Source organism: Pagrus major, chromosome 12, assembly GCF_040436345.1.
Source record: "Pagrus major chromosome 12, Pma_NU_1.0".
Lineage (NCBI taxonomy): Eukaryota > Metazoa > Chordata > Actinopteri > Spariformes > Sparidae > Pagrus > Pagrus major.
Window position 1 is genome coordinate 6147379 of NC_133226.1, and position 219796 is coordinate 6367174.

At 40.1% G+C, this 219796-nt stretch overlaps 12 protein-coding genes across 15 annotated transcripts; 6 read left to right on the plus strand and 6 right to left on the minus strand.

Annotated features, from left to right (window-relative positions):
- The first annotated feature begins 5505 nt into the window (after positions 1–5505).
- Positions 5506–8286, plus strand: LOC141006215 (uncharacterized). Its single transcript, XM_073478363.1, has 4 exons — positions 5506–5796; positions 6809–7009; positions 7445–7555; positions 8254–8286. The coding sequence occupies exons 1-4, from the start codon at positions 5506–5508 to the stop codon at positions 8284–8286; spliced, it is 636 nt and encodes a 211-aa protein (XP_073334464.1).
- A 4388-nt stretch (positions 8287–12674) lies between these two features.
- On the plus strand, positions 12675–29371 carry pip5k1ba (phosphatidylinositol-4-phosphate 5-kinase, type I, beta a). Of its 2 annotated transcripts, XM_073478068.1 has the most exons (14): positions 12675–12804; positions 17446–17674; positions 18755–18885; positions 19430–19547; positions 19666–19818; positions 21046–21342; positions 23066–23250; positions 23811–23891; positions 24246–24294; positions 24445–24529; positions 24612–24752; positions 24852–24939; positions 25404–25500; positions 28348–29371. In XM_073478068.1, the coding sequence occupies exons 2-14, from the start codon at positions 17603–17605 to the stop codon at positions 28348–28350; spliced, it is 1500 nt and encodes a 499-aa protein (XP_073334169.1). In that variant the 5' UTR covers positions 12675–12804; positions 17446–17602; the 3' UTR covers positions 28351–29371. The 2 variants fall into 2 exon arrangements, with proteins under 2 accessions (XP_073334169.1, XP_073334170.1); XM_073478069.1 differs by lacking the exons at positions 12675–12804; positions 28348–29371 and adding an exon at positions 25905–25962 and having other exon boundaries at positions 17523–17674.
- Positions 29372–32715: 3344 nt separating this feature from the next.
- On the plus strand, positions 32716–73424 carry tjp2a (tight junction protein 2a (zona occludens 2)). 3 transcript variants are annotated; one of them, XM_073477427.1, is made up of 25 exons: positions 32716–32797; positions 46825–46954; positions 54360–54413; positions 58053–58177; positions 58977–59079; positions 59321–60095; positions 60542–60645; positions 62043–62196; positions 63472–63583; positions 64460–64590; positions 64687–64771; positions 64916–65066; positions 65401–65509; positions 65811–66030; positions 66340–66527; positions 66641–66736; positions 66831–66910; positions 66990–67200; positions 67648–67748; positions 67852–68076; positions 68235–68339; positions 68574–68780; positions 69262–69339; positions 70695–70780; positions 70925–73424. In XM_073477427.1, exons 2-25 carry the CDS (start codon positions 46949–46951, stop codon positions 71079–71081), a joined length of 3663 nt encoding a protein of 1220 aa, XP_073333528.1. In that variant the 5' UTR covers positions 32716–32797; positions 46825–46948; the 3' UTR covers positions 71082–73424. The 3 variants fall into 3 exon arrangements, with proteins under 3 accessions (XP_073333528.1, XP_073333527.1, XP_073333529.1); XM_073477426.1 differs by lacking the exons at positions 32716–32797; positions 46825–46954 and adding an exon at positions 49248–49516; XM_073477428.1 differs by lacking the exons at positions 32716–32797; positions 46825–46954 and adding an exon at positions 52895–53176.
- A 235-nt stretch (positions 73425–73659) lies between these two features.
- On the minus strand, positions 73660–92957 carry LOC141005559 (uncharacterized). Its single transcript, XM_073477429.1, has 14 exons — positions 92736–92957; positions 92203–92636; positions 85083–87054; positions 83752–84117; positions 83346–83385; positions 83094–83239; positions 78906–78938; positions 78439–78525; positions 78012–78212; positions 77270–77449; positions 76433–76645; positions 76048–76167; positions 75628–75768; positions 73660–74166 (listed from the first exon to the last, which is right to left on the minus strand). The coding sequence occupies exons 3-14, from the start codon at positions 86976–86978 to the stop codon at positions 74095–74097; spliced, it is 3495 nt and encodes a 1164-aa protein (XP_073333530.1). The 5' UTR covers positions 86979–87054; positions 92203–92636; positions 92736–92957; the 3' UTR covers positions 73660–74094.
- Positions 92958–100766: 7809 nt separating this feature from the next.
- On the plus strand, positions 100767–116947 carry LOC141005776 (MAM domain-containing protein 2-like). Its single transcript, XM_073477803.1, has 15 exons — positions 100767–101007; positions 101134–101244; positions 105187–105476; positions 108541–108625; positions 108817–108951; positions 109825–110102; positions 111598–111691; positions 111830–111976; positions 113013–113132; positions 113252–113391; positions 114255–114351; positions 114693–114851; positions 115033–115286; positions 116397–116481; positions 116600–116947. Exons 1-15 carry the CDS (start codon positions 100905–100907, stop codon positions 116644–116646), a joined length of 2145 nt encoding a protein of 714 aa, XP_073333904.1. The 5' UTR covers positions 100767–100904; the 3' UTR covers positions 116647–116947.
- A 1670-nt stretch (positions 116948–118617) lies between these two features.
- slc30a5 (solute carrier family 30 member 5) lies at positions 118618–125995 on the minus strand. Its single transcript, XM_073477802.1, has 16 exons — positions 125457–125995; positions 124789–124911; positions 124571–124637; positions 124204–124289; positions 124017–124104; positions 123033–123120; positions 122825–122901; positions 122531–122701; positions 122151–122439; positions 121575–121783; positions 121085–121242; positions 120858–120987; positions 120392–120656; positions 120075–120301; positions 119095–119223; positions 118618–118897 (listed from the first exon to the last, which is right to left on the minus strand). Exons 1-16 carry the CDS (start codon positions 125525–125527, stop codon positions 118727–118729), a joined length of 2349 nt encoding a protein of 782 aa, XP_073333903.1. The 5' UTR covers positions 125528–125995; the 3' UTR covers positions 118618–118726.
- Positions 125996–127141: 1146 nt separating this feature from the next.
- On the minus strand, positions 127142–133545 carry LOC141006314 (annexin A1-like). The gene is made up of 12 exons (XM_073478475.1): positions 133489–133545; positions 133296–133403; positions 132859–132964; positions 132531–132625; positions 131587–131700; positions 130667–130757; positions 130274–130410; positions 129719–129812; positions 129137–129232; positions 128114–128172; positions 127394–127516; positions 127142–127274 (listed from the first exon to the last, which is right to left on the minus strand). The coding sequence occupies exons 2-12, from the start codon at positions 133362–133364 to the stop codon at positions 127218–127220; spliced, it is 1041 nt and encodes a 346-aa protein (XP_073334576.1). The 5' UTR covers positions 133365–133403; positions 133489–133545; the 3' UTR covers positions 127142–127217.
- A 1283-nt stretch (positions 133546–134828) lies between these two features.
- tmc2a (transmembrane channel-like 2a) lies at positions 134829–148258 on the minus strand. Its single transcript, XM_073478432.1, has 20 exons — positions 148225–148258; positions 146448–146490; positions 145904–146317; positions 144397–144552; positions 143883–143973; positions 143711–143792; positions 143515–143621; positions 143279–143377; positions 142482–142624; positions 142089–142236; positions 141785–141973; positions 140968–141147; positions 140520–140678; positions 139743–139871; positions 138208–138275; positions 136803–137042; positions 136549–136674; positions 136242–136320; positions 135242–135359; positions 134829–135049 (listed from the first exon to the last, which is right to left on the minus strand). Exons 1-20 carry the CDS (start codon positions 148256–148258, stop codon positions 134829–134831), a joined length of 2826 nt encoding a protein of 941 aa, XP_073334533.1.
- Positions 148259–153559: 5301 nt separating this feature from the next.
- On the minus strand, positions 153560–160320 carry LOC141006111 (AN1-type zinc finger protein 5-like). The gene is made up of 6 exons (XM_073478231.1): positions 160122–160320; positions 156787–156971; positions 156516–156675; positions 156193–156296; positions 155690–155818; positions 153560–155053 (listed from the first exon to the last, which is right to left on the minus strand). The coding sequence occupies exons 2-6, from the start codon at positions 156941–156943 to the stop codon at positions 154905–154907; spliced, it is 699 nt and encodes a 232-aa protein (XP_073334332.1). The 5' UTR covers positions 156944–156971; positions 160122–160320; the 3' UTR covers positions 153560–154904.
- A 1834-nt stretch (positions 160321–162154) lies between these two features.
- Positions 162155–165328, plus strand: ccnb1 (cyclin B1). The gene is made up of 9 exons (XM_073477931.1): positions 162155–162258; positions 162508–162636; positions 163155–163268; positions 163373–163561; positions 163645–163803; positions 163909–164145; positions 164231–164371; positions 164655–164765; positions 164930–165328. Exons 1-9 carry the CDS (start codon positions 162238–162240, stop codon positions 165032–165034), a joined length of 1206 nt encoding a protein of 401 aa, XP_073334032.1. The 5' UTR covers positions 162155–162237; the 3' UTR covers positions 165035–165328.
- A 31273-nt stretch (positions 165329–196601) lies between these two features.
- pmchl (pro-melanin-concentrating hormone, like) lies at positions 196602–197009 on the minus strand. Its single transcript, XM_073478484.1, has one exon. It carries the CDS (start codon positions 197007–197009, stop codon positions 196602–196604), a length of 408 nt encoding a protein of 135 aa, XP_073334585.1.
- Positions 197010–207950: 10941 nt separating this feature from the next.
- Positions 207951–214416, plus strand: spag8 (sperm associated antigen 8). The gene is made up of 6 exons (XM_073477425.1): positions 207951–207983; positions 209991–210150; positions 210379–210424; positions 212168–212282; positions 213741–213803; positions 214292–214416. The coding sequence occupies exons 1-6, from the start codon at positions 207960–207962 to the stop codon at positions 214397–214399; spliced, it is 516 nt and encodes a 171-aa protein (XP_073333526.1). The 5' UTR covers positions 207951–207959; the 3' UTR covers positions 214400–214416.
- Positions 214417–219796: the final 5380 nt, after the last annotated feature.

Sequence of the window (219796 nt, forward strand, 5' to 3'; positions counted from 1 at the left end):
AAAGACTAAGGTGCCAGCAGTGAATAACTTATCTCCTCAACCGATCACAGATGATTTATGGGTCATGGCTGCTCTCCACCGCTGCCTCTTAAACCCGTCACTCATCCCACTTTCACATGTCACATAAATGGTTTGCATAATAAATTTTCAGTTCTTACTCAATCCCTGCGAGGCATTGTGTTCAGAGTCTGTGCGTGTTTCGAGCTGAAGTGAGCACGACATGCTCAGGCTCACGCCAAACGCAGTCCTGCAGTCTGCCGAGTGGTTGGCGGTGCATGTATCTGCTGGAGCCTACTTAATGGGAATCACACTACAATAACACGCCCGATCCTGCGTGCTGGGGTCTTAGTTTTTACATGCTTGATCCACAGAGGCATGACATACCAAGCGTGATCATGGCATGTGACCCCCGCCAGCTGTTCAGCCTCCCTACCTCTGACCTCCTGACCCCCGGGACTCAAATCATGCTTGACTTGGTGGGGCCTGGTGGAGACCTGGTGACTGAGGGGTTGTGTTAGGAGCATTAAAGCACTGTGGTGGAAGAGCAGGTTCAAATTCCTGGATTCCCACAGCACATACCTCCAATCCTAATGCATCTGTAGGTAAAAGTTACTATTGCAATTTACAAAAAGTGGATATTCCTGCATCCCTGGAATGATGATAGATGAAAATATGAAGCCCTTCTACAAGTGTCTCCATTTGCTAATCACCTGTTTTACTGTCTTTTTTTATTCTTTATTTAAAAAAATTATAATGATTTATGAATATACAAAGGATTATATAGACTTTAATATTATATTTGTTTTTATTGGATTTATTTGTCAGGGATCATGAATGGATTGTTGTTATTTGTGTGAGCAGCTCATAAATTAATAGATTGACTAAAATAACTACATTAAAAAAACAGGAGAAACTTTCTCACACTTCATCCATTTATGTCCCCCAGGACTAACATTTATATAAACTAAACTTTAAAAAATAATGGTCAGTGATTTTTCGATGACTGCATAGCAACACCAATGTTTAAACACTGTTCCTTTTTGTTTCTCTTTCTCTACCAGCACCAAAGGCTCCAACCTGAACGCAGGACACCAGCAGCCCTGCAGCCATCAGCAGCCCCTGTGGGTGCCACAAGATCATGTGACAGAGCTTTGATCAGCACATACATGCCTGTGTGCTGGCCTCACCGCTCTGTGCTCCATCTCACTCTGCAGCTCAACACATACTCAAACACACAAATAGATATATTACGTGCATAATCAGTCATCAGGATATACATGCAGACATTTATGCATGCACACAACTAAGTTTTGGCTAAACTGCAGCAGCATTGATGCGTATGTGTCTGCATTTCTACAAAAAAAAAACAGTGAACCACCAGTGAAACACCAGTGAACCATTACCTCCTGACTAGACCAATCCACTTCCTGTGCTCCAGTTTCAATAGTTCAATGACTCAACATCACCACCAAAAGCAAAGCAGTATCGTCAGCGCTCAACAGTTGTGACCACCTTTCAACGATAAAAAATTCAGTGTAGCTTTTCATTACAAGTACTTTAACATTGAAACGCAAGGCTTTCATTCCCTTTTTAAAAGGCAGGTGTGAATAATGTGACAATTGCATCCATATTATCATCCCTGCGTGTGCCTGCTTTAGTTTCTGGTAAACCAAATAATGCTTTCCAAAACTCCCTGAAGAATCAAATGCCACAGACGCAGAAGCAATATCCATACCCGAACAACTGTTGATATGATCCATGATGCATGCTGAAATAGCTTCGCAGGTTTCGCTTTGGCCGTTCTGGATCCCCTCAGCTGGTAAAGTTGAAAAGCAACACACTGCGAACCTGTAAAACCTTTTTGTTACCCCTGTATGAAGCGTCAGACCCAGTACAAAACAAAAAACTTGCATCCTCCAAATCACAGACACATTTCCTGAGATCAGGGAGCCAAGGCACACTAGCTAGCATGACTTGTTCTACTGCATGATATTTTTTTGTGATTTTAGATTATAAAAAGTGAAATATAAAAAGTAGCCAGGCTGACATTTTGTTGGCACATTCTGAACTCGTATAGAGTTAGCTGCAATTCTCAGACTCTCTTCAAATAAGAAATAAGGTGATCTGGAGTTTTCGTCTTCATTGCTTGTCCAAAAGCTTGTGCTTTTGACAGTTGACTGATGTGAGGACAGAAGGACAGGTCACTTACCTGACTGAATGAGCCAATCACATTTGATTTGATTTTTATACATTTTCTCTTCTCTTCAAGTAGAAAAAAAACCCCAAATCTTATGAATTGAGCTTTAATTATTTCGAGAACAGAGCCGAAGCCGGGAGGCAGTTAGCCTAGCTTGGCATTAAGACTGAAAGCAGGGGGGAGAGAGCTAGCCTGGTGCCAACTATTAGCTAAAGCACAAATTGTAGCTAGCTATTAGATGTCTGCCTTACGGACACAGAATGTTCATTGGTGAACTTTCAATTAAGCTTTTTTTTGTTGGTCGGTACAGTTTTTTTTTTTGTTGTTTTTTTGTCTTTGGACGGATCCATGTGTTGTGTGTTTTCCAGTTGCCTCCAGTCTTTATGCTAAGCCTGAGCCTGCTGGCTCTAGCACACATTAAAACGGTATCACTCTGCTCGTCTTCCTCTTAAGAAAGAGAAACATGTGACTAAAAGCTTTTTTTTTCATCATAATTTCCACGTTGCTCTGGCTCTTATCTTTTTTGTAGTCTACATGATTTTTGAAGATTTTAGCAAATCCTTTTTCAAGACTTCCAGCATTTGTTGCTTTACTACACCTCCACTACTTGTATGTCCTGATCACTTTTTGTTTTTTACTAGTTTATTTTTCATCATTGAGCATTAGTTTAATCTTGCATTTTAAGTTGAAAGGTTGTAATGTCTTGCAGGGATTAGGACATTTCTATGATGCTTTGGTTTACTTAAACAACTACAATCCAGACTAGATACACAGAAAACGAAGAAATGTAGTCAGGTATAGCTTAAAAGAAAGCAAGGAAATATTTTGGAGAAACAAAGTTGTCCATCTGACAGCAGGGACTTTGAAGGCAATATTTATAGATTTGCTATTGTATTTCTGAAACACCAAATCCTTAACTCTTTTAATCCTCGTAAAAAATCATTCAAATGTCTGTTAAAAGGAAAAACCATGCTGACTTACTGTAGACTGTGGTCCGCAGACAACCTCTCTCCTGCAGTGGCCCAGTGACACTGCCTCCCTGTAGCTTTATCGTGAATCCTGAATGCCAGGAAGAAGGAGTGGGCTGAGACTGACGCCTTCTCTCCTTTATAAATCAGGCTTTATGGGTTGACATAGTGTCGTTTGTGCATTAGGCCTGCCCCGGCTCCAAAACAATTCAAAGAACAGTTTGTTGGTCTGTCCCTCATTGGCACAAAGCAGCTCTGTCAGCCTGAGTCTGAGTGTAGGAAGTTGCGTTTTGTCTCAATCCAACTGAATTCAACAAAGCTTTACTGGCATGGTGCTTTGAATAAAAAAGTACAATACAGTGAATACATAAAAAAACTACTTTAACACAGTACAGTGAGTAATACAGTTAACTGCTAACTAACACTGAAAATGGCAAAATGGCAGATTTACTGTGTGGCCATCAGATTTGTTACCAGAAACAAACAAGCTCTGATAAACTCATCTGTGTCCCTCTGGGGGACTGTAGAGAATGGAGCCTGTGTGAATGGACCCCCTCTATCAAACTAGATTGCACTCAGATTGTGATTAATTTAAATAAACTTGTGATGACACATGACAGTAATGTCTCTTTCTAGAAATCATGACCTGGTTGCTCAAGATAATGTACGGACCTTGTTGTGAGCAGTTTCAGGTTGCAGGAAGAAATGTATTTTTAATTTAAGAGTGAACTGTCCCTTTAATCGTCATCTTTTTTGGTTAATTCTAGTTGACTTTTTCTGTCAAGTGTGACAGATTTAGTCAAATCTAAACCAACAAAATCACAAAACTCACACATTATCACCTGAGCAAGTTGATGGTAAACTTATTATGAAAGAGTGAACACGTCCAGCAGACACGGAGCAACATGAGCACTGATTTAATGTTGTGCTTCTGTCCAACAGATTAATACAGATTTAATCACTCTCCTTTCAGTTCTGTTTTTGGTCTCTGTTTTTTGGCTCTTCAGCTGCTAAATGCTTCACTATGTTAGCCAGGTAGTCATAATGGGTCAACATAAAGTGGTTTTTGGGGCTTTATTGCTGAAAACAGCGAGAGCGAACTAGAACAATAAAATTGCAGGCTTGAAAAACAAAATAATGAGCTTACAGGTGTTCTAAGCGACCCATTTCACGTACAGGTATTCATGTGATCCACCGTTATTTCCAGTTTTCTAGGATTTAGTGGCATCTGGTGGTGAAGCTGCAGGCTGCAACCAACTGAATACCCCTCCACTCATCCCTCCCTATGGCGTGATGACGCCCTCTCTAGAGCCGGTGCTTGGTTTGACTTTTCTGTGCTACTGTAGAAACAGTGCAACATGATGGCCCTGCTTCCTCTATAGATGTACAAGGCTCATTCTGAGGTAACAAAAACACACACAAATCCTACACACTGGACCTTTAACATAAAAATATTAATTAGAGACACCTTAAGCACAAAGCTGGTCCAGGTTAGAATCTGCATGATAGATATTTGTCTGAAAACTGGGGCTGAAAATTGGTCGTATAGTTAGGAATGTAGAGAGAGGGACGGCATGATGTAAATAATTAAAGTAATACATCCTGCCACTAAACATGTTCTGATTCGTATATTAATTTAGTGAGAATGCAAACATTGCGGTCACTATTAGGAAAACTAAAGGTAAAATATAACTAATCACTGGCTTGGTGTGGAGGGAGAAGATGTCCCGTAACTACCCAGAACGTTGCAGCTCCTCAAACAGCCAGCAGATGTCTCTCCTGCTTTATTTAATGTTCACACTCAACAGAGGCTCACTAGAGAGAGGAGAGAAGTGTGAACCTGCAGCTTTCACTGCAAATGATGCACTTCATCAGCTTTCATTAGCAAAAGAAAATGTTGCTCATATTTCATGTAGGACTCTTTAAATAATGTCTCCAGTGCATTTGTGATGTGGGACAGGTTTTGTTTTGGATTTTAAAGAATATTCAGAGTTCTGGTTTAAATGTTCCTATTTCACAGTTCATGCATCAGGTTGGGAACTCCCCCCATCTCTCTGTCTGCCTCTCCTCCCTCTCCTCATCCCTCTATACTTCACCACTGTCAGGCTCCAGACCTCCTCAGGGAACATCTGAGGCACGACAGGATACTAGAGGCTCTGCAGATGTGGATTCACCTCCTCACTACTCCTGAGCTCTTAAGCAGCTGCTGTCTGAAGCCAAAGATCTGGTATGTTGATCAGATCTGGTTCAGGGCTCTCAGGTTTTAGGATCTAGATCTTAAGGTCTGACTCGACTGACTCCAAACGGACTTTCAGTCTCCACCTGATCAAATCCTGGAGTATGAGGGTGAGCTGGGTGCTACAGCTGTCCGTTTTGCTGGTGGGACTGTGTCAGGCCCACCGAGCCCCTCCATCAGATGATCCCTCCACATCACAGGAGGCAGGTGAAGTCCCGGTGGCCCAGCTGAGGATGCTCTCTCTGGGACTGGCTCACCTGCTGCAGGGGGTGGAGGAGAACGCTGAGCGGCTGGAGAAACAGGGAGAGCAGGTGGCAGCAGAGCTGGACGGAGCCACAAAGAGTCTGGAGAGCCTTCACAAGCAGAGTTCACAGGCAGGACGGACTCACAGGCAGGTGAGAAAGAATCATCTTACAAAGGAAATCTACTTTCATAAGTAATTCAGACAAACATCTGTGGTTTCTGACTTACAGGCCGACAGTATTTTCTTCAGCTCACACATTTAAGTAGGTAGTGAAAAATGTTCATTTCCATCAGCAAAGCTGCCAATTATGATCCTCTAATCAATTAATCCTCATATCATTTTAACTCTAGAAGTCAGTACCCTTCTCTAGAATAATTTTTGGGGAAATCTTAATCTCTTCTGAAGCCCAGTGTTCCGTTTAAATCAACAGGTTCAGAGTCAAAAGAACAGATCACTCCACAAAACAACACAACACATACACTTCACTGTATTCTATATCATCTTGCCTGGCTCGATCTTTAAATGGTTTGTGGTTATTGTATAATTTTCATCTTTTTTAAATTTTCTTTGTTTTTTATGTTTTTTTAATCTAATTAATTGTTTTTACTTATTTCAATTATTTTCTTTACTTCATTTTACAAATGCACTTTCAATTGAAATATATTCTACGAATAAGTGATTGATTTATGATTCAATTTAATCATCATTACACAAAACAAGGGTGCTCAGCTCCCATCAGAGGCTCCTCAGTGTCTCATATTACTCTGATGTCCACCTCTTTTATTGGAAGCAGCTTTGGGCAATAACATAATGTTATTAATATTATAATTATTATAATTAAAATTGTAATTGTCTATTTTTTTTGCACATCAGGGCAAATTCAAGTTAAATCAAACATGTGACAGGGAAGGTGAAACAAACACAAACTAAGAAACGTTAAAAAAAAGAATGAGAAAAGAAAACAATGCAATATTAGGTGAATGAATTTATGAATGAATGAATAATGTTATTAGTCACAGTCTGTGAGGTGTTTATTGTTGGTTTTAAGGTGTTCCAGACTATTATTAGTAACAAGAGAAAAAAGAAAAATACTGGAAAGGAACAGAAAGAATACTGTGCACTGCATTTTGATGAATACTGTGATGTAATGTTGTGTTTGTCAGGTGAGAAAGGACCTGCAGATAATGAATGCCAGAGGGGACAGGCTGTGGAGGGCAGCCAGAGATCTGCAGAAGGGCCTGGAGGATCTGGAGACGGAGCAGGGAGCCACGCAGCAGCGGATGAACCGGATCGTCCAGAAAGTAAAGAGCCTGACTGAGCCGAGGACAGGGGGTCAAACTCAGCTCGATGTCAGCTCCATGAAGGTGAGCTAAGAACCAAGAACTTAAATATCAAACAGATTTGTCTTGGTGACGCCAACACACAGACTTATAAAGACTGATTCTGAGCTGTATTCACTGCAGTTTGTTGTCATGTTGAAACAGGAAAGAGTACAGTACTGTATATACTGTGCCACAAAGTGGAAGCACACTATTCAAAATTTCACTGTATGCTGAAGCATGAAGTCTTCCTGTCATTGGAAATAAGGGGCCTAACAGAAACCTGGAAACAGCCAACGGCCACAGAGACGTCCACATACTTTTGGCCATATAGTTTATTACATTATTTTTGCTTAATCTTTTTTTCTGTTCATTTTGTGTTGGTTTTCTTTGTAGCGTCTGAGTTGTAGCAGACACTTCTGTCAGTAGACTTGACAAAGTTGACTGTTCTCCCCGGCCGATGTCTCTGTTGTGATGCAGGTCATCATGGATAAACAGGCCCGGCGGCTCGCCAGTCTGAACTCACTGGTTTCAGCCCAAGACGGACTGATTGACAGACGCCTTCAGTACATTGAACACCTGGAGAAACGGGTACAGTGTCCATAAAGTTTTTTATTATTTATTTATTTTATTTTTTTAATTTGAAGTAATAATTAGTAATAACATACTAGTATTAATTTTAGTGGTGCCAGTGACTCATTTTATAGTAATGGTGATACAATTTCTATTTACATTTTATCCAAAGATGCTAAGATTAGAAAAACATGTAAAAAGAAAGATGCAACAAAACCAAAAACATTGAAAACAAACCAAAAAAGATTTTCAAAAACACAGTGCATACCTCTGCCGAGGCCCAACGGTCCCCTTTAATTCAGTCAAGCTTAATCCAATATTCAACTCGAATATGTTTCAGTAGTTTTATGGATTCTTGCTGGCAAATCAACCAGCCCACCATCAAACAGACCAACAAAAAAGGGAAGTAATGAATAAAATAACAACATATATTCAAGATGGGTAAAATAAAGTAAAAGATTTTAGGTCAAAAGAAGTTTGGCAAGATGAGTTTCTTTTGAAGGTTGTAAGCGTGTTGCACATTCTCAACTTTATAGGGCACTAAAGTTACTGTAAGTTTTAGTTGATGTCAGAGTGTCAGAAGAACAGAGAAGTAGCACCTTAAAATCAGTAAAACTGAGAATTGCAGAGTGTTAATACCCAGGACTGTCTGATGGTTGGACTTATACAATAGTTCATGTATTTATATGCGACCTGTCTCTGTGTGTTTGTTTTAGGTGTCTCCCAGCAGCACTGAGGGCAGATTCTGACTTCTGATGAGCACAGCTGCATCAACATGAACTGCTCTGAAACTCAAAAACGGATGTGTCACAATTTAGAAGTGTGCAATCCCAATTTGCATTTAGGTTACTTTATGACACAAGCTGTTTAATTACAACAAATGAAAGTGTCATGGGTTGTGTTGAAATCTATTATCAGTAAGAGTCTGTTTAAAAATGGTTCAAAAATAAAGCTCTCATGTTTCTGAGTCGTCATGTTGTGGCTCTGACTTCCACAATATTGTGGTTGACGATGGCAGTGAAGCGCCTCGTCAAGATTCTTTGCTCACGCACACCCAAATAAACACACACACTCTGAAGTCAGACAAACCTTCAGACTAACAACACACACAGACGAGTTTCATCATCCAAAAATAAATACTCAGGTCTGTGACAATTTGTCAGACGTAATGTAGGTGCTGACAACAAAAAAACTTTTTACATCACAACAATGTTATGTGTTGAAAACTTGCATGTTGAAGTAAACATGTATGTAGCGCTGTGATCCTACCCTCTCACTGAAGTTAAAGAAACAAGTGATAGGGGGCGGAGTGGCTGAGACAGAGACACCATTCATCTTATTACAAGACACTGTACCATCAAAATGATTTTGAAGCTGTTGTTTTAAGGCAAAAGAGTGACATAATATTGCTTTAATGTCCAGTAAAGGTTGTGGAATATTCTTTAGGTAAGTTACAATAAAACTAAAAATATACTCTGTGATTATACATATTGTGATGTGACAGATTATGAAATAGCCGTTACATAACCTCATGTTTTCTTTGACATGTTTATCTTAATATCCTTATAGGTCAGGCTCAAGGCCCGCTGTGGAGTTATTCGTAAATGTTGTTCACTCCAAATCTTTGCAAGTATTTAGTCTCACTCACCATTTAAATATGTTTTCAGAAAACTACAGAAAAACTACAATTACTACCTTGTGGTTGTAAGCCCCTACTGACAATCATAAATCAATCATATAGGGAGTGTAGTGAGACTCCTAAGGAATTTAATAGAAATAGAAGTCATCACTTTATTGACATGTGTGATTCAAGTTAATAACTTCCAGTGAGAAACGTGCTGTCTTTACTTACAGACTGTTTTTACAGAGGAGGGAAAGACACAGCCTCGACACATGGTGCAACTACAATCACCTGAAGCTCAATATCAGCAAAACCAGTGAGCTTGTGGTGGACATTTGCTGTATGTCTATTAGTTTGGAAGTTTGTATTCACTTGCTTAGTCAATAAAGCTGATTCTGATAGAACAAGAGGAAGCTGCTAACATGGTGCATCACACACACATGTTCAACCTGACAGCACAGAAGATCTCGACACCCAAGATTTGTGTCACCAATTAATTTAAATGTCAGACATTTGCTTATGTCAGCTTCTTAAATGTGAGGATTTGCTGCTTTTCTCATCATTTATGATAGTAAATGAAGAGTCTTTGGGTTCTGGACCATTAGTTGGATCATAGAAGAAATCTGAAGATGTCACTTTGGGCTCCGTGAAATTGTGATAAGCATTCTTCAGATATTTCTGGCCATTTCATAGACTAAATGATTAATTAAATAAAGATGAGGTGAGCGGTTCTGGAGATAAATAGTTGATTGTTGAGTGTCATTATCATGTCTAAGACCAAAGTCAGAATTATCATCTATAAAATACATTTTTGATTTGCTCAACTAACAAAGACAACATCCATACTTCACTCAAAAATCACATTTTGATTCAACTGTTCACCATTCTACATACAGTACATGTATTCAGCTTGCTCATCAGGGGTGCAGTCTAAAAGGTTCAGAGCCACGGCCTTACATAATGACAAATGCTTACATTCTTTGATCCATGGGGGATCCTCATTGAGAAACCCTGAGAGCATTACTCTAATCCCAGTAAAGTTTTGTATATGTAGGGAGAAACAGGAAATATTGTGGCATCAAACACAAATCAGCAGCTCTGCACCTTCACAGCCATACTGCTGCCAAATATGATAAAGGTTATGTGTTGAATCCAGGAGGACTGAGCTGATATCTGATGGCCTCAAGTCACCATCTTAACAGCCAACTTACAGGCAGCCTGTCCCCTCCGGTGTTCCCAAACAAACCTCCAACAACTCGAACTATGGCCCACTTAGAGGGCGAAAAAAAACAGGGGAGGGAAAAAAGAGGAAGAGAGACAGTGGTGAGACGGAGGGTGAGAAGTAGAGAATGAATAATGATGCAAAAGTGAGCGCAAAAAATGAGGAACTAAAAAAACAAAGTGGGGAAGAATAAATGAAAATGTGAATTCTCAGAAAATGAACAGGAACAGAGTGCATCAGCAGCTTGAATGAGTCTAGAGTATCACCATACAACAGTGTTAGTGTATATGTGAGAAGATAAAGAATATAAAAGATGGAAACTAGAAGGGTTGGCAGGTGTACCAGAGATGCAACAACACCCCCTGGAGGTCAAAAGGAAACACTGACACACAGACTCAAAAGTCTAATGTGGGCTATTTCAGACAATTAACCCACATGTTGTCAATAAGCACACCCTCTTCATTCTGCTGATTGATACTCGGACATACTTTTAAAAGAAGACCTGTTATGCTTTTTCAGTTTTCTCCTTTCCCTCAGTGTTTTATACATGTTCTTGTGTATGTAAAAGATCTTGAAAGTTAAAAAGGTCCGCACCAACAGGCGCTCTTCTTTCCCACGGAAAACATTGCTGCCTCATAGTCTCACCATTGTCATCATACTACTTCACCGTGTCACACATTTGCATAATTTATGCCTAGCAGCTATAGTTTGGCACATAAGAGTTGATTTAGCACCGCTCCTCTGTTGTTGTTGTCGGTGCTGGCGCAGGCGTGTGTGAGCTGACCAATCAGAGCAGACTGGGTATTCAGGAGGGGGGGCCTTAAAATGCTTAAACAGAGCGTTGAGAGTAAGTGATGCTGCACTTGACAATATGAGAAAACTGATGCATTTTTTGAGCATTCAAACATGTAAACCTGATGAAGCTGAAAATGAGCATAATATGTCTCAGAGATTTTTTTTTATCTTATAAGGGTTATATAATGACGTCTGGCCTATGGTGCAGGCAAAACACAACATGACTTTCAGCTTTGCTGCTGGTTTTGGGAAGAAAAAAGCGACTATTTAGCAGCCTGGAAAGACACCAAAGAGAATATTGAGTTGATGGGTATCTCCCACCACTGTTCACAGACGTGTTGTTAGAGCTGTGAACAATGAGTATGCGACTAATGTCCCTCTCTCTTTTCTATTCCACTCCCTTATTCTGCCATAAACTGTACCCTTTGTTGTGAAACTGACCACTGTCAGTCTAGAAGGCTGTGTTCAGGCCTGGTTCGGCGTCCAGTCGTGTTCACTCTCACGTCGGGTGGCCAAATCCAGTTAAGCTGGGCCCTGTCACCGTGGTGATTCATCCTGTAATCCAAGGTCCAGCTCCAGGACCATCGACTCCATGGCTGACTGGGCCATGAGCTAATTGGCTAGCTGTGGCTACTACAGCCAAGGATAGCTAGTAAAGAGCAGCAGTCGTTGGTTGTGGCTGTGATATGCTACCTTCAAATTCTCTCCATATTCTAGAAATGATGCCTTTAAAGCTCACATTGAACATTTTTATGCAGCCTAGCCTAATAATAAATCTACAGACGTTGTAGAAAGGTGCAGAACACTCTCTTTTCACTATTAATAATATGATTGTGAATAAATGATTTTAGATATTTTGTGGGGTCCAAAATGATTGTTTTGTTTATATCTGTAATTATTCTGATACCACTGCTGAAAGGCAAAATGAAAGAAACTGCTGAACAGTTGAAAAGCCTCATTGTTGCCTCCAACCCTCGATCAACCTTACAGGGGGATTAACTAATGAGACACAGGTGTACACAGAAAAAGGGGCGGGAAAAACAGATAAAGGGAGGAAGTGGAATGTGAAACATGAGGGTATGAACTACAAAATTAAACAGGAAATACCCAAACCAAAAAACCCAAACCATGACCATATAATATCACTCATGACTATCATAATCATAAACTTTATTTCTACGACCAGATATGTAATTAAAAGCTTTACAACATAGTCATTGTTATCAGCGTATTAAAAATGCTTCATAAAAGTAAGAAACATACAAAAAAAGACAAAATAAAACGTACACATCACATTTTGATGACAGGTATACGATAAGACAGTGTAGAAAACGTCCTACCAACGTTTGTCTCGTACAGACATGGATATTAAATACTAACAACAACAACTGAGTCTGACTCATATGTGCTGGGGAATATTACAACAGTGGGAGGTGTGAGAGAGAGAGTGACAGGGGGAGAGAGAGAGAGAGAGAGAGGAAGTGGTGAGGATGCTGTTCATCGCTGCAGCACTTTGCTCCTCATCTCACCACAGTCAGTCAGACTGCCACAGAGTTTACAACACACAACATCGGGGCTGTTTCACTGACCCGTATTCATCACCATCTACATACGACCATGCCTGTTGAGGTAAGAAGCCAAAGAGCGTTCATTTCCTGTCAACTCTGTTGTTCTAAAGTGAGGATGGAGCCACTTGTTAAACTTTCATTTCTTTTTTTCATTAGTTACACTGAGATGTAGGTTTGTACTTGTTCATCCACTGCCGTCAATGATTAATAACAATAAAAATCATAATAATAGTGTCAAGCAGCCCACACAGACTGGTCGTGTGTGGCTCAGGAGGAAGATGGGCTGGCGATGGTATCACACGAGGAAATCATCACCACTTCCCTTCAGTCAGAGACAGAAAGTAAAATGTCTGTAATAAAGCTGGATGGGGTTGTCATCGTTTACATGCATGCAAAAGAGCTGCGGTGTGCATGTTGTGTGTGTGAGCATGTGCAGTTTAAATATTCACCTGAGTTCACCTGAGTGACAAGTCACATATACATGAGATAGATTATACACCTGGCTAAAACTGTAATGTAAGTGCTGTAATATCTCCTGCCTTCATGGAGGTTATAATGATCACTTATTGTTGAAGCCATGTTCTCCAGAGGTGTTGACTGACCTTTATGGCTCAGTCTGGAGGCTGAAGGTGATGATGTTGCATTATACTGAGATGAGTCTCTCATATTCAGTTTATCCTCATCGATTGAACGTCTTGTGTATATATAATGTTTAAAAGGGTATATTAAAGTCATAGACTGTGGTCTCCACCGAGGATACTATATTTTCTAAAATATCATAGGCTGTAAAAGTATTTACTATTACATAACCAACTATTTTTCATGGTATGGAAATTCCATTGAAGTTATTATTGATGGTAGAAGTTCAGTTTGTTATTTGATAACATGAATTTGCATCATGCAAATTGTCTGAGCCATGCTAGTGATTTTGCTATAGGTCTTGGACGGTCCTCCAGTTTGGTCCAAATATCTCCATTGCCATATACAACCATTCATGGTCCCCAGAGGATGAATCCTACTGACTGTGGTGATCCCCTGATTTTCCTGTGGTCCCACCATGAGGTTGTTATTTGGCTTTTTGGAAAAAAATCTCAACAATAAATGCATGCTCATACCGAAGCAACTGAAAAAGTTGATTGCCAGTGAGCACTGTTGGGGGTCACACATTACAAAAGCAAAGATCTCGGCTATTTAATTGTTCTATAGAGGTATTTGGGCTTTTTTTTTTTAAGTAATTAAAAAGTAGTATAATAAGTTATATATTACTCTACGCAGACAGTAATATTATAACGTAATTTATTACTTTATAATGAAGGTAACTAGTAATATGTAAAGTAACTTGCCCAACACTGCCAGTGAGTCGCAAAAATAACGTATATCACCATCCCAAAACAACATGACGGTTGCAGCTTACCAGCATCAGGCATTTTGGGCCTTCATTGTACATATACAGTTAGGTTTAGGCAAGAAAAGTACTGGGTTTTGGTTAGGTTTAGGGAAACAATTTAATTTGGGTTAAAATAACTATGTTACTTTAACTTACCTACATACGAAGCGTCAAAGTATCAGTATTGATATTTACATTACGAACATAATTTATGTCACATACATGAAGTAAGTTAGCAACATTTGTATGTAAAAATACCTTAAAGTTGACTGTAGGTGTCACACTGGACACAAATAAAAGTCTCCTAGGCAAAAGTCATGTTATTGTTTAACCTAACCATCCACACCATTCTCCACCCTGTGACACTACTTCATGTGACTTCCTCCTTCACTGCCGTAATAATTACTATTGCCACTAGAGAACAAAAAATGTAAATATGGGTCGTAATACCCAGATGATTCATGCTAACCACATGCTTTGACCTTTCCTCAGGCAACACCAGCAGGTCATTTTTTTCTTTTACTTATCCTACTATCCAACATCTGCTGAATGGGTTTGCACCAACTTTTGTGTAAACATATATGGTTCCCGGAGGATAAATCCTTTAAATCCTAAAGTACAAACCCTTACATAACAAATCTTTAATCTTGGTAATACATAGAGCCACAGCTATATAAACAGCTGTCATTTTAAGTACAGAAATCACAGAATTGCATTTTATATCTGCAAGAACATTCCTGCTGTTTTCAAACGTCAATGTTAAGTATCAGTGTTGATAACTGGTGTTATTTTTTGCGTCATAAGTGCCCACATAGTCACTGTTAGAGATTTTTTATGTCCCCATTTTTTATGTTTTTCATGAGCCCAGGTTAAACCCATGTCCTCTGCTACACCTAAAGTATATGATTATTTGTCAGTGGTTGGACAATGTTTTTTGGTATTTTATTTATTATTACTTTGCAATCTAGTTATGATGAGTGTTATTAGTCAGCAATTGGGCGGACTAAGAATGTATTTGTATCAATGCTTTGAACGGAAATCCATACATCTAATCTTTCTAATTACATAAAAGCCAAACTAATGCACTTACAAATGCTTAATCCTCCACGCCGTGTACACAGTGTGCTGTTACATCACACTGTGTTTTCAATATGTAAAGGGCTCAAGAGGAGGCCTGAAATGACCTGTCAAAGACACATACTGTACATATAAGTAACAACGATTCACTACTCTAACAGCTAATTGCAAAGTGTATATTTGAGCCACCAATTAAAATATGCGAACAACCAGGAGAACTGCAAGACAAATCCTTGTGAAACGAGCTCTCTTATCATGATGCTTCTGAGACAGTTTCATTCTCCTTAAGTCAGACCACAATACCACATCCTGAGGCAGTACTTAAAATAAACGGGGGCTTGTCTGTCAGGATCTGTGCTGGAGTTTGCAAGTGCACTTAATACTTAAAAAAATGTTTTCACAGGAAGGTAACTTTTTTAGTTTCACAAGCTAATGTTTGCATCATTGGAGCAAGTATGAATCATGCAGAAAAATCATGAAAAACGACTTGTGTTTTTACTGAAGTATGTCAGGCCACTTTAAAAAAAGGTCTACTTGATAGCTAGCTGAAACATAAGTATCAGTATGTTCAGATAAATAATACACATTATTAAAAATAGAAGAAAGTGTCTGAAATAAAATCATAATAGATAATAAATTATGCTGAAAACCACATATAAATTCAGGCTTCATCATACACTTGTATGACTTTCATGTTGTGAACAAACCTCCTTCAAGAACCAACTAACCCACTGTTTACTGAATCGAAGGCTCAAAAATTAGACTTGGTAGATTTAAACAGAAAATAAATTACTACTTGAAACCACTTTAAAATGAGAGAACGTTAATATGATTCTAGAAGAATCTGCGTGTTCAGGCAAAAAAGGCTCAGGACTAATGACAGGAAAATCATTGTTGTTCTGTTGCAGTGTTGAATTCATGGAACAGCTGTAGTGAGGAACTAAAATGCACGGCAGTGGTGCACTGTGTGTTTAAATGTAGTTTAAACAGGATGTACCAATACAAAGAATTACAAGAATGGCATGTTGGCATTAGAATTTAAAAAAAGGTCAGGATTATGCGTCAGACAAAAGTCTTCATGTTGTTGCATTATTTTTGACTGCACTCTTTTGTAGTAAGTAATCATTAGCATTTGTTTTCTATTATTTACAGACCAGAATAAATACATTTCATTTGCAAATATTGGTTCGTCTGGTTAGCTTCAACTATTCCTCTCTGGATGCAATTTGCAGGACTGATATAAGAATGACCAATCCACTGGCATTTTGGCCTCTCAAGCTTTTTTTTTTAATCATCATTAAAGTGCTGAATGCCTAATCTGTTCTAGCACAAACATGCTGCTAATTACGACTCATTGTTGTAGCAATGTTTGTTTTGTGATCCCTTAATCCATTGTATTCTGATCATTTCTACATTATTCACACAGTTCAATGTGACATATGCTTTTATAACTAGGAGTATAAAGTATGAAGATATTACTTTTATACATTTTAAATAAAAAATATAATGTTCTGAATATGTGTAATAATATATATGAACATTTCTGGAGCGGCTGCCATGCTTCCTAAGGGTTAGAATACAAAAATGTTGAGAAACTCCAATTTAAGTCAATTTCCATTGAGTTGTTTACATTGACTCACATTTAATCAACCCTCCTGTAAATGTATGATGGGTTCATGTTTTCAATTGGATTTTCAATTTTTATGCAACAGCAGTCACCATGGCTACTCCTTAATCAAGTGTAGCACTTCCTGTGTTTGTTGTGTTTGTCTTTGCTTTGGTCATCACTCTTCTTTAAGGGACTTAAGGCTCGTATTCAGTATGTAAGTAAGAAAAACACTGAGTCACCTATGCGTACTGTTATAAAACAGGGGGAACTGGGTATGTTGTAATGGTTTTCCAACCCTTCTTAATAAGGATTAAGGGTTGTTGTGAGGGATTCTGGAGCTCAAGACTCACACAAACACCGGTGGTCCCTCAGACTTGTAGCAGTGCTTGGACAGAAAGGTCGGCACATTCGAAGGCTCTGTAAGTCGTAGGAAAGACGCAAACAGAGGAAGGATTTTTTTAAATAGACTGAATGGAAGAGATTGTTGTAAGCCCTGAAATGTTAATGCGACCTGGGTAATTGGTCGTGGGTTTTTATGGTGTTCTTTATCAGCTGAAATGTGCTTTGCATTGACATTCACGCACATGCCTCGCACTGTGTAACTCCTCTTCTCTCTACTTCATCTACAGGAGTGGCGTAGCTGGAAAATGCAGTTTCGATAAAGCCCATTCAAGGTAAATAACTGCATCGGGTCACTCATCACTGAGGGGAAAAAAGGAACTCAGCCTCACAGTTGGAGGAAGGACACCTGCGCTTCCCTCTGATCAACTTCTCTCTGTCCAAAAGATGTCAACCTCCAGCGCTGACAGTATGGGAAGAGGAACCAAAACCTCTAAAGTGTCAAAGGATCATAAAAAGGTAAGCAGACGTCATTATTAGTTATCAAGTTCTTGTCAAGGAAGGTAAGATGTCAAACATCCATCCTCTATTTGGAAGACAGTGATACTCACGATTAATATTACTGCTGATATCAAACTAGAAATGTTTGTTGAAGGGAGCAGATGGGTGATGGACTCAGGATTCAGTGCATCCTAATGACATCAAAACAGTTTAATTGTATTAAAGGGTTTATTTTAACAATTCTCTATTATTAATACATAAATTGATGAATTACCACAAATTAGATTCAGCCACACTGTCAATGTCGATCTGTCAGTCGGTCCACCACTTAGGTCCAAACTGAAATACTGTATCTTAACCAGAATTGGACAAATTGCCATGAATTTGATTGCTACATGACTTTTCCTCTTATGCTACCATCGGGTTGACATTTGTGGTTTTAAGTTGCTTGACAACAGCCGGATGGATTTCCATGAAATTTGTATGCTCAAGTTCCCAAAGTATAAATCTGACTTTGGTATTGTCTGATTTTTCCACCATGAGGTTAACCTTTTTCTGTCCTGAGTGAAATGTCTTTACAACTATTGGATTGCTTTCCATGAAATTTGGTAAAATTTCCCACTTCCACCATCTCTAATGATCCCTTTACTTTTCATTCTACCTCCATTATCAGGTCAAAACTAGTGGTAAAACTAGTCAGATTCCTGCCAATAAACAAATGCTAGCATGCAAACCAGTTATTTGATCAGCCAAGACAGTAAACCTGGTTGGCCAAATATTACCTGCTAAACATCAGCATGTCAGCACTGACAGATGTTAGCATGCTGATGTTAACTCAAATCACCACTATGCATCTGTACAGCCTCACAGAGCTACTGACCCTTCAAGGTGGACGACTTAAAGCAGTAAAGCTACTACTGGATGGACCGACTGATTGACGTCGCCATCCACTGAGCCTCACTAGCATATTAGCATTGCTCAAGAATTTGACAGATTCAATAGAATTTGGTAAAATGTTGGGTAATTGTAAAAAGAAGAACTAGCTGAGTTCTTCTTTCAATTGAATATGCTTTCTTCCTCCCTGTTATGGTCTGTTAGCCCACAGCTTCTGCACTGAAAGGGGCCATCCAGCTGGGCATCGGTTACGCTGTGGGAAACCTCAGCTCCAAACCAGACAGAGATGTTCTCATGCAGGACTTCTCTGTGGTGGAGAGTGTCTTCCTGCCCAGGTACACACTCTTTTCTACATGTTTTTATTGATATCATTTAGCTAATGCACTTATTCAACACCAACTTCACATGAATTCTTTTAAAGGATCAGTTCACCCAAATGATCGAGGAAATACTAGGGGACTATGAGAGCCGTAAAATAAAGTATTATCAATTATTTAACATAGCTTTAACTTAAAAAATACAGGTGTGGCAGCATACAGATCTGTAGTAATGTTCAAAAAAGTTGCTTCTGAAAATGTGCAACCTGATTACTTGTGGATTAGTGGGAAATTATTTCTGCAAAGGTCCTTTTCTCAGAAGACATTTGTCACAGTAGGAACAACACAGATTCCGTTAAATAGCTCCAGTAAGCCATGACCATGTGAACCAACATACCAGGACCCTGAACCTGAAGCAGCTAAATGGAATTCAGCCATCATTCATTTGATCATTTACACTTTTCCTACTGTGATGTGTCAAAACATCTGTGATAAAGGCCTACAGCATGTTGCAAACAGCTACCGTTTTGTTTTCTCATCCTAACGCAAATATGTTCTCCAGCGAGGGCAGCAACCTCACTCCAGCACATCACTTCCCAGATTTCCGTCTGAAAACGTACGCACCACTGGCCTTTCGCTATTTCAGAGAGCTGTTTGGCATCAAACCAGACGACTACCTGGTGAGTATGAAGATTCATGTCAGCGTCATTCTGATTCAGCAGGATGTGGCGGCAGTTCTAGTTGACTGGTTTAATTGCAACACTTGCTCAGACTCTGTTGCATCATTCTGAATTTCAGTACTCCATCTGTAATGAGCCTCTGATCGAGCTGTCCAACCCCGGTGCCAGCAGTTCCTGGTTCTACCTCACCAGCGATGATGAGTTCATCATTAAGACGGTGCAGCATAAAGAGGCCGAGTTCCTGCAGAAGCTGCTCCCTGGTTACTACATGGTGAGCTCCGTCCTCAAACTCTCACTACACTTACATGAACAAGTTTACAAAAATGAACAAAAGCATGATCAAGATCTTCTGACATGAGGCGGTCGTGCTCGTATCACTTTTGTCCACAGGGGGCACCAGAGTCAACAAAAAGGAAAGTTCCATGTAGCTGCTTTAAATGAGTAGTTTTCTGCAGCTCTCTTGTAAAGTTGTTATCTCAAGGTGTATTTTTTTGCGTTCCTCGGTGTTGGAAAAGACAAGATTTGTTCTTGCACCTCCTTGCATCTTTTTTGTGTGTGGTTGTCGCTGTGGTACTATGTGAATTCCCCTTCTCATACTGCATGTTTTCTCTGATGTGTGCCTCCACCACCAGCAGCAGAATTTCCTCCCTTTTCCCTTTTCTTTTGTCAAATTTTCTATTATTCCATCCCTTTCTGTATGGTTAGAGACTACTCTTTCACAAGTTTAATTGCCAATGGGAATTTAAATATTTCCCACAAGTGAAATTAACAAAAAAGAATCCTCATCATAATCTTTTACAAAAGAATAATCAGCGAGGAAGATGTACTGTAGGTTGAGTCTGACTGTCCTATTCTACAGTGTACTGTACATGTTATTTAGAGTTGCTCTTAAAGGTTCCTCCAACACTTTGCCGTAAGAAGAAGAGAGTCTCTTGATAAATATTATACAAGTAAGTCTTCTTCACTTTTGCAAGGGAGCGAGAACAGTTGGATTTAAAGATCAGATCAGGCCCAGGTTACTGACAAACATCTGGATGTGGCCATATATCAGAGAACACGTTTACATTTATTGCAGTAACGTGACTACCCTAGCTTCTATTTACATGCAGCTGGTTGGTATTCAGGTTTCTCCTCCGACCACCACCTTATTTTTGGACAGGTTCTGTGGTGACACAACAACAACACACTTTTTCCTGTTTGTGCATGTGTTGTTCCAATTTTACAAGCAACCTGCTATTCAGCCGTGGGACCAGGCCTTTTTATGGTTATTTAATCAAATTGCAGGTTCTGTTTTTGTTGTTGTTTGTTTTCAGGCCTTGGATTAAAAAGTCTTTATAATGTCCCTAAACACACCTTAAAACCATGTTGATATCCCAGATAAGTATGTATGACAAAGAATTCAGGTTTCTCTATAACACTTCATGGGTCAAGGTTTCTATTTAACAACGTTTTATTCATTTATTCTAAATTAAAACCTGTTTTGTCTTTGTTGTTGTAGAACCTGAATCAGAACCCAAGGACGTTGCTGCCAAAGTTTTACGGCCTTTACTGCATCCAGTGCAGCGGCATCACCGTCCGTGTGGTGGTGATGAACAATGTGCTGCCGCGCGCCATGAAGATGCACTACAAGTACGACCTGAAGGGGTCCTCTTACAAGCGCCGCGCCTCACGGAAAGAGCGCACCAAGTCCTCGCCCACGTTCAAAGACCTGGACTTTCAGGAGATGCACGAGGGCCTGCACTTCGACGGGGACACCTACAACGCCCTGATTAAGACCCTGCAGAGGGACTGTCGGGTAGGTGCACACAAAGTTCTTGTATCTGTTTGCAATGGGCCATGATGTTGGTAATCTGCATATGTTTCAAAATCTGTTCACTCATTTATCTTTCTGTGATCCTTATTCATTTCAAAAGCAAAAATATAAAATTTGCTATTTGTTCATCCTCTGGGGAGCAGCAATGGGACCATGAATATCTGCAGTGAATCTGGACAGTAGCTGTTCATGTATTTTGCTTTGAATTGCAGTGTTCAATATACAGATTGGCCAACTGATATCACCAACATTTGGTGCGTCAGGAAAAATCTGTAGGTGTAGAGACAGTGTCGTAGGAGTTTCTTAGCATGATTTTGTATTATTATTTCATTTGGAATAACACACAAGGGCTGAAACTGATTATTTGTTTCATGTCTAATTAACTTATCAATTATTTCTTCTAGATGAAAAATTACAATCACAATTTTGAAGAGCCCAAGGTGATGTCTTCCAAATGTTTTGTTTAGTCTGACCAGTAGTTCAAACCCAAAGATATTTAATTAACAATAGTATGAAGAAGAATTTTCACATATGAGAAACTGAAACCAGAGAATGTTTTACATGTTTTACTAAATTAAAATTACTGAGGTGACAAATCAATTCTCAAAATTGCTGCAGATTGTTCTCTCTCATTGTTTCAGCACTCAGATTGTCACAGTGAGTTTAAATCTTTCAACAACACAGGCTGTACTAAATGGAGCCAGTTTTTATGGCAGAACATTATGCAACCCTGACAGCCCACTTCAATGAGCCACACTCTCTCCGCTCAGTCTCGAGCTGTTATGATGACCTCATTAGCGCTAGCCTGTTATTTCATTAGTGTGAAACAACAGTGGCCACTTGATGGAGGATTAACACCGGCAGACCAAAAAAGCACCTGACTCATATGATCAGGCTGAGCAGCTGGACTGTGGAGAACAAACCGGCCTGTCGGAGGGGGTAATGTGTGATTACTGAGCCTCTTTTTATAGCCTCTGTTAGTGTTAGTATTAGGGCTTCTTTGTTTACAGGAGTTACCTCATGACATCAGTGTTTGGTCAGCTGGATTGAGGCTTACATATGTTGTGCTTTTGGTTTGCAAATCCAGGTTTAGTCTCTTAACTAGGGGCCCGCTTTTGGGATGGAGCGGTCAACATACAGCTTGTTTAGGAGAAGTTTACTTTGGGCGGTTTAAAAAAGTACATTCATTTTGCCATTCAAAGTCCTGTGTTATTGAATTATTAAGACTCATTGTTAAATTGATAATATCTCTGGGTAAAAGAGTTAAGAAATAATTAGAGGGTGACATAATATGCCAAAATAATGAATGGTTACCATCATAGGGGAAATTCACTTTTATCTTGCCCTGCATCACGTGGAGGTCAGAGGTCATGCACATACACTGTCATACTGCTATGGCTGATGGGAATGTCATACGTTTAGCGGGTATTTGACAAATTAGTCTAGTGGATGTAGTAATTATGAAAGGAGCAAAGGGGTAGGTTAGATGAAATAGCATAGGAGCGATAAAGTGCCCACATAGAAAAAGATTGGTGAATTGGTGAATGGATGGTTCAAACACAGCAGGACTTTCACTCAGAGGACTGCTGTTTGTGTCCTGATTGAAACCAAAAGTCAACATCGACTTACTTTGTTACTTTAACTTGTCTTGTTCACTTTTTAAATTGATCTTTTAGTTTAATTGCTTCTTAAAATCTCTCGTCAGGTCCTGGAGAGCTTTAAGATCATGGACTACAGTCTCCTGCTGGGGATTCACGTTTTGGACCGGAAGCCGCTGAGCAGAGGAAGCCGCTTGGACAGCAGGAGAGGAGGGAAAGTCCTCTACTCCACCGCCCTCGAGTCCATCCAGGGCACCGTGAAGGACCCCGAACCGGTGGCTGATGACGACACGTGAGAAAACTTATTGCAGTATCTTTCATTGTAAACCCTTTCGCCCTGCCTTTTTTGCTTTGTAGGGCATGCATGGTGGGAAAATACAGTTCATATGAAACATCACATTTCACGGCTTAGTTTTATTTTGAGAGCACGTCATCAACAGATTGGCTTTTATGAAGTTCAAAAACACATGATTGTTCTTAACATGAACTACTCTCATCTTTTAGTTACAGGTGGCTTAACATAATTCCAAATAAATCAGATGTTTTCTGAACAAATGTGTTACCATTTTGAAAGTTTTTATCTTATCTCTCTAACCAGATTTAAGTTTAAAAGGTACTTCTGTTTTTCTGTCCTCATACACAAACTGCTTTCACATGGACAAAAGCCCCCCCACCATAGTCCAATCTGGGCCAAATGACACAGATGGCAATACTATTTAAAACATTTCAAATCAGCCATTATGTATATGTTACAGCTTTAGCTATTTCACCAAAGGGTTAGGGAGCAACTGAGGGAAGTCACTTTCTGCATCACTAAAAACTGTCAAATTCATTCATATGTCTTTTGTTCAGATTTGGTGGGATTCCTGCCAAACACAAAGACGAAAACCTGCTCATCTTTTTAGGAATCATCGACATCCTTCAGTCCTACAGGTGAGCCAATTGTCACAGTCAATAAAATTACATTTAACAACTAAAGGTGACAAAATCAATAGATATATATTCTTCTTCTGAATTGAGTTTCCCTATTTGGTCATTATTAATCAAAGATATCATACATAGATTTGTGCCTTTTATCATTCTGTTAACTTTTAACATTTTTACTGCCATATTCCACCTAAAAGCTTTTTGTCTGCTTCATTTTTAATTTTTTATCATTCATTTTTTGCATTTAATGGTCAATGAAGTTAAATATTATAAACATATCATTTGATGTTTAATTTAAAGCCAGTATGATCACCATGTGCTATATTTTATATTCATGTTCTTTTCAATTATTTTTATCAGGTTCATCAAGAAGGTGGAACACTCCTGGAAAGCTCTTGTACATGATGGGGTATGTAACCATACATCCTCCTCCTTACATCCAAATAACTGTGGGCGTGTGTGTGTGTGTGTGTGTGTGTGTGTGTGTGTGTGTGTGTGTGTGTGTGTGTGTGTGTGTGTGTGTGTGTGTGTCTGACCGCTTTCTTTGCTTTCATTCCAGGACACAGTGTCAGTTCACAGGCCCGGTTTTTACGCAGACAGATTTCTGAAATTCATGGGCTCGACAGTATTTAAAAAGATTCATCGTAAGTCGTTGTGCTAACATAACTCTTGGATTCTGGATTCTGTGTATTTTATTTTAAAAGTGTGTTTCTTTGTGTCTACCAGCTTTAAGAGGAGCTTCTTCAAAGAGGAAGAGGGGTTCCCTCTATGCAGCAAAGTCCGCCTCTCAGGAGGTCCTGTCCCCACAGAGGGAGGAGAAGAAGGAGGAGAAGAAGGCCCAGAGCATGGACAACCTGGACGGAAACTGTAGGCTAAAATCATACATCTTACATGATATAGTAGCCGACATATTTGTAATTCTAGAAGAGCCTTTGAGTTATTTCATATTTCTGCTTTTTGCAACAGTTTACAGTTCCTCCAAGCAACCGGATCTTCTGCCAAGATCTGTGGCCTTTGAATCCCCCAGACATAGTGAAGAGGAGTGTGACAACAGGTACTTTATGTATTCAGCTCGACAATCTAAGTTCAAGAATTTAGAAAAGTTAAGATTGTTGGATCATTTTATAATCACTTAAAGGACAATACAATATATTTAACTGAGCAGTAAAGAGAAGCACAACAGAAAAACATTGATTTCATGAGTGCATATTTTACAGTGCATATAGTGAAAAGTTTCTTTAATTTTGACAAAGGCCCATGTGGTCAAAATGCATATGGAATTTAAGAAACATTATTTACTACTTATTTATTAGGAGAATCTGAATTTGTGTGGGCTACATTTATTTTTGTGTAATGTAGAAAAATTGTCTTAATTAAAATTCAGTTTTAGTTTCAACCTTGATTCGGCTTAAGGAGGACTAAAGTTGAGATTCACCAGAAAAACGACATCGATGGACTTTTTTTTTTTCAAACACTATACATTTTTACAGCGTACTTATTTGTATCTCTATCTTGCAGTGAAGACCGGCGAGCCTCCAGTTCAACGATCGCTCTGGATGACCCCCTGTCGTCTCTCAGCAGGAGCCAGTCAGACTCTGAGCTGGACGTCTACTTGGTATGAAATGTTATAAACTGCATGATGGTATTATTCCATATTTATCTTACTGTCAAAAACCTACAGTGGGTTAATGCTGCTTGCTCAACCGAGATTTAAATATAATATAGGATACCTGGTGTGCCACGGTTTGGGGAAAATAAGCCACAGATTTTGAGATCAAAGTTGTAATAGTTGGAGAAAATGTCATAAGTCCACTGCTAAAACCTATGATAATGAGATTTATATTAGTGAGGTTTATACTAATAGTATATCAATTAATTCTCAGCCCATTTTATGACTTTTTTCTCAAAAAAGAAAGAAAAACGTGAGCCTTTGTGGGCCTAATACTTTGCTGTATTGGTGTACATGGTAACATGATTCATGATGAATCTAGGGGTCACTGGGTGTTTCTGCATTTTCAGTGTCACACAGTCTCACCCAGGCGACCCAGCTGGAGTTGATCAGTTGTTTGCATCCCAGCATCCATAAACTGTAAGCAGCAATTGATGAGCACTGACTTTCTGCATGTGATGCCAGTTAAATCAACAGAAATACACAGTGTACCCGACTATCCTCTTATGAAACTGTCACATGTGAAATCTGCCTTTTCACACGTGAAATCATAATTTCAATGTGATAGGCTATTTTCACATGTGAAGTAACTTGAATTTCAAGTGAAGTTCACATTTTCAAGCGTGAACAAATCAGTTTGTATGTGATTGGCTTTTCTTCACATGTGGATCAGATGAATATGACATGAAACTTGCTTCTTTTTATGTGAATTCCACATTTTCACATGGGCTTGTTGAGCTAAAATTTCATCACGTGAATAATGTGCCACATGTGAGCAGGACATTTTCTCAAGTGATCTGCTTTTTTCACGTAAAGAAATGTGCACATAAGACATGTCCAATTTCACATGTGACTTACATACATTTGTATTAAGTGATTGGCTTTTCGTCACATGACACAAACAAAACACGACACATGAAATCACATGAAACTTTCTTCACAAATGTCATATTTTCACATGCGATTGACTATTTTCACATGTCAACTAAAATTTGAACATGTGCACTGGGCATTTTCACAAGCAATTGTTCTTTTTCATCTATCAATAAAAAAATCTGCACAGATAGATGCAGATATGTACATTTTCACATGTGAATTACATACATTCATATTGTGATTGGCTTTACTTCACATGTGCAGTAGAGTATCCACATTTAAAACCAAAACATGGCACATTAGTTCCCTTTCTTCACGTGACTTCCAGATTGTCACACGTTTTCAGATGGGACTGATTTTTTTTTGCATGTGAGGAAAAATTGTAACATGTGAAACAAAATAGTCACATGTGAACTGGACATCTTCACAAGTAATTGACTTGGGAATTTTCAAATCCGAATGAACATTTTGCACATAAGAAATGTACATCTTCACACCTGAATTACAGCGTATTTATTCATATGTGATTGGCTTTTTCACATTTAAAATTCCGACATTCTTACACTTTTCACAAAAAATGAAAACTGAAAATAAAATGTGAACTGTGATTGGCTGCTTTCACATATGAATGAAAAGGTCTGCATCAGAAATGTATATTTTCACATGTGTATTATAATTTACACATGTAGAACATGCTTACATCTTCCTGCATGCCATTTGCCGCTATCCCAGCATGCAATATCTCACGCCTTTCTGGAACTTTCTTCTTTGGTGGTGGTAGTTTGGGTCCTTGAGGCCCCACTGGCATCCTATGACGGCTTTACTGCATGAGTCCACTCTCCCCCTCAGTCCTTACGTCTGTGTCAGCCTGAGAAACCTCCATGAATCTCTTTTTCTACAGTACTTCTCTTACATAACCATCAAATCCTCATTCAGGCTTATGTGAAGCCGTTCCTCAGCCCACATTAAGCAGTTCTACTCAGCTCTGTGGGAAGCCTGCAGATGTCAGAGTTAATCTACTCTCAAAGCCTCTGACAGAAAACAGTGGGATTCAAAAACTGTAGTGAGGGTGAGAGGTGAACTCATCTGACAGCCATTTGTCTTCTAGACTCTTACTTCTATCTGGTGAGGGAGATGATCTGAATGTTCAGAGCTGTTTTCAACCTTTAACCTCAAAACAGAACAAAGTCCGGTCTAGATTAGGAGGAAAGAGATGTTCTTTACTCCATGATTTTATTGTCAGTATTTATTTATATGATGGAGTAAACATCCATGTGAAGGAAAAAACAGTTTACACAATATGAATTTGAAACATGACAGTTCCACCTCCAAACAGGAGATCACATGGTAAAAAAAAAATAATTTTCCCCAAATGAATCAACTGGGTACATAAACACACTTTTAAAATTCTCCTCAAATAAGTTGAACCTTATTCAAGATACACAGTGAGATTTGTGCAATGTTTGGCACCATCTCACCAAAATGGGTAAAGGACACACCTTATATCCATACAGTACGTACATTTATGTATACATACATAAATATACTGTATGGTCACAGACATGAAAAAGGACTGCCATCTTACCTACCAGACCCCTACCCCACCCTGTGCACTCTAAAACTGCTGTAGGAAAAAAATAATCTGACAGGTAACTCAATATCAGTTTAGGGTAAGGGGCAAAAAAAAATTATAAGGACACGTTTGCCTTAACTGTTTGACTTTCCAAGGAGAATTAATAATATCAGTCACTTTAAACAAAGTCTCCCCTGGGCCTGTGCTCAGTAGGCCTGTTCACAAATCCATTCACCTCCAGATAGTAAATCCCAAAGTCCTAATTCATTTGACTCTAAACACCAATTGTTGTTCTTTGTTTCCTAACTGATAAAGGGGGGAAATCCTCTTTTTTTGTTCTCTAGTGAGAAGAACTGAGCGATGGACCCCGTCCTGACCTTTGACCTCTCAGTCTCACGGTGTGGAGACATCAGGACGTCGCAACAGTGTGAATGCTGCACAAACTACAGGAGTTCCTCCTCTGCGAGCATCACTCTGTGCCTCTGTGACTTTCCCTTTCTGAGTCAAACTAAATGTGCCAAACCACTGGTTCTTTTGTAGAAGTCCCATTATCAACAGATGAGGATACAGTCTGTGTTCATTTGTGTTAAGATTATTGAACGATGCTGTTAATATAAAACACTATGATGCTGTTTCTTTTCTCAGTTATTGTGCACTTTGCTGCTAGTCCACTGCTTAAAAAAAATTGAGTTGCAGTTTGACCTCTCCTTTTGGTTGTCTGAATTTCTGTGCAAAAGTTCAAATTCCTGAGCGGCTGGATCCCTGAGGGAATAAGTTGTCTTGTAACTTAATCAGCTGCAGGAAAAATAATTGACTTCTGTTATTTTCAAATCACAGAATTACATAGAGTTGTGTTGAGATCATTCTGCTTTCAGGAATCACTCATCTGTCGAGACATTCAAATATGCAGTGGTACAGTGTGTTATGTGCTTATAAACATTATGTATAACTTAATAATCCCTGCGTGTTTTCAAACATCCTCCATGACAAAAAAGTATTTGCTTGGTTTCTTGTTACAACCAGATTGTTTTAATGTTTATAATGTTTTTACTACAGCCTTATGCTGCCTACTACAGGGTGTAAATTGACCAATAGAAATGCTGTAATCACATACTTTCCAAATAGTTTTCGATTCCCTCACCTTTCATGCCTCTCTGTGTCATTTCTCTTGAGAATGTACATTTCATCTTCACTTTAAACTGATGCCTGTTATAAACTGTTCTGTCCTGGAGGTAAATTATGACCATGTTGTGTCTTCACATGCCTTCAGAAGTTTAACAGTCTGTGCTTTGCTGAGATTTATAGGCCTTCCACTGTATTATAGCGATACTTTGTAATTGTATTTTTGACATAAATTAATATTTAAAGTCCCCCTCTTGTCAAAAATGTGTTTTCTTCTTGCTCCTCCAGTATGAATGTTTGATCTTCGCCGTGTAGAATGATGTATGTGCAGAGTTTAACACTAGACGGCTGTTGTCACATCCGTATCTCAAAAGTGTAAATTTTCTCCGTGTTCAGTGAAAATTGGATTTTAACGAGCATTCCTACGAGCATTATTTGTGACATCATAAATAATTTGGAAGTCAATCCTGGTCCAGTATTCAGCATACACAAGTGTGATATGGAAAGTGGAAGCCTCCAGTGCACATACACTGAGAATAAGTTTATAGTGGATGAATCTTGTGTTTGATTTTATACATTTTTTCATGCAAAAACCATGTTAGACCCACATTAGAGATTTTTGTTTGTGTACATGTGTTAAGCTCATTAAGAGATGAAGTACACTAACTCACTCATCAACAGTACTGGCAGGAGGTGGTGTAGATTGTGGAAAGGATCCTTCCAGCACAAATGAGACAGGAAAGAAGTGGACTGCTGTTGTATTTGTGTGTATCTAACCACACCTACATTTATTGACAACTCTTAAACATACAGGACATACTCATGGCTACACATTACCAGAAAATGTCAGTTTAATTCAAGAAAGTTTTGTAGGAGTCAAAAAAAATCCCATAAATAAAGTTTAATTAGGACAAGTCTCACTCACATCAATGTCATTTTTAGTTTAGACACAAGGGGGCGCAGCAATGATACTACTGTCAGTGCATGATAAGGTTTGACCACTGCTCCATGCTATTAAAGGATAATAAAAAAAATGTATTTGGTTTACGAGGCTGCTTGTTTTTGGATAATATCTTAACAGATAAATATATTTTGTGCATGCAGGTTTAGTTTTATAAAAATGTGAATCTCTCTGACTGGTGCAGTTCAATATATTTCTGCAGAGTGTGAAGCAGCACTGTAGGATTAGAGGATTTAGTTTCAGTCTGAGTGAAAACATCTGCCAGAGGTGGAAATGAACACAGTACATTTGTATATTCTCTGTTTTAAAGAGTGATTTTAAAGTAGCTGGCACAAACCTTGACTTTTACTTTAATTTATGAAATGAAAGAGGCTGTTGTGAGGATCAAAGCTGTCTTAGCAGATGTTACCTCTGCGTGAGTCTAGTGTCATTCTGAAAACCACAAATTGCAGAGTATTAACAGCTTTTACAAGGCTTTTCTAACCCCAGACATGCCCGAGTGTATTAACCTGAACAGGCTCAACCAGTCAGACAAGTGGCATAATGACAGCTCACTGTCGCTTTTGTACCATGTAAATGTGCACCACAAGTGTAAGAGCAAACAGCAGAACAAATCTGTGCAGAGCTGGCATCATTTGTTTAATGAATATTGCTGTCACTGTCATAGACTCGCATTAGTATTAAAAGTGATTTGTATTTTAGAAAAATCAAGCTAAAGACAGAAAGAGAGTGTATTTTTATATCTCGCAGGGTAAAGTTGAGCTTAACGCCCCTACAAGAGTGTGTACTTTCCTTCAAATGATACATTATGGGAATATTTATAGACTAAGTATGCAAGAAACATGATAAGGTCAACCAGTTAACGGTAGTTAAGATTTAGAAGTAATGTAACTTTTTGTAAAGTGCCATTTTAACAATGTAGCCCCAGGGAACAGAGTGATAAACAAGACAAACATTGGTTTTTTTGGTCACTATTATCGACTCCATCTCCATCTGTACAGGAGTCTGTAGTCTGAGGGGTGGGAATATTGAAGATTTGAGGTTTTATAGCACCAAAAACAAATATTGTCATGATATTTTGTTTGTACTAGGTTTTTTTGTTTGCTTTGGACACCTTTTTACGAAAAAGCAGGTGTGAGTGTACCACATGTAAAACACTGTTATCCTGCTAGCTCCTTGACAACTGTGCAAACTCCATCTGAGAGGAAGACTGTGACATGTAGTTGAAAGCTTGAGAAAAGGCTGCCAGGAGGACACCATTTGTGAAAAAGTCAGATAAAGAGTTCATGGACGTTTCACACGTGATAAACTCTGATGATATCAGCACATGTGATTATAGTCCATGTGTGAAATGTAAAAAATCAGACGTAAAAGATTGTTTCATCTGTAATGCCACATGTGAAATACATTTTGCATTGGTTGATTCATGTATATGCATTTGTGGCTCATCACATTTATCATTGGTATTTTTTTCAAACTTGTATGTAATTTTTATGAACCCCTTTTTAATCTGAACTGTGTTAAAGGTCAGGTGTGTAGGATTTAGGGGCAGAAAAGGAATATAACTACAACTATAAATAACTATAAATACAGCAATTTACGTAAATGGCATAAGTCACGTTGCATAACATTAGCGACAGAAGTACATCACAAATGTAATTTAAGTTATGCATTTACCTAAATTACCGTACATAACTTAAAAACTCTTAGTCACACTCTAGACATGAAGGCTGGTCCCTGGAAGGAAAGTATAGCATATGACCCATCCAAACACCCCAATCACCCCCGGAGTCAGACTTTTCTTACTCTTTATAGTACTGCACTTGATGGGCACTTCAACAAGTGACAACAGAAGGGTGAATACAGCACAGGGCCACTGACCAGGCTGCTGTATTTGGCTGAGCTAGATGTCACTAAATCCTACACACTGGACATTAATAAGGACATATGCAACATACAATACTGTATAAACCTTTTTCATTGCCCATTTAAAAATAAATTACTGCAGATAATGAAATAATTATTGATTTAATCAATTTATTGATAAATTATTTTAACTTGTAAAATATTTTAGTTTTGTTACTGTATTTATCCAATTATATATAGATTAATAAAAAATGCTTTATAACCGTTTACATGACACCTTTGGTCCTCCGTCTGTGAAACACATCTCACATGTTTTATTCGATTTTGACTGTATCTTTTGTTGTTTAATTCAAAATGTAATGAGGCTGGCTTCACAAGATGTTTGTCCAGTAGTTGTTAACGACTGGAGTTCATATCATTTCCCGTTAGTGTGGGATTAATTTGCTCAAACTAAACACTGACTCACCTTTATTGACCTTGTGCTGATCAGCTCATGATTTCCGTTATCATTTGTCCATAGAAACTGAATCATTGTGTCACATTTGACCTACAGGATGGGTGACTCAGGGGAATGTCACCACCTGCCGCACCCACAGGGAGTCACATGCGAAACTACAGTATCGCGGCAGCGCTGCACACACACCTGCAGCCGTTAAGCCACGCCCACATACCTGCGAGAAGCAGGAAGTCGTTTTTTTTTAGGAGCCGACGGAATCAAAATACTCAGCAAAACTTGGTCCTGTTGGAGCCTTTTAACGTCCTCTGCATCGTTCATATCCACTCCTGCTCCTCGGATTAATCTGCCGTGGTCACACAGGAAGAGGTTTCAGACGGAGTTTCACCAGGTGAGTAGGCTACACGGTGTATTGTTCGCCCTGAACGTCGACATGTTTTCAGCCTGCTCGGTTTCACTCACTGCCATATTAGGTCACTGTACTGATGTCTACAGGTCATACGCTTTCACCTGCCAGTTTGGGTTTAACCTACTTTGTTAAAGACAACAGCGTGTTATTTTCGCTTTATCTGACAGGTGACCTGAAGTGTGTTCAGGCCTCAGTGTTGCTGTTTGAGTTCATGCATAACGTTACTAACCCCAGTGTAAATACATGAGAGGCTCACAGTGGGGCTGGGCTAGCATTGTACTATTGTTAGCAAGCTATTGTGTATTTAGTGCGTATGGTGTGTGTATGTAGAGGTTAGCAGGCAGTATGTTGGACAAATGTTTAAAGTACTTCAGTGAGTTCAAATGCTGCACTTTTACCGACTTGACTTTCCCTCCAGTATTCCATATGGTAATATTGTAGCTACTTACCACACTACATGTATCTAACAGTAGTAGTTACTGGTTATTTAGACTGTACACACCAAGTTGCCAGTTCATTATGTACTCTATCTTACATGCTGGCTGAAACAACAGCTACACTGGCTACTACCTTCATGTAGGAAGGTTATAATGTTGAAACTGTTGTTTTGAGTAAACTTCATGGTCAGTTTGGAAGAAGTTTGTGGTCCTGTTGGATTTTCGTGTGAAGTTTTACTGGTATGGTCTCGGCACAGGCCAGCAGGATCAAGGTGCACACCTGCAGAAGGGAAATTAACTTCCTACATTAAACCATTTTTAATGTGTATTTTAAAAACCTAGAAATTGAGAAGAATCTCAGATCTAAAACATTATTTCAGAATTTATACATTAATTTATTCATTTAAAAAATGTTAGTACTTTTTCCATACAACCGTGACCAGCTAATTGAATATGAATATGAATTTTTAAAAAGATAAAACCATATACCTAACTATATTAATGAGCACAATACTAATGATCATGTGGCTGTTAATGGATTTTGTTTGTTTATATCAAAATATGCCAAAAAAATACATTCTGTCAGTGTAACCTTCCATTTAATCCAGCCCATGGGACAATATGAACATTTCCTGTTATGATAATCCTGTCCAATTTAATCAAGAGTCAAGACATTATCCCAATAATTATCAAAAAAATCTTTAAAAATCTTTTTTAAATAAAAACAAAAATGGCACTAAAACAACCATAACCATTTATTTATCCCTGTCATTCTTTAGTTTGAAAAAAGTAGTATTTACCACCAAATATAACTGCGAGATAAAATGCACAAGCCATGCTGCCTTCAGCCATGGTGACAGGCTAAGGGAATATTAAAAAAGACCAAAAAAAGCATTATAGGACTGTATGTCAGTGAGCTAGACGGCTTTTTCAAGTCATTCATGTGATGATTGTCATGATTATCTCGGTCAACGAATATCCCAATTATGAAAATTCAACACATTAAACTTTTTGTGGGTGTTTTTCAATGCGATCTGCAATAAAGTCTTTTACCGTCCCATCCCTAATACAGAGTATTTCTAATATTTTGTATACCATAGCCTACTTTAGATTCAGTTGCCAGTTTATTGGGTATGAAGCTGCAACGAAAAGTTAATAAATCAATTAGTTACTCAAAAGAAAATGTATCGCCAACTTTATGATAATCGATCATTCACATGAGTCAAACAAAGCAAAAATGTCAATCATTTGCCCTAGTGCCCTGTATTGACCTGCCACCACTAGTTTCTAAGTGCCCATGAACAAGACCCTCAAATTGCCCCCAGCGGCCAGCCCAGCTTATAGAATGGCAGCTCAGCTGTCATTGGCATGCGAATGCGGATGCAGGCAATGTAAAGCACTTTGTCCTGCCATGTTGTCGGCTGATACTGACTTTAACAAATAATCAGAATCAGCCTTAAAAAAAACACAAAGTGTAATTCCTGAACGTAAACTCTGCTTCAGGTCATTTAAACCCAGATTCCCAGAGACAATAGTAACAACATGTCCTTTCCTCTGTGTCCTCAGTGGTAGGTTCAGATGCAGCCCTGGTTGTGGTGGGACTCAGCAGGGAGGGGCAGACCTGAATTCAGTATCTAAACTGAGCTGCTCCCTCATCCTCAGCTTAGAATGTTCCTACTCACCATGTCTTTAAAAAAAAAATGTGTGTGAGAACAGCCTTTTGCTTCATGCAAAACTGTATTATGTCATATTTGTCTAGTTTCTAGTTTGCCTTTCCAGGTCACCTCTTGCTCCCGATGATCCAGATTATACCTGTTGTGGAGGGCACGTGCTCACTCTTGATTCTCTTTTTTCTGTCCGTCAGTCTCTTTCCCTCTCCCTCTCCCTCTCTCTCTGTCTCTACACTCATCACAGATTTGTGAGTGGCATGTGTCTCACCATCTGGCTCGCACATGCATTGCATATGGACGTTGCATAATGGCCTTGGGCCTTAGTAATGCAGCACTACTCCAACACGTGGGGCAAGTGACAAGGGGCAGAGAAACAAACCGCTTATGTAAAAGCATTAAGACGACCAAACAACTCCAGCTACATTTGCTCACCCCGTGGAAACAGAACAGAAACATAGAAGGCATTCTCAGAGGTCGTTGAACACTGAAAACACGCAGCAACAAAGGAATTAGTCTAAAGAATGAATCTCTCTTTTCCTTTTTAAAAATTAAAAGCTCTGACCTGGTTCGATGTATCTTATAATACTTGTTTTAGTAGATTTGACAGCAATAAAATAGTGATGAAGGCAACTGATGAATTGTGACGTTTTAAGATGGAGAATTGACAATATAATATTCATATGAGTGTTTTAAGCTATTTTTTATTAAATGGCCTGAATTCTTCTTTTGAAACCAAAAAAAAAGAACATAAAAATATATATCTGCACTGGAAATCTCACACAAATTGCTCGCGATGAGTCAGCCAGTGCCTTGGTGGGAATGCGTGGGGAAACCTAGAGATCAGTGCTAAGTTTCAAAAGATTAAAATGCTTCATGGTGTAGTTATTGAAATGCAGCAGAGCCAAACAAAAGCCAAGTAGCTTAACATGCTGTTCAAATCTCAGATAGGAAATGGCTACAAGTCACCGTCATGCAGCCATATGTGCAAAACCAAATCTATAGCACTGATTTAGAAGATGTGAGTGTTTGTGTATGAAAGCATGCAGTGACAGATTAAAAAGAAGATACTGTGAGTGTGGAATGATAATAGTGGCTGTCAATTAGATTTCCATCAGGTTCGATGTACTTGAGTGTGCAGACTGCAGCAGATGGCTGTACTTTTTGAGGCTGTAGAGAACCATCTTGGCTGTGTGGAAAAAAAGTTGTCATGGTGATGAGTTAGCATACAGCTACCTACATCCACATCCATTAGACACAGAGCAACATCATCATCCCATGGAGTCGTGTACAGTTTCATTTTCCCTTTAGCTCTATTTGTCTCCATTGACTGATGAGAAGTAATTCTGGCTCTTTAACTGCCAAATGCTTCTTTTTACTAGTCACTAATTTTGCAGTTTGGTGTTGGGCAGGTGATGTACAGCAGATTTATGAGTGTGTATTTCCCTAAAAACAACTGCCTGCTGCTGCAGCAAATTAAGTTGTTGAGCGCGCGGGGGATGAAGCAAACAGAAAATGTATCATTAAACCAAAACCATGATCTTAAAGAGGCTTAAAAGTCCCACAGAGCTACAGTGATGGTGATAATTATCTGGTGGTTCTTGTGCAATTTTGAATTATATTGCTACAGAAGGTCTCCTACCTGGGCTTCTACATTTTATGAGACACAGTATTTAAAGGGATAGCTTTTCTTCTTGATACTTAGATGAGGAAATTGATGGCCCAGCTACCACCCTCACATCTGTACCATAAATGTAAAGCACAACCAGAAGACAGGTAGCTTAGCTTAGCACAAAAAAAATACTATAGGGTGTTAGGGAATTTTGTTGATATAGACTAGGGCAAGGTGATAAGGCTTTAAAGAAATTGTCACCCAAAAATGTTAAATTTAGTGAATATCTACTCAACCCCATGCTGATGGAAAGTTGGGTGAAGTTTTACAGTCCACAAAACATTTCTGGACCTTCACAGCTGTTTTGGGGTTGAGTAGATAATGACTGAATTTTCATTTTTGGGAAAACTGTTCCTTTACAATAATATTGCAATATTTTTAGGCGGTATCATGATACACAATAAATCATCATCACTCGATATTTTTAAATCTCAAAACCACTTCATAAATGCTTTAGGGATGACTATTGGCACACAAAATATTAACACAATGAGATTTTTAATAAATGATCATTGGTAATGTGGATATAATGACTAAGTGGGAAAGACAAGTATTAGAACAAGTAGAGCATACTGGTAAGTTCAGAAAATGACATCTCTTTACTGTAGGTAGCTGTAGTTTTTCTGTGCTCACAAAGTAGATGTTGTTTAAGCTTGATTTCTTCACCATACCAACTGCTATAATGGATGCCATTTTATCTTAACCAACAATAAAAACAAAACAATGAGCCCTGCACGTGCAGAACAAGCGTGACTGAAGAAAAAATGAACAGTGACACATGACAGGTTAATAGGTTATGGATTACTGATGCCTTCACTCATCAATTACCAGATGTGCACAGGTGTGATAGTGTACCCTTGTGTTCACACGGTCTATACACACTGTCTGGATGCATTTTGGGTTGGATGAGTGTTCTCTGTGAGATTACTGTAAGGTGTTGGATTATGATAAAACCGCCTGTGAATGTCATGCCGCTGTGTGGATTTGGTCTCCTGTGCTTTCATCCCAGACGAGGCTCCTCATCCGGGCTCCTTTGACAAAGAAGACACACAGGGTGAACTTAAAAACCCCCTCTCTTTCTTGTCCTTTGTGCTGTTGTTACCCAACCTTATTCAAAAATAGATGGCTGTTATGTTTGTGTCTCCCCCCCTGTGCTCCTGGTATTTTCAGCCCCTGCTTTGAGTGCTGTGGGATTTCTACTGCTCAGTGAAATCTGCAGCAGCTCTCATGGCAGGGCCATCCAGAGCCGTAATCCAGACGTCCAAGCTGCTGGGACATAAATCCTGTCCGGAGTTTGCATTGGCTGGCAGCTCATCAAGAGGCCGCCGAGATTATTTATTTATTTGAAACCTCTCAGGACATGGCCGCCTGCTGTCAGCTGGTGACTCTGGGACTACAAGATACAGACATTTAATCTGTGCGGTACACACTGGGGGTTGCACAAGTGAGGGAGTGAAGAAGTATGCTTTTTATCAGTGGAGGGAGTTGGGGATGGAGTATGGAAGTTTACTCATGACAAAACTATTCAGTGAGTGAAATGCCTATGCTGAAACTTGAGAGTGTGCAAGTGAGATCAGATTTGACCTGCAGGTGTCACCTTCTTAGACTTTGTCCTCTTTGTAACACCAGGCTGTTTTCCAGAGTGCTCCATCAGCTCAAGTCAAGTCAATTTTTATATATATTACCCAAAATCACAAATGCCTCAGTTGGCTTTACATCTGTGCAGTGTCAGCTTTATTATTTGTCTTAGGGCGCTCTCACACTAGGGAATCCATACTGTGCCCAAGCATGTTCGACCCCCAGAGTCCAGTTTGTTTGACTAGTGTGATCACTCCTTACTCAAGAACAGTACACTTTCTTGGCCCTGGCACGGTTGGAAGAGGTGTGTTTTGGCACAGTATGGTTGCTCATGCACAGGCACAAGCATGGGTGTACAACATGGACATGAATTAATAATTATATGTATTACACCACCTGGCATAATCAAGAAATCCAGGAATGTGAGAGGGCCGTCTATGACCAAACCACACAAAATAAGCCATAGAAAAGTCAGTAAAGTCATGTTCTCTGTGTTTTTCTCCATTGTGCTGCGAGCACGCTATGGTGTGATGACGTATGTACAAGAGGTACCGGGTCAGGCCCGGTTGTGGCCGGATGGCCTTAGTCAGAAAATATTTGCAAATGGCCGTAATATCTCAAGGTAGTTCCTCTAGGATCTTGCAGGTTTTTATGTAAATTTTTCTGAGACACAAATACTGAATTTCCTGCAGATTTCTGAAAACCTGCAAAAATTTGCAACCTTTTTTGTGTTACTATGCATTAAATTAAATTTAATGGTTTAGTTTTAGTGACTTTATAAATGGTTAATAAGACAAGCTGCACAGCCAGTTCTGTCTAAGATATGTTCTCGGAAAACAGTCATCCCTTCTGTAGTTGCAAGGAAGGTTTTTGTTTAGATTGAGGCCTGTTTTTTAGACTGGTGCTTTTGTATTTGATTATTTGTATTTGGATAACTGCGGTGATTGACAAAATTGTGAACCATTCCTTCACTTTGACCATTTCTTTGCAGATAAGTTTGCAAGAATCTGAAGGAAATTATAAGATCTACCAAATATTGTGTGGATTTGTTGAACATGTGTAATATTCTATATTTTTCTTTTTGTCATCAAACCCCATGAAATGATTAGTTGGTCTTTCTTTTGTCATGATGCCATTACTAAAGGGTATGTTACACCAAGATTGGTCTTTTCATTTATTTTTTTTATGTTTTGACAGTTAGAAAAATATATACAGTAGTGTCTGCCTTTAATTCTTCTGATTGTCAGTTTTAATGCCTCATTCTGGATAAATTAAAGCAGCTGGAAAAAGTAGTGAGATCACACTGTATTTCAAAGTGTGCACAAAATTAGGACATTGCACTGAAAACGTGTTTTGTGCTCACAAATCTGCCCATGTGCACATTTTAATCTTGAAGTGCAGATTGATTGCAGCTTTAATTTGTTTCGTAGTTTTGTCATTAGTAAACCTCTGTAAGGGGTGAACCCTGTTGGACGGGTGTGAGGTTGGAGTAGATGGGTCTGTCCCGGTGTAAATGGCGAGAAGACTAAGCCTGGATGGGGGATTATAGGAGAAGGGGGCGGGGAGCATACATGATCTGTCAGGGCTTAGTACCACAATTATCCCAGCGGCAGCAGCAGCAGCAGCCACAGCAGCAGCAGCAGTGGTAGTGGTGGCAGAGGCTGCGTTTTCATTAGTGTAATGTCCAGAGAAGCTCCAGAATTATGTAAGAGTGACGTGCTGTCATCCCCTCTCGGCCAGCCCACCGCCTGGCAGGAACGTGGCCGTTTGTTTTCCTTTTATCCTCCCTCGCTCAGAAAGCCAAAAGGACATCTGTCAGATTCAGTGGTCGGGGACAGGAACCAGTAGTAGCCACGCCACGGGGACTTGAGGTGTTGAAGCTGTGGCTCGTTGTCACAGAGAAACTGATGCACTGAGGCGGCAAGAGAGGACAAGTTTGTAGTCTTGCAGATGCAGAAGGAGATGAGCAAATGCAGAGATGTGGGATTTGCTTCTGGTCGTGCGCCTTGATGAAGATGAGTGACGGAAGTGTAGCAGCTGTTAGGGCAGTGTGGTGTGTGTGATGCTGTTAGAGGAGAATTAGAAGATGAAGTTTAAGAAGTTCATCACGATCATGCAGGCGGCCATTGGGATCGTACCTCTGAACAAACGGGAGCTTCTGCCACCCGGCAGGAAACTGTGGAGACCCCCCGGGTGAGTTAGATCACTGCGTGTGTCAGCATGTCATTACCTGTAATACAAAAGAGAGCTTGTGCATAGTCATGAACTGCATGTTGTAACAGCTGCTGCAGCTGTTTTAACAGATCTATTTCTCAATCCTGATAATGTTTCTGAAATATGGGTACCTCTGGAGGTACTCTAAAGAAATTATAATCAGAAGAGAAAGATCTTATTGACTGATTTTTTTTTTTTAATGCCTAAACAAACAAAATAAACAAACTCTTCATTTTCATGACTTAATAAACTGAATAAACAAACTGACCTCAAAGGACAGCTTAATTTCATACTGTTTTACTTTATGTTTGCGGGACCCTGACACCTTTCTACCTTCAAACAATGTCCTGGGGACCGTATACTACGTAGTGCCCCTTTAAGGATCAGGGAAGCAACAGATGGGTTTGGGCTGAATGTAATAAGAGACCTTTAACATTTCACTGTAACAAAAAATAAACATCCTTACTTGTTGTGGTATCTGGTTATGCAGATAGTTTTGGTTTTATTTGTCCAGGTTGTGAGTGTCAGAGAGTTCTGTCTCTCTAATACAATACAGGTAAATGGAATTTGGTTCAAAAGCATCAATGTCCCAATTATTATGGATCATCCTGCACAAATAAAAACAAAATCTGCATTTCTAGGTACCACTAGAGGTAAATAGAATGTAATTTGAATGCCGTCTTTCATTGGTTGTGCAGACTATTTTGGATGGTTATACATTTCTGACACATTTAAACATAAAGCTTGCAAGATTTTTATGGTGGACCGACTGCTTCAAATGTGGAGGACACACCATGTTTTTGAAGTTCCGGCTGTGTACTGTGTGTTTATTCCTGGGTTTTTTTTGTCGCAGGGTATACTTTTTGAAATTGATCACATTAAACAAAAAGATGGGTCTAATCTCATGTTAATATTCATGTAAGTTTTCATGTAGTAGCAGTCAGTGAAAGTTGTACATGATGCTAGTGTTTTTTTTTTCAAAAGCAGCAGTCATGGAAGTTCTGTTTGTTTTACTTAAACTTGATTACAATACTATTATGCCGTTCTTCTAGCACTTTATCTCTGTATGTGTCTACAGCGCTGCTCAAAGTTTGTGAACCCTGTATGTCTGCATGAATGTGTTATCAACTCTGATTAGATCTTTAAGGTCTAAAAGTACATGAAGAGGACCCAGTTAGATAACAGTTACAGAAAAAATATATACTTTTTTATGTTTATTGTGCAAAATTATATAACAATTATTATCTTTGTCATAAAAAGTATGTGAACCTTTGCTTTCAGAACCCAGTGTAACCCTCGAGTGCAGCAATAACATCAACCAAACATTTTCTGTAACTGTTCAGTTCCACACATCAGCTTGGTGAGATTTTGGCCCATTCTTCCTTACAAAACTGCTTCAGCTCAGTGATGTTGGTGGGCCTCCTTGTGTGAACTGCTCTCTTCATGTCTTTCCACGACATTTCTGTTGGTCTGGACTTTGAATAGGTTCTTTGGTAGACTGACTTGTGTGTTTAGGGTCATTGTTCTGCAGCAGGACCATCTTTTGTTGGGCTTCAGTTAACAGAAAACTTGTTGTGGTTGTACATGAAGTTCACAGTTTAAAGCTTTATTTTCCTATGAAAAAAAAATATTTTCTATCATTCCCAGGAGTAGTAGTAGTAGTAGAGTAGCTTTCTCTTTGCTATCCTTCCATACACAACAACAACTTTTTGTCTGTGGTCAAGATAAGAAAAAGACCCAGGTTTATATTCTTTCATAGTGCAGGGACCGCTAGGGACCGAGTGTCATCCCAACTCCAATGACCTATTTAAAGTATCTGAGGTTCACCAGAGGTTCACATACAAAGACATTTAATGTTGGATGATGATGAAAGTAAATAATTATATTTTTGTATAAGTTGTTTAATTGGGTCCTTTTCTATCTAGTTTTATGACTTGAATGAAGATCTGATCACATTTTAGATTAACATTCTAGAGGGTTCACAAACTTTTAAAGGGGCAATATGTAAGATCTGACCAGAATTTGGCAACAGTGGTGATGTTATGTCAAAGACGTCTGTGTATTGTGTTGCATAGGTGTCTCCTGAAGTTAGCATGCTAACCAGCTATCCCCTGCCCCATCCTGTCTCTTAATACCACTTCATGCCTCCCCTGACCCCACAATGGAGTCATAGTAAATCAACTCTGTACTGTATCCCCTGTCTCCGAACTGGCCTTTGTTGGTCTCAAAAGCTGTGTTCAGTCCCGGTCCAGCCTTGTTCACTGGTAGGCTGCTGAGTCGGGTTGAGCTGAGCCCTGTTGCCTGCATTGACTGCCCCCATGATCCAAGGTCACAGTCAGGCAAACTTCAGTTAGCTAGTAAGGCTGTTTGCTCTACGGCTAACTGAGCTAATTAGGTAACAGCAGCTACCTACAGTCAAAGATAGCTACAACAAAGAGTATAGTGAGCAGTATGTAGCAGTTATGCTGTCTTCTATATTTTTGTAGCTACCTTTGAATTCTGGCCATACTTTATAATAATACTGATGTTCACCACATTGTATAGTAATGCTCCATTAAATTGCATCATGGCATGCACCCAACATCCTCATATCATTATAATGTGATTCCACTGACAGGCACAAATCATTATTATAGAAATATTGCCCAACTCGAAGTCAATTGAGCATTTACAGTCAGAGATGTTTGGTGAACTGCCTCACCTGTAAGGCAATTAAATGTCATTGTGTATACCTCAGTGTAGCTACAGCTGATTGAACTGATTTGGTCAGAACAGGGTGTGGTGAAAATACTGGTGCCAATATGATCACGAGGTTATCTCAGATCAGACTTGTGGCTTTATAACAGAAATGCTGCAATACAAACTGGGGGAAGACTTTGAAAGGTGTTAACCAGTTGGGGAGGGTCTAATGACAGATGTTATTGAGTTTTAGCATGTATGATCAAGAGTTCTTGGAGCTTGACTCATACTAGAGACTAAAAGGCAGGATGACTCGGCCTCCCTTTAGCTTGGATTTTGACCATTCTTGTTATAATCTGTCTCTTGTGAGTGAACTTTATTGAAGTACAATACTAAATTGTTTGAGTAAATCTTTGTGTCTAGGACTAAAAGTGAGTCATGTATTGGTTTGCTTCAAATGTAGACACCAAGCCCTTCTTCATGTTTTCACTGAACCTACAAGTATGTGCTTAATGTTGAAGGAGCAGCAGGTTTAGTCATGCAGAGGCACTCTGCTTTCTTCACTCTCAATACAGAATGACAGTACTCTCTGATTGTATCCAGAATCTTAATTTCTGACTCGCTGCCATGAAGTTGAGAAAAAAAGAGATGTTGCAGCTCGATGGAGAACGCCACATGTTTGGACATGTTGTTAGCAAACAGGTCAGAGGTGCTGCTGTTGAAGTGAGAAGTGCAGATTATAGTATTATAGTCAGCAGTGTCAAGCTGAATCTGCTCTGCTTTGGCTTTACACAAATGGCTTAGTTGTGTAAAATGTGGCATTTTCTTTACCATTTATAGCTATACTTTTTATCATCTGATCCTTTCGGTCTTTGAAATATTTAGTTTATATTTCCTTAAGAGTCAGGTTTTTAGATGTTGTTTTTACTGTTGAAGAAAGAAGATAGTTGTAATAGTTCATCCATGTGAAAGTACATGATTTCTCAATTAGTATTGTGTAACTGTTGCTGGTTTGTCGGTTGCTCATTCGTTTTTGGTCCTGACTGAAATATCTCAACATCTAATGGATGGTTTAACACAAATGCTGTATAGACGTTCATGGTTCCCAGACAGTGAGTATCCCAGTTAGTTTGGTAATCCCCTGATCTTTCTTCCACCTTCAGTTTGACTTTTGCTGGTTTTGTTTGAAATGTCTCAAATATCGGATGCCACCAGAGTTGGTACATATGTCCATGTCCCCCTCTTCCCATGTCCCCCTTGTAATATCTTTAGTGATCCCTAAACTTTAAAAAAAACAAAAAACACTTTTTTCTAATATTTTGCTTTACGATGAAATACCTGCAAAAGTCATGATATTCCCATCAGCCTCAGCAGTACTTAGTAAGCTTACAGGCTCACCTCAGAATATGTGTGTAACGTGTTAAACATCAACATGTTAACATTGCCATTATAAGCTTGTTAGCATTGTTGACATTAGCATTTAGTTCAAAGCACTGCTGTGCCTAATTACAGCCTTTGACAGCTGCTAGCAAGGCTGTAGACTTAGTCTTGTTGCTTGATGCTTACAATTTAAATATGTGTAAACATTAAGCTCTGTGAGTAAGAGTCTACCTGTGGCTTTATGTGAACTCAAAGGACTGTACAAGTGACCTTTTTTTTTAATGCATGCTGTAGGATTTTTCATTTATTTATACATCCAGGCATGTTTTAGAAATGTCCCTGCCCCAACGCACATGATTCAAATGAATGGGTCATTATCAGGCTTCAGCAGAGGTTGATGACGAGCTGATCGTTTGAATCAGGTGTGTTGGAGCAGGGAACTATCTAAAACATGCAGGGCAGGGGGCCTCAAGGACCAGGATTGAAGAACACTGCCATACAGCATGACAGTAAACTGGATGACTCATGACACCTGCTACAAGAATGTGTAATGCATCACAGTGATTTATTATTTTTGTGTTATTGTTATATGGCAGTGAAGTTGTAGGGCAGATTGATTTGAAAAGCTCACACTACAAATTTGCAAAAATTACTATGGCATTACTGAACTCAAGCAGGACTCGAGAGATTCTGCTTATTCATTTTCATATCTCACTATACAAGCATACCTGGTACAAGAGGGAAGCACGTGAGGGAATATGCATTCAAAAGCTTAAAGATGTACCTGTGATGTTAAAGTGTATTGAAAAGCTTGTATTAGTTGTATGCTGATGTAAATGTAGTTGGTTGGGAATCCCTAGAAACTCGGGATTTCACCCCAGGGTGAGGCCTTACGTCCCGCCTCACACAGAGTGATGTGTGCCTGATGTGCGTTCTCGTCGACTGGCATTGGTCTTCTTTTAACTTCAAACAGAGATGATTTACTTTTATTTTTTTCATAGCTGTCCATGTCCCGTGTGAAATTTAAAAGTGAATGTTGACTTATTTAAAACCAAACCATGATCTTTTCCTTTACGTCACCAGGTAATACTATTGCCTAAACCTAACCAAGTAGTTTTGTTGCCTAAAGCTAACCAAACTGCGACTGAAAACTGACGATGCTCATTGCTCCAACACTTGAAAACAATAAATTCACAAGTCTAAAAGTTAAAATCAAAAACCTCTACCCACACATGGGACACAAACTCCCATTACCCTCATTAAAATCATGAGCAAGAACCATTCAACCACCACAACTTGCTGTGAAAATAGTGTTTGTCAACGTCATGATGTGTAGCGTCACACCTCTTTTGGTTCCGCAGCGCCAGCATGCTGCATGAAATGACACACTGGAGCTTTAAGCCGGCGCTGCTTGGTTCAGTGTGAACAAACAAAGGCGGCGTAAAGGCAAGTCTTCATTACGGCGATAATGCAGAGTCTCTGTGTGAAAAGGGCTAGTCTTTGTCTATCTTGACTTCCTGAAGGCTTTCAAGCAGAAAACGTCTCATAACACAATCCAATTGGTGTTATAAGGCAGACTATCACTTTCCATGCAGATAGATGTGAGGTCAAAAACACAAATTATTGAAAAACAGCGTGCAATCAGAGCATAGGCTGAGATGGTCACAGAGTTTGCCGAAGCTTGAGCTGTTATGTCCTGAAAGACAGCCATGGCCATCTGTGTGAAATATCAAGTTTTTAGTGAGACTCTGATTTGCCCACACACGTGCACTTAAAGAGCTAGTCCAGTGATTGCACTATTATAAAGGATATGACAATGACAGATTTGAACAAATGCTATTGAATGTCGTAAAAATGGCAATGTTAATTCTTTCAATTTTGAAATAAGAAAAAAAAAGGTCATATCTGACTCAGGCACAACACAAAGTGGTGAAACACAACCAAAAAGAGCTATCAAGGGTTAAACTATCAATACACAGAACTCCAACAAGTGGCAATAGCAGTAACCAAAAACATACTATAACTCCCTCTACCAGTACCTACACACAGACACAAAATTCTATATATTTACGTTATTTTAATTAACCAGATTTATGTATGCTGAGCCAGTTTTTGGCTGGATGTGGCCCACAGGCCATCATTTGAATAGGCTGGGGTTAAATCTTTCAAAAAAATTATAACACAGCTTTCTCTTACACATTAATTTACAGTCTCAAAGCACTGTATAACTGTTTTCACAGGCTGAGTAGTGCTAAACGAGATGAGTTAAAAGATCTGAATGTGATATGTATGCGTGTAATAAACTTTTAATGATGTTGTGAAAAAAAAATGCTGTGTGTAACAAACAGATGGTTAAAAGTGTGTGTTTCTCTCTGTTCATAGGGAGCAGCCAGGCTCTGAACAGACCAGCACTGACCTGCTCAAGTCCGGCCGCAAGTTCCGCTGGTCCAGAGAAGCCCAGTACTTGTATCTGCGCCGCCTCTCTTCACGCAGATTCTCGGCTATTATGATGGTACGTTGTTTACATGGTACTTTAATGTTAATGCTAGCGTTTACCTTGAACATAGAGCCTGGTTGGGGGTCGACTTCCTCTACACTGGATGTGTGGTCCTGGTGACCCCTGACTGTGTTTTAGGGTTTAACACAACATTAGTTTTGAATCCAGTCCCATGTAAGCATGTCGCAGCTATATTCATGATGTGTACTCTGTTTGCACTCCAGCACAGGTCCATCAAGCTGCGTTTTTTTAATGCTTTAACATCACTGGATGATGATGATTGTGTGTTTCTCTCTTGTTGAGAATTTCATGATTTTTAATCTTATGAAACTCTTTCATAATCCCATCATCAGATAAGCTGAAAAATACATGCACGTTAGTTTATCCAAAAATAGTTGTAGAGCTACAAAGAAGGCTGCTTCTCTCCTGAAATGCTGATGGTTCGGAGATATGAGGTTTAGTGAGTCAGTGTTTCCCAGACTCTTTCCTTATTTGAATACAACTACGCTTTGGTGACCCCTCCTGCATCCAGGATGATGATTAACCAGAGAGACATGTCATGTCCCGGAAGCTTCATTGTTTTAATGACTTGGTCACACAAATTATTCAGGCCAGTGAAGCTGTTTTGCATTAGGATGGCCTATTTTAAGGCATATTTCACATATTTCAGTTGATGTAAAATGTGGTGATTTTACTTGACTGACCTTAATTTTTCTGTAATGTTATTGTCATAACATTCTTACAAGTTGGTTGCTTTGAAGTTAAACATTGTAGAAACAGTGTCCTTTTTTTCAGGAGAAAAGCTTCTACCATTTTTTGAAATGGTTGATAGTGAAAGGAAACTGTTAAATTGTATGTGGTATTAGAGGATTTTTGACATTTTCAGGGTCAGCTGGTGTTCTCATCTGTGATTTGTCTCGTGCTGATAAAATACCAGATAAGGGCAGGCTTGAATGGATAGTATTACACACACACACACATACACACACACACACACACACACACACACACACACACACACAAACAACAATAGGTTATTGTGGGACAGCTGGACATGTCGTCTAGTTGTTCCAGCCCTTTGCTTCAGCTGCTCATACGTAAGAGCCTTACATTTTCTACATGGCTCTATATGTCTAAACTTGAGCCCACATACATTCGTGATCGTATGGTTTGGGGCTGTTTTTCATGGTTTGGGCCCCTTCCAATGAAAAGTAATTCAAGCTCTGTTATCACTTTGACAAGAGTGTGCTTGCATCGTGGTTGCAGCATGCTGTTGAATGCCCTCTCCCATTGCAACATGAAAATGCACAAAGACAAGTCCATAAAGGAAATGCCTTTCTCAGTTTGGTGTGGCAGAACGTGACTGGCCTGAGTCCTGATTTCAACCCCATCCAATGTATTTTGTGCAATGGCTGCAGAGGTGGGGAATTAAGAAAAAAAGACAAATAAGAACCTATATGTTTTACCCTGTCAAAGGTGTTGGTGTTTTAGGTTGTTTTTGCCTTTGGAAGTAGAGCTGCAAAAATGAATCGATTAGTTGTCAACGATTGAATTAACCGGCAACTATTTTTTATAATCCATTATTACTTTGAGTAATTAAAAAAATAAATAAGGTAAATCCAAGTTTCTTAATGTGAATATTTGCTGGTTTCTATTCTCCTATGTGACAGTAGGCTGAATATATTTGGGTTGTGGACAAAACAAGACTTTTGAGGACTTTATCTGTGGGCTCTGGGAAATACTGATCAACATTTTTCACCATGTTCTGACATTTTATGAATAATTGGTTAGTTGAGAAAATAATCGACAGATGAACTGACGATGAAAATAATCATAAGTTGCAGGCCTATTTGGAGGCAGGTGCTCTAAGTGTAGGCTGTCGAAATTATGTTTAACACAGTCCTTAAAAAAAACTTCAGATTGATTCCCTCTATCTGCTCAGATGCTTTTTAAATTGCATGGTTTACTCTGAATTACAATCTGCATTGTGCTGCTTAAAATGTGTTGTTGTGCAGTCTGTCTGGGAGCCTCACAGCAGGCTGCCTAAAAATCAATGGGAATTTTGGACGGACCCATCTCAGCGGTATTACAGGTAGAAGCTCCCTCAATACACATATCTATAATGTTATCACCGATTCGTTATTACTTATAACTAGATAAGTCGTTTTTCAAATTCAAAAGCAGTAGAGGTTTAAACATGATGCTTTAGGGTTTTTTGTTTTCTATCACGGTTGCTTTTAAATTTGACCCCCACCTCGTCCCCGCTCTCATTTGGTATAATCTGACCCAAGCTAGGAGTCGTCGGCGCTAAGGTTTAGCCCTGAATGTCTAATCTTAACGTTTTTAGTAAGTAGTAGTACGCCATTTAAAGTAAAGTTGACGGGACTTTTGCACTTTTTGCTCTTTGAAACGCTCATTTTCTTTAAAACTTTGGCCTTCGTCCGAGCAGAAACATTTAAATAGTTGTAGTTTTTGTTTTAATCTTTAGTGCCAGTCCCGGACAGTTCAAAGTGCGTGATGCCAGTTAACGGAGGGGGGCTGCTCTCTCTGAGCAGATATGCAACTCAATATTTCACCGTAAGTACCTCAAAAGATACATTTCAAGTATTTATACATATCAAGTTGACAGATAATAACGTCATTATACTCGAGGTATGGCGTTTTACACATGTTCTTGGGGAGAAGTTATTCGGGAGTTTCCATGAATCCCTGTTGCATCCTGCTGCACCTGCTGTGATAGTTGTCAGCTAGTTTCATGAACGGCTCGTTTGGTTGGCAGAAACACGTTTAAAGTTATTAAAAACCTGTTTAAAACGTTGTTCTGACTCTCGTCTGACATCTTGTTGATATTTCCACTTTTTTGGTCTCATTTACAGTGTGCTCAGTGGTAGTTACTCGTCAGTCCTTTGGTGGTCAAAACAATGTTGTTGCTTCCCTCTTTCGCATTTAAGTACCCACTTTTTCAAGGAGGTATAGTTAAGGCTGAGGTGGCCTGTACTACTTTACAGACTAAGGGCTACAAATATCCATTGTAATGGCTTTGTTTTTTAGTTATCAGTGTATTGGTGTGTTGTTCTCGTGTGCCTCACGGTGTAACTCAGCTGTGTCCCCAGCAGGGGGCAGACTTGTTCAACAGTTCTGTTATCAGCTGCCTGCAGCACAGAAACTTTCAGGCTGCTTATTGATTAAGGTTTGTTGGCCAGTTTGGAGTTGAGAGACTGACACACAGTACTGTAAATGTATTTACACTAACTTCCCCCCCAAAATGTTACAAACTGCTTTTTAGCGAGTGGATGCTAAACAAAAAGCAGTGCTGTAAAAAGTACCCAAAAGTCACACTGGAGTAAAAGTAATGTTAAACAACATTATTAAAAGTAATAATCACCCTTGCAAAGAGTACTTAGGTAAAATTTTTGGAGTATCTTATATTAAATGTACTTAATTATCTAAAGTCATTTTCTGGCAATGAATGAAATTAAGTATCAAAAGTAAAGTAAAACTAAATTCTACATATATTTTTACATATATGTACTGTAGTGTGGTTGAGCATTTATCGGCCTGGACAGTTGTCGGGTCCAATATTCAGCATTTTTCTATACATCTGAATCTGTTTTTTAAGAAAGAATAACAAGTGAGTTAAGTTTCTTTATTGTACACACTGGCCATTGAATCCTTATATTGTTTATATTGATTTAAGTTGATGAAGGTTCTCATTCATCCAGGTCATGATAATACTAAGTGCTGTATTGTAGGCAACTGGACTTGTTTCAGTTTCTTGAACAAGAAACTGAAACAAGTCCAGTTGCCTACGATACAGCACTTAGTATATTGATTTAAGCATCTTCTACAGTGCATTAAAATTCAATACAATTTCACAAACCAGTCAGTCTTTCTTAATTGCTATTGGCATTGGCACTGAAACTAGTACTAAAGAATTTCAGTTATACCAGCTCTTACTATCATAAGGTAAATCGTTACATTTAAGAAGCTCCAACCAGCAAATGTTTTTGATATTTGATATTAAAATGATATTTTTGCTTGAAACATTAATGAAATAATTAATTGTTAATCAGTTTTCTTTTGAACAACTAATCGATCTTTAACAAAACATGACAATTGTGGATATTAGTTTGGCCATAGCTTGACATTTTATAAGCTGAACAATGAATCAATTCATCACAAAAACAGTCAGTAGAGGAAATCATGATTAAAAAGATAATATTTAATCCAATCAAGTCTATCAGTAACAATGAGAACAACGAATGCAACCAGAAAGGAATAGAATAAATGAAACCAGTTTGCTGTTTTTCAGAGTGTTGACTAAGATCTGCCCACGAATGCTTTATTTCTGGCTTTTGAAGAGTTGACTTCGTCTTTCTTAATAATTTGTTTTCCAAGTCACGTCCTGCGAGAATGACCCAGTATTCCAACCTCCCTCCTCATTAGTGAAAATATGTTTGAGTTTTGTTATGTAATAGGCATCACTCAGGAGGCTCAGTCTTATCCAGCAGGCCTGCCTGCGAGCAGCCGTCACAATCATATCACATAGTGCAAGAAGGCGCTCTGATTCAAACTGGTTTGGCCTTGCTTTAAGCACATTCGTAGGCTGCCTTTAAGACATTTATCTGACTTTCATGAGTTAAAATGTTTCTTCTGTTTGCACTTGGTGTTCTCTTCTGCTGCAGTTTTTTTGGTTCTGGTGGAAAGGGAAGTCAAATAAACAAACAGAAGAATTACTGTTTCCTGGTGCTGCTTTTGTTTATCGATGTCATAGTTGGTACTAAATACAGGCTATACTGCAAAATATACTAAACCTGACAATTAACAATGTATAGGTTTGAAAGTTGGGATAGCAGTTTTTCCTGTTGAAGCTCCAGTTTGTAATTTAGCCTGACAGGACAAGTGTGTTTGGACAGCAAAATCTAACTAACTAATTGACAGATCTAATGGTTGTCGTTGGTTTTGTCTGTTGTTTGTTTATTTATTATCTGGTCTAACTTTTTCAACTATTTGTACACATTTATTGTAATACTAATGGTCCAAGATGAGGTGAAAAAATTGAAAATCATAATATTCTCTTTGTGGAAAAACACCAGACCCTCCACCCATTACAGTACGTGCACAAACCCAGGTAAAACACTGGATACAACAAGAACATGATGGTCTTTTTAGAGATCCCACTTACATTGTGACTAAAATGTTCATATTTACATTAGAGCTACCATGATGAGTAAAAACAGTGAAACATTAAAAGGAAATGAATTGCCAAACAATTCAGTATTCAATTAATTGTTTCAGTCATTTTCTCAAGCAAAAATGTGAAGCATTTACATAGTTGTGCTTTTCAAATTATTATCACTTCAACAGTTTAGACATGCAGTTTATCCAGCCCTGTTCCAAGCAAAAGTCAAGAAAATTTTGTAAACAGATCCTGTTCCTCTTTGATGATATGTTCAAAATGAAATTCTAGACGGATATTTCAAATTGCAGTGCCAAAACAAGGACTCGATACATTTGCCTGTCTTTATTCAGACACAGTGCTGTTGGCTCCCTGCAGTCTCACTCCTGCTGCTGCTGGTCATCTGGTTTCCCCTTGTAGGCCAGAAGATCAAAAAAGTGGGTTATGATGGGTGAGCTGCCAGCTCGAGTTGTGCCCCCGTTTCACTAAGCCTGGGCATGAGATGTCAGCGGCACACATATTTCACTTTCCACTTTCAGTTACCTAAAAAAACAACTTCAAATCCCAACCATTGTGCTGCCACTAACTCCAATTTGTACTCTGAACACGTATGTTGTTAGTTTGTCTTTGCTGATGTGAGTGTCTGATATACGTTACAGTGTGAGCAGACCTCAAGCCAAAAATGTGTCGTATGGTTTGTTGTGATTATGGATGAACACTCTGGCGTTTAATCACGGCGTGCCTGTGCAGGAGTTGGTGTGTCTGTATGTTTACACTGTCTGCAGACGGTGGGATTTGTGCTGAATGTAGGCCAGCAGAATCCCTCTTACGTCAAAGGCAGGCAGGCGGGCAGATGCAGGAAGAGAGCTGCTGGTGGTTGTGCAGCTGTGACCATGGAGGAGGCTGTGGCGCACATCAGTCTGCCAGAGCACCGCTGGCGGTGAACAGGGAGAGACGCAGATAGGAAGAGACGGAGCGCGCCAACGATGAAGACCGTCCTCAGCCTGCACAGGAAATGGGCCCATGCGGTCAAGACCATACGGATCCTTCAGGGACTCGTGAGTGTGTTTCTGCTACCAGGGCTCGGATGTGATCGGATCTGTGGCAGGCAGCTGAACCTGACTGGTTCTGTAATGGATAAGAGTTTGTGGTTATTTTTAATCGACCTTTTGAGTGTTTCTGAAATAGGTTAAGTTGAGTTGAGTCGAGTCGAGTTTGACATGAGGGATCCAGAATTGCAGAAAAGTGGTTTCACAGTCTGAGATATGACTTGTGGTTTTGGATTTTGGAAATCCACTTTCATTCTGAGTTAAATGAACGAATATTTTTTACAAAAGTTAGTTTGGACTTACGGAAGAGCCCATTGGATTATTGATCAGTCACCTAACAAGAAACTAAAATAAAAAAGAGCAAAAATATGACATACAACTGCTTTCATTTTCCTAAATGCAAACTTATGGTTGTGTTTCTCTGTTTCACAATATTTAATATTTGTATTTTTTAGTCGAACAAAATCAGTTCGGACACCAGTATTTGTTGTTAGTCTTGATAATCAATCAAAGGATTGTTAGATGAATAAGTAATGTTTAGCTGTGGCCCTGGACTGTTGAGTTGTCAGTTTGTTGTTATGAGAGTTCAGTAGGTATATATCTTATGCTGGACTGTAGGGCTGCAACTAACAATTATTTATAGTGTTGATTAATCTGTCTGATTATTTTCTTGATTGATCAATTGGTTGTTTGGTCTATAAAATGTCAGAAAATTGTGAAAAATGGCAATCATTGTTTCCGAGAGCCCAAGATGATGTCCTCAAATGTTTTGTTTTGTCCACAACCCAAAGATATTTCACATTTAAGAAGGACTTTTTCTTTCAAAGTAGTTGGCAATTAATTTAATAGTTGACAACTAATTAACAAACTAACTAATTATCTCAGCTCCAAACTTATGTAACTTATTGGTGGTTTCATGGAGCAGGCTGTAGAGGAAGTGCTCTCATCCTGAATTATTTTTAATTTAACTGAGTTCAAGTGCTCTCATCAATATTTCATCAACCTGAGGCAGAAGTTTCTCACTTGTTGTAAAGAGCCCAGCAGAGGCCTGTCATTGTTCTCCTGAGAGCTGCTGGTTGTGTAACGACAGCGTAGGCTAATGAACTGGCTCTGTTGTTATATCACGTAATACATTATTAATCTGTTCAATGAAATGAAACTAACCATGGTAATCTTCCCTCTCTCTGCACAGAACCCGGTTATGGAGGAGACCGTGTGGGAGCAGTACACCGTGACCCTGCAAAGGGTGAGTCCATCTGCACCGAAAACACACCAGATCTCATCTCATTCAGTGTTTTAATTTCAGACATACAACCAGGCTGTTATACACAGTGCTCCACATGAGGGTTTTTAAACGATTAGTGTGACATGTTGCAGTCAGCTTATATTAAAGAGAGCAAAGAGGGACCAGACTACAGATGTAACAGACATTCCTCTGTCCGCTGAATGAGAGCCAGAGTAAACGTATGCAATCATGAAAATTATTTATTTTAATTTTCAGAATTGCGATTAATTAGCCTCGTCAGGTGAGCTCCTGAGCTCCTTGTGTGGCGAGAAACGAACACAGCAGGATCAAATATATTATCTTTTATAGATCTATATATTACTATGATGAATATAGTGAATTAATATAGTGAATTATTAAGCAGCTAATGAGACACATATTTTACTCAAGTGTTGGTAGAGAGCAAATGTCTTTATTGGACTTAAATTCCAACGTGGACACAAACATGGCTCCAAATGAATGCTAATGTTGTTCCATGTTTGCTCAATGGGCAAATTATAAGGCACTGTTGGCTACAGTTTGCCATATCAGTTTTACAAGTTCGTAATATGTTAATCTTGTGGTTACAGTCAGTTGCATTGCCCCCACTTGGCCTCAAAATCAATTATTGCAGGTTTAAAGGTAAAATGTGGAATTTTGGTGTTTTCTTTAAATAGTCAGAAGATTGTATAACGTTTGTTGGGGTTGGGTGCTGCAGGGGGAATTTGGACTCATAACCACAGTATTTCTAAAGTGAAGGCTACAGCCCTGTATTTAATGTGTTGGTGAGATGGGTTAAGATGGTTAATTAATACGTCAGTTGACAGAAACTCTGATAAAATTTGTAATAGTTTTAGTCAATTATCAAATGACCATTTCTTTGCATGTCATGACTTTCAAAATATTATCAGTTTCTTTTTATTTCAAGTTGATACAGAATGAATACATCCGACTGAGTGAGAAATTGTTGCCTAACTTGTGTGTAAGACTGTGATGGTGTATGACATGGACCCATACCAAAGCTTGCATGATTTCTTTCTATTTCGTACTAAATATAAACAGGTTTTTCTACATTTAACAAAGAAGTAGAGCTGGGCGATTTGGCCTTAAAATAATATGACAGTATTTTTCTGCTATATCGCGGTAGACAATATATTTCTCAATATTTTGAAATCTCCTCAAAAGGCTTCAGTGATTAAATCAAATATCATATTTTTAACCAAATAACTCCATATTGATAGTGCAACAATACTATTCTTAATAATAAACAGTCTAAACTGGCAGTTGTTTCTGTTTTAGGAAATCTATTTGATCAAATTAATATACAAGATTATGAATCTGACCAGACATTCAGTGCCAGCTTTCAATACTCTGTGCTACTGTAACATTCTAGTTCACGGTAGAGATAATCACTGGTTACATTCATGTTGTATCTCTTGATTCACATCTCTCCACCAGCCAAGTAAACTGGCTTCTACACTGTTGTTAATGTTAAACACGTGTATGACTGTGTGAGCAGAGCAAACCAGTTTAGCTTAGGTAATCATCCTGATGAGCTCATTGTCTCGTGCTGAGGTTCACTGGAGCCAGAAAAGCAGATTTAGTGCAAAAAGGTCCTCTGCCGCAGGCTTGTGACCCCAGAGTCTCCACCCCATCACAGCCAGCTGTCGCAATTTGCTCCGTACATCCACTTTTTATTCTCTTCTGCCATTTGTTAACCAAATGCTTTTTCAATATCTTGCCTCTGCTACTGCCTCTACACTTAAGAAAACCTGGAATGGTTAAAGGAAAGTAAAAAATCCATCTGTAAAACTTCTACGAGTTTGAAACTCAACATGCATGTTAATATTCATGACATAAAATAACAAATAATATTCATTTGTGAATGTGCCACATTCAGCAAAATGGTGAAGTGAATATGGTAGAATGTAAAATAAACAAAAATGTACCTAAAAATTCTAGATGTAAACATGCATATGGTTATCGTAACTTTTCAACAACAGAGACGACTTAACATTACAAAAGACAACAACATATGTTGGTTGTGTTACCTATTTGAACATGGTTCAACTGATTTACGATCACTTAAAATGTGGGGTTGAATAAACTCTTTTGTGTGTACTGCACGGTCACATGACCAAATGTCAACACTGAGGGACAGAGAGGTAGCAAAGCAATCGATTTGGCCAGAAAAAAATATCTCAATATTTGGCTATATTACAATATATGACATATGTCTCAATATTTTGATATTTTGGTATTATCTCCTCAAAAGCACTTCATAAATGCTGCGGCTGGGCAACAAAGTCAAATATCATATTTTTAAGCATATACCTGAATATCAATATTGCGACAATATTGTAGGGATAGCTGTTGGTATTTTGCCAATTTTTTAACACAGTGATATTTTTTATAAACAATTGTCAGTGATGTGGATATAATGACAAAGTGGGTAAAGACAAGTATACTGCGATACTACAGAATCACTGCTCTTCAAAAATAACAGTACGTAGTGTACTTGAATAATCATGCACAGGAACACACACACACACACACATGCACACACTCCAACACCATACCATTCATACCATTAAATCCCATCATCTCCTGCCTCAACCAGTAGTAGAAACAATAATGTAACACAGTGGCTTTTACAGTCTTTGCTGCCAATTCTCACTAAAGCAGTGTGTTGATGTTCCTGCTTCTTTAAGACAGTTGGAAAAACTACACACCGTTTTTTGTAATCTCTGTTCTCCCTGGCTCTTTAACCTTTTTAAAAATCTGATCATGTCAAACATGTTTTCTTGTCAAGTCTAAAAACAAAGCTCAGATCATGAAAAGTTGACATTTCTGAGACATCTGACAGCAACGATCTGTTTTACTGTTCAAGTTTCTTCCAAACTATTTGTTTATTATTTGATCACATCAAAAGAAATCAATATTTTAGAATGATGTCTGCTGTCTTCAAGTCTTCTTCTCTTGTGTTCCTTCATTTTTACCACGGTTTGTTTCTCTGCTCATGCTTTCTCCCTCCCTCTGCCTTCACGGCCATCTGCTAGAGACAGAGGGAAGAGTAGAATTGTGTGGGCTTTTTTTTTTTTTTTTTTTTTTAAGTACAGATGGAAGGGAGGGGATAAAGAGACAGGGTCATCAAATCTCTGACCTAATCTCATCTGGGCGAACTGGAGCAGTGGCAGGTAGAATCATTCAAATCCGAAACATGCTGCGAAGGAAGCAAGGAGCCTTTTAAAACAGAGTTGTTTGAGCTTGTTGACATATATTCAACACTGTTTTCATTTTAATTTACAGTCGCAGTGCTCATACACACTTCCAAATATTTTGAAGCCAAAGGATTAGCATCGTTGTTAATCACACACGATGCTACAGAAGATGGACATGTAGGCGCTGAACTGCTGCACAGTCATACATGACTCCAGTATGCAAAACTGTAATCACATTCTGAGCCAAAATCCCTTTAATCGCAATGTACAGTACACATGCAGCCATGATGATACAGTGTGAGCTGACCCACACCGCAGGGATTACAGGACACACACACACTGAAACACAGAATAGACAAAGACTCGACATGATTTAAATGTTGTATTTTTCTGTTCTCAGGATCCAAAGATGGGCTTTGGCATCGCAGTGTCCGGGGGGCGGGACAACCCCAACGAGGAAAGTGGCGAGACGTCCATTGTGGTGTCCGACGTCCTGCAGGGAGGACCTGCCGACGGCCTGTTGTTGTGCGTACTGTTGGTCATAATTTTGGTCATTGGTTAAACACGACTTTATTGACAACCAAAGACAACTGTTATTTAGTGAGGATAGATACTGTCAGATGCTTTGTTTAAACAAAACAATTTATCTGTCTTTAAAAAATGTTGTTCTATTGATGTTTCATTCAACAGGACTTAACTATGGACCCTTGTAGAGATTTTACTGCCCCTTTTAATATTCCTGTATGTGTTTGATCGTGATGGGCAAAAGAAATATTTATCAGGACCATTTTATTGTAAATAACATTGCAGACAGTATTTAATTTACAGGATTTATCCATAATCTTCCACAAGATGCTGTTTTATGACATACTGAATTATAAAACAACATATCCTTGATAGGGGACTTGATCCATATCGCCCACACTAACCCCTTTGGAATAGTTCTCCACAACAAACCTATGACTCATTTGATCAATCAATCAGTGTAAAATTTTTTATTAACTTTTATGTGACAACCGACAACAAGGATTATTTTAGTGATTAAAAAACAAATCAAAGCTGTCTGGCATATTTTTATGGCTCAAAAGATTTATTTCCTTACTTGCAGCGGTCACATTTAATTTGGTAAGGCTCCAAGCAATCGGCTGAACAGATACAAAGCTGGTAGTGTTCCATATGTCGCTCTAGGTTCATATGAAAATATAAAATCACATATTAAAGTTATGTCTTTATTTTGGTATTCACATTTAGCAGCCTGAGAATACCTTAAATAACTGTTTTTAAATTTAGCATGTCAAACTCACATCAACGTGTTTGTGTTTAGTGAGAATGACCGAGTGGTGCAGGTGAATGCCATCCCCATGGATGGGGCCCTCCACACCTTTGCTGTCCAGACCCTCAGGAAGTGTGGCAAAGTAGCAAAAATAGTAAGTATAGTCTTTGGTTTGTTGTTGGAAATGTATTCTTGTTTTGTTACCAAGTTCATGGAGACTTGGAAAAGTTATCACATATATTGATCGTTCTCTCGCTCCATGTGTATCATCGCTGTCTCTGTCATTTTAGCACTAAGAAAGGCTACAAACCCAGAAATATATTTTATAAAGAATTAGGATTTATTGATCAGTTTTTTGTTGTTAATGAAGAATTCTTTGTCTTGTTTATCAACAGACAGTCAAGAGGCCCAGGAAGGTCCCAGTCAATCTGCTGAACCGACCCCCCTCACCTGATGACAGAGTCTTCAACAATGACTACAATGACGATTACAACTACGATCAGGACCGCCGCAGTGTGTACAGCGGCCGGAGTGGCGGCGGGCGGGACCACAGCCTGGAGAGGGAGCGTGGCGGAGGAGGCTACATGGATTCTGGCTATCACACACGTGAGCGTGACTATGACAGGGACTATGACCGGCGGGAACGTGGCAGGAGCATCGAGAGAGACCTGAGCCCAGACCGGCAGTACAGGAGAGACGGCAGCAGAGGTCGCACTTTGGACAGAGAGCGCAGCCCGGAGCGGCCCTACAGGGGGGACCCCACACTCGGCCGTGACTACAGCCCAGACAGAAGGTATCGCAGCGAGCGTGCATTAGACAGAGACCACAGTCCTGATCGGCGTTATCGCAGTGAACGAGCCCTCGACAGGGAGCACAGTCCAGACAGACGCTACCGCAGTGAGCGAACTCTGGACCGCACCAACAGCCCAGACCTGCGCCACAGCCCAGCTCGAGGCCGACGCGACCTTAGCTTTGAACGAGGACGTGACCGCATCCCCAGTGACCCAAGGAAGTACGAGGAGCCGCTGAAGCGGAGTGGGAGCAGAGACCGCCTGGAACGCTCGCCATCACCTGCCGCCTTGCCCATCCCTCTGCCCCGCCCCGCCCGGGACCTGGAACCACTGGAGAAACCCCTGAATGTGCTGCTGCTGAAGAACCGGCCCAATGAAGGTAAGAAACCAACAAACCTTTTTACTAGTTTCTATTGTTGAGCTGTCAGACTCCATTCTGTCAAACAAATTATATACTTGGAACCTTCAAAAATGTTAAATTACCAAAGATTCAGAACTGAAGTGTAAAGTAAGAACACTATTGCATTTAACAAACGAAGGCAAGTTCCCAGGTGTTAAAGAACATGCAAGAACTTGCACTAAATAAATTCTGTTAAACATTGTCATTTTCATTTACTGTGAATCAGTAACTGACTGATCAAGAATAAGTAAACAAGAATATGAGTCAGATCAGGCATCCGATGCCAGCTTTGCACATTTAACAATTTTTTTGTTATACCACCAATTTTAAAACCGATGACTCCAGCAAGAGCAAAAAACAAGTAATAAATAGGTGTTTCTGTGTTGATACCACGCAAGATGATTCTTTTTTACCATCTTTTCCAGAGTATGGCCTTCGTCTGGGCAGTCAGCTCTTCATCAAAGAGATGACCAACACAGGACTTGCCAGCAGAGATGGGAATCTGCAGGAAGGAGACATTATATTAAAGGTAGGGTCAAGGTTTTCCCTCAACCATAAAGCTTTGCCTGAGAGTAGGATGCATAAGTCATATTATTTAATTGATTAATCTCTCTTTTTTGTTTAATATTTTAGTCCTCTTGAAGTACCAATGTGTAGAATTTAGTGGAATATATGGGCAGAAATGTAATATAATATTTTGTATGTTTTCAGTAGTGTTTAATCACCTGAAACAAAGAATTGTTGCATTTTTGCTACTTTAGAATGAGTCTTTTATATCTAGAGATGGTTGTCAATGGTGAGTCCACCATGTTGCACCACCATGTTTCTAAAGTAGCTTAGAACAGACAAACAAAACACTGACTCTACAGAGGGCTTTTAACGTTTTAGCAGCCACTGTAGGTGAGTGGAGGGGAGGGGTATTCAGTTGGTTGCATTCTGCAACCTCAACACTAGATACTGCTAAATCCTACAAACTGGACCTTTAATGGTTAAAAAATAGTGAAAATACCCAGAACAAGTGTTAAGAGGCCAAAGTGATGTTTTCTGGGATCTTGTCTGAAAAAAGCCAATGATATTCAATTTACAGTGATGTAAAACGGTAAAAAGAAGCACATCCTTACATTAAACAAAGCTGAACAAATAAAAATAAGTTGCAGCTTTGCATACCAAATTATCAATTTGATTATTAAAATGAAATAACTTTTTTCTAGGTGCCTTCGGTCCCTGTGGCTCAACTCGAACACGAACTTGTGCTCAAACTTACCATCATTTAGGATGTCATGTAGAGCTGCCCAGTATAAGTCGATGATTCATATCATCAGTTGAGGAGACCCAGAGTCAACTTGGGTTTTGTTGAATCAGTGCACTTTTGTTTTGTAGCTGCATCATTTGACACCTAGCAATTGAGGAGCAACAGCATGGCAGGCTGTAAACTGTACAAAATGACTCAAATCAGAAGGCAGTGGGACACTACTCTGGTGATGACTGTCTTTTCAGATGGTGGTACAACCTCCTCTACTGCTGTCCACTGTGATTGAATCCTGGGCTGACACTGCTGTCAGTTGCCCAGCAGGAGAGATGCTATGTGGTGCACTGGGATTTTTTAACTGAACTATGAGCAAGATGCACACTTTTACTTTCTCTGACTGTGTGGAAATCTGATGTTTTCATATCACGGATGAAAAAGAATAGCTGTAAAATGTAAATAGTTGAAAAACATAACAATCAGTTAAATGTTTTTATTAAACAGCCACATCTGAAATCTGTGTCCAGCCATAAATTAGAAGGATGAAAGATTTCTTCTCAAAGATTTTTATCATGATCAGTCTCTCTCCACAACAGTATTGTTTAAATCCTGCACAGGGCTTATACTGTTGCATTGTTTTTTTGCAGCACATTGATAAACATCTCCTCTCTCTCTGTCAGATTAATGGTACGGTGACAGAGAACCTGTCGCTGAGCGACGCAGGGAAGCTGATCGAGAAATCTCGCGGGAAGCTGCAGCTGGTGGTGCAGAGAGACAAACGGCAGGTGCTGATCCGAGTCCCCCCGATGGTTGACAGCGACTCGGAGCTCGATGGTGAGAGATACTCGAAAATGAAAAGCAGCAGGTCCTATCCAGTGTAAAGAAAAACTGGCGAGTGGCCGCCATCATCACATATAAACCCACTGTGTATGAAATTCATATAAATCAACTGTGGAAACATTGTTGCTGTTGTTGTTGTTGTTGTTGTTGTATTTGTCCTCCAAACCTGTTTTCCCTTCATAAAATAAAGGTTTTACTCACACATCAGTATTTAGTTTTATTTGATTATTAACCATTAACCAGATACTTGAGTATTTAATATGTACAAATACTTAACAAAGCAGAACCACCACTATGAACTAACCAGAGACTCACCAAACCATCATCATTGTTCCTCCACCAATGATTACTCACTCCTTTATACCTGGTTTTAGTGTCACATGACCAGATGGCACGCTGTGATTGGTTGGGACCAATCTAGATAAGTGGTGTGAGTGGATTGTTTACCGACCAAATGTTTGCAGGGAGGGTGGGGGGGGGTAGCCAGAGGACTTGTGACCCACTTTGTATGGTTTTGGGTGTGCGTGTGTGTGTGTGTGTGTGTGTGTGTGTGTGTGTGTGTGTGTGTGTGTGTGTGTGTGTGTGTGTGTGTGTGTGTGTGTGTGTGTGTGTGTGTGTGTATGTGCATGCATGCGTGTGCATGTGTATGTGTGAAAGTCCTCACTTGCCTCAGGCAGGGTGATCTAATCTGGCATCATAATCCTACTACTGGATATGACAGAATTTCATTATGTTAAGGTTCGCACCACAGCAGGCCTCTGGTGTATGCCATCCGACATCCCTCTCTGTAACCATCTGTGAGAACAATAGGGCCTGATTGAGTGTGCGTGACTGTGAGTGAGGATTTTCAGCTCGGCAAGGTTCAAATTACCTGAAGTGCATCTCCCTCATTTTGCTCTGTAGTCGTACTGCCATGCTTCATCAATCCTGCCATGTTAAAATGCATGAAAATATCATTGTCCTGTTAAGTTTCAGTGATCTTTGTCAAGATCCCTAGAGCATAGTTACTGCATGCACTCCACTTTGTGTCATAATGTGACCTTTGTTTGTCTGTGTGCGCATTTCTGTTTCCATGACCCATGGGCCATTTGAATATTAAATACAATTTTCACGATATAATTTTTTAGAAATGCAGGCACATCAAGGAGAAATGAAACATTTGACTTTTCCAGACATGTTTTCAGTTTTTATAACCTAAACATGAAGACAACGGGGAACCTGAAGTTTGTTCAGAATGATATTTTTCTGCCCGTTTGTTTTGCATTGCAGATATCTCAGAGATCGAATCGTACCGCTCCTACTCTCCACAGGACGACAGGCGGGGCCACCACTCCGACCTCTCCTCCCACTCCTCCAATGAGAGGCTGAGAGATAAGCCCAGGTAAGATGTCATTTGGTTTTAAAGCCATGGGAAGGAATTAGTTCCTCCCCTAAAGATTTAACTCCTTGATTGTTTTATTGGGTTCAGGATCCATCTTTAGATGATCAAAGCCAGCTTTACTAAGACGTCCTCAGTGTTTTAATATCTGTGTGTTGTTAAATACAGCAGAAAATCAGGATAATGCAGGATTATGTTGATTAAAGCCTCATGAAGCTTAATCGGTGGATGCATAGAAATTCCTCCTCAATGATTTAATGTGATGGACTATGTGCCAGAACGTTAAAATTGTCTAAACATTTCTTTTTCACCAGTCTTTTTGCATTTATCTTGATCGACTTTTGAGGTTCAGGTTTGGGGGGTTGATGACATGCAGCAAAGTTCCCCAGCTAAACTGACATTTTGTGAGGATATTTGCAGGTACTTAGAAGGTCTTAGACTGTCTTAAATTTGAATTTGTGAGGTCTAATTTCAGTTATCCATCTTTAAGTTTCTTTTCGTCAAAATTAGTCGAGCTCTTCTCCCTGAGCCCACATTTCTGAAGTTAAAATCTTAAAACCTACTGAACCTTCTTTATATTTTCACTTACCTGTTGGCAAAATATAGATTAATCTTAAATAGTGTGAGCCATATTCCTTCATAAAACCTATCGCTGCACGGGACCACGTGTTGTATACACTACATACCTTGATACTTGCTGCAATGCTTGAATAAGAGAAACAGGATTTGTCCAAAAATCTGCCTTAAATTTATTTAAAATGATCTCAAACAGGTTGTAAAAGGCATTAATTTAAAGTGCATGATAACCTGTAGACAGCCTGTTTGTGGTCACCAGAATGATTAGACATTTTTTCTGATACTTGAACGTGATATCTCCAGAGAGGACCCGCCCAACAGGCTGGCAAAAATGGGCGCCATGGCGACACCGTTCAGAGCTCCTGACAGAACTGTAGAAGACACGCTCCCTTTACCGACAGAGAGGGAGGAGCCTCGAGCGGAAACACCACCAGGTAAACACTTCAGTTCTTCTAAATTATATATGAATCACCAGTTTTGAGTAGATGTAAATTTGAATGCTGTAACATGTTTCTTTTCTATTTCTGCAGTACCATCGCCCATTGTAGCCCCAAAGATTCATGCTCCCCCCAAGGTGCCAGTGAAGCCAAGCATAGAGGACCAGGACATATATGGGTCAGTATATAACAAAAAGTAATTCCGGGTCACACTGTTTAGATTTTTGACCACACATCAGTTTGATCAGCTCAGAATTGTTTAGGAGTTTCTTCGTTTTTATTTCCTTTGTTGTGACTGTGAAATTTTGCTTTCATCGTCCAGGCCGAACACAGTGATGGTGCGTTTCCAGAAAGGTGACAGCGTAGGTCTGAGGCTGGCAGGGGGAAATGATGTCGGTATCTTCATCGCTGGCGTTCAGGAAGACAGCGCGGCTGAGCAGGAGGGTCTTCGCACTGGAGATCAGATAATGAAGGTGAGACTTCTTGTATTCCACAAAAATACATGTGGATAAAACATTCAGGTGACTCGACAGCACATGACACAGAATTTGTTAATCAGGATCCCCTTTAGACTCTTACCAGGTTGTAGGTGCCTTTGCTTGAAGACATATACAAGAAAGGCATACTTAAAGTTATGTAACAACACTGAGTTTCGATCTGGCCTTTAACTTTAACTGAGGACTGTGTGTTGTGTCTCAGGGTTCATCAGTTCAAGATGGGCTCAGTCAAGAAGTAATCCATCCTTTGTCTATTTTATACAATACCACTTTTTCTAATAGTGTTTCTTGTCTGTCTTGACTGTTTCAGGTGAACAACATGGACTTCAGGGGCATGGTGCGTGAGGATGCTGTCCTCTACCTCCTGGAGATTCCCAAAGGAGAAGATGTAACCATTCTTGCTCAAAGCAAACCTGAAGGTACTGTTGTGTAAAGACGATGGGTGCTAATAAAACTAATACAAATATGTATTGCTGTTAATAACAAAATGTTTAAGAACGTATGATAAATACAGCAAAACGTGCTAAAATATTTTAACCCCACACTTAAGTTGACAAGTTCCTGTGTCTGCACTCTAAACTCAACTTAAACAAAGGCTGAAACAAATTTAATGTCTTTTGCCATTCAAATAAAGTCCAAATAAAGGGGCATAATCAATATATAGCTAAGTGGATAAACCCAGATTGACGTGTTCTTTTTTAAATTTGTTTTCTGTTTCAGTGTACAAGGACATTTTAGCATCTGGCAGAGGTGACTCCTTCTTCATCAGGACCCACTTTGAGTTTGAGAAGGAGGCTCCTCAGAGCCTTCCTTTCAGCAGAGGAGAGATCTTCAAAGTGACAGACACACTTTATGATGGCAAATTGGGTAACTGGCTGGCAATCCGTTCTGACAAAGACAACCAGCTGATGGAGAAAGGAATCATCCCCAACAAGAGCAGGTGTGTGCAGGGGTTGTGGCCTTAGTAGTCATGTATATAGGGTTAAATATTTGTTAAAGTGATTCGTATAATATGTGTGAAGCTGTAATGTTAGTATCAGCCATGCTGGAAGAGATTCCAGTCATTTTCTGGCTTTGAAGCAGCTGGCAACTACTGAATCCTCTGATCAGCTCTATAGTCCAGCCCAGCTCAGTTCACCAAGAGTCATTCCAAATCATTAAGCATGGAAAATCAAGCATTAATTAAAAAAGTTAGAATTGGTTATGAGACATGATGCTGACTAAGGCTCATTTTTATTTTGTCTCACAGAGCAGAGCAAATGGCCAACGTCCAGAATGCTGCCCGGGCAGCATCAGGTAACGACAGAGGGGACTTCTGGAGGCTGAGAGGTCAAAGGGCAGCGAAGAAGAAAGACTTACGCAAGAGCCGCGAGGACCTGAGCGCAGCTCCAGTCACCACACGATTCCCCGCCTACGAGAGAGTGGTCTTACGTGAAGGTACCCAAATCATATATCCACTAGCCACTCTGCAGTTTCACATAAAATATGTTTTGATTGTTTGTCCTGTCTACTTGTGACTAAATTTGTGTCCTGTTTGATGTTTCGTTCAGCCGGTTTTAGGAGACCTGTGGTGATATTTGGGCCCATTTCCGATGCAGTGAATGAAAAACTGGCTAATGACATGCCAAACGAGTTTGTCATCGCCAGTAAGTGCTTACATCTTAGAGTGTTGTATAACATATATAGATGTAATGTATTCTTGAATGACTGCATTGTAAAATAATTTCTTCCCTTTTGCAGAAACGGAGCCCAAGGATGCAGGAAGTGAAAAATCCTCTGGAGTGGTGAGACTTAACACCATCAGACAAATCATTGAACAGGTATGGTACACTAGAAAAAAAAGCAGCTTTATGAAAATACTATTACATCATGTAATACTCAACCACCCTGTTTCCCCAGGATCGTCACGCTCTATTGGATGTTACTCCTAAAGCTGTGGACACTCTGAACTACACCCAGTGGTATCCCATCGTCATCTTCCTGAACCCAGACAGTAAGCAAGGCGTCAAGACCATGAGGAACCGCCTGCTACCTGGATCCAGCCGCAGCGCACGCAAACTGTATGAGCAGGCCGTCAAGCTGAGGAAGACCTGCTCACACCTTTTCACTGGTGGGTTTTATTATGAAAGTGGCTGTCACTCCAAAGCAATAATGACAATCAATGCAAATGTATTGTTGAAAAGTTGACTAAGATTTCAAGACTGCAAAAAGTACCAATGTGCAAGTAAAATTAGGCTATTAAAAGTACAAAAGTGGAAAAATGGATGATGAAATAAAAAATAAGGCTAACCTTAATAACATGGTTTTTAAAAAACATTAGTTTTAATAAAGGATTCAAGAGATAGGTGAATCCTCGGGCCTTCAACTATAACATTGTTGGACTTTTTAAGAAAAGGATCAGAACAGATATAGCAGAACCCAAGATATCATATTTTATATTATGCATATGCATTCTTGTCCCTTTACCCACATTTCACACAACTGACCTTTGATGAATCGTTTAGATTCACGCTGATTAACTGACATTGTTTGCTTGTTTGTCTTTGTGCACATTTAGCGAGTGTCGACCTGAACTCGGCCAATGATGCATGGTACGGCAGCGTGAAAGATTCCATTCAGGAGCAGCAGGACAGAGCTGTGTGGGTGTGTGAGGGCAAGGTGAGTCTTACTATCTGTGTGTGTCACACATTTTTCAAACTAATACAAAGTATGTAACTCTGTAATCACGTACTGAGTCTGTATCATGACTTTCTTTCCTCAGTTGGATGGTTCAGAGGAGGACCTGGATCTCCATGACGACCGCATGTCCTACCTATCGGCGATGAGCGCAGACTACCTGAGCATGGACAGCCGTCTGACCAGCGACTACGAAGACACAGCGGACGAGGGCGGGGCTTACACTGACAACGAGCTGGACGAGACATTGGACGAGCCGCAGCCAGTGTCGGCCATCAGTCGATCATCGGAGCCCGTACTGCCAGATGAGGTGGGAGAGCCTGCTGATACTGTACAGTATTCATGTGCTACTGTATATACCCTTTAACTCTCACCACGGTTGACTTGCTGTCAGTTTTGAAATTTGTGTTTGCGCAATCTGACCCTGACAACCCTCCTGTGTATGTGTACGTGTGTGTGTGTGTGTAGAAGCCTCACCCTGAACCCCGGGCTCGTATGAGGAGGTCAGGGAGCAGAGAGGTGCTGAACAGAGAGCCCAGCCCTCCCCCTTCGTTTGTCCCCGAACCCCCGAAGGTGAGATCCTCCCCCTGCTTCCTCCCCGCAAACTCTTCATAACTTCTCTCTGTCTACTGTTTGTACTGTATGGCTGTAAGGTTTGAATCCTTTGACTAGACTTTAAGATGCTCACAAGTTGGAACACGTTTTAATTTAAAGGAGTGCGATGCCATCCTCACCAAAACCCATCCTGCAGCTAAACAAAGTTTTCAAATGGTCCAGTATGTAATGCACAGTCCTCTCCTGTGACAGGTGCGGGCTCAGACTCGGACTGACTCAACGCGGAGCTATGACTCACACTCCAGCAGCACCATTAGCAGTGACGCAGCAGGTGGAAACAGGCCGCCTCCCCCTCCCGTGGCCCTGAAGCCCAGCCTCAACCGTCTGAACCAGTCGTCAGAGGAGCAGAGCCCGGGGAAGGAGGAGCAGGACCCCGCCAACAAATCCTTCCTGGGCAAGGTTAGTGTCATCATTATTTCTTTGTTTGGTGCAGTTTTAGACAAACAAAGTAGTTCCTGTTCTGGACTATTAAATCTCACATTTCCACTTCAACAAAGTACTCTTTAAGTGACATTTCTTCTGGCTCATCTGGCATTTAGACTGTTTTTCTGATGTTCAAGACGGAAGCCTTAATCCAGTTATTAAATGATTTTTATTCCACTTTCTTCCTCCTTTGCTTTCTTTGCTTCTAATATGAAATAGAGAATGGGTGACCAGGTAACTGAGTGTGTCTCCATTTGTCTTGCCCTCCTTTAAAATCATAACTACTCATCATCCATCGTAATGGTGTTCTGCCGTCTTCATTTCACTTAATTATCATAAAGAAATTTCATTCATTTGACGGTCACCTTCATATGAACCATGTCATGTGAATGTGCACTATATGCTGTGTCTCATCAAAAACTGGAACGTTAATTAAAGTTTCTTTCTTCCCTCCTAGATTAAAGCTTTTGAGCAGATGGACCACCTGGCCCGGGCTCAGAGGATGCTGGAACTGCAAGAGGCAGAAAATGCTCGAGTCAGTGCTGGTTTTATTCTTATTAGGGCCTGAAGCAGCGCTGAGCTGCTCTGACCTCATCCTTCATGTTGACTGTGGCAACACAACAGACGTAGAGATTAGCAGAGGATTGCAAAGAATATCTTTTAAATGTTTATTTTTAAATGCTCAATGAATTCACATAAGAATAAAATGTAAACACTGTAACCCTGAGGTGTCGTCCTCCCTCCATCTCAACAGCTTGGGTCATTTGAAAACTTAGAGGGACAGTTCACCCCGAAATCAATAATACATATTTTTCCTCTTAACTGTAGCACTATTCATCCATCATGATTGTTGTGAGTTGCAGAGCTTGTGAGATGACAGTTCTAGAGATGTCAGCCTTCTCTCCAATATAATGGAACTAGATGACACTCAGCTTGTGGTCCTCGAAGCGCCAAGAAGACAGACATTTGAAAAACTCACCAACAATGTCTCTTTCCAGAAATCATGACCTGGTTACTCAAAATAACCCACAGACTTTGTTGTGAGCAGTTTAATGTGGGAACTATTTCCTTTCTACTACACTCACAAACCGTTTGTGAGTGTAGTTTGGCAGAAAGGAACTGCAGCTACTCATGGACGAGAAGCTAATGCTCGTGACAACGCGAGATGTAAACATTAATGGTGTCTTCAGCTACATCGTAACGTTAGCTGGCTTAGTCAGCTACCTTATCATCCAAGAGTAGATGCATGTTTCCTTCTGCGTGTTAATATGGAGTAGTTTGGTAGAAAAAAACTTCCTGCTTGAAACTGCTAAAAACAAGGTCTGTGAGTTATATTGAGTAACCAGGTCATGGTTTCTGTATAGAGACACTGGTGATGAGTATTTCAAATATTTTTTTGGTGCTTTGAGCACCACAAGCTTAGTGCCATGCTATATTATTCGAGAGAAGGCAGACATCTCTATGGCTGATACATCCAGAACTCTGCAACTCACAGTAAAACAACCTAGATGGATATATAGCACTACAGGTAATAGGAAAAATGTGTGTATTTGATTTTGGGGTGAACTGTCCCTTTTTATAGGATTTTTTTCCCAAGTCTTTCTTAAATAGAAGCCAAGTACATGAAGAGAGTCAATATTTGCTGGAATCATTCCTTCTGCGTATACTGGCCCTTAAACAACAAGTAACCAGTAACTTTTCCAACGTACATGTGAGCATGTGTTGTTTAAAAAATGTGACCATGTCATTTAAGTAAAGAGAGTTGGAGAGAGCTGAATAAACACTTGTAGCCTCGTGGGGTCTGTGTAGAGTTAGGATATCTTGTGGTGTGTTTATTATAAATGTTGTATTAGTTCTGACATATCTGGGTCTGTTCTTCTCTCTGCACAGTTGGAAATCGCCCAGAAGCACCCAGACATCTACGCCGTCCCGATGAAACTGCCAAAACCCAACCTCAACCGTCCTCAGCCAATAGGGTGAGAGCTCCACTCTTCTTTGTAGCACAGTCAAAATGATGTATGTGTATTGATATGTTGTAGGTTATTAAAGTTTGGTCTTGCAAAAGAAAAAGCTAAACCTCTGGATCGTTGCTGCGTCTGTGTGTGTTTTCGTGTACTCAGTTCCAGCTCCAATCCCGAGCATCAGACTCCCTTCAGGCCACCGTACTCTGAGAGCAGAGGACACGAGGACGAAGAGGCCGAGTACCGCAGACAGCTGGCCGAGCAGACCAAGAGAGGATACTACAATGCTCAGAAATACAAAGACACGGAGCTGTAGGCCGGGGAACCAGGAAGTGATGTCAAACAGACAAACAGCGTTTGTTGCCTTGGTAACAGCTCGCGCAGCTCTACCTTGATGTAAACTCTCCGAACTTTGTTTGTAGATCTTGAAAGATGTCACCACTTTTCATTACTGTCGTCTCACTACTGTACATGTTGCACTCACACGAGTTCATGCTGACGACACACACAGTAGTCTTAGGAAGAGTGTGTTGGGTAAGTGAAACCATCACTAGTCCTACACAAAATATGGCTGATTCCTCTGACGTAACTTTTCACAGACCAGATATTTCATTGTATATATTGTTTGGATGTGTCTGAAGAGATTTTTGTTACAAGTGAGGTTTTGTTTCCCCCATTACACAAACAAATAGCCTCAGGTTTGGTCTCACATGTATTACCATTGCAGTGGAGTCACTCAGCACGTTTTTCTGAAAGATAAATACCCAGAGATTTTTAAACAATAAGTTTTATGTATTTTTTAAAGTATTTCCAGAATCCATAAACTCTCTTCTCATCATCTGGAAAAAAGTGTCCTCCTCGGCAGAATTTCCTTGCTAATGTAGACCCACCATGACATCACCCATTGGTTTGTGGGCGACCATTTTGAAGCTTTGAGTTTGGCATTACTGCCGTCGCCATCTTGTTTTTAAAGTGACCATATTTGGACAACATGGTGTAGTTGGAGAGGATATCTTGATTGGATCTGACTGAAGAGCTGATTCACAAAGCAGCCACACCCTAAAGAATACTCTACTTCTTTATTGTCTGTTTTACTCTAAATGGGACCATAATTTACTAAATGAACATCATGCTGTATTGAAGAACACTTAAAACTAATGATTGAGACCATAAACTCATTAGGAAACTTTTTACTGAGGTAGTAAATCCAGTGAGAAAGTCATTTTTTCATAAGCTTGCATACAATCCGACTTGTTTTGAAACCAATGACTATGAGTGAGAATGCAGGTTTAATGCTCAAAAACCTATGTAAAGTAACAGTATAGACACAACTTCTCGTACAAACTGAGTGAGGACACATGGCCTGCTATTCCAGCTACTGTCTAAGTTTTATTTTGGAAAGAGTCACAATTTGGGAAACAGGTTAAAAATCTTTATCATTCAACAGATGAAATAATTTCCGAAGAGGATTCTGGAAATATCTTTATTCATCTTGGTTTTTAAAAGAGGGGCAGGTGTTTATTTTCAGAAAAACAGACGCTTAGCTCTGTTACTGGCCTGTAATGATAATGCAGAAGGCAGAAACTGGAGCTAATTAACACCAAGCTGCAACCAAACCATAGATATGGGACTGTAGGCTGTGTACAGTATCTGGCAGTTTTGTGTGCCACCAACGTTCTGGCTCATTTATACAAGAATAGTGTGAAAATCCAACTGTATCTGTGTAGGTTATACACAGGTCAGCAGCTGCTCTGTTAGTCCTCCTTTTCTTATCACCCTGCTGCAGTCTCTCCTCTGATTTACTGTACACCTCTACATTCCTGATTCAACATTTGTATATACACTGCACTGTGTAATATGTGTGCACTCTGTGAAGCAGCATATGTTCAAGTGCCTTGTAGCTCTTATGTTAGCAATGAGCAGTGTGTGTGAGTGCAAAGTATGTTAACACCTGCTGTTTTAGGTTTAAAAAAAGAGGATATTTTCAGTGCATTCTGACCACTACACTTTTGTCAACAGTGACAATGAACAAGTTGTAGATTTTATCAAACTAACAGAAGCAAATTTCCTTCACCAAAGAAAAATCCTGGAGATGCAAAGCCGTAACTATGAGACACAGAAGGATCTCATAAATGCAACATAACTTATAAAAATTACAACATATGGAAGTCATAATTACAAGATAATGTGTCCTTCGAAAAATGCAATACACTTCCATAAATTAAGGTTGTGGAGGTGCCTGTGAAGCATTTTTGTATTGAAGCGAGGTGGAACAGACGGAGCAGAGAAAAGACTCAGATTTCACACACTGCTCAGATGATGGTGTAAAGACTAATTAAGGTTGGAGTTCGATTTAATGGATGCTGCGCAGCATAAACCTGATGTTTCTGACAGTTTGTATGTTCGTCTTTATCTGCTGCGCACAACCAGAGACAATCACATTGTTATTACATATATGTTTTTATATTGAATATACAGTGAACTCAGTCAAGTCTTTGTACACGGGAGCAACTGGAATGTGGTGACGACAATCATGTTGGTCGATCAGTTTCTTTTAAATGTCTGTTAGTTTGTGATTTCTTTTTTTATATAGTTTGTGATCTCCTTAGTGTTACAGAAAGACTCAAATTCAATAAATAAATCTCTTTTTTACAATGTTTTTCAGCGTGTCTTCTTGGAAGCGTCAGGTTCCACTTTTATTCTTAGAACAGTTTGAAGTGCTAGAGCGCAACTGGTCAGTGAGTTGAAAAAGAAAATTAATTGCCAACTTTTTTGATAATCGATAACTCTTTTCTATATCACTAGGATTTGCTGTCTTTGTCATTTATGACAGCAAATGAGTCTTTGGGTTTTGGGCTGTTGGTCGGACAAAAGAAACAATCTGAAGACGTCACTTTGGGCCTTTTCTTTAGAGTTTATTCAGCAGAATAGTACATGCATTCTCCTTTAACTTGACCACTTCAGTTTAAAATTCCTTATAATCTCAGTCACCCTGACAATTTATAGGTCCAACATGATTCGAGTACATTCAGATATTACAGCTATTTAACCAAAGCTAATATTTACTCTGTTTGCCACCTAATTATACACAATAAAATCCACAAGTTCTCTTTGGTCGAACATAACACGTCACATTAACACTCGGATGAGATAATCTGTCTTCTGCTGTCATACTGTACATGTTTACATGACAGTGTACTGTACAGATTAAGGCAAGTCAAGTGATATCAAACAGGATACAGAGAGGAGAAAGGTGTTTAAAACAACTGAAAGATGGAGGGACAGTAGTAAAGACAGACAGTGATGTGAACAGAGTGAGAGGTGTGTGTTCAGATGTAGACAGGTTGCTCCTGTGCTGTCAGCAGACGGTACATGGCTGCAGGCATCGTCTTCATGTGGATCTGGAGCAGAAAGAGACCAAGTGAGGAGAATTTAAAATAAGAACAAACAGACTTATGATTTATTTCTTTTTTTAGAGCCTTTCCAGTTGTGTAGTTTAAAATGTAGTTTCAAGTGTGTTGCTACAGGAAAGGTAATTATACATTTTCTGTAAAAAAATTGGGAAGTAGAATATGTCTGTGAATATTTAGGTTGAGGTCATGAATCAAAATGTTCAAGTATATCCAGCTGCAGCAGCAAATGAATGTGAAGAATGACTGAAGTTCAGCTTCCAGATATGGCCTGTGCAGGGTTTGTGGGCTGGTTGGGTCATAGAAGAACCAAAAACTACTTTTTAATGTTTGTAATTCTTGTAGTGTTATAAATTGCACGTATACTTATGAAGATAATAAAATATTAACACGTGGCTCCGTAGCCTGAACCAAGATGGCAAACTTTTATTCTGCTCCCATGTTAACTTATACAGACAGCCTATACACTGTAACTACTTATTGTGGCCACTAACGGGCCACTCAATAAAATAGCTTCCAATAGCAACATTTATGAATACATTTTATGTTATACCCTCATTATTTCTGTTTAATATTTGCTAATAAACTGATATTATACCAAATGATTTGCTTTCTAAAGTCACCTTTTGCATTAATTCAATGGTTAGACCAGATTATCTGCTTGTCATAAATTGAGGTGCTTCATGATTGTTATCTCTTTGCCTCATAGTTCCTAAAATTGCTATCTTTAATGACATTTTCAATTTACCTCCGTCGTGCTATGGTCTATTGTCTTCCTCAGTCATGGCAGCTTTGTGTACAAGTCAGTGTGTTTTGGGGGCACAGTGGTTTGTAAAGTCTGCAAGGCTGCAGCTGGACCCTCCTCAAAATGTTAGTCCAGGGTCCTGACCCACTCTGAATCATGTTCTGGTGACTGTAAACAGTCTGTATAGTCTTATTATGATTTGCCTTTGTCTTGGATTTAAATACTGTAAATTCTCATAAAATATGATAAATAAGTAACGTCTGGGTCTATATTACCAGGGGCAGGGCTGCTTAATGAACAAGACTGTTAAAGCTTTTTCACAAAAATACTGTTTTCAAGACCAGCTGCTTCAACCTCGCTGTGCAAGATTAACAGGTAACTCAAGTATGTTTACAGGTCTTGGCGAGTTCTACTGCATATGTGAAGTGTAAAGCCTTTTATGGCTCCAGAGGAAGCTGCATGCAATCTGATAAATCCCCTTAAGTGATGTCACTTAGTGGCTAACTTGCATGGTGGCTAATGTAAGCGGTAGGTTTCGAGGGGAAAGACGAACGCGTGGAATAAAGACATTGTTATCTCTGGTTCTGCTGTATCGACTTTGATCATTTGTTTTTAAACTGTCCATAATGAGTCAAACAGTGTTATAGGAGTGCAATGCTAGACCAGTGGACTGCTCTTCAAAACCATGATCTCAGGGCTGCTCCTACCTCTCCCATGGCGTTAGACAGAATCTGAACAATCTTCTCGTGAGGTGTTGCCACCACACTCTGGCTGTTTATCTCGATGATGCGGTGACCGACGCGGACGCCTCCTCTCTCAGCGATGCCTCCCCTCATCAGGCTGCAGATCTGCACACACACACACACACAGTTAAAAACACAAGTCAAAGTGACAGCTTCCAGCAAAGACAGAGGAAAATATTTAATCTACCAGTGACAGTAACTCTATGAATCACCACTCTTGGAAAACATAACAATCACTGCTCCATGTCTGTTGCTAAGAAACTGATACTGGTTTTAGAACACTGTTTAGAAAATAAAAGCTCCTTTTTAATTACTAGAAAGTTGGCAGCAGCACAGTTCAGCCGCCTCCTCTGTATGTGTGAGTGATGAGTCCCTGTTACTCACAATGCCATTCTGGACGCTGAAGCCCAGCTGGTATCTGAGGTCCGGCCTGCGGATGAGCACCATGGTAACAGGAGGACACCTGACGATGTTCATCTTGATCCTGGACTGAGACTTGAGACCCTGAGGACAGACATAGGAGACGGGAGACGGACATTAGAAACACAAATGTAGATCATCAACACAGAATATGTGCCATAGTAAAAAGTTAAATGTACTTTTTAAAGCTGTTTTTATGTCATTAATACATCTTGATGGTACATTTAACATAACACAGTTCATTTTCAACATTTAAAACAAAATAAGGCTCCCTTCTTAAAACGTACTCAGAAAACATTAATAAAACACAGGAACAAGTGACTGAGCTGAAGTGAGCGCAGCAGCGTACCTTGATGATGCTCTGACAGGTGCTGAGCGGTAAACCCACCAGACTCGTTCCGTTTATGGTCATGATCTGGTCTCCGATGTTGAGCCGACTGGATTTCTCAGCCGGACCAGCGTGCATCATGCTGGCGATGATGACGGTGGGGAGGATGGAGCCCCAGCCTGACTCCACGATCACCACGCCCAATATCTCTCCTTTCTGCTTCTCGATGTAAACCTGCAATAACATACATCCAGCTTTATTTGTACTGCTACTCAAAGACAACATGAGCATCAGAAAGTCATCACTTTTAAACATTCGTGAGCAGATTTTCCTCATACTCAAATCTTTCAACCTCTCCTAGTGAAATCATCTGACGCTGCACGCACTCTGAGGTTCTTGCAGCCAACTGCATGATTCTGAAAAATGCCACATGACAGTAGACGTTCCGAGCAGCGAGAGGAGGGAGAGCGGTCTGAGGTCAGACCAGGTTGAGCGTCTCAAATTCACCTTCATACTGGGGTAAGCACCGCATGACATTTTTCAGTCACTGTCACGCAGCTGTGACTTCAAAACCAGCTGCTCATTTAAACCACCGGGAGGCAAAAATGATCAGAGCTGCTGAGCAGAAAACTAATAGCACAGGCTCATTTATATTCAAACATCAATGACGACATGACTTGAACTCAACTGAAGGGCCATGTTGTTGTTTGTGAACAAAATACACAAAAAATTAAGTGTAATATTCTATCAGATACCAGCAGAAGTCTGTTTTTCAAAGGTAAAAATGTCCCTCAATTTAAGCACAAGAAGCGGTGGATAAACTCCTGTGACTGTGCTGCCACCTGCTGGCTCACTCACGTCTCTGCAGTTCTCTGACTTGGAGAAGTGGATGAGGTCGTCGTTGTACATGTCCTGAGTGTTGAGCAGGTCGCTGTACTCCCGCTGGCTCAGGTCCTCGGGGTCGATGCCGTTGGCCCTGAGAAACTCCTGGTAGGCAACGCTGAACGACTGACCAATGGACTGAGCTATCAGCTGGGCCTGAGAGAGAGACAGTCAGTGAGAGAGAGAGAGAGAGAGAGAGAGAGAGAGAGAGAGAGAGAGAGAGAGATGAGGACAGTAACGGTTATAGTCCTTGTGGGAGTTTTGTCTGCGCAGACAGACTTATTATAGACCTCCTGTTTAAAAGGCTTGTTTATATCATACACATTTAATATACTACAATACTTGAGAGGACCCTTATTGACATTCCTTAATTAACTTTATTCTAACTTAAACATTATCCAGACCTAGAGTCCTAAATCAACTTTTAAAGGCCCTGAAAACAGATTTTCAATCAGCTGCCTATTATCTGTGATGGGCTCCTAACATGACACCATTATTGCTACCAACATTATCTGTTTATATAACTGGTTTTTAATAAGGCAAGAAAAAAACACGTCAAAAACAGAACTTCCATCCACTCATCAGGTTTTAACAACTTTTCAATCAAAAACCTGCCAACACTCCCAATTATCACAGGACTCTTCCTATTTTTAACCCTTCCCCTGCTGTGCTCCTGATTGGTTATTTTAGATCAACAGATTTCTTATCAATGACTCACATCCTCGGACTCGAAGACGTGGCAGATCATCCTGTACAGCCGTCTGTCGTCGTGTGTCATGGTGGTCTGCTCGGCCGTGTGGTCCAGGTTTTCCTGCGCGCTGCGGGACCGCACCATCTTCCCCCGGGCCATCAGCACCACCATGTTACCGATGTCAGCGATGTAGGAGATCGTCCTCAGTGGCAGGTCCATTAAAGACTCCTGGTGATCCAAACACGACATGGGGTACTCTTAATTAATCAGTTCTCTATGGCTCCCTGGTACTAACATGCCACTGTGGCGTTACAGCTGCTAAATAGAGATGTGTTTAATGAGGTTTGGAGTGTAATGCAGGGAGAATTGGTTGCTTGAGGACATTTTGAAGCATCGACTCTAACCTCTCTTTGCACGATGACATTGTAAGGGTTGTGTATTATCATTTTGTTACCTGAGTGTCTGCATTGAGGACTTTGATCCTCTGCGTGGACATGAACAGGTCAACCTCAGCAGTGGACGGAGATTCCCCGTCGGGGCTCTGCACAGGGAAACAAGGAGAAGGAGCAACAGGTTGATGAACGGCAGCAAAGGAGAACAGAGCGAGGGTCACATCTGTCAAGAGCCATCAAATATAACGGCTACAAATAACACTCTAATGAAAGGAAAGCTAATGCATTCTGCAACGAACAAAAGAGAACAATAGCACGAAAGGGAAACAAAAAAAGAGGTAAATTAACACTATAAAAAGGCATGTGTATAAAAGGCCTTTCATGCAAAGAGAAAGAAATGTAAAAATCGGAATTCATTAACAAGCCGCACTGATGTTCTTCCTGTCTATCATTAGCATTTCAGCTCAAACTTCTGTACACATACATACATTTTTTACATGAAACTTGAACAATCACAAAACAAACGTACCTTTTTCCTGTTCTTTGCCTGCTTCTGGGCAGCCTGCAGTGATCAGAAAGAGACAAATCAAGACATCAGTCCAAGAAAACAGCTTTTTGGGTGCATCGACAAAAACCCAAACCTCATTCACTGTAGACTGTCTCCATTCCAAATGCCAAATTAAGGGACAAAAGGACCTTAAAGGTTCATACTGTGCATGTGTGTGGGAGGACAGTGATGTTACTGTCTATCACATCTGACAGCAGCCAGCTGCCAGAGGCCTTAGCAGTAAACATTATCAAAAGTTTCGTCTTCATCAATGTGACACAATCGACCCCGGAGAAAGACGAGCGACCTTGTGTGTTTGTGGCAGACGCCTCACCACGGCTCAGGGTTTGTGTTTCCACATGTTGGCTTGTGCCACCGCTTGGTGTCTTTTCAAGGTTTAGCATCTGAACCTGCCTGCTCACCTCCGTCAGTAGAGATGTGATTAAAGTGGATTTAATCTGTGAAGCCAAAAGGATCAAAGCTTTTTAGATGGATTCAGACTGCATTTGGTTTCATTTCAACAGAGGTGGCCCTGACATGTTGTACACTTTGACGAAGCTGTATTTAGAGATGAATAATGAATGATTTAGACTTGTTATATTAAAATCATATTTTCAAAGAGCTGCATCTTTAACAATAGTAAGAGAAACTAAACATATAGTAGTGTACATGCAGTTCCTCTGCATTTAAAATCAGGTTTGTGAATGAAGCAAAAACAATTGTGCCTTTCAGAAAAAGCTTTAAAAAAGGGTGAGTCAAAGGTTTTTTAATTCATATTATTATTATATTATGCATATGGATTGTGATTATGTGTAGCTAGTCTAGCCCAGTGGTTCTGTAGTATTTGCTTCCTTGAACCAGTTGACTTGATGTGTCAGGTATCGAGATGTATGTTGGAGGCCTACATGCTTCGTAGTATAATTTTTGTCTGGCTGAAGATGCCGGGATACTTCACATCCCAAGACTTTAAAAATGTTCTTTATATTTTGGTTCAGTTTCATCTGGTTCTTTGTCAGTTGAATCAATTTGCACATTTGTTTGTGATGTTGCCAAGTTAATCAAACTTTTCTCCCCACAATAAAAACTTAATCTGCTTTGCCATTGTCTCTCAAGCAGATGATTGCTGTCACTACTATTTTAAATAGTGGTTGCCACCGAAGGCACTCAAAAGCCATTGGTTGCCACTTCCTCAAAATGGCTGCCAACGGGAAACTAGCAACATTACTGTCAAGCCCTGAGCAGTTCCTGTTTGCTGTGGAAGATGTCTCATGTCCTATCTAGAAATAATCTCACTTCTATAAATGGTGATAATGAGGCTTCTATTAAAGCTGACACATCATGCTAACGATGCATGTTATTGAGAGGTCACGAGTGTTATTATGTAAACACTGTTGATGTTAAGACCCTCCCAAAGGCTCTGTGAGCAAACACGTCACTCTTTCTCATTTCAACCCCTCTGCCTGCCGCCTCCTCAGACTACACCTCACATCTTCATCATCATGAGCTCCAGTCTGACTCCTGACCTGTGGTGGACGTCACTGTAGATCATTCTGTTAGGAGCAGTCTTGTCACCGCCTCATTTATTCATTTATTCAGACTCCTTCATTTGATTTTATATTTGGCAGGTATCTCTGATAATAATCAGCATCCGTCTTTCTGTGCCGTCCCTCCTGTGGTGCTTCGGCTGCTTATGTCAGTATTCTCCTCGTAAAAGAGATTATTTCAAATTTGTTGTTGCCTGTTTCATTCTTGGTGTAATCTGGATTGTTTGATGGCAAAACTCTTATTTACTACTTTTTTAATATTCAATCTTTAATGGCCATTCCAAATTTACATTTTTTTTTTCAATTTACATTCTATATACTGACAATTTCTTTATCTATATTCAATGTATGTAAATATGCATGTATGGGTTTTTCAACTCATAAGCATCCTTTGAGGAAGGGTTTTCATCTGTTGTGCTCTCATTTATGAATCTGAAAAATATTTTTGTTTATTCAGCCTCTACTATTATGATGTTGTTTTTATTTTTAAACAGTTTTGTTATGTACAAAAATTCCCTACATGTGAAATGATGTAATTGTATTCTTTACATATAGGTGAAGAACAAGGCATGCTCTCTAATCCATCAGATGTGAACTGAACCAGGTTCTGACCTTATTAAACAGACAGGTATCGGCCAGATGAGGATGTGGCTGATACACATTAAATGCAGTTTTCTGTACTGTTCATTTGCTGAGGTGAGTGAACATGGATGCATAAATACACTGCTGATACTAAATCATCACCTCCTGCTTCAGGAAGGAAGTTGTAACTTTTTACTGTGGAGCCTATGCTGTTGAATATGACATTCACTGTCAGTTATTGTCACCAAAAACGTGCTCGATATATATGAGAGCTGCGTTGTTTAGCTGATTGGTTTGTTTCTTGGGCAGCACTCTGGCTCAGTAGTTAGCACCTCACAGCAAGAAGGTCACATGTTTGATTCCCTGATGGGAGCACTGTTCCTAGAACTGAATACGAATTTCCCTATATGTTGTACTGTGTGTCTGAAAATGAATGTTATTTGAATTATATTACTCAGTTCCACACACTGAGATTTTAAATTTGAGTGAAAAAAAGAGCACTCACATCAGATCAGTATTCTGCACTAAACCCTACCTTGAGTCGGATCGGTTCATCCCTACAAATGAGATCTCTGCTCGACAGCGAGCCTCCACTGTCTTTTCCATTCTAAAAAAGTAAAATGACTTATGTATCCCCCTCATCATTATACAGTCTCTAACCTGCTCCCTCCCCGTAGGTTTCTCAGACCTTAATGGAGGCGATGTCCTAGAAATGTCAGTTAACCGTCCACAATGCAGAGTTGAACTCGGCTCCTGTCCTCTTCCCGCCCCTGACTTTCTTTGCTCATCTCTCTAAAATGGCAACTTCTTACTGCTAGTCTCTCACTCTCACACAGTTCTATGTTTGAATGACACGCTGTCACTGTAAGCCATCTATACCACTCCATGACACCACCTTCACACAGCGAGCGCAAATCAGATCTTTGGTGTATCATTATCATGTATGAATATTTCTTCTCATGTGAACACAAAGACAACCCACATTAAATCATATGTGAGATCTATACTGTATGTACTGCTATACTTTAATTGCTGTGATGGGAGTGGTTTGATTCCATGCTGTGTGACTGGAGCATAAAGCAGGGTCTACAGTCTCCTGGGGCCTCACAGCCTTGATCGAGAGTTTATGTAACATCCAGTGGAGCTGAGGAGAAAAGCCTGTGTGACTGTGGATCAGGAGCAGTGATCTGTGGATGATGCATTGTGCACAAACCCGGGGACTTTTCGCCCGCTGGCTGAATTGCCTGCTGAGGGTTTCTGACTTTAAAAGACCCAAATATGAGGCGAACCTCAGTTACATCACTGGCGATGCGTCCAAGTGTGCTAGAAAATGTGTCTACAAACCAAGGAGAGCTGGATTTGATATTTGACTGTTATAAGCGCTATTATTAATTCAAAAACATAAATCCTAAATATAAAGTTTACAAAGCTTTAAGGTTATGAAAATTATCTTCTATAACACTGTTTGACAGTGTCACAAAGTATAACCTCTATTAGCTTGTTCAGACTCTTTACTGATGTTATATGATGTTTATGCTTAGTGAAATGCTATATTATGTCTGTGCTATTCCTTTAAATGGGAATACTCTAGATGTCTTGAGGATCATCTCAGACACATTTCCCCAAATTCAGCCTGAAACATTTGGTATTTTTTGGGCAGGCATAAGAAATAAGAACATTTTTACTTTTTATCTTTAGAGAATTTCATACGCTACATAGTGCCCTAAAATATACCTACAATACTATGGAACAAAGTAAGTCATGTCAATGGCATGTATTCTACTTTCTTTTAACAGTCCCAAATTGCAAGAGACCACATTTTATAGAGGCATAGCATCACAGTCAGGCGACAGTACCTGACAGTGATAAAGCAAAATGACTGTCTGAAATTTGAATTTACAGCTCACTCTGGAGTGAAGAACTCACTATCTATCACATAGGGAACACTGAGTACTGTAAGTGAATGGAAGAGTGATTTCAGACACAAACACATAATGTCCTGTTCTTCCTCTGCTATTTTTACTAAGCTTTTGTTTGCTCTCACCCGGACTCTGCTCATGGCCTCCTGTGCCTGCTGCATGCGGGCACTCTTTGTGGGCGTCCTCTCTGACAGCAGGTGGGTACAGCCCAGGTAGGTCGCTGCAAAGATGATGCCGTCAATAAGGTCTTCAGGGTCACATGGTCCCGGAACTGCGAACCAAATGCGCATGTTCAACTATTTATCTTCATGTCAACAGATGAAAAGAATAGAGAAGGAGCAGAGAATGATATGATGTTATTGTACGAGTCCACTCACCGTCCACAAATGTTGGAAACTGAGGAAGAGATCTGCGAATCTGAGAAGGCACAAAAAAAGGAAAAAGTACATCACCATCCTTATTATTTCTCCTCACATACTGCACGTCTCTCCCATCTCATTTAAATTCAGCAAGACTTTTACTGCTGTCAGCCATTTGCTGCTGGCACATAAACACCTCGTAAAAGATGCCTGCCTGCCTGCCTGCCTGCCGTTGCAGGATTTATCTTCTACGTTGCCATGGATTCAGTGAGTGACGTTGTGGTCTACAACTTGAGCCGTTTTTTTTTTGTTTTTTTTTAGCCTGTATTTGGATTATTTTGATACTGAAGAAAACTTAAAAATATGATGATTCTGGGGCACATTCTGGAGTTATAAAGAGTATCTTTTGTGAACTCTTTCTCACCTCCTGGACAGACGGCTGCAGTGGAGGCGACAGTGGCTGAACTTGTGCTCGAGGCTGCTGAGCTGGAAGCTGTTGATGCTGCTGTTGATGTTGTATCTGTTGTGGATGCTGATGCTGATTGGGAGGCGTGTGTGCATACGGTTGCGGCTTTGTGTATGTTTGCGGTGGCCTTGCACCATCCCTCTGCTGTGATTGGTGACCATGGTGGTGGTGATGGTTGTGTTGGGGCTGCTGTTGGTGATAATGTTGAGGATGAAGTGCTCTGGCTGACTCGACTCTCAGCGGACTAACTGGCTCCCGAGCTTGAACTGGGGCGTAGCGGGAAGGAGATTCAGACACTGACTGCGAGGGGGAGTGAGGAGAAGACTGGGAGAAGGATAAGGGAGAAAAGAGAAAAAGAGAGAAGGTGAAAACAGCTGACTCTTAATAAGGAGACCTTATTCTGACAATACATGATTCAGGATTTGGGCATTAACCCAAGTAACACAAAATGAAATGAGAGCCAAGGATGTAAATCTTAAGTTTGCTTGCTTCCCAAGAGCAATGAGATCTAATTTAATTATTGCAGCACTGCCGACCCAACTCCTTGGGCAATGTCACTTATCAGCCCAGGCTTAAAAGGTATAGTTCAACATTTAAAAAAGAAAATAGCTCGATGATTTAGCCTTAAGATGGTCACATTTACACTTCTGTTCGTGTTCATCAGTAACAACAAAAAACACAGCGTCAAGAGTTCTTTGCATTTGTATATTTTTACTTTTAACAGAGTCTGGCAAGCTGATTCCTCCTGCCTATAGTCTTAATGCTAAGCTAGGATAGACACATCCTGCACTATTGCATGCACAAACAGTATATCTTTTTTTGTTTTTGTTTGACAGTTTTTATTTGAACCCCAAAAATGTATGAGAACTTATTGTTGATATTAAAAATTGCTACATCCTTAGCTGAACAGCGCAACATTCTGTACTTTCACCATTTTTAAATATTACAAGGAACTCCAGCTGATTTGCAAAATAACTAGCAGCTCTAGCAGCAGAGGTTTTGATGATCCACTCCTTTTAACACATCTTTGTTACGTTTGTTGTTGTTGAGTTTGAAAACACATACACATACATTTATTCTTCCTTGGTGCTGAGTCCCAAAAAAACCCTGTAACCCTGATTGTATCCCACAAAGGACTTACTGCTCCACATTCAGAATTTCTTATTTATTCCTACGGAAGGAAAATCAGGTACAGAGGAAACAAAACCAGAACAATATGTCCTTGTGGAGTTATATATTTCAATAAAAACAAAAACAGTAAACATAATGATGAGGGAAGTCATACTTACATGGCCAGCTGTAGTCTGCAGTGGGTATACATCTTCTGTGGGACTGACTTCCTGCCGCATCACCCAAATTGGCGCCACAGGCTTGTCAGGTGTGTAGGGGGAGCGTATTGTCTTAGTCTTCACCTCCTCAATCGCCTCCTTGATGTCCTTAATCGCCAGGGTGATGGCGTCTCCTGAGCCTCTGATACCTTCCTCCCCATGGAGCCCCACAGCGCTCCGCTCCTCCTGGGCCTCACCTGAGCTGCTCTGCCCAGACGAGGGGCTCTTAGCCTGTGTTTCTGTTTGTCTGGGTGCCTGCCTGCGACTTTTGGAAACAGGACTTTGATCAGCATTGTCTCCCTCACCATCAGATTTACCATCATAGTGGTGTAGCCGGCAGCCAACAGAGCGGTCCAGAGGAGAGTGATGTGAGCCGCGGTCTCTGCCCTGCCTTGGGGCATAATGGGAGCCCTTGGTGGGGGAGGATGGAGGCCCTTTTTGTACATTCTCCTGTCTATGGCTGGTAAAGGGCTCTTGGCGGGACTCCTGCTGGGCCTCATGAGGCTCAGTCCTCCAACTAGATTGCCTGCGAGGTTCTCTGTGTAACTCGGGGTAGGAGGTCTTAAGGGGTTCAGGAAAAGAGTTGGGGTGGGATTTTGGCTCCGAGTACGACTCGTAGACAGGCTCGGGGTACGATTTTTGGTGGGACTCTGAATAAAAGTCTGCATAGGTTTTGGGATAAGATTCAGAGGAGGAAGTGAAGTGAGACAGCGAGCACGATTCCGAGCAATCCTCATCTTCTTCTTCATCATCTTCTTCAGGTAGTAGGTCATTGTCAGGCAGAGGGCTCAAACTGGTGTCCTCACTGAAGTGGTCCAGCTGGGGGAAGGGTGGAACATCAGGGGACGAAGGAGGAGTAGGTGACTGGAGGGGCGGCGGGCTGTGGAGAGGACCGTCCATACTCAGCGAGGCGGCGCTCTCTGTGTCAGAGCAGAGATCAGTGATTTCACTTCCCTGAGCTGCAATCTCCTCCGCTACGTCATCCATCACTTCTTCCTGATCCTCCTCCACCCTCTCTGCACGTCCCTCTGCTTCGTCATCGACTGTCTGTATGTTGTCATGAATGCAGCTTGAGCGACCTGTGGTCGAGCGGTGGTCTCCATCATCCTCCGCCTGTTCTTGTTCTTCATCCTTCTCCTTTACTTCCTCCGGTTCATCTTCACACTCCACTTTACCCTCCTGGAGGTCCTCTTCCGCCTCAGTAGGAGAAGTGTATCGTTGCATGTTATGGGCTGCAGCACCAGGTGAGAGGTGGGTGGGGGTGACAACAGCAACAGGAGTCTGGTGAGGAGATCCCTTGTCCTGTGCTTGGTCCGGCACAGGATCATCTGCTGAGGGCTGCTGTACCTGAACCTCTGCTGGAGCCTCTCTCTCATCAGCACCAGGTGAAGAGTCCTGCATCTCCCCCACTGGTTGCCTCTGTCTGTGAGCTCTGAGCCTGGGGTTAGGGTCGCCATGACGGCGGTAGCGGGCAACAGCAGGGCGGTGATGCTGGATAGGACGAGGCTCAGTGTCTCGAGTCTCGCCCCCGTCAGACCTGGAAGAAGCCACCACCGGGACCTGACCAGGACTCTGAGCCTCGCTTTGGCCCTGTCCCTGTCCCTGCCCTGACGGAGGCCGCCGGCGATGCCGAGGGGGTCCGCGACCTGGGTGGTGGTGGTGGTGGTGAGGAGGGTGATGATGATGATGATGATGGGGATTCAGTTCCCCATCCTGGTTGAGCATCTGACATGGCCTCCAGGACCGACGAACAGGAGGTTCCCCAGGAGTCGTCCCATTGGGCTGCCTGCTCCTTGGAGGCACCTTGTGCTCCTCGCCCGCTTCCCCGGATGCCTCTCCCTGATACTTGTGGCTCATGGCTGGGGCGTGATGCAACTCCAATTTTCAGAACATGCTCCTCTTGTCTCCAAGAAAACCGTCCTCATAGCACAGCCTGGGAGAGACAGAGACAGGATATATAAGAGGTGAATGTGAGCATTAGTTGTTGTGGTTGGTCATGTCTATGGTACTTCATACACAGAAACCCTGTTTTACTGCTGCAACAAAGGAATGCCATTATGCCAGCTGATGCCACCCTAGTATATGATTTCGGATAGCATACCAGTGTTCCAGAAGCAAAAGAGGCGTGCCATGTAACATAACAGTGTCAGCATCCAGTGTGGCTCCTGGCATGCCAGCTCCCACTTTTTACACAGCTGCTGATTCAGCCAATGTCTTTTTCCTAGGATGGCGAATGAATGACTTGTCCTACTCCAGTTGGGTTGGTTAGGTATAGGCATGAGGAGTGATGACTGGTTAGAAGGTAAGGTAAGAATATCAGGGTTAAGCCAATCAGAGGTGGGTCATTCCTTTGCCATTCTAGGAAGAGAAGCACTGGGCTGATTCAGCTCTATTACCTTTGCGGCTTAAAGATGGAACAAAGATGCTGCCCCATCCTACCTTCATACCTTTAACACAATACTGAGGGGCGGACTAATGGTGCAACATTCCTGCCTTGAACAGGCAGTGTAAAAGGGGCTTATGTGTCTCTGTGATTAACTGGCGACCTGTCCAGAGTGTACCACACCTCTCAACCAGTGTCAGTAAGGACTGTCCTGCCCACTCCTGCAACCCTCAAGGATAAGCGCATATAGCTAATGGATGGATGGATAGGTCCATCTTCAACCAGCATCTCACTAGGCTCTTACTACACATGCACACAAACAGGAAATATTACAGTGATGCTGAGTATCAGGCTGGGGACTCCCTGACTCTATATTGCTAATAGCAAAAAACCTAAATCCTCTGAGATTCATCTGGGTGCACAGTGCACTTTAATCTGCACCACATTCATCCGTCCACCAGCAGCTGGCAGATGGCACAGGACCACAAGAGAGAAAAGGAGGAGGAGTAAAGGAGGAGGAGGAGGAGGCAGGGCAGAAGGACAAGGAGGGACATCTCTCTGGTATCAGATAAGACCTGACAGAGAGAGATGAATAGGGCAGCGATCTGAATAATAAATGCCCTCTGTGAGAGAGAAGCCCAGTTTTGATATTTATTTAATATGATGAGGCTATCAGGGTATCCATCAGTTATCTCTTATCGCAGGCTTTGCTGTGTCCGAGGTCAACAAGCTGAGAAAGGACACCAGAGCGTAATCCTACTAAATGTTTCAGGAATAATAAACTGGCTCCAAAAAAGGTCATCGATGGAGAAAAACGTACTGCAATGTGTGTCTAATTTGAAGAAAGAAAAAGGATAAAGCTTGTTTATGGCCTACATTAGAGCTTAAAATCGTTTCTCATTATTGCTACGCCATATGTTACACTGAAGCTGCTTTCATAAGTTATTTATCTGACTTTAATGTTCAGAAGAATCCATAAATGTTTGACTGTGTGTATGAGATGTCTACGTTTTTCTGCTTCAGATTGCTTAATTCAGCTCTGTACTTAATGTGTGCTGAGCATCTCAACCTTGTTTTTATATCATGATTATTACGATCGTCTGCCAAATTCTCCGAAAAAGGGATGTCAATCTGCTCTGAGGAGGTGAATTATATGTTATATTTGCAAAGATTCCTTGCATCCGTAATGTACATCATGAAACATCTCACCCACAATGAATTACCATGTTAATCTTGATTGAAGTGCAATAGAGTGCAGTATGGATGATGTATTTTTGTAGGCTAACGCAGAAGTTAGCATTGCCCTGGTTCTCTCTGTAAAGACGGACTACTGAATAGATGAGTCTCTGTGTTCAGCATGATGATGTTTAATGTCCCTGACAACTTCTGCAGTCTCATTTAGCCACTTGTTAAATACCCGCCATGTTTAAGACCTATCAGTGCTTTATAATTCAATTGTAGGACATTTAATGAGGTATTTTATTTTAAATATCTTAAGCCTTTGATAACAACAGACCTTATTTCAGGCATTTAACCAAAACCCATTCAAAAAACCCACTGACTTTGAGATGAGGAAACCAGAACTGCAAAAATGCTAACTGATTTTCCGGGTTTTAGGACTTATTACTACAGCACTATTATTTGTGCTTATATAATGATATTATTTGAAATATCAGGCAAAATCTGAGAAAAGTGGGATCAAACTGGACTGAGGGGCTAATTATTGTGTCAACCTTAAATGTGTTCCCCTAATATAAAAGAGACGTGCAATAGAAAACAGACTTTAAAGAATTACTTAAGCCCACAAAGGTAATGAAAACATAATAGTTCTTAGTTTACTTTGACAAATTTACTATCATTCATTTAGAGATATTACTTTAATATTCAACTTGATAAATGTGTGTATTTTTGTTATTTTAGGGAGGTCAATCTTGGACCAAGGACCCAAAAAAATGTATTCTTAGTACAATGGATCATTTTGAATCTTCCTTTCATCAATCTACCTGATCAATTGCATTGATATGAGTGGATTTCTTGTAAGCTTAATAATAAGCTCACTCCTTACTGTCAATTAATGCAGCTCCTCTTGAATCAACACGTTTCAGATTGGATTAAGTGGTAGCAGAAGGCTTACTGATGTGGTTGTCAATCCTTTATGTGCAGTCATATAAATTGTAGACTTGAAAATCGAACATGTGGACAGAAAGAAGACACGGAGGGCAAAGGTTAATGTCGATCCTGTAATCTGAGCACGAACCACAACTGCTAGGGACGGAAAATGAAGGGGTGCAGCAGGAGCGAGGGCGGACTCCCAGGGTGGCTAACGTCCCTCTCGGCCCGGAGTTTAGGACTGGATCGCAATGGCTGGGTGACTCAGGGGAGGGGAGGGGGGGTCAGGGAGGGTAAGGGTTGCCCAGGTCACAGATGGCCCTGGCAGCACGGCAGTGAAACGTACAGGCCTGCGGAGCTGTGAGCCGAGTGCTGCACTTCCATCTGTCAGGCTGCAGTGAAAGCTGCGGGGTGGGGGATTTACTAGCCCATTAACTCGTTGATCTTATACTGACAGACAAGCTCATACTGACAACAACACACGTGTACTATACGTACTTGCAAGGACATTCACTGATTACATCTCTTCACTACTAGTCTTTAACTTCCTACACAGCATGCCAAAAATGAGGGCGTAATGTCAATGAAAAGTATATTGCTATATTTCTGACTGAATTAAGGTGGCAACAAATGATGCACATGCAAACACTTTTATTGATGAACAGACAAATTAGTTAGTCTATAAAATGTCACAACATTGAGAAAAATGACCTCCATAATTTCCCAGGTGTCTCAGCAATGTCGATACCCTGATTATATTCTGGAGCTGACTAGACTATTGGTGCTTCTGGAAGTATTTACACAAATTAAGAATTTAGGAAGCAATCATCATTTCTACAAATACGATGACCAAAGAAGCAGACACATTCACTGTTCACCCCCCCATCCCACCCCCTTAACAATCAAGTAAGCTCAGAAAACTGTCTGATCACTAAACACGAATCTGTTCAATTCCATTTATTGCCTGTTTATCGAAGACCATGTAAAATTAATAAAAACGTAGGTAGCTTCAAGCTGCACCTACAGTCCCAGTAAATACAAGAGCCAAATACAACACAGTGTTTAAAATAGCTTTACTTCAACATATCAAGGAGCAGTTAAAGATAAAAAAACATCCTGGTGAATCATTTAGATTAGAATAGATTTTAAAAGGGGTTTAAAAGTGATCATGGACACAATAACTTTCATTTGTCTTATCTTGAGGTTGGTAGACACTGGGTGTTGCAGTAATCAGAAAAGGGCACCATTAAAAAGGTACACCCCTGAAATTAAGGACCAGATGCTTTCCACAGGTGGTATCTAACCTCATGTCACACCATTGTATTGTATCAAACTTGGTTGTTGTTTAGGAGGTAGAACCTTTCCACTAACCGAAAGGTTGGTGGTTCGGTTCTGGCCCCTGTGAAGTCTACATGTTCAAGTTTTCTTGGGCCAGATACTGAAGTTCAAATTGCTCCCTATGCTTGTTTTATAGGTGACTGAGTGTGGGTGAGTGCTGACTTTATATAAATAGCTTTGAGTGGTCGGTACCACTAGGAAGGCACAATATAAATGCAGACTATTTACAATTAAAATGTTGCCTTTTACCCTGCTCAAAAGGCTAAATTAAATGACTGAACTTGATTTAATCTAGTCCTCAAAAAACAAGCGTTGAAACAATTACCTTGGGTCGATGAATAGATAAGTCAATTATCAGAAAATGTTAACATTGTGATTAACATTAAATAGTCCTAGCTTCTCAACTGTGAGGATTTGCTGCTTTTCTTTGAATTATGTAACAAAAAACTGAAGTCAACTCATCTTTGGGTTTTGGACTGTCGGTCCATTTTCAGACAATTAAGATAAATGATTAGTCCAGAAAAAATGAAAATAATCATTAGATACAAAACTGGCCTCACTTCGGAGGACTGTCCTGTTCTATCTATTCTTGAGTGCATGATTCATCCTCTCTCACACTCTCACTCACACACACACACACACACACACACCACAGTGACAGACACACTCCCTCTGCAAACATATGGTCCATGTTAGGATGCATCAATAGTCGTATTACTTACATTGTGTTTACATGCAGACTAGGCCACTGCTCCAGAGGGAATGGATTAATCCATGAACAAGTGCCAAACTGGCAAGTGCTTTTATTTTGAAGGCTTACTGGCTTCTTAAATCCCCTCCCATGGCCTTGAACGATTTTATTATGTTAAAAGGGCAAAAGCCTTCGTGTTGGGTGCTCATGATCTATTAGTGATTACTCCTACGCCTCTTTAAAATGCGCTCACAGACTACAGTTCATATGACTATGTGTTATTCTGGATACGATGCACGTCTATGCTGAGAAACATACACATACACTAACTGTATCACGATACCTGATACGAATGACATCCATTTGATAAAAAGTGCAATAAACTGTCACATGTCTAAATGCCTCCCTCTTCCTCTCCTGACGGTCCAGATTAAATACTCGCAGGTGTCGGGTCCGCCATCGGCGAAAACGACCTGAACACATTCTCATTCCGCCTTCCTGCCCCACACTAAACCCGGCTCCCCGACACCGGCTGCCGGACATGACATTCACTCATTTACCTGCATGTCAGAGGAGGAGAGGCCCGGGTCCGGCTGCTGCAGTACACATCGCCCCCCGTTCCTGTGCCTGCTCGCTTGGCTCGGCTCGGTTTGGCTCGGCTTGTCCCTCCAGACAACTTGCGCGGATTAAAGCGGAGAGCTCAGCCCCTCCTTCTGCACCGTGACATCAGAGCGGATTAGCGATGCACAAAGCGCCTTTACAAACGCTGCTGATGCTGGTGCTGCAGACACAAACAGTTCTGCACGGCCATGAGTGGAGCCTCGTCCCACCTACTCCATCAGCAGCCAGCAGAGCCGCCTGCAGAGTGCTGCTGCTGAGGCACAGCCCGGCTACTGCAACACCGTTAGCTGTTATATTCCCACGGTCTGTCGGGGGTGTCGCTGTTATCTGCCTGTGGATCCTTCTGGTCTCAATAAAAATGTCCCTTAAACACCTGTAATGAGCAAGTAGAGAAAGTGGTATCACACAAACAGTTGTTCACTGTGCACTGTTACCGTTTGCACATTTATTTTAGCGAAGAACGCATTCTGACCTGCTAGCATTAGCTCCGTTAACGGTTGGCTAAGCTAGCTCTGTTAGCGTAACAGGTAACCATGCTAACTGGCCGGAAGCTAACGTTAGCTAACAGTAGACTTTTTTTCTCCCTATTTTTCCACCAAGACAAATGTAAATGAAAGTTTAAAAAACGCCTATAGGTCGTGTAATAACTTGGTTTCGAGGACATTAGCAGCTTCCTCGGCAGCTCTACAGCTGAAACAAATAAATTACACCTGCTGCGCAATAAAAAATACTAAATTGCAAGTAACACCACCAGTAGCAAAACTTCTGTTAATCAAAGATTAAGCCGGAAGTGAGATGTCCGTCTTTGCTTGAACAAAAAAGCAGCCTTTGATTTTTATTTTTATATTTTTAATAATTCACCATTGAATTAAGAAACAATATTGAGCCTGTTAATATCACCTGTAATAAGAAAGGCCTAATTTATTCGCTTTTAAAATTATTTAGTGAGTCTATTTTGCCTTTAGTTTACGTTTTCTGACTTAATTTATCTATTATTTACAATTTATATTCATTACTTTCCTTAGATTATAATGATGACATTTTTACTTACTGGAAAACTAGACCAAAATATTGTTAATGTTATCAGTACCCATTGCTTCTCTGAGTAGTCTAGGCTATGACATGTCAACTTGTCTGCTGCAAAAATGGATGTCTTGTTTCTGTCACCCTTGTTTCATATGTGATACACATGTTCTGATAAAGTTTAGGAGAAAATAGCTAATGAACTATCTATTGTTCACACTTGCACATAGATAAATGAACCCGACAGCCTAAAATATGAGTAAGGAGTAACCTCAGGCTACAATCTTTGTTTGGCTGATGAAAAGTGTCATAGCTTGGGAAACGAATTGTGCAGTTGTTGAAATATTTTATATGTAATACAGCACGTACCCTTATGACAATATCAGTTAGGTTCTAGGAAAACTGGCACAGCTATGGAGATTGGATTATGAAACATTTAGATGATGGGGATAACTTCATTATGATGAGATGCTCTTCAACTTGGATGATAATGAGGAATGAATTGTGGAAACTAATGCAATAGTGACTGACTATTAACACTTTTACATGTCTTCCTCTAACACATGGTTTCATCTTTAATTTGTATTTTATTTATTTGCACTTATTGCATTGTTTACAATCTACAGATCATTTGACTTACAGACTTTAATTTATTTTGTTGGACATTGCTGATATTCTTTTTTTCTGTTCAGCGTTGTTCTTGCTCTTAGCTGTATGTTCATTCCTGTGTAAGTACATTGAGAGCAGTGAAAAACCAAGTCAAATTCTTTGTATTCGTGGTACGTTAACCCAGGCACGTTTTGGTGTCACTCAAGGCCCGGTAGAGCAGATCAACGTGGCCTGTGTTGACACATTATGGAGCCCCTGTAACGTATTCTCGCCTAAGTCACGTGCGCCCTTCAGCCGGAACAGCCGTTACCGTGACAACAATGCATGACGGAGGATGGTGGTGGTGTGGAGTAGTAACCATGGCATCCAATCTGTTATTGCTATCTTTGCAACCACACATCTCTGATCCCACACAAACAGCAAGCACAATTGTGTAAAACACAGGCTGTGAACATTTGGGTGGATGTGGAGGTGTGTGTGTGTGGAACATTTTAAGTCCTGAGCCAATCAAAAGGTCTAAAAATATAGAGTGGAATATGCAGAAATAGGCCATCATCAGCGTGTATGTGAGGTAACGTTCTCACTCCACTGCTGGTGTTAACTCAGGTCACGCAGCCTATATTTCATGCTCTGAGTCCAAGTCCCTGCCGCTCTATTTCCAGAGAAGACATCAATAATTTGTGGCCTAGTCTGCATACATGGGTGAAATACTGTATACTGTATGTGTTCCGTCGGTAGTATAACACGCAGTGAGCACTGACTGAACCCATTACCGGAATTAATGCACATTAATGTTTCATCACGGCCCATTACAGAGTCTCTTATCACGCAGAAAACACATGACCTCAATTCAAAATGCACACTGCAGGGACCAATATGTTCATGACACTCCATGTTTGCCTGCCCAGGGCCATTATTTTCAGCTGGTCTGCAGGTGGCGCTCTTCAGCAGGATGGTGGTAATACACCAAGTAATGCGAAATTGCATCCTTTTTAGCTACGTCACAGAAGAGGAAACAAAAAATATATATTTTATATGGTGGAGTGTGGAGGATGATTTGAAGAGTCTCACAGCCTGAGGAATGAAGCTGATGGTATGGCAGCGGATACTTGTGTATCTCTTGCCAGTTGGCAGCAGGGTGAACAGACTGTGGCTGGGGTGGATGTTGTCTTTCAGTAGCCTCTTTCTCTAACCTTCAGGACACCACTGACTTTGACAGTTAATCAATCAATTAACTCAATCAACCGGACAGCCCTCATCTCACCCTCCCCTACAGTGGCTGCTAAAAGCGTGAAAAATGCGAAAGACCCTGTCGAGTGTGTGGTTTGTATTTTCTGGGCTTCTGTAGAAACATGGCTGACTCTGTGGAAGACAATGAAAACACAACGATTCTTATACACTGATATGAATTAAATTAAATTTTAATTTATAATGATGAATATAATATTCCATTTCTGTCAGTGTATCCCCCTAATCCTACACACTGGACCTTCAATTATAAGCTAATAATTCATGTACATTTGTTAGAAGTTAATAAGGATTTATTGATATAATCGTTTGTAAATCATTAATAAAACATTTGAGATAAACATGAACAAATCCTTTGTAAATGATCAATGAATAATGAGTTTCTACATTTATTGAACCCTTGTATGCAAGATACCAAATTATTTTTTACCATTAGAAAAAAATGAGTTACCATTATTTTTACATACCTAAAAAAAGTGTTGGTAAAATGGTAAAATATTTGTAATATTGAAGCTAGTGGCTCTTTGGATGGTAATGTGAGTCTGTCAGCCAGCACTTTGGTCCACACAGGAGTACAGACATCGGTGGTCCCCAGAAAATGATTCCTACTGGTTTTGGCGATGTTCTGACTTTTCCTCTGGCATTTCCTTCCTCTTCGATAAAATATCTTGATATTAATTATGTTGATTCCTATGAAATTTGGTACAGATATCTGTGCCCTGTTGATCCCCTGACCAGCAGGTCAAAAATTCAATGTGTCCAATAGTTTGGCTTAGGCCCAAATAACCGCAAAATGAACTACCCTGTAAGCTGTGCTTTGTATCCATGCTTCCATTATCTATAACCGGTTATCCTTTGCAAGGCTGCGGGGGGGCTGGAGTCGATCCCAGCTGACAGTGGCGAGGCACATCATAGACAGGTTGCCAGGTCATCACATAGATGCAACCAATGCCACTCACATTCACAACGATGGGCAATTTAGAGTGAGAGGAAACCAGAGTGCCCAGAGGGAACCCATGCAGACACAAAGAGAAGAACATGCAAACTCCTCACAGAAAGCCCCCAGGCGGTGGGTTCTCGCTGTGAGGCAACGGAGCTAATCACTACACCACTGTGTCGCCCGCTGTGCTTTGTGTGTAGTGCTAATTAGTTGATTTTAGCATGCTATTATGCTAAACTATGATGGTGAATATGGTAAATATACTTTTCAAAAGTTAAAATCAGCATGTTAGCATTGTCATTGTGGTCATGTAAGCATGCTGACATTAACATTTAGCTCAGAGCACAAAACAAATGTAAAAAAGGCACCTGGAGCAGTGTGTACGATGCTGGCCATCTTGTGTTCACAGAAGCCTAAAAAAGAACCACGGTGACCTTTTTATCTGTCCAGCTCGAGGCACCAACATCTTTCGCTTTTTCATGTTTACAGTTGTGCATGAAAGAGCATTCTGTGCTCCTATTGGTTGAAATCACTGAGCATGTCATGGGATTCTGACATACTAGTCTTTTGTCAGGATGTCCTGAAGCATCCTAGATGCAGAGTCATTTGTCACTTACTATGATTACACACACTAAGGATATCATAAGAATATACACCAAGATAAAATGATCTGATGTTGCGTCCTAACACCCTACAGCTGTAGGATAGGATAGTTTTTAGGCTCATATTGTACATATAAAAGGGGAAACTAGATGATTTATGGCTTTTTGTCCCTTTTTTCCTGTGATGATGCAGGCATGTGACGATAATAAGTGTATTAAAAAGTATCATAATATATCTGAGATGTTTTAATTCCAGGGCCTGTAATGTGAAAGACTGTTGCTCTGAACTGGTTTGAGATGAAAGGTGACACTGTGTAATATAACAGTCGCAGGGGAAAATGGGGAAACTGCCAGAATGAAATTAAAAAAGCAGGAGGAAATAACTTTTTATAATTTTGAGCTGACTGTCACACAATTTCATTGGTGTATCATATATTCTGATTGTATTAATTAATATAATTATCTTTTGTTTTTAATTTATTTATTCTATGGAGCATTTTTGGCTGCCAAGGTAAATGGCTTATAAGTGAGTTGTTACTAATCCTCCCAGCAGATGGAGTTAAAGCACACTATGTGAGACAGGAAAAATTGTTGTGCAGGAACAGATTACTATCCATGTTCATCACAGAGAGATCTCAGCAGCAAATATGACAATGACAAATTCAATTATTTAAGATCTCTTCTGTTTCTGACAAAAGTTTAATGATTTAATATAAAGCTTTCTGTAAAAACTGAAACTTTCTATGCTGCTTTTCAGTGTTTTTGAGGCAGTGGTCTGGGGTGATCCCATAGGCAGGGTGGAGGGCCAGAGGGGAAACCTGCTGAGCCCTCTGGCAGGAAATCACATACTGAGGGAAACATGTCATAACTGTATCATCATGCAAACAATAACTGCTGCATGCACTGCACATGACACAGTGTGGCTCCGTTCTGTTCTTGATTGAAGCTCTATCGTGCTTTAACACAGACACACACAACCAGGATATCAAACAGATGGAAATGTAAAACAGTCCAAAACTAACATTTTCTAAAATAATCTCTTTGTACTCTGTTCTCAATGAAACACATCGCCTTGTTTACATTTGAAATACACATGAGATGATTATTTCTCAAGAATATCAGCTGGAGATCATTCAGATTCTTAGTATTTCCTGAAAAAGAACTTTTATGGCCGCAGTCTGGCTTTCTGGAAAAATTTGACCTCCATAAAGTACTCATTGTACCTTATTTGGACAACACTGACAACACTAAGCAAAGAGGACTGATCATGTAAATGACAACAAAGACAGTGAGAGCGATAGCCGGTCAGACAGATGGATCACAAATGTGGATGACAGAGCTCCCTCATAAAACTACAACACAGTCCAGTCTCCCCGTGTCCAGCATGTTTCATTCTTTTCTTCTATAAAATCCAAAATCCATTCCATTCTGCGGTGGTGATGAAGTGACGGTGTCCACTGCTCATCAAAACATCACATTTTTGCACTTGTGAGTGAACCACTCCCGTTCCCAAATTTGAGTCACATTGTTTCTAATCATTAGTCTCTGGGGATCATGTTTTTGTCATGGCTACACCCGACTTCCCACATGGTTCGTTTGCATTTAAATGAAACTTGTGGAAACTGCATGAGAATGTCTGCAGACTTTTGCGAGGTGCACATGTAGGATGAAGGCTGAATTGCATCATGTTCGTGTTCACACGTACAGAATGCCTGCAAGCTGTTCAAGGCTGAAGCCAGGGCAAATATTTTAGATGGTTGCAAAATGTTTTGACTCTCTGCAGGTTTGCAAAATACAGTTCTGATGATTTGTGTATTCTGGCCGCACCTCAAACAGTCAAACACCGTGAAACTACTTCCAGATAGGACCTTAAAGCCATGTTTTCCTGAAATTGTAGCTTACTATACACAAAATATGTTGATGATACATACTACATGCCAAAATGAACACTTGACACACATGTAATTGTTGAGCGTCTCACTCTAAAACCATGGACATGGTTTGCCTCCACTCTCTTGGGAAGGCTTTCAACAACATTTTGGAATCTGGGTACAGGAATTCCCTGTTGATGTTCCAGTTCATCCTCCTCTAGCATTAAGATTTCCCTTCGTTGGAACTATGGAGATTAGCCAAAATAAGAAAGAAGTATCCTGGACTCAAAAATTAAATGGTAAACAAATTCGGAGCATTTACATCCCCTAGTCCCAGAAAGTTAGGACTCTGTGTAAAACGTAAATACAAACAGAATGCCTCCATCTGCAAATGAGCTGTGTTTACCAACAATGGATTTGCAACCCCATGTAGTAATATTCTTTATACAATCATGTGTTTCACAAAGCGGTGACCCTCGCCCCATCATTGCTTGTAAACAACAGATACGTCATTTCCACACTATTCATTCATTGTCTATGTAAGCAGCCAGGCAATACATCTGTTTGCACGTTTTGAGAGATGGGAGGTCATGTTGCCCACTTCTCATTCGCATAAAGTTGAGGTCTACGCTACTTGCTAATCAGGGGAGTCCAGTTCAGTTGGCACTTCTGGAAACTCCTTTAAAAGAGTTAAAATAAAGACAGATCCAGCAGCTGCACTGCTTATCTCTCACCCGAAATGTCTTCAGAAACACATTTCAGTGAGCTATTTTCATAATATAAGAGAATGTTTCCAAATGAGCTGCCATGTTGGTCCAGTTTGAAACCCAAAAAATACAGCCGACGAGAGACGTTCATCCGATCAGATGCAGTCAGAATGTTTGCACGACTATCGGAAGGTATTGTTTAAGCACCCAGTGCTGGCTGGGAAGCTCCGCAAGCCCTTTTGGACATGTACCATGAGCCTTTCACGGATGCCTCTTTCATACCCAATCATGATACTATCACCTGATACCAATGAACCTGTTTACCTTGGAATCTTCCAAACAGATGTTTTTTTGATAGTGCAACAACCTTCCGTAATTCCCTAAACTATTTTGAAACGTTTTGCAGGCATCGAATTCAGGATAAGCATACATTTACAAAAAACAATGCAGTTGATGAGGAAACAAATTAAATATATTGTCTTTATACTGTTTTCAGTATACAGAGTACACGTCAACAAGGATTAGCAAATTACCACATTATGTTGTATTTATGTTTTACACAGCATACATACTTTTTATGTAATCAGGGTTGTAGAACAGGTTCTCAAACCTTAATGGAAAAGTCGACTGTGACGGGCATGATGTTACTGATCTGCCACCTCCATGGTTACAGCTTGGTTCAGTTTAGGAAAAGATTGCAGTAATTGTTAAGAGAAACCGATGTTTATTATTGGTCGGAGAGCATTTTGTGACCTTATAACAATGTCACACTATTTCCGCCTTTGCTTTTGAGCGACAACATTAATTCACAAGACATACACTGTTGTTTTCTGGTGAGGACAGTCTTACCATTAGTCATGACATTCTTGTGGCTAATTGAAACCTGATCTTGACTGGAAAGTTAAGGGTTCAGTCCGGAGACTAGTGGGATAAATCTGGGTGGGGATCGCCATTACTGAGGTGTCATTGACCCCCTAACTCTGCAGTGGGGCTTGTTAGTGGCCAACAGATCAGATTGTCACTGAAAAAGAATGCTGAACTCCCGCACATTGTTAAACTTAAAATTAATTGCTTTTAGATTGTTTCCTAAATGTGTGAAGGAGTTCACAGCTTCTAATCATTCTCAGCTGCTTCTTCTTATACAAAACAATCAAAAATGTTGCTGCTGAAAATAGATTTTGTTCTCAGCAAACCTAAAAATTGTAAACATGAATTGTGTAAAGTGCTGTATCAAATGCATTGAACAAAAAGTTGCTCATTCTCCTCTCCTCTTAATCACACTTTATCTTCCTTTTTCCCCTAAGGCCACTCTCGAATTTCACTTCGTCCTCCCCTTCTCACCTCTTTTTCTCCCCAGCCAACCCTCCTCTCCTTCTTTCCCCCACCCTCCCTTTTGCCCCTCTCTCCTGCTCCCTCCTGCTCTCCTTCCACCAGCCCATCACTCACCTTCTTTCTCCTCCTCCTTCTCTCCCTCCCAGAACCCTCTGTTTCTCCTCTGGTCCTGACACACAGACTTTCCGGTGGAGAGTCTGCAGTGTGCTGCCAGTCTTTGAGCTGGAGAGACACTCAGACGACACACACAAGAGAAAACTTTCAAAACAAACTTTGATCGCAACTTCCCTGCATTTTTTACGACTGTGGATGCAAACAGAAGACCTACTTTTGCTTTTCTTATTTCCTCTGAGGATGGATTTATTTCAACAGAAAGCTGTGATGCTTCCACTCTACCTCTTGGCTTTTGCTGGTGAGTACGTTAGAACGATCATGCCAGTGTTGGTGCATGAGGGCATGTTTCTGTTACTGCCAGTTGCTATGATTCATACTTACCATTGCCTCTCTCTCCTCTCTTTTCCTCTCTATGTGCTCAAAGCCACCATCCAAGCCAACAACCAGCTGTTGCCAGGCTCCTGCAACTTTGAGTCCAACACCTGCGGATACACGTCAGATGCAGACTTTTTCAGCTGGACTCTGCACAAAGATGGTACTGCGGAGCATCTTCAGTCCTCTCATTTTTCATGCATTTTTAGTTAAGAGTCTTGCATTAAGTGTAGGCTTTCTTTTAGTTCTTTCTGGCTCTTTGAGTAGTTGCAGGCTTAGCTGTGATGTTGCAGTTGTTATGGTGCTGCCACCTAAGCACACTGGTGAAAAGAAACCCATCTGGTCTGCATTGATTCCAGCATCTGCAGACATCTGGAGTGAGTGAAAAAACAGATTTAGGCATTTTCACTGGGTTGGTACTGCAGCTGATACAGATGAGTGATGAGCAACACCCATATAAAAAGTTATGTCAGTGTCTATTTATGTAAATTGATCAAAGCCAGCAGATGAATGCAGATTACATCATTTGGACATGATGTAATTACCGATTACCTTGTTGTAAAAGTAACAAAACATGTTGCTTACTGCTCCAAACTTCTCATTTGTTCACATATGTTCTAAGATTTAATACAAATTAAGCCTTTGCAGATGAAAGTTTAGAGTCTCGCTGCAGATGCGACTGCAGACAGCTGCCTCATGTCGCAGCAGCAGCCAAGTCCTGTCACGTTAATGACGTTGGGCCTGCTTTAAGAGGTGGAGGTCATGTTGATGTTACTAAACACTCTCCCACATCTTTGACTCGATCTTATCTACACAAAACCCGTCCCCTAAATGTATCAATTTTTAACATAACACACCTAAATATGGCAGATGTGTTCTGACAGTCTCTTACGTAATGAAGGATTCACCAGAATCTCCAAGTGCTGGTCTTATTCCAGGCGCCACTGGTCCAAAGCTGGCCCGGTTGCTACTAACTGGACTGGATTTTCAGAAAAAGATCAGCCAATATCCACACTTCCAGCTCCTACGCACATCAGGCAGCCATATTTGGGCAAGAGCAAGAATAGATTTGGTTACCCAGTTCCAGAAGACATACCAGTTTCCTGACTTACGCATCCATAAATTTCAACATCTCTAAGCTCATACTTAAATCTCTCTGGCTTAACTAAAGGAGTGTATATAACTTATATGTAAATATGCATTCCCTGTTTTCTTCTTTAAAGAAAAAAGTGTTTCCCTGTGGTATTACTGCTACCACTGTCACAAAGACAGCATTAGCAACATAGCTACCACTAGAAGCCTGGCTACTGTCCAAAACAAAGAACAACAGTAAAAATTACAATTTGATGAAAAGGCAGAGTAACACACTTAATAAGTAGGCAGGTTTTGTTACTTACTGATCAAGTAGAAATAATTCAATTCCCAGTGGTAAGAGGAAATACATATCAGTGAGGGAACAGACTTTGACACAACATTGGCGCTCTCCATTGAGTGAATGCCCATCTGTTCCCTCTTGTTTTAACTTGGTTCCCATCACTTTCCCTCTGCATCTTCTTTGCCTCCTCCTACAGCAGGGTTCTTTCCTTTTGCAGTTCAGAATCTCCACAGTTATTCCAGTTGCTCCCCCATAACCTGGGGATAGCGACCAGGGAAAATAATGCCTCTTCCTGTTTTGGTTCTGCAATGGCAGACGCACTGCCTTTTTGCTGTAATAAATCATTTTTGCGGGAAAAATTGAGCCTGGAGGCAGAGCAAATAGCAAACTGAAAGCAAGGTTAAAATGGACTTTTCCACAGCCATTTCACCGTGTAACCAGTCTTTACCTCAGAGTGATCAGTTAAAGCAAAAACGTTGTCATAAGTTGGAAGAAACTTTTGAAACATTTTGGGAAATATGCTTTTTTGCTTTCTTTTATGCAATTGGGAAGAGAAGATTGATATCAGTCTTGTTAGCGATGTAGCTGGAGTCAGGAGGTGATTAACCTAGCTTAGCATAAAGCCTGGGGAAGGGGAAGTTTTAGGGACGTCACATGCAAAAACTATTACTTGTCAAACAACAGCTGAGTGCACTTACTTTCCAGACATGTGTCATCAAGGTGAGGTTGCTCACAGAAATCACAAAAAAGTGCTGGGCAGATGGTTAAACTGGTATTTACCTTGAAAGTGTTCAAGCACCCAACTCGCCTTCAAAACACAAAGTGGCGTGTTAGATTTCTGCTTGTGGAAAGATCAAATAAACAAGATAAAATGCATTCATTAATGAGCTTTGAACGTGTTTGGCAGGTTTTTTTTTTTAACTCTGGAGAGAGCCAGGCTAGTTTCTCAAACTGCTTCCAAACTATGTTGATGTAGCCAAAGCTAGGTTAACAACATCCTGACTTCAGCTCCGTAATCCACAGACACCATTACACCCAGTGACCTAGTGGTAGCTAAAGGAGTAGATATAGTCAGCTCGTTGGGGCTTGAGAACAATAACAATTTTCATTATCAATGATTTACCAGTAATTTTCCTGATGAATGTTTCTCCCATCTAAATCCATCTGATTGGTGAGCCAGACTTCCTCCTGGTTTGCCAGTTCCCTGCTAATCCAGTAGCTGTATCTGCAGCCAGATCCTGTTGGAAAAACTCAGTTTTTTCCCACTGTGGTCCTTGCTCATACTTGTCTGAAAATTGCTCTGCTGTTGCAGCCTGTCTCACCGTCAGTCTTCCATCTGGGTTACGTCAGCTACTTTCTCCTTTCCTGTTTCCATCCTTGTTGCTATTGCCGACGGCTTGTTAAAAAGGTCAGTGTAGTTAGTGCGTTAATGGCGTGCTCAGTTCTTGCTCATTTACTTTCATCAGTCCTCCCTTCCCATTCTGTGGTCTGTGTGCGGCACAGCTGAGGCTGTCAGAAAAGTTAAGTCATGTCAGATATATGAAGCACTTTTTATGTACTTCCTTCTTTTCTGAATCCAATGAAGGCATCAACACTGATCAAAGCAAGACTACACGTCAGTTTGAGTGTGAGCAAAGACTGATTCACTTTCAGTTCAGTCTATTCAGTGTAAACATTTGCAAACAATTGCAGTTAATTGGCAAAAAAAGAAGGAAAACATCTTGAATTGACTGAATTGAAGGAAGGATGAGCTCAGCTCTGTGTGAGTGTGTGTTTGTATGCATGTGTGTTTGTTTGTCAGGATATAGGAGCCCGAGGCAGCAGGGCATTCCACAGGGACAAATAATAAATGACAGACCGCTAAGGAGAGCTCAGAGGGCCCTGGAGCAGAAAAGTAGCCAAGAGTCATTGTAGTGATGGGAGCTGAGGTGGATTTGAAGTTGGACCAGGTCAGAGGGTTTTGATTTTCCAGCCTTTAACAAGTTTCTTCCTTACTGTTCTACCCAACAGAGGGACTGGCATCAGGCGCTTTTAAAACCATTTCTTTTTTGGGAGTCAAGATATTCAACATTTTACAACAGAGCTTCATATCTTACCTTGTCCAGAATCCAGGTGAAGAGAAGATTGTACAGATTAAAGGTCCAGTGTGTAGAGTTAAGTGGCATCTAGAGGTGAGATCGCAGATTGCAACCAAGTGAACACCCCTCATCTCACCCTCCCCTGTGGTTGCAGCTAAAAAAAGCAAAAGACCCCCTCAGACCCAGTGTTTGGTATGTCCATTCTGGTTTACCGTAGAAACATGGCGGAGCAACATGGCAGACTCTGCGGGACAGGACCTGCTCCCTCTGTAGATATAATAGGCTTATTCTAAGGTGAAGAAAACTTAGATGTCTTTGATTTTACTACAGAGAGAATGAAAAGAATACAAAGAGTAATAAAGAAACTACAATCAAATATATCCGACTTCACTGACATTTATCCAGACTTGGTATAGAATGAACTTATATGTATGTCAGTTGGTTTGGCAAATCACTTCAGAGCTTAAGCTTGAATCTTCCCTGAATTTGTACAAAGTTTTTATTTTCCAACTTTCAATCTCTCCCCTACTTTATTGTTATGAGTCATTTGGGAGGCAATTAATTTGTGTCTCATGGAACAGGATTGAATGTTTCCTTTGTTTGGAGCTTTTTCCTTTTCTTTTTCTAAATCCCACAAACCATTTTGTTTCAGGTCATTTTGTGGCAGTGGACGCAGCCATGACTGATGACCAGGATAAGGAGATAGGTGCAGATGCTGAACAACAGAGGGAGATCACAGGGGTCCTGCTGAGCCCTGCTCTGGAGCAGGGTGAGTGGAGCTGCCTGAGGCTAGTCTATCAGATCACCGGGTCTGGAAGCATTGAGGTCCTGCAGCGCATGGAGGGAAAGAGCTTCGACAAGCCGCTGTGGAGCAGCCAGGATCCCTCTGACAGCTGGGTTATCTCAAGCATGGACCTGCAGAATACTACTGAGCCCTACAGGGTAAATTCATTTTTAAAATAAAGTTTCCAATCTTTGTTTAAACAGGAGACAAGCTTTAATTTAAAAAAGACACAAGACCAAGTCCAAGGTTCCTCTAATCAAACCTGGAGGTTGTTTATGTTCATTTTATCCCCTAATATAAAAAATGCTGGATGAAACAAACAGCATGACAATTTAACTATTCTTAGAGCATAGCCAGTGTTTACATGGTATTTTTCTGATTGTGCTATTATTCTGGTTATTAATGGGATATTAGGGTCAATGTAAACACAGCTTTAGAAAACAGAAAACAGAGATTTAGAAAATAAAGGCTTTGAGAAGGTCAAAACGTTTTGAGAGTCATATATTACGAGAAACAAAATGTTACAATTTCTAGAATAGTTAGTAGTTATAGTTATAATATTTCAAGTAATATAAAAGTGGTAATACTGTATTTCAAAATAAATTCTTAACTTTAGGAGCTACTTCAGTGATGGTCTTTAGAGTAGTAACAATAATTTCTTCATCAGAAAACTGTCTCATAGACTGATTAATGAGGCAAAACCAAGCTGAAATTCTTCCTTTTCTGAAAGTACAGAACTTCAAGATACATCAGAAATGTAATAAAATATATATATTTTAATTATTTACTGTCACTGCACTATTTTTTATGCAAAATGTTTTTTTTTTTATTTACTAATTATTAATATTGTAATCAAAGATTACAAGTGCAGAGTGTAGCTTGCAATGAGTTTGTGTAACTGCTGACTTTCAGTGCCTGTTTAGTTAAAACAGCTGTGAGGTCAGAAAACATCTCATGCTGTCGCTGGAGAAAGCACATATAGGTTAACAGAACACATGCAGCCCCAATTTGAAGTGTGGAAACACTCCCGCATACACCCACACATATTATCTAAACACTGTGGGAAGAGTACAGCCCGTGTTTAGATTATATGCAGAGGCAGAGCTGAGTCTGACAGGGTTGTGACCCACATGAAGGAAAGTGGGGTCTGTGCCACGGGCCCCTCAGCACATAAACATATGCCAGTGCAGAGCTAGGTGAAGAAAATTAATACAGCAGTGGTTTAAACTTCACACTGATAGAATGTTCTGCTATTTACTCTCACTGAACATAACACCACCAAGTAAATCTCATGGCCAGACCTTCTTACAAAAGTGACGGCTCTATTTTCCAAATGACCATGAAAATGATCTAACGCAAATATTTTGGTTTAAACAGCTAAAATCAATTTATTTTCTAGTCTAATGAATAATTCAACATTTTGTAAATATGCTAGTTTGCTTTCTTTCCAAGAGTTAGAAGAGGAGATTGATCCCAAACTCACATCTGTGTGTTACGTCTGACGCTGGACACAGGGAGTGGTTGGGTTAGCGTAACATAAAGACTGGGGGCAGGGGAAACCCGAATCATCGTTCCAAAGGAACAAAGCTGCTCGGTAAAATCAAACTTCTCATCTAACTCTTAGAAAGAAAGCAATTACGCATATTTCCCTTTTTTTGAACTATTCCTTTAACAATTAGAAGCTATTAGATGAAAAGTAGCTATAGTTAAATCTGGTAAAGCATCTTTTCTGATTTTTTTGTAAACATGGTCCCTCACAAATACATTTTAAACATGTATATTAATAATCAAATACCTCAAATGTGTAGCTCTTTGGAGCATTTTAGCCTCTTGTAGCTTATAGTTTTGGTTTAACTATTTGTAGTTCAGTGTCAGTGCTCTCATTAATACATTTTGTAGCAACAGCAGGCAGCTGTTTGATAAACCAACTCTTCTCTAGCTGCCAAGCACCTAACAACATACAAAGTTTGCGACTAACATTAGCCGGAGATGAATGTGGAACAGCTGGCAGCTAGCTACGGAAGCCCTAAAGGGCCATGTATTCATACATTTTATTTCCTCCGTTTTCCCGTGATAACGAATTAATTTCATTTGTTTTCTCGAAATCTCGAGTTATTATCTCGAAATAACAACTGCTGTTTTTTTCCCGAGATAACGGGATAATTTTCTCGAGATCTCGAGATAACGAAACTTTGTTTTCCTGAGATAACGATATAATTAATTCGAGATCTCGAGATAATGACTGTGATATGATAGGCCTGAGATTATGGAGACGCCCGGGACCTCGTAGCTGGTCAGCCATGTAGTTAACGACGACATCAGGCTCACTAAGATTGCGCTGCCGATATAGCTGAAGCCTTGCTAACCGTCTTTTTAGATTACGCACACTAATGTGTATATTATCTGTAATAGCAAGGCATGATGCTATTTCAGCCTGTGTCAGGCCTGGATTGAAAAGATATGTGACACAGTGATCGATATGCTCCTGCTCCTCTGACATTGCTACACTGAATGATGCTTCCTGCAATGATTTAATATACTACACTATCGTTTTGTTTTCTCAAGATCTCAAATTAATTATATCGTTATCTCGGGAAAACAAAGTTTCGTTATCTCGAGATCTCGAGATCTCGAGAAAATTATCCCGTTATCTCGGAAAAACGGCAGTTGTCATTTCGAGATAATAACTCGAGATCTCGAGAAAACAAATGAAATTAATTTGTTATTACGGGAAAACGGAGGAAATAAAATGTATGAATGCATGGCCCTTTAGGGCTTCCGTAGCTAGCAGTTAAAGACCCAAATGTTTTTCTTGGTTTAGTTGGTGGAGGCCAAACCAGAGCTAAAACGACATTCAACAGGTGGACACAAACATGACTTTTAATGAATGCTAACGTATTTGCTAAAGCCCTTTCATTTGCCTGAATATGTCCAATGTGAGATTAGTCCTGATCCCAAACACACCCTCACATGTCCAAGCCCTGACCTCATGTTTTAACAAATGTGTTTCTCCTCTGACGTCCTGTGTGTCTTTTCTTTCTCTGTAAGTCATTTTAAAGCAAACCTGCTGCTCACCAGAGCTTTGGAAATAAATTAGATCTTTGTGCTTTCCATGTGTGCACTTCTGACCTTCCGTACATTCGCTCACCTTCTATGATGTCATTCCTGTGTCATTTCATATCACTGGATGCAGGGTGTAACTGAACATGTGTTGCTGATTAGGTTGTCATCGAAGGTAAACCTGGACAGAGCGCTGGGAGCAGCGTGGCCATCTTTGAGATCCACATAAGCCCTGGATACTGCCTCGGTCAGTTATTTCACACATACATCATTCGCACATCTTTCATATAAAACAAAAAGAAAATAATAATCCACATATGCATGTCTAAATGGACACCATCTGTGAGACACATATGAACTTATTTAGTATACTATCAAGTTGAAAGTGTGTTGCACCCACACCCATCTGTTGCTGATTTCTGGTTTCTCTGCGTCCAGAGTGTGACTTTGAGGAGTCTCACCTGTGTGGATACAATAATCAGTGGAACGCCAATGTAAACTGGTATGTGGGAGGAGGTGGGACGCAGCTGGTTAACAACAACATAAATGACCACACATACAACAACAAGACAGGTGAGTATTATTTATAAGAACTTTTAATTCAGTGAGTCCTGCAGGTTTCCATTTCAGACAAAGTGAGGGTGAATTCCATTTAAGGAAAATTCTGTTTCTTTATGTATTTTTTCTACAATCAGGATTTCATTTTGCATAGTTTTGGCCCAAATTCCTGTCAGTTATGATAACATTTACTCCCCAAGATAAGCCTGGAGTTACTCTATTTTTCAGATTGGCAATGAATCCTCTGAAAAGACCAAAACTAAAAATGCACTTGTCTGCCAAAACTTTTTAACTGACCTACCTACCCTGTCCAAATACACAAACACACAGTTATATTCATATATAACAATCTTATATTTAAAACAGAGGCTCAGTATTTTCCTACCCAGGGTTACAAGTGCAAGGCAGAGCTAATGCAGAAACATGGTCTGCTCAGGCCTGTGAGAGCGAGAGACCAATCAGAAGAAACTGGTCTTTCCAGGAGGGGGGGCCTTGAAGAGATGGGCACTGAAACAGAGCATTCAGACGGAGGGTGAATAGAGGGACTGCAGCAATGGACAATATGATAAAAATATAAAAATCATGTGTTTTTTTTTAACATCAAAGCATGTAAACATTTTTTAGTAGACACCCAAAATAAAGTCAAGAACCTGAAAATGAGGTAATAAGGGACCTAAAAGAACAATTTTTGGTTCCCCCCTTTTACCTGATTATCCAGGATGGTGCCCAGAAATTTATAACGCTGAACTGCAGTCAATTTTTCAATTTTGACGTAGATGTCTCAACAGCTGTTTATCTGCAAATCACCAAATCAGTGCCCATTGGGTATGAGTGAATTCTTAAACTTTCATCAGAGTCATTGATGTCATTGGTTTCAAAACCCTTCAGGTCACTTGATGTACGTGGACTCCATCTACGCCAAGACTTTCAAAGAAGTGGCCAAGCTTATGTCTCCCATGACAACGGTGCCCCTGTCCGGCTGCCTGAGTTTTCAGTACCAGCGAAGCGAGGAGAGAGGGAACCTGTTCTCTGTTTACACCAGGGACCGACTGGGTCAGTACCAGGAGCTGTGGAAGGCGGGAACAGAGAGCCAGAGTGATTGGAGCGAGATGCCTGGAGAATGGATACCTGTGCAGGTGGACCTGAAGGCACCGTACTCTGTACAGGTCAGTGTGAACATGTCCCATCAGCTTTATGTACACAGCATTTTAAAGCTATATGTAATGACTTTTACATGGACTGATATCATAGCAAGGCAGCTTTATTTATACTGTGCATTTCTTACACAATCAATCATCAATCAAGTCAATCAAAGGCAACAGCAGATTTAATTCATTTAGATTTGAAAGTGGTGAAGGTAAGAGGCTAAAAGCTGCTTCACGCTGTGATCTGACTTGACGTACCAGTTGAAGATCTGAGGGCCTTACTTGGTTTATATTCTTCAAGGAGACCAGAAATGTATTTTGTGATTACAAAGTAGTAGCAGCACTTCAAAACTATTCTTTAAGCAACTGGAGGCCAGAGTAAGTAAGTAAGTAAGTAGTAGTAGTAGTAGTAAGTTTAAGAGCACTAGTAGTGTGCTCTTTCTTGTTAGAGCGCTGAGCTGAAGTTGTCTGACGCTCTTTTTGGAAAGACCTCACAAGAGATCATATTACTGGTCCTGTCTGTTGGAAATTAAGGCAAGAATGGGTTCCTCTAAATCTTGTCTAGACAAGAGAACTCTAATTTTTGATTTCAACAATAGGTCTTGGGGTTTTGTCTTTTAAGCTCTGGAATCAATAGCTTTTATTATGTCCTTCTTTTTGCCTAACACTAGATCTCTTTTTTTTTTGTCTTTATACAATTGAAGGAAATGTAATTCCATCCGGAATCGGTGAAAGAGTGAAATAAATGTCAGTGTCTGTGCAGCAGTAACTAAAGGGAGACTGTAACTTTTGAGGGAAGAAATAACACATTCTTCTTCTTACAAGCAAAGTGTTGAATTATTTAGCAATAACATATACACTTGCTCATTCAGGGGCTGCACTACTACAGTCTCATTTGGTCTGGTATGACCAGTAGTTATTGTTGACTAATGTAAGCTAATGCTAACAAACTTAAGATAGATACTGAATTTCACTGACTGTTTACAGACTCTTCTCTTCCAGATCACCTATTGATAACATCTGTAAAGCAACTGACTGAAAGGAATGTTGGGAAATGTAGAAAAATTCAATGTGATTAACAACTGCTTCAGTTTGGAACCTTTTTTTGTATGCTAGGGACAACGTACGTAGCGGACATGTTAGTGTTGGAGGACTGTTTTGTTGGGATTTTCACTATGAAATTGACATTGTACATCTCTTGTGTTTTGGAACCTGCATATTGCCTCTTTTCTTAGCTTTGTGGGCAGAGACAAAGGTCTACTGGACGGCCTGCAGCTGGGTCCTAGAGGGCATTTCTCTGAAAGATGCTCTTTGCTCCACACACTGTTTCAAAAAATGTGCATGTGCCTTTTACCTGCCTTTGTACCCACCTAGTTTATCTTGTGCAAAGTTAATAAGGAATTGTTAGTGCTAGACCTACGTTGTGCATAAATTTAACTGAAGGTACACATCTGTGTGCACATAATAGCACGCAGCTTTGTTTATAAGGGCCTGTCTCTGCTGTCTGCCTCTCCAGGTGGTCTTTGAAGTGGCCTTTAACAGTCCCAGAGGCGGACGTGTTGCAGTTGATGACATTTCCTTTTCTCCAGAGTTTTGCAGCACAGACTCTGGTGAGCTGCAGCCACAGTCACTCACTGTTGATTCTGAACATCCAAAACATCCAATAGAAACCTGAAGCTGCAATAGAAAAATGTAGGATTTATCTTCTGGGGAGACAGAAGTGTCATTCTGATTTATTTGTCCCACAGAGCCGACCTTTGACCCCTCCATCAGCAACTGTGACTTTGAGGCAGGTCTCTGCCGCTACACCCAGGTACAGGCGACGGGGTCGTCATGGAGGAGAGTCTCTGTGAAGCCCAACATATTTCGGAATGGAGACCACACCACAGGTGGAGGTGGGATATAACAACTGATGATGGATTTCATAAGATTTCTAATATGGATACCTTCATTAAGGGGGAACCCCAGCAGTGTTACACATGTGAAGCCTTTTGTGGCTCCAGAGAGCTGTGTGAAGTCTGATAAATGTTCTCGTGTGATGTCACTTGAGTCGGTCAAAGCTGAAGACTACAACAATCTGGAGATGTGGAGTTAGAAAGAAGAGAGCTTACCAGACTTTTGTATCCTGCGCTTCATCTCTGCTTGAGGCTAAAAGCTTGTCACTGCATGATAGGCTTGACATGCTACGAATCAAAGTTAGCGACAATGTAGCGGGCTACAGTTGGCCGTTTTGTAGGTTTGCTGCTCGTAGAGTTAACGCACCATCAGCAGCTACTAGCATAACAAACCAAAATGTGTACAGTCTAGTGAATTATCAGTGGTACTGTGGGTAGCGACAGTCCCACAATGCTAAATTGATTGAGTACTCACAACAACATGAAAAATCACGTGATGAATTTGCAGCTCTACAGAGGTTTTTACGGCTCATTTACGATCTGGTTCAGTAGGAATCTGTTTTCAGCAAACAAGCTCTATAAACCTGTTGTAGCTAGAGACTAGCTGGTGAACAAAGTGGAGCATTTAGCAGCTAAAGGCTAAAGATTGTTGGACAGTGATATCAGCCTGGAAAGTATCAGGGGGTCAAAAACAAAAGTCCAAATGAATGACAGTGGATGACATGTTAGCCATTACAACGTTATCTGCCAGTAATTTTGGTCGCGGCTGTCCATCTGATGGCATCTTTTGAATTCTTCTTCTGGCCCCTTGAGGCAAAAAATAAAAAATAAAATCAGTTCACACAGCTTTAAACAGTAAAACCTGTGAATGAGGCTGTGGTTCTGTAGAATAAAACCGGATTTGCGGCTGAAAACAGTTGAAAACGGCTGACGTCAAGATCAGTACCAGGTGCGAGCAGTGACGGGAACATTCATGGCGAGCAGATTCCGAGGAAGAGAGTTTAGCAAGAAAATAAAAGCTGTCTTCTCCAACCAGGATCTTTCCTGTTGGCTCACTCTCGAGTCAGCCCACGTTCCGGATACGTTAGCCGCCTGATCGGTCCAACTCTGCCAGGGAACACGAAGTACTGCCTGAGATTCTACTACTCTCTGAGAGGTGAGTGGCACCCAAGAACTCCTCTATAAATGTGAGGTGGTGTTTGAGTGTATGTGTGAATCCTCTGCTGTGATTCATTTTACTGACTCACCAACCAGAAATAACTCTGGCAACTGCAGGTTTCAACCAGACGGACCAGGCTCTCGCAGTGTATCTGCAGCAGATCAGCAGCCAGGAGAGGATCTGGACTCAAGGGGTGAAGTCCAGAGGAATCTGGATCGCGACGGAAGTCACCTTCCAGACGACACAGCCTGCCAAGGTCAGAGGGAATACTACATCAGTTGGAATAAAAATGGAGAAGATAAGGTAGTGAGAAGATAAGCAAAGGGGTAAATAAAAAGAGAGGAAAGAAAGACAGAAGGAAGGAAAAAAAGGGGGGGAAGGAGCTAAATAATGTGTAGATTCAGGAAGGAAGGAATAAACATGGGGAACATGAATGTCTGTACAAAATTCAATGGCAGTAAATACATAGTAATAGTTACAATAAACAAATAATAGTTACAAATAGATATTTCAGTCTGGACCAAAGTGGTGACAGAAACGACTGCCACTGCAGCTACACCACTGGCATGGCTAATAAAAAGGAAAGGAACTATTTCAGAAGAAATTTAGGAACTATAAAAGATCAAACAAGTGAATAAAAACACAAATGAAAAGGGATGAATCAGTAGGAAATACAAGGGAAAGGAAGCAGGAATTTAAAACCGTGCAGGACAAAAAAGGACAAAGCGATGAAGTAGCCAACAAAGAAACAATCACTAGAAGTTTAATTAAATACTTTACTCGATACTTTATTCGATCACCATCATGTGTTTTGCAAGGTGAGAATTAATTCATCAGGATGCCAAAGCTCCAAGGCTTTCCCGACACTGGTCGTTTGTTCACATATTGAGTCATTTTAGAAAACACACAGCGTTTGATTGATGATTTCTTTCTTCCTCAAAGGGGATTTCATAATTAAACACAGAGCACAAAACAAACTAAAACCACAAAAAACTGTTGTTAAGTGCAGTTTGGGTTCTATTCAGAGCTGATCTGTAAATGATTAATGGTTTTAAAAATGCTTCTGGGATGGTGAAGCTCATGAAGACACCTCTGCTCACTGTTAACTTTGCTGTTCAGGTGGCTTTCGTCAGCACCTGCAGGAGCTTCTGGGACTGCGGCTCTGTGGCTTTAGACGACATCAGCGTGAGCCTCGGAGACTGTGAGCTGACAGCAGGTCAAAACCTCTCTAGTACCAACTGTTTTTATTTTGTTGTAAAACTAAACAGAGACTAATGTTAATAAAATAACAGTTCAAAGTGTTATAGACAATAGACAAGCATGCGGTTTAATGATTTCTAGAGGATACACACATCCAGTCTGGAAATCAAGGCTGGATTGTCATTGATAACCATATCCGACTACCTCATGCTGCGCTCACATGTAAGAAAACATCTAACGTCTTGTGGAAGAATCCAGTCATAAGCAATAGTTAGTTGATAGTTACATGTGTTTCAGTGTTGACTGTCACAATAATGCCTTACCTAATATAAAGTGTCAATCATCTTCCTGTTGCAGGTTCGTTGTCATTGTCTCTCCCAGGACACTGTGACTTTGAGGCTGGCCTGTGTGGTTACACTCAGGACAAGCAGAGCGATGATGCTGACTGGGAATGGAGGAGAGGACCCACCCCGACCTCATACACGGGTCCAAGAGGAGACCACACCATGGGGCTCGGTGAGGGGCCCCTGTTTTAACTATCATACTCTGCTTGCATGTTTTAATGCACAGACATGCTCAAAAAGAGATGAAGAAAAGAAGGTTACATTTTTATTCTGTAGCTCAAAGTCACACAGCATGGGTAAAGTCAGCATTGTAACCTTTCACAGCTGTAATCAGACAAACCTTTGGTTGACAGGATACTACATGTACATGGAGGCGTCACCCCTAGTGCCTGGTCAGAGTGCACGGCTGCTGTCCCGCCCTCTGAGGGGCTCCAGAGAGCCTCAGTGTCTGAGCTTCTATTATCACATGTACGGCTCAGGCACGGGCCAGCTCAGCGTTCACCTCGACAAGGACGGAGAGGACGTGTTGCTGTGGCAACGGAGCGGCGAGCAGAGCATTGCCTGGCTGAGGGCCACAGTGGACTTCCAGTGTGACAGCCAGCATCAGGCAAGTGGCTCCTAACTGTTTAATATTTAAAGATGGACATGGGAGGAAAGACAATCATAGCAACTGGCTCTTACACTTCCTAAAGGATTTTTTTTAACAATCACTTGTGTGAGGCTGCAACTAATGATTATTTTCACTACAGATTAGTTAGACTATCTTCTTTTAATTTTGTGTGCTTTATAAAATGCAAATACTCACATTTAAGAAGCTGGAAACAGAATGCTCAATATTTTTGCCTGATAAATACCCTAACTGATTAATTTATTGTCAAAATTGTTCAAGTATTTCTGTTAACACAAACATACTTGTACTTGCAATACTTGTGTGGACCCTCACTGACATAACTCATTTCCTAGCACCTTCCCCTAACCTTAACCATCACTTCTAAATGCCTAACCCTAACCATTACCCTAACCCAACCCTTAAACCAAGTCTTAATCTTCAAACAGCCCTCTGAAATTGTAAGGACCGGCCAAAAAGTCCTCACTTTCCAAAGATGTCCTCATTCTGTTGTTTAAAAAAGCAGTCCTCACTATGTAGTAAATACAAGTATATATATATATATATATTATATATATATACATACACACACACACACACACACACCATCAAACATCTATTTTTATTTCCATAACCTCTGCGAAAAATCCTTTAAAAAATCTACTAAAGGCTTATACTTTAGTATAATTTTGAGGTACTTGAGGATATCCATGTTATGCAATGTTACACTTCAACTCCACTATATTTCCAAGAGAATTTTTGTACTTTATAATCCGCTACATTTTTCTGACAGTTCCAAGATTTTACATTAAAAAACACATGCTAAGATCATGAAGTACAATGCATTATTAAGGATTAGAGCAGTGGTTCTCAACCGTTTTGGCTTGTGACACCATTTAAAGAAAATTGTTTAGTTGGATCCACTCGACATGTTTGAGTTCTAAAGAAAATGATCTCATATTGTTTTATTGTTGCATTGATACACTAACTCAAGATAAGTATCTGATTACTTTTTCCACCACCGCCTGTCGCTCACAGTCAGACGCTGACTAAGAAAATGGGTTTCAGAGCCTTTAAGCAACTGTTTCCCTCTTTGTGTCACCGTTCCAGATTGTGTTTGAAGCGATCAGGGGTTCATCAGTGAGAAGCGACATCGCCATCGATGACATTATATTAGAAGGCGGACCTTGCCCAGGTAAACAATCTATTTGAGATAGTTGTTTAACATACATAGTAAAGACTAATCATCCAAGAATGCACAGTACGGTCTGCAGTTCGTGCAGTCTCCTGATTCCTCTTTGATTCCCCTGCAGAAATGGAGATCAGGGCCACTGTGGGATCCTCCAATGAGATCGAGTAGAAGGCAGGAGGAGAGCAGCTGTGTAGGATGCATGAACACCATTTTTTTCTTTCTTTTTTTGTTATTTTTTGCACATTGCAGACTCCTGACTCCGACATGTGATTCTGAGCATGAAGGGATGTGGGTAAAATAAAACTTTTCTTGTAGTGTTTTCATGGAGCGAAACATATCAGTCATGTCATAGTCAGCATTTCTCTCTGCACTGTAGCAACAGAGAGTGTGTTAAACTGTGTTTTTCTTCACATTTATATGCATTAGATTAATGCTCATTGCTCTAATAAAGTGAGAAGGTTCTTCCACATTATTTGTTTTTTTCTTTTTTCACACTGAATGCAACATGACTTTCTACTGTCACCTAATGGAAATTTAGCTCAGCAAGATCTGCCAATAAATGCAATTTAGAAAGACTGATGTCATCATTTTGGTATTATTACTCAAACTAGAGTAGTGACACAAATGTCACAACAGTTCTAGGCCCAAATAACTATGATGACAATAATAATTATAAATAAAGAAATAAAGAATTTAGTCAGAACATATAAGTATGTGTTATGGTTGTGTCTGAGAAAGTACAAATAGATTCTTCTGACCCATTACACCAGCAATCACACACAGAATGGAGAACATAAATGACTTAAAGATTACTTAGTGGCACAAACCTAGACATTTAGTGTGACAATGCTGCCTTTTGGTGGCCAATATCAATATTTAATATATATATATATACATATATATATATATATATATATATATATATATATATATATATACATATATATACATATATATATGTATATATTATATATCAGTAAGTGAAACATATAGATAATATATATAGTTTTATAGACTGTACAGGACATTTTCCACTTGTAAAATACACTTGTCAGTGCTCTCTAGCTGATAAACTGTAATGGAGTCACTTGTTTTGAAATTAGCTGAAACACATCTTTGGCATTTCTTCTCACACAATGTTACCAACTGGTGTTGAGGTCAACAGTTAGGAAATCAAAGAAAAACTAGGTGTGAGAACAAATGTAACAGGGTCCAATAAAAGGGCCGGCTGTAGCTCAGGAGGTAGAGCAGTTCTTCTAGCAAATTGCTGGTTCGAATCCCCGGCTGAAGTATCCATGAGCAAGATACTGAACCCCAAATTGCTCCTGGCCCTGCACCTTGCATGGCAGTCTCTGTCATCAGTGTATGAATGTGTGTGTAAATGTGACATGTGTTGTAAAGTGCTTTTAGCGGTCAGCAGACTGGAAAAGCGCTATAGAAATGCAGGTCCATCTACAATAAGGGACAGTAGCTATGTAGCTATGAACGATGTCGGCCCTAAATAGTGCCAAGTCCAATATGATTTGGTGTAATGTGTAATGAGATTTTAGTTTTTAATAGAGCTTTTCCATACATGTGTCGACCAATATTGGCCTATCACAGATCAGTATCAGCTAATATGAAAAACCTTTTTTAAAAAAAAAAAAAAAAAAAAAATATAGGACATAATGCAGAAAAAGATGCCTGGGGTAATTTATAATTCTTAATTCCCAATTATAGTCAATTGTGTCAGTGCACTAATTTCAGTTGACTGTAAACTGTAAAATGTCCTATCTCCATGAAGTGTTTGATCACCACAATAACCACATTTAAGGGATCGTGGCAAGAAATTAATGTATGTATATAAAAATAATAGACATCAATACCCGAATTTTTTACTCCATACTACTGGTATCGGCACAGGCCCCGAAAATCCAGTATCAATCAGGCTCTATCTTTTTTAAATATTGCTCAAACCAAAAGGTCTGTCTTAGTTGATTAGTTATTTAAGGAAGGAATAAACAAACAATACTTAGTAAATACTAAAGTATTGCTGCAATGAAAATGACATGCACAGAGTAAAGTGTTTAAAGTAGGAGAAGTTCAGAGCAGTTGTTCTGCACACAACAACAGGAAAAAAAAATGTAGTTGACGCAAAGATAAAACCAATATATTCAGATTTATTGTAACCACATACATACATATACTGTACATTTCAATGAAAAAGAGTCTGAGTTTGTAAAGTTCTGTTTGGTCCCACAGATGGTCCTTACATAATACACGTCCCGTCTTTCAGGTATTTCATGGTCTCCATCTGCTGCGTCATTGCCAGAACTTCCTGAAACCCGGTGCTGAGGCCAGACATGTGCTGGAAGTACGCCTCCTTCTCCACCTGCACCGACAGATTATTCACCCCCGCGTCTTTCAAAATTGCTGTCACCTATGAATCAGGGAAACAACAGTCACAGACTAGTCAGAGCTGTCGATTACACTAACTGAAAATTACATTAAGCTACGGAAATTTAAAAAAGAAAAGTCAATGAATGAAGAAACAGATCATGGATTAGTGTTGTCAGGTGGTATGATTAAGTCAATCCTTCAGAGTCTGCAATGAAACTTCAGTCTGACTCATTCTACCTGCTGTATGATCCTCTGCTCCACCACATCTGACATGATCTGGAGATGGATGGTCCCAGCGATCATGTTGGCCGAATGTCTCCAGAAATGAGGGTCTCTGTACGACAAAACTCCTTCAATCTTCTCGATCTGAAAATTTAACAACAGGAAAAGTATTTTTTAAACATCTGCTGATGGAGAAATAACATTTTTACTGTTGCCGTAGCAAACTATAAGAGCCCGAGATCTTCCTTGAATTAGTAAACCTTTGGTTGATGGGACTGATCTGATTAACTCCATTTGAACGCACTGTCATTTATTTCAAGGAAACAGGAAATGTACAGAATATACGGCATATACAAGTCATAATAAAATCTCTGAACAGTACAAATTTTTTTTCTTCAATTAGGATTCAAATCATTTAAATACTTAGTGACAGATAATCATGGGAAAGGTGCCAGATTTTTCTTTGTTCAACTAAGTGGAAAGTTAAGAATCTTCTTATACGTATACTGAACCACTGCACAGAACAGAAAATAGTGAAAATGCTATGTAACTAGAAACGTGACATTGAAATTTGTCATTGAAAACAAAACCTGAAGTGAAAAAAAGGAAACACCGACATTGAAACACTTGATAGCTTCTATCCAACAAACTTTTTCCAGTACATTAGCTAAGAAAGCTGACATTAGCTCAGGTTAGCGCTTGTTCAAGCATAAATACCAGAAAATATTTTTTAAAAAAAGGAGAAGTTTGTCATAGGAAAATACATCAAATATAAACAAATATCAGTCTTTTATTTTTCAGTGGATCTTTTTTTCAGCCTTGGTTGTGCCAATATAACTTTTTCTAATGCAAATGTTGCAGTGCCACTGTTTCCTTTTTGATGTTTTCTACCAAATTTAATTCATCGGTGACATCTGAAGATACCCTGCCTCAAACAAACAGAACTCAAAACAAGAAAATTTGCAGTAACTTTGTCCTCATCATGTGCGACTCACCTTTTCCAGCGCGCTGTTCAGTTCCTTCTCATTTTCTGGGGGAGTTCGCAGCAGAAGAACCTCACAGGCGTCCTTCAGCAAAGGGATGACGCTGAGAAAAATGAGCGTGGCGATGAAGAGCGAGCAAATGGGGTCTGCAATCAACCAGCCGAACTGACGGATGAGGATGGTGGAGATGATCACACCAACGCTGCCCAATGTGTCAGCCAGGACATGGAGGTAAACACCTGGAAGAAAAAAAAACCATGAGGATTTTATCTGGCTACAACCTCCTTTTCACAAAGTTCTTTTTTTAGTGTATCATCATTAACACACACCTCTCATGTTAGCGTTCATGCCTCCACCGCTGGAGCCATGGGAGTGCCCGTGTCCGCCATGCCCATGCCCATGTCCATGTCCACCATGAGAGTGGCCGTGACCTCCATGACCTCCATGACCTCCGTGGCTGTGCTCGCTGTGGGAGTGGCCGTGGTGTGAGTGACCATGGTCATGGGACGAGCAGCTTTTACCGCCGTGGGAGTGAGCGTGACTGAAAGCGCAGATTCCCACCAGGTTGACCAGTAAACCTCCGACAGACACCGGCTGCAGGAGACAGAAACAGCACGCAGAGTTCAGACCAAGTGTAAACCAAAAAGACTTCGAAGACTTTTAGCATACTTAATATTAAATGACAAAGGCAAACACAGGATCAGGAAACACCAGATAAATGTTACTAAAGTAAATCAACAGGTTCGACATTCAGTCACAAGCCTTTACATCAAGGGGTAGATGCAGTTTACTCACAGTCAGCATGTCTGTGTTAATATTAGGAGGATCCAACAAGCGGGTGACTGACTCCATAAAGACAAAGAAAGCGATGACCATCAGGAACAGGCCATTTATGAATCCAGAAAGGATTTCAACACGACCATACCTACAAAAACCAAGAGTCAGTTTCCAAACATCTAGCTGAATGTCCAAGGCTCAAAAGTTTACCAATAGCAAAGCCTGTTCTTTAACATAGAGTTTACCCATAGGAGAAGATCCTGGTAGCTTTCCAGCGGGTCATGAGGGCAGCGAACAAGCCAAGGACTAAAGCTGAGCAGTCAAACAGCATGTGGAAACCGTCTGAGATCAGTCCCAGACTGTTGGTCCAAACACCGTAAAACAGCTCCACAAAGGTGAAAGCCTGAAAAAAGCAGAGTAACAAGCTGTACATCAACTCACAATAACAAACAAATTCAACTCTACACACCTCTCTCAAGAGGAAAAGTCTGAGTCATAATTATTTCCATGTCCATATGTCTCAAAGCTGCCTGTACCTGTTATCATACCTCTAATAATATATGCTGTGCTTTCTGTTATTTTTGTATTTAATTCACAAAGCTCTTAATTTGAAATCAAGAACTTTCATCTGTAAATTTATCTGGCAAACGACTATTTTTGCAGTGCTGCCACAGTTTTATCCATGATCCTTCATGTGACGTGCAGTGGTAACTTTTCTCTTGACACTGTACGTACCAGGTTGAGACACAGGAAGTAGAAGATCTGTCTGGAGTCGTATTCCTCCAGGATCTGTTTGAGGGAATCTTTGATGAACCGTGGGAGGGACTGTGACGTGTGCTGCAGGGCGTCACCCATGAAGTTGTACAGAGGGGTCCCTTCAGGTGAGTAACCCACCAAGGTGCCCTGCTGACCTTTCTTCGATGGAGACGAGAGAATACTGGAGGCTGCAGAGAGTGAGAGAGAGAGAGGAGGGAGGAGGGAACATGAGGAGAAATCAAGCTCGATAATATATCTTCTTGTCTACTATCTCATTTTTACTTAAAATTAAAATGCTACAAAAGTTAAGAGTAATAAGTAGATACACATTTGACTTAAGAAAAAATACCAGGAACTTGTTTAAGCTTTTCAGTGAAACTAAAGAGTTAAAAAAACTAAAATATAATATAATAAATGCTTTTCCTATGCCAAAAAAATGAAAATGACTGCACAGTACTTTTTTGATTCCAATAAGTGTGATTATCTGAGGTGTTAAATGATGTCCATGGAATCATTATAAAACTCTTCCCGCTGACTCCCACAGCTCCTACTTACACATGATGAAGAAGACAGCGCTGACTATCACTCCCCCAGACAGCACATGCTCCGTGCTGACCTGCTGGGGTGGTTTGCTCATGGAGCGCAGCTGGTCGGTCAGCGGATGAGTCCAGAAGTTGGCCAGCAACAAGGCACTGAGGAAGAGGGCGATGGCGCCGTAGCGGGCACACCTTGGTGTCTCCATCTTCGCGCTGCAGATGGCGTCGACATAAAACTCCAGGATCATCACGGAGAAGATGATCATCCCGAAAGGCAGAATGAGGGACGACCATGAATCTACTTTACTCTGGTGTTCAGACAGGGTGAAAAAACAGTCATCTTAGTGACATGACGTGGATGTCTTAGGTTTTGCAATCTTGCAATTCTGCAATCCTTACTTCTGTGGTTGCTGAGAGCACTATGACCCAGGGCAGCAGCACCATAGCAGAAACCAGGTTGTCAAGGGCATAAAGGCGTTTTGCACCACCAATTTCCACTGATAGTTTCCTGGAGGCCGTGTGGAAGCCCACCTTCAGGCAGAGGGAGACCACCAGCATCACAACGCCGCCCTGATGGGAAGAACAGGCAGAAAGAGAGAGGAAATTCATTTAGAAGGCAAAACCAATACTTTACTTTGCTTATGTAAGCAGCACTAAGCCTAAAATTTAATGTGCGACACAGGCTTTGCTTACTTTGTGGTCTGCAACTCCTAAAAATGCAATGGCAGTGTAGAGGAAATGAGTGAGTGCACTGTCATGATGTCCCTCAGCTGGTAAGAAGTCGAGTTGAGGCAAATTCAGTACAAACAGAGAAACATGATGATGCAAAACAACAAGCAGATCAGGTCAGTAATTGTGAAAACAGCTGAAACTGCTGTCCTTCGTAAGAAGGAAAGGATACGGTGCTCCGCCATCTTTGCCATGAGATCATCGTTGTCAAAGAGGAGGAGGCAGATCACAGCGATGATGAATAAAGCAGCGCCTCTGGTCTGCACAAAGTCACAAACAAACCAACAGACATTTTAATTACATACTTCTACCACAGTGATATTATAATCTGAGGCAGTGTACACACTCATTTCATTTCAAGCAGGGTCAAAAATAACACATGGGCAAAGATGCAGCAGATAAAGCAGTGTCACTTTCTCTTTCTTGTTATAATTACTTTAAATGTTTCAGTTACTTTCCTTACATTATTAGGACTCTTAGCGTCCAAGTTAATCAAACAGCAACTAAATGCTCGCTGAAAATATAAATTCTATTCTACTTGACGATGAATTATAGGTCTTTTTTTTCAGGGTTGTGGCCATAATTACTACCAACTATGATAATTTTGTACTCACAAGAGTTATTGAGATCTGAGTGCAAGATGAGTACAATGTTATGACTATTTTTGAAAGATACTGTGATTGCAATGTGATTCATGACTAGTTGGAATAATAATTTTTCCATCACAGTTTTCATTTTCACTGAAACACCACAATCAAATCACATCTATCATGATGCTGTGAGACTGAAAACATGTTTTCTTACATCTGGAGAACAAGATTTGTGGGCCAGGACATATCAACAGCACTACAGTACTTCATTATAATGCTGTTCTGACAAACATTTTACCTTTATGAAAAAAAACTGGGATGTGAATATTACACTTGGCCATATAGTGAGTTTAATATTTTAATTAATGCATAAAAAGAAGACATATACTGGTGGAAACTGGAATTATCCTTTAAAAATGGCTGAGGAAAGTGAGTGGTCATCTACATAAAAACAGTCTGAGGGTGTAAGTGCTGACAATATAATACATCAATAGATGATGAAGTGTAAATTATATAAATACAAGTTTCTGGTTCCAGACCAGTTGTGTGAATTTGTGGACTCTTACCTTTGATGGCCCCCCTCCAGAACTTGTAAACAGGACACCGAGGAGAGCAATGACCACCACATCGCTGTGCTCAAAAAGCAACAACGTCCTGTGAAAGAAAAAAGTCAGATTTAAATCACACCCTAAACGCAACAGAGTGTACATGAGCACACAAGACATGAACACACACAGGTTGGGGACATTTTACCTTAGAGGTCCACAAAGAGTCAGGCCAAAGAAGCCCAGGAGGGAGATGACACAGCTGAACACAGCATGCTTTAATAACTTTATCCACTACAAAGAAAGCAGATTTAAAAAGAAAACAGATACATTATTATGGCAGGTTGACACTCAAGCTTTATACCAATGTCATTCATGAAAGAGTTACATTTTACTTCTTTAAAGCTCAAGAAAATGCAACAGCATTTACAGGCGGGTAAAAGATTTAACAAACATTTACAGTACGAGCCCACTACTGTTATGTCAAATGAAAGAGAGATGGTAGCTGAAGTTATGAACCACAAAGAAAAACACGGGGAAAAAAACATATTTTTCTGTAATGATTTCCAACAAACCTGTCTTTTTGAGATGACTTTCCCAGAGGAGAAAGGCTTTTGAAAGAAAAGCAGAATAACAGCACTCCTGAGGAAGGAGAAGGATCACCGTCAGCATCTTGTCACCATGCATATATCCCAAAATACAAAGCAATAATAACACATAACACCAAGAACAAGTTCAAACAAATGGAATAAATGAAACCTGGGCAAGTAACAGGCAAAGGAGTACTACTTACCCTAATTTTAGTATAAAGATGAACTGGACAATGTGAACAACTTTTAGGATATCGTAAGATTCAAAGATCCCAAGAGCCTTGAGGACCTTTGTGACAACCAGTAAAACTATGTATCTGGTTAACCTGAGAAGAAAAGGACACAGAACATGTATTAGTTGTGGTGGGTGATACAGAAAAAAAATAACTGTCCTATTTAAAGATTTATGACTCAAATAGAGAATTTGCACCAAATACTTGCTTAAAAGAATTTGCCAATGAATTGATTAAACAACAGGAAATCAATCACTGACAAATTTGATAATTCACTGATTATTAAAATTATCTATCATACAAAAACACACATTCATTCGTTTAAAACATTCTCTTTTGTATTTTGTAAACTTAATATACTTGGAGGTCAGACACAAGAAACACATAATTGATGTCACCTTAGCCACTGAGATAACCATGATGGCATTAAGTCATTTATAGACTAAACAGCAGTACACTGTGTATTGAGATGAATCATTGATGAAGCCCTAATCGAGTTTCAGTTGCAGTTGTGAGGTCAGATTAACACACTTTATCATGGACTACAGCCACAGTGATTTGACATAATGGCAAGAATATACAAGCAATAACTGACACCAGTCGGATGAGTTTAAGAAGAGCTTGAAACAGACACATACCTAGAATTGGGCACTTCCACCATGCCCAGTTTCCCCCCTGAGAGAACGTTGCTGCTGTATTTGTCTTCCATTTCAGGCACTCAAAATCCACCGGTTTAACTCCAGTCGCAGTATTTACGTCCCCAATATCCTAAACATCACTGTTACCTGAGTGGTGAAGTTAAACCGCAGCCCATTTACCGGTGAAGGACATGACCAGGCTCATTCTATCGTTTTAACTTAACTAAACCTGTTTAAATAAACTGTGCACAGGCTTAAACCTACATTCAGCTGGAAGCCTGCTTAGCCTCTTAACTAGCTAGCTAGCTAGCATCTGGCATGCCAGTTAGATTTTATCTAAAGTTTGTAGCTGCGACACCTCCTCAGTGTACGGTGTACGTCAAGCGAACACATGAGGTCGCTTCGTCGGAGCAAGATAGTAAACGATTTAAAGGTAGAGTTGACCACAATAACAGCTGGAGTCCGGAGTTAAAGAATAAAACATCCAAGCTGGCTGAAGAGACAGAGCACTTCCGGACACGGTAAACATTCCACGTCACGTGCGTGTATTCGTCAGCGTTGCTCATGCGCAGTGGAAGTTCTCTGATGATGACGAAGATGATGGTGTGGAGATACCAGACCACATATATGTCTATGCCAGACCAGACATAAGTTACTTTCTACTGCAGGTAGCTACATGTAAAATATATTCTCATGGATTTGTGTGTAAAATTTTACATTTCAATTACTGAATATCGTTTGACCATCTTCCATTACTCAATGTAATTTGTATAATCATGAAGAACCATGTTATTTGGTTCGTTATCTGTCCATATTTTACTCTTGGTGAAGGTGTCCTATGGATGGAAGCCAATTTATGTTTTATACATACATATATGATATATATCTTGAAATTTCGTTTCAAGGAGGCTATAATTTTATTTTTTTTAATAATCTTTATTTTTAAAATCTACATTTGCTTGACTTAATATTATATAATTCTGACTTACAGAGTCAACATTTGAACTTCAACGTATTTTATTTACTTAGTCCAGACTGGACAGAGGTTCATTGTCGAATACTCTATTCTATTTATTTCAAGTTAAATCAATTTCCTGCTGTCCTGCTTGTATGAGGGTTTTTTTCTATTTCTTTTTCTCTCCTGCTTCACTTTCCTCCTCTCCCATCGTCTTTATATCATTTTGTGGACAGAAAGAAAATCATTGTAAAAAAACAAACAAAAAAACATGAAAGCAGGTGGAGAAACATCAAACAACAGAGGGAAGCTGTATATGTTTTTATTTCTCACGTAGTCTCACAGGAGGTTTTTTTTTAAATCACTTGTTTTCCTGTATTTGCAATCAATGAGGCGACCTCATCACCGATCTCATGTTTGTTGAAATGGACATATAGATTTGAATGAAGACAAAGTAGAGAAACTGGAACACACTAACATTTTATGAACTTATATCACATCATTAGCATTCATGAAAAATATTCATATATATCTTACTTTTTTATTTTTCAGCATCTTTTATGTCTTCTGCATCTTTTAGATTAAACTTTTGATTTCGATTTATGTCAAAAAAGGAAAAATACTGTGAATATGATATGAACAATCTTATATTACACAAGCAACATATTCTTGTCAGAATGTGGTTATACTCTGGTTGTTATTGTTGGACACATTAGTCACGTTAGTCATAATAATAATGTGATATTTCAGTTGCATCTGGTGGACAGGCTTGCCTCGATTTCCATTTAAGTTGTTCCAACTGAATTTCAGTGTGGTCCACACAGTCCAAGCAGGATATCCCGATAATGTCCCTTAGTTTCTTTCTGTGAAACCGAGACAAAGATGTGGTCAGCTGAAATACTCTGATACTATACTGTCATTTGTTTCTGTACTGAATGTGTGAAAGTAAAAGTTTTAACACTTCATTGGTATTTCAGTTTACCAGTATGTCTTCCTGTAGGCTGACATCATACATGGCCCTGTATTCCTCCAAGATCCTCTTCAGGTCGACCTCAGAGCGGCTCACCATCACCCTGATCAGTGTGTCCTCACAGGTGCCGTAGCGCTGTGAGAACGGAGCAGAGGCTCGATCACTACACGCTGTGTTTAATTAAATTCTTCTGCTTCAGTATTTGTATGAAAGTTATACCGTCGCTACAGTCTACATCTGCATATGGATGGTTGCATAACCAATAACTACAGTTAAACAGTGCATTCCAGAGGCTGACAATGTTTATGGTGGCCAGAGGTTCAAAATTTAATATTTGTGAGTCAGCTGCAAAACAGGGATTCATTTACTATCCATTTAGCAAACTTGTGATTAGCAAAGTCAGTTTTTACACATTATTTGAATGTGAATTCACATTCAGATTTGTACTATTTCAACCAAATTACCAAGCCAGCATTGGAGAGAAAGGTATAAAATCTATTAAGACATCCATGATACATTTTCCATCAAGATTAGCAGCAGTCAAAACAGCTGTTGTAGGTAAAGATTATGTTTTGGTAAAGTCATATCTGCAAAACAGAAAATGAAAATTTTCCTGAGCAGAGAATTTACACACACACACACACACACACACACACACACACACACACACACACACACACACACACACACTCTAAAACCACTAAAAAACTGGTGGGAGAGATTGATACACACATTCATAGCCAGATGAAGCTTCTCAGCGAAGAAGGCCGGCGTGTTCCAAGCACATTTCACTGAACATCAAGAGACACAAAAACATCATCAGTGAAAATATGCACCGTCCAGATGTTGCTGTGTGTGACAGCTAACAGTGTGTCTTTGTTTGCTATAGTTCATCTTGTGAAGTTTTATCTTGGGGGTAAAGTAGTCCATACAAGGTTTTAGACGGTGCCTGATCTCATTGTGTGTGAGGTCCTAATGACCTTGTGCCACATGTTGGAGATTAAATGTGCAGACAGTATCACTGGGTTTCGGTCTACCTAGTGTTCAAAATCGTTGTTTCATGCATTCCTCTTCACTTGCGCTTGTTCAGCTGGAAATAATTGATTTGTGCATTTGAGTTTTTTTTTTTGCACTCCCTGTGTTTATTCTGTTACTCTATGGACACCCTTCTTCCTGCCTGGATACCACATTTCTACAGTAGAAACATGGCAGGAAGTAGACCCTAAAGAAGGCTTTAGGGAGGGCCTAGGTTCTCCCACACACTCAGAGGGAGAGGGTGATTGGAGGGGTATTCAGTTGGTTGCAATCTGCAACCTCACTGCTAAATCCTACTCACTGGACCTTGAAACATATTTATTACTAGATGTGCAACAAGTTTGGGTCTAACATCTTTGGTTATTATATATAAACAACACTACGGGACTATGAGGATGTGGTTTAATCAGATTTGATTGACAGAGGCCTGGCAAACTAGGCAACCACCCACAACTGTTATTTACTGTATATGCTGTCAAATCCTGATTGGTGTGCAAAGATGCGTGATGACGTGCCCGTCACTGCAAATCAGTAAGAATAGCACATAAAAAAACCCAAATACACAAATCTGTCATGTGAAATAACCCGAGCTCTTCTAACTCTGTCAAAACATGTTGTGTTCATGATAACCCTCTCATAGTGAGAAGCCAAATGAGAAAAGGGTGTTCAGAGTCTTTAAATCTGTTCTTCACGACCTGTAAATAATGAAATTCTCCTCACCAAGGTCAGTGAGACAGTCTTCAATGTCTCCCTTCAGCTCCAGGTCCAGGGCTTTGGGTAGTGTGATGTCACTGACGCACGCATATTGCTGGAATGCTATCAGGTAAACAGACAAATGACAGGTATTTATGGTTAAATGTGCCCCGTGTCAGACAGAAAGCAGATATCTCAAACAATGCTATTGTAGTCAAAGTAGGAGATAATTGCTTAGTGACCAAATAATCAGTGAAATGATCTAAAAAAAATATGAATAACAACAGCTGTGCATAAAGATGGCTGTTACTGTACATAGAAAGACAGGCAGAAAGACAGAAATGTAATGCCTCATCCAGGCTACAACTGTTTTTTATTACCTTATAATGAGAAAACCATGGACTCCTTAGAATTATTTTAAAATTCAGGCTGACTTCACTCTGTATTGTTCCTACACCGCAGGGTGTGTTCCACCTGTTACCTGCAAGACTGTGGTTCCACCTGTTTGTCCAGGTTTTTGTGTTCACTTTGAAGTGAAGGTTTTGGCTGATTCAGCCTCTTATGAGTCAAACCTTACAGCTGAAGCATTCACACATTTCAAGCACTCACTCTTAGAGAGCTGCGGCCCGCTGCGCGTGGTCAGGATGTCGATGAAGGCCGAAACATTGACTCCGCTGGTGTTCTCACCTGCCTCAAACAGAGTCTACAGGGACACAACAGTAACATGCCATCCTCAGTTATTATTGTTCTCTTCAACCTTTTAAATTAAAGGATAAGTGATATTCTATATTTTTCTTATTGACAACAATTTATCCTACAAGTATTATGTGTGTAGCCAAGCTTGAAATAATTTATTCCTCTGTGCCAGAGAGCGCCATTGCTGCCCATAAGATTATTAGAAAATATAATAAAAATATCAATCGGCCACACACCATCATTCTGTTGTAGATACTCACTAGAACACCAAATGTGTATTAATCCACTGCTGTAAATAGTTCCCCAATAAATACACTATTTACTCCTGTTTGAGTAAGGATTGCTAAAAAACTACAGTGCCCAGCTGTTTGAAACTATGTATTTTCGTCATCAGGATGTATTGTGACTTAGTTTTGTTGACTTTAAGACAAAATATTATCCTTCAAATATTTATTTTCCTGATTTCACCTCTGCGTCCCTTCGGGCCCGGTCCATGTCGACTTCAGTGTGCTCAGCTTTGTTAGCTTTCAACAGGGCCAGAAGGGCCGTGGTGAAGTCACCGCTGGTTTCATCCTTAATAATGTCCTCCAGCTCCTCTCCGTACTCTGAGGGACAAAGAGCATTTCAAAGTAAGACTGCAGTGGTTACAGCTGTAGTTTAAAGGGCTTATTGTCCACATAACTGGGTGATTACAGTGCTGTATTGTCTAGGATTTCAGTGTTGTTTACTGCGGTGTGTGTTGCAGACAGCTAAGAGTGTCAGGCAAATACCTGAGATGTTACATAAAATGTCAAAAAACCCTTCGGGAACTCAGAGCTCAGCTTGTATACCAACAAGTAACAGATTGTACGCAGGTCAAACCTTCTTTGAAGACCTTCTTGATCTCTACAATCTGTTGGTTTGATCGTGTTGCCAGAATCTCCACCAGGATGTCTTCATGTGTGCCCAGACCCTGTTGGGATAGAGGACATGCTAAGAGTGAAAAAATCTAAAACAGCAATGTAAAAGGTAACATTTGTTTAATAGGGTTCTTTAAACCTCATTACAATCTAAGTGTTATACAAGCATTACAAATATTAGTGATTGAACTATTATCTGCATTAACATATTCAAATCTATCCATTTTACTGTACCAAGTGTATTTATAAAGCACATTTCATACAACAGGCATAGCCTCAATGTGCTTGTCTATTCTACATCTATGGTCATGTATTACAAGTAAGTCCAAAGAAAAGGCAGGCTTCAGGCAAGAGACCAGAGCCTCCTGTCAAGGTGCCCTTGACTTAGGCACCTAAAAACTACATTGCTGCCAAGGAGTTTAGGTTTTCACCCATGTCTGCATGTCTGTTTGGTTGGTTGCTTGGTTGGTCAGCAGAATTACACAAAAACTACTAACAGATTTCCAAGAAAAAAGAGATCCCATTAACATTTGTGTGTATCCACAGACATTTTTGTTCATTTCTCAGGGAAAAAAGATTGGATCTTGTTGAAAAAATGTGCCTTGTACCTACAAGTGCTTACAAACAGGGATTGTTGGGCCTTGGTGGAGTGAGCGCCATTCTCGTTGAAGTATTGATTGACAGAGTGTGGGAGTTCACAACCTTTTACTTATCTCATTCTCTACTTATGTAAATAAGAAGGCCAGCAGCCAAAATCTCAATTAAAAAAAAACCAAGAAACTTGTAGATTAAGAACAATGTAAGAAACCAGAGAGAAATTCCCTACTGTGAAATGGACAGTAACATCACAATTGACATTTGGAAATACAGATAGATATTTACCTTTGTGGCCTTCCTGAGCAGGTAGGCATCAAAGTGAGCAGGAGACATGATCAGAGCCAGAGAGACATCCTCTAAATCTGACCTGAGAGCCGACTTCAGATCTTTATCCAGCCTCTGCAACACACATGAAGGCATGATCGTATCATGGCATTTGAAAACAGACTAAAGTAGAGAATGTTCAAATTCTAGCGGCTTTAAAGAAAGACTACACTGTATAGTATTGTGCTAAACAGTGGTCCCTGTGGACACAAGTAGTAATTACATAATTAGAAATTAAATTTCCCTTCATTTCCCAAGACTTGCTTGAGCCAGTTGCTTCAAAAGCATCATCATCAGGCCTTCTGATTAAGAACAAGTGGAACAGGACCACAACCATGTAGTGACGTACAGTGGAAAGTGGAAATAAGCCAAATAATATTGTGAAAGCATAGCTTTGCAAGGTACAAATGACTTCACACTAGACTTCTCCCCAGGTTTGCTTTGCTGTAACCTGGGGATGAATCTAGTTTGGCTAACTAAAGATACTTAGAGAAAGCATGGGAAAGTAAAAACAGAAAATCATAACTTTTCTTTTATAACCAGTGGTTTTAGTTACACAAACAATAGCAAAAAACTATAATTTATGTACTTTGTTCATGAATGAAACATGTATCAACGATCAGTGTGTGGGATTTAGGAAAATGAATTTGCAACAGCAGCTTTAATTCTCCTGCAGATGACCTGGACTGAATGACTTGCTGCTGTCACGACATTTGACCTCATTTGAGTTGCAAATCTGTAAATGCTCAAAACACTTTACATAATGAGGTGAGGGGAGGGTCTGCTGGACGTTACATGTTTCAAAGACTATTATAGACCTACCTTTTGGCCGTTTTGGCCCGTTTTCATCTTGTTGCTATCCTGACCAGACGTGATTCTGTCTTCATGAGAAAATAATTACTCACCTCACCGGCAGACGCTTCATAAACTACTTTGATCTTCTGTCTCTGCTCGTTGCTTCTCTTCACCAGGACGGCAATGATCACATCTTCGTCCACATCTGTGAGGGAGACAAGGTGCTTTACCTTACTTTCTTTAAAGTATCAGAGAACAGTCTGTAGGTCACAGAAGGTCGAGCTAAGATTTGAAGTATACTAAAGTAAACAAAAACCAAAGGAGCAGCTTGCAGAATTTGCAGAATTATTTAAATTGTACACCATCTGCTTAAATATAAAGCCCAACCATTCAAGTATGAGGTCATTTGTAAGATTAAACATAAGTGAGCACACACACCTTTACTATTAATGGCGGTCTGAAGAACTGAAGCATCACTGCTGGCATTGAAGTTGGGGTATGGTGCAACTGTTCCGTAATACTTGGGTTTTGGCTTCCCCTTCACCTACAACAACAGCCAGAACAGATGTTTTATTACCTCAATTCATGGCGATGGATCATCCTCAGTTTTGAAGATGATTTTTGATTCATTCCAGTTTTATCACAGTCAGTAAATTGATTTACTTCGACATAATAAAATGATATGAAATCCAAATACTCCTAAGCACAGAGGAAAAGTCTCTCCTTTACTTCTACTATCTGTTAGTGGTCTTTGTTTGAGGTCATTCAGCTCGTGAAATTTTAGTTTAAATAACAAACCTGAAGTAACATTTTATGTTTAATCAAACTGCAATTAGCCGACAGGTGTATTCTCTTCATGATGATCTGATACTCACTGTGACAGTGTCATCTTCAGGGTCTCTGTCATGGATGACATTTTTGAAGAATTTTCTGAAGAAGGACATGTTTGCTTGGTTGGTAAATTAAAACCAGACACTAAATCTCTAGAGTGAAAAAGGAAAAAGAATTTTAAGACCGTTTCATTTCTTCTTCTTCTTCATATCTAAACATTGATAAAAACAAACTCACCTGTGCTGAAGGAGACCGTCTCCACACCCAACTGTGCAGATCTCAGGTGTTAGTCACAGTATTTAACTCGCCCTGCAGTGTCCCCACCCATCTCTGTGCCGATGATTTGCAGGCAGGTGTGTTCCCACCTGCAGAGGATCAGCCAATCGTCTGTCACCTCTCAAAGACAACATTCCTATGAGGTGACAGTCGGAGGTTCGGGCCCTTCTGACAGGTTGGGTGACTCTTACAGACTTCTAAATTTGTAACCGCTTCACCCTTTAATCAAACAACAAAGCATTCACACAGACATGCAGGAAACACTGACAACTAAGATGAAGTGGACTGTAGTTCGTATTTTAAAAGGAGCAGGTGAAGTAAACACCACATTGTTGTTGGGTTTTTTTGCACAAATACATGACCAAAATCGTTGTCCCATATTTTTCTCTTGAGCTAATCCCAAACGTTCAGATTCTCGCTGAGTAGACATACACACCCTGTAATAATAGAATAGGTGCCCAGCGCCATTCTCGTTGAGGTATCAATTGACAGTGTGGGAGTTCAATGGGGATGGAGAGTGCTGGTTTCAAAGTCTGTTCCCTTGCTGATGTGTTTCTCTTTCCCACGGGGATTCGAGATGGTTCAAAACTGGTATTCTTTCTGCTAGATCAGCAGGTAACAAAACCTGCCTACTTATTAATACAACCAGGTGTTTACACTCATTTTTCGTAGCACTGAGATCAGGGTTTCTAGGTCAAGTTGGTATTCTTTTGGTGTTTTTTTGCTTTGGACAGTAGCTAGGCTGCTAACTGTAGCCATGTTGCTAATGGGGGAAGTTGAAAAGTCTGCTTTTTCAATATATAGGATAAAATTCAATAACAAATATACATGCATATTAACTGAGCTGCTACAAAGAGGTTATTAAAAGATGTTAAACTTTATTGCAAAGTCAGAATTATATCATAAATTACAAAGTTATGTAAGAGAAAACAAAACAGCCTGAGGCACAGATGTCTCAGTCATTGAAAATCCATAATAATTAACATACGGGATGAATGAAGATGCACAGTACCTGCTCACCTTTACTCAACTGGGCAGAAACATGGATCAACAACACAACCTTTCTTCATGAATCACAAAATAGTCAAAACAAAATTGAGTTGTGAAACAGTGCTGTAGTTTACAGTTTATAAAGCTGTTATTTTGACCTCTGGTAAACTTTGAATTGTTGCTGTCAGGAAGGAAATATGGAGACCTAATGAAGGTCTTTATACCTGAAATCTAAACACCTTGTTTTTGTGTCCCCAGCTGTGAAATGAGCAGATGCAGGGAGCCTTCAGGAATGTGATTTTTTTACACTGCTATCTTGGAGGGGGCCCTCTCCCGCGGCCTCGGCCTCGGCCTGGACCGGGACCCGGACCCGGCATTCCTCCAGGACCTCTAGGCCCTGGCGCCCGGTTCACCGGCCCTCGAACGTTGGGATTAGGCGATGCCAGAGCCACATCTTTCTGCAGGTTGACACCTTTACCAGCTGACCCGGGCTTCATCTTAGTTGGCTTTGCTTCCGGCTCTGGTGCCTTTTCTGTTTAGACAGTGAAGGATCAGCTGAAACTCTGCATTTCAAGGCTTTACATTGTTTTATATTGAAACCTTTGGATTAGTCATAGATACACAGATACAAAATTTGAAAATTCATTACAGACATTTAGTAACATCTTGCACTTTATATAGTATATCTGCATAGGACGATCAGCTGTTGAGGAATGAAACTGACCAGGCTCCGGTGGAGCAGGGGGGGCGAGGGATCTGTTCGGCAGCAGGTCCTCCAAGTCTTTCATGACTTGGTTTGTGCTGTCCGTGTTGTTCCTCCGGTTCTTCTCTTCATCCCGAGCCTAGACAGACAGACAGAGAGGGAGAGAAAGAGAGACAAAGGGAGAGTAAGAGAGAGAGAGAGAGAGAGAGGTGGGCAGATTAAGCCACATTCAGGAAGAGGGAGAAAATAGTTCTGTTAAGATTTCTCAGGAAGGTACGTACAGGATAAGGCTGATGATGTGTTTCCTTATTGTTAAGAAATCCCATGAAAAGACCTAAAAACCCCACCACAGATGCAAAGTTTACAAAGACTCAGTCATTTCCCAAAAACAGCTGGGCGCTGTAGTTTCAAGCAAACGGGACTGAATACTTGTATTTTTGGGGACTGTTGTCAGCTGTGGATTAATACACATCTTTATGTTTTTAAACATTTTGGGACAACAATGGAGCTCTATGGCACAGATGCATAAGAGCTATCAGGCTTGGGATACACATACAATACTGTCAGTCACATCAGTTCATATAGAATATCACCGGACTCATTCAAACTGTACCTATAGTGAAGTATTTAACCCAAACTGGGAAAATGCTGCAGATCTGGACATGCGTAGGAGAAGCAGCCCACTTTTGCTCCTTTAAACTAAACGCTAAAGTCAGCATGCTAATATGCTCACAGTGACAATGGGAAGATGCTGATGTTTAGCAGGTAAATATTCACCACGGTAACCATCTTTGCTTAACATTTTTACATGCGAACATTTGCTCATTAGCAGTGTGGTTGATGGGAATGACATTAGTTTTGCTGGTGCGACCTGGCTAAAAAATCTTACTTCACAGTATTCTTTGTACCAGAAGTATTTTGGCTAAACTATTTTGTCCTTTCAGTACTCAGTATTCACCACAGTTTTGTAGCTGTGCAGATTGTATAGCTCACACCGCTTTTATCTCCATTCTCAACTTACCATCTGCATCTTCTTCTTCAGCTCCATGTTTGAGTTTTGGTAGGCCTCAGACACTGAGTTCAGATAGTAGATGGCCAGTCTGTAAAGGAGAAATGACAAGATTTGGTTTTTCAGTGGCTGCAAAGGCACCATGGGGACTTTTGTAGCCTTTTCAGACACACACTCTACAACACCAACAACTATTCCTTTGGGTAATCACCAGTGGTGGAAGAATCCTCAGATCTCGTACTCAGCAATACCACAGTGTAGAGCTACACAAGTGAAAGTTATGTATGTGTGTGTGTGTGTGTCCATGATATCCACTCACACCATGAGCAGTACAGCTGGTATGATGAGGCCTGGGTTGGCTGCATAGCTGAAGAGCGTCCCTAAGAAGGCTGGCAGGTCCAATTCTATCGTCTCCATGATCACATCAAACATCTTCGGCTTCCCACTGCAAACATCAGCATGATCAACGTGTGTATGTGTGTGTGTGTGTGTGAGTATGTATTTACACATGCTCATTTCTAACAGACTTCCATAACTCAATATTCTTACATGTTTTTTTGTATGTGTTGTTACCTGAAGGGTCCACAGTCGAATGACGGGGGCAGGGTCATGATGGTATAAACAACAGGCAACAGACTGAGGAAGAGGATGAGGAGCAGCAGACCCATGTAGAAGTTGTTGGACTTGGAGGCCTTGAAGACTCTCTCATGGGGCACGTTGGTGGCCATCACGGCCCAACATTGATAGTACATGGAGCTGAGGAGGCGTAGCACATTGATGCCAACCAGCCCAGGAGCATAAAACGCACCCATCCTGAAACACATCATGGCATCACAAATGTGAATGTCATTTTTAACACTGATATTTGATTGGTAGATTACACATTTTGAAAAAGTTAAATACTTACATAATATCATAATACCCTGCTGTTATCAATTTGTAGGTCCCATAGACCATACTCACACAGTGGCCATTGTTCTTTGACATCACTCTCAGGGAGGGAAGCTAAATAGCTGTGTTCCAGATTGCAAATCACATTAGGAATCTGACAAATTGATAGCATTTCACCACTTCTTGATTGATCAGCAACTGAAAAGAGGATAAAAAGTGAAAATATGGAGAGCCATTGGGCCATTTTCCACGGTAAAACAACATATTTGATAACCTATTAGCTAACATTAGCATTCAACCACTTCTAGCTAACATTGCTGATTATTTACATTCAGTATGTCTTACTTAGCAGGTTTGAATAAATGTTTCAAAGATGTGCATTGATACTGAATTAATTAATTAACGTTGGCTTGTGTCTAACAGAAGCTAACAGGATTTATCAAATATGTTGTTTTAGCTTCCTTTTTGGATTTTCAATATCGATATTCTTTTCAGTGAAATGACACAGTTTGTCTGATTTCCTAATTCTATTTGTCTTGCAACCTGGAACACAGCTGTACGACATTTGAGCATGATGTCAGAGGAAAATGGCTGCTGTGTGAGTTCAGTTATAGGCCAGAAACGATGCGATATAAGAGCAAGATATAACATCAAATAATATATAAACCATAACAATATGTAAGGCATCATAGTGTATCATTATTGTTCATTGTGTTGAATCAAACATAAGAATGTAACGTATCTTGTAGCAAATATTAATGTTCAAAATATGATGAAAATGATAATAATGATTATACAAACTGCAACACAGGGAGGAGATGTGACATAATTAGATGTAACCTACTACGACATGTAACATACAGTATAGTTGTTAATGGTCATTCAAAGTGCTGTTGATAATGCACACAGAGTGGTTCCACTGCAACCTGAAACCCAAACACTGACCCTATCCTTGATATTGATGTAATTTATCCATTCAGTGATACTGGATATGCATGCAGCGACACACACACACCCATGAATATAAACACAGACACACGAACACACTGGCAACTGTGCAGTGCATGTATAAAAATAAAGTTATTACCAGATCATCCCTTGATTGAAGACCAATCCAAGCACGTTACCACTGATGTCAAACTCTCCATATGAAGGCTAAAATGACCAGGGACAGTGATTACTTTGTATTCATTGAAAGCTTTACTAATGATAGAGTTTAACCTGCAGTTTAAACTTATTCAAGATAACAGTTCAATAAGTCCCCAGATCAGAATATAAAGAACTGGATTTCAGGTAGGCCTAAATAAGTGGGCTTGGCCTGCAACAAAAAGAATAATGACATTTTTAACAGATCGGCTACACTTTTTAAAAATTGTAAAACCACACAGTCTACACTCGGCCATGCTAGCAGTTCTGTGAGGCTGGACAGCAGTGCTTTGAGCTTAATGCTAATGTTAGCATGACAACATACTCACAGTGACAATGCTAAGATGCTGCAGGAATATTGTTTACAATGTTCTTAGTTTAGCGTGTATGCATGCTAACAATAATTGGACTGAACTATGGTGAAAGTTAATAGTTAATCTGGTGCTTTAAAAAGTGAAACAGGTCTGTTGTTGTTGTTGTTGTTGTTGTAATTTAACAATTATGTATTCTTAATTAATACCAGCATGTGGAACACTCACTAATGTCACAGTAGGTCCTCCTAACTGAAGACGTTTTAACATGTCACAGTAGGAAATCACAGATGTAGGATAATTATTCTGGCTGAATTCCATTAAGCTGCTTCAGTTTAAAATTCCTGATATTGTTTATGCTGGTTTATGTCACAGTGTCATTGCTTAATGGGACACTGAAATAGTACTAAGGCCTTGTCCACACATATATGGACATTTTGCCAAATGTACATTGTCCTCTGCTTTTTGACATCTCTTTTAAGCACAATAGCATTTTAGGAGATTTTTTAAAAACGGCTTCTAAAGTAGAGGTTTTTCATTTTTGCTCCAGTTTTTGTGGATCTGTGAGGACATGTAACACGAAACATTTTTGAAAAAATGGCGTCATCACATCAATTTGCACATCCATTGTTATTTTGTGTAAAGTGCCTTAAAATAACAGCAGTAGCGAGTTTACGGTTTGTTACGTTTGGTTAGCACCAATGTAAGTTCTATGTTTGCACTGCTTTACAGGTTTACAACCTAACCTAGTGGTTTTGGATCACTTAATTTAAACAGAATATTCTCTGGTGTTTGACGTATCATTGACGTAGACTTTATTGCCACCTTCTGGCCAGCCAGATATTTTGTATGATACGATGATAATTTTTTTTTTAAAAGCAGGGGGATAAATATCCATTTACATGTGGTCAAGGCCTCAGTAATTGTTATTGTTATTAGTAACACCAGTGCTTTTTCTGACTATGACGGATCAAAATATCTGCTGTGAAAAAGGCCTGTTGCTTCTCACAATGCATGCAAACAACAGTGCCCGCAGAAATGGAGGAGATACTCTGAGCGGGAAATAGTTCACTTCTTACTGAGCTACTGAATCGTCTTTAGACACCTTGAGAAAACCATTTAATGAATTAATTGAATCACAACATTCTTCAGCTGGCATACTTACAAAGCCAGCCTCCAGGTCCCAGCACCAGCAGTAGTTGAGGAAGCGAACGATGACGGCTCTGGCAAAGTCACCGATCAGGATGGTCAGGTAGGACACCTGGATGTCCGACACGGTCAGCTTCACAAACTCCTGGAACATCACACATTCAGGAGAGTGCAACGAGGACATGAAAGTTTGTCAGCAACAGCATGACATCTCTCATGTTCTCATTTTACACAGCTTTGCCATGTTTGGCAGTTCAAACATTTTGACAGAAAGTAACCCTATCTTAGCTGCCTTTAGTAACTATAACGTTGAAACTGCATTTCAAACCACAACCACAGCTTTAATCTTAAAATTCAAGTTATAAGTTATAATTTCTGCATTTTGTGTCTTGCACAGTCTTTTTTCTTCCACATTTAATTATTGTTTTCTCTATTTATTCATCTGTCCTCATTCTGTCCTTGTGCTGCCGTAACACCCAAATGTCCCCTCTGGGGGATCAATGAAGGATTATCTTATCTTAGAAGATTAAAATCTTCACCAGGAGTTTGAGATTTACTCTTACTGGAAGATTATTCCTTGGCTTGAGAGAAGTGCAAAAACAAGATGAGACTGAAATGTGGATTTGCAAAAATGGATCAAATGACTGGATCATTAAACCCCATAGTATCAGAGGAGTGAGTCTTACTAGTAAGATAAGATGTAATACAAAATGATGGTATTTTGTCAATCATTAGAAGTATGTGTCTAAAATGTGTTGTATAAAGAAGTTAATCATTTTTTAATTTTCAGTACTATGCCAACGGCGGTCTCCCAGCAGGGTCCTCTGATGACATCAGCAGGGTCCATGGGGGGCGGGGTGGACTCGGTGTCGTTGATCAGACGTGTGTAGTTGGCGTAGTACTCCTTCATGGCCCAGAGGGAGGCGTTCCTAATGGACTCCTCCTCTTCCAGCTACAGGACACAAGGAAGTGAATCAGTCAGCAGTGACACAAGTTTATATTCAGCATTCTGAACACATCCCAAGTACAGAAGCGTTGTCTTTTCTGTGGTGGTTGTCTGGTGAATCATCCATCAACAGCTAACTCTTCCAGACCCAGAAAACAATGCAGGTCTGAACCTTAACTCATCATCTGTAAGAAATGTGGTCAAAAAACTGTTCAGCTGATCAGTTTGGGAAGAGCACACACACACACACACACACACACACACACACACACACACACACTCACTGCTGACGTACCTTGGTGTTGACCTCGTCAAACAGGGCGAACAGAAAGGTGTAGAGGTTTCCCAGGAACAGGGCAAAGATGCGTCCCAGCTGCCACTTGAGGGCGATTCGAGGATGGTAGTTCTCCAGCTCAGCGATGGTCTCAAACAGAGGAGGACACACCAGACCCAGCAGAGACATGATGATCTCCAACTGTCCAACACAGTCGAATTCATCAATAACATCTTCGCCTCAAATTACCATGTCAATACAACAAACAACACCATTTTATTTGTCTTTCTCTGTGTGCTTTTTACACATTTTCTCACTGATATTATTACAGATTTTTCTCACTGAAAAAAAAAACGAGTCTCTCTTTATGTTATTATTTTCTTACAGCACTGCAGTTGTCTTGTTTAATTCACTCACGACAAACAACATCCTCACTGGCTCTTTTGGAATCTACTAAATCACAGGAAGAAACAAAGAGGCCGCAGTGATGTGAAGTTCAAACAAAATGTGATGAATGTGCTCTTTGGTCGGGAACACAGAAGTAAAAAAAAAATAAATAGAAAGGAAGAGATCTAAGGCACTCTTCTGGCATACAGTTTAAAAGCCTTTATTCAGATGGGTATTTCAGGGTTTCACTGTGAAGAAGTCTGTCTTACCAGAATAGATGCACCTTGAGTTTAAAGTGACCAGTAGTAGTGTTATAGCTACAGAAGTATAACAAGAAACAATAGTAATATTTAAAAAGCTGGTTTCTTTTGATGTAAAAGTTGACAAATGTGCCTTTTTTTTACCTTTGTTTATTGTCCTATAAACCTGTTTTGCATCTGACCATCATTACCTCGTTCTTCTCGTACCAGCTGAGGTCGTCCCTGTTGGCAAACTCCTGAGACCTCTTCACCACAAAGTAGATGAGGTAACCACTGCCGCCGAGGCTGCAGGTGATCAGGACGTTAGCCAGGACTCTGAGGAACCTCCGCAGGTGGATGTTCTCATCCTTCTGGTTCTCCTGCTCGTCCACGATGGACTCCTGTTTTTGTCAAAACAGGAACAGAAAGAACATTTTAATCTGTCATTGACTAGATTATCAGGATCGCAGTGAGCTACATGTGATGTGTGATGTGTCAAACTGTTGCCACGGTTACCTTGAAGCTAGTGGTGATTGAGGCATACTTATTGTCAGCGGTCTCTGAGTTGCCTATGAGGTAATCCCAGCTGGTGAACATCTTCCAGGCAAATGTGAACTCTCCTTCATCTCCATCTCCACCACCGACATCAGCGTTCTTGGCCATTCTGAAAAAAAACAAAACAGCCTTCTTCATGGACATGTAGGAGGACAAACCTAGATATTCACTAACCAGCATATTCACATATATGCAAATTCTTTATCTTGATATCTTTAACTTCCGTTACTCCAATGGTTTGATTTGTTTTGTCACATTTTAAAACTCAAATTACTTCATTTGTTTGACAGTAAATGAATGTAAAGCAACCAAACTGTATGAAGCCCCCTGAGCTGGACGCTGCTGCAGACTCACGTGCGGATAACGACCATCAGGCTGTAGCCGAAGGTGCCGATCCCGACCATGAGGTAGGACAGAGGCAGCCTGAACTTCAGCAAGCCGATGGTCCTCTGGTTGTTGTAAAATCCGTAGAACAGGACTGAATATTTGCAGTAGCCCTAATAAAAGGAGAGGTTCTATCATTATTGAGTTTTTTCATCTCCTAACCCATCTTTCGTTAGGGTCTGTGTTAATTTGTGCAACACATTTGTGCTTAAAAAGAGCAAACGTCTAAATGTGTTATATCTCATTGTCGAGAAGCCAAAAACCCCCACAGTAAAGACTGAACCTGACCTTGAAATTGGACTTTTGTATTGAACACACCAGAATAATTTAGGAGGGTCAACAAAAGCTGTTTTTTCCACAGGGACTATGGACCTTTCGAGGGCGGGTAGTACTTCCCAAAAGTATTATCTTCATGGGTCATTAGACTGTGGTGGAAACGCAGACAACAACAGGTTGAAGGAACCTTCTATTTCTATTAAAGTAGTTCCTGGTACTGAAGGTTCTGGGTAGTTTGGGTGGAAATGTGACTAAAGTCTCATCAAAAGGATAAGAAAAAAGGTCAGAAAAGGTAATGACTATTGAATTATTATTTAGTTTGATTTTCTTAAATGTATACACTTGATTACTAACCAATTATGTTTTTGCCGATAGAAAATCTGATTATATCAGATCCGTAAACTGATTTTTTTTTTGGTTTGGACTCTTTGTGGTATCATTTGAAAACATTGCTTGACACAATAAAAGTCTTTATCATACATGAGACTCACATTGAAGTCCATGAGGACAGAGTAGTCCTGGGCAGTGTCCTGCTCTGCTCTGGGTACAGTCTTCCTGGGAATGGATCCATATGGAAGACCCATCAGAACCTGGAAGAATATAAATTTTAGAATTTGTTCTTAAAACTTTTATCTTTGTTTTACTCGTCTGTTAATTAGATTTGTGTTCATGTCTTACTTTGACTGACATTCATATGTTATTACTAAACATGACTACATCATTTCACCTCAGGGATGACCACCAGTCCAAAAGTGAAGCCAAACAGGACCAGGTTCATGCCGTACATCCAGCGCAGGAAGATAAAGTAAGATGCCACAGATGACCCAAAGTGACCTGACGACATTGAGGAGATTTTTAAACTAAGTATCTGGGGTCGCTGTTCAGCTGGAAAACACTACGACTGTGCTGTAAACAAAACTTACTTTCCACCTCCTTGATCTTCCTCTCCCAGGGGATACAGGCTGTTCTGAAATTCTCAAAATCTCTCTGGAACTTGATCCATTTCTGGAATTATAAAGAGAAAATGACTGAAAATTATACAAGGAAAACACGCACACAAACACAAAGCAAGAAAGTTTGAGTTTTGTGCCTAACCTTGGTCATCATCACTTTGTAGGCGTACCACTTCCTGCCTTTTCCTTTGCCCAACGCTCCTTCAAACTTATCCACAAATTGTTGAGCCTCCCTGTGACAAAACCAAGACACATGTGAGATAAATACCCAATAAAGTGAGCTGGATTTGTGTCTTTTCGCATTTAATTGAATTTTTCAGATGAATGATCAATTCAAATGCAAATATTTAGCACCTGCAAGTCTTGTGTGCAAATGCAGGTTTATGGTTTGAGATCAGAAGTTGTGTCACATGTAAAAATCCAGAAGTGAAATATATATTTTCCGTTGTGAATTTTTCTCTTTGCTGTGAGACTTAATGTGAAACAAATATTTTCATACACACTGATGGTAAAATTACCTCAAGTATTCCACTTACAAATTCAATTGAGTAAGAGGTGCTTATGATATTTTTTTTTCATGTCAAGGATCTAAATACAGCTCTTTGATTCTAGCCTGAGATGAAGAACTGGAAACCAGGACAGGTGTAAGAGATTACTTCAGGTGCGTGAGCCTCCGCTTCATCCTCCATGGCTTGTTTCTGATGTTAGCGATCAGTTTCTTCTTCTCCTCCACCTCCTCCATCAGCCGGGCCATCTCCCCCTCTGACATGGACTCCTCCTCCTCGTCAGAGTTGGAGTTGGAATCAGAGGAACTGGAGCAGAACAGGCAGGAGGAGACGGAGAGGGGAGGGGGTGAGTCGGTCAGAGACAACTTTGTGTTCTGAAAACTACTGGCTAGACTCAGTAACTGAATGTAACATTGTAAGTACATTTAGTAGTAATACTTGTAGTAATACTTCCATTTGATGGTTCTTTAAGTTACTTTGCAGATTGTATGGTAATGGCTCACTTACTAACCAATGAATATTTTAACACAATAGCTTTACTTTTACTCAAATATGACTTTGGGGTACTGTAGTGAGATGAGAATATCTTACTCTACATCTACACTGTGGCCTTAGGAGAAATACAGTTTTCAACACCTTCAGTGAATATGACCTTCAACATCACATCTGTTAGCTTGATTGCACTCTCTTTTGCAGTTTTACCGTGAGTAAAAACTAACTTTCATCAGCATACATTGTGATATCACCTTTTCCACACACAGGAAGTAGATTGTCCATTTACATGCTGAACAGGATTAGGCCCAGTATAGAGCCCTGCGTGACACGGTGTCACGTTGCCAATCTAATCTCGGTGCCAATCTAATCTCGTACTGGTGTCACTGACACCAGTACGAGATTAGATTGGTAAAGATGGATTTTGACAAGTTGGAAGTGGAATGAGAGCAGGATTCAGTAAAGGTTGAAAATTGTGTGCAAAAATTCAAGTTGACACACAAGTTCCAAAGGAACACCCTATTAGCTTCCTTGTTGCACCATCCTCAGAACAAAATGTTAACTTGCGAACAAGATATCAGATTGCTATGAGTTTTGCTGAGCACATTCATGCTGTCCAGAGGATGAACAAATGTCACATTTTCGCTAATGTCAGTTACACCAGCATACATTAAGATATCACCTTTCCCACACACAGAAGGCAGATCATTAATATATGCTGAACAGGACTGGCCCCAGAATAGAGCCCTGCGGGACACCAGTTGACAGAAACAAGGGGTTAGATTTGCACAAATCCATACTGAAAGGTTGGGAGTGGAATGAGAGGTAGGATTTGTAAATGGTGGTTGAAAAGATGGTTAAGTTGAAGTTGGAAGTTAAGTAGTGTATGGACAGATAAGCATGCAATTTGAACCCCATTTTGAAATACAAACTTTGGTGTAGCGCCATGCTAATGCACACTTACAAACAAGATATTTTATGATCTTTGAATTTGAATTTGCTGAGTATATTCACACTGTCCAGACAGTGTACAAATGTCACATTTTCGCTAATAATAAAGTTTTAAAGTTTTTTCTCATATTGTCATGGACACAGTAACAGTTCTTCCGCCCAAGTAGGACATTTATGCACTGCTTCACACCTGGTATGTTCGGCTCTGACCTACCTGTCGTCCTTCTTCTTCTTCTTCTTGTCCTTGTCATTGTCCTTGTCTTTCCCCTTGTCCTTCCCTTTGGCACCCTTCTTTCCCTTACTATCCTCCTCCTCATCCTTCCCTCCTTTCTTTCCTCCCTTCTTCCCCTTCTTTCCTTTCCCGGCATCGCTGTCCTCCTCATCACTGTCCTGGGCTTTGCCTCCTTTCTTCTTATTGGCCGCTCCTCCTCGCTTTCTCTTGGGAGCCTCATCCTCGCTGTCATCATCATCGTCCCCTCCACGTTTCTTGGCGGGCTTCTTCTTGTTCGCTCCCCTGCGTCCCCTGGGAGCTTCATCCTCCTCCTCATCATCCTCATCTTCCTCCTCGCTGGCTGGCTTCTTACCCCGGCCTCTTCCCCTCGCCCCTCCTCTTCCTGCTGCCTGCCTCCTGTTTGTTCTCCTTTGGGGGGCACCATCTACATAAAGACCAAATAAAACCATTTTTGGTATTCTATTAGATTAAACTCGAGACTATAATTATTTTTTAAACCAGTTCCATGAAATCCAGTTTTATCCACTTACCATCACTGTCACTCACATCCCCATCTATCTCTATCCCAACTGAGGAAGGAAATACAAAAAACAACACAGTCAAATACAAATAAAATAATTAGATAATAATAATAATAATAATAATAATAATCAATCAATAAATAATCAGCTCAGCAGACAATGAGCACATCTTTCTAAATTGATATCAATTATAATTCTATTCTACAATTATCAACTATCAACCAGACCCAAAGACGGCACCAATTCAGTCCATTGAAAGGTTTTCATTTCCAGCTATACTTTCTTGTTATGCAGCCCAGTGAATATAGCAGTAGAGTTTACGGATCAAAAATTCATAATAGAAAGAGACATAATTGGGACATTAAAGGGTTTATTTAAAGACGTTTCTTTGATAATGATTCCCTATGGGGAAAATGCTTTTTGGGGCCAGAGGGTAATTTTTCTGCTGCAATACAGTAGCTACAGAGCAAAGTCGGAAGCAAGGCTGAGTGGCGTCACCATCGAAATAACACATTCATGGATAGGTCCCCAAAGTGAGAGCCAAGACATCTCAATCGCCCCCTGGTGGCTGGTTGCAGTATAGGTCATAAACCTATCATGTTAGCAGATGGGACATGGGCCAAACTAAAAACTCATGGTACCCGTCAGATTCATTCACTCTCAAAGATGATTTCTGTCCTTTTGAGTCATTCTTATCATGCTGATTTGATAAGAATGCATTATGTAAGAACTGGCCACCTGTCGAATTCATACTCAAAACAAATAGGGAACAGCATATCACCAGGGTAACTGCTAATTAGTTAGCTCAGTTAGCCGTGCAGCTAGCAGTCTGGAGGGTGACTTTGGAGCACAGGGGTAGTGTTAGTGCTTACATCGCTAGCACCAGGGCTTTGGACCGAATGGGCTGGGGCTAGCAGGTTAGCATACTAACTTCAGTAAATATCTCTTCAACATAATACATAAATGTCACAACATCAAATCTGTTATTCCTACACATTCTGTGGATAATTATTGTAAAATTCTTTCATATTGCACCTTTAATTAAATGAAAAGGGAATGCTAAGTCATGATTTGGCTGAGCCCTGCTCACGATTGCGTATAGAGGGTGTATGGGCGGGAATATGACCCAATCCTTACTGCGCAGACTCTAGCTCCGAATGATGTCACCAACGCAAGATAGTAGTGCTCGTATCAGGAATATTTTGGCTTAATTTTTGTACAGTTGGAGGAGGTGGAGACACAATGTCCATTAATAGAAAGTCAATGATTTTAACACAACTTTTGTTTGTTTCAATGAAAAATCCACAGCGCACCTAGTACAACCTCCTGGTCGATACGCATAACACCCTGAAAGGACCTGGACCTTGCATTTAGTATCATCTCCTGAGCAGTGCACAAATTTAGCTCCAGGAACTTGACCCAACGGCGGGTTGAGACGGAAACAAAAGCAGAACTAATGATGGCAGCTACGAGCTATTTTACACTTTATTAAGCTCCTGCTTGTGGAAAAGGACCAAGAGTAACACGAGACTTGAGTCCTCACCTCTGACATTAAAGCATATATAATGTATACTGTATATAACGTTGTCTGTAAGAAGAAATAGACAAATAATTGATGTTCATGTACAAAATAAAGTACATGTTACAACACAAATTATTCCATGAATATATTTGGATACAAGAAAAACAATTTTCTCCTCTGAAATGAACCAGCCTGCATCACAAATCATTATAACCTGCACAAAACAGACTAATCCTCCAGTCCTCTGATCTTCAACTCACCATCATCTGAAGAGACGTCACGTTTTCTCGGCATGATGATGACTAAAAGGCGTCTGTCCTCTGTGTCCTCTTCACCCAGACTACCCCCTGAGCAGGTTGGCTCTCCTCTGCCTAGGCTCCCCGCCAGCACCCAACTCAGGTGTCTGACAATGGCGTCACTATGACGACAGCTGCATGTGACCCCGGTGCTTTTGGATAGGTGCAGTCAATTCTGGAAACCCAAGGTGATGCACTGTGGTTTATCAAGCAGAGAGGCCGAGACTGTGTGATTCTCTGGGAGCCGAGACATTTATATTCTATTATTATTACACAAAGATGGTGACATACAGCTGTTGATTAATATCAGGCCCATATTTTAGTTCTTAGAAGTGAAACGGCATTTAATGCAAATATATTTAGTCAGGCCTGATTAGTGTGCCCTGCTTTGTCTATCCTTAATAGCCAAAGGACCACATCATATAAAGTGCCTGTAGACACTCTCACTCCTCTTGTCATTGGAGACCACACACACACACACACACACACACACACACAAGAAGACCAGACGCCCTAAAGATTTAATGAAGGTTTAGGTTTCCCCGTGCGAGGCTCATTAAGCAAACAGTAAATACCCCGAGATGACCTTGCAGCTGCAGTATCTTTTTGTTTTGTTGTTTTCAATAGAAGTCTAGCAGGTATGAAGTTGGCCAACCTGCAGCAGAGCCTGACAGCAGCTACCTGTGTGTGCAGAGCTGGAAACTGTACGGAGAAACACATTATAGCCTCATTAAATAATAGAGTAGAGCTCATTTTTCACATCCAAAATGATTCCATTACACGGTTGCCAGTTCCCACATGCAAGTCATGGATCACACCCTTTCAGACTTGTGCTGGCGTACAGGTGAGTGTGCAGCACAACTGTAAAACTCAATATTTGTGAGCATAAAACTGACACCAGGTAGATCAACACAAATCTTCATAATTAAAGGGACAGGTCAACCCAAAATCAGAAATGCATATTTTTCCTCTTACCTGTAGTGCTATTGATCCATCTAGATTGTTTTCGTCTGAGTTGCCAATTTTCTGAGATATCAGCCATAGAGATGTTTGACTTCTTTCAAATATAACAGAACTAGATGGAACTCAGGAACAATGTCTCTGTCTGAAATCATGACCCGGTTACTCAAGATAACTCACAGACACTGTTGTGAGTGGTTTCATGTGGGAACTATTTTTTTGTACCGCTTTTGTGCAGCTACTCATGAATGAGAGCTCAGCCCAGGAGGAGGACACCGTTAATGTATACATCCTGCACTGTCATGACCACGAGCCTTTGGTCCATGATTAGATGCAAGTGCAGCGCTACAGTTGGTGGGTATAATTTGGTAGAAAGAAAATAGTTCCTACATGAAACTGCTCACAACAAAGTCTGTGGATTATCTTGAGCAAACCAGGCAACGATTTCTGGGAGAAGACATTGCTGTTGAATTCTTCAAATGTATTTTTTTGTTGCTTTGAGCACCACGAGCCAAGTGCCATCTACTTCCATTACATTCGAGAGAAGGCAGATGTCAAACGGCTGATATCTCAAAAACTCTGCAACTCACAACCAAACAAACTAGACAGATAAATAGCACTACAGGTAAGAGGAAAAATGTATCTTTTTGATTTTTGGGGTTGAACTGTCCCTTTAAGTGGATGTTATATAAACTCAGTTTGGATGACACATTTTTAAAGGAAATGTAGGCCTATATGAGGGTAGGCTATACACAGTAAGCTAATGCCTATTTAGAAGCTTTAGAAAAAGCTTCAGAAACACCCTCCCTCCACAACTTTTTGACATCAGATGAGGGGGTGGAGTAGGAATATTTCTGTATCTTTCTGAAACTGATAATACAACATTCACACCCACTTAGCTATGCAAAGGTGAAACTGGCTCTGTTCTGTTCTTTGTAATATGTCCAGTTGTTCATGGAGGGCATGAGTTCTTTCTGTATTTCATTTTCTTTTTTCTTTTAAATTTGCATTATCTGATTTATTTGGCTGCTTGATAGCAGTAAAATAAAGAGTTTTCAAGTTGTAACTCTATGAATATGTCCATAGGCTGAGCCTCAATGGGGTAAACCAATAGCGAAGCTCATGACAGGGTGAAGTGGAATCGGCTGCATATGCTTTAAACACAACTGATGGGTGTAATATTCAACCTTCACCCTCCTATTAGTTTTTAGAGCCTTCTCGCTGAAACCTGCTGTCTACTCAGGCTAACAACACCGATGAGAGCTGTGAGAGTGAATCGAAAAAATGCTATGTTGAAATGCTACACAGAGCTGAGGGGAGCTGCAGAGTTGGTGATAACTATCTGTTGGTTCATTCCTATGAGCAACCTCTTTCATATTACACAGAGTCATTTGATCCTTTGTTAATATAAAAATATTGACCGTAGCAGTTTTCAATGTATGTACTGTGCTCTGGTCTTCTGTGTTGATGGATTATCCTTCTAATGTTTCCCTTTTGCATCAGCTGTCTGTGTTGACAGTTTTATTTTGTTATACACCAATGTTCATGAAACATGAACATTTACAACAGAACTGAGTCCTGAATCATAAATTGCACTATAGATGTCAGGAAAAAAAGTTAAATGTGAAAAGAGAAAAAACGTATGATCCAGGAATAAAAAAACTGTAAAATTACAGTTGGATATATGAACATGGATTAATAACTGAGGGACGAGATCTTACTATTGCTGTATTTCATTATTGATGCACACATTTGGATTTTTTAAATTAACCTGTCTTTTAGTCTATAAAATGCCAAATACCCTGAGTGCAGTCTTAGCCTACTGCAGGAAAGTACAAAAACAAACCAAACAGCTGGCTCTAACAGTTTTCTCTTCACATCTGGACACATTCGTGGTCTTGACACGAATGCATGTCCAAACGAGCATTAGATGCTTCTGTATTAATATTTCATGCACGATCACCATTAAAAGATGCATGAGCAATTAAAAGTTAATGGATCAGGTTCAACAAATGCTGCAATATTGCTGCACATCTGTGACAGATCGACAAAGTGTTTGTGTGTGCAATGGCACAGGGACTGAAAAACAACCTAATATATTTGTTGTTACTTTTAATTTCAGTAAGAACATTGAACATCTGTAACTCTATATGTTAAAATAATATGTAAGTAATGTCTGTTTAAGCTGTTTACTTGTCTGACTGTGAGTCACATTGTCGGAGCTGATTGTATGATGTAACAGACTTAAATGTGTTTTATGTTTGTTAGAGTTTATTTAAAACTCTTTTAAATTAACAATGTTAGGCTCAGTGCTGTGGTCTTTACTGGTATATGAGGTTAACTTTAATTTTTGTGTTATTCTTCAGGATTGTCATCATTTTACACCAACTGTACAATTTGTTTAAGAATACATCCATGTTTGGGTTTTTGTTGTAATGCTACATACAGTGTGTTGAATAAGATTGTATGTGTGTTATGCCACCTAGTGGACGTTCACTAAAAGGAAGAATGACCACAAGATGACAGGTAAACTCACTTGTTTACTCACCTGCAACTACTGTAACATAACTGTGTATTACTTAATAAATGAGCTGTTCGACAGATATTGAGAAGTTATATTCATTTTTGTGATGATATGTTTCCTACACACACACACACATACACACACACACACACACACATACACACACATATATATATGTATATATATATAATTTGTTTTAATTTATTTATTTTTATTTATGTCTTTATGGTTTCTCGCAGCTAAAATGCACCAGATGAATCGGAGTAAAAGTCTTTAAGTATCAAAAGGTAAAGGTAAGTTATAAATATATATTTACACGTATTTATATACTGTGCAATATGGCTAAACCAATTTTAGGCTTGGCTGATTATCTGATCTGACATTCAGCATTGTGTGTGTGTGCAGTGTCACACACAATGTATGATCCAGTGTGGAGAATTTCAGTCACAGTTTTTAACAGTCAGATGTTCACAAAAATATTATTCCAAAACAACTATTCGAGCCAAAATTTAAAGCCTTCTATAATCTTGTGTTTACTTCTTAGGATCAAATGTTTCTGCTAATAAGTGTGCTGCTCGGTTTTCCCTTTTGTCCTCAGAGGTCTTAGTTCCTTAAGGTGCTCACAGGTACAGTTTGTCCTGACCTGAAGTTGTATGCAGAGGGAAACACAAGTTCACCTCACACACAGTCTTTGTGCAGGCATGCTTATTATGCACAGAGGTGGAAAGCCTTATTTTTGTAATATGTGGCACGAGCACTCCATCTTGGGACAATTACTTACTTTGTGTTTAAATGCAACATAGAAGGTCATTTAATATTAAAATATATACTTAAAGCAACTGTATGCAACTTTTAAAAGGTCCGAGTCACCAAACCATAGTGTCAGCGTGAGGAACTTAATTTTTAATGCCTGTGTACAAAATTATTTATTTTGAGTGCCTCAATGTCGAGGCAGAAGATAGTAGGGAACAAATTAAATAAATAAAAATATAACATATTAGAGGAAAAGAAACACGTGTTGCCCTTCTCATAATTAGTTATTAGAAGTACATCTGGCTCGATAAGTGTGTTCCATTTATAACCTGTAATAACCTGTGTTGACAGTGTTAGCTTTATGAGTGTGTTGTGCAACAACCTGAAACAAGCTTAAAATTATTGCAGGAGGCTCAGTTTGAACAAGAAACATGACTGCAGGAACATTAAGATACTTAAAATACAAGTGGAACAGTCATGTAAGAGAAATATGAGGTCATAATGAAACCCGTAAAAAGCAGAAGTAGAAAAGATAAAAGCTCTGAGTGGTCAGTGTTTACTTCTGCACAGACACAAGATTATTTGGGGAACCATTTCTACTAATCCCTGGGGGAGTGGGGCGGGTGGGGGTTGGGGTTGGGGTTGCTGTCTGGCTGAGGAACAGAAGTGTTCATGACACCACGTGCTGCTCGTGCTGATGAATGGGTACAACCTGCACGTGTGTGTGTGCGCATATCAAAACATACAGTCCTCATGGTGAGGCAGAGCAGCAGGTGTCATAACGTGACCAGAGGCCACACTGACTGCAGCGGATCCAGTTTCCCCTGCAGAGACACGAGTCACATGGAAACACAGAGATGTGACAGACAGCAGCCTCCAACTGTCAGCTGGATGACACACTGAACATCATCGCACAGTCGAAACACACTTCAAGTGCTGCAATATAGATAGGCTTATGAAATGTATTCCAACATTGTTGACATTAAAGGTGCAATACGTAAAAGTAAAAAAGAAAACCAATCTATAATGGCATAATAAAATGAAGGGCTGTGAATGCTTGGCTTTATATTTGTGAACATAATTTATTTACATCATACAATTTATTCTGTTTTATTGGAGGATTATGCACACTGCAGTATATAAATAAAGATGTTTGTACAAACTTGCATAACTAAAGGGTAAAAAACAAAACAGATTAAGCAGCTGGACCAAAGAAAATCAACAAAAACTGAAAATTATTAATAACCTACGACCACAGGTCTCACTAAATCACCATGGCACACAACCACTTAGCCTCATATGATGCTCACACAACCAGCCGTCCACATCTACTCCCACAAACACTCCCAACGCTGTGAATTTGTGGGCTCACATTAAAAATCGAGGAAACATTCAATAGTGAAGTAAAAGATGAAAACATTAGTGGAGCTAAACCCTTCCAAAGGCAAAAATTAATACAAGTTTAGGCTACTTGTCATACAACAACACACAGCATACACTTTCTGGAAAACAAAAAAGGAAACAAACTAACAAAATGTGACTTCAGTGGATGGTTTCAAAGACCTAAAATGCAGGAAGTCCACATGCCTGCCATCCAGATCCCGGGCACAGAGTGGGTCGCGGCATTCAGCCGAGATCAACAGGAGAGAAAAAGACATCAACTGTCAAACTATGTTGTGATTCTAGTCCCGTGCACACAGCAGGAGGGAAGGAATATGAGCCAGCGAGAAAGGTCTCGCGACAAAGTCTCTTCTTCAAAGTCTCTTTGTAGTACGTCTGTTGAGCTGTGTGACAACAGGGGCCAGAGTGGACAAGATTCCAGCGGCACAGAGAAGCATTTTGGGTTGATAAAAACTTAGCAGGACGCAAAGTCTGACAAGTAAGGAGGGTTCGACTCTGACCAAAAAAAGAAAAGAAACAACATGACAACATCCTTTTTTGCTACTCAAGCCAGCAGAGAGCAAGCACGGCTGAGATGGTGCCATCAGCCAACAGCAGTAACAGTCTGAGAGTCCGAACAGGCTCGAGTGTCCAAACTCTTTCCAGGCAAAGTTCAAGCGATCTCAGGGGGAATCACAAAACAGACTGGGCAGCCATCAACAGCGTTTTCTAAAAGGGGCAGTAACTTTTTCTTCAGCAATCACCCTCAGTCACTAATATGGACCCACTGCCCATCCTCACACACACTTTGTTTAATACAACCTTCCAAAAGTGTTAAACTCACACACAAACAAGAATGAAAGCTGAAAATATAAGTGAACTTTCATGCACTGGGGAAAAAATCCTGAATGTGTAACAAACAAGGGGGGAAAAAACAGGTCCTTCAGACAGAAAGTTGGGCTCAAGTCCATGTTTTTTTTTTAAAGCCGATCGCTCCCAGTATTCAAAGTCAAACTGAGAGTCCTCTTCATATTCTCTGGATCTTGTCAGCAACGACAACAGGGTTCTCTTTGCGAATCTTGTCAGCAGCTTCGGTTCTGTAGTCATATGGACAGTTGTGCTTATCGGAGTAACGGTGAAGTCCACAGAACAGATTCCCACAGCGGCAGTCAAAACCTGAAACACCACAACAGAGGACAGACCGAGTCAAATCAATAACAAGTGTCCACAGCAGTAAAACACCCTGAACTGTACACATCCAGGGACAATGACGTTAAAAAAAAAAAATCATCGCTGAGGATGATGTGATCCCTTTTCTTTCCTGAAATGGATCCCTGCTCCCTATAAAATAGCCTGTTACTTTTCAGGTGAGGGATTTATTAATATCTTAGTAATTACAGAGGGTCTTTTATGCAAGAACTTGGAGTAAAAATGTTTTAAAGGCTCCACAAAATAGAAACTTTAGCTTCTAGGAAAACTGAAATCAATAACTTCTGAACGAATATTAATAATCATCTGTCTCTCCTTTTTGGCTATTTTTTTTTTTTCATCAGATACTGGAAAAAGTGTATCTGCTTCTCGCATTCTGCTGTGGACTGCGTGTCAAAATGTCAGAAAAGCACAAAACTTGCTGTGCAATGGCTCAGCTTTGACCGGATTGTATTGGCATTCTCAGCCAGAAGCATGGCTGCTACCTAGAGCAAACTTATTGTGCAGCAACAGAAAATGCTCCAGTTTGAACCCATTCTGCCATATAAATCACCACATTTATTTATCTAAAAAAAGTGTATTTTTATCCGTGCCATTTCATACCTGTAAGGCCAACCTTTTTGCGGCACATAAAGCAGCGATTCTTCTTGGGTTTTGGGGGCTCTGGGGCTTTGAAGTCCTCACTGCCAGCAGTGGAGGGATGGGAGGCTGAGGATGTGGGCTGACTCAACACTGGAAACACACAAGAAAAATACACGAGCTTTTTTACTATCCTACGCAGGGGACACACCATTATATAAAAAAACATGCACATATACAAGGGGTACTAAAAATACAGTTAAAAGATGTATCTGTATAAACCAACGTTTGATCATCTCATGGTAAAAAATTGTTTTGGAAAGCTACAATGAAGATGTCTCTGACAGTGAAAACAAAAGCTGAACATTATACTGTCAGCTTCACAAGGGTATTTCCGGCAGGACTGTTGTATTGGCCTGCATCACACTGTACTCAACTTGTATGCTTGCAAGTGTGTTGGTGTAACCTGTGTAACTGGTATTAGTATATATCCTCTGATAATTAACAGGTCCGTGTTTGGTACCTACCTGGCTCTGTGAGCTCGACTTTGGTCCCTGAGGCTCCTTTCTCCTCACAGGACAGACTCATCTCAGTCATCTGCTGTGTTACTGAAACAGCTGCTGAAATGCCACTGCAAATGATAAATAGGACACATTGAAATAAGAGTCATGTATAAGATACTAATAAGTATATCATTTTTCAGGGTTATGGTGCCTTTCAGTCAGGTTGCCTTTACAGTTCACATAATTGAGCCAATGAGGAATCATTCATCCACTATGAAAGTGGAACATTTTTGATAGCACTGGAGTTGTTTGAAGGCAGTAAAATAAACTGTGGTGGATCCCCTCACCTTAGAGCCTCGCTAGCAGCAGCCTCGTTTGCAGCAGCTTCAGCAGAGGCGGCGGCGGCCTCAGCTGCCACCTCAGCAGCAGCGGCTGCAGCGGCTGCAGCATTGTTCAGAGTGGCCTCTAACCTCTGGATGGCAGACGCTTCAGCTGTGGGGCCACTGCCTGAGGGAGAAACGTTTCACCGCATGTTACAGTCAGACACAGAGGTTGGGAGTTTTGCCCTGTGTGCACATGGAAACAAAGGGAAACTGTGACAGACACAGCAGGTCTTACCCAAGGCACTCAGAGTACTGACTCCTCCATTGTTCTGTCTTGACAGGTGCTCCTTATGGCACACAGAGCACATGCCATTAGTCCTAGGGTTGCCATAGAAACCACAGCCAGTAGGACAGAGCATAGGAACTGGGCTTTGATTGGTCTCCTGGGCCATTGCGACGTCTGCCACCTGGTGAGCTGACCTGGGGATACAAACAAAAGACACCGGTAGAGGGTGTGAGTACAACTAACATACAAAAAAACCTGACCTGATAAATTTTAAACAGACAAATGAAAAAAATAGAGCTCCAGAATCAATTGGCAGTAGTGAGTGCAAAACAATTACTGAATTCATTGTGAACTTTTACTAGGTGTTCAGATTAAAACAGCCCTATATACACCACACCAAAAGTATCAATGTCCTGGTGCAGAGTTTGAGTGCCATTTTCAGCAAACAAATATATGCAATCCAGACTGGCTGCAGTCTCTCTGCCAACAAAATCCAATTCACCTCTCGCTCAACACAGTCCTGCCACGCCAGGTTGTGGTTAATAATGGGTTTAGTGTAGGGATGGGCCTTCCGGTGATATCAAATCAAGATCGATCTTTAAGGTGTCCACAATTTTCTTTTCAGGGGCATCATAGATACTGCAGTGCTTAGTGTCCTCTTACATGTGTTTCCAAACTTCACATAACGTTATCAACCAGCAGATCTGTGCTATGTGTACAAACTACAAGAGTGGTGTAGCCAACTAGATAGCTACACTGATTGGATGAATTACTTCACATGGACAACGAAGTTGTGCCAGAACCGTCTCTATGGCAATATTCTGTTTTAAATAATACAAATGGAGAAATTCATAGGCCGTTTCAGTCTGGCTGTGGTCTACAGGGCATTTCAAAGATCAAGAAAAAAGATCACAATTTCGATTGTGTGAAGTTGATTGTGATATTATTTGGTCAGATCACCCACCCCTAGTTTAGAGACCGCTCATTATTACCATCAGCCATTAGCACATTCTCACATCTGACTTTGTCTTGTTCAGCTGCTGAGCAACTTAAGGCAATTAACACATTACAGTATCTTCTACTTTTCACGAGGTCATCAAACAACTTTGTACAATCACTGATGACCACTGACAGAAGCCTCTCTCTTCAGTCAGTTAATCATTCAAGAGTTGAAAGGGAAAACAAATTGCAAGTTGCTGCATCACTTGAAGGTTTAACACACTATCTGAATGATGAGATTATCGTGTGATTTAAGACATGACATGAGGGGCTATCTATCTATCTATCTATCTATCTATCTATCTATCTACCTACCTACCTACCTATGTTCAAAGATGGTTAAGCTCTACATTGAATGCATAGAGCATTCTTGATCTTTGCTGATGAAGACTGAGATGTGATGGAGATTATATTATCACCCAGGTTGTAAAGTTTAGAGTTCTTGTTCAACTGCTGATATTTAGACAACATTGGGCTTTTTTTGTTAAATAATGTTTCCTTCATACATATTCTGTATGGGGCCTGTAGGGGGATAACATGTTGGTCTAAAAATCTGAATGTTTAGCTAATATTGACAGAATTACTAGTTACTCCAAGTTGGGACACAGAAAGTATGAGGCCCCTCTTTTCTGGTAAAGTTATCAAGTAAACATGAACTTGAATCAGACTAATAATGACATGAAAGGAAGTTGATCACAAGAGGGGAGTATTTATGATCATAGATTTTAAAACATGGGGAAACCATTAACACTGCAATGTTTCCGGTGAATTGCATCAGAGGCTTCCTCCTCTTCATTACTGCAAGCTGCAGTTTCACGTGTGTGTGCCTGCAGACTGCAGTACTCCATGCAGCTTCCAGGCTCACATGGACCTGTGTGTGGTGGCTTCCCTCTCTCACAGGAGTGCAATGTGACACTGTGATCTCAAGACACACGCGCGCGCACATACACACACACTCACGAGTTGCCTCAATACAGTAAGGCGGTGAACACGTCTATTTATAGACAACCTCGAGAGTCGTGCAAACAGAGCTGGTGTCATGCCAGAATGTGTATCGTTATCCGAGTAGGTTTCCCCATCAAAGATACCACCAGCTTTCTAACCAACAGGAGACAGGTGGCTTCCGAATCCTACATAATTAGAACCGGGTTGGATTGTTCTGCCGAACAGATCCTGACATGGTGACAAAATTCAGCAGAACAACTGTAGTTCAGATAAAGAGGCGAGCACGTTTATCACCGAGACAAAAGCCAAAATCACCCACTCGCTCAAGATGAAGTGGTACTTGGGGAATGCTAACGGCAGACTCGCAACTCAGTTATCATCCCGAGACTCAATAACCCCCCTCTCCAGATAGATGTGCTCAGGGAAGATGGTTTGAGCGATCAATACTGTTTACCTCGGCGCCAGCCCTCGCCTGCATCCCGACAAACACCGGGCCACAGCAGTGTCACTTGTACAAATCCACTGAGTCATGCTAGCAAGCTAATGGCTGCTGCCAACATCTTACTTTGATAAACTATGCTACATGAACAGCCCGGACATAGCTTAATCGACTCCGAGTAGAGCTTCTAAAGCTCATAGTTAAAAGAAACGCAAACAAAGCAGACTTCAGCTCTACAATTAGTTAATTTACTCGTATGCTAACGATTGTTAGCCACAACAACCGTGTGAGCAGATTCTCGTGATCTCGCTAATGTTAGCATGCTAACTTAGAGGTTAGCTTTAACAGAAAACTGTTAGCATTGTTGTTGCCTTTGCTTTGTCTCTTCTTTGTTTTTGTTCACAACACACACGAAATGAGTATCTTGACATTAACTTATGACAAAGTGCCTCAGCAGGTATCACCATGCGAAATAGGTGTTATAATTATAGCTGTTAAGCAGACACATCAAATAATAGTTCAACACTGATATAGTTAGCCAACAAGATGCCTCACTTTAAAAGTATACAGATGCTGATGGAGCTGCTAGCAGATTAACGTTAGCCAAGTTAAACAACGAAACACAGTGATTTAACTAGCTGGGCAGGGCGGTGTGGAAACAAACTGACACTCTCATGTCAATGTCAGATGTATAAGTGAGTTGTACTTACATTTACAACAACCTCGCAGTTAGAGAAGGAAAGTTTTCAGCGACACGTGCTAACCAAACGGAACATTTCTTTAATCCTCGCAAGCGAAGTAAAGCTAGGCCATTTTTACATTTTTCACGAGACCAAACGCTTTCAACAACAGATGTGGCTTTAAGATTGATTGTGTTGCTGTTTCGCCTGCTCACTTCGGAAACTTCACAAACAACCACGTATGCTAACGTAGCTGGCTTTAATGTGAATAGTTAACTCACCTTCTGTGTCTGAGAAACGTTTCTTCTCGAAACTTTTTTGGAATGGCCGAAAAACTAACTAGGTTTTACTCGGAGGTGACTCACTAGGGCCGTCTAGGTACGTCGATTTTAGTGGCTCTCTTTTCAGTCTTCTCACGCAACTCCACTCCGCCTGGGAGTACCTTCAGCGAATTTCGTTGACGTCCTCTGCTCTGTCGCTGATTTGAGGTGGCATCTGTTTTGCTTTACGTGGTGCGTTTGCGTCCTCTCTTGTTCCGGTGCGACGTCACGGAAATTGTGACCCTCTGATTGGAAGAAGGGGTGTTTGGAGGCGAAACCCCGCCCCTTCCGGCGTACCACAAAAGATTTGTTGATTCATGGCTGTTACGGAACATAAACCCTGTCCTAAAGATAGACAGACCGGAGCTCCGACTCCACTGTAGTAGATTAAAAATCAATGTCCATGTTGCCAGAAAGGATCGAGACTGACGTGCTGTTTGTGGAGCAAAGTAAACAAGTTCATGAGAGGTGTGTTGCCTTCAAATGCTCCTCGTAAGCTTCAGCTTCCCTGAGGTTTTCTATGCATCATTCAGCTAGGACTGTTCGTTGAGTTTACCCTTCGTCCTGTTAGTTACATCTTCCAATGGACAGCTCGCCGAAATGAACAGTCCTCAGGCCAGGGTCAGGCCTATGGATCAACTAGGCTGTACACAGTACTGTGATCCAACAATGCCACACAGCATTTGTAGCCGCAGCCTGTTTGCAATGCCCATCCCAAGACAGGCATTTACACAAATACCCAAAAGAAAATAAATACAAAAACGCAAACACTGCAAGCACCAGTTCATTTATGATTTTGTCACTTATCTTTAAACAAGTTTAAAATGATCTCATTCATGACCTATTTTGAGTTCTGTGGGAAAGGAGTTCCACATATTGAGTATATATATATGAAAACTAGTGTGACAATTTGAAGATGTGTTTGGCTGAAGAAAACTACAGTTGACAGAAAATTTGGGGTGCCCTGTTAGTTAGGAGGTGTGTTTCCCCAATCTGTGCCCATTATAAGGGGTCCATAATTCTTCCATGGTCACCACAAAAGATATCGTTCTTAGGCTTGCAGGACTGGAAGCCACTGAGCCTCTCTAATAAAATGACATTTTCCTGATAGATCATTTTTTTGCAGATTGTTTGAGTTAACCATCATAACGGTCAAATCTCGTATGTAAAACAAGGGAAGAAATAAAGACACAACATTTAATAAAAGCTATTCTATAATGACAATAATAATAATAATAATGACAGTAATAATAATTTATTTGTATAACACCCTTAAAAACAGTATAGTAAAGGCATTATTCCACACACTGAATTTCATAAATAGGGTTGCCAAGCTCTTATCTGTTTCTTTGAGTTATACTTATTACTTACTTATAATTGCTGACAACGTTCAAGTAATTTGTCAGCAGGGTTGGGTTAACACAGACTAAAAGAATAAACTTCATCTGCAAACGATGCAGAGGTATGTTCTCCATATTTTCTCCTTTTATTGTTCATGAACATCATTCAAACAGAAAATAAGAAAGCACTGGGCACTGAGGTCTGATGTCTGTGTGCATGTTCTTATGTTTGGGTTAGGAGGAGGGGTAAGTAATTGCGAAAGTAAATCCTTGATCCGTCTGATTGCGGATTAGTTGCCAAACCAAAATACATGTAATCTAGGGTTTATCAAACAGCACATGTAAAACTGTTAAACTACCGATTTTTTTAACACAATAAACCAACCATAGTTATTTCCTTTTTTTTAAGCAAGTACGTTTGTTCATTAATTTGTTAGTTTATGGAAAAAAGCAGATTAAAAAGTATGTACGCTTTAGAAAGTGTGAAAAAAGCAAAGCAGGACCTAACAGGAAAAGGAAGTGGACAAAAAAAATCTTAAGGACGTGACCAGTGGTTGTCTGGGTAACGCATTTGAAACAGATGCGCTCGACCAATCAGATGCTCGGGGAATTCAGAGCGCAGCGAATCAGGTTGAGGCGAGCGAGGATTTAAACCAAGACGCCGACTCTAAAAACTACACGGCATCAGCCTCCATTACGAGTCACCGTCTTTTTGTTGAAGCAGCGCACGTTTCGAAATGGCTCTTCGAGTAACCAGAGTAAGCATTTCATTTGTATTTCTTCTTTTGTTACTTATGACAGGAAAGGCGTTCAGAACAAGTATTTATGTATTGAATTGTTATTTTGTTAAAAGACCTGCAATGTTTAAAGCTCTCGTGCGTCGCTGCGGGCTCTGCTCTCGTGCGTTCCATAGTAGGAATGCGACTAAAGAGACTCGACTAGCCCTTAATATGAACTAATAACATGATATATAACTTGTATGGCTAAATGATTTAACTTCTCTACAGAACCGCTTGGCTTCTACCAGGAATGACCTCGCTGGAAAGGCCTGCTCGGTCACCGGGCCTTCCCTGAAGCCTCGAGCGGCGCTTGGTGAAATCGGAAACATCGCAGTCAACAAAGAAACACAGAAAAAGGTAAAAAAAAAAAAAAAATGACATAATCTCACGTGTTTAGCCTATATTTCTAATATCTGATGGAGGGTGAAACGTAAATCAACTTATGCCTAATTTAACTTCGCAGTGCTGCAATACACACGCACTGAAGCATGCATTCAATATTCTGTGTTTTGTAGGCTCATTATACACCCAGACGTTTCATTGTATGTTGGCTTTTGATGCATCTTAAATAAAACTATTGGCAGCTGTACTCAGTGAGGCTCCTAATGTTGTAGAGCAAAAGGTTGGGAAACAACTTGCCTCTTAATGCACATGCTTGCTTTTGATTATGGGGGGGCATTTACTGGATTTTCTCATTGATTGTTGGCCCCCCCTTGGCTCAATGTAATGCATTTTAAAATGCTTTGTCTGACTGTCTATTGATCAAACATCATAAATTTCATGAGTCAGCAAATCAAGTGGAACCAGCTAATGTTTACTGTTTTTTGAAGAAAAGAAAAAAAATCAGCTCACTTCACTAATCGCTTTCTTTCTAGAATGTCAAGACAGAGGCCGTGAAGAAGACCAAAGTCACCACCAAAGTTGAGAAAGTAGTTGTTGTTGAACCACCCAAAAATGTTGCTCCCGTTAAACCTGAGCCAGAGGTGCAGGTGAGTGTTGTGTCAATGGCTATCTGCTCATTAAACACAAATAACGGCTGCTGGGTGTGGTTCTCACTCGGTTTATACTAATGTTGGGATTTCTACCATTCCAGGTTCTTCCTGAACCGGCATCCCCCACTCCAATGGAGACTTCAGGCTGTGAGCCTGCTGACCTCTGTCAAGCATTTTCAGATGTCATCCTGCACACGGCTATCAGGGATGTGGATGCGGATGACTACGAGAACCCCATGCTCTGCAGTGAATATGTGAAAGACATCTACAAGTACCTTCGGCAGCTTGAAGTAGGCAACATTTTCACTTTTCCTTTGCTACATGTCCTTTTTTTTTTTTTTAAGATTTTTAACCCAGTTTCCTGTCACCTCAGGTTGAGCAGAACATCAGACCCACTTATCTGCAGGGCAAGGAGGTGACTGGCAACATGCGGGCCATTCTCATTGACTGGCTTGTACAAGTGAACCTCAAGTTCCGTCTGCTGCAAGAGACCATGTACATGACTGTAGGAATCATTGACCGCTTTCTTCAGGTGGGTGACTTTGTCAATCTTAATCACTTGAGCTAAAAATGCCAGCTTTTTTTAAACAAACCTGACACACCAGTTTCTAAAATCGCGTACTTGTATCTCAATCAGGACCACCCAGTCCCCAAGAAGCAGCTGCAGCTGGTCGGTGTGACTGCCATGTTCCTTGCTTCCAAATACGAGGAGATGTATCCCCCTGAGATCTCAGACTTTGCCTATGTTACGGACAAGGCCTACACCACCGCCCAGATCCGAGACATGGAGATGACAATCCTCCGGGTGCTCAAGTTCCAACTAGGCCGCCCTCTTCCCCTGCAGTTCCTCCGACGGGCCTCAAAGATTTACGAGGTTTGAAATGTCCTAATCCAGCCAAAACATGATTTGAGACATCTTATCAGGCACTAATGTCCATGCCTGACTTGTCTCCCCGCAGGTGACTGCTGATCAACACACCCTGGCAAAATACCTCCTGGAGCTGACCATGGTCGACTATGAGATGGTCCACTTCCCACCTTCCATGGTGGCAAGTGCTGCTTTGGCTCTTACCCTCAAGATCTTAGATGCTGGTGAATGGGTCAGTGACTTCATTAAAAGCTTGATTATCCATATTGGCTGCATCTTTTCATAAATGCCAACGGCCTCTCTTTCAAGGCTACCTTGAGTTCGCTTTGACACATCCCAGTATAGTTTGTAGTAAAAAAATTTTTGACAAACTGCTATATTAGCATTTCTATACTGTAGTTGAATCATGCACAATAACTTTTAACTTAAATTGTCAGCCAAATGGTTTGGCCTTGTCATTAAATTTGCTTCTGGTTGCTTTTCTGAACTTGACTAACTGTTAAATGTCTCCTCAGGATGTGACGCTGCAGCACTACATGGACTACACAGCAGAGAGTTTGATTCCTGTGATGGCTCACATTGCCAAAAATGTTGTAAAAGTGAACGAGGGGCTGACCAAACACATAGTAAGTGTCAAAACTTGCATTGCCATCCTGTGACTTGCCTGAACCTCAATCAGCTGGTGCATAACTGGCTTAAATGGCTCTCAATCGATGGCACACATTGGCCTTCATTTTGTCCCAGTGTCGCTCCATTTCTATATACTTTAACACTCAGTCTTTTCTTACAGGCCATTAAAGGTAAATACTCGACTTCAAAGCAGATGAGGATTGCCACCATCCCACAGCTCAAATCTTCAGTGGTGAAAGATCTTGCAAAGCAAGTCACCCAGTGAGAGGACTCGATGTTTTAAGCACCATGTGCTGATTTGTACAGTTTTAACTTAAACTTTTTAACGTGACTGAAGGATCAGCACGCTAAGGACCATGACAGTGGTTTGCATGTTTAACCAACTGAAATCGTGTTTTGGTTTTACTGACTATTTCAAAGTGTGTTCCAAGATTTACTTTCCTGTGTCAAGTCTTACAGTTTTCTAGCATATTCTAACAGCTGCAGATCTTGTGACACCCTTTTTTAAAATGGTCAGATGTAAAGGATGCAGTGGACTGATGGGGCTCCCCCTTTTTTTTTTAAAATGGGATTGTTTCTTAATGTGTGAATGTGTAAAGTATTTGCTCTACTTAATTTTACTTGTTTTTTTAAATCTTCTATTAAATGGTTCTGAAAAAAAATCCTCCCTTGTCATTAACTTTAATCACCACTAGAGGGTGCACTAAGCCTGCACTTGCTTCAGATTGGTTCTCTGCCACAGCTTCAGCAGATGACCAACACTGAGGTTATGGGTCAGTTAACCAGTGGGTCTAGTGGTTAAGATTTTCCTCAGAGCTGCACACTTTAAACATTTCAGTAGTAGTCAGTTACCTGGTCCCCCCACACGGTTTTGACTGATGCATTCAAAGGTTTTTAAATTGGGGTGTGACCCCCCCCCCCTTTCACACTAGTCTTGTCCCATGATGATTAAACAGATTTAGTTCCCCTAAATTATCATCAGTCTCATTTAATGACTGACTCACAATCAGTACTGTGCAGGTAACAGCTAGACAGACCTCACCCCACATTAGTTTTTTTTTTTATTATTTGGGACAAAACAAATGCCAAGTGAGGTAATTTAGGAAGTGTAATTTTGTCCCCCCCCAACTCATGTCTCAGCACACAGTGGTCACAATTACTGTGCCCACATTATATCTGCCAACTGAACTTTTTGATTTATCAAAGTATCCAGTTTGCTCTGAAATTCATTTTCTGTAAAAGGGAAATGTTAGATATAGGCAGGCTTGGGGAGAAAGGGATTACTCCTAACAGGCTTACATAATTAGGACTGAACAAAGTTCCAGAATATTGCATTAAAGTTACAGAAAAATGGAATCGGCTACATTTACTAACAGGATAACAAAGAATATACTAGACTGTAAACGTACACACACGACTCTCACACAACATCCCTCTGATCTCAAGTGAACGCAAATGCAGTGTATTCTTACAGAAGACACACTTGTCTATACAGATTACATAAAAGTAATCTTATTGATATTTTGTCTTTATGAGCATATGCTTGTATTGAGGTCATCCAGAAGGACCTGAAAGTAATCAAGTTACATTACTTTAATGTTATGATACTTTTACGTTACTCACTGCATTTTTTTTAACAGGTAATAGGTAACTATCGGAATATATTTTTAAAATCATTTTGGCTGCGTCCCAAATTGAATATTTTTACTTTTTACGTACATATGTTTTGTGTTGCTGTTTTTTTATGTTATATTTTTTGAGATATGTTTTGACCCTCAGGGTCACTGTAGAATGTAGCATATGTCTTGTCACAGTAGAAAAAGCATAGACGTTTCTAATAAAGTTCACAATGGTTCTCTTCTAGTTAAGACTCTTAGTCATGAAAGTGAGCCAGCATGAACAATACCAGGAAACTGACACAGCTAAATGGAATTCAGTCATTTTTATCATCACCTCCGCCAAGGAGGTCATGCTTTCAACCGTTCACCTGTTGGTTGGTTGGTTGGTTTGTCAGCAGGATTACACAAAACACACTAAACAGATTTCCACTAAACTTGAAAGGAGGATGGGTCTGAGCCCAGAATAAACCCCAGTGACCTCTGCTGTGGAGCTTTTTTTCTAATTTTCTTTAACATTGCGGGTAAGGGCATTTTTTCACATTCTTGTTCCTTTCTAAGGGAAATGTGTCTGGATCTTGATGGAAAAAAATCTGGCGTATTTAGGTGGCTGGTATCTATGAGTGAGTACAATTTAATGCAGATCCTAGATCTGGTCAGCTTAATTATGGTCAAGCAGTTACAGGTGGTTTCAAATTTAGAGTGATTCAGCGCTATTGAATTTAATGTGAGGCTTGATTGAATTGAAGGGGACTGGTGGGCCTTGGCGGAGGTATGCTTTCCATACTGCAATAAATCCAAATAATTTCAATTGAAAACAGCCTGTGTGGATTACAGCTTTACAGTAACAGTTGCTATCTTGTCTTTATATTTACTCGGTTCACTGTTGTGACACTAGTCAGCGTCATAATCTTAAAATACTTGTAGATCTCATGTAAACCATGGGTGCAAAGGTTCCTTACAACATCAATTACATCACATCAAGCCACAAGTATTTAAGGCTAATGGACAGAGCAGAGTGGGGGCTGTTATCACTTTAACCCATTCACAGCTGAGACCCTGGAGGAACTGAGCCCCCCTATCCATCCTCCCATCCCCAGGGGGACGCCACGAGAGCTTTGTGTAAAGACCACCTGCCATCTGCATGGTGTGAGTCACTCTACATCATCTGGATCATGAGGCCATCGCTCCTAAATGCCTGCTGGATAACAGCTTGAATACATCTGCTGCTGTATAGGCTGGGACCAGAAATCATCTGCCACTGAAAGAGAAAAAACATTATTTGGCACTCTGGGATTTTGGGTTTATTGTAGTTCATGCCCAGAGTTCATACGTAATATGAGGAGTAAGTTCCACATAAAAAAAATCAGTGGTACTTTCACTGTCTTGTGTGGTAGCATCACAGCCAAACCATGCATTGATAGCTTACGTATATAATGCATAACACTGAATCTAAGCTGTGCATCTGTTACCTGACATAATGACATATGTACAGGCAGTAACACTGACACCTCCAGAGCACATCCCTTTCATCCATCCAGCCCTGAGCCTTCTGTTGTTTTCCACAGAGACACATGATAATTAGGCTCAGTTATCCTGCAAAGCCGGGCTTTTAAACCCACAGATCATACTGAGAATTCATACTTGGAGGCTGAGGTCATGACTGGGCAGCCATATCGGTTTACAAGACAGATTCCTCCTGTGCGGGGCTCCAAACCATACACTTGCAGCTGCCTGGAACACTACTTGGCCTTTCTGACAAAGATTCAGCTGTGTGACATTTATTATGATGGAAAATTGAACACAGTGGCTGTGCAGTTCAAGACAACTCACACCAATTGAAATCAGTTAATCCAAATGACAAAAAAAAAAACAGATTTCATCACTCAACCCTTGGGGTATCTAACCATACAAATAGTTGTGGTTTTATGTCTGGGGTTAAAAAACTGCCTCCGAGATTTCTGTTTCTACCCCAAAACAATACTTTGTGGTGATCAAGACATTAACAAATTATTCTAAATTCTTTTTACAGAAACATGTCTTTCACTGTCAGCACATTGATAAGCCACCAATTACTGAACAAATGTAGTAAAACAAAAAAAAAAAAACAGGAAAACTTATGTTTGCCTTCTTTGATGAGAATGACGGACCTAGTGATCACAGCTGTGATAAGCCTCACTCACACTGAGACACGTCGCTACAGGCGCAGGCCCTTCAACACCATAGAAGTGTGTTGGTTGAAACAGCGTGTTGAGCCTGTGGAGTGGGGCTGCGAGCACAACCGGCTTATCAAATGCGAATAATGGCAAAAGTGGTGCACACCAGGCACGCCATACCATAATAAAATCCTGGTTTTGCTGGCGATGCATGTTGTGGATAGTACCTGATGCCTGGCATGCTTTTTGGTATCCAGCTAAACCAATACTTAAAGGTGCAGTGTGTGATAATTTTAATCTAAAACATAAAAAATGTTAACTACAATTATCAACAGAATGTGAAGAAATAACAGTTGTGACATTATCTCAAAAACTTCCATGTATTGTGTTGAAGCGTTATACTGAAGGTAGCATGCTAACCAGCCATCTTTCTCCATGGCCGTCCAAAGCTCCTGTGCTAGCGGTGTTAACACCAACAGTTCCCTGGTAGATTGGCTAGCTGCGTGGCTAACTGAGCTAACAGTAGCTACAGTCACAGATATATAAACAGAGTACCGTAAGCAGCAGTTAGCAGTTACTCTGGTGATATACTGCCTCTACTTGTTGGGAGTATAAATCAAAGGTGGCCAATTCTTATGTATTGCACCTTTAAAGTTGGAGTCAGATTAGAGAAGAGAATCACCACCTGCATGACACAGAGGGACCAGAGTTGTCTCTTCATCTGCAGCTGCATACAGAGAATCAAGACCACCGTCCCTTCAACATATCCTCCATTGTCCCTGTGTTTGTGTTGCATGGAAGATGATGCCACTGCAGTTTCCACAGCATCGCTATGATGATCAGATAAGAATCTGACATAAAGAGGGTACTATGTGTAGCGGAAAACATAATTAAGAAAAGTGCCTGGTACCAAAAGTGAGTCAAGTCAAGTTCAGCCGAGCTGTATCATACAGTGGAGGCTTTTGATCCACTTCACTGTTACACATATAAATATTAAGGCAGACCCAAGACCCACAACAGGACCCTACCTGACCTGATTTGACTGAATATTTCCTGGACCAGCTCAGGGTTCAATTTCTGATTCTAGCAGTGTGAGTGAGCTGTGATGGCTTCCACACTTGTGTAATCTCAGGCTGCACTTGGAGACATATTTAACAGAAAGCTTACTGACTTTGGTGATCCCCTGACTTTTAATCCAGCGCCACCAGCGAGTTGACATCTGGGGTTCACAGTGAAATATCTCAGCAAAAAGATGGACTGGCATGGAATTTAAACAGACATTTATTGTTCCCGGACACTGAGTCCTAAAGAGTTGATCCCCTCTTGATCTCCTGACTTTTGTATGAGGTTGACAATTTTTTTTTTTATGTCCCCCTCAGGATGAATTGTACTAACTTTGATCTCATAACATTTTATCTAGAGCCATCAGCAGATCAAAACTTCCGTTTGTCCCATGCTTTGCTTTATAACCAAATACAGACGTTCTCATCAGCCAGTGTGAGCCTAAATCCACTGAAATTGTTGTTTTCGTAACCTTAGAATGAGCACCTTATATCTATAGATGGAGCCGGGCCTCTCCCACAGAGTCAGCCATGTCGTGCCAGTATGTTTCTACAGTTGCCCAGAACGGAAAAACTATGGCTCTAGAGAGGGCCTTTCACATTTTTCATATTTTTAGTAGCCAGTGTAAGGGAGGGTTAGACGAGGGGTATTTTGTTCATTGCAATCAGTAGATGCCATTTAATCCTGCTGGTCCTTTAAATGACAACACTGTACAATCAAAGAAGTCACTCAAACTTGATGGCCTTACAAGATCTCCAGTGACATTAACACACATTCTGTGACAACAGTCTGAGAACGTTTGTGCATTCATACACATTTGAGTGTCCTTAAAGCCCAAATGCTTCTGTCCTCTTCCATGTTTATTCAAGCGCTCCCCATTAAATGAATTTGGGAGTCAGCGCTGAGGTCCAGAAAGAATGCAAAGCTTGGCTTCAGACCTCTCAGTATTTCAGCAATACAGATCTCACCCTCAAACAGATCGTCCAAGACCAGAGTCAAGAGTTTGGAACACCGTCCCAGTCTAAACATCGTCCAAGATGGCCAGAGATTTAACAAGTGCACCCTTCAAAATGAGTCAATGCCCATTCTCACCTCCCGTCCACCAAGTCTGCTTGTCTCAATTCAATATGACAAAGTCAAACAAACAGCCGGCCCGTGGCAGCACTGTTAGGGTTTCTGTGGGGTGCTAATAGGTTGGCAGCTGGCAAGCAGAATGAGGCCTCTGGGCTTGAGAGTGGTATGAAGCACAAATAAACACAGGGGCATTCATTTTCACAATTTATAGATTTTCAAATAAAAATCATGTGCTTCCTGAACTTTACTGACCTCGTACGTTCAGTGTCGCATGAAGGAAAGAAAGGCTCCCATTGTGGCCTGAACAGTTGAGTGTTTGAGCCAGGTGTGAATGGGATTTTCTCCAGACCACCTTAACATCTCCGTGTACGGTTTGTACGGCGAGCAGGAAGTCATCTTCCCCTTCTTCAAGGCTACGCTTTCTTGTTTGTTTAATCAACACAGACAGGAGAGCAGTGTGTTTTCTTTTCAAAGCCAGAGCTTTGTGAGAATACTTTGGAAGTAGAGCAGAAAGCTTATACATTTTCATACTGATGCCAAAGATGGACTGAACAAACATCACAATCAACTGAATCTTGAAAATAAAACATCTCAAAACTGTGTACATACAGTATGAATTCTGTTGTCCTGTCCCTTGTGTACTCTGTAAATCATCTGACAAAAAACAATCACCCCAAGGTCCATTTAGTAGCTGTTAATATCACATGTTCTTCATCAGCATGAGTACCGGTAACTTTTCTGAGAACTTCTCATCCATGTTGGCCTAAATATTGAGCTTCAAAGTTCATGCTTGCCCTTAAAACCGCAGTAAATAAACTATAAAAAAAAAAAAAAACTCGTCTGAAGGTCCATTTAGTACGGAAGCCCTAAAGGGCCATGCATTCATGCATTTTATTTCCTCCGTTTTCCCGTGATAACGAGTTAATATCATTTGTTTTCTCGAGATCTCGAGTTATTATCTCGAAATAACAACTGCCGTTTTCCCGAGATAACGGGATAATTTTCTCGAGATAACGAAACTTTGTTTTCCCGAGATAACGGGATAATTAATTTGAGATCTTGAGAAAACAAAACGATAGTGTAGTATATTAAATCATTGCAGGAAACATCATTCAGTGTATCGATCACCGCGTCACATATCTTTTCAATCCAGGCCTGACACAGGCTGAAATAGCATCATGCCTTGCTATTACAGATAATATACACATTAGTGTGCGTAATCTAAAAAGACGGTTAGCAAGGCTTCAGCTATATCGGCGGCGCAATCTAAGTGAGCCTGATGTCGTCGTTAACTATGTAGCTGACCAGCTACGAGGTCCCGGGCATCTCCATAATCTCAGGCCTATTATATCACAGTCATTATCTCGAGATCTCGAATTAATTATATCGTTATCTCGGGAAAACAAAGTTTTGTTATCTCGAGATCTCGAGAAAATTATCCCGTTATCTCGGGAAAACGGGAGTTGTTATTTCGAGATAATAACTCGAGATCTCGAGAAAACAAATGAAATTAACTCGTTATCACAGGAAAACGGAGGAAATAAAATGTATGACTGCATGGTCCTTTAGGGGCCGTAATTTAGAAGCTGTTCTGGTGCTTTCTATATTGTCACATGAGCTTCATCAGAAGATTTAAAGCTCCCATATTATGCTCATTTTCAGGTTCATATTTTCATATTTGGGCGTCTACTTAAAAAATGTTTACATGCTTTAATGTTCAAAAAACACATCCATTGTCCATCGCTGCAGCACCTCTATTCACCCTCTGTCTGAACGCTCCATTTTAGTGCCTGTCTCTTTAAGATCCTCTTCATGAACTGCCCAGTCTGATCTGATTGCTCAACTCTCACAGTCAGTCACAACTCTCTTTAACAGCTACAGCCTCTGGACAACTGGGCAAAGACAAAATTATTAAGAACTAGGGCTGGGACTTTATCGTGTTAATTACGATTAATTAATTACAGAAAAAATAACGCGACAAAAAAAATAACGCATTTAATCGCAATTTATTTTTGCACTCCAAACAGCGCGGAACGTTGCTCATTGCACGAGTTACCGGCAAACCCGTAATACTGATGCACAGGACACAACACGAGAAATGGAAACCAATGAGGAGTTGTTGCTGGGTTCGGTGGGCGAAAATTTCAGTTTTAAAAAACTACCGGGTGGAAACCTGGATAAAAGCACAGTTGTGTGCAAATTGTGCAAGAAAGAATTTGCCTATCCCCGGAGCACTTCCAGCCTCCGCTACCACCTCAATGCCAAACATGTTGCAGCTAGCACAGACAATGCTCCTAGTTCGAGCAGGCAGTGTTGCCAATCCACACTCGACAAGATGACAGGGTTCAGAGCCAAAATGAGTAAGTCCACAACTGACAAATTAACAAACGCACTGGCAAAGTGGATTGCAGTGGACTGTCGGCCACTCTCGGTGGTAGAAGATCAGGGGCTAGAAGCGGTGGGGAGGCAACCACCATTCCGACATACCGCCATTCCGACATTAGGCCCTAATTGTCGGAATGGCAACACTTAAACCTTTAATTAAACGTCCCATCATTCCGAAATTTTTTGCCTCCTAAGGTCGGAATGGTGGTATTTATTTCTTTTTTAAACGTGTTGCCATTCCGACAAATCTTTTAAAAGGGTTAGGGTTAGGGTTACAGATTGCGGGTTATGCTTAGCCTTGTCGGAATGGCGGGACGAAACTTTGTCGGAATGGCGGGACGTTCGCATGTCGGAATAGCGACATGTCTGAATAGTACAATGTTGGAATGGCGGTATGTCGGAATGGCAGCATGTAACCAGAAGCGGTGCTACAGATAGCGTCGTCTGACCCGCTTTTCTGGAATGTGCTGTACTAAGTGCTGTTTTTTATTTTAATAAACAAAAACAACAGTGTTTAAGACATAGAAAGTTTACAAAAAGTCCTGAAAAAGCTTGAATATAGCTAACTTGAATTTAAATTTGTGCCTTGTGAACAATGCAATCATAATATTCTTTATTCGTATTGCACTTTATGTTAACACTCAGTGATGAAAATAGACACGATTTTGTTGTTTAAGCTCATTTATGTGTCTATTCATTGATTCAGTCATATACCAAAATCCATTTAAATTGAAAAATGTTGCTTCTCGTGTCAAATATTGATATGCGATTAATTGAGATGAATTAATTACAAAGCCTCTAATTAATTAGATAAATTTTTTTAATCGAGTCCCACTACTATTAAGAACATAAGAGCAAAGTTCATGACAGGACTGCTGCATGTACACATAGGAAAAATGTCCTATACCAACCATTTATTTACTGTACATATTCAAACAAGAGCCATCATAGACAAAGACACAAAATAGTCACAAAAACTAAGCCAAGTTAAAGGAAAAAGCCATGTGTAGAAATCCAAATTTTTATTACATGCATGCTTTGGCAAGTTGTTTTGGGGAGACAAAAAGAACTTATTATCTTGTTTCAGCTCTCAGAGGTTATTTTTGGCCCCTGACAAGCTCCACTGGATCCCTCCAGTACAGTGTGGTTGCAGGGATGCGAGGACTGCTGGTTATTCACTTCCCCAACTCTTTTTCCACTGGCCCTCACTACACAAGTTCTGGGGCTTAATGGGTTTGGTCCAACGATTTTTAAGGTGCCAGCAGACTTTCTCACAGGAAGAAACCAGCCAACGACATGCTTTTTCAAGGCAGGGGTAGATTATTGCTGGTTGGTGTTTAAGTAGGGAACAACCACAATGCTAGATGTGAGTTACTGAGGTCAAATTTGTATTTCAATCAGGGATCTTAGAGCTGCATTTTGAGCTTGTTAAAGAGTTTCTGTACCAGTGATCCAAAAAGAATTCTGATCGTTTACTTGAGTAAAAGCACTAATACCGCACTGCCTTGCCTTCTCTCGAATACAATGGAACGAGATGGCACTCAACTTGTGATGCTCAAAGTGGGAAAAAAAAATTGATTTACAATTAAACAACAATGACTCTTTCCAGAAATCATGACCCAGTTACTCAAGATAATCCACAGACGTTGTTGTGAGAAGTTTCATGTAGGAACTATTTTCTTTCTGCATCATTGAGCAGAATAAAGTGAACTTTTTTTCAGGGATGAGAGGCTAGCCAACTAAGCTAACTAAGCTAGCTCAGGTTACAGCTCAGCCGCGGAGGATGCCAATGCCAATCCTTTGTGCTGAGGCCGTATAGCACAGCAAAATCAAGGTTTATAGGGAACCAAATCTATATGCGGATGGTGTCATTTTTTTTTACAGGCATTACACGCTATCCCATTTACTTCAGAATGATAAGTTAAAGCATAAAAGTTGTCTAACAATCACATTCCCATATGTACAATGAAAGAGTTATTGGTTGCTGTAATCATTCCTCTTGTACCGTGCCGGCTATGGAGAAGAAAAACATTATGCCACATGTTCTGAACAAACTGGCAGACTTGCATGATATTGCTCTCAGTGGACTTATTTAAGAATCAAACATAATAATGTCATTAAATTATTCTTTTCTGGCTCCAGAAATGCAGTTTACTAACTTCCTCAGCAGTGGTCATGTACAGTACATCTTGATGTTCACATTACATCATCCAGACTGGAGCACAAATAGGTTGTACTTAGCAAACTGTTGCTTGTATTTTCATATAACATCATTGTGCGACATGATAAGCACTAAAGGGCTATTAAGTTATTGTTGTCACCCACCGTAACTATCGGAGGTTATATCACGCCGTTTTACTCAGAGGGAACCGGGCCAGTGTTTGTGCTTTGATTTACAAGATCAGTAATAATGAGCACAAGACTGCCCATGAATGTAGTGCTTGGTGCTTTGATTGGAGTCATGTCAGTGCATTATTCTTTTCTGTGATGATAAGTGTTGGTGCCTGGGTTGTAAGCCATAGAATACAGTACTGTAGATTTTTAAGGTTTGCTTATTGATTTTGAATATAAATATTTATCTTTGAACATTTTCGGCATTAAATCCTGAAAAACAATCATTCTACACACAAAAACTTGATGGATGCGTATGTGACATGTTTGTAGTAAGTCATAGTAGTAATATCACCATTTTCCCCTTTAATTTAAAGTAATGTAGGCTGCTCTTCAGAGATGTCTCCTGGTTTCTACAGTATGTTGTAATCTGACCTGTTTGGTGAGTCAGGCTGCCAGGCAAACGCCACCTCTGAGCTGTGATGAATCCTCAGTGTGCTAGGAGGAGGGGGGTGGGGGTACACTTCTGCTCCTGCTGACACATTGTAAATCAACCTCTGGGGTCACTTGGCTATCTCCTCCTGTTGTTTGCATGCAACACAGAGATTGACAAAGACTGCCCCAAACTGGACCTTGGCATCGCCGCTGCTTCCTATGCAAACCTATCTGGCCTGAATCCATAGGTGCACTTATATCTGTGCACGCTAACAATTTACCCACAATGTTTTCCTAACTATGTAGATTTCTTGCTCAAACCGAACCAAAGTGTGAGTGTACGACAAGGGTGACACCTGTCACATGCAAAAGTCATGTTGGTTGGGGAAATGGTGATATATTATGTCTTATTGGCAATCGACCAATTCTGTCAGTGAGGTTGAAGAGGATGTGTTGGTCACATGACAATGCCAAAACATTGATATTTAAACTGAAGGCTTAGGTTTGGGACTCCAATATATTTATATTGAATGTGGCTAACATTGAATACATTACATACTAAAAAACAATAATAATAAAAAGAATAAAACATGTTTGTTAGGCATACCCCATGTTGTCTGAGGCGACCTAAGCAGCCACATTATATTATGAGAACAGAACCACAAAAACACAAAATGATAGTGACAACAATAAACATGAATGAAACCACACCATAAACAAACTACAGAAGCATAAATCATACAAAAGCCAAAAGCCATCGAACCATACATCCTAATACCAATATAAACACATACCTTAACATAAATAATGTGGCCTAACAAGGTGATTATACCATAATTAGAAGAGAAAAGGAAATCCCTATCCACATTATTCATATTAATGGCCTTATTATATGGGAAACTAGACTGCTTCTCAGGATAATTGCTGAATGGAAATAAATTTAATGAATGTGTATCACACAAAGTGCCTCTATAACACTGGCTGTCACCAAGCCAAATATGCATCAATCGTATGCAAACACTTGTTTTTGTGTTGCTTATTTCTCACAATGTTACCAACAGTGTGCTCTCTGTTTACAGTGCTGAGTAAGCACTTTGGCAAATTAAAATGGAGTCGTTTTTTTCTTTCAGCTTTCACCTCAGGAAGGTGAGCTCCTCCCCTGAATGCATTTTTCCAGGACTCTCATCTTACTCAAGAAGCCTGGGATAATTACACCATTTGTCACGTCGCTCTCCTATCTGAAACGACACTGAGTTTACTTAATTATAGAGCTCTTTACTTGTCAAAATTGGTTGCCTCAATCTGTGGAGTTGCTTTGCCTTGCCTTGGGGAAATTATGTTTCTGGCTGTTTAAGATGCTGCCTTACTCAAAATAAATGAATGAGTAAAATTGCCCCAATTTTTCAGAGAGACAACACCTGCTTGTCATTTCTCCGAGAATCAGGGATAAACAAATTATCCTCAAAGTGTAGATATGTGAGGTTACTTTTTCTGTCATTCTCATGAGTGTTTTCTGGTAGCTTGGTCCATCATCACACGCACACAGCAACCTCAAGGGACTCGACGGCGAACAGCAGCACAGTTATTGATTATATTAGTCAATAAAGGCTAGTTTCCTCCCTGACTATTATACTAATGCACTTAGGGTGAATGTCCCGGCTAGCCTTGCAGGCCAGGTTATAAAGTGCACCAGAGCTCCTAAATTATTCACAAGGCCCCTTCACCAGTACTGGGTCTCCATTAGAGACAGCAGGGAAAGAGGGGAGAGGGGGGTGACGATGATGTCACCCGGCCCCATGGAGCCAGACAAGGGCACCTGGGACTGAATGACGGAGTCAGCTGTGGAGGACCACAGCTCTGCCGGAAGAGTCTGTCTGAGGAGACGAGCGTTCTGCCTCTGCAGGTCGATTCACCAGCAGGCCATGTTGGTCAAGAGGGAACACTGTGTGCGTGTGTCTGTGAATACAAGCTTATGTAACCAAGGTTCATAATGACTGATGACTGCACAGGGAAAACACAGTAGCTGAAGACTGAAAAATACAGAGACATATTTGACAAGAAAGGCCGCAATTCAATGCTATACACTAAAGCTGTAAAAGTATAGATGGGTGACAAATTCAAGGAAAACTCTTAGTAATGTTTTCTACCATGAGCCTCCAGCAACAGCAGTAGTTTCAGTGCTCCTTGTCATAGATTGTACAAGTCTCTTAATTCTACTGCAGGGATGAACTCGATTCCTCCAAAAGATAATTCTTTGGTTATCATCATTTGGTGTTTTGGTGATGGTGATGGAGAATGCTGTCTAACACCTTGCCCTCAGGTGTTCAAAGGAGACCTAAGATGTTCTTACGGCACACTATAAACTCCAACAAATGCCTAGAACCTGCCTAAAAGGCCACTAGACTACCCAGGGGTTCCACTGAACCTCCTAACTGACCACTATAACCTCCAAAAGGATTACAACTTCCACATTCACCACTAAAACCTTTTATGGGACCACTACAACCACAACGAACCCACCAAATCTCTTCAGTGTCCCCTTAAACTTCCTACAGAGCAGAATCTTAAAGACTGGTAAAACCATTTCAATGACTAGAACTAGAACCTCCCAAAGAACCACTAGAACCAACCCACATAAAGACCAAAAAACCACCTAAAAACATTTAGAACCTCCAAAAGGACCACAAGAACCACCTGAAAGATCCATACAACCTCCCTAGCGACCACTAGAACCTCTTAAAGTACCACTTAAACCACAAAGGACTGCTTAAAAATCATCAATGATCACTTAAACTTCCTAAAGGACCACAGGGACCACCTTAAAGGTAGATAGAACCTTATCAGTGACCACTTGAAACTCCCAAAGAACCAATAGAACAACGCAAAGAACCAAGAACCACCTACAACTTGGCTAGAACATTCTAGAGAATCACAAGAACCACATTAAAGACCCAAACAACCTCCTCAATGGCCACTATGTAGAACTTTGTTTAGGACCACTGGGACCACAAAGGACCCACTGAATTTCCTCAATGACCACTGAATCTTCCTAGAGGACCACAAGAACCACCTTAAAGGCCAACAGAACCTTATCAGTGATCTGTGACTACTAGAACCTCCAAAAGATTCCTTAAATTCTTAATGACTACTTAAACTTCCTGAGGGACCACAAGGACCGAAGGCAGACAGAACCTTTAGGACCAGTAGAACTGTATCAGTAACCAATAAAACTTTCAAAGAACCACTAGAACCACAAAAAGAACGAAAAATGGCTAGAACCTCCAGAAGGACCACGAGAAACACCTTAAAGTTGTAGAAGATTTAGAAACCTCCTCAATGACTACTAGAACCTCCTACAGGACCTCTAGAACCACAAAGGACTGCTTCAAACTTCTCAGTGACCACTAAAACTTCCTAAAGGACCAACTTAAAGCAGATTGAACTTCATCAGTGACCACTATAACCTCCCAAAGAACCTCTAGAACCATGTAAAAAACCATGAACCGCCTACAAGATGGCTAGAACCTCATGAAGAACCACCTAAAAGGCTCATACAACTTCCTCAGTGACCACTAGAACTTCCTTTAGGACTACTAGAACCACAAAGGACCATCTGAATCTCCTCTATGACTACTAAAACTTCCTAGAGGACCACAAGAACCACCTTAAAGTTGTAGAAGATTTAGAAACCTCCTCAATGACTACTAGAACCTCCTACAGGACCTCTAGAACCACGAAGGACTGCTTCAAACTTCTCAGTGACCACTAAAACTTCCTAAAGGTTGAGATTTGATGACTGTGAAGACAATCACATATCTTTTTTTTCATAGGCTACTTTGTATGAATTTCTAGGTGTGTAGTAGTGACAACTTCACATGTTATAGAACGACACCAACAGTTTGACAATGCTTTCTTTCTGATAGTGAGATGAGAAGACACCACAATCATGTAAATGTGCAAACTACAAAGCTGCAGCCACAGTCTGGTTAGCTCATTTAAGACCGGAGGCAGGGCCGAGCTCTGTTGGAAGCTGGATCAAAAAATGTTCCAACCAACACCTCTAAAGCTTGCCAATTAACATGTTTTTTTACATGTAGACATACAGAAAGGTTAAAATGAGAGTTTTGGGGTTTAGGACTACTGACTTAAAGCCTGCGGGCCTAGACTATCATCTTTCATCTCTTGGAAAGAAAGCAAATACCAATAAGCATATTTCCCAGAATGTTGAGCTATTCCCATTGACCTTTTCTTTTAAAGGTTTAAATCAAGATGGATACAGGTTATATGACATATAGGCGACTTGCATGAACTCCCCGCATCATCTCATAATGCAATTAGTCTAATAGTTTTTGTTCTTTTTTTTTTTCATTTAAAACCCTAAACATGTCCTCTTCTTAAATAGATTGAAAAGCATAAATGTTTTGATGGAAGGACCACTGACAAAGATTGTGGAGATTACACCCTGTCCTCCTCAAAACTGGTAGTTTTCCTCAGTCCAATGCTGCCAGACTGCCAGAAGAGTGTAATGGGAATTCAGATTGCAGTGAAGTAATCCACAGTTAAAATGCAACCATTACTTATGTGTCGCTCTGGTGTCAACACCACTGTGTGACATGTGAAACAGGGTGAAGTGGAGGAAAGCTTGATTAAATCGGTCCAACTGAGCACTCTAGTGTCATAACAAGGACACACAGAGTCATTAGCTGCTCCCTTCAGGATGATAACAATTTACTGTCCTGATCTGATTACTTATAGTGACAAGTTACTGCTTTATAACAAACTCCATACCGCTTGACTTCAAATGTATTCTCACTGTGCTCCTATTTGTCCTGTTGTGAACTCAGGGAGCCCTTGTTAGAGGCTATGAAAATGAAACGCAAATCGTACTTAAAAGCAGATGAAATAAGTCGTGTTCTACAGCGTAGTGTGAGGTATTTCCGCTCTCCTACTGGTCTGCTTCTGTCTCATTTCTGGGAAGTTCAGCTCGTAGAATACACAGAAAAACACTAAAACACAGTGGAAAATCAACACAGTCAGCAACCAAGTCAAGAGAGATGAAAGTAACCCCGTCGCCAAGAGTCATCTTTCTTTCTCTCTCTCTCTGTCTCCTGTCACTCTATCTGTCTCTCACCCTCTGGACAGAGGGCTTCGGGGAGCCTGGAAAGGTCGTCAAATCACTAGCACAAACTAACATCTGGTGCGTCACTGAGGCCCCTGCTGGACCTTTAACTGTTTAAATGACACAAGCTCCAAGTCCTGACTGAATCCAGTTCAGATTACAAATTAAACAATAACTTTAATGTGTTGAGTTTCATATCGCAACATAGGAGCACAATCTGTCTGTGAAGTTGTACTTAATCACGTCAATGCTTTGAGCTAAATGCAACAGATTAAGCTGATGTTTGGCAAGTATAAGTACCACATTTGCTATCTTACAGTAGTTTAGCGTGCTAGCATGCTAATATTTGCTATTTAGCACAAAACACAAAGTACAGCAGAGGCTGTTATAAACCAAAGAATCGGACAATGATGGTGGCACTCAAGGACAAGGGATGGACTGACTCTGTGTAACACGGATGTACTCACAAAAGTTCATGACAATCGAGCTACCAGTTGCAAGATATTTCAGCCTGGACCAAAGTGGTGAACAGAGTAACTGGCTAAGCGACATACTGACATTGCCATCCTTAGATAGCTAAAAATGAAAGATTTGGACGGTGTAGCATAAACTGTCATGAATGCATTTACATCAGCCTTGAGGGGTTATAGCTAAGGAGGTAGCACATGTTGACTATTGATCAGACGGTTGATGGTTGATATTAAACTCAATGTGGAAATCTTGAATTACTTATTTTAATCTATAGTTACATGATCTCGGACTATGTAGTTTATTAACATAACAACTAAGATAAACAACTACATCAATGTTTGAATCACCTCAGTGCGTACAACAGCAAGTCAAACCATCACATTTGATCACATTGTGACTCGCTGATTCTGTCTTCAGTGACTGTCGTCTCCAGCTGCTTTCTCTAAAACCATCATGACGTTTTATCTGATGCCTCGGGTCTCTGGTGATGAACAGCTCATCAGGCTCAAACATGTTGAGCTGTTACACCGATTATTTAAACTGACAGGAAGGAATTTCATTAGAACTGGACATCGGAGAGCCCTTTGGCGCCATATGCCATGTAACTGGTTGACCAAACTATTAGACTGATCATATTAGGGAAGAAAGAATTGAGATGGACGAAATTAGATTTCAATATCAGGTTTCATTCACATACAGCCAGTCATTGTCACTGCACTTAATGCAATAAATGTAGAGATTAAATACAGTGTTTATGGCTTGAGACAGATGGGAGAGCAGATGTTCACCTTCTCTAAAAACAATATATCTATCTATAATGTATAACTCATTCTGAATTATTATTGCCAGTACAAGATAATAAACATGTCTATATAAAACTTGCTATAAATCTGTTTTTATACTATGGTTACTGTCTAAATATACTCCACCATGTCATTTGTAAAGAAAAATAAATTAAATTATAATTTAAGCAGAAACACACATTATAATGTTTGTTATAATAAATGTGCCATAAATTAAGGCCTGATAGGAGGATGATATATGTTGATGATGTTGATTGTGTGCACACTTAAATGTGCATGTATATACAATGTATGCATTGTACACTCTTTCTTCTTCTAATTATAAATACTGAACCAACTGAATTTAACCCATACAAGCCCATTTTAGGATATTTAAAGTGGACAATTAGGAAATTTAAAGTAGGACATTTAAAGTTTTTAGGACATTTAAAGTGTTTGTTACAAGCGTGTCACCATGGGTTCTTACGGTTTAAATAACTGTACATTTATGTAGCAGACAATCTTGGCCTAGAACCACACTATGATCACTCTATGATCACTTGTTGCACTGCTGCATTACTGTCCTCAGGCTAATAGCTAACCCTCACTCTGGAGTCTCTGTGGTCCCAATGACCCCTGTCTTCAGTGCTCTCACCCTCTATGGAGGAAGGAAGTGTATTTCCTCTGCAGGGATCGATAAAGTGCGGCAGAGGAAAAGGTTACGAAGACCACAGTTTTCCACTCTGACCTGCAGGATTAGTTAAAGGTTGACTATATTTGGGCCATGACGCAAAAAAATTCACCTTGATGGTGTCCTTAATTATTTTTTACAAATCTATGGAAGTTCCTCAGTGAAAAACAGTGTGTGCATCTGCCTTTTAAGTAACCCCCAAACTGGAAGGCTTTTAATCTGAAACACTAACAGGAAAGTGTTCAGTTTTTAAAAAGACATTCTGTGCCCCATGCCAAAGTCGCTTTTCAAGGAAGTAATTTTTCTATTTCATGTGATCTCTAATTTATGCATCATTGATGTCAAAAATCACACAATGGATGTTAATAAACATGATCAAGATTAACTTAATGGAAGTACAGAATATTCAAGCTATAGGAACTCTTCCTGGCAAGTCCATGTTCAGTATAATGCATTTTCACAAATAAGCCAGACAAAATATCTCAGGGGCATAAATAAATAAAAAATGCTGTAGTTGCAATTTGGTAAAACAATGCACTGATTTTCATCTCGGCTGCCTAGACAGAATAATCACTTTGCCAAAAATGGGTTCCAGATGTGTTTTTTTTCCAAGGCACCCCATTGAGGGTGAAAGCCATTTGTTGTAAACTGTGCAAAACGGGCGCTGTTGAACAAACAAAAATGTGCAGAAACCATCCACAGATGACTCCTTTCCTGCTATAATTAGCCTTCATGTGTTCACCTCCTTTCACTGCGTCAGCTGCTTCGGACATTTCAGACAATTGGAGGCCTCTGCTGCCACAGTTTGAATAGTCCCTCTGTCCAACATTATGTTAAAACAATCCCTGCATCCCTACCACTAATTGTGCTTTGTACATCAGAGAGTCACATCAGGAACTGATCAAGAGCTGCAGACGTCCATAATAGTTTTTTTTCTGATCTGCTTCTATTATTGGTGCTGCAATACTTAAAATCTTATTCTTATTCATCATTGGTAAATGGACACTCAAAGCGCTTTACAACACTTGTCACATTCATTCATTCACACACACATTCATACTCTGATGGCAGAGGCTGCCATGCAAGGTTCCAACTGCTCATCAGGAGCAATGTAGGGGTTCAGTATCTTGCTCAAGGACACTTCGACATGCCAGCAACCTTCTGGTTACTAGACGACCCGCTTTACCTCCGCCCATTCACTCATATATCAGCAGTAAACATTTTAAATTATCAAAGCAAAAATGTGACAAATAATTTTTTATCAACCAGACTCTACTTTGGAGTATGCTAATTCTTCTTCTTCTTTCCACATTTTTTCTTTTCTCTTTTTTCTTTTATTTTCTACAGGACCTTTAAAAGACCCAAAAATTATTTGTATATTATACATTAACTGGCGTGCAGAAGATATTTGGGAGGGTACTTTGGGAGCCCTGTTACTTTTTAAAACAATAAACATATTCATATTCAATAAACAATTCAATAATAGAAGTATTACAGAAACAATCGCACAATAGAAAGTAAGGATTTTCAACGTGTAGTATGTAATTTCTGCCACTAGGGGTCTCTCAATCAAAACAAAACAAAAGAGGCATGAAGGGTTTGATCATGGAAGTTGATGTTACTCAGGCACAAATGTTCATGGACGGTAATATTTTAAAGTTTTATTCACGTTACATTCAGTCACATTAGCCGACTTCCCTCCTCACTACTTAAATATTGTTGGAAGCATTTGGGATAATGTAAGTAAGCAACTCAACCAAATATATGTATAATAATAATGTAAGTAATGTGTTATTAAGTTAACTTAATAACACATTACTTACATTATGAATAGAAAAATACAGTTTGTAATAAAATAAGAACAACATTGTCCACCCTGTGCCTACAGACATTGTTGCCTCTGCTCAGATGTCAGGACTACAGGACTGTTTGTAAGATCAACATCAGAATAAACCAGCCAGAGATACAGTGGACATCATCCATTTTCTATTCAGCTTCTTGTTTTGGTGAGCCATGGAAAATGTTCTGGGTTTGATCAAGTCAACATTTTGTTTAATGATTTTTGGTGCCATATCAAAGAACTGTTGATTACACACTAATTTGTCCTTTGCAGTACAATATACATATACACCGATCAGGCATAACATTATGACCACCAGCCTAATATTGTGAAGGTTCCCCTTGTGCAGCCAAAACAGCTCTGACCTGTCAAGACATGAACTTAAGACCTCTGAGGGTGTCCTGTGGTGTCTGTCACCAGGGCATTTTATAGTGGATCCTCTGGGTCCTGTATGTTGGGGGGTGGGGCCTCCATGGATCAGACCTGCTCCAGCACGTCTTACAGATGCTCAATCAGATTGGGATCTAGGGAATTTGGAGGCCCGGTCAACACCTTGGGCCCTTTATTGTGTTCCCCGAGCTGTTCCTGAGCAGTGTTTGCGGTGTGTCAGGGCACATTGTCCTGCTGGGGGGCCACTGCCATTGGGTAGTGTTGTTGTGATGAGGGGGTGGACTTAGTCCACAACAGTGTTTGGATGGGTGGTGCGTTTCAAGTGGCATTCACATGAATGCCAGCACCCATGGTTTCCCAGCAGAACATCCAATGGGGTTATGAGATGATCAATGTTATTCATGTCACCTGTCAGTGGTTTTAATGTTGTGGCTGATCGGTGTATGTTAGCTTGCTGTAACCATGCAATTAACCATGCTTGCAATTAATCGAGATTTTCTCACATTTCACAGCATGTGAAATGACATTAATGACATGTTAGCACGTAAGGATACTTTTTTTTATCCAGCTGTGTACCATGTATACATTGACATCTTGTCTCTGCAGTCACTGATTCTAATTTTCTGTGCATTTATTATCCTCCAAAAAGGCTGCAAATCTTTTGTTTAATGCCCCACTCAAGAAGTATCACACTGACTAAATCCTATTCACTGAGTTCAACTGTCCGGAGGCTTCTTAAGAGCCTTATCATCTTAAATGGAATCGTTCCGTGGGAAGGGCAACTGAGTAGTGTGTAGCATGAAGTAGACAGCCAAGCTGGGCTTTCCACCCTTTGATAATGAAGTCCAGGACAGATTCAATGCATAGCCAACCTTTCTCCTGCTGTTCCTCCAGCTATTAATAGTGCTATTCTTCCGGAAGAAACGACAGGCAAGGCAAGCAAGCTTTACAATGCCTCCCTGCAGAGGATACAAAGTGCCTTTTGATTCATCCATTACCTGCAGCAGAGCTCGGCCACACATTTATTATGAGGTGTAATACAAAAGCTTAATGGGAAAATACCGATAATTAATGGCCTTAATAAAGGCTTTTGCTTCAATTATGTAATAATTAGAGGCTTAATGTCAAATTTGAATTCACATTTGTATCCGTTAAAACTTACTGTTATCAGACTTGACAGCCCGTCCTCATCAGAAAAACGACTGTATAGATGTACAGAGCAAATAGGTTTTCACAACCCATGTTTGTTTATTGTGAGGAGGTGATGTCTAATGGCCGTGGTAATCATGAGGTAGCACAGGAGGAAATCAGGGAAAACAGGATGACAAATACTTTGGGTGCCTAGACCTAACCAAATTGCAAACGCACAACGGTCTGATACGCCTGTTGCTGGTACATCATGTTTTTTTTGGGAACGGGGATATATGTTGATAGGCCTGTATGTTGTTTTGGGAATCAGGAAGGAACACAGTTACATCCAAAAAGTACTGCTTTACAGATAACTAGTTACTTTCATTCATTGCATTACTTTTGGGTTGCTTTAGCCAAAATATGAGCAGAAGTACAACTAGGCATTATAAAATAGAAGAGGGTAAAAGTCCAGTGGTGGGCGATTTTGAATAGCCTAATAAGTGTTCTTTAATTAATACTAGGCCTATTATTATAGTAAAAACAAAAGACTCTCGCAGCTATCTTAGTGTTACGTGCTATTTCTCGCTGTAGAGAGTTACCGCAACTTCCCGATAAAAAGATTGCATTTGACTATTCCTTAACGTTTTTGTCTTTTTCTCTGCTAAACTCAAAGTAATGGTAGTAAACCTAGTACGAAAACATAAAGATTGACTCAACACATTCTTCATCCGAGGACATTATCTCTGGTGGCACACTGGCCACGGTTTGGATAAATTGTTAAAAAACATCAATAAACACTTACTGGACACAGTAAATGTAATAACATTACCCAAATCCTATTTGAAACGTGATACATTATTCCATACTGCTTAGAGTAATACATTACTGTAATGCATTACCTTTTTAGCGTGTCAGCCCCAACACTGATCTTTACTAAATATGGACATTGTTTCCTCACCATGCTGATTATTACAGTTGAAGCTCTTCACTTACAAATACTTAATATGAGACAGATCTCTGTACAGCTGTGTAGTTGCTATTAACTAAATGTCATTATATGCATTTTCATCTAAATAGTTTATTTACATGTAAATAGAGCCATTAAAGTAATTTCAACTTATGGATGATGAGTTAAGCAGCCAACAACACATTTTGGCTAACTTCTGTTTGACCTTACATATTGTTTGTATCCTCAATGTTAGTTACAACAAATCTATATTCACAAGCAATGTTGGAGAGAAATGTTTTTGCAAATGCATTTATTCACCCACAGGAGAACATATGCAGTCACAATGCCTTCCTCTATTGGCTCAGAAAGATGCTGAACTCTGGGAAAAACAGTAAAAAAAAACACTGAAATCATAAACCCTATTCATAGCAATGATGACATTTTATACAGCCACTATTATACCATACTTTATCAAAATTATATACCAGGCGACTGTGTTATATTTTTTCAATCACTGATATAACTTTGGTATTTTGGCAACAGTGAATTATTATGTACTGAAACATAAAAACAATTGAGAAACAACTCGAGAAAGTATTCGAGATTCACAGTGATAAAAGTCATGGTGAGTTAAATCAAAAACCGCATGTAACCAACAACTGATTAAAAAAAGTTGCACAGCCTGATGTTTAACAGCTTCCAGATGTTGCTCCCCACAGTTATCAGTAAAACAAAACACCTTCCCATAAAACCTTTATCTGAATTGTGTACAATTATGAGGAAGGTAAATGCCAAAAGGCTCTCCTTGTAATTTGTCATAATTTTTTATAGGGCAAGGCTTTTGTATTTAAAGCCAAAGACTGGAAGCATTATGGCAGAGTGTTTGTTGAGCATGAAACAGGAAAATAAACACTGTGGTGGGTTGCTATTATTTGCAAATAGTTAATGTAGCATAATTCCGCTCACACAACATTAGTAAATCTTTCCGAGAGCATGACTCAATAATTACCCTTTAAAATCCATCAGTCTTTGTAAAGTCCACATGCTAAAACCATTTGTCCACAAAAAAACAACAGTGTCAACAGTCATGCTCGCAGTTCTGTGAGGCTGTAAGTCAAGAAAACTATAAGGTTGAAGTCAGTTACTAATAATGTTATGAGAATGAATGAGGTCTAAGGCATTCCCTAACACAAGTGCATACATAAAGAATAGGCTGGCTTTCAGTATATGGTGTGTTACCCCCGGTCCGCGAACAGCGACGAGCTCTGACCATCAGCTCACCACGAGCATCCAGCCCCAGTGATGTCGACACAGAGTCTAAATTCTCTACATCTACATTAAATGTTTTACTTGTTTTTTTTCTTTTTTCTTTTCTTTTTAATTAATATATACACATCTTAAATATATTTACACTGACATTGAAAAGTCTCCATGTTCTTCTCTCCAACACAGTGAGAGCATAATATTTCAAATCACAACTACACTAACATGGTCACAAGAAACCTTCCCCCTTTTCTTCGGCTTTCATCCTCAGAAACGTGTGTCTCCAATAACATTTTCCCTACCAGGTAAGTGTGTCATCGTCACATTGTATGGCTGAAGTGTTAAACTCCTGTGCTGTAACACCTGTACACTCTCTGGTTGGACAAAGGAAACTTGGCCAAAAAGGTTAGTGGGTTGTGGTCCGTATAAACCACCACATCGCCTCCAGCACTGCACACATAGATCTCAAAGTGCTGAACTGCCAAGACCAGGGTAAGGGCTTCTTTCTCTGTGGTTGAATACCACTGTTGATGCCTATTTAACTTCTTGGAGAAATAAGCCAACCAGCCTGTCTATTCCAGTAGAATCTGTTTGCATCAACACTGCACCTACTCTAATATCACATGCATCAACTGCAAGCTTAAAAGGAGCTGAGAAATCGGGTGCAACCAACACAGGTTCACTGGAGTTCACCCAGGTTCACCCAAAGTTTGGGACAAACCTCCTATAGAACCCACACATTCCAAGGATGCGCATTAGATGTCGCTTAATCTGAAGTACAGGGAAATCCAGTATGGCTTGTACTTTGGCTGCTCTAGGCATGACTGAACCTCGGGCCAAATGACACGTTATCTGACCTTTCTCAATTTCACATTTTGGCCAGTTGAGACATGATCTGCCCAGGCAGAGCTGCATACCACCACATCATCTAAAAAGGTCACAGTGTTGTCCAACCCAGTTACCACTTTGTTCATCAACCTTTGGAAAGTGGAAGGTGTGTTTTTCATTCCAAAGGGGAGACCTAGACACCAATATAAACTGTCTTGGGTTACAAATGCTGACACCTCCTGTGCTCTCTTTGTTAAGGGGACCTGCCGGTAACCCTTCAACAGGTCAAACTTGGACACAAATTCAGCATGACCTATTTTGTCAATGTAGTCATCTAGGTGGGGAATAGGATAAACATCAGATTTAGTGACATAATTCAACTTTTGAAAATCAATACAGGGGTGAACAGTCTGGTTAGGTTTTGGGACACGCACCAATGGCAAACTCCACTCACTCAATCCCTGTTCAATGGCTCCAATCTCCTCCCTATACCTCAACTCATCTTTAACCAAAGCCCATTTACTGTGATTAATTCTGTAAGGGTGTTGTTTAATGGGAGGTGCATTTCCTGTATCTACATCATGTGCTAGTACATGGGTATGACCAGGTGTATCTTTAAACAACCCCTTCTGCTCTTCCACCATCTGAATTACAACTTCTACTTGCTTGCTTGAGAGGTAAGACAGTTGTGCCCTCAGATCTGCCATAGCTATGGAGTTTTTCAGCCTTGCTGTAACTGGTTCTACACCAGGCATTCCATAACCTTCTTCCCTCAATCCCCCGCCTTCCTCAACCTCAAACTCTGCAGAAGTGTCCCGCTCAATATAGGGTTTGAGGAGATTCATGTCAAAAGCTGGTCTTTTGTCTATGCTCAGGAATGCCAGTGACATAATTATGATCACCTAATTTCTTTATGATGGGATAGGGACCACTAAATCTTACTCCAAGGGAAGCTCCAGCCATAAGCATCAAAACCAACACCTTATCACCTACCGAAAACACACACTTGACGGCCTTCTTGTCATAACAGGCTTTTGTTTTGCTTTGAGAAAATTCTCAGCTTCTCTTTAGCCAGCTCACAGGCGGTTTTTAGTCTATCTTTGAATGTGGCCACATACTGCAAGACCCAACTCACTGTCTTGGGCTCCAACAATCTCTCTTTGACCATCTTAAGAGGTCCCCTCACTTCACATCCATACACAAGTTCAAAGGGGCTGAACCCAGTTAATTCATTCACTGAATCCCCAAGGGCAAACAACAAGGGTGGCATGGCTTCCTCCCAGATCATGGTCTTGAGAGTCTGATGGTAGCATTCAATGGCACCTTGAGACTGAGGATGGTAGGTGGAAGACATCATTTGCTTGATACCTGGTTCATGCATAACTTCCTGGAACAATCCTGAGGTAAAATTAGACCCACAGTCATGTTGAATCTCAACTGGAAGGCCAACTCTAGAGAAGAGAGAAGATCTAGAGCAGAGCCCCTGCCTAGGGGTACCACTTCTGGAAATCAAGTGGTAACATCCATGATAATCAACCGATATTCATTACCGGTCTTGGTTTTGGGCAAGGGCCCCACACAGTCAATGAACAGGAGAAATAGATTCTTCCATTGCTGGTGGAGAAGACAGAGGCGCTACTGGGATCACCTGATTAGGTTTGCCCACCAACTGACAGGCATGACAACTTCGACAGAAAGAAACCACATCCTGATGCATTTTTGGCCAGTAAAAATAGCACAATATCTTCTCCTGGGTTTTACTTATCCCATGGTGATTAGCCATAGTGGTTTCATGAGCCAACCTCAACACTTCAAGCCTAAAACTTTGAGGTAACACAATCTGAGCCACAGTCCTAGCCAGGACGGCTCGGAGGCCTCCACTTCCTCACCAAAGATCTGTCTCTAAAATATCCCTACTGCTGCTTCATTAATGTCTTTAAAGCTTCCAGCTTGCTCCCTTACATAAGCCAAAGTAAATAAGGGCCTCCCATGAAAACAGATTTGCTGTGTCAAAATCAGTTATCTTAGCAATGAAGGTGTCAACTAAGTCAATGGAAGAGGCCTCTTGGACACTCTGGCTTTCAAGCTACTCCTACTAGATTGTGAACAGGTTGCTACACAAGCTGTAAAAACCTCTGGGTGTTCTTGTTCCAAAGCAGACATCACAGGCACAACCTCACAGGGCTGCTTAGTCACTCTTGGGGTAATACACACTTTGGTGCCGGCCAAATCATTACCTAATACAAAATCAATTCTATCAACTGGTAATTCAGGGATAATGGTTACCACTACAGGTCCATCTACAGTGTTAAACTCCAAGAAAACCCTCTGCAGAGGGGCTCCAACAAATCCACCACCAACACCCTTCACTGGGATAGAGGCTTTTAAGTCAGTGTCAGGGGGAGGCTTATGACTCCCTCAGGCAGAAAGGACTGAGTGGCTCCAGTATCCCTCAGTATGGTTATAGGGGTTGGTTGAGTGTCCACACTTTGAATATACACTACCATAAACTAACGTTAATAGCCTTGCAGCGTGTGATTCTTTGACGAGCTGAATACAACTCTACGTATCGCTGTTTGCAAAAGGAATGCGTGTACGCCACCAACTAGTGCCTGCGTCTCAGCTACACTTAACACTAACAAAATCTCCAAATTAGGAGGTCTGGCATAATGGGAAAACAATCCCGGACAAGCCCCCAATAATGTTACAAGAATGAATGAGGTCTAAGGCACGCTCATTCCCTAACACAAGTGCATACATAAAGAATAGACTGGCTGGCAGTATATGGTGTGGGCTTACCCCCGGTCCGCAAACAGTGACGAGCTCTGACCGTCAGCTCACCACTAGCCACCAGCCCCAGTGGTGTTGACACAGTCTCGCTTAAGTTTTATTGGTGGTTGGAAGTTAATCAAAAACTAAACTTGAGGTATTGGGTGTTCATCTTCACAGCAAAACAGTTACTTCGATGTCGGGTCCCACACAGGTGGGTCACAATGCTTTAGCGCTAAAATCCACACTGGACACAGTTACCCAGCCTCATTAATACACCTGGTTCACTGGGTTAATTAATAAGCCCCACCCACTACCAGCCAGCCAAATCAAAGAGGAATTAATGCCTACAGAAGCATACTATTTAATCTAACAACATGTTGATCTCTTAGTAAAGCATGTTAACATGCTAACATCTGTTAAAGGGAAAGTTCTCCCCAAAATCAAAACCTGTCCTAGCTGTGCCTGGGTGAATCTCTACTTTGCATATTCACAAATGCTTCCTTATGCTCGGTGTAGTTAGGTAGAAAAGAAAAGAGTTACTACATTAAACCGCTCACAACAAGGTCTGTGGATTATCTTGAGTAACAGGGTCAAGATTACTGCTGTTGAGATTTTTTGGCATTTGACATGTCTACAGCCAAAACTCAGCAACTCACACCAAAACAATCTAGATGGATAAATAGCACTAAAGGTAAGAGGAACATTTGTATATACTCTTTTTTAATTTATGGGGTGAACTTTACCTCAACCTACCAAGTGCAGCTGAGGCTGCTGAATTGAAATGTTGACCTGTCAGTACTGATAAAAGTAAACTCAGAGGATTATACAATTAATTATATTATTAATACAATTTCCATCTGGACAAAAGTGGTGGACTTGACAGATCAACCAGCGAACCTGTATCATCTGTGTCCCCAAGTCCTCTGTTGAGGAAAACCATGTGTGCATCTATTATTCATCAAATTAAAGGATTTACTACAAAACTGTTTTTATGTTGTCAAACGAGTCGAATATAATTTACAAAGTACCAGTTTTCCAAACTTTTTGTCAGAGTAGGCATTACATTTTTCACATGCTGGATATGTGCCCATGTCTTCAGTCTAATTGTTTTTCCAACCAGAAGCTTATTCTCAAATACCACATAGGTGCAGACATTCCCAGAAACATCCTCCTTTCTGCTGACTCACTGCTCTCACTCTGTATTTTGTGAGGAATGTTCTGCAGTTATTGGCTGAAGCACTTTGACAGACTCACAACAATCACGCACCAGAAACTTTTCATTTGCTTTTAAACAGTGATTCCTGGCAGAGAAGGTCAAAACTGGACCACACATACATGCTTGACCACTTTGAATTAATTTACATGTGTGGACACGTGAACTCCCACACAAACAGATTATCATTCCGTACCAGCAGCAGCTTACCGCACCTTAAGGGTTACATTATACTCATTGGTGTCACAAAGACCTCATAAAGAAATAATGAATCATTAGCATTAATGATCAGGACCACAACTGGACCTCAAATGTCAGAAATAATAACAGAAAAATAGAATCAGGACAAAAAAGGGCTGGTTGAGGTGACAAATACTGAGGAGTAAACTACAACATGAACTGTTTCTTGAACCTTCATTGCTAAAAACAAATGCACACAAAGAGATCTGTGTTTGAATCTGTGGGTCATTATTAGCTGCAGTTGGCAAGGCAGCAGCCACAGCAGCTATAATGAGCCAAACCATCTGTAATTGATGTTTATTGAACCTCAGGAAGCTTGATTCCTATCCTGATTGATTGAAAGGCCATTTCCTATTAAATCTTGCCCCTGCTAGTTGAAGGCAGATGTGCAGGACACATCTGCAGAGTTTAGGAAATCGCTTAGCCTAATGCTCTGGCATTATTACGATGCACACCTCAGTTCTCTCATAAGATGAGCTCTTGTACAATTGGAAATACTCTCCCAAGAGTCTGGCTTTGTTGAGCAGGCACGAGGCCACCAACGCACGTAAGACAGAAGTCATTTACCAGTATGCAGGATCTGATGCAACAAACTATTATGGGAAAATCTGTCTGTAATTTTAGAAGAAAGGGGATCTGCTGGAAGTGAGTAAGTCATAGGGTTATCAAAGCTACTTCTCTCATCACAGATGTTTTTGTTGAACCAGAACTACAATAATACTGAAGTCCTAAATCCTGAAGAAGCCAAACTAAGGCCTGAATCAACTTACTGTTACTGCAACTACTACAGCCATTGAAAGTGTTACACAGATGTTACACAGAACATTTTGAATGAAGCCTGCTTTTGTGTATTCTGAAATTTGCAACACATCCTCATACCTCAATGACTGAATAGGTTGATTGCTAATGATTACCAAAACGACACATGTATAACCGTTCCCAAAATAACATGACAATTGCAGTTGAACAGCAACAGGTGTACCTGACCATCGTTATATGCTTGCAGTTTGTTTAGGTTTTTAATGTCTTTGGCCCAGTCCCATTTCCTAGTTTTACCCCTACCCCTCATTTTCAAGTGAACCTCTTGCCCCTCAGAGCAGAGTACGAGGGGTAGTGGTCGAAAGCAGCACTGAAATACGTAACGATGTGGGTGTCATGCACAAATCAGCACTGACAATGTAATGTTAGCGAGCTAGTGTAGTGTATAATCTATAATATAGCCTTATTAATCACAGGTCACATTATATTACATGCATATACCTATTATGTTTGTTACTGATAAAACCACACACACATATTGTATGCATGCACACACACATTCTTATTATATGTCCTCAAATGCCCTCAGATATTGAGCAAGGCCTGGCGACAGCCCTCGAGTCCTCGAGTAACAGGACAGACTAACCAAGGACAGACTAACCAGATGTTTTTTGAATCCACTTCTAGTTAGGCACGTACACGGAGTCATTGAACTCCTAAAGTATTGATAAAACACCTTGTTTATGCCAAAGTAAGGATGAGTCAAAAGCAAAAATCCCCTATAACTCCTAATAGGGGCTAAGTTAAAGGTGAAGGCCCCTTTGTTGTCTTGACCCTACGTCAGAGATAGGAAAAATCACGTTATTGGTCAATTATGAACTGTATGAGGTAAATTGACAGGCGTATGTGAGAAAAGACCCTGGAGAAAACCCTTGGGAAGGAAAGAGAAGCCAAAAAACAAAGTGTATAAATGAAACTGTATTTTGTTATGTTCTCTGGTTCCACTCTCTGAAGACTGTGGTGGTGGTGGTCTCTCCGTATTTTTATTTTATTATTATTAAAAGTTAATCCCTACACTAGCTAGTTAGCTACCGAGACATCAGCAAAAATGGTCGCTATTGTTTTATGCTTGTTTTAAAGAAGTCTTTAAAAAAAACTCAATTTGCAGGGCCATGTTGCCCTAACACTTCACCCTACCCCTCTATCCCAACAAGAATCGGAAGACCAAACCCCTAGACGTGAACATGCAAAATGGAGGGTTGGGGCGAAGTGTTAGGGGCAAGGGGTGTGTTTGGATTGGGCCTCTGTTTAGGTTTGAATAACTATGTTACTCATTTAACTTCACTTACATCATGTCATGTTATGTCTATGTTAGAAAGTTAAAAACTCAACACTGACTTTTGGTTTCACCCTTGACCCCGATCAGTGTTCTCCTGGGAGAAAGTCTTGTTCTTGCTTTACCCAACCATCCATCCCATCCACTTTCCTATGTGGACTTTGTTGCTCTTTTTAGTACTTCCCCTGACTTCCTACTTTGTTGCTGTAATAATTACTACGGTCATTAGAGGTTACTGTCTAATGTGAATATGGGTCATAATAAACTGTTTGCACAGTCAACAGTATATGGTCGTTTTTTCGATGAGGACAGGCTGGAAATTTGCCCACTAAGTTCATGTTTTTATGAGCTGTTTTAGAATTGTTTCACATGCACTGTTCCTCTTTTTTTCCATTCTCTAGTTTCTACTTTTGAGTCTTGAAGTTTAAAGTTTTGCTAAATGCTCTTATTTTCTTGAGAGTTAGATTAGAAGGTCAGCACCACGTTCATGTCTTTGTGTTAAGTATGGAGCAGAATCCTGGAGGAACATAAATTGAAAATTGAACATAAAGAAAAGGAAAGTTTCAACATCTCAAATGTGAAATTTCATCATATGCGTGGTTTGAAGAAACATATGTTGCCAACATTTATTCCGACGATTAGGTTGCTATTTTGTTTTTTAAATCCATACATGGAAAAATAACTACAATTTGTGCTATTATGTGCTGTAACAATTTCTCGATGAACAATGTTTTTCCATCCTCCAATTTCTGCTATGCCATCAATTATGCACGGATCTGAAAGTATAACTCTGACCCTCAACATCTCAGTATTTACACAAGAAAGAGATACCACACATGCACAAGACATAAGGCAGAATCAATGACTTTATTTCTCTGCAATAATTTAAATATAGATACACAGATTTTTGGATTATGTTACAGCTCAGTGTGAGGCAGGAAAGGTTGAGGTCCTCTGTTCTGAAGACATGGCGAACAGAGCAAACTGTCCTAGACTTCCCAGCATGGCCGGTAAACCCGTCCCACCATGCACCTCATCGTGTCCCTCCTCAGGATGGGGATGCTCATGTCCTGGCCAACACCTCTGTGATCGATGACCTGGCTGTTCTCGTCAGCTCTCCTTTTGTAGAGGGACAGTCCACTGTGAAGCGAGCGCAGGTCCCTCCACAGGCTTGGATCAGCAACGACGATTACCCTCGGCGCCCTGGTTTTGCCTGCGGTAGCCAGATCCACCTCGCCGAGACCGTTTTCTGGCACCTCGTCACTTAGCAGCGAGGTGAAAGTATCCTGCTCCAAGGAGCTGTCTTCAGTCTTGCCCATGGGTAACCCCACTGACAGTGTGTAGCACTCGAAGAAAAGTGCTGCGGCGAAGATGACGGGCATCAGTGACTGTCTCATGGTGAAGATCTTCCAGGAGGTGCAAAGCGTTGGCTTGGTTGATGAGTTTCTTTCCAGAGCTCTTGCTTCGTTGTTCTGACTCTGAGATCGTATCATCTGCTTTTATATCATTTCAAGCTAGATTGGCCACGTTGAATCATTTTTCGTCATCTGTTCTCCTGTTGTGTTCCGGAAATTAGTTAAAAGCATAAAAAGCCAGTTGGGTAGAACTCTTGCAGCGTTCAAGGGTGTTGTTTTGCTTGAAAGTTAATTAAAGTAATCTCCAACGTGGTGGCTGATATTAGATTCTTGATGATGACAGTGGGAATTCTTTGAACAGTTGACACAAAGAAGAGCATTAATCCGTAATAACTGCCCTTTAAAACAACAAGGAAGGATTACACACCCGTGACGCACTTCATTGTGTCAGATACTTGGTGATGAAAGCTGTCCGCTCGTGGCATTGTTCCAAAGATGTTCAATAAGGGATTTAACCTTGGATTAGTGTTAAAAAGCTGACAAATGATTCTTGAAGTGTTTATGTGTTCGTGGCAGCAGCTCCTTGCTGACGTGTCAAAGATAAAGTGAAGTTAGGAAATATTTCTTTGAGGAGAAGATACCAGCGATCTGCTCCTGAGGCCCTGAGGTGGAAACTGATTTGATCTCTTTTCGGACTGCAGCGTAATTACAATCCTACCTAATTAGTGTTGCCAGATGGGTGCTGCAGAAGTTTTGCACACCTGGGCTAGCATAAGATCCATATGAAATTAGTTAATTTATATGCAGGTGGCATTTGAGTCAGATCAAACGTGTTGACAAATTAACAGTTTTAAAAAGTTTTTATTTGTAATTCGGATAATTTCATGTCATCAGGTGTTCCAGAAAAGTTTGAAAAAAGCAGTTACGTCTCCAACAAAGATCTTTGGCACAGAAGCTGCAAATAACAATCTTATGAGCACTCAAGAGGCACTACAATAAACACTATTGAACTCAGTAGTTTGACAGAGAATGGATTTGAGATTTTACTGACATGATTTGCAGCACTTTGATGGCTAGACGTATAATTTGATGTCATTAAATTGTTAAGGTTATTTTAGTCTTGTGCAGCTGGGCAGTTCAGAGGGGAAGTGCCGTGGACCATTTCTTATTGAAAACCATGTCTGTGGTTTTTAAAAAGTCTGGCGTTTGAGAATCATCTACACCCTGTTTTTATTACCGTCTGAAAGGCCTTGTGTGGTTTCCTGGAGACAGACGGTTTTGTTTAAATCTTATCTTTCATTCCTAGATGTCAGCTAGTCATATGTATCGTTGATGGGACCGGTGACGGGTAGAGCCTCTCTAATGCAGTAGGTGTTAATGGTGGAAAAGAGCTTGGAGCTGTTTTTGGATGAAAACCATATGGATCTGTAAAATAGAGGTACCTGTAGGAATGAGGAAAATAATGGCCGTTATATCCCTAAAGAGATCATTGTGTGCCAACACTTCAACTCCATATGGTAAATCTGCCAGTAACAGGACTAATGAAAAAGATCATATATATTCGCTCAGCTAAAACATAGCCAGAATAGTTTCTCATGTATTTCCTAACAGTATTTACATTTACAGTAAGAAGAAACAGTAATTATTTGAAATTCAGGAAACTAAAAATAACCGCTGATGCTACATGCTTTGTACACCTCCCCCCTAAGGGTCTGGTCAAATTGTAATGTTACAATGTTAATTTTAGAGACATTGTTATTAAATGGGCAATGTGTAAGAAATGGCCAGAATTTTAGTTTCAAACTCTCAAAAAATTTGCCAACATCATAAACCGAATCTGAAGAAACAGAGTTGACGTCATGTCAAAGAGATCAATGTATGTTGCAGGGATGAAGTTGGCACACTAACCAGCTAGCCTCGGCCCGTTCTCTCTCATTATACCACTTGTCTTTAGGGGATAGTCTAGCCGTCCTGTATGTAATAGCCCTTGTAGTTTCAGCTGTAAGTATACAAGTGGTAATTCTCTATTTTTCACAAGCTCTTAGCTTTGAGTCTTTTAACTAAACAAAAGAAACTCACAAAAGGTAAGAAAGTAAATATTCTTACACATATTCTCCTTATTTAAACTGTAAATACAACCATACACCATTTGAATTCAAGTTTCTCTCCATTACCGAACTAAGACGAACTTAACTACCCTGTTACCTTCCAAAATTCACCAAAACTGTCTTGGTTTGCGTTTCCACAATCTTCTCTGTTTTGGTCAAAATGCATCCTCAATTCACAGAGTAAGATGTGAAAATATTCCTACTCTTCACGCCGTTTTTGGTCACTGCTGGTGCCGAATCTCTCTCACTTCTCTGCCGCTGCCTGTCATGTCTTGTCGTCCCCGGAGTCATAGTCCTGGTCAGAGCTGCTTCATATCACCCTCGTACTGTTTCCCCTGTCTTCAAACTTACCTCTAGCTCTCAGAGGTGAGGTCTTGGTCCAGACAGACTCCTATCAGCTAATAGGGCCATTTAGCTGCCCAGCTAACTGAGCTAACTTGCTAATGGCAGCTATTCAACAAAGATAGTTACAGCCAAGAGCATAATAAGCAGCAGTCAGCGGTTATTTTGCCCCCTATATTTTTGGAGCTTCCGCCAACAGGTGGCCATATTTTACGTTACACTTTTAAAGATGCAAAGACACACATATTTGCTCTGAGTAGTGAAGAGAATGTGTGTCTGCACATCATGAATGCACAAAAATAAGAAAATGTGTAGGAAAATAAAAAATAATTGAATTTTATTGATATCAGTCAGTTGTTATGGTAGATCTGTGTGGTTACTGGATTACATCTGGCAGCATGCCATGTTTCCATTACAAAACTGCGTTTTCAGCCAACATTTTCAAGACCAAGCTAAGGGAAGATAAAATAAATGCAAACCACTGAATGTACTGTACTCTGACACTTTGCTCGATACATTTTAATAAAATAATCCAATAATTTACCTCGCATTCCTGAAAAACAGAGACAGAGGCAGGGAACATTTTCCATGTTTGCCCTCGGGTGTAAGGGAGCAGCCGCCAACTTAAGGTGTTAGTGTGCCACAGACAGTGCTACACCGAGGTGGAAGAAAAAAAGGGATTTCTAAAAGCAAGAGGCCAAGGTGTGCTGACCAGCTGACTACACTGATGGGCGCCAACCAAAACAGGAGGCCTCGGCTCGGGAGTTTGAAGGGAACGTAAAAAGACCTGACCGTGTGCTGAGGGAAGACGTACATAACACCAGCCCCTTCAGCACAGCGGCGCTTCTCTTTATTACGATACCGAGCGGTGGGCCACACGGTGCAAGCTCAAAGTGTTATTCCAGCTAGGTAAATACAAGAGACAGATCTAACAGCAGTGAATGTATTAACAGGCACAAATTGAATTATGTTGTTGCATTTCCAACATGGTGTGTCCTGCCAGCCGCTTCTGAGGTCTGACCGATTGAAATCTCAGTTTTTGTTCGCTCACAGGCAGGTTAAGGATGTCTGTACCGCAACATGCACAGAAGACTTCTATTTACAAGAGCAGGAAGTTCGGGTTGAAATTGACTGAATGTTCTCAAATAAAGCAGCTAGAGAGTTTTCCAGCTAGGCAGATGTGGAAAATAACTCTGTAACTATTTACTGTTGTACACATAATGCTGTATTTAAATACTTAAAGGTCATGTAGATAACATTTTTATGTAGACACTTCATTTTTTTAAAATTATACTTCTGCAGAGCTTGTAGAAAGGTGAAGAATAATAATTTCCTCTATTTTCCTTAAAAACATTATTAAAATTGAGAATTAATCATTTGAAAAATGTTGTTGGGTTTGTCAGCCAATAGTATAAAGCTGTTGGTATCACGTGGTATCTGTGTTGCAGCATGCGCCCAGCATACTGTACCGCCTGACGTTAGCTAGGCAGTGTTAGCGATGTTAACTATAGCCAGCGTTAGTAACGTTGACTTGAGCGAGCGTCAGCGCTGTTAACATTGGCTAACCTTAGCAAAGTTAACGTTTGCTAGCTAGCATTAGCAACATTAGGTAATGCGACAAACTGGCAACCACTTTCGGGGGCAGAATAGTTGAACAGAGGTGTTGATACGTGAATGCAACATTTAGTGGATGGATGTTATCAATTACACCTCAAAGCCTGAGTATTTCAATTTTGTCAGAGTTACACTGGATTACATTTTAGAGAGAGAAAAATGTTCTTTATTCCTCTTCGTTATTGTTATTTTTGTTAGGTTTGCATTAACTGGTTCCAATTCTCTGAACAATAGTGAGCCAGCTACATACATACAAAATTACAACAATCCTGGATAAGAGTCATGCAGCTGTACAACAAATTGACATATCCCTTTAAGCTTAGTGAAAAAATGATTAACATTAAAATGTCTAAAAACGACTTTGTCCTATATTTTATTGAGTTATGACAATGCTCAAACCCAGAGAAATCTGTCGTTTTATGCAAGGTAATGGTGCATTTCATTGTTTTGCCTGTTGCTTTAATTCCCAGGTCACCACTAAATGATACATCAGAGAGTGAGGAAGGAAGTCGGTGAATGTGACTAAACATAACATAAAACTTTAAAACATCACGTCATCTGTGAACCTGATTTCTGCCTGAGTCACATCAGCAAGATTTCCATCTGCAATGATGGTTGTTTGAAGACAACTCCCATGATCCCACATGACTTCACAACATCATCAAACTATTTCCTCTTTTTTTTTCATTGTTTTGCCTCGAGAGACACCTAGCGGCAAAAAATACATACTGTGCATTTAATTGCTCCTAGCAACCACAACAGCAGCATCCATGCTGACTAGAAATGATGTTGGTGGGACAGATGTGTCACGCACTTCTGATTGATTTGGGCAAAACAAGAAAATAACACAATGGCAAGTCACTCTGATTATCAGACTACCCTTTTTCACTGCATAGAGTCATTTGATTCATTGTTAATAGAAACATTGTAAAGGAAAGGATTTCTGTAGCTACTCTCCTAATGCATGAAAGGAGACTTTACAGCCCTGTTGTTTTCTTCTCTATTGATCTACAATCAGTCAGAGGGTCGTCACATGTTTGTACTGAAACTGGAATTCCAAGAATTCAGTAAGGACATATGTCCTTGTCTTGTCTATCTGTAGCCTGAAGACGAGAATGACCGCACACAACACAATTCTAGACACACCTTAAAGAAAGATGAAAGAAAATACTGCTTTTAGCCACGGGCTCCAACTCATTATAGCAGAGGGTGTCAGATTTTGTGTGAAGGTCAGGATGTGACTGCAGGGGAAGATGAAAGTAATGAGATGAAAGCTGATCTTGGATCTGTTGCTGCGTCTCAGAGTGATTTGGCTAAAACACAAATCATGAAATTCCCAATGAAAGTAACATCTCCAAAGTGGACTGTGAGACACCAGTCCAGGGTTTCCAACTGAAGAAAGAGAGAGAAACAGTCCAACACATTCATATCTCATCAATACATCTGCAGAGATGCTGGTAGTCATGGAGATGGTTAGTCAACATGTAATCACAATGTGGTACAAAAATAGCAACATCGGCTCTCTGAGTCTTGGTTAGGAGAGAGAGAGAGTGAAAGCTCCGTTAAGAAGTTCTCTGAGCATGATGTTTTTCGATGGAGGGATGGAATAATGAACTACATGGATGAGATTTGGAAAATCTGATCCCCATCCAGCTCGCACTCGCCTCAGTGACCACACATAAGCCACAATGCTAATGCTGTGTGGGGGAATGTTGCTCCACGTTTCAGGAGATTGAGCTTTAGAGTTGCTTTACTTGTCAAGCTCCTTATGCACTTTGGGAATAGATCTTTAGCTATTTTTGGTCTAGTAATAGAGAAGAACTTACACACAGTATATGTTGATACGAAATTGGCCTAAAAACCTATTTTCTTAATCAGCTTCTTACTCTAAGTGACGAAATCCTTCATCAACATATTATATTATCTGCAAAATGTTGGACTTTTTTTGGCTGTGTCTTCTGACTGGTTTGAAGGTCGATCATTTTTGGTAAAAGGTGATGTCACCTATTTCAATGAACCAATCATAATTAACGATAATCCCTGTAAAATCCCTGTTAAACTAATTTGTAATTTAGGGTGTTTTTTGTTTTTTTTCTTTAACTGTGATAAAGCTTGTGCCTCATATGTGAAATAGACATCCGATGTGAAGTCTTATATTTCACACAAGAAATGTTTGAAAAACCACGTTCCTATATGTCAACATTTAGATAACTTTTGATAAATGTGTAATTGCATGTGATGGAGCCACATGTCCTATTTTTCTCTCTTTTTTGCTGATCCCACTTACCCTCGATGTAAATGTGTAAAATTCCCAAATTATGAATACTTCTAAACTAATTTAGCAAGCCATCTCTGTACTTGGTCATGTAACCATGATATCTGGTCTGGTCTGGTCTCCAACTTTGATTCAGACTGACTTTACCTGTAGTGTGAGGTTGAGGTTATTTAGCGAAAGCTCTCTACAACTGTTGGATGGATTGGCATGAAATTTGGTAGGCTACAGTCATGTCCCCCTCAGGATGAATTGCAATCAATTTACGGATCCTCTGACTTTTCATCTAACACCATCATCAGGTCAAAATGTTTCTTTGGTTTATGTCAAAATACACCCTAAACTAAAATGTTGCACATTACATTTGCCAAACATCAGCATGATAGCATTGTCATTGTGCATGCTAGCATGCTGAAGTTAGCATTCACCTCAATGCACTGCTGTGTGGCTGCAACCAATGATTATTTTCAAGGGTTGATTAATCTGTCGATTATTAAGTATTTGTCTTCAAATGTCTTGTTTTGTCCATAATACAAAGATATTTTGTTCACTGTCATAAAGGAGTAAAAAAATCAGAAAATGTTAAAAAAAAAAATGGAATCAGAGTATTTTGACACTTTTTTTGTTAAAAAATTACTCAAACTAATTAATCGCTAATCAAAATAGTTGGTGATTCATTTAATAATAGTCAACTAATTGATTAATCATCGCAGCTCTACACTGCCTTACCTTACAGCCTCACGGAGCTATTGTGAATGTAGACTCTAGTTGATTAATACACAGCTCTTGTATGACAGACAATTGTCAAACAAAATTCATTCATTTAATTGATGACAAACTGAAACACAAGAAATACTGCAAGGTGTTTCTCCTCTGGAAAGGTTTGCACTCTTTGTGATTACCTCACCCCTCCAGTGACGAAACATCAGCATCACATTGAGCTTTTGTTGCAGCACGTAGTACAGTACATGTGCTTATAACAGCCAACATAATCACAGATCACAGTAAAATAATGGGTGGACACCTATTAGTTTGTGTGGCATGACGAGGCACAGTTTGACAGTCTAGCGTCCATAAAACATTAATTAGATTTCTGACTGTGCTTCATGCTGAGGCGGTATACTGTTCCAGACACTCTGGCTGTCTGACAGTGAAAACTCCTCTGCTGTTTCTCAGCAACAGACTCAGTGGTTTGTTCTGTGTCTCATATCCACGGTAACAGGCAGCAAGTGTTAAATTTAGCAGGGTTTGCATCGACATGAATAAATGGTATGTGATTCTCAATGAACAAGTGATTCAACAAGGTTACCAAGCAAAGGAATGAATTCTCAGATTGAGTTTGTTCTCCTAAATGAAGATGTTGCTCCTTGGTTTGGCAGCAAATTGGATTCACCTTCAGGGTAAAACAAGTGAGCTGCAGCACATATTCTGTGAAAATGTGAAGTAAACCTCTGCTTCAGACAGATATTGCAGAAAAAAAGATAACAGTACAATCCAGTGCAGTTCAGTCAACAAGCCATTGTATGACATTTAAGAGAATTTATACAGGACTAAGTAGTTATTTGTATTACAGACTAAAACACTGTCCTATAAAATGGCAAAACCACGATTTATACAGCATTTTAAATGAATTTATACAGACTATAGTAGCACTTTATATCTCAAACCGTCAATTGCACAGTAAAACACAATATTCTTCATATGTTATTTTCATTATATGGAATCAAACTCCAACCTTACCCATTAAATTCACTGTACTAATATCTATTTACTTTAATAGTTGAACATGTTCAACTATAGTTTTTTTAAAGTGGAAAAATAATTAGAAAACACACATTCTTCAGATTATAGTTAACTTCACATGTTATAATCAAGCAGTGGGCTTTTATGATTTTAAAAGGGCTAAACACTGCTGTTGTTTTCAGTGTGAATATGGACTGTCTCTAATTTATTTTAACATAACTTTTAGGAACAAAAATCCAAAACTACTTAACAAGTTCATTACATTTAAAATACAAATGTAAGTAAATGTTAACGTTCTTTCAAAAAGTATGTTTCTTGAGCATGGAAGCTCATGCTTGACCCTGGGAAGAGTACACTATCTACTTAAGGTCTATCTACAAGCTTTTTTGGAGCTTTCAACCGTAATCTCACGGTCTTCATCAGTCGGTGTAACTGGATCAGCTGTCTTCATGTTCTCTAACTATGGAGCTTTGGTCATGTGACAACACGTAGTCATACATGGAGGGAGACCTTAACCCCTGTCTTTGTTTAAATATGATACAGATGGTCCTTCTTTGAAGATGACAATGTATAAAAGTTTGGAATGATTTTTATTAATGAAAATTGTCAATTGTCACTGGTAATGTATTCCAAGTCTCTTAAGTGTATATGGAGACAAAATATTCATAGAAACTTAACAAGTGACTTAAACCATGTTTTCCCCAATGTTCTGTTGTTCATTTATGTTTAAAGTTGTTTCACTGTTCACATTTAGGCTCTTTTTACTTTAAATTCAGCTCAGCCTTATGTAACGCAGGAACACGAGAAGGTATAAAGTACCTGACTTGTGATGTTCCTCCAGTTTCCACCACAACCCTGGCTCAGCACTGCTCAGACTGATGTAATGGGTGATGATTGGACGGATCAATCGGTTGACGGTTGTAAAGGCATTTTGCCAGGTGATCAAATGAAAGGAATGTCATCTCTCTTCATTTTAATTGCACCTCAGGGGACATTGCTTTCACCCACAGCTGTCTCCTGGAGACCAGAGGATGTGCTTCTGTGCTCATCTGAGAGAATGTGAGGAAGATTATTCATTCCTTCACTTTGCTATCAGAAGAAACTTTTCAACTCTTTTTAACATGTCCAGTTATAATTAACAGATTCAGAAAAGGGATTTTTGTTAATTGGACAGAATCATACTGATGAAACACCTGTCGGGCTAATACAATTTGTATCCTTTTGGAATAATTAAGAGTAACCTACATTTAATCTACTTGTTCTCCTCTGTTACAGTACATACTCCTTTCATGCATTCACACACATCTGAATAGAGGTAAGCTCTGTTTTATTACACAGAGCAGCACATTGCATGCAGAAAAAGTAGTGCAAATAGACTGAGAATTTTCAGAAAATCAGCATTGTAACAGTTACACTTTAGTCATTGTCCCAGTCATCTCATGTTGGTACTTTCAGTCTCTTCACTGAAGCTGAAGCTTGAGAATCACAAACTCAAGCCTTTTTACGCACAAATGTAAAATATGCATAAAACAGTTGGATGAAAACACACAATATAATATAATACAAAGAGAATATTATAGTAACTTTTCTTGATTTTGCAGCAATACCTTTTTTGACAAGATGGTGGTGGAGAAGAGTCATAGTATTTTCATTTGATTTTGCACTTTAGGACAGGGCTGTAATTTTAAAATATATGTCCCCATTAGCTAGGCATTAGCAAATGTAACTATGATCATAACTAATGTTAACAGATTGCCATTATTACATTATTATTATTACCAGTTCTAGATCCTAGTTTTCTACTTTTTTTACCTTTCCAAATGGTGTTGCCATACCTTAGGTTGCATGACTTCATCATCACCAACACTAAGGCTCCTGCTACACTATACTATAATCACTGTGTGTATATGTGGCTCAGGAGGTAGAGTGGGTCGTCCAGTGATCAGAATGTTGCTGGTTCGGTTCTCCAGCTCCCCTGGCTGCATGTAAGTATCCTTGAGCAAGATACTGAACCCTAAATTGCTCCTGAGTGATTGTACTGTGCATGGCAGCCTCTGCCATCAGTGTGTGTGAATGAGTAAATGTGACAAGTGTTGACTGGTAAAGTATTTACCAACACATTTACGCATATCAAGTTGTAAAGTTAGAGTTAGAATAGTTTGCAAATTAAATCCACCTGTAAAGACGGACTAGTGGGTAGATGAGTTTTTGTGTTCAGCATAATGTCCTTTAATGTCCCCTACAACCTCTGTAGTCAGATTTAGCCGCTTATTATCAACCGACATGTTAACACTTTTTAATACACATGCGGGGTATTTAACAATGTATTTTATGTCAGAGAACAAAACATGAAAATATTTTCATGTTTTGTTCTCTGACATAAAATATAAATAAGCTTTTGTGAACCACAGACCTTATTTCAGGCATGTCTTCATGTAACAATACGTAGATTTCTGTTCATATAATAATGGCTCTGGTTGTAGCAACTGTAGCTGAAAAAGACAAAGAAAAAACTAAAAAAATAAACTTTTCAAATTTTATGTATTGATTGATTTATTGATTGACTGATTGATTTTCTGGACAGGTTTTGGACCCCCCAGAGTTAACCTTGCAATAAGAAATGTATATTATTGTAATGTTGTCTTTCTTTCTTTCTTTCTTTCTTTCTTTCTTTCTTTCTTTCTTTCTTTCTGTCTTTCTTCCTTCAGTATCTTAGACATTTGTCCAGGAGGGGGGAGACATGCTGTTGCCATGGCGACACTTCCGTCAACTGAACCCTGTCCCTAAGCGTTATTCATTGTTACTTCAGGTCGGGGCATATAACGTTTGGGTTGTTTCCGGACAACTTGGCCCATTCCAGGTGCCACAATGACTGAACAGCCAGCCACTGTGGACAATAAAGTTGGAAGATGTATGTTACACAACTGGGCAGAAGAGGTGAGTGCAGCTGGTGTGCACTGCGCAGTTAGCCTCGCTAATGTTAGCTAGCAGCCAAACTGCTTGTCAAACAGCAAATAAACGTAATGAACGTACAATTAATGAAAGCCATGACTTTAATGTATATATATATATATATTTAAGTTTGGAGCAAGCATATTATCTGTTTAACAACGTAGGCCACGGTTTTTAAGAGTTGTACACAGAAGTAGCCTATAATTCACTATGCTGTTTTCTGTGACCACATTACAAATTTTAGTGCATAAAGACCCATAACACGGTAGACATGAGGACTCAACACTAAAAGCATACGTGTGCCAGTCAACCATGTCAGATGGTTAGTTAGTTACACTTGTGTTTGACAAGTTAACATGCTCTGTGGAAGGTGTGTTGTCACAGCCAAAGTTAACTAGTCACATACTGTTTTTCTGGCTGGTACCAAAAATGGTGACCGAGTAGTGTTTAGGAAGGGTCTCATAATACCCAGTGACATACCGGCAGACCCTCTTCATGGCACATGTTAAGACCTGTCAAAGCAGGAAAAGCACAGGTGTATGTAATGTGTTAACAATGGCTCCTTTCCATTAAGTGTCAACCTAATCCATGTCAGTGAGTGAGCACTTTCCGTACACTGGCTCACCGTAATGGAATGCAGTCATCGTCATTGTAATCAGTTCCACCTGTGCTTTTCTGCTTTGATGAGTCAAAATGTCTGCTGTGAAAATGATCTATCTCACTATAATCCTTTTTTGCATGTGTATGTGTGAAAAAGTTTATATAATGTTAAAATGTTCGACGACCAGAGAGGAGTTACGGGTGTAGTTTGTGTTTTAGAAAAATGTTAAAGTGTGTTTCATACAGTGACTGTGTGCATCATCAATATCATTCCTTTTTGTTTTTGCTATGTGTCATAATAGCTGTGAGGCTTTTCTGCCTGCTCGTTTCCTTGAAAACTCAATTAAAAAGGGTGACTGTCACACTATTAAAGCAGACATACGCTTATAAAAGGCATTCAACCTATTTTCTCATCAAGTGCTTATACACAATACCAGAAACACAGATATTCTGAAGGAAAATCTCAATCACATGCCCATGGTGACCTCTTCAGAAGGTCCTTTTTTTTTTTTTTTTTTAATGGACAAAAAACTAAATGGTTATCAGCTTGCTTTTGTATACGATAAAGAAAAGTAAAAATAAAATAATTGCATTTAAAGGTGCAATATTGAAGTATTGACAACCTGTCAAATTCATGCTCTAAACAAATAAAGCACCATCACTGGGTAATTGTTGCTAACTGTAGCTGCCTTAGCTAGTTAGATCAGTTAGCCATGCAGCTAGCGGTCCAGACTTGGAGCTCAGGGACCAGGGGAGCGTTAGTGTTTACACCACTATCACAGGAGCTTTGAACCTGGATGTACTGGGGTAGCTGGTTAGCATGCTAACCTCAGTAGACATCTCTGCAACACAGTGCATGGACATCATAATGCCAAACCTGCTATTTATTCAAATTCCGTTCATAATTAAATCAACTAAAATTCTTACATTTTGCCCCTTTAACAGGCTGCAATTAGTGAATGCTTGTTTCTTTATCAAAATCGTTGCAGAGGAATTTTATTATGCCTAATTGGTTAATTGAAAAATCATGTAAGTTCTAATCCTAAACAAAGAACACAGATTCAGGAGAATATGGGTTTTTGTGTACTCAAAGACCACTCTAAAATAAAACAAAACAATTAACTGTAGATAGCATGTAAAAAAATATTTTTTCCATAAAATCTAAACATGATCCAGAATCTTGAATTAAAGCCTGCATTCACACATCATCAGCTTTGTAAAGGTAGTATTTATTGTTCATTCATCCGTTATCCATAACCACTTGTCTTTTGCAGGGTCACTGGGGGCTGGAGCAGATCCCAGCTAACATTGGGCAAGCCAGTATTTATTGTATGCTTTCAAATTCAACTTGTTTGTATTTTTTCATCAAACCCTGTATGTCCTTGTACCCAGAGGGCCATTGCAGCTCTCGACACAGACCAGACAAGGGTGCAAATCCAAAAACATGGACACAAAGGGATCCTCACATTGGACCAGAACTCTAAACTGGAGACTGTCACCACGGTTAAAGCAGTGTACATCCCTCCAAAGAGTCCTGGGGTGAGACTGCGGGGTATGTGTCTTTATCTTTCACCAGCCACAGTAAGAGACTGTTTCTTCTCATGCCATTATATCCCATGTGTAGACTATATATTGTATAGAAGATATGTAGATATATACACTGAAGGCTGCTTTGACCTTTTTTTAAAGTCATTTTCTGTTTTACTGTTCAGTAAATCTTTTTCAGATGATTTGCTATGAATGCTCAGGTCGTCTATTCTTTTCTGTTTCCATGGTTCAGGCATCAGAGGTGAGCTTCTGGAAAAACATATTGCCCAGATGATAAGGTAAATCAACTATGAAACAAGTCTTTTGATGCTAAATTAAATATGACTGGATGTGGTTTGTTTGTGGAAACAGAGAACGCTGCCATGACCGTGTCTTGAGGAAAGAAAACAGAAATGAAACACATTGGTGGAAAGTGATGTAATATTTACACGTCTGGGTTTGTTTTACTGTTCAATCGCAGCTGTAATGCCCTTTAAATCAGATTTTATGATGTTATTTTACATGGAAGCGAGTCATCCCTAATGGGGTTTATAGAGTCTATCCCCACAGATGTGGTTATTAACATCCCGCACGAGTTAACTGCTCATAAAGAATACAGAGCATCATGTCTCAATGAAAATGGCTCGTCCAAGCAGTAGACAGTGTCTCATCTCTCAGTCTTGAGCCATACACTAAATTTCCTGGACTGTACACACTGACTGGTTGATTAACACCAACTTCCTGTATAGCTAAGAGCTCAGAGCATGTTTCTAGGCTGATTTGTTGTTATGTTAAACACAGTGCCATTTTGTATACAAGAATTAACAGAGTAAGCCAGAGCAGAGGTTTGAAGAATGAAAGAGTTTTGTTTTTAATGGCTCATATATTACATCACTCTCTTTTAATACAGCTTTTAAATTTTACTTCAATGTATATGATGACAATGATCCATGCATGACATTAAATGATGTGCAAGGATAACAAACGTCTTATATCACCAGTCTTAAAAGCCCTACACACCGTTGTTTCACCCACACAGTAGTTTACACTGATTAGCCCTTTTCTCAGGACCGTGTGGGCTTGAACAGACTGTGCTTGATTGGTATCAGCTTCACTCCTCTGGTAGTGTTCTTATACCTGTTAGAGCTAGACAGCTTACAACATTTCTGTGGATACATGCCAGTTAACTTCCCCGTATCCTTATTTCCTTCACTTGTGTCTTATGCTGCATTCTGGCAGTGTCAGCTCAATGAGAAGAAAGGGAGAACCTCCCCTTTGGGAGTATTTATGCCTTATTCTTCGGGTAGTGATAGTGAGAAATTTATATTATCAGTTATCTGCTGATAATGAAATTATAGCCCATAAATAGCAACACAATTGCTGTTTGCAATATAGTTCCACAAGGGTTTAGAGAGGACAGAAAAACACAACAAATTATTATTATTAGAGCTATGGAATATTAAATCACCCATCTTTGCTCACTACATCTTAGCCTTCCTTACCCTCAGGTGTGCATAAACAACAGGTTAGGAACATGAAGTACTTGTGCTGAACTTGGGTATTTCTATTTTCTGGTACTTTATAATGATACTCCAATTAAAATTCAGAGGCAAATATTGTACTTTTTACCCCACTGCATTCTTTTGATAAATTTAGTTCTTCGTTAGTTTCAGATTGAATATACAAAATATAATCAAGGCTTAAATTGTGATGTATAATGATAGGTTAAGATAAGACTTTATTAAAATTCGCAAGCTTCCCAGCATTATATATAAAGTCATTGAAATTAGCACCACATTAATCGGCTCCTATGTTAAAGTAATGTTTACACATAATACTGTAATATACATTGTTCTGAACAGGCCGCCGCAAAATGAGTATTTTAACTTCAGGTACTTTGACCATCTTTTAATGTGTATACTTACATATTCTCACTTATAAAGCATTCCTACATCCAAGTTGCTACTTTAACTTAAATCAAAGATGTGATCTTTTTCTACCAAAGCCAAATACTGAGGCTGATGTCTTCTTGTTTTTCACAGTGAGAAGATTCAAGCTGAACAGAAACCACCGACTCCCAAAACTGACTTCTGTTCCACTACTCAGAAGGATTTCTGTGCCGAGGGATTTGTGCCTCATACCCCTGAAACCACACAAGTAAGTGTATGCATACAGTTTATACTCTGTATGTGTATGCAAGTTCATGAACAGTGATGAGCTCAAATCTCCTGTGAATCTAAAACAATATGTGTTTTCTTTTTATACAGTAAGTGCCTAAAACAAAAAACACAACATCAATATTGGGAATTGTATTAAGATTATGCTCAATATGTTGCACCTGTTTTATGTTTGGATGATGTTTGTTACATTTGCATAAGCAAGTGTTCTCATTGATTTTACATATAAATGGCCATGACTATCCAATTTCGTATGAATAAAGACAGTGTAGGACTGATTATGACAATAAAAAAACGTACTAAAATAGACATCCATTGTAGTGTGAACAGTGTGGTATAACACAGCAAAGTGCATTCAGGAGTGGACATGAGGTTGATTTACAGTTTCTCTGATCTAATTATCATTAAAACCAGAATGATTCTTCAAATCTGTTAAAAGCTCACTGTCTAGTCTTTATTACTCGCCACTTCATTGTAAACTCAATGATTTTGTCCAGGTCAAGATCCTGTAGGAATGATTTAGAATTGAACCTACTGTAGGGCAGGTTACAGTAGCTGTGTAGCATCTACCCAGGTTATAAGAGAGTGAGACTTGTGATACAGTGACAATACACACAAACATAAAGAAGCCTGTGAAAGGAGAAGACTTTCACAGGCTGGGAAGACTACAGTCAAACAAAAACAATCGATCTCACAAGTACCCTATTGTACATTATTGTCCTTGACAACGGTGGATGTTTCTCGGTTTCTCTGAGATATAAAACGTGATGTCCTTGAAGGAATCTGACACATGAACTGTGGAGATTCGAGTGTTATTGTGAGAAATAAAACCAGAAAATAACATTTTCTGTTGTATCAACTTGAGATGAGACACAAATGAGAATTATGATCCTCTTCCATTTTCATAAGGACCACTAACACTCTATTTAGACGATGAGTCCTGGACACTCTGAAAACATTTGAGGAAATATTTCTGGAGATTAAGAGTCACAAAGACAAATGCAGCAGGGTTTTAGAAAACAAATCAATGACAATTTTGATATCCGATATATTTTCTGAAGTCATTTCTCAGGTAGAAATGCCAAACAGTCCCTGGTTCCAGTTTCTCAAATGTGAATAAGAATTTTGTCCTCTGTCTCAGATCTGTGTAAATTAAATCATTTTTGGTTTCTGACTTGTTGACTAGACTAAAAGCAGTTTGAGGACCTCACTTTGAGATCTGGGAAATTGTCATGTCTCATTTTTTACCCAAATAATGAATCATTTAATTTTGAATAAAGGTAGTTTAATTCATAAAGAAAATAATCCTGACATTTAATACACATAACAGTCCTAACATATTAGCAGAGTAACAATCCTTCAAAAATAGGAGCAAAAAGAGGAAAATCAGAGTCACAATGCCTTTCATTTCATGCTGTTGCTGTGGTCTCATTTCCAGGTCCATGATTACAAAACCGACCAGGCTGTCACATTTTGGAGTGAAAATTGCCAGCGGATACAGGTGTGTCACATCACTTTTTGGACAGTGTTTTGTTAGTTTGGCTGAATCCTTAAAACACATGAAATAGTTTCTGCTCATTTTAAGTAATGTATTTATGGGGCAAAAGGATTATACAGCATGATCTATGTAAGAGACATGTTTTCTCTGTAGTCTGTGCTTAGTGACCTATTCAGAAATAACATACCTCTCCGAATGGCAACATTCAATGTCAGAGGAAAATGCAACAACAGCAGCAGCAGGAGCTCTTAGTACAGTTGCACGCACCCACCTAGGTCAAGAGGAGCATGTTTATAGACGGTGTATTCAAAGCGCGTTCCCCCATTATTCCCTCTCTGTACTGTGCAGAGTGTCCTTTATTGTATTGTGTCAGATTCTTCCCTCTTCATGTTTTCATCTAAACTGAACATGTACATGCACAGCTTGTACAGTAAAATTCAGAGATGATTGATCATAGTTTAACACTATTCTTGTATTGTTCTGTATCACAGGGTGTGACTGCAGTAAAAACCCTGAAAGCACCTTTTAGGAAGTCCGCCCTGTTCAGCACACCAATCAGTGAGCGGCTGGATGAGATTGATGTCCCACCTGATAACTGAGACTGTATGTTGATCCCATTGCATCACCTCAAGATCAGTTAATATTGAACAGCTAAAACACTTATAAGTTTATCGTAATTCTCAACAACAGTGACACCTCTGGTGATTAGCTGATATTGTGAAGTCAATGGTAGGGCAATATTTAAGCTCTAAATATCTACACTACACATGTAAATAAAGTTTTTTCTTTAAAAATAAAAAATGACTTTCAAGTTTTAATATTACTGCCTGAAAAACAAATATCTTTTGCAGAGACTCAGCTGATGTCATGTTGACAAAACACAGACCACAGTACGCTGACATTTGGACTTCAAACCTGCAGAACAAATTATCTCTGAACTTAATTAAACACACTAACAGGTTTCTGCTGTACAGATTTGCTGAGAAACATTTGCCTCCATGTTTGGCTTCCTAAAAATAATTTTTTACCGTATCTGTCAGCACTGTGTTTGACTCTGGTCAGTGCTGACCCAAAGCATTAACAATGACATACGGTGCAGACCGCAGCCAGTAAACAACAAGCAAATGAATGAGGAGACATAGCTGCATAGCTCCTTATTCTTCTTGCTCATCTTGCTCCTCTTTTGGCTTCCTCTGACATATTCATCTCCTTTCTCCTCTACACATTTATGTTGATGATGTTTAGATGTCTGTAGGTGCCATGTATCCTTTGTCTGCTGAGCCAAACTAGCAGTTTTTACATCATTTCAAGTACATACTGCATATTTGTGTGTGTGCAAGCATTATAACAACATGTTGATGCTTTCATGAAGTGGGATTTATTTGCATAGAATTTTGCTGAGCATACCTGGAAACATAGTTTTTCATCATCAATATTAGTGTATCAACATCAGAGGATGGTTTAGCTAGAAGTGTGTACAAAGTGGAGATTACTAAAACAGGTTGCATTACACAAAGTAGTTCTTACGTATTGCTTGTCTCTAAATATTTACACATACTAACTTCTTGGTGTAACTGTTGTACAGCTGACTGAACCAGCTGACAAAACCAGATTGCTACAAAAAGAGATTATATGGCTCACCTGAAGTGAGTAGAAGAGGTATATGGCCGACATGTTTGACATATGGATGGAAATGCTGTTTGATAATGGTGTGTATGGAGTTACAGTGTTACCTGTCAGGCTATGATGGGTGACAGAAATGATCAATTAAATTAATGAAATTAAATAGCGTTTTTTTATTTTATTTTTTTACAAATAACAAGGTCATACACCTAGAATCTTACAGTTACTGACAAGATTGCAATAAGCACTGTGGAATTATATTTCACCAAGTGCTACAATATGTATTTACAGTATGTAGTAACAGCAAGGTCGTTGGAAAATCTGTCTTTACTTTAAAGTGCACAATTCTAAAAGTAAGCGAGCTTTACAGAGGATGGGGAGGTAAGTTTGAAAAATCGCTTGTCCCCATTAAACATCAAAAACATCATTTTTAAAGTTACCTTACTACCATATCTTAATTGTTGGTTGTTTTGTGGTTGGCTTACACTACAGAGGTTCCCTGGAGACTGATTTACACATTGCTACAGTTCAGTTAGACACACTTCGTCAAGAAATTGACCATTTATAGCAAATAGATATACATTGAGATTTGGTAAAGAAAGCTATGCTGTTTAGTTAAAGCAACTACAAAGAATAAGTTTTTGAGCACCATCTCCACCTTTCATAAAGAAGTTGCTGGCTAGCATGTGCATTTGTTTTGGAAGCGGGTAAAAGAAAGATGCAACAAATTTTTAACACTATTGCTCCTTTTTAAACACAGCTGTTTGCAGGATGCATAGTGCTAAGGTCACGTATCTATTTGTGGATATGTACGTTTAAAAACTGTAGTATGAATCGTTGCTTTAGTGCCGTACCACCAGACTACAGAACAGCTTCTTTCCTCAGGCTGTGAGACCACTCAATTCATCCTCTCTGCCATAAAAATCAGTTTTAGCTTCGGAATCCGACCTACTGACAGGCATGAAGATTAACTATTTAGAAATAGTCAATCGTCTCGCTGATGGACTTGTTTGCTTATGTAGGTCATGTAGAGGCATCAGTGTTAAATTAAGACTGTTTTATAACCAGTTAAAAGTTACTTGAGCATGTTTATATTCACAATTCAAAAACATTTAGCACATTTAGGTTGGGGTGATGGGGGCGGCCATGGCAACAGATGCTTCCTAGTGACTGAGTTTTCACATTGCTGTGGTCCTGACAAACGGTGACATTCCTTAAGATTTAATCATGGGTTCTGATTTAGTAAACAGCGAGTTAGAAACAAACTAAGGACCTGCGAAGGACTTGACACTCAAACATGGATTTACCAATATCTGTCCAGGCTGTACCCCACCTCGAGCAACTCAATGCCAGTCAGGATGTTGATGCTTTGATTTTTCTTTCAAAATGAAAATGTAGCACTTTTAGCTGTATTATTGTTTCTAGTGATCCTTACTCTGCCTATGCCCGCCCAGGAGCTTGGTTTGTTTACAAGCTCCATTCATCTTTTTCTATCATTTCTCTGTTGCCTTTTGAAACCTGTAATTATTGCTATCGAACAGTGCTGAGGAACAAAAAGCTGCACTTTCCTCCTACACTGGGTAAATATCTCGCCATTGTCCTTGAAGAAAATAACAAGAAAATCTATCAGGGCTCAGAAAATAGCACAGAGAATGCTTCTGCACCATTACAAAGATCTGTGCTCACAGGCCAGTGGCATGCAGATGTGTAACACAATGCAGAGTTTTGAATCACATGTTGAATGGTACAGATTCGCATACGTGTTCTGTCAATCAAAGGACGATTCCAGGCGCTGTTGATCCTTACTGAGCTTTCAGCGGGGATTAGTAGGCGGTAGCTATGGCGACAAGTAATTTTAGCTTATATTTATGCAGCTTTTCTCTCCAAACATTTCATTATCTCATGGGATGATACAGGAAAACCAATTTGCCTCTGAAACACAAACCCTTGGAGCACATTTGTACTCAACATTTCAAGTGCAATGCGACACAGCGATTTTCATTTTCTTCAGTTTCAGTTGTCTCTTTGTTGTTTATGTCTGTGTATTATTTTTGTCTTTCTGGGGAGAATTCAGCCCTGGAACAAGATGTTAAGGGGAGGCTGTATGTCCCCATATAAGGGGTGGATTTCAGTGAGCAATGACTTGATCATTCGCAGGTCAAAAGATATATTTTAGATAAACTTGTAACCATTTTAAAGTACATACTTCAGAAGCTGGTTCTAACTTGTCTCAGTTTGTGCTTCTCATGTATTACCACCTCATTCCAGGCTCAAGCTGAGCATCTGCTTTTCTGAAAAATAAATACCCGTGATCTTTGGAAAATCCTCATCCTCATCAACATCATTAAAGCTGTGCTAGAGGTATTTCCAGAATCCTTAAGACCTTTCTAATCGACTGGATTTTTCCAAGTTGCAACTTCCTAATCTAAACAAAAATGGTGCCCAGAAATGACATACTGTATGTAACAGCTCAATTTGTTCAACACCAGCCCAAATTAAAAAAAGTTGTGTTGTTCATTATATTTGTCTATATGACTGTTGCATTATTTTATAATTTCATGCACAAGAGACATTCATATTTATCTCGTGTTGTACAAATTGAGAACGGAATATTTCACCTCTGGCTACTGTCTCTTTTGAGCAACTTGACAAAGTTTTTTTTACTTATGTTTATATATTTTATTGTACAGCAGATGGTTTAAGGAATCATTAAGAAGGCAAGTGACCTTCATGGTTCTGCGAGAGCTTTATCTTTCAGAAAAACGGGTGCGTAATTCTACTTGAATGTAATCATGAGAGAGTAATCATTAGTATAGTGCTTAATACTATACACATTGAAATACAGCCCTTGAAATGCTGTTGAAACAACAGTTAAATGCAGTCAAAAGTTACATGGAGCTACAGTATGTAGTCACACAGATGGGGAAACAAAATATACAGAAATTGTTAAATCAGCAAAAATAAATACAAAAAAATACACCCCCAGTATCTACTATTTAATAAAGCTAAAAGTGGCCAAGAAAAGCTGTAACATCAATCCAATTTTCAACCATCACGACCTGGTAAAATGGAAATCAACAAATCAGAGTATACTAATTTCAAATGTCCTAGTTATTTAAAGTGATTTGGAGAAGTGTTTGACTTATGCACACTTCTTCTGCTGTATGCCTTGAGGCTTTGCACTTGAAGGTCTCGGCTGTGTGAAAAGGCAGAAAATAACACATGACATGAAGACAGACAGCCTGGTCTGTTGCGAGGACTTAGCAGGTCAGCGTGGGGCACAGCAGAGACCTTCACTCCGCTCACTGTGGCTCTAACAGGCAGCAGCCATGTGTCACTGCGAGAAAGTGGGCGGTAATTACAGCCGTGCAGGAGGGGAAGATGTTCTCCTGCAGAGATGAAAAGCACAAACACACACCAACACATCCACACACAGTGCCCATGCACGCCCCCATTCCACAACTGATAATGAGCATCTAATGAGCGGTGATGTCATTACAACAAACACACAGCTGCCTGCTGCCGACTTGCTTCTCTCCGCTTCTTCTCCTCTTATTTGTCCACAACTGCTTGCAGTTAATTAGGCTACAGATGCTTGATGCTCTGTTTCTCTATGGCACACTTGCTATTCTTTAAATAATAATAATATTATAGTCATAGCAGTATTGTGAAAAGTTGTAAAAAAGTAAAGTCAGGTAAAGTGACAATGCTAGTATTGGTATGAACTATTTGTCACGATTTGCAAGGAAGAAAGTACAGAAGCTTAATGCTGCCATGTCAGTTAAAAAAGAAATGAAAAATGGATTAGTATCAAGTTATTACATGAAAGGTTTATGTCTATGATGAGATGTTTTCTTAATATAACAAGATACAAGATATTTGATTTTAACAAGAAACTTATCTTGTCAAACCAGAATATTTGAAATATTTGAGGTTATAACATGATAATGTAGAATGTTTCACCTTAGAACAAGATTTTAAATGTTATAACAAGATATTTTTAAAGTTATATCATCATGTCCATCCATCCATGCCGGATGGGAGCCAGCGACAGTGGGCCAGCGGCGGGGTAAACCCTGGACAAGTCACCAGTTCAACACAGGGCTGACATATAGGGACAAATAACCTATATCATCAAGTTCTAACATAAAATCCTTTCACAGTATAACAAGATAAACAGTATGTAGTTATGTCAGGAAAGGTTTATTATAATGTTGATGTAATACGTGGAGATATCTTGTTATAAGGTGAAAACATCTTTATATGACAATAAACTTTTCACATTATAACATGATACAGATCCATTTTGCTTTTTCTGGTGTGTTCACAGAGCAAAACTTTAGCACACCTGCGCATCGATAGGTACATATGAA

Coding starts and splice junctions, on each gene's coding strand:
- LOC141006215 (XM_073478363.1), top strand. CDS start 5,506: ATGAGGGTGAGCTGGGTGCTACAGCTGTCCGTTTTGCTGGTGGGACTG. Junction 7,010..7,444: donor TCGATGTCAGCTCCATGAAG/GTGAGCTAAGAA, acceptor GTTGTGATGCAG/GTCATCATGGATAAACAGGC. Junction 7,556..8,253: donor TTGAACACCTGGAGAAACGG/GTACAGTGTCCA, acceptor TGTTTGTTTTAG/GTGTCTCCCAGCAGCACTGA.
- pip5k1ba (XM_073478069.1), top strand. CDS start 17,603: ATGTCAACCTCCAGCGCTGACAGTATGGGAAGAGGAACCAAAACCTCT. Junction 19,548..19,665: donor TCAAACCAGACGACTACCTG/GTGAGTATGAAG, acceptor TCTGAATTTCAG/TACTCCATCTGTAATGAGCC. Junction 25,501..25,904: donor CTGAGCTGGACGTCTACTTG/GTATGAAATGTT, acceptor CTGCATTTTCAG/TGTCACACAGTCTCACCCAG.
- tjp2a (XM_073477428.1), top strand. CDS start 53,105: ATGAAGACCGTCCTCAGCCTGCACAGGAAATGGGCCCATGCGGTCAAG. Junction 62,197..63,471: donor CAGCGACTCGGAGCTCGATG/GTGAGAGATACT, acceptor TTTGCATTGCAG/ATATCTCAGAGATCGAATCG. Junction 70,781..70,924: donor AACCGTCCTCAGCCAATAGG/GTGAGAGCTCCA, acceptor TCGTGTACTCAG/TTCCAGCTCCAATCCCGAGC.
- LOC141005559 (XM_073477429.1), bottom strand. CDS start 86,978: ATGAGCCACAAGTATCAGGGAGAGGCATCCGGGGAAGCGGGCGAGGAG. Junction 84,118..85,082: donor TGCAGACTACAGCTGGCCAT/GTAAGTATGACT, acceptor TCCTTCTCCCAG/TCTTCTCCTCACTCCCCCTC. Junction 77,450..78,011: donor ACGTCTTCGAGTCCGAGGAT/GTGAGTCATTGA, acceptor TCTCTCTCTCAG/GCCCAGCTGATAGCTCAGTC.
- LOC141005776 (XM_073477803.1), top strand. CDS start 100,905: ATGCAAACAGAAGACCTACTTTTGCTTTTCTTATTTCCTCTGAGGATG. Junction 110,103..111,597: donor AGGCACCGTACTCTGTACAG/GTCAGTGTGAAC, acceptor CTGCCTCTCCAG/GTGGTCTTTGAAGTGGCCTT. Junction 114,852..115,032: donor AGACCACACCATGGGGCTCG/GTGAGGGGCCCC, acceptor TTTGGTTGACAG/GATACTACATGTACATGGAG.
- slc30a5 (XM_073477802.1), bottom strand. CDS start 125,527: ATGGAAGACAAATACAGCAGCAACGTTCTCTCAGGGGGGAAACTGGGC. Junction 124,638..124,788: donor ATCTTTATACTAAAATTAGG/GTAAGTAGTACT, acceptor CTCCTTCCTCAG/GAGTGCTGTTATTCTGCTTT. Junction 122,702..122,824: donor TAGGAGTTGCAGACCACAAA/GTAAGCAAAGCC, acceptor TCTTCCCATCAG/GGCGGCGTTGTGATGCTGGT.
- LOC141006314 (XM_073478475.1), bottom strand. CDS start 133,364: ATGTCCTTCTTCAGAAAATTCTTCAAAAATGTCATCCATGACAGAGAC. Junction 131,701..132,530: donor ATGAAGCGTCTGCCGGTGAG/GTGAGTAATTAT, acceptor TGTGTGTTGCAG/AGGCTGGATAAAGATCTGAA. Junction 129,813..130,273: donor GGGCCCGAAGGGACGCAGAG/GTGAAATCAGGA, acceptor GTGTCCCTGTAG/ACTCTGTTTGAGGCAGGTGA.
- tmc2a (XM_073478432.1), bottom strand. CDS start 148,258: ATGCCGAGAAAACGTGACGTCTCTTCAGATGATG. Junction 146,318..146,447: donor GTGAGTGACAGTGATGGTAA/GTGGATAAAACT, acceptor GAGAACAAACAG/GAGGCAGGCAGCAGGAAGAG. Junction 142,625..143,278: donor CTGTCCTCATGGACTTCAAT/GTGAGTCTCATG, acceptor TCCTTTTATTAG/GGCTACTGCAAATATTCAGT.
- LOC141006111 (XM_073478231.1), bottom strand. CDS start 156,943: ATGGCCCAGGAGACCAATCAAAGCCCAGTTCCTATGCTCTGTCCTACT. Junction 156,297..156,515: donor GCTGCTAGCGAGGCTCTAAG/GTGAGGGGATCC, acceptor TATCATTTGCAG/TGGCATTTCAGCAGCTGTTT. Junction 155,054..155,689: donor CAAAAAGGTTGGCCTTACAG/GTATGAAATGGC, acceptor GTGGTGTTTCAG/GTTTTGACTGCCGCTGTGGG.
- ccnb1 (XM_073477931.1), top strand. CDS start 162,238: ATGGCTCTTCGAGTAACCAGA. Junction 163,269..163,372: donor AACCTGAGCCAGAGGTGCAG/GTGAGTGTTGTG, acceptor CTACCATTCCAG/GTTCTTCCTGAACCGGCATC. Junction 164,372..164,654: donor TCTTAGATGCTGGTGAATGG/GTCAGTGACTTC, acceptor ATGTCTCCTCAG/GATGTGACGCTGCAGCACTA.
- pmchl (XM_073478484.1), bottom strand. CDS start 197,009: ATGAGACAGTCACTGATGCCCGTCATCTTCGCCGCAGCACTTTTCTTC.
- spag8 (XM_073477425.1), top strand. CDS start 207,960: ATGTTACACAACTGGGCAGAAGAG. Junction 207,984..209,990: donor TACACAACTGGGCAGAAGAG/GTGAGTGCAGCT, acceptor CCTTGTACCCAG/AGGGCCATTGCAGCTCTCGA. Junction 213,804..214,291: donor AAAATTGCCAGCGGATACAG/GTGTGTCACATC, acceptor TCTGTATCACAG/GGTGTGACTGCAGTAAAAAC.